Genomic DNA, 288358 nt, shown 5'->3' on the forward strand with positions numbered 1-288358 from the left:
GCCTAGGTGGCTCAGTTGGTGAAGCGTCCGGTTTCAGCTCAGGTCATGATCCCACGGTCCATGGTTTCGAGCCCCGCGTCGGGCTCTGTGCTGACAGCTCAAGAGCTTGCAGCCCGCTTCAGATTCTGTGTCTTCCTCTCTCTCTGCCCCTCCCTGACTCGTGCTCTGTCTCTCTCTCAAAAATAAACATTAAAAAATTAAAAAAAAAATAAAGGAGTAATCCATACAGTTACAGAATTTTTAATAAGTAGTTAGTTGGTAGCCTTTTAAAAATAATGCTTCCTTCCTAAGTCTAGTAGCTGTGAATATCATCATATCCACCCTACTTAATCCAGGTAATTTGAATATTGGCCGGAAAAGCCAGGGCACACACACACGTTTACACCAACGTATATTCACACACAAACATGGACTCCATACCTAAGGCACAAGGGGAATTTCTAGAGATAATAGAGATAGCTGGATTTTTCTGGGGATAGTAACTGAGTACAGGGGGAACAAAAGGCTACTATGATGGCTTTACCTCTTGTATTCACTCAATGTTCATTTGTTCATCCATTCAAACAATATTGATTGGGTTCCAACTACATGGAAAGATGTGCTCATGGACTTGGGAAAAACAACCTGGTAAAAACCCAAATCCCATAAGCTTTCAGTAACGATGATGCCATAAAGCATGGGCTTTGTCATCACAAGGCCTGGACTCAAGACCCAGCTCCATCCTGCGTCAGCTGTGTGACCTTGGACTAGTCAGTCACCCTCTCTAGGACTCAGTGTCCTCATTTGCACAATGAGGACAATAATAACACCGTATCCATTGGCATCCCCAAGCGGTGGCTCGGGGAAGCTTTTGTCCATCCTCCATGACAGCCACCAGCATGAAATCTAAGTGAAATCAGCACCTTCACTTGGCACTCATATCTCCCTCTTCCAATTAGATGAAGATTCTCCTGTATTGAAATCTTTGAGCTACCCATTTGCCTTCTACACTGAAAATTGAGTGAGGTAATGCATGCACCATGCTTTCTCGTGTCACTGGGTGGGAAATGTTAGCCATTATTAAGGCATTTTGTGGTAAGTGCCATAAGGATGTGGTGACGGACTCATCCCGATTTCCCCTCATCCATCTCAGGACACCCCCCTCCACCCCTAGGGCCCGACAAACCTATGTGAGGATGTTAAAGAATGTTACATGTAAGGGACATGAGGATCCAGAAGGAGAGAGGATCACTATTAATTTTTTTTTTTTTTTAAGAATAAGGAATACTGTGGTGGAAGATGTAGGATTTGACCTGGTTCCTGAAGGATAGCCAATCCAAGTGGCAAGAGTGACCTGAAGACACGTAGATGAGGAAGAAGAAGGCACGTACGAATAACAGGCAGGTGCCCTCACAGGGATGGAAAGTGGGATCTTTGCTGACGTGCAGTGGGCATTAAGGCTAGAAGAGACCATCAGTGTTACAATCCAAAGTGTCTTTATAAGATAGTCTGGAGAGGTTGAGGTTGGGATTCAGTAGTCACTGGGAGAGTGTGGAGAGGTCCTAGGCTGATACATGAGATGGTCAGAAATGCTTCAAGGGGATGGTCAGCTAGAGACTTCAGTAACCACTAGGAGAAGAGCTGAATCGGAGACGGGAGAGGTTAGGGGAAGGTGACCAGTAGGAAGGAAGCAGATAAAACCGCCCAGAGGAGAGCAATGAGGACCTAAGGCAGTGACGGTGAAGCTGGCAGGAGGGCTGTGGATAAAGAAACCTACCAGGAAGATGTCCTCCTGTGGGGCTTGGAGCACGATAGCGGGTAGAAAGCAAGAGTGGTAAAGGAGTCGAATATGTAACGGCCACTTTAACCAGAAAGAGTAAAGAAACAAGAAAGAGGGGCTCAGCGGGAGAGGGAAACCTTGAACTTGACGTCAGAGTTGTTGACAGAACTGATGGGTGGCCAGACCCCCAGACGGAGATGCTCAGCAGACATGGAAATGGTCCAGGTCTCAGGTCTGAGTGGACTTGGGAGCCAGCCCCAGAGATGGGAGCCCCCAAGTGGGGCAGAGGAGGGGCGGGCTGTGGATGGTGGTGGGCACAGGTGCGTATGTAGTCAGAGCAGGGATGTAGAGCGAGTAGGAAAAGCCAGCGAGAGAGCGCAGGACACAGATTTTTCATTCATTTATCCATCCAGATGTGGGGTGTGTTAGAATCTGCCCCAGGATTCTGGCTTCAGGGCTCCGGGGCTGGAGTGGAGAGCATCCTGGGCTCAACAAAATCAAGCAAATCAGAGGACAAGAACAAGCAGCACTGAAGAGTTTTGAATTAGGAAAGCTGTGAGATCAGAAGTCAGTTTAGAAGCGATAGAACAATAGAAGGTGAGGATATGGGGACAGAACTAGGTTCGCAACTTGTTTTTCAAAACAATAATATCCCAAGGTGCCAGGGTGGCTCAGCCGGTTAAGCATCTGGCTTCGGCCTCAGGTCATGATCTCACGGTTCGTGAGATCAAGCCCCGAGTCAGGCTCTGTGCCGACAGCGCAGAGCCTGCTTCGGATCCTTGGTCTCCCTCTCTCTCCGCCCCTCCCCCACTCACACTCTGTCTCTCTCAAAAATAAATAAATAAATGACAACAACAACAACAAAATAAACCAAGAACACCCAGTTTGGGCTAGCGTGTCCCCAGGGGGTGCTCAGAAAAGGCAAACACATCCACAACTGGGTGAAGATAAGTTTGTACAAATCCTCTGGCTAATAGTTTGATAAAATATCAAAAGCCTTAAAAATGGTCACATACTCCTGACCCAGTAATTATATTTCCAGGAATTTATTCTTTTTTAAAACTGTGTTTTAAGGTTCACTTTTGAGAGAGAGAAAGGCAGACAGAGTGCGAGTTGGGTAGAGGCAGAGAGAGGGACACACACACGGAGAATCCAAAGCAGGCTCCAGGCTCCTGGCTGTCAGCACAGAGTCCGACGTGGGGCTCGAACTCACCAACTGTGAGATCATGACCTGAGCCGAAGTCGGAAGCTTAACCGAATGAGCCACCCAGGCGCCCCTAGGAATGTATTCTTATAAAGAAAGATTTATATAAAAAACAGTAAATATCAATAATGATTGGTTAAGATAATTTTGAGATACTACTATGCAATCATTAAAATATACATTTTGGAAGCATCTTATGACAAAATGTCCATGATTTATTAACTGGGAAATTATATTATAAAGTATTAAACGCAATTTGTCACCAATTAAAAAAAATTTTTTTTTTGTTTATTTATTTTTGAGACAGACAGAGCGTGAGCAGGGGAGGGGCAGAGAGAGAGGGAGACACAGAATCTGAAGCAGGCTCCAGGCTCCGAGCTGTCAGCACAGAGCCCGACGTGGGGCTCGAACTCACAAGCTGTGAGATCATGACCTGAGCTGAAGTCGGACGTTTAACCGACTGCGCCAACCAGGCCCCCCCGTCACCAATTTTATGAAGATATATATCGTGTACACACACAAACACACATATGCGAGTTTAGGCATTAAAAGAACCGTTAATGAATTTAAAACTGGTTGTCTTATGGGGCACCTGTGTGGCTCAGTTGGTTGAGCCTCCGACTTTGGCCCAGGTCATGATCTCACAGTTCGTGAGTTCGAGCCCCGCGTCGGGCTCTGTGCCGACAGCTCGGAACCTGGAGCCTGCTTCGGATTCTGTGTCTCCCTCTCTCTCTGACCCTCCCCTGCTCACGCTCTGTCTGTCTCTGTCTCAAAAAATAAATAAACATTAAAAAAATTAAAAAAAAAACTGGTGGTCTTATGGTAGTGGAATAATCAGTCACTTTTTTCCTTTGGATACCTTTGTGCGTCTTCCAAATTTTTCCAACAAACAAGTAACACATTTTAAGCAGTAAAAAATAAAGCTTGGGATTGACAAGAAAGACGAGGTGCTTGGAGGGAGTAGTAGTATCCAGAGAAGACTGGGGGTGAGAGAAGGTGTGTGGGGAGGAGGGCTTGGAGCGAAGGGGAGGGAGGAAGGAGGGAGAGAAAGGGCCAAGGGTGCAGGAGGAACAGTCAACCTCGCCAACTTGGGCAGAGAAGAGAGGTGAGAGCAAGAGGAGGGAGAGGAAAGGTGAGAGGATGTCTGGGGCACTTTAGATCTTCTCCACCAGGGGTAATGAGTAGACGGAATGTGGGGAGTCTACCAGAGATGGCTCAGAGGACCCTCAAAGCCCTCAAATCCTTCCAAATCCTAGCTGTGCAAATTCGTGATCTGGAGAAAGGCCACTTCCCCAGGGAGCACCCTGGGTCTTAAAATCGTGTCCGCTCACTGGTCAGCTCAGGGACTCATTAATCAGCATTTTAATTGGGACAAAGACTCATTGTCACTTCTATCTCAACCGCCTGGAGTAGATCTTTTTATTCAGGGTGTCATCTCTCATCAAGCTCTGCCTTCCTCTGAGGCTGGGCATCTCAAGGGAGACGTTTGACTCAGCACGGAGACTGTGACTGCTGCCCCAGCCAGCATTCAGGATATGACAACACGTGGCTTTGGCCCCTGGACCGCATTGGCCGCCACTTTGCAGCACCGCCCTGCAGGCCAGGCTGGTTTTCCTCTCCAGGAGGAGCCAATGCCCAGGCAGAAGACCTCAGAGAACTTTGAGAGGCAATTTTGGAAGGAGACCCAACAGCCTACCACAGCCCCACCACCACGGGCATATGGCACCTGCTGTGTGAGGAGATATTGCACTAGACTATTCATCCCCAGCACCTAGCCTGGGCGATTTCAATTCATGTTGGTTGAATGAATAAACGATTCAATAAACATGTGCCCGCACGGACCCGGCACATACAATTGTGCTCTGTTGTTTATCCTTGAATGTCTCCTCTACTAAATCAGGAGTGTCCTGGGGTCTGGGAACCTGGTTGTAGCCTACTCTCTGCCTCCCCCCCCCAGTGAATGTTTATTACTAATGGTGAGGGCCCTCTGCACAGATGAGCTGTTCTAGTGACAGACTTACAAGGTTTTCATCTGTCTTCCTAGGAAGTAGGCACCGGCTCCATTTCCCAAGGCCGCACCCCCTGTCTTCCTTCGTGCCCCTCCCACCCCTGCAGGCGACCTCAAATGTTAACCCCTCCACCTTGGGGTCCTCAGAGGGTCCTTCTCTAGGGTCAGCTGTGGCTGGGATAGTGTAACGAGCCTCCTTAACCAATGCAGAGCAGGCTTATCGTGAAACACAGATACCAGGAATGGGTAGGACGACCCACCACGTGGCCCGCAAACCAGGACACTTAGGAGCTGGTGTAATTATCCCAGGACAGCAGCTGTGAACTGAGATGCCCCACCAGTGGGTCCAAAGGCCTGGCAGAGAGGAAGTGAGTGTTTACTGGGAAGTGGAAATCCTTCAAGCCTGTGGTTAGGGCAGTTGGTGAGCCCAGAAACCACCCTCCGGGGCCTCCCGAAAGCTCACCAATCGCCTGGGGAACTGAAATAAGAGCGGGACGCTGTCCCTAAATACTGAGCGTGCGGAATGGCTTTTCTCCTGCAAATTCACAGCTCTGCCTTGTTTACCCTCTCCCCTTCCTTCCACAGGGAAGCAGGTGCACTGCAGATGGGGGCCCGTGCGGAAGGGACTGTCCTTCCAGGGACAGTAAATGCAGCCCGGCGTGTCCCAGTGTCCAGAGGGTCTGTGTAGGCGCACCTGCCCGCCTGTGGTGTGCACGGATGGGCGCCCCTGGGTTGGGTGCTGTGTGGGGTCAGCGGGCACAGCCCTCTAGGTGTGGTGACAGCCCCTCCCAGCGTGAGTTCCCAGCTCTTCTCTGCACCTGGTGGACATGCCCGGCTGTGAGATGATCCCAAGAGCCACTGCCCATCCGGGTGCCTAACTCAGGCTTGGGCAACACTTCCTATCAGCCGGGATCTGGGCTCAGCATTCACCCCTGGCTCCTCTCAGCTCAGAGTGACCCTGACGAGGGTGTCCTCGACCTCCCACAAGACAAACGAGGGGCAGAGACTGACCGAGCAAACCGTTTTTTTTTTTTTAAACTTAGATGGGGCGCCTGGGTGGCGCAGTCGGTTAAGCGTCCGACTTCAGCCAGGTCACGATCTCGCGGTCCGGGAGTTCGAGCCCCGCGTCGGGCTCTGGGCTGATGGCTCAGAGCCTGGAGCCTGTTTCCGATTCTGGTGTCTCCCTCTCTCTCTGCCCCTCCCCCGTTCGTGCTCTGTCTCTCTCTGTCCCAAAAATAAATAAACGTTGAAAAAAAAAATTAAAAAAAAAAATAAAAATAAACTTAGAAAAAGATTCACATTTTAACACTTTGGAGAAAAACATAAGCACAAACATCTCCTTACCTTACCACAGAGATGGCTTACACATCTCTAGAGCCTTGTTTAACATTTTTTAATCAAGGAAAATTCACTTATCATTAATCATTTAAAGTACACAATTCAGCGTTTTTTTAGTACATTCATTTACGCTTATGTATAAAATTTCACCCATAGTTGTAATCATGATATGTAAACATCTTTCTGCTCTATATTCTTCATTTTGCCTAATTTTGTCCTCGTATTTTTAGAAAGATTTTATTTAAAAATGCTTAATGTTTATTTACTTTTGAGACAGAAAGAGAGAGGCAGAGCATGAGCGGGAGACACAGAATCTGAAGCAGGCTCCAGGCTCTGAGCTGTCAGCACAGAGCCCGATGCAGGGCTTGAACACACGAGCAGTGAGTGACATCATGACCTGAGCTGAAGTCAGACACAACTGACTGAGCCACCCAGGTGCCCCCAAAGATTTTAGTGTTAAGTAATCTCTACACCCAAGGGGAGGCTCAAACACACAACCCAGAGATCAAGAGTTGCATGATCTTCTGACTGAGCCAGCCAGGGTCCCCCATCCTCATATTTCTATGTTTCTATATAGTTGTCACATTTATTTTAAATTGGGGAGATAATAGTCCATCATATCAATATACTTTCACTTACATAACCATTTTCTATTCATTGGACACTTGGGCTTTTTACTTTTTAATGTATCATAATTTTTAATCATATTAATTATTATAATATATTATCATATATTATTATATTATAGCAGTTATTATAACAGATAATTTAAATATACAATACATTATAAAATTATTAATTATAATAATACCACCATAAACATTATTGCACAGATACATCTTTATTTTGAATCATTTCCTTAGCAGGGGGCGCCTGGGTGGCTCAGTCGGTTAAGTGTCTGACTTTGGCTCGAGTCATGATCTCATGGTTCCTGAGTTCGAGCCCCTCGTCGGGTTCTGTGCTCACAGCTCAGAGCCTGGAGCCTGCTTCGGATTCCGTGTCTCCCTCTCTCTCTGCCCCTCCCCTGCTTGTGCTCTGTCTCTCTCTCTCTCTCTCTCTCTCTCTCAAAAATAAATATAACATTAAAAAAATGGAATCATTTCCTTAGGAATATATTATATTAAGATGTATTTGATTACTGAATAAAGGGATGAGATTCTTTTAAGGCTCTTTGGGGTATTCTTCCAGGAATCGGAAGCTCTTCAATGAACTCAAGGTGCTATATAGTGGCGTTTGCACCTGTCTGTATCAACACCTGACCAGCACTACATTTCATTATCGCTTTTATTTTTGCCAGTAGGTGTAAAATAGTGCAGTGATAGTAAATTTCATTTTCAAAGATTAATTACTGGGGAAGAAGCAAACTTGCCCACACAGTGATTTTCAGTATCTCAACATAGTCTTGTGGTCTAATGTGGTTGAACTACACACACCAGATCACAATGCTGCTCAGAAATGACCACGCACCTTATCTCCACCTGATTCAAATCCAAACATGGCACATAAAAGACGCTAAATACCTACCTATTGGTTGCTTTATGGCTTTTAAATTGAAATCAAAACCAATCGAAATAAGTATTTGTCTAACAGGGCATCATTATCTTAGGTATTGCGCCATTTATCCATATACTGACCGGGCTCTGAATTAGTCACCCTTGTGGATTACAGAGTGAAAAACGGATCTGGGCCCTTATTTTTCCATGGAGCTGGCACTGAAGTTTGTCAACAGAGGGCTCCAGAGAGACACTGCAGAAGGAAGAGCCTTGTGTTTGCTTCCTGGCTGGAGTGTGCACAATCTGAGGTTCCTGAGTGTGTGTGTGTGGGGGGGGGGGGGTCCTCTTGTGCAAGGCTCCCTCCCGCATGCAGCCCCCGCCCTGCACAGCAGCCAGGAGCACCCCACAGCCGACGTCGCCCCCACCCCGTGCTGGGTACCCCCACACCTTGTGCTCCTGCAGCAGAGTGCCTCGAGGTTCTCCAGGCAGTCCTGGCGAGCACCTTTCCTCCACACCCCAGGAGGCAGATTTCCCCCAAACGACCACCGGGTGGCACCACTCATGTGTGGTGAGTCTGGATCTCAGTCTGTAATGGGAGTGGGGGCTCCTCCCCGAGAGCTGTCTCTCGGCCAGATGGGGTAGTGGCTGGTTCTTCTATCTTCACTCCCCTGTTAAAATTAGTAGCTTTCTATCAAACATCCCCTGTTTACATTACCGTGATTTCTCTCTGGTTGGGCCCACACTGATCCAGCTGGTTCTCCTCGAGAAGGAACAATGTATTTCGCCATCATCTGTACACACACCCTATGCAGAATTAGTTTTTTAGATCCTTTACGACACCTAGCCACCTGACAGAAAGCTTGACCAAGAAGTTGATGGGCCCTGGGCAGGGACTAGCCCTTCCCCACTCCAGCTACACGGTTTTGGGGGGCTGTTCCTCTTCCTTATTTTTATCCTTACCTTATCCTTCCCTATCTTATCCTTACCCCAAGGTGCATGGTCCTGCCTCACGGGCTTCCTTCACGGCAACTGGCCCGAGAGCAGGCGAGCCCAGCCTGAGCCCGTCAAACCCAACTGGGAGGGTTGTTTCATCCTGAAGCCAGCGCCTCTCCCTTGAACCGAAATAGAAAGAATGGGAAGATACGACTTCAGAACCGCTAGTGAGCACATCTTTGCCCAGCAAGAGCCTAGAATGAGGTCTGCCCACAGATGGACACCAGGGTAACAGGTAGCAAAACAGAGATACCCTTAATGCCATTTTTGGGCCCCTGAATGATTTTTAAGACCACTTTTGCCCTCCCGCCATACAAGCTAATGAACCTCGCCTCTCCCCCAATTTTCCTCACAGAGCCTAGGTTGACTTAGGTTTAAGCCTCTGGCCATTGAAAAGAGCTCATGCAACATTCCTCTTGCTGCATTTTTAGAGTCTGTGTAACCCAGAAAAGAGACACAGAAACAACATTTCTAGCGAGGCAGAGGGGAAACTTCTAGGCCTGTTCATCCACGTTCAAGATAGTTTCCATTTTAAAAAAAAGCTCCCATCAGAGTAACTTCAGGCACTCTTCACAAAGCTGTGGGTGCTAGGATTTGACACCTCGTCTGGTTTCCATGACTACCCTCAGCAGCTATGATAATACCAACACAAAACCCAGAGGACTAGATGGTTTACCTTTATTTTGTGGTCAGATCATTGCCAATTTTATTTTATTATTTCTTAAATTTTTTTATTTAAAAAAATTGGGGGGGTGGTGTGGGTGGCTCAGTCGGTTGAGCGTCCGACTTCAGGTCAGGTCATGATCTCACCATTTGTGAGTTTGAGCCCCACATCCGGCTCTGTGCTGAAAGCTCAGAGCTTGGAGCCTGCTTTAAATTCTGTGTCTCCCTCTCTCTCAGCTCCTCCCCTATTCACACTCTGTCTCTCTCTCCTTCAAAAATAAATAAACCCTTAAAAATTAAAAAAAAAAATTTTTAATGTTTATTTACTTTTGAGAGATAGAGAGAGGACATGAGCAGGGGAATAACAGAGACAGAGGGAGACACAGAATCCGAAGCAGTCTCCAAGCTCTGAGCTGTCTGCACCGAGCCCGATGCGGGGCTCGAACCCATGAACCGGGAGATCATGACCTGAGCCGAAGTCGGTCGCTCAACTGACTGAGCCACCCAAGTGCCCCTATTTTATTATTATTTTAAAATGTTTATTTTTGAGAGAGAAAGCGAGCACATGAGTGAGGGAGGGCAGAGAGATAGGGAGACAGAGGATCTGAAGCGGGCTCTGTGCCGAGAGCAGAGCCCAATGTGGTGTTTGAAGTCACAAACTGTGGGATCATGACCTGAGCCAAAGTCGGATGCTTAACCGACTCAGCCACCCAGGCGCCCCAGACTGTCATCAGTTTTAAAGGAAAACGCTCAGTCCGCTTAACTCCTGTCTCTCTTACGTCTTCTGTTGCCTCCAGTAATGTGGATGGATTAGCAGGAGGCCGAGGAAGGGCTCCCTCCCACCTTCCTGAGTCTGTGTTCTCCCTCCCAGATGCACGTCTTCCGACCCTGGTGAGGTGACTTGGGGACCTCGTTCCAGTTAGACAAGCAGGATAATGATTCTTGGGCACAGTTGCTCAAAATAGCTCCGTGTGTTTGTTTCATAAATAAGTTTCCAGGGCAGGCTCACGTTATTTTTTTCCCAAACAAGAGATTCCAAAGGCCAGTATCTGGGTCATGGGCCGTGGGTTTCGGGTTGGGGAGGGAGGACATGGAGGCATCTGTCTCTCAGGAACGCCAAGTTCAGCTCCCACATCCGCACGTGGCCCTTCTGCCTTCCCCTTGCCTTCCTGTGTGCTCCCCTGGGGAGCGGACCTCCCGGGAAAGTCAGAAAGTCGTGCCTAACGACGACATCATTGCAGGAGGCACCACGTGCTTGGAGGGGAGCTGCAATGTCCCCTTCTCACATCCTGTCCCCCTCCAGCCTCAACCTGTGACGGGCTTGTGTATCACCTGAGGGGAGAGAGAAGGTCTTACACCCACCAGATTTACCACCAGAGCTGTTTCAGCCTAAACTCGGTAGACACACTTCTTGATTGAAGGGGGACAGCCAACCTTTACGGAGGACCTGTTCGGTGCCAGATGCTCTGGGAGGTGCTTGCCAGCTTCCCCGGGAGACAGTATGGCAGAGTAGCCTCAGGCAAGAGCTCTGTCATCAGAAAGACCCGGATGTAATCCTCAGTCCTCCTACTTACTGGCTAGCTGTGTAGACCTCAGCTTGTTCCTCACCCTTCCTCCGCCTCCGGTCTCTTATCTGTAAATGGGAATAATAATAAACCACCCCATAAGGTTGTTACGGGGATTAACCAAGCGAATTCACATAAACCACATTGTCTGGTCCTCAGTAGACATTTATTTATTTATTTTATTTTTTTATTTTTCTCTTTACTTATTTTTTAGAGAGTGGGAGAGAGAGAGAGACAGAAAGACAGAGTGTGAGCAGGGGAGGGGCAGAGAGAGAAGGAGACACGGAATCCGAAGCAGGCTCCAGGCTCCGAGCCAGCAGCACAGAGCACAACGTGAGGCTCGAACCCACGAGGTCGAGATCATGACCTGAGCTGAAGTCGGACGCTTAACCGACTGAGCCACCCAGGCACCCCCTCAGTAGATGTTTAATAAAGTAGTGACAGCAGTCGTCGTAGCCACAGAATTCCTCTGTGGTCCTGGGGGCATGTTACGTGATAGAACTTTGTTATAAAGAGGGTTCAAGTCCTTAAAAGGAAAAGTTCCAGAATTTATAAGCCTGAACGTAGCAGTTCCTCAAACGGTTGCGGGATCAATGAAAGGGCCAAGGTCTGAGTATGCTGGCATTGCTATTTGGCACAGAGACTTGTTTATTCTGCACTTACTGTGTGCACGGTGCTAGGCAACGTGATCCACGACCTTACGAAGTTTAGGATGTTGTTGTGGAGACAAGGCCAACAAACATGACATTTGGAGCAGTATATGGCTAAACGGGTTTTCTGGCAGAAGGGCGGCTGTGCAAACACCCATCTTCCAGGCCCTGGATTAAAAGCATCACCTTATTTCAGTTTGCACGCATCCCAGGAGGCAGATCTCATATCCCCATCGTAAAGGTGAAGAAACTGAGTTTCAGTGACCTCCCCAGGATACACAATTAGCGAGTGGCTGAGCCAGACTTGAACCCGGGCCTCCTGGCTCTTACACCCAGCAGGAGACCGCCCTCCCGGTGAAGCTGGAGGTCAGAGAAGTTAAGTGACTCGTCCACGGTCACCTCAACAGTAGCTGGCTGAGCTGGGATTTGAACACAGGTCGCTCTACCTCATGGTTTCGGGCACTCCCTTCACACCTGGCAGCCTGTTCCGGGGAATTTCGTTTTTTCTGGATTAGAGCAAACATGAGTGACACATCCGAAGAATCAGGCCTCTTGGCTGCCCTCAATTTGGTGAGGTGCCCACCGAGCTTCCTGGGGGTGTGGGGGGGTGAGGTTGCTGAGGCCCAGGGAGGGGGGGTGAGGTCGCTGAGGCGGGGGGGGGGGGGGGGGGGGGGGAGGGGGTGGTGAGGACGCTGAGGCCTGGGGGAGGTGATGGTGTGAGGACGCTGAGGGGGGGGGAAGGGGGGAGGTTGCTGAGGCCTGGGGGGGCGGTGAGGTCGCTGAGGGCGGGGGGGGGGGGTGGGGGGGGGAGGGAGGTCGCTGAGGCCCTGGGGTCGGGGCGGGGCGGTGAGGACGCTGAGGCCCTGGGAGGCTCATTCCAGGCCACCGTCCTCGCCCTCCCACCCTTCGCCTTGGCCCCTCTCACCCACAAGCCCCCTCTATTCCCACTGAGTCCTCAAGGTCTGGTCTCCCCAACCTCCCCAGCTGCACCTGTGGGCCTGGTAGCTCCTGAGGAAGCGTTTGTAAATGGTCAGCTAATGCACCACTGTGAATTAGTACCCGTTTCCATTCCTTGACTCCTACTAGACTCAGTAAATGTTTGCTTGAAGGGATGGTAAAAGCAGCGAACAATCCAGAGCACTAACAGCCAGCCAGGTGGGGGGATGTGCTGCCTACTGCGAGGAAGTGGGCGACTCCATTCGGGCCTTGGTGCTCAGGAGCGCCACCTCCTGGCTTCCAAAAGGAACTTCATCAGGTTGGGCCCGGAGGCGCCGGCCGGAAGCCCCTGGGGAGGGAGGGGGCAGGGGGTGGGTCCCCCACTCAGCGAGCGGTGCCTGCTGCTTTGCAAACCTCTCCTGGGGTCGTAGGGTCTTGTCTATTTCCCCATATACTTCATGGAGGGGCCCAGCCTCACCGGAGGAAAATAATGCTGACAATCGAACAAGAAAGGTTTTCCTAGGACCCATGCTAATGTGGAGAATCCTGTGAAAAGTCCAGGTGGAGACTACACAACCGGGAAATTGACTTAGCCGATGGATGAGTCACTTTCTTTCGCCGATGGCGTGAGATGAGGACAACCCCCTACAGTTGTCATCCAAGTTACGTAAAGGTGGATCCAGGCACATGTGCGGCAACGACCAGGTTCATTTCCCCATGAACCTGCCCAGCCTCACCTGCTCCACTCCCTTCAGGAATGAGAGAGAAGGAGGCAGCCCCAGGGTGAGGACTGGGAAGGCTCAGGGACAGCAGAACAGGGCCCTGCGGTCGGAGATGAGCACGTGGCGAAGCAGAAAGAGGCCGCCCTCTTCCCAAGGACGCGGGGGGAACACAGAAGTTCTATGGGGAAGCCCCTTTGTGACGCAGCCCCAAAGCCCGTCTCTCTATCGAATTCTTCATCTCATTGTCTTCAACTCTAGGATTTCTGTGTGTGTGTGTGTGTGTGTGTGTGCGCGCATGTGCGTGTGTTTAATGGTTTCTATTTCTTTGCTGAACTTCCCATTTCAAGCATGCACTGTTTTCCTAAGTTTGCATAGCTGTCTGTGTGTTCTTGCAGCTGCTGACCTTCTTTAAGAGGATTATTCTTTTTTTTTTAATGTTTATTTAATTTCTGCGGGAAAGAGAGAGTGGGGGAGGGGCAGGAAGAGGGGGACAGAGGATCCGAAGCGGGCTCTGTGCTGATGGCGGTGTGCGTTTCGAACCGTGAGATCATGGCCTGAGCCGAGGCCGGCCGCTCGGCCGACTGAGCCACCCAGGCGCCCTGAGGATTATTCTTAATTATTTGTCAGACAGTTCATAGATCTCTGTTTCTTTAGGGCCGGTTCGTGGAGCTTTGTTAGTTTCCTGGGGTGGGGTCGTGTTTACTTGCCTCTTTGTGATCCCTGCATCCATGTGCCGGAGTCTGTGGTTTTGAGCACCTCTTCCGGGCTTCTACGGGTGTGTTTCGGCAGGGAAAGGCCCCCCCCAGGCAGCTCAGCTCGGTGTACCGAACGGGTCAGCTGGTAACACTCACAGGCCGCTGGGACTTGCTGTTAGGGGTCTGTAGTTGGCGCAAGGCCACTGGCTGGGCTCCGTGTTCAAGTGGGGCCCCAGGTGGGCTCCCTGACCCGACGTGGCTGGCTGCCGGCTGGGCTCCGGGGCCATGTGGAGCCACCAGCTAGGCTCTGTAACCACCTGTGGTTGGGCAGAGTCCCACGCTGTGTTGCCTGGCAAGGCAGTGCTACTGACTACTGGAGGGCAGGGCTGTGGACAGTAGCTCCTGCTTGGTTGGGGTCTCAGACTGTGCTCCCCGACCGGACGATGCTGCGGGCTGGGCTCTACGTTCTCGCTGGGTGGGAGGGGGGGGGGGGCCCATAAGCTGGGCTTTGCCATCAGGTCGGCCCCTGGCTGTGCTCCGCTATTAAATGACGTTCCTGGCCAGGCTCCCTGGTCTGGCAGAACCTCCAACTTTACCTCACAGTTGCGGGAGGGAGGGGGGGGTGCTGGAGACTATGCTCAGCAGTCAATTAGGGTCACCATCTGGGCTTCCTGGTCAAGTGGGGCCAGAGGCTATGCTCAACAGTTGGGCAGGGCTGCTGGCTCGGCTCCCTGCCCCGGAGGGCCACAGAATGTCCTCCAAGGCTTCCAGGCATCTGTGGCCATGCCTTCCAGAAGGGCAAGACCGGAAGCTATGGTGAGCAGGTGGGTAGGATGCTGAATTTGCTTCCCCACCCAGGCAGGGAGGTAGAATGTGCCCCATATCCGGTTCAGCCCAGTTGACTGGGCTCCAAATCAAGCAGAGATGCCAACCGAGGTCCCTGGCCAGAAGGGGCCACACCGGCTCAGCTCTGCAGATGGGCACTATTCCCAGCAGGAATGTAGTCCTTCAAGATGTAAGCACTGGTTGCTGCAAGCAACCTTGTCCTCCGTGTCCTCCTGTCTTTGTCCTTGTCCTTCTGCCTCCGACCCCTAGTGGCCGAGCCTCATGGCTTCCCCTAGTGACCTCCATGAGGTGAGACCCAGTGGGCTCCCCCAGGAGCGTCCCACAACATTGGGAGAGCTGGGTGTCCACCTTAGGCTCTCTTTTTCCCGCTGGAGAAATGGCAGGCCGAGAAGGCCCTCGGTGCTGCGTTGCGCTGTCCGGGGGAAGGAATGATGTGATCGAGACGGAACTGTCCCTCTTACTCTTCTAATGTGGTCCTTCTTGTTCTGTGGTCCGGGGGCTGCCTCAGCCTCGTCCCTGTGTTCTGGGATTTTAAAAACGATGTCTTGCCCTGGTTAGTTTCCAGTTGGTCTTCTTTGTGAGACGGACCAAAGTCGTGAACAACTCTATCTTGATGATGACACTGTTCTTCATTTATTCTTATTCTTATTTAATTCATAGAGACAAATGATGTTTTCAGTCTAATTTGGATGATGGGGTGTCAAGATTAGGAGTAGATATGTCTGATGGTGGCTTACCTAGATCTTGCCACTAATCTCAGTTTCTCTGCCTTGACTTTTTTTAATTAATTTATTTATTTTGAGGGGGGCAGAGAGAGAGGGAGAGAGAGGGAATCTCAAGCAGGCTCTACACTGTCAGCTCAAAGCCCCACACAGAGCTTGAACTCACAAACAGTGAGATCATGACTTTAGCCAAGATCGAGTCAGATGCCTAACTGACTGAGCCACCCAGGCGCCCCCTCTCTGCCTTGATTCTGCGGAGTGTGGCTGGAGAGAGAAAGAATTGGAAAGAAACAGGTCTGTTAGAATGGTGTCAGCCAAAGAAAATGGCAGGCACACCCCATTACTACTGGGTCCCTATACTCCTGGCAAGGCATTCAGAACTCGTTCCTACCCACCGATGACCAAAGACACACCCAATTACTTATCTATTATTCTTCTTAGGTGACCGTCCACCCTTTAGATGCTAAGAGGACCACTGGGGCAAGGGTGGGGGTATACCTTGAATCCCCCTCTTTCTTTTCTAGTCTCTCCCCTTCTACCCTTCTTGCTTCGCCTCCCATGGCCACCTGCAACCCGGCCATTCTGGAGGCCACTTCTCCGCTACCCTGACCCCCAGACTTTGGGATTGCTAGATATTCCTCGGTGTTTTTATGATGTCTGTGATGCGAGGAGACCCTCTTCCCGCTGGGGTGAGGAAAGGGCAGGCATCTCCTGCCTCACACGCATGAAGTGACATACAACCAACATATAACCAAAATGGCAGCTTGCACGGTATTCCCCCATCCCATTTAGTGTTTCTTTTTCTTTTTTTATTTTATTTTTAATGTTTATTTATTTTTGAGAAAGACAGAGTGTAAGCAGGGGAGGGGCAGAGAGAGAGGGAGACACAGAATCTAAAGCAGGCTCCAGGCTCTGAGCTGTCAGCACAAAGCCCAACATGGGGCTCGAACTCACGAACTGGGAGATCATGATCTGAGCCAAAGTCAGACGCTTAACCGACTGAGCCACCCAGGCGCCCCACCATTTAGTGTTCCTTATATGGCAGCATGCTTAAAAACGTGGCAAAGGCTCATGGGACTCACATTTGGTATTTCTGCTGGTCTAAAAATGTTGATTTTTATGTGCACGAGGATGGTCTCCAGAAGAGACTGGAACAGAGATTTGGATTGGCCCCTGAGTGAATCCCACAGGATTAAAGCCTGGCTTAGGCTATGGGCACCGCGGTGTGAGTGCCACTATTTATAGCCGAAACGGAAAGCGTTAGGCCGAGGATGCCCAGGGATGTTTTCATGGGAGCGCGCAGGCCAATCAAAACACGCAGCCTTAGGGCAAGGAGAACGGAAGAGCGCCACCTAGCGGCCGCTGCCGGTCCTGTTTATGGAGAAACTCCCATGAGAAATCGGACCCCCTTCCCACAGCAGGTCAGGGCCAGAAGGAAACCCAAGGCCTTGGAAATAAAAGAGTGCCAATGGTCAGCAGAGGTCAGAGGATCCATTCCACGAGGCTGTTTCATAATTACATGAGGTATTGTCTTTTTCTCTGGGCTGTTTTGTGTTCATATAACAAAAGTAGCAACTAACTAATCTTCATTAATTTAGGAACCCCAGCCATGTGCCCGGGTATTGATCAGTTGGTTCGATATGTTGTATCACCTTTGTGATTCCAGAATATTTATTATTTGAAATGTTCCAGTCTGCAATAATTGTCGGGGGGGGGGGGATTTCCTACTAGAATTTAGGGGAAATCTTGTGCAAAACAATGTTATTAGGTTCAGAGAAAATGTAATAAATAAATATTTAGTAATTAATAGTTAATCTAACTATTGATTTAAATTAAGTTGGATTAAAATAATTAATAAAAACTATGTTGGAAATGAGGTTTATGCTTGGGCGCGTGTTTGAACACCTGCGTGGGGCGGGGGGTGGGGAGAAGAGAGCAAGCCCAAAGACACAAGGAATAAGACAAAGCAAAGCCAGAAATCAGCGAACCCCACCATGTCCTGGAATATTTACAAGGGTCAGGAAGTCTAAACGGATGTCCCACGGAACAAGGCAAGCCTGGGTCTGGGAGAGAGCGAACCTGGATTCCTCATGTGTCTGTTGATATTCCTGGAAAGCAGACATGAGAAGCATCGTCTAGCAGCTGAACGCAGCCTCCCTGATGACTCTGGTCACCTCCTGCTTGGAGATGGGCGCCCCTCGGGTGCAGACAGCCCCCTCCCCAGCACCTACAAGGGCGTGCCTGACACCTGCGTGTGGGCATGCAATTAGCTGGAGTCAGCACATGGCTAAATAACCTTCCTTACTCATCTTGAGAATATTGTAATTCTCACGACACATGTATCCAGATTAGAAGAAATGACCATTACAGGTAGCGGTACAAAACTTTTGACTTTTGATGTCAGTATGCATCCTGGATTATTTTGAAACCAGCCCAGACATTATACCATTTTGTCTGTAAAAAAATCACTACATATCTCTAAAAAATGAGAATTTTAGGGGCGCCTGGGTGGCTCAGTTGGTTAAGCGTCTGACTTCGGCTCAGGTCATGGTCTCACAGTTCGTGGGCTCGAGCCCCACGTCCGGCTCTGCACTGACAGCTCGGAGCCTGGAGCCTGCTTCAGAGTCTGTGTCTCCCTCTCTCTCTGACCCTTCCCTCCTCGTGCTCTCTCTCTCTCTCTCTCTCTCTCTCTCTCAAAAATAAGTAAACATTAAAAAATAATAAATAAATAAATAAATAAATAAGGGTAGAAGGAATAAAGAGACTTACAAGGCTTATCAACAAATACTGTATATTGTTTGGAGGCTGATTTAAAATGTATATTGTTTGGAGGAGTATAAAAAGGCAACATGAGGGGCGCCTGGGTGGCGCAGTCAGTTAAGCATCCGACTTCAGCCAGGTCACAATCTCGCGGTCCGTGAGTTCGAGCCCCGCGTCAGGCTCTGGGCTGATGGCTCAGAGCCTGGAGCCTGTTTCCGATTCTGTGTCTGCCTCTCTCTCTGCCCCTCCCCCGTTCATGCTCTGTCTCTCTCTGTCCCAAAAATAAAATAAACGTTGAAAAAAAAAATTAAAAAAAATAAAAAAAGGCAACATGAGGCATCCATGACATTTGAACATGGGCTGGATATGACCATGGTAAGGAATTATTGGTAACATTAACCGTGGTGAGACCCTGGGGCTCGGCTTCCGACAGCATTGCAAAAAGTCAGGGAATCCAACGGGAGTTTTCATGAGCTCGTTAGACCTATCCATCAACCTGTGTTTACGCCCGAGCTGTAATTCCTTCCCTACCATCGCCTCTCGCCTAGGTCGTTGCAAAGCCTCCTGACATTTCCCAGAAAGTGCACTTGGTCTCTGTGTAGTCTGCTCCCAACAAAGAAGTCAGAACAGGTGTTCAAAAGCGGATGTTGGGAAAAAAGAGAAAGAGTGTGCCTCTTCTGCTCAAAAGTGACTCCTGTTTCACTCAGAGTGAAAGTCTGGCTCCTTACTGTGCCCTCCAAGCTCCTGCATGCTGTGCCCTCCGGTCAGCTTTCTGATGGCATATATCCTCCTGTCGGTCATCCATCTGCTCAAACTACAGTCTTCTTTTTTTTTTTAATGTTTATTTATTTTTGAGAGACAGAGTGACTAAGTTGTCGCAACCGGCACGACAATCACCGAGGTCAGGGTCCTGAGGGTAGGGGAATGCAAGAAAAAAGAGGAGAGAAGAGAAAGTTTGGGAACAGGAGGGTCCCCTGGGCTGATGGCCCAAGTGACGACTTTATTGTTGCTGTACACAATCTTTTATAATATGAGACTCTTATGGATCAGGTCATTCTAAGAATAAACAGGTTTCACGTGATCACTGCCAGCCAAAACATTTAGTTCTGTGTACCTTGTGAACCTTGTGAACGGGTCACAAGACCTTGTTGATAGATTGCTAGCAAAACACAGTTCCCATGTTTGTTTCTATCTGACTCGGGGTAGAAAAAGGGAGGTAGCATTACTGCCAACACCTGCAGACCACAGGCTTCAGGAATTAACTTTCTCAGCCTTGACAAGGCTTTCGTATGCCCTTGAAAGTGGGGGAATGGGAGGGGGAACCACCGGGTTGGCTTGAGTCAACGGGGAACGTTGCTCGACCCGGTCTCAGCCTGGCGCCGGGGCCCGTCCCCCCACAGTAAGTGGGGGAGGGTCAGAGAGAGAGAGGGAGACACAGAACCTGAAGGAGGCTCCAGGCTCTGGGCTGTCAGCACAAAGCCCCACACGGGGCTTGAACCCACGAACCGTGAGATCATGACCTGAGCTGACGTTGGACACTTAATGGACTGAGCCACCCAGGGGCCCCAGCAAATTGGTCTTCTTGTGGATCCTCTGATATGCCCAGTGTGCTCCCACCCTAGGCCCTTGTTGCGTTACCTGGTCTGGAATGTTCTCCCAGATGTCTTCTCTCAAAGCTGCCTTCTGAGTGATGCCTACCCTGGCCATTCCATCTAGAGGTTCACACACGACCCCACCCTGACTATTCACATCTCCTCTCCATGTTTCTTCCCTCCACAAACCACCTAGCATTCTGTATACTCCATTTAGTTGGTATGTCTTCCTTACTAGAACGTGAGCTGCATGAGGGCAGAGAATTTTCTCTTTTTTTCCCTCCTACTGCTGTATCGTGGGTGCCCAGAGCAGCGTCTGGCACAGAACAGGGTCTCAATGAGGAAGTGCTGAGAAAATGAGAGCAGGCAGACAGGCCATCTGTAGGGGGATCAAAGCCGTGACAATAGTGTCATCAGGTATGTTTTGGACTCTCACATCAGCAACAAAGCTGTGCTGAGCCAGCTGGAGTCTGAGACCAAAGTCAAAATCAGTAACGTTGGTCTTATTTTTATTTGAAAAGCTCTTGTTTTGTTCATCATGGATATCTTGCCTTGATTTTTAAAATGATTTATTTATTTATTAAAAAAATATTTCTTCATTTTTGAGAGAGAGAGAGAGAGAGAGAGAGCGCACAAGCTGGGGGTGGGGGAGAGAGAGAGGGAGACACAGAATCTGAAGCAGGCTCCAGGCTCTGAGCTGTCAGCCCGGAGCCCGACACGGGGCTCGAGCCCGTGACCCACAAGATCGTGACCTGAGCCGAAGTCAGATACTTAACTGATTGAGCCGCCTGGGTGCCCTTATTTATTTATTGAAGTGAACTCTATGCTCAACGTGGAGCTTGAACTCCCAACCTGGAGATCAAGAGTCCCATGCTCTACCGACTGAGTTAGCCAGGTGCCCCTGCTTTGATGTGAATATATATGTTTTTTTTTTAATTTATCTTGATTATTGAGTGTTTTTTTGACAGCTCCTTAAATGTTACACGTAAGGCCCAGAGAGGCCCCTAGGTCCTGGCCTTGGCACTTTGAAAAGTGCCTTTGACATGTGATTTTTAATGTTTATTTATTTTGGAGAGAGAGTGCATGTGCGAGGGGGGGTTGGGGGCAGAGAGAGGGGGGACAGAGGATCTGAAGCAGGCTCCAGGCTGTCCGTGGGCAGAGCCCAATGTGGGGCTCGAACCCATGAATCGTGATATCATGACCGGAGCCGAAATCTGACGCTTAACTGACTGACACCCAAGCACCCCTGTGATCTTTTGATACAATGAGAAATAATAATTGATCTCCATCCCTGGTCCCTGGCCCAGAGGCCCTAAAACTCTTGTAATTTCCGGAGTGAAAGAAATGAGAAGAGCGTCTTCTGTTAATCCTAATAACCTTAAATGCCTGCATTCGTGCTAGTGAGGTGACTCTCGGCAGCTGGAGAGCTGCTGGGCGGGGTCGCTTGCCAGAGACAGCCACATCGCCAGAGGGTGGGAATTTTTGTCTCCCTGCCAACGGCCAGTGATGTGACCCGTCCTGCTTCCAGGAGGGTTGGTGATGGTATTTATTGAAGACAGCCCAGCTCCACAGGAATAGAAGCTCCCCACCTTGGGACCCTTCCGGCCTTCGTTCCACGTCCCTCTTTATCTGGATGTTCCTTTGTATCCTTTATAATATCCTTCATAATAAACCTGCAGTGATAAGTGAAATGTTTCCCTGAGTTCTGAGGCCTTTCCAGCAAATCAGTGAACCGAGGGGAGGGTTTATAGCCAGTGGGTCAAAAAGTATGGATGGCCCCAGGCTTGTAGCCTGAGCCCTTAACCTGGGGGGTCTGCACCACTAAATACGCCCACGAGGGCGGATTTCAATTACCAATGTGACTTCAACAGCCTAATAAACTTCCTGGAAATTTAACAATCGGCTCTCATGAGCCAGTATGAATGGCTTCCTTGGGCCGTTGGGTACCTAGTTTATTAAAAATAAAAACATTAAAGGGGTGCCTGGGTGGCTCAGTTGGTTGAGCCTCTGACTCTTGATTCGGCCTCAGGTCATGATCCCAGAGTCGTGGGATCGAACCCCACATCGGGCTCTGCACTGGGCATGTGGCCTGCTTAAGATTCTCTCTCTCTCTCTCTCTCTCTCTCTCTCTCTCTCCCTCTCCCCCTTCCCTCCCCCTGTTCAATGCACACACAAATGCACACGCTCTCCTTCCCTCTCTCAAATAAAAAAATAAAATAAAAACATTAAAAAAATAAAGCATAAATTTCTAAGGATTTGAATAGAGAACTTTAACAGATTTTTAGTTAGAAAAAAGGAGAAAATGATATGTAAAAGGGCAGGAAAAGGGTAGAAATAGCTACCTAATTGCCCCAAAGAAGGACTTAGTGTCTGCTGCTTTCCTAAAACATCAGCCCAGACTAATTTCTTTGCAGAGTCATTTTAGCATGATGGACAGAGGTTGGTAGAAAGAATGGGCCTGGGTTCTGAAATGTGGCAGCACACGAGGGAATTTCTGATTTATATCGGCTACCTTCCTGCCTTCTGTTTACATTTAGAGGCATGGCCTTATCCGCTAGAGATCAGCAAATAATTCTGGCAATTATTTCCTTGTGAGGTGACTTCCCATTTTCTTCTCTTCGCATTTAGCGATAGCTTCATACCAGCTCCTAACAGTGGGTCATGCCCACGTCTGCTTTCTGCCTACGGGGCCCAGATTCCTGGAGCCCAAGCACCACCTCTGTGTTCTGTTATTCTCTCTGATTTGCTATGGCAACGATACACAAACCTGGCTCGGTCAGTCGAGCATGAAACTCTTGATCTCTGGGTCTTGAGTTCAAGCCCCATGATGGGTGTAGAGGTTATTTAAAAAAAGAAAAAAAAGAAAAAAGAAAAAAAAAAAGAAAAACAAAGCCAGACACTAGTTAAAATGGACAGATTTTAATCATTAACACCTTATCTCACTAGGGAAAGAGTCCAGTGTGAACTGAACTCAGTGGTGTGGATATTTTAAAGAGAAAATAAGGGAAGAGGGAGGGGGTGAGCAGGGCCCCCGTGGAGTCAGGGAAGTGAAAAATGACAAAAAGTGGGAAGAAGGGGTTGGTCTATGTGAAACTCATCTGGGTTTGCTAGTTAGAGTTTACTCCCCTCCTGCAGAGCTGGGAGGCAGGGTTGGTTGGAATGAACAGTAAATTCCTTAGTCAGCCTTGAATTTTCTCAGGCAGGCACTTTAAGGGAGTCCAGTGTTATCCTAGGAATGCGGCCTTGAGCTCTTCAAAGTTATGATGGAGTTCGTTCAAGTCTTTATAGGCCAAGACGGAGGGCCTCGTGGAGGAGAGGGCTCGCAGGAGCCTGGCCGGAGTCGGCTCAAGGAGAGAAGCTGTGTCCCCTGGCGGACGTTCACAGCTGATACTCTAGGCGTTCTCCTCTTTCTTCAGGCCCCAAGTCACAGAGGGCTGGGTCTCTGACTTCATGAAGCCGGTGGCCAGCAGCCTTGCCCGCAAGCCAACCTTGTCCTCTCTTGTAGAAACAGGGGTCTTTGCTTCTCGGTGCCGCCCTTAGAGCGGAAATGAGCCTCTGTGCTGCTCCCTGCGGAGGGCAAATCCCTGGGCGATCTTTCGGACAGAGGATTCCTTGAAGAGAGCCTGACCTCCTGGGACTGCTCGGTGCAAAACCAAATTCTTCCAAGGCGCCTGTCACCAAAGACCAGTGTTGCCTGTTTTTAAGTAAAGGGACTCGCCCAGATTTACTCTTTCTTGGCCCGATTTTCTTTGCTCGGATTAGCATTTGTGAGATTTATGCATATTGTTGTGTGTTAACACGGGCCAAAAAATGTGGCCCGTTGCCGGTAGGACTCAGTGGAAGGACTGCAGGTGGTGAGGGTCATTCCCACAGCTTCCCCTCTGCCCCCGGGCGCGAAACCAGCCTCTGCTCCTTCGTAAAAATTATGATGATAAAAGTAACACGTGCCTGTTTTAAAAGCCCAAAAGTTTTAACGCAACAGAAAAGTAAAAAATTTAAAGTACAAGTCTCTTTCTACTTACATAATTCATACAAATCCACTTCCCAGTAACAATCACTATTATTGCTACTAATAGCTCACATTTATTGAGCAATTACTATGTGTAACATATGTTCGGAAGGGGCGCCTGGGTGGCTCAGTTGGTGAAGCATCCAACTTCAGCTCAGGTCATGATCTCATGGTTCGTGAGTTCGAGCCCCATGTCAGGCTCTGTGCTGACACCTCGAAGCCTGGAGCCTGCTTCGGCTTCTGTGTCTCCCTCTCTGCCCCTCCCCCATTCATGCTCGCTCTCTCTCTCTCTCTCTCTCTCTCTCGAAAAGAAATAAACATTAAAAAAGAAAACATATGTTCTCAAGCATCTTACAGCTATTGTTTTGCTAAGATTTGTCATGTGTTCTTCTCGATGTTTTATAAAATATACACATATCCTTTGCATCTTAAATAAAGGACTTATGCTCTCATATTGTGAGTAAACTTGTTCTTTTCACTTACAATGTATCTTGGACAATTGCCATGCCACGATACATATGCCTCCTTCATCTTAACTTGCATGGTCAATATTGAATGGATAGGATACCGTACTTTATCGAACAAGTCCTCTGATGAAAGACATTTTAGTTGTTTCTAGTCTTTTATTACAAAGAATGTTTCGATGAACATTCTTGCATAAATGTTCTTGCAAACTCGCACATAGGTTATTTTGTTGGTGTTGATTTTTCTACTGCATTAGAATGTAAATTTTAATGTGGGCAGCGGCTTTGGTTTATTTCAGTATCCCTGGTATTTTATTCCTAGAGCCAAGCATATAGTAAGTGCTCAATAAATACTTGACCACTTACCATTGTACACCCATCAGACGGTCAAAAATTAGGAGGCTGATAATACCAAGTGCTGGCAAGGATGTGAAGCAACTGAATCCTCATATCCTGCTGAGAGTGTAAATCAGTATTTTGCTTTGGAAAGCACACTGACAACATCTCATATGCGTCTACTCTAGGACTAACCATTTTCCTTCCTAAGTATATATTAAGCTCTACTCTTGCACGTATGCTCAAGGAGACCTGTACAGGAATTCTAATATAGCACTCTTTGTATTGTACAAAAGCAATGCACAAAATTGTATAAAATAATGCAAAAGCATTGTAACATTGTATTACTCTCCCACCACACACGCATACCACCCGTTATTTTTTGTTCTGAACCATTTGAAAATAAGCTGAGTACATCATGATTAAGTAAGAAAGCTGCAGGGGCGCCTTGGTACCTCAGTTGGTTACGTGTCAGTCTCTTGATTTTGGCTCAGGTCATGATCTCTCGGTTCGTGAGTTCGAACCCCGCATCGGACTTGACACTGACAGTACGGAGCCTGCTTGGGATTTCTCTCTCTCCACCTCTCTCTGCCCCTCCTGCTTTCTCTCTCTCAAAATAAATGAAACTTAAAAAAAAAATGAGAAAGTTGCAGAAGGATTAGCATTTATAAAAACTCAAAATACATAAAACAATACCATAATGTTTAGAAATGCATACATATACGACAGAAATAGAAACATACGAACTAGAATGACAAACGCCCGGTTTAAGCTAGTGGCTACATTGAGCATAGGAAAAGAAATGCGCTCAGGGATGGGTGCCCAAAGCTTCACTACCTGGAATTTTCTTATGTTGTGTGGTGAGTGCATATTTGCTATTGGCTTTACTTTTTTTTTTATGACTGACATATTTCATAATTTTAAAAAGCATTATTCTATTCTTATTTTAATGAGCGTTAAAACAAATCAAGACCGCACGTTAAATCTAATCAAGTGACTTCTTGGTGTTTTATTAAGATACCACTTTACTTGAAAATCTGGCCCTGGTTTCTGCACCTGGTAAATATGACACACCCAATAAATGTTTATTGGATGAACACATGAATACCCATCTCTCGATCTTTCTACATCTAAGCCCTATTAATGTGAGTCAAGGCCAAGTTCCTCTTGAAGATGCCCTCTTCAGGGTCCCTGCCATAGTGTTGGGCATCACCAACAGCTATAACCAAGGACAAGAGTCTTATTTCTTGTGCCCCAGAGAGTTTCTTTCCTCATTTACCACATGTTCTGCAATTAAACTAGTGATCTCCCTGGGCGCCTTGGTGGCTCAGTCGGTTGGGCATCAGACTGGTGTAGTCACAATCTCGTGGTTTGTGAGTTTGAGCCCCACATCTGGCTTTCTGCTGTCAGTTTGGAGTCTGCTTCGGATCCTCTGTCTCCCTCTCTCTGCCCCTCCTTCACTCTCGCTCTCTCAAAAGTAATAGACATTAAAAAAATCGTTTGAATGAAAATAACCTGTTTCTCTTCCAATTAGGGAGGGCCTTGTCTTATTAATCACTGTGTCTAGTTGAAGGTTCACACATAGCAGGTTCACTGGAAATGCTTAAACAGCATTAAATGAAACGATGTATTTCCATGTGTCCAATACAAAGGTATACAAATGGTTTTTAAGCTATGTTTTTATTTTTGAATAGTTTTAGATTCACAGAAAAGGTGAAAACATAGTACAGAGTATTCCCCTTTACCCTCTTTACCCTGGTTTTCCCCATTGTTAACGTCTTATACTACTTCGGTACATTTGTCACAACTGAGAAATATTGGTACATTGTTGGTACATTGTTATTGATGAAATGCCCGACTTTATTGGGATTTCACTAGCTTTCCTCTGATGTCCTTTTTCTGTCTCAGGGTCCCATCGAGGATACCACATTACATTTTGTCATATCTAGGCTCCTTTAGTCTGTGGTGTTTTCTCAGATGGTCCTTGTTTTTGATGGCCTTTGGATGCTCTTGGAGAATGTTTGTAGAATATTCATCATGCTTGGACTGAGGTTATGGGTTTGGGGGAGACAGCTCACAGAGATAAAGTATCATTCTTATCACATCATATCAAAACTCTGCCGTGAACATGACTTATCATTGATGATGGTAACCTGGATCATTTGGCTGAGGTAATGTTGACCAGGTTTTCCCATTGTAGAGCTATCCCCTCCCCCTCTTTCCATAGTCTATTCTTTGGAAGGGAGTGTGAAAATTAAGATTTATTTAGAATGGAGTGCGGAGGCCAGCAGGGGGAGCTCTCGCTTCCCTCCTCTCTTGTCCACTGCCAAGACCCAACAGGGACAGAAGGACCTTGCAGGTGGACGCCATTCTAGGAGGAGGAAGAAAAGGTTCTTCCTCCACCCCTCCCCTTGCTGCAAAGCGCAGCCGATGACAGACTGTCTCAGCTCAGCCAACGGGAAGCTACTACACTCTGAGCTCCCGCCTTATTCCAATGGACTTTTTGTTTATAAAATCCTTTCCAATCTCCCCTTCTCTTCTATAAATAGGGGTTCTCCTCCTTTGTTCTGGGGACTTGCATACGGTTTTGCCATAGCTCGTTTGTCCAGTATTGCAATTCTCTGCTATCCCTGAATAAACCCATTTTTTTGCTGGTGAAATAGCTGGCGGGATTATTTTTAAGATTAACACAAGTCACTAGGCTCCTCTACTGGAGGGGGGAGTAACTACACAGTTATTTGGAATTATGTACTGGGAGAGTTGTCTCTTCTCCCTCGTTTATTTATATTAAAACGTTTCTAGACATATACGAATAACACAGCTCAAGAACCTTCTTTTGCATCTTCAGGCTCTCCCTAACCTCCCAGCTCAAAGGCAGATTAGCGCCTGGAGTTATTTCCCCAGGGAGCCTCAGGGCAGTAACGGTGTCACGACCGTGATGGGGGGGGGGCCCGGGGGGGGGGGGATGGGCACCAGGGCGGTGGAGTCAGGGGCATGCGGCACAGGGCACTGCGAACGGGGGCCCGGGAGAGCTTGGGGCCTCCCTGGGGGCCCAGAACCCGTTCACTCTCCACCCGCCCTGGCTTCGCGAACATCCCTTGGCCAGCGTGCTTGGAAAATAGTTCTTGGAGCGAGCAGTCTGTTCAGTCATCGGAAATTTCTTCCGTCTCTTCCCTTGCGCAACGCCCTGGTGCAACAAGAATAATGGAGGTCGCAGCCGCCCTCAGCCCCCAGGAGGGGAGACGACGCCTTGGGTGATCAGAGCTACTCGGGACCCGCGGCAGCGCGGAGGCGGCGCGGCTGCAGGGCGTTGGAATCCGCCGCGAAGTGGAAGGGGCGTGGCCATGACCGTGGGCGCGGCGGCTGCGCAATGGGCCCGAGAGGGGGTGGCGGGGGCGTGACTGTGGGCGTGACTGTGGGCGTGGCTCTGAGCGCGGCGCCGCGCTCGGGGCACCGGGTGGCTGCGGCGGCGGCGTCCACCCCAGAGGCGGTTGTTGCTGCGCCCGGTACCGGGATCGCTGCCCGAGGCGCAGACGCGGTGGACTTCGCCCGCCCCGGCCCCCGGCTCGCTGTGGGCTCGTCATGGAGACCAGTCAGAGGCCGTATCACCTGGTGGTGTTTGGCGCCTCAGGCTTCACCGGCCAGTTCGTGGCCGAGGAGGTGGCCCGGGAGCAGGTGGCCTCGGGGCAGAGCTCCAGCCTGCCCTGGGCCGTGGCGGGCCGCTCCCGGGAGAAGCTGCAGCGAGTGCTGGAGAGGGCTGCCCTGAAGCTGGGTAAAGGGGCGCGGGGGGGGGGGCGGCTTCCGGGGCCGCAGGGTTGGGGTCGTCCGCCGCGAGCGTTTGTCCTGCAGGGGGGCGCCCCTGGGGCTCCCCGGGCCCGGCCGCACGGCCGGAGGAGGAGGCGAGGCTGGAGGATGATAGCACGGCTTTGTACCACTCCCTGAACGAAATACGGAAATAAATACGTTTCTCCTCCGTGGAATTCCTCCTCTTCCAGTTTGGCGAGTCCCACTGGCCGCGTAGACGGGGACGCCAGCTCCTCCTGTCTGCGCCCCGCTGAGCAGGGGCACCCGGTGGGGCTGAAGGTCTCCTCGGATTTGGTCGGATGGCAAAGTAGGGCTTTGCTTCCTTCGGGTGTTCTGCCCTCCCCCCTCGCCCTGCCTTTCTGGAAGTGTGCGGGGAAAGCCTAACCGTTTTTTTGATAACGATGTTGTGGCTTTCGTTTCTTAATTTATTTTTTGCCTGTTAAGAATCCTCTTTCTTACGCTCACTCCACCCTCCCGCGTTCGTATTTCTGGTTTGGGCGTTTACTTATTCTTTTAGCATTCATTCAACATATTTTTACTGCGTGGTCTTTTCTGTGCCAGATCCTGTTCCGAGGGCTGGGGGTACAGATGTGACAACACACACAGGGACCCTGCCCTCAGGATCAGGGGACGCATCTAACTGAGGATTCTTGCCGCCTGGTGTCCCCTCATACAGACCCACAGCGCCTGTTAGAGTTCAGGGTGTGCTGTGTTCTTGTGTTTAACCTTCATCCCACGCTTCCTTCTAATTCCACCCTGAGCCTGCGTGTGGTGGGAGGTGTAGACTCTGTTTTGTTTGTGATTAAGTGCAGAAGATCTCACGTAGGCTCAGTTCTCCTACAACTCTTTCTCCCGCCAGCCACTGCCAATCTACAGTCTTGACCAAAGAGCTTGTTGGTGTTGTCTGTTTTAGTTTTCCAAAAGAAATAATTTCACTATTAAAATATATTCTTCCATTTCTTTTTCCTGCTCAACAAGACTGTGCAGGCACAGCCTGATTATCGTTTGTGATGCCTAGATTGAATTATTGTGAGGGATGCACCTTGCACCACCAGAACCTGCATTACTTCATTTTGTTAATTCCAGTTATTTACTTATAAGCCCATCATGAGTGTCCTTTTTTTTTTTTTAAATTTTTAAATATTTATTTATTTTTGGGAGAGAGAGTGCAGGTGCGTGCGTGGGGGAGGGTCAGACAGGGAGACACAGAATCCGAAACAGACTCCAGGCTCTGAGCTGTCAGCACAGAGCCCGGTGCGGGGCTCGAACCCACAAACCACAGGATCATGACCTGAGTCCAACGAATTTGGACTCTTAACCGACTGAGCGGCCCAGGTGCCCCCTATCATGAGCGTTCTTACCTAGACTGTGCCTTCTACCCCAGAGTCCTTTTTTTGTTCTCATGATGATGATCTTAACAACCCCTTTTTACCCCCATATTTTGTCATATGTAATTGGTTAGTAGTTGATGAGAAACTTCATCATGGAATTCCTGGCAGAGAGGAAATCAGGACAGCGATCTACTCAGTACCTAAACAATCGTAAAATTGTCATCTTACACAGGGTTATCATTTACACAGTGCTTAAGTTAGTTTTCTTTTTTTAAGGTTAGTATTGTATTTTTGTAGCAGTTCTTAGTATTAACTCCATTTTCCTCATAGCTTTTTCTTTTTTATATCGCCTGGTTTAAAAAGTTCTTATCTTTTTTCTGTGCTTTTCCTGAAATTACCATCACTGATTAGTATAAAGAGAAGATCTGGAAGATCTAACACTGTATCAGATTTGTTGAAAACGATTTATGTCTTACTTTAGGAAGACCGACACTGTCCTCCGAAGTTGGAATAATAATTTGTGATGTCACTAATCCCGCCTCACTTGATGAAATGGCTAAGCAGGCGGCAATTGTCCTCAACTGTGTAGGACCCGTAAGTAATCAGCCCTTGTTTGTATCAGAACAAACAGTCTATTCATTTCTAACAGAATCTGGTATTTTATATTCTAGAGGAACATAAGGACAGGGTGCAGAAGAATTGGTTCAGGGCCTTAACCCCATCTGGGGGAGTTTTCACTTCCAGTGAGAGCAAATGGGTGTGACCAAAGTGTCCTAAGAGAGAGACCAGGCCCTCTGGGACACCATACTCCAGGAATGTGTGCTAGTTTGGTTACTGGTTACGGCTATAATTGCCATTTTTTTTTCTTACTGTATGCTTTTTTTTTTTAAGTGTATTTATTTATTTTGAGAGAGAGTGCCGCACTCAGGTGGGAGAGGGGCAGGGAGAGAGAGAATCCAAGCAGGCTGTGCACTGTCAGTGCAGACCCTGACTCCAGGCTTGGTCCTGTGAACTGTGAGATCATGCCCTGAACTGAAATCAGTCTTAACCAACTGAGCCACCCAGGTGCTCCCCTTACTGTGCGCTTCGTAAGTGAAAAAAAATGTTTGAGCGTGTACCCCCGATACATGTTTTTACTTTACTTGTAAATGATACATACCAATATGTATGTTAAAAACATGTACAAAAATAGACTAAAAGAGGATTCGTTCATTTACTCAATAAATATTTATTGAATGTTTATTACATGTAAACTGCACTAGTGAAGGTACCTGGGACAGAATGGTGAACAAAACTGAAAATCCCTCATGGAGCTTATGGCCTGGCGGGGGTGACAGAAAAGGAGGGTTCTAATAGTAGGTAATGATAAGTCCTTTGAAGAAAAATAAGGCAGGGTAAGGAGTTAAACTGCTAGTTAGAAGGGTGGTCAGGGAAGGTCTCTGTGAGGACCTGACATTTGTGTAGAGACCTGAATGAAGTGAAGGGGGTAAGCTATGGGAGCGTTTGAGAAGGGTGTTCCGGGAAAAGCACATACAAAGGTCCTGAGGCGAGCGTGTGTTTGGCAATACTGAGGCATGTGAGAGAGGGCAGTGCGGCGGGGCCCGGGCAGGACCGAGGTGGAAGTTAGGTTGGAGAGGAGCCCATGAATTAGGTCAGAGGGTGACGGGCAAGGTCGGGGTTTGAATGGTTGAAAGCAATAGCACTATCTGCTTTCCAGTTTTGAACTTCTTTGGCTTCTGAGAGGAAGAAGAGGTGATGGGGACCGACAGGGGGATGATCGCGGCAAGCTGAGCACAGGATATGGTGGGAAGTGGGTAGGGTCAGAGTGTACTTCGAGAGATCCACAGCTTTTTGGTATTGTTCTGGACGTGAAGGAGGCACCCTTGGCCTGTGCAGCAGGCAAAAGTTGGTGACGTTTACTGATCTGAAGAAGCCATCCCAGGTGGCAAAACATTTGAAAACTAAGCATCTCGAAGGTTGATGATCATGTTTTCAGTGAAAGCAGGAAGGTGTTTTTGATTATCAGGTAAAACTGTAGGTGAGTTGTTTATTTAGATTAATCTCACTTCTGAGTGGCTTGGATTCTGTGCTCTGCTGCTCCCATCACTCTCTCAGACACGCCCTTAGCCAGCTTCCTTGCCCTTCCCTCCCCAGAATTCTGGAAAAATCCAAACCTGGTAATTCCAGCCCCGCTTGCTCAACCCGTGAGCCCACGAACCCGTGTTATCCAGTAATCCAGTAACCCCGAATGTCTGGAGACACCCTTGCTGACGGTCCTACTTTAAATTCGTGGTTACACACCTCATGTGGGGGCCTCAGCGCCTTAGAAATCCTGCCCCCTTTCCCCGGACTGTCCTCTCTCCTGTTCTCCGAAGCAGCAGTTTTACGGGTTCTTTCCTCACTCTGATCTGATGATTTAATTTCCTTTTCTTTTTTTCACTATGACAGTAGAACTGTCCAAAGCGAATTTCTTCCTCTGCCTACTGTGTTTCCCTGACTCTGCCTTACCTGCTGTCACGAGGAAGACCCCCCTGGTTCCTCACAGGTGCAGGATTTGAGGACCTTATGTTTACCGTCCCACATGTTTCTGTGTGTGTTTTTTTTTTAAGTTTATTTATTTATTTTGAGAGAGAGACAGCATGAGCAGGGGAGGGGCAGAGAGAGAGGGAGAGAGAATCCCAAGCAGGCTCCGCACTGTCAGTGCAGAGCCCGATGTGGGGCTTGAACCCATGAAACTGCAAGATCGTGACCGGAGCCGAACCCGAGAGTCAGACGCTTAACCGACTGAGCCACCCAGGTGCCCCTCTACGTGTTCTTATTGTCACATTTTCCCTCTTGACTGCACTCTGTCAACACATAAATATGTGACGATATCTCTGATCTTAAAAAGAACCACCCTTAATTCACATATGCGTCCGACTACTCCATTTTTCTGGGTCCCCTTGTTAGCAAAACTCCTTCAAAGAGTTCTCTCTCCGTGCTCCATCCACTTCCTCAGCTCCTCCTCCCTTCTGAACCACCCTCGCCAGGCTTCTCTGTAGGCCTCATGCTTCAGTGAGGCCTCTCTGCCTCGCCCCTCACCGCCCCTCCGCTCGCGTCTTGATCCGGGTATTTGTCCCCATCTGTCACGTCCTCCATGCTCTCTGGGTTTGGCTTCTGGGGTCTGGCCCTTTCCTCATTTTCCACCTGCCGACCAGCTTTGTCCCCTTCCCCTCTGTGGGATCTTTTCCTCTTCCTCTAAGTACCTGAGGCCTCACAGCTCGAGCCTTACAAACTCTTCTCTGTTTACACTCTCTGAGCCAGCTTTGAAAAAAATTATTATTGTAATAAAATATACATAACAAAAAATAACCATTTTTTAATGTTGATTTTTGAGAGGCAGAAACAGACAGATTGTGAGTGGGGGAGGGGCAGAGAGAGAGGGAGACACAGAATCCGAAGCAGGCTCCAGGCTCCGAGCTGTCAGCACAGAGCCCGACGTGGGGCTCAAACCCACAAACTGGGAGATCATGACCTGAGCCGAAGTTGCACGCTTAACTGACTGAGCCACTCAGGCGCCCCCCCCAAAAAATTGTTTTTTAATGTTTATTTATTTTTAAGAGAGAGACAGAGCGTGAGCAGGGGAGGGGCAGAAAAGGAGGGAGACCAGGATCTGAAGCAGCCTCCAGGAGCTGTCAGAGCCTGACACTGGGCTCGAACCCAGGAACCTCGAGATCGTGACCTGAGCCAAAGTCGGACACTTAACTGGCTGAGCCACCCAGGCGCCTCTAGCCATTTTTAAGTTTGCAATTCGATGGCACGAAGTGCATTGGCAGTGCTGTGTGATCATCACCACCTCATCTCCAAAACTCGTCATCGTCCCAACAGAAACTCTAACTGGGTCAGTTTTTGGTTTTTTTGTTTTTTTAAGTTTATTTGTTTTGAGAGAGCAAGAGAGAGCTCGCCTGGGCAAGGGCCGGGGAGGGGTGGCGGGGAAAGAGAGAGACAGAATCACAAACAGGCTCCACCGACATCGAGGTCTGTCCCATGACCCTGGGATTATGACCTGAGCCGAAATCAAGAGCCACATGCTCGACTGAGCCACCGGGTGCCCCCAGTTTTTGTTTTTGTTTTTTTTTTAAAGAGAGATCTTTGGTGTTTTACTTTCCTAATTGGGCCCGTGTTTTATAACCGTGTAGTGCTAATCAGGTGAGTGAGTTGAGGCTCAGCAGTAAGAAGAGAAAAATCAGGTAGCCTGGAATAGAACACAGGGTGAATGACACATGATGTGGATAAGTAAGGGTTCATGAAACTTTTGTTTCAGTTAGATACATTGTGTGGGGGCTGCTATGTGAAGTGAATTTCTTAGCGTGGGTCGTGGCCAAAAAATTTTGAACGCCAGGGCTTTTAGGGGTGCCTGGGTGGCTCAGTCGGTTAGGGGTCACAGTTGGGCTCAGGTCATGATCTCACGGTTCGTGGTTTCGAGCCGCGCACCGGGCTCTGTGCTGACAGCTCGGAGCCTGGAGCCTGCTTCCGATTCTGTGTCTCCCCCTTTCTCTGCCCCTCTCCTTGCATTCTGTCTCTCTCCTTCTCTCTCTCTCTCTCTCTCTCTCTCTCTCAAAGATAAATAAACATTAAAAAAAAAAAAAAAAGGAAAGCCGTGGCTTTAAATGCCACGCGTATGCTGATGATGCTTACGTTCTTTCCAGTGAGGCCTGCCCCCTTAAGCTCCAGACTGGTAGATCCCGCTACCTTCTTGAGGTTTCCATTTCCACTTGGATGGTTCGTGGGCTTGTCCGTCTCTAGGTTTTTGCCCCCCAAACACCTGCTCTCCCTCCTAGGCTCTACTTGTTTGTTATTTTCACTTTGCCCGTTTCTTTCAAATGTTATCACTTCAGTTTCAACAAGTTTCACGACTTGTTTCTTTGCAGATGTTATTTAACCGTTTTGTCCACTTCGTGAAGGTTTATTTAGTTAAAAACCAAGCGATACCTGTAAAACTACTTAGGCATGTGTAAACGGGCGTGGGGCCGAAATACAGTGAAAAGGGACAAAGGAGGGTGTCACCATGGCCCCCTTTGCTGGTGGAGCTCTTCCTCCACAAGCTACCCTCAGGATACCTTTTGTGTCTTGTGTTCGACGTGTGACCACTGCGTGGGACCCGGGAAGCAGGCCAAAGTCAGTTCATGTATTAACCACTAATAAGACCTCATTCTTTTCTCTGTGCTTCCCATAAACGTTAGCATAAATACACAGATTGCTCTCTCCACAGCTGAGGGATCGTTCTGTGGGCGCCTTGAGGTCAGCATGACTACTTGGGGACCACTGGGTCGGAAGGTGGGGCGCTCAGGGCGGGATTGTGGTCTCGATCCGGAAGCGCGCTGGCTTCTCTGGGGAGAAATGCCTCCTCTGAGATCAAGGATCCTTACCGTTTGTCCGTTATCTCCTACAAGCCCAAGGGTAGACGGTAGAGAACACCCCCAGAACACACGAATCCAGGGGTGTCAGTGCAGAGGCCTTCACATCACTTGTGCCAGAGTGCAGTGTGAGGCCGGGGGCGCTGCGCTGAAGGGGGGTGGGCGTGCTGTTTCTGGAAGGAGCTGCCATTACCTAACCCGGAAGGCTGGGACTGGAGCCAGCCTGGCAGCCGCGAGCAGGGGAGGGTGAAGCAATGGCGGGTTTAGGAAACTACGAGGTGTCTCGAACTTCTGCGACCTGGGGACTACGGGCTGGTGGTGTGACCTGAGGCTTGAGCACTTTTTGTGACATGCTAAGAAGTCTGGAGATAACAGGCACTGCAGAGCTAGTGACGCGTGTGCGTGTGTGTGTGTGAGAAGGAGCACACGTGACCTCAGTTTTTTCTAGAATAACGATTTGGTGTTTCTTTGGCGATGGGGTGGGTTTGGCTGCAGTGAAACCAGTCACTGTAGTAAACTGCATGAGAGGGGGCAAAGGCGTGACCTCACATTCGGAGGCGTGGAGGGGAGGGGACTGATTTGATGAAACGTGGTACCTTCCAGGGTTGATGGAGTCAGAGACAGCTTCTGGGTTTCTCACTTGAGGATGCGGTTAATCATGACACCCAAGGGTGGGTTTTACTGCGTGCTCTGTGCTAAGCTACTTGTGTCGTCTTATTTCGTCCTGACTATAGCCCTGAGACATAGGTGCTGTGATTATTCATCTTTTTTGATGAAGAAATCGAAGCTTAGAAGGTGAAGTACCCGCCCAAGTTCGCACAGCTGGTGGGTGCACAGCCTGGACTCAGTCAGGCCCGACCTTAAAGCCTGTGCCCTAGACGGGCTGCTGGTCAGCCATTTGCACGGTTCTGTCTCCTCAAGGTCCCTACCTGCAACAGGTCAGGACAGGAATGGCGAGTGGGGCCCAGGCGGTCTGAGCCACCACCTACGCTTCTAATCAATACGCCCTAGTCACCTCTGTTACGAAGTAGAGGAGGGAAACAGGTTTGTAAGAAAGATCATGGATTTGAATTTGGGTTGTCTGCTCAGTATTCTTTTTTTTTTTTTAAATGTTTTATTTATTTATTTTGAGAGAGACACAGCATGAGCAGGGGAGGGGCAGAGAGAGAGGGAGAGAGAATTCCAGGCAGGCTCCATGCTGCCAGTGCAGAGCCTAATGCGGGGCTTGAACCCACGATCCATGAGATCAAGATATGAGCCAAGAATAAGAGTCCGATGCTCAACTGACTAAGCCGCCCTGGCAACCCCCCCCCCATACCCCTGAGCATTCTGGAATTAAGGCAGGAAATACATAAAATATAGTAGAATTATTATTTTTTTAATAAGTGAGGAAATCAGGGTGGAGAGAAAATAGGGGAGGGGCAACGAAGCCAAAGTAAAGTCAGTTTTATGCACGAATCGGGCCCTGTGTCCTGTGCTCTTGCTGGTCCTGAACTTTCCAACAGAAACCAAAGATACGGAAGCGTCTGTTAGTTCTGGAGATAGACGTTGAATGTCATCAGGATACCTGTTGTAGGTGACATCAGGAGAGTAGAAATCTTCCGGGGAGATTCGGCAGCCCTGGCGTGCATAAGAATCACCCACGAGGAGTGTCACTGGAGTCTACCCTGCCTGTTGACATACGTGTTACTGGGCTCCATCCCCAGAAACTCTGATTTAGGGGGCCTCTGGGGTGGGATGGAGTCACCATCCATACTTAACATACTTAACGAGTCACCTAGGTGACTTTAACACAGGTGGACGCCTGGCCAACTTGAGAAACTTTGGGAGAAGATAACCAAGAGAAAGGCCAAAAGAGGCTCCAAATGAGTTTCAAAGTGGATGTGTGTAAATCTTAAGGATTGCCCAAGATGAAAAAAGAGCTTTGGGGCACCTGGGGGCTCAGTCAGTTAAGCCCCTGACTCTTGATCTCAGCTCATGTCACAATCTCAGGGTTGTGAGTTTAAGCCCCAACTTGGGCTTGACCTCTTTCATTTTAATCTCTATTTCTATTTTATATATATTTAAATTAAAAAAAAATTTTTTTTAATATTTTATTTATTTTTGAAGGAGAGAGAGAGAGAGAGAGACAGAGAGGAGGGGCAGAGAGAGAGAGAGAGGGAGACACAGAATCCGAAGCAGGCTCCAGGCTCCGAGCCATCAGCCCAGAGCCCGACGCGGGGCTCGAACTCACGGACCGCGAGATCGTGACCTGGCTGAAGTCGGACGCTCAACCGACTGAGCCACCCAGGCGCCCCGACCTCTTTCATTTTAATCTCTATTTCTATTTTATGTATATTTAAATTAAAAAAAATTTTTTTTAAATATTTTATTTATTTTTGAAGGAGAGAGAGAGAGAGACAGAGAGGAGGGGCAGAGAGAGAGAGAGAGAGGGAGACACAGAATCCGAAGCAGGCTCTAGGCTCTGAGCTGTCGGCACAGAGCCCAAGGCAGGGCTTGAATTCACAAACTGTGAGATCATGACCTGAGCTGAAATCAAGGGTTGGACACTTAACCGACTGAGCCACCCAGGCGCCCCTCAATATTTCAGTCATGGTAACCAAGACTGTACTTATAAAACTCAGTGGCATTTCATTCATTTAAGCTTGCTGAGTACGAGTTAACTGCTGGCTCTCTTTATCCTTCCCCCCCCCGCAGTATCGATTTTACGGAGAACCTGTAGTAAAAGCGTGTGTTGAAAATGGAACGAGCTGTATTGACATCTGTGGAGAACCTCAGGTACGTAAAATGCAAAGGAAAGAATGGAATTAGCAACACAACTTTCTGTTAGCGTGGACAATACTTAGTGCAGTTTCGCAGACCTATTTTAGAATTCGATGTCCCCCTCCCTCGTGGTGACAGATGGTGTTCTGTGGACGGCTCACAGGAGAGCCCGATGGGAAGGTCTCTTCTTCCGCTTTCTCGAATTTTTTTCTTCCTTACCACCTCATTGATTTCAGGTCTCTTGTAGGTAGGCCGTGCTGATTTTTATAGCTCCGGCATGCCGTGAATGGCATGAACTGAAGCGGTGGCGTGCGCGCAGAGTTTTGGAATCGCTCTTTTTCGTAACGAACTCCCTTTTTGTCAGCAGACACCTTTGAAACATTGAAGGAGAGTACGTGCGAAGTCCTCTCCACCTAAAGATGTCAGATACTGCCGCTTGTTGAGCGCTTACCACGCTGGCACTATGCTAATTAAGCATTTTACACTATCTGAATTTTCAACCTTCCTGCGCGGTAGGTATCATCTTTCCTCTTTTGTGGATGAGGAAATCGAAGCTTAGGAAGGTTAAGTCACGCCGCTCAAAGTCATGCAACTAGTAAGTAGAAGGACGAGGACTCGAACTGAGGTTCGCCCGATTGTGGGAAGTGGAGTGTTAGTGAGCACCGAGCTCGGCTGCCTCCCTTTATTTTTTTTTATTTATTTTTTAAAAAAAAAATTTTTTTTTTTCAACGTTTATTTATTTTTGGGACAGAGAGAGACAGAGCATGAACGGGGGAGGGGCAGAGAGAGAGGGAGACACAGAATCGGAAACAGGCTCCAGGCTCCGAGCCATCAGCCCAGAGCCTGACGCGGGGCTCGAACTCCCGGACCGCGAGATCGTGACCTGGCTGAAGTCGGACGCTTAACCGACTGCGCCACCCAGGCGCCCCGTCGGCTGCCTCCCTTTAAACTGTACCTCATGTCCCTGTAGTCTCTGCTGATCACCATCACCAATGTCCCCTTGATAGAATGTCGTGAGGTGACACTTTACCCGTGTGGGCTTCCACCCCAAACCCGTCACCCCAGTCTAGTCTTGAGAAGAATTCCAGTAGAGGGGCAGTCTACAAAATACCTCATCAGAAGCCCTCAAAACTGTCAAGGTCCTCGGAAACGAGACTCTGAGAGACCGTCATAGCCAGGAGGAGCCTAAGGAGACGTGACCGCTAAATGTCATGTGGGATCCTGGCAGAGAAAAAGGCTGGATAAGGATGGACTGTAGCTAATGATAATGTTACCACCATTGGTTCCTTAATTGGAACAAGTGTTCGCATCCAAGCTGTCACGATGGGAGAAACTGGGTCGGGGTGCGTGGGAACTCTCCGCTACTCAAATTTTCTGTAAATCCGACACTGTTCTGGAAGTAATTGTTAAACCCAGGCAGAGGATTCGAGCAGACGTTATTCTCCTCTTCCATCCCTCCTTCCCTCCACTTGATTTACTCTAACTGTATATATGCACAGATACATGTCCGTAATCGTGTCCGTCTGAGTAATAGGTTTGGGTTAGGCTTTCTTGCTTTTTTTTTTTTTTTGTATTTTTTTTGTATATTAATTTAATTTTTCATAATAGATGTTACTCTGACACTTAAAAGGCATTTTGAAAAAATTAATAGTGTCGTTAAGTCAGACCAGCTTATCTCCTGCACTAGTTGGCATCTGGTAGATATCCAGTCAATACTTGCTGAATAAATGGAAAACATTTCGACACTTAATATTTCACTACAAAGCCATACCGGTTAGCATTTTCAAAATGCAATTGCTTCGTCTTTTAAGGTCTCTCATCGAATACTGATGTAAATGTTTCTGATTTAAGTAGCTCTGATTCACATTTTTGTCCTGGATTTTTTAGTTTCTGGAACTAATGTATTGGAAGTATCACGAGAAAGCTGCAGAAAAGGGAGCTTATATCATTGGAAGCAGTGGCTTTGATTCCATTCCAGCAGACCTGGGAGTGATATATACCAAAAACAAGATGAATGGTAATTGTCCATCAAGAAGCAATAAGTGGATTTACAATAGAAAGGCTTCATGTTTGTAGTGTCGAAGAGAAGCAGAACTATTAGTGGGTAATGTGAACACAGATGCTTTGTTTCTAATATAGCGGTAATTGTTATAAAATGTGACAGGGCGCCTGGGTGGCTCAGTCGGTTAAGCGTCTGACTCTTGATCTCAGCTCAGGTCTTGATCCCAGGGTCGTGGGTTCAGGCCTCATGTTGGGCTTTGTACTAGGCATGAAGCCTACTTAAAAAAAAAAAAAAAAATACTACTGACGCTATTTTTTGAGATGCATGTTCTAAAGTGAGGAATTATCCATTGTCTCAATTTAGTTACGGTTAGAGCTGTAACATTTCTGGAAATAGAATTTCTGACAGTCATTGTAAATTCAAACTTGCTTGGTTTTGGAATTAATACATTTAAGAATATGATTTATATAGCTATTATAATTGAAGTTTTAAAATTTTTAATCAACAAAGCTGAGAAGTATTGAACAAATTTTTTGGCTTCTATTTCACCCCATTTGTAAAAGGAACCAATAATTTAGGAGTGGAAAAAATCATGTTGACTTGGGCAGCACATAATACTAAAATTGGGGGCACCTGGGTGGCTCAGTTGGTTGAGCGACCGACTTCGGTGCAGGTTATGATCTCACAGTTTGTGAGTTCGAGCCCCGCGTCGGGCTCTGTGCTGACAGCTCGGAGCCTGGAGCCTGCTTCGGATTCTGTGTCTCCCCCTCTCTCTCTGCCCCTCCCCTGCTCATGCTCTGTCTCTCTCTCTCTCTCTCTCAATAATAAATAAATGTTAAAAAAATTTTTTTTTAAATACTAAAATTGGAATAATACGGAGAAGATGAGCACGTCCCTGCGGAAAGATGACACACGCAGATATGTGAAGCATTCCATATTTTTAAGACGAGAGGTGTTGACGAGGATGTGGAGAAAAAGAAACCCTGTGCACTGTTGATGGGAATGCAAACTGGTGCAGCTACCGTGGGAAACAGTAGGGAGCTTCCTCAAAAAGTTAAAAATAGAGCTACCCTGCAATCCAGCAATTACACCACCAGGAATTTACCCAAATAGTGTGAAAACACCAACCAATTCCAAGGGATACGTGCACCCCTCTGTTTATTACAGCACTAGTTACAGCAGCCAAGATGTGGAAGCAGCCCACGTGTCCACTGATTGATGGGTAAAGAAGATGTGGTGTATACACACATATATCCATATCTGTGTGTGTGCATACACATGCACACACACTGGAATATTATTCAGCCATAAAAAAAGAATGAAATCTTGCCATTTGCAACAACATGGATGGAGCTAGAGAGTATAATGCTAAGAGATGTAAGTCAGAGAAAGACAAATACTATGTGATTTCACTCGTATGTGGAATTTATGAAACAAAGGTAAAAAAAAGAGACAAATTAAGAATTGAACTCTTTTTTTTTTTTTTTTTAGCGTTTATTTATTTTTGAGAGAAACAGAGAGAGACAGAATGAGAGCAGGGGAGGGACAGAGAAAGAGGGAGACACGGAAGCCGAAGCAGGCTCCAGGCTCCGAGCTGTTGGCACAGAGCTTGACGTGGGGCTTGAACCCATGAACCGGGAGATCATGACCTGAGCCGGAGTCGGACGCTTAACCGACTGAGCCCCCTGGCGCCCCAGCAGACTCTTAACTGTAGAGAATACACTGATGGTCAGGGAGGTGGATGGGGAATGGGTTAAATAGGTGATGGGGATTCAGGGGTGCACTTGTGATGAGCGCTGGGTGATTAACATAAAAACCTGAAAAAAAAAATGGATGACAGCAATAGATACACGAGTAAAAAATGCAGGTTACTGACCTTCCAAAGTCGACTAGAAATGCCAGCTCTACTTTCCACTGAGAAATGAACAAAGTTCTACGCCTTAACAGTTATGCTCTTGAAAGCTCTTTGATGTAAATAATAGCAGCTTAGAATTAAAAACCCTTTATTTAAAAAAATGAGAAAAAATAAATATTATGGTAAACAGGAAGTTACTAATGCCACGCTTATTTTAAAAGGGTCCATTTAGAAAATGACATGAAATAGGTAACTCCAATGTCCTATAAACTGTTCTAGAGCTTAACCAGGTGGAAAGTGTTTCAGTTTATATTAAATAGTTAACGTAACTCTGGGTGCCTGGGTGGCTCAGTCGGTTAAGCATCTGACTTCAGTTCAGGTCATGATCTCACAGCTCATGAGTTCGAGCCCCGCGTCGGGCTCTGTGCTGATAGCTCAGAGCCTGGAGCCTGCTTCGGATTCTGTGTCCCTCTCTCGCTCTGCCCGCCCCCCCCTCCCCCCACTCATCCTCTGTCTCTCTCTCTCTCTTTCAAGAATAAATAAACATTAAAAAAAAAAAAGTTAACGTAACTCTGAAACCAAAGCCCCAGACAGATAGCACTTAAAAAGATAGCACCAAAAAAAAAGGCTCCAAAGCAGTCTTGCTTAGTGAAATTAGTAGTAAAAAAATGCTAAATAAAATTTTAGTAAATATTCAATGGCATTTTAAGAGAATAATATATCAAGACCAAGGTTTGTTAGGAAGTTATGTAATCATTACATCAGAATATCGAAGATGAAAAGCTGTATGACCATCTCAATAAATCATCTGAAAATTCTTGCCATGTGCTGATTCCGATTTTTAGGAATTTAGGAATAGAATATTTTATTAACATAAAAATGTCGGAAGGCAATAGCCAGTATCATACTCGGTGATGAAACACTAGAACTGTTCCTGATAAAAAGAAGAACACAAATTGAACATCTTTAAAGCATTCAGTCTTGCAATCATGAACCTGGTCTCCATTTCTCAAAAATACTCTTTTAAATCTATACAGTTTAGATATTTTCATGATAGTTTTGCATATTTCTTACTAAACTTGCTTTTAAATATTTAATAGTTTCTGTTATTTTGAACAGGTCTTTTTTCCTTTTAAGGGAAAACATTACACCTTGTTTAAAAGCTTTGTTTTCATGATCTCAGGGTTTGTGGGTTTGAGCCCCTTGTCAGACTCTGTGCTGACAGCTCAGAGCCTGGAGTCTGCTTTGGATTCTAGGCCTCCCTCTCTCTCTCTGCTCCTCCCCCACTCCTGCTCTGTCTCTCTCTGTCTCTCAAAAATAAATGTTAAAAAAAAAACAAAAACACTTTGTTCTCAGATACTGAAACCTGAGTCAGTGTTTTAACAAGTGTCCCAGCTGATTGTTTGATGCAGTGGGCCGCATTTTGTTGCATATTGCTTTCGGTGGTCCGTGTTCTTTCTGTGGATAGGTTAGATCACAGAGCCATAAATCCCGACTGCGTTCTCTTAGCAACCCGCAGAATCCTCTCAGTGACTTGCACTGTAATGATCTGTTTTGGGCTTTGTCAGTGGTCCCCTAGCGATATTTATATGGCTGTAGTTCTCATCACTCTGGGTGACGTGGTTATTCATTATCTTTCTTTGTCAGCTTTCTAGGGCCCCGTAATTTGGTCCTCTCTTGGAATTAAAACAAGGAAAACTGTCCTCTTAAGAAATTGATATATTTCTTTTTTTTTTTTTTTAAGTTTACTTAGAGCACATACATGCACAGGAGTTGCAGAAAGAGGGGGGAGAGAGAGAGAGAGAGAGGGAGGGAGAGAGAGAGAATCCTAAGCAGGCTCTGCACTGTCTGTGCAGAGCCCAACGCAGGGCTCCAACTCATGAACTGCGAGATCTTGACCTGAGCCCAAATCGAGAGTCGGACACTTACCCAACTAAGCCACCCAGGCGCCCCTTGATATATTTCGTATGATCAGATTTTCAGAATTTGCACATTACGTTTTTCTTTTGTCTTACTGCTCTTGAGAAATTTAACAATTATGTAACTACTATGCCTATATATTAGTCTCCATGGTTACATGATTGATTTCTCCCTTTTTTTCTGGCTTTGGTTTTCTGTTATTATTTATGCTTATTTCTTTATTTCATTTTAACAGCCTTAAGTATTTTATAAGCCATCACACAGGCCATTTTGATAGGCTTTCTGTGTATTTATTCATGGTAAATCAGTACAAGCCTTCTTGAAAGCAGTCTAATTGGAAAACAGAATTAATCCATTACACAGATGTAATTTTGAGAACTGTGTCCCAATGGCTGTTCAGAGTGAGTGAACTTGTTGCCATGTTGCCTTCAGAGTGAGTGAACTTGTTGCCTTGTTGGAAGAGATTTTTAGTGTTTTCAGTCTGAATACTAGAAAAGATCTTATTAGTACTAGCACTTGGAGTTCATTCTAAACGATTCTTTCTGACAATTTCCTTGGCTTCAGTTGCTTCTTAAGTCTGTTTCCAGTAACATACTAGAACTGTTACCAGTATTGATTTTCTGACTGTATCGGCTATAGGCTTAGTAAAAGTGGTCCCTAACGGAATAGGAATAGTTTATTACTACACATCTTGGTTACATAGATCTTACTTGATTTACTTTTGCTATTCTACTCTTTTAGGTACACTGACGGCTGTGGAAAGTTTCCTGACTATACATTCTGGACCTGAGGTTAGTTTTTCTTTGTCAGGTGATTTTTATAGTTAACATTAAAAACATTTTGGAAATGATACATGCCTCCTAAAAAATATTTAGATTAATAAAATTTTATATCTATTTGTAATTTTTAGTATATGAAAGTTACTATGTTTAATTTTTAAAAAATATTTATTTAGTTTTGAAGAAGAGAAAGACACAGTGCAAGCTAGGGAGGGGTAGAGAGAGAGGGAGACACAGAATCCAAAGCAGGCTCCAGGCTCTGAGCCATCAGCACAGAGCCCGATGCGAGGCTTGAACCCACGGCCGTGAGATCATGACCTGAGCTGAAGTCAGGTGCTTAACCGACTGAGCCACCCAGGTGCCCCTACTGTGTTTAATTTTTAAAAGTATATGGTAGATTGCTGGGAATTACTTAGACTTAAAATAGAATTTTGTTAAAAACAACTGCATAGCCCATTGTGTTAGAATGAGTTGCCAGCATCCGAACACCAAATTATATATCGTTGTTGTGCAATAAATGTTGTCAGCCAAGACGATTGTCACCTTAGTGCAAGTCAGGGCACTTCTGTTATCTGCTTCACTTGGAGTTAGGTGCTGTTGTGGCCGTAAAAAATATATATGATGTAATTACTGAATTTATAGTTTATTTGGGAACCTAAGACAGTTGTGTTCTGGGAGGACCATGCTTTTTGATAGCACTTTTATTGCCGGGAGTGTCTGACCCAATTCTAGGTCTACACTTGAGGCTTCATAAATATTGTTGTCTTTAAAACACATTCGTTCAACAAACACTGTGTAGTGTGACACATAAATGAATCAGATGTAAACCTGTCCTTAAAGACATAAAAATTTAGCTTGAGGGGCGCCCGGGTGGCTCAGTCGGTTAAGTGTCTGACTTCAAGTCGGGTCATGATCTCGCCGTCTGTGAGTTTGAGCCCCACGTGGGGCTCCGTGTTGACAGCTCAGAGCCTGGAGCCTGCTTCGGATTCTGTGTCTCCCTCTCTCTCTGCCCGTCCCCCACTTGCGCTCTGTCTCTCTCTCAAAATGAATAAACATTAAAAATTAAAAAAAAATTAAAAGATGAGACGAAATACCATCGGATTCTGAGAACGGAGAGTAAATCTAGCTGGGAGGCCAGAGATAAGAACTTTTAGTTATTTATTTTTTATATTTGTTTTTCAATGTGTATTTGTTTATTTTGCGAGCTACAGAGGCAGTATGAGAAGGGGAGGGGCAGAGGGAGAGAATCCCAAGCAGGGGCCACACGGTCAGCACAGAGCCCCACGCGGGGCTCGAGCTTTCAAACCGTGAGATCGTGAGCCGAGCCGAAACCAAGAGTCAGATGCTTAACTGACTGAGCCAACCAGGCACCCCTGGAGATAAGAGCTTTTAGAGGCTGTGACGTGGACTGAATTTCTAGAGGTCGATGCTGTGGAGCCTGGATGAGGGAGAGGGAGCAGTAGAGTCAGGACGTGGCCGTGGGATGGTACAGGGGATGTCAGGCAGGATAATGGCTGCAGTCATCTGGATCTTGGGTTCAGATTAATACACGCAAAGAATTACATAACATGCTAAAATTCGTGGGTAAAGAGGATGTCCACAGGGCGTCAGAATAAAGTGGGCCTGGGGAACTGGGAAGGCCTCCTAGAGGCCTCACCGAGTTCAGCCTTGAAGAGTCAGTAGCCTGTGGAAGGTCAGGAACAAGCATGAAGGACGTGCCTGGATCTGTGGGGAGCGGGCGTGGAAACCCAACTCAACCGGCCGAGAGCGGCAGAACGAAACATGAATTTACGGGTTCGTGTACCTCCCCCCCCCCCATATCCTCTGTTTCTGTCTCTTCCATCTCCTCTGGACTCGTCTGCCTAGGCTCTCAGCGTGCCCGAGAAGGCGCTGGCAGTCCTAGGTGCGCGTTGTCTTAATGTTCCTGACTTCCGGGGAACAGCTAGCAGAGCTGATGCATCACATGACCGGGAAGCAGTGGGCCATCTGGCTGTTCTTGAGCCAGTCAGGGTGACCGGTGTCATGAATGGTCAGATTGCCCAGGTGGTCGCGGGCCCCCGGAGGGAGACCCTTGGAGTCAGTCTCATCTGCACCACATGGAACGACTTCCAGGTGGGAAGGAGGCTTTCCGAAGCCGAGGATTGCAGGGAGCTGCTGACTGGGAGAGTCGGACACGAGGCTTCTTTTGACAGAGCAGCGGGAGATGGGATGGGAAAGGCGAGGTGGATGTGAAGAAGGCGTCTTCCCTTCCCGTGAGGAATACAGGAGCCCCTGAGCGGACGGTTCTTACGTACGGAGTCGAGTCAGGAATCCCTCCTAGAACGTACAGATTTCGAAACTGGGTTGCCTGGGCTTGAATTCTGGCTCTGCCACTTACAGTGACGTGCCCGTGGCCAAGCAGGCCGTACTTCCCCTCATCTCTAAAGGAGGCGATCATCGTATCTGCTCCATATGGTCGCTACGCGGGTTAACGTACTCAGCGAATGTAAATCAGAGCCGTGGTTGGCAGCTGGCAAATCCCTCAATTAATGTCAGTAAGTATTATTTTCATTAATGTTGTTAGAATTTGAAGTTGGGGCTTCACTCAGGACAGCAGAGTTGAAGCATCCGTATCAGTGCAGCCCCCTCTCGCTCCCCCAAGGCAGAGTCCACAGCCTGACTTTTACAGGGACGGGGAGATTCCGTGCACCCTGAGTCACTAAGCTGTTCTCGTGCCCCTCCTTATCTTATGTTTCCCCTTGATAGAGGGCAATGAAGAGGTAACGTGGAAAGCCCTGTGCATTTGGGTACTATGAAATGTATTTTAAATTTATGTCATCAACCCAGAGCTTTCTTCTAAACTCAGACTTAAAACGTCCCATCACTAATTGACATCTACACTTGAACGTTTGATAGATACCGCAAACTGTACTTTTTTGTGCACAGCTGACCTCCCGCTTTTCCTTTCCAAATGGGCGCCAACCTCAGCTTATTTGTATCAATTTCAGCTGGTCGCGATGCGTCCGTCCACCTATTCAGCTCAGATGGTAGGATCGTTGCTATCTCTGTCTCCTGAAACCCAAGTCCAGTCTGTCAGGAAACCCTGTTGATTCTGCCTTTGAGATCTGTCAGAATCCGATCACTTTTCACCATGTCTCTTCCTACGACCCTCTTCTGGCTATCACCTGTTCCTGTACAGTCCTTCCTCGACACAACATCCTGGCTGGTCCTTTCCAGACATAACCCGATCACGTACTCCTCAGCTCACAATTCTTTAGTGGCTCCTTACCGCATCTGGAGTGCAAGCCAAACGTCCTTCCGGTTAGTGATAACTGATCTGGCCCCAGTTAGTCTCCAACCTCCTCTCTTACAGAACGCCCTCATTCATTCTTCTTCATCTATTTGGTTTTTTTTTTTTTTAAGTTTATTTATTTATTTTGAGAGAGACAGAGACAGCATGAGTGGGTGAGGGGCAGAGAGAGGGAGACAGAGAATCCCAAGCAGAGCCCCATGCAGGGCTTGAACTCACTAAACCGTGAGATCATGACCTGAGCTGAAACCAGGAATCTGACGTTCAACTGACTGAGCCACCCAGGCGCCCCCCATATATCGTATTTTTTATTGAGTTTATCACTCTCCCTGGAATGTGAACACCACAAAAAGAAGGATCCTTGTCTGTTAATTCACCAAGTACCTAGAACAGTGCTGGTCATGTAGTAGGAGCTCAGTAAGTGTTGTTTGGCTGACTTGAGTGGACAAGGCTAACTTAACCTTAATTCCAAAACTCTATGGGAGTAATTCCAGAATGTAAAAGTGCAGTCCGGTTTCAAAGGAATGTAGAGGGAAAAATCCTAAATAAAATACTAGAAGATTAAAAGCAGTAATACATAAGACAAAGAGCGCATTTTGACCAAGTTAATTTTAGATACGAAATGTGAGGTTTGACATTATATAGTCACTTTGATTCACTCCACCAACAGGTTAAAGGAGGACAGTCATAGGATCATCTCAATAAATAGAGAGACAGCATTTGATAAAATGTGTCTATTCATGATTAAAACTTGCAGCAAGCTAGGAGTGGAAGGGAAGATGATCTTTTTTTAAAAAGCTATACCAAATATGATACCCAGTGTTTAACATTGAAAACTTTTGCTCTGAGTTCAGGAATGACTCGGGAGCCCTCTGTCCTTACTCCAGCCAGATTCTAGCCAGAGCAGTAACACACGAAAAAAGAAAGAAACTGTATAGAGGTTAGAAAGGAAGAAACAAAACTATTTTCCGCAGATGATGTAATTGTGAATGTAGGAAATTCAAAGGAAATCTGCAGGTAGTATTACTAGAATTAGTAAATGAGTTTCATCACCTACTGGAAAAATTCTTTTTCTCACCTGATTGCCTTGGCTAGACTCTCCAGGCCAGGACACTGGGGAGCAGAAGCGGCGAGAACAGACATCCTTGTCTTGTTCCTGATCTTAGAAATCTTTCACTCTTGCCACTAAGTATGATATTAGCTGTGCGTTTTTATAGATGCCCTCTGTCAGGTTGAGGAAATTTCCTTCTTTTCCTGGTGTGTTGAGTGTTTTTAACGTGAAGAGTTACATTTTATCAAATGCTTTTTCTGCATTTATTGAGACGATCATGTGGTTTTGTTTTTTATTATCTTCTTACACTGTATCACTTAAGATTGATTTTCCTATGTGGAACCAACCTTACATTGCCGGGGTAAATCCCACTTGATCATAGTATATAATCCTTTTTATATATTGCTGGATTTAGCTTGCTAGTATTTTGTTGATGGGTTTGCATCTATACTCATAAGGAATATTGGTCTGTAGTTTTCTCATGATGTCTTTGTCTGGTTTTAGTATCAGGGTAATTAATACTGGTCTTTGGGGAAGAGATTTTTGCAAAGGATCAGTGTCAATTCTTTTTTTAAAATTTTTTAATGTTTATTTTTTATTTTTGAAAGGGAGAGAGAGAGAGTGAGCAGGGGAGGGGCAGAGAGAGAGGGAGAGAGAGAATCCCAAGCAGGCTCCACACTGTCAGCACAGAGCCCAGAGCTCAATGTGGGGCTTGAACCCATGAACCATGAGATCATGACCTGAGGCGAAGTCAGATGCTTAACTGACTGAGCCACCCAGGCACCCTGGGCATTTCTTTCCTTTTGTTTTTTGTTTTTTTCCTTTTGTTTAAAAAAATGTTTATTTTTGAGAGACAGAAAGAAACAGAGCACAAGAGGGGGAGGGTCAGGGAGAGAGGGAGACACGGAATACGAAGCAGGCTCCAGGCTCCGAGCTGTCAGCACAGAGCCTGACACGGGGCTCGAACCCAGGAACTGTGAGATCATGACCTGAGCCAAAGTTGGACACTTAACCGACTGAGCCACCCAGGCGCCCCAGGCATTTCTTTTTTTTAAACCCAGTTTGATAATCTCTACTTTTTAAGTATAGTGTTCAGTTCATTGACATTTAAAATAATGAAAATAGGACGAGACTTGAGTCTGACATCTTGCTCTTTATTTCCTGTTTATCCCATGTATTATCTTTCCCTGTCCTTTCTTTCCCGTCATCTTTTCATTTAATTATTTGTTACAATTTCAAAATTAACTCCTTTATTGGCTTTTTAGGTATGCCTCTTAGCATTTTTTTTAAATTTTATTTTTTTTAAGTTTATTTATTTTGAGAGAAAGGGAGAGAGAATGAGAGTGCACAGGGGAGGGGCAAAGAGAGAGACAGAATGCTTGTGCGTGCAAGCGGGAGAGGGGCAGAGAGAGAGAGAGAGAGCCCCAAGCAGGCTCCGCACTGTACAGAGCTCAGTGCGAGGCTCAAACCCACAAACTGTGAGATCATGACCTGTGCCGAAATCAAGAGTCCGACACTCAACCGACTGAGCCACCCAAGCTGCCCCACTGCTAGCATATTTTTTGATGTGAAATCTGCTGACATTCATATCCGTGTTCTCCTTATGTAATATGTTCTTTTTCTATGATGGCTTTCTTTTTTTTCTTTTTGAAAAAAAATTTTTTAATGTTTATTTTTGAGAGACAGAGATGAGGGTGGGAGGGTCAGAGAGAGGGAGACACAGAATCCCAAGTAGGCTCCAGGCTCCAAGCTGTCAGCATACAGCATGACGCGGGGCTCGAACTCACGAACTGTGAGATCATGACTTGAGCCGACGTCGGACGTTTAACTGACCGAGCCACGCAGGTAGCCCCTGTTATTCTTTAAATGTTTGGTAGAATTCATTAATGAGATCATCCGGGCCTGGGCTTTTCTTTGTGGGAAGTTTTTTGGTTACTAACTCAATCTCTCTACTTTTTATAGGTTTACCAGGATTTTCTATTTCCTCTTAAGTCAGTTTTGGTAGTTGTGTCTCCATTAGTTTCCTAGGCCTGCCTTAACGAACTACCACACATCAAGTGGCCTAAACAACAATAATTTATTGTTCTCACAGCTCTGGAGGTTAGAAGTTCGAGATCAAGGGGAAAGGGGCTTTTCAGGAGATGATGCTGGGACAACCGGGTGTCCAGAGGGAGAGATATGAAGCTGGACTCATACTTTGCACAATGTACAGAAATTAAGTTTAGGTGGATTGCAGACCGAAATGTGGGAGGCAACAACAGTAAAGCTTTGAGAAGATGATGTGTATTTCACGGCCTCGGGGTTGGGAATGGCTTCTTTTTCCCCCACACATTTATTTTACTATTCTTTTATTGCATAATTGACATGTAACATTAGTTCCAGGTGTATGACACAACGATTTGATATTTGTATGTACTGGATTATATTGCACAATGATCACTGCGATAAGTCTAACATCCGTCCCCATACACGCTTGCAAATTTGTTTTTCTTGTGACGAAAACTTTTAAGATCTTCTCTTTTAGCAACTTTCAAATATGCAATGCCATATTCACTGTATAGTCACCGTGATGTATAAGGAATGGCCTCTTAAAAGAGACACAAGGCATTAAATAAAAAAAGAAAGTGATAATTTGTATACATTTAAAATGGAGAGAATCCGTTTATCAGAAGATACCATTTACAAAATGGAAAGGCTGGCTACAGAGTAAGCGTTCTTTCTTTCTTTTTTCTTTTTAAGTTTTTAATTTTTTAAAAATGTTTATTTTGAGAGAGAGAACAGGGGAGGGGCAGAGAGAGAGAGGGAGAGAGAAAGAATCCCAAGCAGGCTCCGTACTGTCAGCACAGAGCCTGACACGGGGTTCAAACTTACGAGCCATGAGATCATGACCTGAGCTGAAATCGAGAATTGGACACTTGACTGACTGAACCACCCAGGCAGCCCTTAAAATTTTTTATTTTAATTCAGCACAGTTAACATACAGTGTTCTGTTAGTTCCGGGTGTACAGTATAGTGATTCAGCACTTCCCTACATCACCCAGTGCTCATCACAACAAGTGCCCTCCTTAGTCTCCATCACCTGTTGGCCCCATCCCCCCGTCAGCCTCCCCTCTGGTGACCGTCAGTTTGTTCTCTATAGTTAAGAGTCTGTTTCTTAGCTTGTCTCTCTCTCTCCTTCCCTTTGCTTGCTTGTTTTCTTAACTTCTACGTGAGTGAAATCATATAGTATTTGTCCTTCTCTGACTTATTTTGCTTAGCATTATACTCTCTAGCTCCATCTGTGTCCTTGCAGATGGCAAGATTTCGTTTCCTTTTTATGGCAGAATAATATTCCGGTGTGTGTGTGTGTGTGTGTGTGTGTGTGTGTGTGTGTATACACATCTCACATCTTCTTTATCCATTCATCTATCAGTGGACACTTTGGCTGCTTCCATAATTTGGTAAATAATGGTACAATAAACATGGGGTACATGTATCCCTTTGAATTCATGTTTTTGTATTTTGGGGGTAAATACCCAGTATAGTGCAGTTATTGGATCATATGGTTCTATCTTCAACTTTTTGAGTAGCCCCCATACTGTCTTCCACAGTGGCTGCACCAGTTTGCATTCCCACCAGCAGTGCACGAGGGTTCCTTTTTCTCCACATCCTCGCCAACACTTGTTTCTTTGGTTTTTGATTTTAGCCATTCCGACAGGTGTGAGGTGATATCTCACTGTGTTTTCGATTTGCATTTTCCTGATGATGAGTGATGTTGAGCACCTTTTCATGTGTCTGTTGGCCATACGGATGTCTTCTTTGGAGAAATGTCTGTTCATGTCTTCTGCCCATTTTTTTTTTTTAATTTTTTTTTTCCCAACGTTTATTTATTTTTGGGACAGAGAGAGACAGAGCATGAATGGGGGAGGGGCAGAGAGAGAGGGAGACACAGAATTGGAAGCAGGCTCCAGGCTCTGAGCCATCAGCCCAGAGCCCGACGCGGGGCTCGAACTCCCGGACCGCGAGATCGTGACCTGGCTGAAGTCGGACGCCCAACCGACTGCGCCACCCAGGCGCCCCATCTTCTGCCCATATTTTAACTGCATTTTTTTTTTTTGGGGTGTTATGGGTCTTTTTTTTTTTTTTTTTGTATGTTTTGGATACTAACCCTTTATTGGATATGTCATTTGCAAATATCTTCTCCCATTTAGTAGGTTGCCTTTTAGTTTTGTTGATGGTTTCCTTTGCCGTGCATAAACTTTTTATTTTGATGCAGTCCCAATAGTTTATTTTTGCTTTTGTTTCCCTTTTCTCAGGAGATTTATCTAGAAAAAAATTTCTATGGCTGATGCCAGAGACATCGCTGCCTGTGCTCTCTTCTAAGACTTTTATGGTTTCAGGTCTCACATTTAAATCTTTAATCCATTTTGAGTTTATTTTTGTGTATGACGTAAGAAAGTGGTCCAGACTCATTCTTTTGCATGTCGCTGTCCAGTTTTCCCAGCACCATTTGTTGAAGAAACTGTCTTTTTCCCCCTGGATATTCTTTCCTCCTTTGCCAAAGATTAATTAACCATATAATTGTGGGTTTATTTCTGGGTTTTCTATTCTCTTCAGATCTGTGTGTCTATTTTTTTTTGTGTCAGTACCATACAGCTCTTGTAATACTGCTTGAAGTTTGCTTTGCTTTTCTTTTTCAGGATTGTTTTGGCTATTCGGGGTCTTTTGCCCTTCCATACAAATTTTAGGATTGATTGTTCAAGCTCTGCGAAAAATGCTGGTGGTGTTTGATAGGGATTGCATTAAATGTGTAGATTGCTTTGGGGAGTATAGACATTTTAACAATATTTGTTCTTCCGATTCAGGAGCATGGAAAGCCTTTGTTTCTTTGTGTCTTCTTTAATTTCTTTCATCCGTGTTTTATAGTTTTCAGGGTACAGGTCTTTCCCCTCTTTGGTTAAGTTTATTCATAGGTGTTTTATTATTATTTTTTTCGTACAGATGGAAATGGGATTGTTTTCTTCATTTCTCTTTCTGCTGCTTCGTTATTGGTGTGTAGAAATGCAACAGATTTCTGCACGTTAATTTCTGTCGTGTGACTTTACTGAATTCATTTATCAGTTCTAGCGGTTTTTTGATGGAGTCTTTTGGGATATATATATATATATATCTCGTGTCATCTGCAAATAGTAAAAGTCTTCCTTGTTCCTTACTGATGTGGATGCCTTCTTTCATTTCTTTTTGTTGTCTGATTGCTGTGACCAGTACTTCCAGTACTGCGTTGAGTGAAAGTGGTGAGAGTGGACAGCCCTGTCTCGTCCCACTTCGCTTTTCCCCGTTAAGGATGATGTTAAATGTGGGTTTTTTCTTATATGGCCCTTACTATGTTGAGGTATGTTCTCTCTAAACCTACTTTGTGAGGGTTTTTTATCACGAATGGGTGTTGTACCTTATCAAGTGCTTTTTTTGCATCTGTTGAAATGATCATACAGTTTTTATCCTTTCTCTTATTGATGTAATGTATCACTTTGATTGATTTGTGAATATTGAACCACCTTTGATCCTGGGAATAAATCCCACGTGATCCTGGCAAATGACATTTTAAATGTGTTTTTGCTGGCATTTTGTTGATGATTTTTGCATCCATATTCATCAGAGCTATTGGCCTATGGTTCTTTTTGGGGGGAGGGTAGTGTCTTTATCTGGCTTTGGTATCATGGTAATACAGGCCTCAGAATGAGCCTGGAAGTTCCCCTTCTCTTCTCTTTTTTGGAATGATTTGAGAAGAGTAGGTATTTGGTAGAATTCACCTGGGAAGCTATCTGGTCCTGGGCTTTTGTCTGGTGGGAGGTTTTTTTTTGTTGTTGTTTGTTTTGTTTTGTTTTTATCACCAATTCAGTCTCCTTGCTGGTAATTAGTCTGTTCAAATTTTCTGTTTCTTCCAGCTTCAGTTTTGGTAGGTTATATGTTGCTAGGAATTTATCCTTTTCTTCTAGGTTGTCCAATTTGTTGGCATGTGGTTTTTCATAATATTCTCCTACAACTGTATTTCTGTGGCATTGGCTATTTCCCCTTGTTCTTTGGTGATTTTGCTTGAGTCCTTTTTTATCCCTTGATGATTCTGGCTAAAGGTTTATCAATTTTGTTGATCTTTTCAAAGAAAGAGTTCCTGGTTTCATTACTCTGTTCTGTTTTTAGTTTCTATGTAATTTATTTCTGTTCTAAATTTTTTTTAAGTTTATGTATTTTGAGAGAGAGAGGGAGAGAGCCGGGGAGAGGCAGAAAGAGAGGGAGAGAGAGAATCCCAGGCAGGCTCTGCGTTGCCAGTGTGTAAATGTGCTCATGAACGCATCTTGAAATTTCGAGGAATCAGCATAGGGTTAAGAATTAGGGCTAATTTTGAATTTTTTTTTTAATGTTTATTTATTTTTGAGACAGAGAGAGACAGAGCGCGAGTGGGGGAGGGGCAGAGAGAGAGGGAGACACAGAATCTGAAACAGGCTCCGGGCTCTGAGCTGTCAGCACAGAGCCCGATGCGGGGCTCGAACCCACGAACCGTGAGATCATGACCTGAGCCGAAGTCGGACGCTTAACCGACTAAGCCACCCAGGCGCCCCATGAATTAGGGCTAATTTTGAAAGAATATGGCCAGCTGGTTGAGTGAAAATGAAGTGAAACTCGGTGGCATATTAAAAAGAGCATAAGTGATGGTAGGAAGGCAAAAAGAGCACGTGTTGGTGTAAATATCCAATATGATCAAGCTAATGAGTGTTCATGCTGCCTGAAAATTCATCTCAAGATTATTAAATAAGGGATTATGGCTTGCTCAAATAGAGGTGAAATGTTCTCTGTAAATACTTATAAATTCCTTGGTTTTACATATTAGTAATTGTCCCTTAAGATGTGTTTATTTCTTTCTTTTTTTAGAGAACAGATTTTTTTTTTTAATGTTCATCTGTTCTGAGAGAGAGAGGGAGAGAGCGAGCATGGGGGAGGGGCAGAGAGGGAGAGAATCCCAAGCAGGCTCTGCACTGACATGTGGGGCTCAGTCTCAAGAACCGTGAGATCGTGACCTGAGCCGAAAGGGAGTCGGGTATTAAGACGTGTTTCTTTAACTCTTGAATTATTTTTTCAGGGGTTGTGTATTCACGATGGTACCTGGAAGTCAGCAGTTTACGGTTTTGGAGATCAGAGTAATTTGAAAAAACTACGAAATGAAGCAAATCTGAAACCCGTCCCAATTATTGGTCCGAAATTGAAAAGAAGGTATATTGACTCAAAATCTGTTCTTTAGTACATCTGGTCTCGGTATATTGTCATTGATCTGATTATTAATAAAGTATGCTACTAGAAAATCCTGAGACTGTTCTATAGTAAGTTCAGGATTGTCTTCATAGCTACATAAAATACAATTAATGCATTATTCTAAGCTTAAGTACTTTGATATTAATATATTTGGACTCGGGGAAAAATTTTTTGAGTTTTGTGACTTTTCCATATCAAAATCAAACATCAGCTAAATTTTATGCAGTAAAACCTCCATTTTAAAGGGTGATGATCTTGTGTAGATTATCTGTTAATAGCACTCTTCTGTGAAAACTTTGTATGTGAGAACTCTAAACTCGCTGTTGAAATGAGTGTCGTCTAGGGAAACTGGTGGGCTAAAACGTAGCTACACTGTGTTCCGTGCCCTCGGAATGCTGTCCCACCTGTCACTTGTTTGGTGTAGTGGGGAACACGGACATTTTAATGAAGGGCAGGTCTGCCTTTAATGAAGGGCAGGTCTGCTTCAAGAAAAGTTGAATGTTTGGTTCACAAAGTCACCAAGTTAGCCGTAAGTGGAGAAAACGCACCGCGGTCACGGGTCTGCCTTGCAGGTGGCCACTTTCCTACTGCAGAGAACTCAGCAGCTACTCGGTCCCTTTCCTGGGAGCGGATGTGTCTGTTGTGAGGCGGACCCAGCGCTACCTGCACGAGAACTTGGAGCAGTCTCCCGTAAGTGTGCCCGATTTAACGCCTAACAAATAGCACTGCGTTCGTTCCAGCCCCCCTGCTGTTTAATGTAGGAGCTTTGTGTGTGTAAAGCAAAACAGGAAGGCCAGCCAAGGCGCGCCTCAGTTTCTGGAAGTGCACGGAATGGGGCGCAGAGAGCACTTCGCATTGTGGGAGTGGAGGTAGCCTCCCCACAGTTCAGACCTGGCCCGCCGAGTACCTTGTCAGTGCAACAGAACAGCAGCAGATTTAGTCCAGAAACGCTGGGGTCACGAACCCCCACCAACCCTGTCTAGAGTCTTAGCTGCTGGGAGGGAGTCTCCCCTGCCTGTGGACGCGTCTGGGCCCTTCTGGCCTCACCGCCCCCCCCCCCCCGGGTATCGTCTTACTCCTTTTGGTGGGGGAGCTGCTCCCACTTTTGAGACTTGAAGGAGACAGTGAATCTCAAGTTAAAGGATTATTTTCTCGTGGGAGGGGTTGTAAGTAGCATTCACATATCTACATCCTATAATGTGTCATCACTGAATGTAGCTACGTTCTTGTGGACTTTTGCATTCAGGCAGAGGAAGCTACAATGTCTTTAAAAAATATGCTCCCAATGTCTGCTTTCTGAGCAAGCTTTTAGGACATAACACGTTCATAAAGCGGAGAGTGCTTTTGCTCAGCATTTTTGAGGACAGAGTAAGTTACAAGCAGCCGACACACTTGTGTTACTGAGTCTGCAGACGTAGGGGTGACATTCTGACTTTGTCCCTCTTGTAGGTTCAGTACGCTGCTTATATAAATATGGGAGGCATCACCTCTGTCATTAAGCTGATGTTTGCGGGACTTTTCTTTTTATTCTTTGTGAGGTTTGGCATTGGAAGGCAACTTCTCATAAAGGTAAGTAATATTTTAACGAAATTAGGTCTTTACTAGTATTTTCCGTGAGTTTTAAAAAAATGTCACTGAGTGTTTTTTGTTTTTTTTTGTTTTTTTTTCCCCTTAGTTCCCATGGCTCTTCTCCTTTGGTTATTTTTCAAAACAAGGCCCAACACAAAAACAGGTAACCCTTTCTTTTGTATACAGGTGTTTAAAATAATAATTTTCCTTAATTTGTTTTTACTTTTCCTCAGTGCATTTACAATAACAGATAAGACTTGATGGGGCACTTACCATGTTGACAAGTGCTTTTATGTTCTTTTCATAAGTTAGATCACTTAGTCTTTTCAGACACCCCTTAAGGTAGGTATTATCTCCACTTTACAAATGAGGAAACTGAGGCACAGAGGCCAAGAACCTTGCCCAAGCTCCTACAGTGAGTACATAGCCAAACTGGGGTGAGGCCTTATAGTGATCTCAAAAATGTTTAGTCGTCCATGTTTCTCCTCCCCCCAGGCTGCACTTCCCCTCTTCCACGACACTACCCTCCCCCTTCCCCTTCCTCCCCCTTCCCCCTCCCCCCTCCTCCCCCACGCTACCCTCCTCCCCTCCTCCCCCACACTGCCCTCCCCGTTCCCCCCCCACACCACCCTCCCTCTTCCTTGTCCCCTTCCTCCCCCTTCCCCCTCCTCCCCCATGCCACTCTCCCCTTCCCCCTCCCCCCCACACCACCCTCCCCCTTCCTGGTCCCCTTCCTCCCCCTTCCCCCTCCTCCCCCATGCCACTCTCCCCTTCCCCCTCCCCCCCCACACTACCCTCCCCCTTCCTGGTCCCCTTCCTCCCCCTTCCCCCTCCTCCCCCATGCCACTCTCCCCTTCCCCCTCCCCCCCACACCACCCTCCCCCTTCCTGGTCCCCTTCCTCCCCCTTCCCCCTCCTCCCCCATGCCACTGTCCCCTTCCCCCTCCTCCCCCACACCACCCTCCCCCTTCCTGGTCCCCTTCCTCCCCCTTCCCCCTCCTCCCCCATGCCGCTCTCCCCTTCCCCCTCCTCCCCTTTCCCCCTCCTCCCCCATGCCTTCCTGCATCTGCACACCCCTGGTATCCTCAGCACACAAGCTTCATTTCCCTCACATGGTTTACACTGGACCCCTGGGTCCAGTGGGGTCATTATTTTGCCCGCTCACACCAGGCACCGCTGGAATGTCCTCCCCCCAAGAGGATGGGAGCGCCACGAATGCATGCCCTCCCCCCCTTGAATGCGTGCCCCCCATGCATGCCTCCCCCCTCGAATGCATGCCTCCCCCCCCTCGCTAGAAAGCGCCGTCTAAGGCTCCGGTTATGTGTAGTTAGTCATCTAGATGTCCGTCTCCTCCCAGGGGCTTTTTCACACGGTACCGGCCCCAGCCCTCCTCTCCGTCTGCAGGTGCCACACCTCCTGCCTCGCGGTGGACTTGAGAACGTGTGCTGTGCGCCCCCCGATTCCCGTTCTCCCACCCACGGCCCCCGCCCTCCCCTTCTTTCCTCCCCTCGGAGAAGAATTCCGCACGGGACTAGTCCCGCCACCCGTGCTCCTTAAATCTAGCATTTCTTGTGTGCAGCCGGCACAGAGCCGAGTGCTTGACATCGCATTCAGTCTTCCCACTTCCGGTGGAGGAAGTCATCAGAGCGGGTCTGTGCGCCCAAGGTCACGCGGCCAGGGTGTGGCGGGCGCTAGAGTCAGACCTGCCTGCGTCTTCACCTTTCCTGTGACCTCAGTCGTCCTGTGATTCTCCACCTGCCTCACCACGGGTTCCTTCTCCGCATCCTAGACACACGCGGACCTAAGGAGTCCTGGGCGCTCCCCTCACCCTGGGTGGTCCCCTCGCCAGAGTCCACGCTGCTCTTATAACTGCTAAGTGGGTTCAATGCGCTGAGCCCTTCTTCGCTGTTTTCTTTGACATTATTGTCCTCCTTGAAATACCGCTTCCCGGGGCGCCTGCGTGGTTCAGTTGGTTGGGCCTTCGACTTCAGCCCAGGTCATGATCTCACAGATTGTGAGTTCGAGCCCCGCGTCGGGCTCTGTGCTGACAGCTCGGAGCCTGGAGCCTGCTTCCGATTCTGTGTCTCCCTCGCTCTCTGCCCCTCCCCCGCTCACACTCTGTCTCACTCAAAAATAAAATAAAAACATTAAAAAAAAAAAAGAAATACCGCTTCCCTTGGCCTCTGAGTCCAGGTGACTGCTCTGTGCCTGTCCTCCTTCCCGGCACCCTTGGGTGTGGACCACCCCCAGGGCTCCAGCCTCCCCCACCCCTCTCCCCCCTGCGCCTGGTCAGCAGACCCCCTGAGATCTCCAGCTTCCACGCCCAGATGCTGAAAACTGAAGGTGGCGGAATCTGAGCTGCTTTCCTCCAAACTCCCGTCTTCCTTTACTTCCCAGCTCAGTTGGTGGCACCGTCATCTGTCCAGTCACAGACATAGGCACCATTCTAGATTTTTCTCCAAACCCATCATCCCCGCCTTACGAGGCTCTGACTCCTCTCCCTTCCTTTTTCCCTCTTCCCCCAACGGCACATAAAATTTGCCCTCTTAACCATTTTTAAGTGTTCAGTGGTATCAAATCCATATTGTTATTCAAAACATCCGTATTATGCAAATTCGTGTGGTCACGCAGCACATTTGTGCTGTTGTGCAGCCATCACCACCCGTCTCCAAGCCTTTTCCCTCGTGCAGGACTAGAACTGTCCCTGTCAAACGACAACTCGCCTTTCCTCCTTCCCCCAGCCCCTGGCAACCACCGGTCTCCTCTCTGCCTCTCTGAATTGGACCATTCTCGGTGCCCTCGTACGGGTGGACTCACACAGTCCTTGTGCTTCTGTGACTGGCTTATTGCACTCAGCGTGACCTCCTCCAGGTTCATCCAGGTTGTAGCAGGTGTCAGATTGCATTCCTTTTTAAGCACGAATAGTAGTTCATTTTCACTCTCACACACACCACACACACACACACACACACTCACAAGAGACACACATGCACACCCCCCCCACACACACATATCGCATACACAACCCCCCCACACCCCTTACCCGCATGCACACAGACACACATACCACACACACACACAGACCCCCCTGCCACATGCCCTACACACACACACACACACACACACACACACACACACCGTGTGCATACGTACCGCATTTCCATTCATCCATCCACAGACACGGGGGTTACTTCCCCCTTTGGCTACCGTGAATAATTCTGCTAGGAACATGGGTGTATAAATATATCCTCAGGATCCTCCTTTCGGTTCTTGGGGTCAATATCCCTAAGTGTAATTGCTGGATCCTATGGTAATTCTATTTTTAATTTTTTGAGGAGCCATCAGACCCTTCGAGCGCACCGACCCATGTTATCTTCCCGTCAATGGCGCACGGACGTGCTGGTTGCTCCATAGCCTTTGCCAACACTTGTTTCCCCCGTTGTTTTTTAAGTTCATTTATTTTATTTTATTTTATTATTATTATTTTTTAGTAATCTCTATACCCATTATGGGGCTTAAACCACGACCCTGACATCAAGAGTCACACGCTTCACTGACTGAGCCAGCCAGGCGCCCCCTGTGTTTTTATTAATAGTAGTTCTAACGGGTGTCAAATGTCATTGTGGCTTTGATTTGCATTTCCCTGATGAGTGATGTTGAGCATCTTGTCATGTGCCTATTGGCCATTTGTAGGTCGCCTTCAGAGAATGCCTGTTCAAGTCCTTTGCCCATTTTTGAATTAGTTGTTTGCGTTTTTGTTGTTGAGTTTTTGGTGGTCCGTATGTATGGGTATTAATCCCTTATCAGATAGGTGATTTGTAAGTATTTGTCCCCACTACTGTGCACAGTCTAAGACGGATCTGACCTCGTCGCCGCCTTCTTGAACCTGGTTCCCTGACTTGGGGCATGTGCTGTGATTCTTACCTAGGACTTGATCAGGACCCCCCACCCCCACCCCCAGGGAGCTTTTCCAAAGACTTGTCCCGAACCTGTGTCAGGACATTCTGAGGCAGTAGATGGGAGCAGGGCCTGGAAATATGAGCAGTGGTTCTCACCTTGGAGAAAGAGCCCCCAAACTGATGACGGAGATTCAAGTTTGTTTGCTCTGGAATGTGGCCTGAACAGTGGGCTTTTTAAAAGGCCAGTTATGCTAATGTGCTGCCAAGGTTTTGATCACTGGGGTGGAGGTAGGTGGGTTCCAGGTCAGATTTGCGTGGTTTTGGTTCACACCCCTGGAGTGCCAATGAATGGAAGTCGTCTCTGCAGGAGTGAGGTCCTTCATCATCTGGTGCTGGACGGCAGATGGGTTGCATTTTCATGCCAACCCTGCTGAGTCGATAGTAGCAGCCTGGAGACCATATTGAAAATTGTTGTAACAGCGAATACGCGCCCAGCCTGAAAGGCTGTGATCAGGCAGGGGAGGGGACACGTGCTAGCACGTGTGTCTGTCCTTGTCTGCACCTCTGATAACGCGAGTGCCATCCCTCTCCTCTTGGACTGTGTGTTCTAGCCATGTTAGACTGCGGTCCACTGTGATACCACATACCTTCTTGCCTTTGACTGATGGTTTCTCCTTCCTGGTAACCACCCTACCTTTCTGTGTGATAAACTTCCATGAGAGAGAGAGAGAGGACACATTTCAAAACCCTGCCCCATTTTCCCCAGTAGATCTAATAATGCCCTCCTTTGAACTAGTCCTGCATCTTTTAATTCATGTCTCATATTTTTATTAGATCTGAGTGTGTGTGTGTGTGTGTGTGTGTGTGTTCTCACTAAACTATCAGCTCCAGAAAAGACAGGGATATTTTAATTATGTCTCATTAATAAAAAATTGGTTGACCACAACTGAATTCTGTTACCTTATTTCTAAATTTAGTGATTGTGAACGATGCTTGGATAAGTCCTACAGAATTTAATTTTTTGAATCAGGTTTTTATATCTCCAAGGGGGTCAATTCTGTCTGGCCTGTATTTCCATTACTTGTTGGCTAGTTCTTTTTTGAGAAAGAGAGAGAGAGAGAGGGAGAGAGAGAGAGAGAGAGAGAAAGAGAGAGAGAGAGAGAGAGAGAGAGAGAGAGAGAGAATCTTAAGCAGGCTTCATGCCCAGTGTGGAGCCCAACATGGGGCTTAATCTCACAACCATGAGATCATGACTTGAGCCAAGGTCAAGAGTCAGATGCTCAACCTACTGAGCCACCCAGGTGCCCCTACTTGTTGGCTGTTTTTGTCTTGTCTCCTCAAACAGCTCTGTGAAACCAGATTATCACGTTCTGCCGTTACCCCCGTCCTAAAATAAAAACTGCCTCCAGCTTGTCCTCTGAAACGACTATTTCAGTGGTGCCGTCCTTGTGTAGGCCACAGCCTAGGAACCGAACTTGTACCGCATCCAAGTTCCTCACCACCTCCCTCCCCTGGCAACACACCCGTCATCAAAACTTGTGTCTTCAAAGAACTGATTTTTGCCCCATGCTTAAAGGATGGTAGGGTCTTCCGGCAGAATACTGATGTCTTCACCTGCTGAAAATGTCTCATACGAAATAGAATATTTACTGTGTTTAGGAAGGAGATGACATCTTTAATAAATAAGGCCTTTGCTTTTTCCTCAGATGGATGGCTCATCGTTTACATTGAGGTTCTTTGGTCAAGGATACAGCCAAGGCTTTGGTCCCGAGAAGGGCAAACCAAATACGAGAATTTGTACTCAGGTGAAAGGACCAGGTATTTCACATATGACATAAGAGTGCTGGGGCGTTTTATGTTGTCCTAAGGTATAAAGCAGTATTATGATATTTTTTTCTTAGAGCTTAATTATTTTAGAAATAAATTGCACAAGTTATTTAAGTAACAATATAAATTATTCTGTTAAAGGAAGGATTGAAATTGTTATAATCTAATTGTGTTAATGTATCCCTCCCCCCTGGTTTTCTTTTTTAGTATTATTTAATAATTCTGAACAGCATATTTTAGTATTGATAAGAAAAGGGGCTGGTTGATATATATTCTCCTACTCAAGGGTCATTTTAAAGCAGTATAATTGTAACATAAAGCTGTGGGCCAAGGTTTCTTTGCAGTCTTTGAACAGCCCTACGTTGTTTGTAAAATGTGTGTGCTATGTGCGTTTTCCTGGGGAGGATGCAGGCTTTTGATGGGTGGCTAAGAGGGTCTGTCACCCAAAAAAGCTCAAGAACTTTCGCTGTCAATTTTACAGAGCGGTGCGGAGACACTTCTGCTTGTGAATTACAGCCTAATTATAAGTGTAATTACCACCACCTCTGGTAGATCAAAGGGGGTCTGCTTTGCAGTTTCAGTCAAGCCAGATGGCAAAGATACCGTTGTGTCTTGCCTTCTTTTCAAATTCCCACCAGGCTTCTTAAGATAAATTGACTGTATTTTTATTATTTGACCGAACTGTAAACACTGAGGTTCCCCTTGCTTAGAAACTTTTTTTAAAGTTACTCAGTTGTTTTTCTTTAAAAAGTTGAATCTTTTTTTTTTTTAAGTTTATTGATTTTGAGAGACACAGCGTGAGCTTTAGTGGGGGAGGGGGAGAAAAAGAATCCTAAGCCGGTGCCGCGTTGTCATCGCGGGCCCCGATGTGGGGCTTGAACCCATAAACTGTGCGATCCTGACCTGAGCCAAAATCAAGTGTCAGAATAAAACCTCCCATTTGATTTTTGAGTGTTGCCGAATGCATTAACATCTTTCTTCGATCATCTGTCTTCCGCAGAGCCTGGCTATGTGGCTACCCCCATAGCCATGGTCCAGGCAGCTATGACTCTTCTAAATGACGCCTCTGATCTTCCTAGCATGTAAGTCTGGTTTTCTTCTTTTTTTTTTTTTTTTTAACGTTTATTTATTTTTGAGACAGAGAGAGACAGAGCATGAACGGGGGAGGGGCAGAGAGAGAGGGAGACACAGAATCGGAAACAGGCTCCAGGCTCTGAGCCATCAGCCCAGAGCCCGACGCGGGGCTCGAACTCACGGACCGCGAGATCGTGACCTGGCTGAAGTCGGACGCTTAACCGACTGCGCCACCCAGGCGCCCCAAGTCTGGTTTTCTTCTAATTCGAAGAGGCCTTTTTCATCCGCGTTGTATTTTCGCTTCTTTTGATGCTGTTTTCAGGCAGTGGGTCTGCACATAAGCATGCACGTTCCCTTTGAACCAAAGATAGAGGTAAATTAAATTGGTAAGAAGGACCGTGTCTTAGTGGCCTCTGAGAACAGTGCAGAGATAGATAAATGAGAGGAGACAGGAAGTGTGAGAGTCACGTAAGTTGACTTTAGTTCCTTGTAAAAACAGCTCAGGTCTGGAGTCAGCTACGCTACAAAGGCCCTCGTTGTTAAATAGTATTATCAGGAGCCTCTAGTCAGTGCTGATGATACCCCGCTGGCCATGGGCGGCCCTGATACCGTGTGTGGATTCATTCATGGCAGCTTGGCTAGATGATTATCGATTGGGCTCTGTCACTGGAGCCTTCAACTGTTCCTGTAGAAGTAGGCCAGCTTTACAAATGAGCCATAGGCCCGCAAACTCAGAAGCAAATAAATGTAGATATGACCCGAAACGGTATTAAGTGACGGACATAAACAGTGTATAAAGCGAAGTCTCATTAGATTTTTTCAAATAATTCTACAGTTGACCCCCCCCGGGCAGTCGAAAATCCATGTATAACTTTTAAAAATTTCTTCTAATGTTCGTTTATTTTTGAGAGAGAGAGAGACAGAGTGTGAGTGGGGGAGGGGCGGAGAGAGAGGGGGACACAGAATCCGAAGCAGGCTCCAGGTGCCAAGCTGTCGGCACAGAGCCCGACGCGGGGCTCAAACTCACAAACCGTGAGATCGTGACCTGAGGCGAAGTCGGACGCTCAACAAGCTGAGCCACCCAGGCGCCCCATTCGTGTGTAACTTTTAACTACCCATCCCAAACTTAACTAATAGCTTACTGTTGACATATATTATGCTACATTCTTACAACCAAGCAAGCTAGAGAAAAGAAAATGTTAAGAAAGTCATAAGACAAAGTACATTTATTGTACTACACTGTAAAAAAATCACGTGTAAGTGGACCCACGCAGTTCAAACCCATGTTATTCAAGCGTCAACTCTATACCCTTTGAAAATATTTAACATATTTTTTAAAATGTTAGTCATTATAGTTAAAGAAACTTCTTCCATCCAGTTTAAGCCTTATTTATGCTTTCATAATAATTTATTGCCTAAGTTCATTTCACTCAGGTCCTTTTTCCATCCTCCTGACTCCGAGGACTGGCTTTATGAGCAGCAGGAGTCCCTTGGGTTGATGGCCCTCACTGCCCCTCGAGCACACAGCCGTGTCCTGGGGGCTGGGCCAGTCTGGACGGGTTTGCTGGGGCTGCTAGCTTCGTCCCGATTTTGTAGCTCCTTTGTTCGTTGGCTCGTTTTCAGAATGGAACCCAAACGTGTCCATGAGGGAACAACGGTTTCAGGAGTTCTGCTGGCTGGATAGCTGCTTCTCCTGCGGGTCACAGGGGAGGCCTGGAGACCGGCCTCGGGCACTGTTTTCCTTGTTCTGTCTTACAGGGGCGGGGTCTTCACCCCAGGAGCCGCCTTCTTCAGAACAAAGTTGATTGACAGACTCAACCAACGTGGCATGGAATTTAGCGTCATCAGCAGCTCTGAAGTCTAGACGTTGGAAGAATTGACTGAAGGCAGGACATGCATGAATTCATGGCTTTTTTGTTTGAAATTTGAAACGCTACACGTGAAAAAGTTGTCAGATCTAAAATACGTGCACATTAAAAGCAGGAAATTGTACTAGCTTGCCCTAAATTTCAAATCTTTGTTGACTTTGTGATTTTATTGCTCGTGGAACAGAACCGATATTTGACTTCTTCATCGAAGAGTTCATCGTCAATGCTTATAAGTCAGCTGGCCGACTAGAGGGTGGGGGGGTGTCTTGATCTGTGTTGCCGACAGACTCCCGATGAGGCACTTGGGCTGGTGTTCCTGTAAGGCAGTAACTGCTATTTTCCTCACCTTGATTTTGAGTGGGATCTCCCCTTCTGACGAGTGTCTCTACGTATTGTTTGGGCCTTTGCCAAAGGAAAACGCACTTTTTGCTATGTTAGCCTAGTTTCTCGCCCATCCACACTAACTTTTTGACTGTTACCTAAGTTGAATAATAAAGGGTTGTCGATGGAACGGTGGTTTTGTGCTTGGACCTAAGTATTTGAGGTGATGGCAGACACGCCCCCCCCCCCCCGAGTGGTCTCGCCTGTGCCACTGCTTTCTCTGCTTCCGAACCTGTGATTGGTTTCATGGGTATCGCTGGTAAGTTTCCACCCACTTTCACCGCCTAACCAGGATTTTTCTCCTGTTTATTTTTTGTATTTAACCAGGTTGTCCTCTGAAGCCCTAAAATAAGGCAGAGACTTTTCCTTTTGTAATAAGCGTAAAATAAACACATACCCGGGGCTCTGTGCCACGAAGAGGGCAGCCGCTGCCTTCATGAAGCTTCTGCTCTGCAGGGAGAAGCGTGGTATCGAGAGGAGAATTAATGGCGCTGAGCAGCCCTTCTGTGCTACCTGTACAGAAGAGGGCGTCTAAGTGAACACGGAGATTCATGCTGGCGGTGTGGGTGTTGCCCATCCTCTGCCCTCAGCTCTGCCCTAATTTGGGGGACCTTGAACTAAGTTCTTATCTTCTCCCAAATCAGGAAGGTGTTCGGGAGCAACAGAGTGGCCACGTGTCAGAATCCTAGAACGACGCTGGGGTCCGCAGCGGCCCCCAGCAGTTTGCATTCAGGAGGTCTGCAGGTTGGAGCCGACTGATCCGGGTTAGATGTGCATCTGGGACCCGCTGGGGGAGGCTGCACGTTGTTAGGTGTTCTCTCCAGCTTCGCGGTGTGTGGGCCGTGTCCTGCTCTGAGGTGGAAGCCGGTGCACACAACCTGCGTGGGCCTCCTCCAGCCTGAGATACAAGTGCGTCTCATACAGATTATCTTTAAAACATTTTTTTTAACGTTTATTTGTTTTTGAGAGACAGAAACAGAGTGCAAGTCGGGGAGGGGCAGAGAGAGAGGGAGACAGGATTCGAAGCAGGCTCCAGGCTCTGAGCTGGAGCTCAATGTGGGGCTCGAACTCACAAACTGTGAGATCATGACCTGAGCTGAGGTCAGATGCTTGACTGACTAAGCCCCCCCAGGCACCCCCAGAGTATCCTTTTAAACCTTGAGGCTCCTCCAGCCACCCTTTTGCAGAAAGCCTGTTACTTCTGCAATTATTTCTGCAAACTGGCAAAGAACGCCGAGGCTCAGTCCACGAGGTATTAGCCATTCCTGCTTCCCTCGGCCTCTGACAGGCTTTCCAGGATTCCCTGCTGCTTTGCAGACCCGGTCCCTGCGGCCATCAGCACGCAGAGCTCCACACTTGGGCTTCACTGTTTCAGGTTACTTTTTAGTTGCTGGGCGTACACTGGTCCTGCCCCAGAGCCCCTGGTTCCCCCCAGGCCTCCCCGATGAGCCCCTGGTTCCCCGCCCAGGCCTCCTCGATGAGCCCCTGGTTCCTAGTATTAAGCAGTAATCACCAGCCCAGACTCCCTGCTTCTGGGAGGCTCCTCTTGGAGGCCTTGATAGCTGGCCTGCCATAGAGTTTGTTTCATCCTGTTTGGTCGCCCTAACTTCATACTTTAGGGGGCAAGGATTGGGGCTGTCACGTCTATTTCCTCCGTCCTGGTTTCTTACACAAATCAGCCCAGCCTCCCTCCCGCCGCGCCAACCTGGGACAGTTGTGCACAGGGCACGGTGGTCCAGAACGCCACCTGCAGACTTCTGCTCACTCAGAGGCCTGCACAGGCCTTGCTTATTTAAAACCTCAAAACGGGGGAGATAACTGTGCCAAACTCATAGGATGGTAATGAGTGAAATGGGCTAACGCGTTGAGCACGTAGCTTGGTGCCCGGCACGCGTACGTGCTCACGGAGTCTCAGTATCCTTAGTGCTGCTGGTACCAGTAGGGGCTCTCTGGCCACAGGAGGTCTCTCTACAGCCCTCCCCACCCCCGCCGGAGCGCCCAGTGAGTCAGCCCTCGGCGGCGGAGACCCACCCGGCAGTTCTTTGCGGAACCAGGATCACCTGAGATCGACTACCTGTCGGGAGATCTTCCCGAAGGTCTCAACCTTGGCCCCGCGGACCCGCATTGCGTGGGTGCACGATACAGCACTGAACCATTTTCAGATAAACTCATGAAGGCAAAATCAGTGGATGTTTTCAGAGCAAGGATACCAAAGGAGAGGCTTGAAATAACTGTTAAGTCTCCAGGTCTGACAGCAAGAAATTCATCACAACAGCTTTATTTGAACTTTCAAACTGTTTACCGTCAAAATATCAATGGCAGATGCTTATCAGCTGCTTTGGTTTGTGGGGTGCTGTGCTAAGTGCTTCCCAGCCCCGGGTGCTATTCTAAGTGCCTTTCCCAGCCCAGGGTGCTGTGCTAAGTGCTTTACAGGTGCTTTGCATCTGTTACCCATCTGCAGTTAGTGCTGCTCTCATTTCCACCTAACAGGGAACAGAGGCTGGAGGGGGGCAGGGGGCGTTTGCCTCCAGCTACAGTCGGGAAGTGACAGATGAGAGGACTGAGCCCCAGACAGTCCAGGGCCAGCGCGCAGACTGCTAACCACCCACCCCCAAGACCTCCTGTCTCCCAGCCCACCTTCGCCCTGCGTGTGGACTCATCTCTACGTGACCGTAAATCAAACTGAAGGACAGAAGCGGCACAAGAAATGACTGGAGTGCGTTGAGCCCACAGCGCAAGCGCAGCTCTGGTAGCCGAGTTAATCAGGCTGCGCGGGGGAGCTTCGTCCAGAGCTCGGGGGTTGTCAGCGGCTGCGTCCGCGCTATTCTGCGTGCGGCAAACTCGCCCTCTTCTTTTTCACGATGACGGCGACATCGTTTTTCAGCCTCCGCAAGCTGGACTCCAGCGCGTCTCCCAAGTCCTTTAACCTCTGTGCCTGTTGCTGTACGAACGGTCGAAGCATTTCATCTTCCTCCTGGAAATGAAGGAACCGGGGGAAAGGATAGCAGCTTCAGTGGGGTGCCCGGAAGTTCTGCCGACGAGTTTCGTCGGAAAGTTGCCGGCAGAGGTGGTGAGTCCCCTGGGGGCCTGTCCAGCGTGGGAAAGGCCGCCGGCCCGGCCTTCGGTTGCTGCTGCTGGAGAGAAGGGCTCATTCAGATCGGAATGACCCGCATGCCTTTAATACCGGGGGAGTTCTGGGGTTTGCCAAGGACCGCGCGGGGGTGGGGGTGGGGGTGCGCCCGTCGGTAGCGGAGTGTGGGCTGCCTGCTGCGGGCCCCGCCCCGGGGAGGCAGGTGCAGGGGCGCGGGTGGGCCCGAGTGCCCGCGTGCGACAGTGGAGCGGAGGGTGACCGCGCTCACGAGCCGGGAGCGGGCAGAGGGCACCGAGCGTCCCTGCAGGTGGTTCCCGGATCACTAGTGAGATGGCAGCTCGGATACTTAGGCCATTGCTTCCAGTGTGTTGGGGGGGTGGGGGCGGTGCTTCCCTGACCTCTCTTCCGCTGGGGTTTTCGGTGCCGGGTTGTTATGGAGGAGGGAGGGATTAAGAGCAGCTGGGGCATACAGGCGTGGGTTTCTGCAGAATTTTTCAGCCGGTCCCTCATCTGAACCACAGAATAGGAAATGATCCGAGTGACTATTTCCTCAGTTCTCTCAAGAATGGTGTATAACTAGAACCATCCTAGTACGTGGGAGACGAATCCGTGCATTGAGAGCCTATGGTTCTCGGACTTCAGTTCCGAGGCAGAATCACCTGGAGGGCTCGTTAAAGCACGGACTCCTGGGCCTCACTCCAGGGCTCTGGTTTAGCAGGTCGGGCAGGGGTCCTGGGGTTTGGACCTCTAAGACCCCAGATGATTCTGGAGCTGCTAGCAGGGGACCACCCTCTGAGAACCACTGCTTGGGGGCCTTGGGGCCGAATCCTCTGCAGAACCAGCTGACTCTGCGAAGAGCTGAGTCGAAGGCTTCTAGGGTTGATGCATTTTCCCACTTTCATTAAGTAAGTGGCAAAAAAATTTTTTTTCTAAGTGGTCGAACCAATTTAAACTCCTCCCGGAAATGCATGGGTTTCTGTTGCTTCATCCCTTCATCACAGCTGGGTATTTTTAGACCTTTAAGTTTTGCCAGCATGGTGGGTTTATAATACCTTTCACTGTGGTTTCAATTAGCGTTTCCCGAACTACTCAAGAGGTTAAGCACCCTTTGATGTGTCTACTGGCCTTTTTTTTTTTTTTCTTTTTTTTCTGTTGGGCTGTTTTTCTTTTTGGTTTGTGTAGTTCTTTGCTTTGGATCTTAGTTCATTACATGTTAAACGTGTTGTGTGTAAATAACCTTTCCTGGCCTCTTTTGCCTTTATTTTGGTATCTGGGCCAAAGTGTACCATTTAGTACAGGTGCGTCTATCAGTGTTTCCCTCGACAGCCGGGTGTTTTCTCCTGTCCTGTCACCGCAAGGTCATGATCATCTCTAGGCTTTTTACCTTTTGCGGTTGGGTCCTTAGTTGTCACCTGAAATTGGTTTCTGGCTATAGTCTTAGATAAGATTCCAATTTCATTTTGGAATGCATTTGTATGCATTCTTTTTTTTTTTTTAATTTTTAAAGTTTATGTATTTATTTTGAGAGAGAGAGTGGGAGGAAGAGAGAGGGGGTTGCAGGCAGGCTCCACACTGTCAGCACAGAGCCCAACATGGGGCTCGAACTCACAAAACTGTGAGATCGTGACCTGAGCTGAGATCAAGAGTCTGACGCTTAACCAACTGAGCCACCCAGGCGCCCCGGTATGTACTCTTAATTCTAGCACCGTTTGTTGTAAAATCCACCCTTGCTGCCTTCACCGCAGTCCCTCATCGGTCACATAGCGTGTCTCTGGTCCTGGGTGAATCCATTTCCGGGCCTTCTGTCCTTCTCCTTTGGTTACCTTATCCGCACTGGGGCTGATACTTTGCTGTCTGTTACCATAGCATTAAAGTAAGCCTTGGCATCAGGTAGGGCGAGGCTTCCTACGCTTGTGTTTGGGTCTTGGCTGTTCTTTGCTTTCGCAATCCCATCTCAAGTATAGCATCATTTCGTCAGATCCCGTTACATTTGGTTGGGTTACAGTGACTCTCCGGGGGACTCGAAAGAGTTGCAATTGCAAATCTTCCAAACTGTGGACACCTAGCACGTTTCACCATTTATTTAGATCTCCGTTAACATCTCTCAAGCGAAGTTTAACATTTTCTCCATACCAGGCCATAGTTTTACGGGCTTTATAACACAGTTTTATGTTAGCTATAGGCCTAAGTACTTCATGGATTTGATGCAATGATCAATGGCATCTTTTACACAAGGCAGTGCTGTTGGATGCTGTTATATTCAAATGCAGTTAATTTTTTTTTAACGTTTGCTTATTTATTGTGAGACAGAGAGAGCAGGGGAGGGGCAGAGAGTGAGACAGAGAATCCCAAGCAGGCTCTGCACTGTCAGCCCGGAGCCTGTCACGGGGCTTGAGCCCACGGACCATGAGAGCACGACCTGTGCCGAAATCAAGAGTAAGACACTCAACCAAGTGAGCCACCCGGGCACCCCTCAAATGCAGTTAATGTTTAAATATTGATTTTCTTGGGGCGCCTGGGTGGCTCAGTCAGTTAAGCGTCCAGCTTTGGCTCAGGTCACAATCTCGCGGTTTGTGAGTTCGAGCCCCACATCGGGCTCTGCGCTCACAGTGCGGAGCCTGCTTGGGATTCTCTCTCTGCCCCTCCCGTGCACGCTCTCTCTCTCTCTCAAAACAAAACAAATGTATATGTATGTGTGTGTGTGTGTATATATATATATGTATATATATATATATACATGATATACATATATATATAGATATGATTTTCTTTCCAGCAACTTTGTAATTCTAGTAGTTAATTTATAAATTCTTCTGGAGTTTTAATTTGCATACACAGGTCATCTGAGAATAATAACAGAGGCAGCATGGGGTAGTAGGAGAGAACATAGACTGTGAAGGGACCCTTGCTGGGTTTGGAGGTTGGTCCTGCTAGTCAACTGGTTGTGTCCTCACCCAAGTTACTTAACCTGTCTTGTGCCTTAGACCCATCATTTGTAAAATAAGGCTAATGATGGTACCGACGACATCGGGCTGTGAGAATTGAGTAACTGTAAAGCACTTAGTAAGTGTTGTATAAACATACGCTATCGTTGCTGTTACTTTTTCCCCTTTTCAACTTTATTCCTGTATTTCGTGCTCAAGTACAGTGTCACACAGAAGTCAAGTTGGCTAGCATCCCTGACTTCTTCCTGATGTAAAAGGAAAAAAGCATCCAGCACTACACCATTAGGGATCATGCTTGCTCTGTGCTTAAGTCTGCCTTCCTCAGATTGAGGGATGTCCATTCTATTCCTAATATGCTAAGAGTTTTTATCATGGCAAGATGCTGAATTTTGTCACCTGCTTTTTCCGATTCTGTTGAAGTAAACTTGCTTTTTCTCCTATAGTATCTTTTTTTAAAAAATGCTTATTCATTTTAAGAGAGAGAGTGAGCACGTGAGCAGGGGAGGGGCAGAGAGAGAATCCCAAGCGGGCCTTGAACCCGCAAACGGTGTGCAAGATCATGTGTGACCTGAGCCCAAATCGAGAGTTGGATGCTTAACCGACGGAGCCACCCGGGGCACCTCCTCTAGCATTTTAGTGTGATGAATTGTATTTATTTGGTTTATATAACAGTAAGCCAAATCTGTGTTTCTGGGATACTGTGTAAGTCATAAAGTCAATGAATATCACTACCTGGAAACAGCTAGCAGTGCACTTGAATAAAAAAGCAAGAGCAGAGACGGATGCCCAGGAGAGCAGCGGACACACTGTTCAGGCCTCCGCCTGCTCTCTCGTTGAACACACACATCCCCCAGCTCAAGAAATGTGGTTCTTTCCAGGGTGCCTGGGGGGCTCAGTCGGTGGAGCGACCAACTTCGGCTCAGGTCATGATCTCACGGTTCGTGCGTTCGAGCCCCGCATCGGGCTCTGTGCTGATGGCTCGGAGCCCGGAGCCTGCTTCGGATTCTGTGTCTCCCTCTCTCTCTGCCCCTCCCCCACTCATGCTCTGTCTCTCTCAAAAGTAAATATTAAAAAATTAAAAAGAAATGCAGTTCTTTCCAATGCCTAAATCTAATGGAAGAAGAACCCTGTTGCTCCCAGGATTCTGGTTACTTACAGGAGGTTTCTCTTGTCTCAGTCGGAGAAGCTGCCCTCTTGCTTGGTTCATGCTGTGGTAGAACAGCTTAAGGGCTTTGGCAAATTCTCTGTCGGAGCTGGCTGGCCGAGTGTACATTTGGTTCATCTCTCTGGCTGCTGGAGGGCGTGCTGCCGTCCAAGTTAGCTTCAGGGTGTTGGAAGGCTTATGTGCTGAGGTGGTGAGAGACAGAACATTTATTTCAACATCTGCTCTCCCAAGTCTCTATGTACATATTTATTTTGGTGGCAATCTACACCAGCATTTATCAAGCACAGGTTGAGACACATCCAGGCAGAAGGGGAAAAAATTCTCAGATTTTTTTTTTTATGAAACAAGATATAGATCAACTCATTAAAGAGTAAATTTCTTTGAAATACAGATACACATCTCAGAGCTCAGTTGGTTAAGCATCCAACCTTAGCTCAGGTTACGATCTCACAGTTCGTGAGTTCAAGCCCCGCTTTGGGCTCTGTGCTGACAGCTTGGAGCCTAGAGCCTGCTGAAGATTCTGTGTCTCCCTCTCTCTCTGACCCTCCCCTGATCTCTTTCTCTCTCTCTCAAAAATAAACATAAAAAATTAAAAAAAAAAAATATATATATATATATAAATATCCATCTCAAACGTAGGAGTTTAGAGAGAAACTTAAGCAAGACTTACGTAGCCTCTCACCTTGTTGAGTAGAACCGACCTTCTCAAGTGATTGTTTGAGAAACACGTTTTCTTCTCTCAGGGCTCTGTTGGTGTCTCTGAGCAGCTCTGTCTCCTGCTCTAACTTGAGCAGCTTCATGTAGAGTTCCGATATCTGATTTGATGGCGTCTACAAAAAACATGTCAGGTTAGCCTTTCGCGGGGTTATCTGCATACCCTTTGGGACTGGCAGTTTTACCCCCCTAGATGGGGTGGGGGTGAGGGTGTGGTGAGCAGGGTTGAAGCCCCTGGGGGAACACAGCAGTAAATAAGGAAAACATTTGTTAAGTGGAAGGAACACCAATGATCCCTAAGCAGCTGTCACGTGCGATGCCCGTTTGAATGTCACATAAATGGGCACACCTGGCCTGGATCCATCAGAGCGGACATTTTCTTGGTGTCCACCATGACGTGGCCTTCACTCGTGACCATGAGGTCCGACTGAGAGCAGTCCAGCTGGGCGCAGCCTTCTGTAATGTGAGGGAGACACCATCAAGGAAAGAAACACCTCCAGGCCCAGTGTTGTGTGAAGAGATTTTTTTTTAATGTATGTTTCTTTGTTTATTGACTCATTTAGAGACAGAATACCAGCAAGGGAGGGGCAGAGAGAGAGAGAGGGAGAGAGAGAATCCCCAGCAGGCTCCGCACTGTCAGCGCAGATCCCCACGCAGGGCTCGAACTCACGAACCGTGAGATCGTGACCTGAGCCGAAATCAAGAGTCAGGCACTTACCAACTGAGCCACCCAGGCGCCCCTACATGAAGAGGTTTAAGCCATTCAATCCCCTGTGGACTAGAGCCCAGGGACCCAGGAGAAGACCGCCCTGGGCTATTAAGACCCTGACCCCCTCCCTCCTCCACATCCTTGGCAACCCTAGATATATTGACGTGATATCTGATTGAAGAATGCATCGTGCAAAAGAGGAAGCAAACGTGGTACCTTGAAGACCCCATAAATCGACAATGAGAGCGTTTGTTTGTAAATAATTCAGAAACTCCTGAGATGCATTTAAGGCTGTAAATTGGACAGTTTCTTCTATTTGGGGATTCACCATTTTCCATACAGGCTTGGTATAGAAAGTGCTTGAAAGGTCATACATTCTGTACCTGAGAAAAGAACATAAAACAGAATTCCAAGCCAGAAGGGACACATTTACAAAGAAATGGATCAGATGAGCCAAAGAATGATGGCTTGGCTTGGTTACTTGATACGAGACGACCTGAAATTGATCCTCGTGCTTGCCACCCCCCAACATTTCCGCTATTTAACACGAGTAGCATCACTACATGGACAGTATTAAATGTCTAGCAAAAAGGAAATGGATTTTGAGAAATATGTTCTACTTTGATCATCTAAATTTGTTAATTTTATTTATTTTTTAATGTTTATTTTTGAGACAGAGAGAGACAGAGTGTGAGTAGAGGAGGGGCAGAGAAAGGGGGAGACCCAGAATCCGAAGCAGGCTCCAGGCTCTGAGCTGTCAGCACAGAGCCCAATGCGGGGCTCGAACCCACGAACTGTGAGATCATGACCTGAGCCCAAGTCGGACACTTAACCGACGGAGTCACCCAGGCGCCCCTAAAATTGTTAATATTCCACGTGAGGTAGTGTTTTGGGTTTTGTCCTTCAAAGTTTCCCTTTCTTTATTACTTGATCTCTTACCGTCTCTTAGCCTGACTAAGCCTATCTGGTGTTTCTTCCATATTGTGATAACAGTCCTTTCATTTCCAACTCAAAAAGACAAAAAACAAAAAACACAACAAAAAACCCATGATTCTACGTAGAGAGTACAGCTTCCCTTGATATTCTATCGGATAATTAGAATCTCTGACCACTGCTTCAATCACCAAGGATCAATAAACGTGGCTTTCAGTCCAGCAACCTAGAAGGATGTGGGACTTCTATTAACCGATGGGGAAATAGGCATTTTGGGGTTGAACAAGCAGAGAAACGTATGAAAATTTCGTGATGAACTCGTTTTTCAAGTGCCAAGAGAGACTCCCGCCCGCCAAGGCCCACGAGGTGGGGGGTGTGTGCACAGCCGGTACCCCATCTGAATGCCTCGCTCTGCGTCCTCCTTCAGCCACTTGACCCCAAGGCACCGCACGAGGCCAACCTGGAAGTCCATCCTCTTGCCCAGCAGCTCCGACGGGTCGATAACCACGTCCTCCTCACCGCACGCTCTGCGAACAGAGGAGGACAGGGCAGATCACAGATCGGCCGGGGCCCGAGCAGGTGAGGGTCGTGTCGTCAAAGGGCACTCCCGAGACTCCTCGAGATATGGCCAGCTTCTCTGAAGAAAAGACGAGGAGCGTTGCCAGCCGCGGAGCGTGTTCACGCAACAGGCATTCAAGGAGCTCCCAGCCTCCTGGAGGAAGAGACCGCAACGTAACCGCCTCGTGTAATATGCGACCCAGCCCCGGAGCCCCGGGCAGGTTCCCAGTGGGGTAGAGGATGCGGCCTCTCAAGGCGACCCTTTCCTTGGTGAGCTCTGCACAGTCCAGAGTCAACTCCAGGCCTACAGGTTCGCGAACCAGTTTGGACAGCTTTCCAACAGGGGGCGTCTGTCACGTCAACCTCGCATCGAGCCCATAAGCTAGAATGTGCCTTAGGAGTTTGCAACGAGAGAGAAACCGTCCGGCAGCCGAGAAGCCCGAGGTGGCCAAGTGACCAGAAAGTTGCTGAGACTCCCAGTAAAGACAGTGAGTCGATGGTCAGCTTGGTCTCTGGGTGCCAGGACCCCGCGGCCCTGAGCTGGTTCCTTCTTCAGAAAGACAGGGAGGCCGTCCCGGGTGCCTAAGAGCACCTCGCACCCAGACCAGACCGCCGCCTGCCCGCCTCTTTGCTTAGAATTGCTGAGAGACCTGGGCTTTTGTGAAAACGCTGTGGACTGCCCATGGCCTAGAGAGAGGGAAGAGAGGGGGTCCCTGAGAGGACGGTGAAGGGCAGTGCAGCAGAGTTATAGCAACGCCCGTCCCCACAGAAGGTCGGCGAACAACTCAGAAGGAGGCCACGTCAGGGAACGAAGACACCTCAGTCCCTGCCTTGAGGGAAGGGACAGAAATCCCATGGGAGCCTATACCACGGATGGAGAAGGGACGAGCTGGAAACTCTGCTTTCTTCCAGCCCTCGGGCCGCATCAGCGAGGACCTGAGACGTTCCCGGCCCGCCGATTTGGCCGCCGTGGCAAAAATCAGATTTGCTGGGGCCAAATCGTGACTGAATGAGCTCTTCGGGGACACCGTGCTGACCAGCTCATCCAGGAGAGCGCAGGCATGCTGGGAGTTTTCTGCCAGGACCGGGCCGGGCTGGGGGGGCGGGTAGAGAGGGGACACCCACCGTCCCGCCGGGGAGCAGGGAGTCACGCAGACGTGCACCACGGCCTCTTCCTCCCCCTCGCAGTTCATGAACTCCACCTGCTCCTCCAGCTTCATGGAGTAGGCCAGCGACTGGAGCCAGACGTGGGCTGAGCCCAAGTGGACAACCTCGACAGGGTCCCAGAAGGGGTCATCTTCCTGAGCCACGTGGCTGTCTTCTCCATCCAGAAAGCGCTGGTAAAGTTCCTCCATGAGAAATTTCCTGTTGATAAACTTGGCTTTTGACCAGATCCACACCTACGAACACAAAGATAGGTCACCGGGATTGGATTTCACCTGCTCACAGTTCGTTCCCGTGACTTTTCCCAGCATGCTTCCCCGGATGGGCCGGCTTTGGGGCACCCAGGACCCCCTAACACTCTCGTCAAGCCTAGCTTTGCGGTGAGGTCCTCCGGGAGTCCACGTTCGTTCCTGACCCATGGCTCCAGCATTTCCTGAGTTGCTGGGGCCTAATAACTTAGAGGAGATAACGAAGGGATCAAACAATACACTGTCCCAGGAGAGATGACGGTTTGGGACTCAGGGAACACAGAAGAGTGGCCCTCGAAGATGTCTGTGTCCCAGTCTCTGTAACCTGCCAACATGTTACCTTATGTGGAAAAGGGAATTATGGTTGTAGGTGGAATGAAGTTCGCTTATCAGCTGACCTTAAAATGGGGAGATTAGCTCACACTGTCTAGGTGGGTCCAGTGTAACCACATGGACCTTTTTTTTTTAAATATTTTTTTACATTTAGTTTTGAGAGGTAGAGTCAGAGCACAAGTGGGGGAGGGGCAGAGAGAGAAGGAGACACAGAATCCGAGGTGGGCTCCAGGCTCCGAGCTGTCAGCACAGAGCCCGACGCGGGGCTCGAACTCACGGACCGCGAGATCGTGACCTGAGCCGAAGTCGGAGGCTCAACCGACTGAGCCACCCAGGCGCCCTCACATGGACCTTAACTGTGGAAGGGGGAGGCAGAAGAGATGGTCAGACGGCGACGGAAGGGGAGTCAGGGAGACGCCAAGTGGCTAACTTTGGAAATGGAGCACAATGGAGCCCAGGAAAGCGGGGGCCTCTGGAAGCTTCAAGAAGCAAGGAAGCAGCTTCTCAGACCCTCAGGCCCCCAGAAAAGAAAGCTGTGCCAGCACCTGGCTTGTGGCACAGGGAGGCCCGGGCGGGGCTGTAAGGTGACAATGTGTGCGCTCACGCCCCCCCAAGAACCTGCCGCTGTCTGTCCCTGAGTGAGGGACAGGGCTGCTGAGAGGACATACGGTGAGGTGATGGGGGCACAAGGAGCCAACCCGATGTGTCCCTGTCCCTCTGCGTGTTACGTGCCTCCAAAGAAAAAGATCCTCCTCCAGACGCTACAAAGACTTCGTTCGTTCCTTCTTTGCCTCAAGTGAAACCCGTCCTCTCCCCCGAGAGGCGGGGTAAAGACTGCGTTTGAACCTGACCCTGGCAGAGCACAGCACGAGCTCCAGCAGGTGGGTTTTTCAAGCCCTGAGGCTAGGGCACCAAGACGGTGGGAATCGACGTCCTCAGTCCTCTGCATCCTTCCTGGCGGACAGTGCGCCCTTGGCCCTGTGACAGCTCAGCGGGGCTCTGCGGGAGCGGCAGGGGTCTCTGCTGACCCTCCCGTCCCCCGCGGGGCCTCAGCCGAGCACGGAGACTCCCAGGCCGGAAGCCTGTTGCACAGACACCGCTGAGAAGTCAGGGCTGAGACCCTCCCTGTCCTCACAAGCCCCGGCTTGCTCCCGAATCGCCCCCGACGTGTCTCTCGTCGGTCACATGAAGTGGCCTGGGGGGGTCCCGTCTCCGCCCTGTGCGCGCACGGTCCAGCGGTCTAGGGCGAACATCTGCGAGGCGGACCGCCACAAAAGTGCCGAGGCTGCTGTCCGCCCTTCCCAGCCTCACACACGAAACCTTCCAGGAAGGGCCGAGGGACTGCCAGCATCTCCGAGGCCCCCGGGGAAGGCGTAACTTCATCCGGGGAGAGGCCACTGATCCACTCGGAAGGTAAAAACGGACAGCCTTGGAGATGACGGATCAGTAAGCTTAGTCTCTGCCCGAGGAAAGAGGAAAGCGAGCGACATCACCATAAAAGCAATTAGCGCGCAGCCCCTGAAAAGAGAACCCGGTTTCTGCTAATCATAGGAAAGGCTGAACGAGATCCTTTTCAATTCACCTTAAACTATAATGAGCAACGAAATACAGAGGAACATGAAATCTCCTTAAAACGAGGTCTGACAAGACAGTAGGAAATGGCCAAACCGAACCCTGGCGGAGCGCCTGGCCCCAGAGGCAAAGTACTGGGTCACCAGAGCTCCTTCGATCTGATGGCTCCTTCCAGAAAACGCAAAAGACAAAATCACGGTCGCACACGCATTGAGGATTCAGCTCCAAAGGCCTCGTGGGACACGCGCAGAAGTCAAGGTCGACTTCCCAGGGTGGGGGTCTCCCAGGAGACCCTCCTGAGTCACGAGATGTGTCCCCCCAAACCGTACGTTGAAGCCTGACCCTCAGTGCGCTGGGACGAGGAGACGGGGCCGTGAGGGTGGACGCCTCATGAATGCACTCATTGCCCTCATGAAAGAGGCGTCAGTGCTCCCCGGCCCCTAGCACCACGTGAGGACCCGGCGAGAAGGTGTCCTTCACCGGATACCAAATGTGCCTGTGCCACGACCTCTGCTCCCAGCCTCCAAGCTGTGGTGTTGCCGTAGCAACACGAAGGAACTGAGACCCCTCTGCCCTTTCACCCCACGCCAGGGGACACACGGGAGGCCACCTCGGCGCCGGTCAGAGGAAGAGACCAGGCAGAAAGGGAGGGGCGCCTGGGTGGCTCAGTCGGTTGAGCGTTCGACCCCGGCTCAGGGCATGATCTCACGGTTCGTGAGTTCGAGCCCTGCGTCGGGCTCTGCACGGACAGTGCGGAGCCTGCTTGGGATCCTCTGTGGCCTCCTCTCTCTGCTCCTCCCTGGCTCGCACATGCTCAACCTGTCTCTCTCTCTCTCTCTCTTTCAAATAAACATTAAAAAAATATAAATAAATGAATGGAGAGTGGTGGTTGGGAGCGATCCCAGGGTTGGTGCCATGTGGGAGAGAGGACCAGGAGAGAAACGTGGGGGAGGCGGGGGGTCCATCCCAGAGTCTGTCCCCAGAGCCCAGCTCACACTGGGAACACGCAGTGCCCTTCACGGGGTCTCCACAGGACAGTCTCTGTCCCCGTGAGAGCCCTCAGAAACCCCGTCCCCAGAGGCATCCTCACCTCGCGGGTCCTTTGGTTGGTCACCTTCACCATGACCTCCTTCTGTAGCTCGTGGCCCCTGGAGTCTGAAGCCGCTAAATTCTTCACCTTCAGTTCCATTCTGAGTCCCTGTAAGGGGGACCCTTCTCGCTGAGCGCACAGCCCACACCGCCCTCGCCATTTCCTTCTCCTCCTCGCACGTTCCCAACACGCAGAAGTGTCTTGAATGTGTCCTGGGGATCGGATCCTGTGTCACCGGGGGGCCACCCCCTGCTCAGGTCTTCTCTGTGGCTAGAAGGCTTCAGGGTCCTGGACCCAGGGAAGCCCTTTCTGGAGGGCAACCTGGGAGGGGTGGCCTGGCAAGCAAGCATCGGTCTGGGAGCCTGGAGGGTCTGGAGGGCCTGGGGGGCCGTGGGAGCTGTGGGGGCCATGGTAGGCATGGCGCTGGCAGCTGGGACTGCTGAGGCCTGGGGGTTGGCCTGGGTTCTGTCACTGGCTCACTGGGGGGTCCTGGGTGGAGCCCCTCACCTCTCCAGGCCCCATGCCCTCGCTGGTACGGCAAAGCCGGCTGGGGCGTTGGGGGTGAGGGGCCGTGGACCCTGTTCCCTGAGGTCCTTCCGGACCCAGCGTTACTCCGTCTTCCAGCCCTTACCTTCTTCAGCTCTTCGCCCATTTGATTGGCTTCTGCCACCAGGGGCATCAGTCTGACGTAGTCCTGGAACACCGCCAGCATGCCGGGGTCCGCTTTCCCATCGCCGTGGCTCGCAGCCCCTGGAAACCAGCAGGGTCCCGGTGAAGGTCGGTCACTGGTTCTGGGAGACTTGTCAGCCACGAAGGGGTTTATTTATATGCTTATGTACTCAGTTATTTGATGGTTCACCAAATGTCTACGTGGGGCTCCTGGGTGGCTCGGTTGGTTGAGCATCTGACTTCGGCTCAGGTCATGATCTCATGATTCGTGGTTTCGAGCCCCGCGTCGGGCTCTGTGCTGACAGCTGAGACTGGAGCCTGCTTTGGATTCTGTGTCTCCCTCTCTCTCTGCCCCTCCCCAGCTCCTGTTCTGTCTCTTTCTCAAAAATCAACAAACATTAAAAAAATTAAAGGTCCTAGCAGAGTCCCATGTAGGGATTCTGGTTCCCTCGGAGGATGTACCCGTGTGCACTCATTCAGCTATTGACTGGAGCCTGGACTCTGAGCTGTGAGATGATTTGTAGAAGATTCGCAATTTAAAATGACTTTTGTCCAGCAGAAGATCATTGCCCCCAAAACCATCAACCAGCTTTGTCTAACTCAGTCTTATTTCACTGTTCTTCCCTCTTGTGCTTTACTCTTGAACCTTGGGAAATGCAGGGGTTAGGGCCCTGACGCCCCATACGGTCAAAAATCCATTCAACTTTTGAGTCCCCCAAAACATAACTACTGATAGCCTTCTGTTGGTCCAAAGACTTACCAATAAGCAGATGATTAACATATATTTTGTATGTTCTATGTATTATATACTTACAATAAAGTAAGCTGGAGAAAAGAAAATGTTAAAGTCATAAGAAAGAAAAAAATACATTTATAAGACTGTGCTGTGTTTATAAAAAACAAAAAGACCACCACCATGTATAAGTGGACCCACACAGTTCCAACCCATGTTGTCCAAGGGTCAACTGTATCTATCGCCTTCTTCTCTGTTTATTAACAAAACAGTTTAATAAATCTTTGACATGTGCTCACTCTACAATATGGAAATCCTAATTTAACTTTCTAAACATTTCCCTTTGAAACAAGATGTTATTTTCTTAGGGAAAGTAGGAGAGCACACAGTGAAAGCAGTTGCTTTTAGATCAGCATGTGGAAAATGCTGGAAGGCAGGGCCCTGAGCTGCTCACCCAGCTTGTCCACACTCACTCCCTCCGCAGCTGCTCTCTCCAGCTGGAAGAAGTCATAGTCGAACCTGGTCAGGTCTTCACTGCCTCGCTCTGATGGAAACCCAATGTAGAGGTAGGCGCTGTTGGATCCCAGGATAATGCGGTCCTAGGGAGGAGACGGGAGGTTCAGTGGGAGCACGCTGCCCTCAGAGAGCAGGGGTGTGGCACCAGCCTGCTCCAGGGGGGACCAAGTCCCCATGGGCAGTCCAGCTGTGGTAAATCACAAACCCTGCACGAGTCCCCAGAGCGGGAAGAGACCCCTGAATGCAGAGGAAGAGATTGACGTTTTGCTTTTGTGTGCATGCTTTCATTTATTTCTTCCTTTATCCCACACGGAGCTCCGACTCTCCATCAGACATTGCGGATCCCAGTGGGCACCAACAGACCCGGGCCCTCCCCTCTAGGACTTTATAGACAGACGGTGCAATAGCTTGAGAGAGATGCTTGAATGAAATGGGGGTGCTTCTGCAGAAGGTACAATACGGGCGCCTAACTTGCACTGGGGATCAGAGCGGTCCTCTCTCGAGGTGCGCTGTTTACGACTTCAAAGGTGGTCAGTTTCGGCAAGGCAGAGAGGGCTGCGGCCAAACAGAGCCGGGGGTGTTTTGAACAATCAGGAGAAGGTCCGTGTGACCTTCGTGCAGAGCAGTGAGGCGGGAGGTGGCGGGGAGATGAGGCAGCTCACACGGGGGCCCTGAAAGGGTGGCCACTGAGGATTTCCAGGAGGGCGTGTCCTAATCCAAATAGCTTGTCTAGAAGGCTCTCTGTGGTTACAGTGTGGAGAATGGGTTGAAGAGGGGCTTGGGCAGCAGGGAGGCTGGCGGGAGCCCCTGTGGTCATGGGGAGCCAGGCTGGGGTGTGCGGAGGAGACAGAGAGCCTAGTGTTTGCGAGGTGCCGCGTGGTCCCTCCCAACGACAGATCTTTTAAGAAGTCTAAGATATTATGAAATGTCAGAGCTGGAAAGGGTCTTGGTGGACTTCTAGTTCAAACATCACTCATGTTTTATTAAGTCCCGATGGGGGACCTGGGGGGCTCAGTCGGTTAAGGGTCCTACTCTTGATCTCGGCTCAGGTCGTGGTCTCTCGGTTTGTGGGTTTGAGCCCCACATCGGGCTCTGTGCTGACAGCCCAGAGGCTACTTAGGATTCTCCCTCTGCTTCTCTCTCTCTGCCTCTCCCCTGCTTGCTTGCCCTCTTTCTCACTCTCTCAAGATAAATAAATAAACTTAAAAGCAATGTATAGATGAATTCCCGAGGAGTGAAGTGGCTTTTGCCCAGGAACACACAGCAGGTTAATATCAGATCTCCCGACCCCAAGCTGTGACCCATGTCGGTCATAGCAGGGGGACATGGGGTGGCTGGCGCCCCCACCCTGCCCGGTGCTTGCCACGGCGTGGAGGCCTGGGGCACCTCACGGGAACCCCTTCTCCTAGCTCTCCGGTGGGACTGCGGAAATTCTGTGGCCAGGCAGGAAAGCTTACCAAATGCTGCAGCTTTGTCTTGGTCACGATGGGCACCCCGTTAACGACAACTTTGCATTTGCTGTGTGGCGTGACTGTCACCTTCCCATCCAAATTTGTGAAGGAAGCGTGTTTATCTGAAATGCTAAAAAGACAAGAGGTCTAGGTAGCCAAAATAATCGTGACTGTAGGGCACACGGTTTTGGTGGTTGCTCCCCACTCGCATGCGTAAGTAAGACCTACGGATGCTGCAGGGTGGCCGGAAGCGGCTCAAGGGGGTCGGGGTAGATAGGAGCCGGAGAAGGACAACAAAGCGATTCTCGTAGCCACAGTACCAGCACCCGCTGAGGGCCGACAGCTACAAGGAGCCCGCATAGGCAGGGTCATCGCTGGGGTCCTCCAAGACTCACAGGCCGCAAGACTGAGTGGTGGGGAAATGGAAAGAAAGATGTTTCAGAGGGATGCTGGGACAGGTGACCAGTGCTGACAGATAATAACGTACATGCCACAGAGAAGGTCAGAGCAGTTTCTGGGTCTCCATGATACAACGGCAGACTTTATATGCTAAAGACTGGGGGACAGATGTCAGAAGTGTCAGATTGGCAGCCCCCTAGACATCATCCGGCTGCCCTGAGTGACCAGCTTCCTAACTGTTCTACAATGTTCCTAGACTCCTTGGCTGCTGTGGAAGGCTCTGGGCGTTGAGACACTTGTCCGTCCATATCCCTTGTGTGTGTAGGGCCCAGGGATGCCGTGGGAAAGGCTATACCCTCAGCTCATCTGGAGTTCGGCCGTCTACAGGTCCCCACTGGAAGTGTCTGGAAAGGGAGATGAGGGGAATTCCCAGGAAGAGTCAGGAGAAGGGGCCCAGAGGCTGGCGGTGCAGGGGGAAGCCATGTCAGCTGGCCCCCCAGTCAGCGCAGGCCCCCTCCCCTCCTGTCCCTGTGCTTTGGCGCAGGAGGGTGAGGTACGTCAGGGGGACTGGTCGGTTGGCAAGCTGATTGAGCCTACGGGCTGGAAATCTGTGGGCGGTCAGGACACCCTGGAACTGGGGAGAAGAACAGAGAGGCCACGGAGGTAGGAGACGGCTGTGAGTTCGTGAGAACCGCCATAGGGTTCCACAGGGCCTCCTCTTGCAGAAGGGGTCACCCAAAGCCTGGGCTTTCCCTTCGTCCAGTTGGTGAGGGCTCTGAGGGCAGAGATCTGAGGATGCTATTGCTTTCGGTGGTTAAGACCACGAAGGACGTGGGCCCCTTTGGTGGGCTCTCTCTTCACTGTCTTCATTTGCTGGCCTCGTCCACTTGTGTCTCCTTGTGTCGATACCCCCTATACGGGGGTCTAGCAACGGGCCTTCCCTTCCTCCCGACGTCAGAGCCCAGGAAGCAAAGTGAGTGCGGTGGGAAGGATTTCAGTGGGAGCAGGAAAGCCCTTCCTTCCAGAAGCCCCGAGCGGGTCCCTGGGGACGGCCTGGGAATTTGTCCTGCAGGGTTTGTGGCCCCACCCGGCGAGGCCCAGACAAATGTTGAGAACCTCCCGCGGAATGAGTGGTCACAATTCTTGGACGAAGACGGTTCACATCAACTTACCCCAAACCTTGAAGATGGATGGCATTTGAAGCGGCCCGACCGGCATCACATGAGCCTTGAAAAGAATTAGGATAATTTCTTTTCAAACTTTGTCAGGATTTGACCTTAACAAGCGAACGTGTCTGATGCTTGGGTAGGGCCGTTGCCTCTCCAAGAGGATCGTGTGAAGGGATTTTGCTGCTAGGATTTTCAGTCGTAAGTACCTGGACACCACCCGGCCTTACGGATGATTGTTTTACTTTCTGCCCCTTTTTTGTGGGCTGCCTAACTTTTTACAAGTTCCACCTTACTCGTGGGGATTCTGGAGGAAGAAACTGTCGAGTCCGGGGCTTAGGAGATGTGCTGCAGCCCGGCCACAGGGAAGGTCCTGGTCTGTGCAGCTCTGTTCTGTGCAGTGACGGACCCAGACAGTACCGAGAGCACCACGCCGGCTCCCCCCGGGGGCCACCCCACACCCGGGCCCTACCTCCATCCAGTGCAAGCCCTCTCCTGTCCGGGTGTGCCCAGGGCCGGGCTGCGGAAAGCCTCGTGTTACTACAATACCGATGCTGTTTTCCAACGGCTGAATAGATAAACAAAATGTGGTATACGTATATAATGGAATATTATTCAGCCTTAAAAAGGAAGGAAATTCTGGGGCGCCTGGGTGGCTCCGTCGGTTAAGCGTCTAGCTCTTGGTTTCGGCTCAGGTCACGATCTCACAGTTGACGAGCTCAAGTCTCACGTCAGGCTCTGTGCTTAGAGGGCGGAACCTGCTTGGGATTTTCTCTCTCTCCCTCTCTCTGCTCCACTTGTGCTCGCTCACTCTCTCTCTCTCAAATAAAATAAACTTGAAATAAGAAGGATATTCTGACACCTGCTGACAACATAGAGGGGCCTTGAGGATACTATGCTGAGTGAGATATGCTAGTCACAGAAGGACAAATACCGTGTGACTCCAATGATGCGGGGTGCCTAGAGTAGTTACATTTGTAGAGACAGGAGGTAGGACAGAAGTAGAACGGAGGGTGCCTGGGGCTGGGGGAGCTGGTGTTGAATGGGGACGGATGTCGGTTTGGGAAGAAGGAAAGGTTCCGGGATTGGGTGGGGGTGATGGTGGCACCACGGTGTGAATGTGCTGATGGCCCTGAACCGTCTACTTAAAAATAGCTAGCATGGTGGGGCGCCTGGGTGGCTCAGCCCGCTGAGCATCTGTCTTCGGCTCAGGTCACGATCTCACGGTCTGTGAGTTCGAGCCCCGTGTCGGGCTCTGGGCTGACAGCTCGGAGCCTGGAGCCTGCTTCGGGTTCTGTGTCTCCCTCGCTTTCTGCCCCTCCCCTGCTCATGCTCTGTCTGTCTCTCTCTCTCTCAGGGACGAATAAACATTTTTAAAAAATTAAAAAAAAAAAAGCTAGCAAGGTGAATTTTATGTTCCACCTATTTACCGCAAAAAGAAAGATTCAAAAGAGAAAGAAACACAAAGCAAGAAGCCTGAGCAGGTCCAGCGTGGGTCGGGAGGGGTGAGTACCAGCCTGAATGAAATACTTGAGGACCCCCGTGAGCTGCGGGTCCTCGTTGACGTTGAGAAGGTGAGGGAGGGTCTTCATTATCCACTGCTCCTGGGGGAGAGACGGGAGTCCTGTCACCACACAGGGCCAGCACGTTCAAGGCAGTAGCATTCCTTTCCTATCCATGTCCTACCAAAGCCACTTGTCTGTGCGTCCTGTCAGATCGTTCAGGAAAGCCCAGTGGGACTGGGACGGGAGGCCCTGCTCACAGCGCGGGTGAGACCCCCCCCCGCGGCAGGTCAGCCGAGGGGCCTGAGCTCATCTGGACGGGACTGTTGCAAAGCGCGGCCAGTTTCTGTCTCTGTCCCCCCTTCTACCCTGACTTCTACCCCACTCTTTTCTTCAGGTCCCCCCGCATCCCAGCTGTCCTGGTGCCCCATCGGGTGCCTCACCTGGGTCCCCCTTCCCACTAAACCCGCTACCCTACATTGCAGGCTCCCCCAGACTAGCTCACTAGCTCAGGTCCTGCAGGCTAGCTCACTGGTGACCCGATGTTGGTGATCAAATGTGGCACGTGCCGTATACCCTCTCCGGGTTACCCGAGCGGGTCTCATCCCTCAACCCGGTATTAGTGGTCTTGAACTTATAGAGGATTGACCGCCGATCAGAACTGGAGTAAATTGTTCAAGCACAAGAAAGCTTTTCAGTTTTGAAATTCTGATAACGAGTAAGGGGGATAAGAGTCTTTTCCGTTGCTCCTGTCCTTACTTCTAGAGTCCTTGGACCCTAACTCGTCCTGGCCTCCTGGTGTCACAGGCCCCCGGCCCCACTGTGCTCCCCCCGCCTGAGGCTCACTTCGATTTCAGGCTTCCCAAGCCCTTTGGGAGCCAGTCTGGGCCTCTGCCCCCACTCCGGAAGTGCTCCAAGGCTGGCCCACAACTTGGGGTCTGTGCAGAGCCGTGGCTTTGGGGAGTCAGGTCATGGCGGGAGGGCGCTGTGGATGGGGGGCCCAGAGGGCATCTCCCCGACCTGAGTACAAAACTCGCATCACAGCCCACGTATGCTCCGGCAGATGCTACGGTTCAGGGTCGCGCCGTGCGGTCCCCGGAAGATGGTGCACAGTCCTCGAATTCTCCCCAAACTGTAATGATCAGCAGCCTTGACTCATCAAGGCCTCTCGGCTTCCTCCCCCCTCACGCCCTGCCCTCCTCTCCCCTAGCGCCGCCAGCGGCAGAAGTCATTTGTCACTGAATCACATGCCACGTCTCACGTGTTACACATTCTCCGGGGGGGGGGGAGCCACCCCGATGATCCACTGGACGGCAGCCCAGGCGGCCGTGGGCACGTGGGAAGAGCATGAGGCTCCCTGCCAGGTGTGGGCCTCGGCAGGTGGACAGAAGGAAGCTCACCTTGGCCACGGCCACGTGGTGCTGTCGCCACTCTTCCCGAGCCTGCTCCAGCTGGCGCGCCCAGGGCCCGGCTTCTGCCAGTGGGCGGGCCGGCTGCTCTGGAAGGAAGGAAGGGGCTTAAGCAGCGGGTCTGCTGTGTCGAGGGTGAGGAGCAGAATAACTGTAATAGAAGACTACAGAATAACTATAGTCTTCTATAGAATAACGATAGAATTCTATAGAAGACTATAGAATAACTATGATAGAAGAGTCAGGTTGACTCTGTTCTCAGCCGAAGCCGGCGATGCTGGGTGGAGTGGGAAACTGAGCTGCGCTCACGGGTGAAGAAGTCACCGGGTCGTTTCTACAGAGGGTGCTGTTGTTTTAATGCATCGGAACGTAGAGCAAGAAGGCCTTTTGGGGGAGGAGGCACGACGCTCCGTACTTTCTGTTTCGTTGTGCGGGCACGTGAGAGTGTTCTGTTTTATACCCCGGTTACCGGGCATTCCTACAAGGCCAGGGGACTCACAGCATCACAGGCTCGTGAACATATTTTGTGTCTGCGCTTATTACGCACGGCGGGCATTCGATGCTCACATCCGTCCAGCTCGCGACGACACGAACTTTGGGGCTAAGCGAGGCCACCATACCTGGACGGGCCACAGGCGCTGCCTCTCACATGGGAAGGGCTTTGTTGTGAAGTCCCAGCGAGTTGGGATGCGGGAGCCTGCAGGGGTGCCCACAGAGCCTCTGTCCCCCCCGGGCAGCCTGGTTTGGGGCGGGACGTGCTGCCAGTACCCGAGAGCCCCTCTGGAACGAGGGAGCCCAGCTGGCAGGGGGCACGGGGGCTGGGCCGCTTGGTGACTGGAGCTCACGCTCCCTGAACCAGCCCTGAGTGCCAGAGGTTTGGACCTCCTGGCATTGTTTTTTTCACTTTAAACCACTTCCTCCAATTTTATTTCGACAGTTTTACAATTTGCCCTTTTCTTGTTCATCCCGTTTTAAGTTATTAACGGGCGCAAAGTTGTAGGCACCTCCCTCCATGCTGCCAAACTGAAATCCTAGGCCTTCCTTCAAAGCAGTGGTTTTGGGGCACCGTGGAGTCAGCCGGGGCACTGCCCCCAGAAGTCACGGTCAGTGGGCCTGGTGACGCTCACCAGGTGACTGTGATGTGCTGCCTCTGAGGCCTCTGGAGATTCAAACATCATGCAACTGCGTGAGGCCATCAGCCCAGCGAACGTCAAAATGGCCACCGTGCAAACCTGGGAAGGACGGAGTGGCCTCGGCAGAAACGACGGCTTCAAAGTAAAAATGGCGATAAAAATGAGACTAAAATGATCATTCACAAAGGGCAGGGCCACTTAAGCGAATCTGCATTTGTCTCCAAATGAAGTATTTTTTCCCAAGGCCGGGGCCTAAATGTCCCCAGAGGGTGCCCCTGGCCTGTGCCGGGCTCTGGCGATTCCAAGCAGGGGTTCCCCACCTCCCCGCCGAGCCCCAGGCTGAGCCTGCAGCCGGTCCCTCCCTCCATCCCACTCCCAGCCTTCCTGCTGCTGGCCTGGACCAGCATTGCTCCTGACTCAGTTTACCTGCCATTCCGGAATTCCCGCGTGCGAGCAGCGCTCTGTCGTTCTCTGCCTTTGACTCTCTCATCAGCGTCGAGGTGTTGACCACGGCTCTGTTCCGGATCTTTTTAGCCCTTCCATGTGCAAAGATGAACACGCACTCAGTCCCGGACCCCTTTGGGGAGCACAGGCCAGAAACCGGCCAAGTGGGACCTTTCGGCCCAGGCGACTCCAGATGCCAGCAGGCTGGGCGCCAGTGAACGATGAAGGCCGAAAGGGACTTTAGTGACGTCCACGGTTGAAATAAACATGACCAGCCCCGCCAGACCCACAGCCTGGCCCCGACGCGACCCGGGCCCTGAACCCACTCGCCCGTCGGCCGACTCCGCTAGCGGAAACATCTATGCGTCGTTGCTGACAGGCGTAACCCCACCCTGGAGGCTGTCAGCGGGTGTCCCGGGCTGGAAAGGGCACCTAGGGGTCACCTGTTTCCCTGCCTTCTAGTGTCCCAGAGAAAACGCGAGATGCCCCCGAGCACTGCACGGGGCATAATACTTCTGCCCACACATTATTTACTTGCTCGTTGCCTGCTATTCAGGTTTAACCGGGAGCCTGTGTTTTGTATTTGCTAACTGTGGCCGCCTTACTCCTTTCGTTGAGGAAATGGGGTTTTCAGGGCTTGCCCCGGGGTCACACAGCCCGTGGCAGCTCCGGGCTCAGAGCCCGGGACTCTGGGCTACTGTTTTCTCCTTCCTCTGCAGCCGTAGTCTCTCAACGGGAAATCTGCTCGTGACAGATTTGCGTCTGATAAGCAGAGAGACCGAACTGACGGAAAGATCCGAGCTCGTGCTGCAGACGCTGAAAGAAACATCTAACGGTGTAAAACGATACGGAGGCTGCACCGTTGCAGAGGCCGCTGGCACGTGTCCCTAAAATGCCAGGGCTCCCTGCCAGGGACAGGGCCAAAGGGAAGACCACTGCTCGGTGGTGCAGTGACAGCCATCGTCTCTGAGCGTTCAGCACGTGTCAGAACCTTGCCGGGAACGGGCTCGTGCAGGATCTGTTGTGTTCTTCCCCCCCGCAGCTCTGATGAGAAATCACCTCCCTCGACACGGGACAGAGCTGAGGGCTAGGGAGGTACGGCGTGTCGCCCAAGGTCACACGGCTGGTGGGGCCAGATTCTGACCCACACGCAAGCCCGTAGACCTGACCAGGGACGTGTCACGGTAGGTGGCAGTTTCATTTCACACGCCAGCTCCAGCTTCCTGGGACCAGGCCCGAGGATTCCAGGTTCCTGTCCGAACCCGGCGGGTGGGCCTCAGGACTCTGCCACGCGAAAGGGAAAGGGTGGTGGCAGCATGTGGCTTTTACCCTGCTTAGAGGTCCCCTCTGCCTGCACCCTTATCTTTTTTAAAAGGGTCAGGAGAGAGGCGCCTGGGTGGCTCAGTCAGTTAAGTATCTGACTTTGGCTCGGGTCACGGTCTCGCGGTTCGTGAGTTCGAGCCCCACGTCGGGCTCTATGCTGACAGCTCGGAGCCCGGAGCCTGCTTCGGATTCTGTGTCTCCCTCTCTCTCTCTCTGCCTCTCCCCCGCTCGTGCTCTGTCTCTTTCTCAAAAATAATAAACAGTTAAAAAAATTTTTTTTTAAATTTTTTTTTTCAACGTTTATTTATTTTTGGGACAGAGAGAGACAGAGCATGAACGGGGGAGGGGCAGAGAGAGAGGGAGACACAGAATCCGAAACAGGCTCCAGGCTCTGAGCCATCAGCCCAGAGCCTGACGCGGGGCTCGAACTCACGGACCGCGAGATCGTGACCTGGCTGAAGTCGGACGCCCAACCGACTGCGCCACCCAGGCGCCCCGGAAACACTATTTTTTTTTTTAATTTTTTTTCAATGTTTTTTATTTATTTTGGGACAGAGAGAGACAGAGCATGAACGGGGGAGGGGCAGAGAGAGAGGGAGACACAGAATCGGAAACAGGCTCCAGGCTCCGAGCCATCAGCCCAGAGCCCGACGCGGGGCTCGAACTCCCGGACCGCGAGATCGTGACCTGGCTGAAGTCGGACGCTTAACCGACTGCGCCACCCAGGCGCCCCTAAAAAAATTTTTTTAAAGGGTCAGGAGAAGCAGGATCCAGATGCCTGGAACGCGTCCGGGCGGCAGCCTCGTGCTGGGGCTGAGTATGCAGGCTCGCCTCCCTGGCCCCCTGGACGGAAGGAAGCTGGCAGGGAGAGCCCTCCCGCCCCCGGAAAGAGGAGCCTAGACCGTCAGGCCACCCCAAGAGTAGAACCCGTGTGCACGGGGCCTGGGCAAAGGAGACCAAAGCCAAGAAAAGCGTGGAGCTAGTGCCTCACACGTGCTTGTCTTCACCTATTGGCATAAACGTCCCCTGCCTGCCCCCGCACGCCACCCGTGTGCCGTGTGACAAGGGAGAAACACGTGAATGGGCAGCTATGTGGCAGGAAAATACAGGAAGAAGGATCCAAGCATGGGATCAGCCCCCAGGCTTCCCCCATCGATGGGAGCCTGTGGGGCCTCTCCCATGCAGAGTAGGGGTGACATTAGGGCCTGAGTCCCCAGTTCTGTCTCCTTTTGTTCATTTCCTCCCACCTCTCTCTCTCACAAATCATTCCGTTCTGCCTTCTCCTGACCTCTCCCCCGAACTGCCAGCCCATTGCGCAGAGGGGGACCAGAAGAATCTGACTTAGAACCCCTAGGGATACGACGTATCCACAAACGTACCTTTCGGCGTATCTTAACGTGGATAAAGTTTCCTCATAGCAGATGTCAGCGGGACTTATGGCCGCTATCTGTAAAAGAACGTCCCTTTCAGATTTTGTAATTTTAGACGGATTTGTCATTGTGGATACGCTAAGGTTCATAGCATTTCTTGTCATTTACGGTATTGCTCGAACTTTGCAACTCAGAAGGTGCAGACACACATTGATAGCACGTGCTCACCCCACGAATGCCACATGCACACGTGACCTCTGCAGCGCACCGACACCGCAGATTCAGGACACAAACACCACAATTTCACAACACACACACACACACACACACACACACACAGGCCCAGGGAAAAAACCATGTGTTCGAGATCTGTCTGATAATCGCTGGCAGAGCTGAGCCTGGAGCCGGGCCTGACTCACTCTCAGGCCCTTGTCCTCAGTAGTAAGTCCCCAGAGGGTGGATGGGGATTCAAGTGACAGTGGAATGTTGGCCTTGCAGATTCTCTTTTCTTTCTGCTTCCTGAGAGGACCAGTGACCCCACCCCCCGCCCCCTAACCTCCTCTCCACCACATATTTTTCTGTTAAAGCATGGTAGTGCCCCAGGCGGGGCGTTAGCCTGCAGGCCTGAAAGGCTCCTCTCTCACAGGCACACCCCTGCTCAGACCTGTTACACCTGATTTTGTAGTCTTACATTCAGAGCATCTTATGGGCCTTCTTTTATCCCAGGTCCTCAGGGGGAGCAGGGAAGGTCCCGTGAGGCCAACAGGCCAGCTTCAAAGTGAAATATTTGTAGATACTCAGGCAAGATAAAATAGTAAAGAGTAGAGATTGTGTTTTGTTGTGAATTTGGGAAAGAGTGCACAGAACAGGCCCAGCAGTGAGCAGTTTTCTCCTAACCGGGACAGCAGGCCGGAGGCCAGTATGAACCTGCCGGCAGAATGTGCCAGTCTGTTCCTTTTCACACTTGGAGCTGAAGAGCAGAGAGTCCCGATTTTAACACATCCCACATTGTACCCCCTTGGCAAATATGCGATACTAAGAGTCTGGAGTCTTTGCTGAGATGACACAATTTAGCTACTCGCCAGGTTCAACAGCTGCCTGGTGTCTCACATGGTCAAAATGATTTCCGGTCTCGCCACGAAATGACCACCGATTTAGAATAGTACGACGTTATCAGTGTTATTTTAAAACGTGTACTAATTTTTTCCTGGCAATAATAGTGGTGTACGTTCCTTATAAAGAATCTGAAACCTACAGAAATGAATAAAAAATTAAAATTGGCGGTATTTGAACGCTGTAGCGGAGTCTCAGGAGTCTTGACGTAAGAATGTGTGACGTGAATGCAAAATGCGGCGTCATGGTACAGTGAGCGTGATTTTAACAATAACAGTGACAGCAACACAATAGCTAAATCAGTCTGCCGTGTTGTAAGAAGGTCACCTTACCAAAGTGGTTCTGCTGTTCCCGCCCAGAGCTGGCTGGAGAAGTTTGGTCAGGACAGAATCTCTGTAGGGAACGTGCAAGACTTTCTTCCCCGTGGCTGCATCAGCCAGAGCACTGGATGAAAAAGAAACATCAGATTAAAAAATATATATATATGCCAAGAAGAAATCTGCCTCCCGGGGGATAAGTCAGAAATGCCCTTCATGTCTCCTCTTTGACCCCATAAACCTGAGACATGACTCTAATGATATCCAAGAGTTGAGACATCTGCCGGACGAAGATGTGGAAGCAAGACAGCTAACCACATGAGCCACTGGCTCCCTCTCTGAGATCAACCCTGGAGACACCATGACAGACAGACGGAAGTCCGGATCTGAGGCTCTAACACACTAAACCCTGTGAGGAAAACCCAAAGAGCCTGCAGGCTATTGTAAACCTGTGTATAGGGAAGAGTTTCAACCTGAGGAAGAGGGTGGCCCCACGAGCAGTGTGCCGGCCAGTGTGGGGAGGGGGTTAATTCCTCTTCTTGTTTTTCTTCCGTACTTCCTTCAGAGCAACCCATAAAGGTAGGACCCCATATAACAACGCAGCACAGAAGCTGTACGTGAGAAGTAAATGTGCCACCCCTCCCCACCAACTCCAGGGTCTGCAAAGATCGCAGCATTGTCATTGATGAGAACGGGGGAGGAGGGAGGCAAGCCTATCTATGAGAAATTATCACAAAAAGTGAAAAGGAATTTATAAAGGTATTCTAGCTGATTTGGAAAAGAAACTAAAGGAGCTTCTAGAAAGAAATACAGTAATTGAAATTAAAAACACACAAGACAGGGGCGCCTGGGTGGCTCAGTTGGTTAAGTGTACAACTCTTGATTTCAGCTGAGGTCATGATTTTGCTGTTCGTGGAATCGAGCTCTGCATTGGGCTCTGCGCTGACAGCATGTAACCTGCTTGGAATTCTCTCTTTCTTCCTCCTCCCTCCCTACCTCCCCTTTTCTCCCTTGCACCCCGCCCCCCACCTGCTCGCTTGCTCTCTACTCAAAATAAACTTAAAATTTTTTTTTTCAACGTTTATTTATTTTTGGGACAGAGAGAGACAGAGCATGAACGGGCGAGGGGCAGAGAGAGAGGGAGACACAGAATCGGAAACAGGCTCCAGGCTCTGAGCCATCAGCCCAGAGCCCGACGCGGGGCTCGAACTCATGGACCGCGAGATCGTGACCTGGCTGAAGTCGGACGCTTAACCGACTGCGCCACCCAGGCGCCCCAAAATTTTTTTTTAAAAAACACACTGCACAGGTTTAACAGCAAACTAGACACTGCTATAATTGGAATTAGTGAAATAGATATGTCAAAAGAGATTAACCAGATTGCAGCCTGGAGACATGGAGATGGGAAACAAGCCAGGAAGGTTATGAGACATGGAGGACAGAGTGAGATTTAAATAATCTAAATTGAAGTTCCAGAAGAGAAAGAAAACAAGTGGGCACAGATGGTACATGAGAAGTAATGGCTGAGAATTTTCCAGTACTGGTGAAAATCACTAATCTACCGAACTGTAGGGGCTAGGGAATTCCAAGCAGAGTAAATAAAATAAATTCACACTCAAATGTAACATAACCGAATTGGAGAACATCAAAACAGAAGAGCTCAAAACCAGCCAGGGGCAAAGACTGATTGACTTCAAGGAAATAGCAATTAGACCACCAGCAGAAAACAGGAGACTGTATCCTTCATGAGCTGAAAGAAAATACTACATTTCTGGAATTCTATCCCCGGCACAATTATCTTCCAAGGATGAGGTGAAATAAAGACATTTCAACCAAACAAAAACAGAATTTTTTTTCACAGCACGTGATCACTGAAGGAAATTCTACAGAATATACTTCCACCAGGAGGAAACTGATCTTAGATACAACTCTGAGTAAATAATTGGGGCGCCTGGGTGGCTCAGTTGGTTAAGCTTCCAACTCTTGATTTTGGCTCAGGTTACAATCTCACAGTTGGTGAGATTGAGCCCTGATTCAGGCTCTGCAGTGACGGCATGGAGCCTGCTTAGGGTTCTCTCTCTTTTCCTCTATCTCTGCTCCTCCCTCTCTCAAAATAAACGTTTGAAAAAAAGAAGTGAAGGGGAGGGGTCAAGATGGCAGAGCAGCATGGAAACTTTTTGCTTCTCTCATCCCTGAAATGCAGCTAGATCAACACCAAACCATCTGGCCAACCTAAAAAATTGATCTGAGGGTTAACACAACAGTCTGCACAACTTGAACCACAGAACTCAGCAGATAAGCAGTGTGGAGAGGTGAACTGGGGGAGAGAGAAGCCACAGAGGGTAGAGAGGTGTCTTTACTTGTGGAAAGAGGATGGAGATGGGAGAGAGTACAGGAAAAGCTCTCCCCCTGAAAGCAGCTGGAGAGAAAGAGAAAGAGTGGAAACACCCATAAGGGACTTAACAAAAAGGGGAGAAAGGAGAAAAAAGAGGATTTAAATACCATTGAGAGTCTATAAACAGGGGTCACAGTCTGAAACTCCGCAGCTCTATACCTGGCAGAGCTCTGGTGGGAAGAGTGAATCCCCAGGAACAGACAGTGAGGTCTGAGGGGTCCTCGGGCCACACAGGAAGAGGCAGTTCCCCTGCTGAGAGGACATTTGGCAGAGGCTATGTGGCCTTCCCACAGGCAAAGGTCTCAGTGGACCCCAGAGAACAGCCACATTTGCTGGTGTTGGAACAAGGATGTTAAGGGGTGGTGAAGCCTGTTACGATATGTGTGTTGTGATTTACCATAATTCTTGAAACACTGCTGCTACATGATTGAATGAACTTTTTCTGGGGTGGGCTGGCACCTGGCCACAGTCTCTGGGCATCTGCAGCAGTGCAGTCATGTGAATGTTCCGGGCTGTGGGCTGGTACCCAGCCTTTGCTTGGCAAGACCTTCCCCCAGACAGTCTAAGTGGGTCAAAGCTGCAGTTCCCTCAGAGGTGAAGGGTTTGGAAACACAACCCCATCTGAGATAAAACTTGGGAGGGAGGTGCCACCTGGCAGCCTGATGGCTTGGTCATGGAAAGTGTAAAAGCAGGGAGTGGACTGGAGCTGGAGACAAGGAAGGGTTGATTGATTGCCAGTTGGCAAGAGCACAGAGTTCTGATACTAGAGACTGGGTAGCTGGGTGATGCCATTTTCACCTCTCCCACACATGCACATACACGTGTACACTCACCACAATGATCCACCCCAGTAAACTAAGTGCCCAACTAGTGGAGAATGGAGCAAGATGTCTGAACCAGAATTTAGAATCACAATAAGAAGAATATTAGCTGGGTTGAAAAAAGCATAAAATCCCTTTCTGCAGAGATAAAAGAAGTAAAATCTAGTCAGGACAAAATTAAAAATGCTATAACTGAGATGCAATCTTGAATGGATGCCACGGCAGCAAGGATGGATGAAACAGAGCAGGGTATCAGCGATATGGAAGACAAACTTATGGAGAATAATGAAGCATAAAAAAGAAACTAAGGCAAAAGAGCATGATATAAGAATTAGATAACTCAGTGACTCATTAAAAAGGAATAATATCCAAATCATAAGCGTCCCTGAAGATGAAGAGAGAAAAAGGGGTAGAAGGTTTATGTGAGCAAATCATAGCAAAAAACTTTCCTAACCTGGGAAAAGACATAGACATCAAAATCCAGGAAGCACAGAGAACTCCCATTAGATTAAAAAAAAAAAAAAGACTGACCATCAGCAAGGCGTATCATAGTCAATTTCACAAAATACACAGACAAGAATCATGAAAGCAGCAAGGGGAAAAAAGTCCTTAACCTACAAGGGAAGACAGATAAGGTGCACAGCAGACCTATCCACAGAAACTTGACAGGCAAGAGAGGAGTGGCAGGATATAGTCAATGTGCTGAATTGGAAAAATATGCAGCCACAAATTCATTACCAGCAAGGCTGCATTCAAAATAGAAGGAGAGATAAAGTTTCCCAAACAAAAAAAACCTAAAGGAGTTCATGACCACTAAACCACCCCTATAAGAAATTTTAAGGGGGACTCTCTGAAGGGAGAAAAGATGAAACAAAACAAAAAATACCAAAAGCTACAAAGACTAGAAAGGACCAGAGAACACCACCAGAAACTCCCAACTCTACAGGCAACACAATGGCAATAAATTCATATCTTTCAGTACTCACTCTAAATGTCAGTGGACTAAATGTTCCAATCAAAAGACATAGGGTAACAGAATGGATAAGAAAACAAGATCCATCTATATGCTTTTTACAAGAGACCCATTTTAGACCTAAAGACACCTTCAAATTGAAAGTAAGGGGGTGGAGAACCATCTATCATGCTAACGGTCAACAAAAGAAAGCTGGAGTAGCGATACTTATATCAGACAATCTAGACTTTAAAGACTGTAACAAGAGATGAAGAAGGGCATTATATCATAATTAAGGAGTCTATCCACCAAGAAGATCTAAACATTTATGCCCCAATGCAAAACACCCAAATATATAAATTAGTCACAAACATACAGAAACGCATTGATATTAATACCATCATAGTAGGGGACTTCAACACCCTACTTAAAGCAATGGACAGATCATCTAATCAGAAAATCAGCAAGGAAACAATGACTTTGAATGACACTGTGGACTGGATGGACTTAACAGATATATTCAGAACATTTCATCCTAAAGCAGCAGAATACACATTCTTCTCAAGTGCACATGGAACATCCTCCAGAATAGATCCCATACTGGGACACAAATCAGCCGTCAACAAGTTCAAAAAAGATCATACCGTGAATATCTTCAGACTACAATGCTATGAAACTTGAAATTGACCACAAGAAAAAAATTGGAAAGACAAATACTTGGAGACTAAAGAACATCCTATTAAAGAATGAATGGGCTAACCAAGAAGTTAAAGAGGAAATTAAAAAGTACGTGGAAGCCAATGAAAATGATGACATGACAGCCCAAAACCTCTGGGACACAACAAAGGTGGTCATAAGAGGGAAGTATATAACAATCCAGGCCTTCTTAAAGAAGGAAGAAAGTTCTCAGATACACAGCCTCACCTTACACCTTAAGGAGCTGGAAAAAGAACAGCAAATAAAACCCAAAACCAGCAGAAGAAAGGAAATAATAAAGATTAGAGCAGAAATCAATGCTATCGGAACAAACAAAAAACAACAGATCAATGAAGCCAGGAGCTGGTTCTTTGAAAGAATTAATAAAATTGATAACCCCCTAGCCAGTTTGATCAAAAAGAAAAAGGAAAGGACCCAAATAAATAAAATCAAGAATGAAAGAGATCATAACCAACACTGCAGAAATACAAACAATAAGAGAATATTATGAGCAATTATATGCCAATAAATGGGGCAATCTGGAAGAAATGGACAAATTCCTAGAAACATATACCCTACCAAAACTGAAACAGGAAGAAATAGAAAATTTGAACAGACCCATAACCAGTAAGGAAATCGAATTAGTAATCAAAAATCTGCCAAAAAACAAGAGTCCAGGGCCAGATGGCTTTCCAGGGGAATTCTACCAAACATTTAAAGAAGAGTTAACACCTATTCTTTCTAAGCTGTTCCAGAAAAATAGAAATGGAAGGAAAACTTCCAAACTCATTCTGTGAAGCCAGAATTACGTTGGTTGCAAAACCAGACAATGACCCCACTAAAAGGAGAACTACAGACCAATTTCCCTGATGAACATGGCTTCAAAAATCCTCAACAAGATACTGGCCAACCGGATCCAACAATACATTAAAAGAATTATTCACCACTACCAAGTAGGATTTATACCTGGGATGCAGGGCTGGTTCAATATCTGCAAAACAATCAATGTGATTTATCACATCAATAAAAGAAAGGAGAAGAACCACATGGTTCTCTCAATAGATGCAGAGAAAGCATTTGACAAAATACAGCATCCTTTCTTGATAAAAAAAAAAAAAAACAAAAGACCTCAATAAAGTAGGATAGATGGAGCATACCTCAAGATCATGAAAGCCGTATATGGAATACCCACCGCTGATATGATCCTCAACGGGAAGAATTGGGAGCTTTCCCCCTAAGGTCAGGAACACGACAGGGATGTCCACTCTCACCACTGTTATTCAACATACTATTGGAAGTCCTAGTCTCAGCAATCAGACAACACAAAGGAATGAAAAGCATCCCAATTGGCCAGGAAGAAGTCAGACTTTCACTCTTTGCATACGACATGACACTCTATATGGAAAACCCAAAAAATTCCACGAAAACACTGCTACAACTGATCCATGAATTTAGCAAAGTCTCAGGAGATAAAATCAATGCACAGAAATCAGTTGCATTTCTTACACCAATAATGAAGCAACAGATAAATCAAGGAATCGATCTCATTTATGATTGCACCAAAAACCATAAAATAACTAGGAATAAACCTAACCAAAGATGTAAAATCTATATACTGAAAACCATAGAAAGCTTATGAAAGAAACTGAAGACACAAAAAAGTGGAAAAATATTCTGTGCTCCTAAATTAGAAGAATGAATATTGTTAAAACGTTGATACTACCTGGGACACCTGGGTGGCTCAGTCGGTTAAGCGTCTGACTTCAGCTCAGGTCATGATCTCACAGCTCGTGAGTTTGAGCCCCATGTTGGGCTCTGTGTGACAGCTCAGAGCCTGGAACCTGCTTCAGATTCCGTGTCTCCCTCTCTCTCTCCCTCTCTGCCCCTCCCCCACTTGTGTGCTCCGCTCGCTCTCACTTGCTCTCTCAAAAATAAAACATTAACAAAAATTTTAAAAAGAATGAAATCTTGCGATTTGCAACTACATGGATGGAACTAGAGGGTATTTTACTAAGCAAAATTAGAGAAAGACAATTATCACATGACTTCACTCATGGAATTTAAGATACAAAACAGATGAACATAAGGGAAGGGAAGTGAAAATAATATAAAAACAAGAAGGGGGACAAAACATAAAAGACTCTTAAATACAGAGAACAAACTGAGGGTTGCTGGAAGGGTCCTGGGAGGGGAATGGGCTGAATGGGTAAGGGTCATTAAGGAAAACACTTGTTGGGATGAGCACTGGGTGTTATACATAGGATATGAATCACTGGAATCTACTTCTGAAATCATTATTGCATATGCTAACTAACTTGGATGTAAATTTAAAAATAAATGAATAAAATTAATAAAAAAATGAATTCAGAGACAGAAAGAAATCTAGTATATCAATAGCACTAATGAAGAAAGGATTTCGAGAGGGAAAAGTGAAGAATTTAAAAAACGAACACTGTCACAGAAATAATAATGTATTTTGGGGTTAAAGAAGAATAGAATTAAAATACATATCAAAATTACATATGGAGGATGGAGATCCTTGTAGTATTCAGGAAGAGGATAAAGCATTCACTATTGTTCAGACTTTGGCCAATCAAACAGATTAAAAAGGCAAGTAACGGTTAAGCATATATTCAATTTTGATCTATGACAGAGATAGCATAGAAGATCCCCTGAGGAGAGGAGGAACTATTTAACAGTGTAACTGGAAAAATTGTAATCTATAAGGTAAAAATAATGAAAAGGAAGCCTACCTTATACTACACACAGAAATCAAGTCCAGATGGATAGGAAATTAAATGAAATTTAGGGAGATGGCTTTCAGACGCTACTTTTCTTAAGACTCAGGAAATGCTAAACAAAAACCACTACCATGATTTCTACTCATCAATAGACACCTTACATTGAAGACACGCTATGTGCTGGGTGAAGGTGCTTATATACCTGAGAAAAGAGTAATAAAAATATGTAAAGGATGCCTATGAATCAATAAAAAGACAGTAACTGGATAGAATAATGGGAAAAACAGAACGTTTTGAGAGGAGACATATTGCCGGTAAACATATCACATGATGCTCAAACTTGCTAAAAACCAAGAGTATCAAGACCACTGTAAGGTGTCTTCATACCCATTTAATTAGTAAATATGAAGAAGTGTGATAATACCAAGCCTTAGAAAAGATGTGGATCAGTGGGATATTTTATCCATTGCTGCTGGGAATGTAAATTGGCCCCACCATTTTGGAAAATAACTTGTCACCACCCTCAAAATTTATTATTGCACACAACTTATATATAATCCAACAATTTCAGTCCTTTTTCTATACTCAAAAGAAACTTTAATATATTGATACCCTGTGATTTGTACAAGAATGTTCATAATAGCGCCGTTTGTAATAGCAAAAAAAAACAAAACCTGGGAACAACCAAAATGCCAATCAACAGGAGAACCAATGAAGAGGTTGTGGCACGTTCCCACCATGGAATACTACATCATAAGGAAAAAGAAGTAACAACTTCTACTATAAAAAGGAATCTCATAGGCACAATGTTTAGTGACAGAACAGAAGGTAAATTATAGCCACAGATAGCATGGACACATACTGTTAATAATGTTGGATCTAAAAGCCAATCCCGACAATTCTACTCCTGGGTGTGTACTTGAGAGGAATGAGAAATTATTTTCCCCAAAGCACACATACAAGAATGTTCATAGCAACCTTATTTAGAATACTCAAAACCTGGATGCAAATGAAATGTCCATCAATAGGAGAATGGATAAATGATTGTGGCACATTCCTACAATGGAATGCTACATAGCAATGAAAAAGAACTAATAATTGCTACATGAGAAACATGGCCTAGTCTCCTAGACACAGTCCTTAGTGAATGAAGCCAAATGCAAAAAACAATGGCCTCTTATAAATGGTCACATCTATATGAAAATCTATACAGTTAGGCAAAGGTCAATTTGTAGTGGCACAGGTCAGTTTCTTCTGGTGGAAGTGAAAGCTAGGAGGGAAGTACAAGGGAAGTTTCTGGGTTTTGGAAATGTTCTATATCTTGAGCTGGGTGGTAATTACACAGATATATACATATAAAAATTCATTGAGCTGAACATTTAAGAATTGCGCACTTTTTGTAGTTTGTACTTTAATCACTTAAGAACAGGATCGAGAAAACAATGTAATATTTTATACCCTTTGTAAACATTTCAAAAATGAGTGCCACTAACTAATAATATTCACATGTGATAAAAAACAAGAAAGGATGAAAGAAGAAAGGGAGGGAGGGACAGAGAGGGGTAAACAAAATTCAAGATGGCGGTTACCTCCAAGGGGAGCACAGTAGAGAAATACCAACGATTTCTTGGGTTGGGTGGTGGCTTTATTAGTGTTTTTAATTTTATTAAAAAGCAATTCATTTAAAAGAAATAGGAGGACCAGGTATGAACCAATGATGACAGTGCGTCATGAATCAAGGGTATGATTAACCTAATTTTTGATATCTGGGGTCATTTTTACGATAGAAATAAATACCCACGCACAGGTTATTTACCTGATAACATTTCCTAAATTGGTTAAACTTAAGTTAACTTGTGATCCTTCCCTCAGTCTGTCTCCTTCAGATCCTGAAGATTTCTGCCTTTCACTTCCTGCTAAATCCACCAAATTAATCGTGGATTGCTTGGTGAGGTCTCTGTCCAGGAAAACCTGTGTGGGAGAGCACCACAGTCATGTTATCAGAGTGGTAGCAGGCTACATATGAAGTCAGTCCAGTTTACACATTAAAACACTTTTTTCTACTTGTACTTCACACTCAAAAGCATATAATAAAATTTAAAACATTTAATATTATTGGGGCGCCTGGGTGGCTCAGTTGGTTAGGTGACCGACTGGGCCTCAGGTCATGATCTCCCAGTTCGTGGGTTTGAGCCCCATATCGGGCTCTGTGCTGACAGCTCAGAGCCTGGAGCCTGCTTCGGATTCTGTGTCTCCCTCTCTCTCTGCCCCTCTTCCGCTCACACTCTGTCTCTCTCTCAAATGTAAATAAACATTAAATTAAAAAAAACATATTACACATTAATATGTAATACATAATATATGTATTATTATAAATAAAAATAATATAAATTTAAAACAAAATTTAAAACATAAATTAATATATAATATATATTATAAATAAAAATTAATATTATAAATTTAAAACATATAAAATTTTAAAACATATAATGAAAATGAAAAAGCCATCTTTTTTACAATGGCATCTTACAATAATACACCACCAGGCCCAAATATCTCTGTTACTCCCTCTCAATTTTGCAGAGCTATTCCCAGTGATCTATTAGATACCAATTACTGCTCTCAAGTATTTTGATGGTCAAACATTTTAATTTTTTTTAACGTTTATTTATGGAGAGACAGACACACACAGTGAGTGGGGGAGGGGTAGAGAGAGAGGGAGACACAGAATCTGAAGAGGCTCCAGGCTCTGAGCTGTCAACACAGAGCCCAACGTGGGGCTCGAACTCACAAACTGTGAGATCATGACCTGAGCTGAAGTCAGATGCTTAACCGACTGAGCCACCCGGGTGCCCCGATGATCAAACATTTTATTTTATTTTATTTTATTTTATTTTATTTTATTTTATTTTATTTTATTTTATTTTATTTTATTTTATTTATTTTTCTTTTTTTATTTAACTTTATTTTTTATTTTTTAAAATTTACATCCAAATTAGTGTATAGTGAAGCAATGATTTCAGTAGATTTCTTAATGCCCCTTACCCATTTAGCCCATCCCCCCTCCCACAACCCCTCCAGCAACCCTCAGTTTGTTCTCCATATTTATGAGTCTCTTTTGTCCCCCTTTCTGTTTTTATATTATTTTTGTTTCACTTCCCTTATGTTCATCTGTTTTGTCTCTTAAAGTCCTCATATGAGTGAAGTCATAGAATTTTTGTCTTTCTCTGACTAGTTTCACTTAGCATAATACCCTCCAGTTCTATCCATGTAGTTGCAAATGGCAAGATTTCATTCTTTTTGATTGCTGGGTAATATTCCCAGCAATATATATATATATGCATGCCACCTCTTCTTTATCCATTCATCCATCAGTGGACATTTGGGCTATTTCCATACTTTGGCTCTTGTTGATAGTGCTGCTATAAACATGGGGGTGCATGTGTCCCTTCGAAACAGCACACCTGTATCCCTTGGACAAATGGCTAGTAGTGCAATTGCTGGGTCGTAGGGTAGTTCTATTTTTAGTTTTTTGAGAAAGCTCCATACTGTTTTCCAGAGTGGCTGCACCAGCTTGTATTCCCACCAACAATGCAAAAGAGATCCTCTTTCTCTGCATCCTTGCCAACATCTGTTGTTGCCTGAATTGTTAACGTTAGCCATTCTGACAGGTGTAAGGTGGTATCTCATTGTGATTTTGATTTGTATTTCCCTGATGATGAGTGATGTGGAGCACTTTTTCATGTGTTGGTTGGCCATCTGGATGTCTTCTTTGGAGAAGTATCTATTCATGTCTTTTGCCCATTTCTTCACTGGATTATTTGTTTTTTGGGTGTTGAGTTTGATAAGTTCTTTGTAGATTTTGGATACTAACCCCTTATCTGATATGTCATTTGCAAATATCTTCTCCCATTCTGTCGGTTGCCTTTTAATTTTGCTGATTGTTTCCTTCGCTGTGCAGAAGCTTTTTATTTTGATGAGGTCCCAGTAGTTCATTTTTGCTTTTGTTTCCCTTGCCTCCGGAGACGTGTTGAGTAAGAAATTGCTGCGGGCAAGATCAAAGAAGTTTTTGCCTGCTTTCTCCTCAAGGATTTTGATGGCTTCTTGTCTTACATTGAGGTCTTTCATCCACTTTGAGTTTATTTTTGTGTCTGGTGTAAGAAAGTGGTCCAGGTTCATTCTTCTACATGTCGCTGTCCAGTTTTCCCAGCACCACTTGCTGAAGAGACTGTCTTTATTCCATTGGATAGTCTTTCCTGCTTTGTCAAAGATTACTTGCCCATACGTTTGTGGGTCCATTTCTGGGTTCTCTATTCTGTTCCCTTGATCTGAGTGTCTGTTTTTGTGCCAGTACCATAGGGTCTTGATGGTTACAGCTTTGTAGTATAGCTTGAAGTCTGGGATTGTGATGCCTGCTGCTATGGTTTTCTTTCTCAAGATTGCTTTGGCTATTTGGGGTCTTTTCTGGTTCCATACAAATTTTAGGATTGTTTGTTCTAGCTCTGTGAAGAATGCTCGTATTACTTTGATAGGGATCGCGTTGAATATGTAGATTGCTTTGGGTAGTATCAACATTTTAACAATATTTGTTCTTCCTATCCAGGAGCATGGAATCTTTTTCTATTTCTTTGTGTCTTCAATTTCTTTCATCAGTTTTCTACAGTTTTCAGTGTATATATTGTTCACCTCTTTGGTTAGATTTATTCCTAGGTATTTTATGGTTTTTGGTGCAACTGTAAATGGGATCGATTCCCTGATTTCTCTTTCTGTCACTTCATTGTTGGTGTATAGAAATGCAACTGATTTCTGTGCATTGATTTTATATCCTACAACTTTGCTGAATTCATGAATCAGTTCTAGCAGTATTTTGGTGGAATCTTTTGGGTTTTCCATATAGAGTATCATGTCATCTGAAAAGAGTGAAAGTTTGACCTCCTCCTGGCTGATTTGGATGCCTTTTATTTCTTTGTGTTGTCTGATTGCAGAGGCTAAGATTCCAATACTATGTTGAATAACAGTGGCCAGAGTGGACTTCCCTGTCTTGTTCCTGACCTTAGGGGGAAAGCTCTCAGTTTGATATTAGTGTTGGGTCACTCGTATATGGCTTTTGTAATCTCGAGGTATGATCCTTCTATCCCTACTTTCTTCAGGGTTTTTATCAAGAAAGGATGCTGTATTTTGTCAAATGCTTTCTCTGCATCTATTGAGAGGATCATATGGTTCTTGTGCTTTCTTTTATTGATGTGATGAATCACGTTAATTGTTTTGCGGATATTGAACCAGCCCTGCATCCCAGGCATAAATCCCACTTGGTGGTGGTGAATAATTTTTTTAATGTATTGTTGGATCCGGTTGGCTAATATCTTGTTGAGGATTTTTGCATCCATGTTCATCAGGGAAATTGGTCTATAGTTCTCCTTTTTAGTGGGGTCTCTGTCTGGTTTTGGAATCGGGATAATGCTGGCTTCATAGAAAGAGTTTGGAAGTTTTCCTTCCATTTCTATTTTTTGGAACAGTTTCAAGAGAATAGGTGTTAACTCTTCCTTAAATGTTTGGTAGAATTCCCCTGGAAAGCCATCTGGCCCTGGACTCTTATTTTTTGGCAGATTTTTGATTACCAATTCAATTTCCTTACTGGTTACAGGTCTGTTCAAATTTTCTATTTCTTCCTGTTTCAGTTTTGGTAGGGTATATGTTTCTAGGAATTTGTCCATTTCTTCCAGATTGCCCATTTTGTTGGCATATAATTGCTCATAATATTCTCTTATTATTGGATCAAACATTTTAAATAGAAGATACTGGGAAATCTACAAAATGAGTAAGTGTTCAGGATGGTGTGATCATGCACGGAAGGGATGAGAACATAGATTTTAGAATATGGTAGGTCACCTTGCTGGTTACGTGAATGTGAGAAATAGCTTGTCAGAATTTCAACTGTCTGAGTTGGAAATCAGGGATAATAGCATATTAGGTGTTAGGAGGGCAACAGATAAGAGAAATACTGGTTCTAACAATGCCTGGCATACAGTAACAGGTGTTAATATTATTACTGACACCAATAAGCAGAGCGTAATGCTCGGTTTCTACACATATATTTTTCAGTGGATTTCTTCGCTTGACTCTAAAATATCAAATTAAGGGGCACCTGGGTGGCTCAGTCAGTTAGGGGTCTGCCTTCGGCTCAGGTCAAGATCTCAGGATTTGTGAGTTTAGGCCCCACGTCGGGCTCTCTGCTTTCCACACAGAGCCCGCTTCAGATCCTCTGTCTCGCCCCCCACCCTGCCCAAGAAAACAAAACAAAAAAACAACAGTGGAAGAAAACACAAAACAACTAAAATAAAACATCAAGTTACAAAAATAGCGCAAACCTATATAAAGTTTATTAACAATTGGAAAATATCTGAATAGTCCTTAAAAGCCTACAAAGTTCCTTATTTTACTTTTAATTGAAGTACAGTTGGGGCTCGACATTATATTAGCTTCAGGTGGGCAACATGGTGATTTGACAATTACGTATGTTACAAAATGCTCCCCACGGGGAGGGTAGTCTCCGTCTGTCACCATACACTGTTATTACAATATTATTGACTAGTCCCTATGCTGTACTTTTCATTCCTGTGACTCACTCATTTTACAAGTTTGTACCTCTTAATTTCCTTCACCTATGTCACCCATCCCTCCAAACCCTCCCCACTGGTGACTGCTAGCTCTCTGTATTTATTAAGTCCGTTTCTATTTGTGTGTTTGTTCATTTGTCTTGTTTTTTAAGATTCCACATATAATTGAAATCCTGTGGTATTTTTCTTTCTCTGACTCATTTCACGTAGCACAATGCCCTCTATGTCCATTGACATTGTCCCGAAAGGCAAGATTTCATTCTTTTTTATAGCTGAGTAATATTCTATTGAGGATATATACCACGTGGTATTGACCGACGCTTGGGTTGTTTCCGTATCTTGGCTGTTGTAAATAATGCTGCAATAAATGTAGATGTATGTATATCTTTTGAACTAGTGTTTTCATTTTCTTTGGGTGAGTACCCAGTAGTGGGATTGCTGGATCATATGGTACTTATATTTTTAATTTTTTTGAAGAAACTCCACACTTTTCCACAGTGGCCACACCAACTTACCTTCCTACCAACAGTGTCCAAGAGTTCCCCTTTCTCCACATCTTCACCAACACTTGTTATTTCTTGTGGTTTTGATTCTAGCCATTCCGACAGGTGTGAGGTGATATCTCATTATGGTTTTGATGATGAGTAATGTTGAGCATCTTTTCATGTGTCTGTATGCCTTCTTTGGAACATGTCTACTCAGGCCCTCTGCCCAATTTTTAAATCAGATTATTTGAGGTTGTTTTTGTTTTTTGATATTGAGTTGTATGAATTCTTTATGTATTTTGGACACTAACCCCTTATTGAATATATCATTTGCGTTTATCTTCTCCCATTCAGTGTGTTGCCTTTTCATTTTGTTGATGGTTTCCTTTGCTCTGCAAAACCTTTTTATTTTGATGTGTCCCAACTGTTTATTTTTGCTTTTGTTGCTATTGTCTGAAGAGACAGAACCAGAAAAATATTAAGACTGTTATCTGAGCATTTACAGCCTATGTTTTCTTTCTTTAACATAGACCTTTTAAACCACTTTTTAAATGTTTATTTATTTTTGAGAGAAAGAGAGAGTAAAGTGGGGGAGGGGCAGAGAGAGAGGGAGACACAGAATCCGAAGCAGGCTCCAGGCTCCGAGCTGTCAGCACAGAGCCCGATGCGGGGCTCGAACCCATGAACCGTGAGATCATGACCTGAGCCGAAGTTGGACATTCAACTGACTGAGCACCCAGGCGCTCCTCTTTTTTTTTAATTTAATTTTTTTTTTTTATTTACTACATTCAGTTATCACTTTTAGGTCTTTAATCCATCTTGAGTTTATTGTTGTGTATGGTGTTAGAAAGCGGTCCAGTTTCGGGGCACCTGGGTGGCTCAGTCGGTTAAGTGTCCGACATCAGCTCAGGTCATGATCTCATGGCTCGTGAGTTCGAGCCCCACGTCGGGCTCTGTGCTGACAGCTCAGAACCTGGAGCCTGCTTCAGATTCTGTGTCTCCCCCTCTCTCTGCCCCTCCCCTGCTCATGCTCTGTCTCTGTCTCAAAAATAAATAAAAACATTAACAATTTTTTTTAAAAAAAGAAAGCAGTCCAGTTTCATTATTTTGCACACAGCTCGCCAGTTTTCCCAACATGGTTTATTGAAGAGACTGTCTTTTCTCCCATTGCATGTTCTCTCCTCTGTTGTAGATTAATTGCCCATAAAAGTGTGTGTTTATCTCTGGCCTCTCTGTTGTGCTCCATTGATCGATGTATCTGCTTCTGTGGCTGTACCATACTGTTGATTGCTATAGCTTTGTAGTATATTTTGAAATCTGGGATTCTAATTCCTCCAGCTTCACTCCTCTTTCTCAAGACTGCTTTGGTTATTTGGGCTCCTTTGTGGTTCTGTACAAATTTTAGGATTATTTGTTGTAGTTCTATTTAAAAAAAAAAAGCAACAGTACTGGTATTTTGATGGGGATTGCATGGGATCTGTAGCTTGCTTTGGGTAGTGTAGACATTTTAACAGTATTTGTTCTTCCAACCCTTGAACATGGAATGTCTTTCCATTTATTTGTGTCTTCTTTGGGGTGCCTGGGTGGCTCAGTCAGTTGAGTGTCCGACTTCAGCTCAGGTGATGATCTCGCGATCATGTGTCAGCACAGAGTTGCTTTGGATCCTCTGTCCCCCTCGCTCTCTGCCCACCCCCCTCCTTGCTTGCACGCATGCACTCTGATTCCTTCTCTCTCTCTCTCAAAAATAAATAAACGTTAAAAAAATTATTTGTGTCTTCTCCAATGTCTTTGATCAATGTCGTATAGCTTTCAGAGGACATTTCTTTTTATCTCCTTGGTTAAATTCATTCCTGGGTATTTTATTCTTTCTGCTAGAATTATAAATAGGATTGTTTTCTTAATTTCTCTTTCCACTAGTTTGTTATTAATGTATAGAAACAGGAATCTATAGACTTCTGTATATCTATTTTGTATCCTGAAACTTTACTGAATTCATTTATTAATTCTAGTCGTTTTTTGGTAGACTTTAGGGTATTCCATGTATAGTATCATGTCGCCTGCAAATAGTGAAAAATTTTACTTCTTTCTTACTTATTTGGATACCTTATATTCTTTTTCATGTCTGATCATCTGATTGCTGTGGCCAGGACTTCCACATGTGTTTTTTTTTTTTTTAATTTTTTAAAAATATTTATTTATTTATTTATTTATTTATTTATTTATTTATTTATTTTAAAAGACATTTTTTTTTAACGTTTATTTATTTTTGAGACAGAGAGAGACAGAGCATGAACGGGGGAGGGGCAGAGAGAGAGGGAGACACAGAATCTGAAACGGGCTCCAGGCTCTGAGCGGTTAGCACAGAGCTCAACGCGGGGCTCGAACTCACGGACCGTGAGATCATGACCTGAGCCGAAGTCGGACGCTCAACCGACCGAGCCACCCAGGTGCCCTTATTTTTCTAAGTTTTTTTTTTTTATTTTTTTTTTTTTAGGACTTCCACATGTTGAATAAAAGTGAGCACATCCTGTCTTGTTCCTCATCTTTGAGGAAACGCCTTTAGTTTTTTACCACTGAGTATAATGCCCGCTGTGGGTTTTTCACATGTGGACTTTATTATGTACATTGAGTTATGTTCCTCTTAAATCCACCTTACTGAGAGTTTTCATGATGAACACATGTTAAGTTTTGTCAAATGCTCTTTTCTGCATCTGTTAATCCTATGATTTTTGTCCTTCATTTGTTCATGTGGTACATTACGTTGATTGATTTGCAAATCTTGAGCTACCCTTGAGTCCCTGAAATAAATTCTACTTGATTGTGGGAATGATACTTTTCATGTATTGTTGAATTTGGTTTGTAGAAGATTTTTGCATGTATGTTCATCAAGGATATCAATCTTTAACATTTTTTAATTTGCATCAAGATGATGCTGGCCTCCTACTGTGAAAAATTTGGAAGGTTTCTTTCCTATTTTTTGGAGTAGTTTGAAAAGAATAGGTATTAACGCTTCTTTAAATGTTTGGTAGACTTCATCTGTGAAGCCATGTGGTCCTGCGATTTTGTTTGCTGGGAGCTCTTTGAATGCCAATTCAGTGTTTTTCCTGGTTATTGGTCTGGTCAGATTTTCTATTTCTTCCCAATTCAGAATTGGACTTGTACATTTCTAGGAATTTATCCATTTCTTCTATCCATTTGTCCAATTTGTTGGTGTATAATCTTTTGTAGTAGTCTTTGTAGAGAGAGAGTGTGTGCAAGTCGGGGAGGGCCAGAGGGAGAGAGAGAATCCCCCGCAGGCTCCAATCCCAGTGCAGAGCCTGATGTGATTTCAAACTCCTTAAGTTTCTTGAGGTGTATTTTGTGGCCTAACATGAAATCTACCCTGGAGAATGTTTCATGTGCACTTGAAAAGAATTTGTATTCTGCTGTTCTTGGATGGGATATGTATCTGTGCGATCCATCTGGTCTCATGTGTCACTCAAAGCCACTGTTTCCTTGTTGACTTTTTGTCTGGACAATCTGTCCACTGACTTAAGTGGGGTGTTGAAGTCCCCTCCTATTGTTGTATTACTGTCAGTTTCTCCCTTTATGTCTGTTAATATTGTCTTTATATATTTAGGTGCTCCTATGTTGGGTGCAGACAGATTTACAACTTTTATAGCCTCTTGTTAGAGTGATCCCTTTATCATTATGTAATGATGTCTCTTGTTACAGTCTTTGTTTTAAAGTCAATTTTGTCTACCCTAGCATTTGTTTTTTGCTTCCACATGCATGGAATATCTTTTGCCATCTTTTCACTCTCAGTCTGTATGTATCCTTAAGTCTGAAGTGAATCCCTGAGAGAGCATATAGTTGGGTCTTGTTTGTTTGTTTGTTTATTCCATTCAGTCACTTTATGTTCTTTTGATTGGAACATGTAGTCCATTTACGTTCATTTTTTCCAAGTTTTGGTTTAAATTCTAGTTAGGGGCGCTTGGGTGGCTCAGTCAGTTGAGCATCTGACTCTTGGTTTGGGCTCAGGTCATGATCTCCCAGTTAGTGAATTTGAGCCCCACATCGGGCTCCATGCTGACAGCACAAAGCCTCCTTGGGATTCTCTCTCCCCCTCTCTCTCTGTCCCTCCCCTGTTCAGGCACTCTCACTCTGTCTTAAAATAAATAAATAAATAAATAAATAAATAAATAAATAAGTAAGTAAGTAAGTAAGTTCTAATCAGTTAACATACAGGGTATTATTGGTTTCAGGAGTAGAACTCAGTGATTCATCACTTACATACAACATCCAGTGCTCATCCCAACAAGTGCCCTCATTAATACCCATCACCCACCTAGCCCATCCCCCACCACCTCCCTTCAGCAATCCTCAGTTTGTTCTTTGTTGTTAAGGGTCTCTTATGGCTTGCTTCCTTTTCTTTGTCCCCCCTTACCGTATGTTCATCTGTTTTGTTTCTTAAATTCCACATATGAGTGAAATCATATGGTATTTGTCTTTTCTCTGACTTATTTCGTTTAACATAATGCACTCTAGCTCCATCCACGTTGTCACAAATGGGAAGGTTTTATTCTTTGTGATGGCTGGGTAGTATTGCATTGTGTGTGTGTGTGTGTGTGTGTGTGTGTGTGTGTGTACATACATACCACATCTTCTTTATCCATTCATCAGTTGATAGACATTTGGGCTCTTTCCATACTTTGGCTATTGTTGATAGTGCTGCTTTAGATATCAGGGCGCATGCACCCCTCCGAATCTATTTTTTTGATCCTTTTGGTAAATACTTAGTAGTGCGATTGCTGGATCATAGGGTAGTTCTATCTTTAACTTTTGGGGGAACCTCCATACTGTTTTTCAGAGCAGCTGCACCTGTTCATTACCACCAACAGTGCAAAAGGGTTCTCCTTTCTCACATCCTCATCAACATCTCTTGTTTCATGTGTTGTTAATATTAGCCATTCCGACTGGTGTGAGGTAATATATCATCATAGTTTGGATTTGTATTTCCCTGATGATGAGTGATGTTGAGCATCTTATGTGTCCGTTAGCCATCTGGTGTCTTCTTCGGAGAAATGTCTATTCATATCTTCTGCCCATTTCTTGACCAGATTATTTGTTTTTTTGGGTATTGAGTTTGATGAGTTCTTTATAGATTTTGAATACTAACCCCTTATCAGATATGTTATTTGCAAATATCTTCTCCCATTCCATTGGCTGCCTTTTAGTTTTGTTGATTGTTTCCTTTGCTGTGCAGAAGCTTTTTATCTTGATGAAGTCCCAATAATTCCTTTTTGCTTCGGCGATGTGTCTAGTAAGAAGTTGTTCTGGCCAAGGTCAAAGAGGTTGCTACCTATGTTCTCCTCTAGGATTTTGGTGATTTCCTGTCTCACATTTAGGTCTTTGTCCATTTTGAATTTATTTTTGTGTGTGGTGTAAGAAAGTGGTCCAGTTTCATTCTTCTGCATGCTGGTGTCCAATTTTCCCAACACCATTTGTCAAAGAGACCATCTTTTTTCCATTGGATATTCTTTCCTACTTTGTCAAAGATTAGTTGACCATATAGTTGTGGGTCCATTTCTGGGTTTTCTATTCTGTTCCATTGATCTGTGTGTCTGTTCCTGTGCAAGTACCATACTGTCTTGATGACTACAGTTTTGTAATACAGCTTGAAGTCTGGAATTGTGATTCCTCCAGCTTTTCGTTTCTTTTTCAGGATTGCTTTCGCTATTCAGGGTCTTTAGCAGTTGCATAGAAATTTCGGGATTGTTTGTTCTAGCTGTGTGAAAAATGCTGGTAGTCCATTTACATTTAAAGTAATTATTGATAAGTATATAGTTCTTGTTATTTTGTTAGTAAACAAAATTTATTGTTCTTTTCCTTTGTGATTTGATAAGTTTCTTTATTGTTGTGCTTGGAATCCTTTCTCTTTATTTTTTGTGTATCTTAGGGGTTTGGGTTTGTGGTCACCATGAGGTTCACATGTAAATTCAGTGTAAATAATAGTCTATTTTACGTTGATGATTGCTTAAGTTGAAACACATTCTAAACGCTCTACATTTTTCCTTCCCCTCCACATTTTATGTATATGGTGTCATACTTTACATTTAAAAATTTTATGTATCCTTTAACTGACTTTTGTATATATAATTAATTTTACTACCTTTGCCTTGTAACCTTCATACTAGCTTTAGTAGTGATTGATTTATCACCTTTATGTCTGGTTTTATCAGTGACATTTTTTCCTTTCATAATTTTCTTTAAAAAAAAGTTTATTCATTTTGAGAGAGGGCGTGCACACACACGAGCGAGGGAGGGGCAGAGGGAGGAGTGAGAGGGAATCCCAGGCAGGTTCTGCACTGTCAATGTGGAGCCCAATGTGGAGATCGAACTCACTAACCGTGAGATCATGACCTGAGCGGAAACCAGGAGTTAGATGCTTAACTGACTGAGCCACCCAGGTGCCTCTCCTTACATAATTTTCTTAATTCTAGTTATAGCCTTTTCTTTTCTGTTTAAAGAAGTTGTTTTAACATTTTTTGTAAGGCCAGTTTAGTGGTAATGTTCTCCTTTGACTTTTGTTTGTCCTGGAAGCTAACTAGCTAGCCAGCTATTCATTCATTCATTCATTCATTCATTCATTTAGAGTGGGAGAGAGCACTTGAGCAGGGGAGAGAGAGAATCTTAAGCAGGCGCCAGGCTCAATCCCACAATCCTGGGATCATAATCTGAGCTGAAATCAAGAGTCAGATACTCAACTGACTGAGCCACCCAGGCACCCCTGTCCTGGAAACTCTTTATCTCTCCTTCAATTCTGGATCATAACCTTGATGGGTAGAGAATTCCTGATTGTAGGCTTTTCCTTTCTGTACTTTGATTATATCGTGCCACTCCCTTCTGGCCTGCCAAGTTTCTGCTGAAAAATCAACTGATAGCCTTATGGGGTTTCTCTTGTATGCAATTATTTGCTTCTCTCTTGCTGTTCTCTAGACTCTCCCTTTGTTATTCATTTTTGACACTTAAATTTTTATGTGTCTTAGTGTGGACCTCCTTGGATTCATCTTGTTTAGGGTTCTCTGTTTTTCCTGGACCTGGATGTCTGTTTTCTTCCCAAGGTTAGGGAAGTTTTCAACTGTTATTTCTTCAAATAAGTTTTCTGCCCCTTTCTCTCTCTCTCCTCTGTCTGGAACCCCTCTAATCCAAATGTTAGTACAAGCTATGCTCATTTAAAAAATTCTTTTTTTTTTTTTTAAATTGCTGTTCAGCTGGCTGCCTTCCATCACCCTGTCTTTCAGATTGCTGACCCTTTGTTCTGCATCCTCCAATCTGCTGTTGATTCCCTCTAGTGTATTTTTCATTTGTTAGTATATTCTTCAGTTGTGATTAGTTCTTTTTGTTTTTTTCTTTAAACAGAGTAGGAAATTCCTCTTTGTTCGTTTATTTATCTTGGAGAGAGAGAAAAGGTGAGTCAGGGAGGGGCGGAGAGAGAGAATCCCAAGCACTGACAGTACAGAACCTGACACTGGGCTCGAACCCAAGAGCGATGAGATCACAACCTGAGCTAAAATCAAGAGTCAGACTCTTAAGCCACTCAGCCACTATATTTCTGTCTCTTTGGTTGAAGGTCTCACTGAGCTCATCCTCCCTTCTCTCCAGTCTGTGTAGCACCTGACGATCGCTTTGAACTCTTTATCAGGCAGATTGCTTATCTCCGTTTTGCTTAGTTCTTTTACTGAGGTTTCATCCTGTTCTTTTGCGTGGAATATATTTTTCTGTCTTCTCATTTTGTCTGAGCCTTCATCTGTTTCTGTGTATTAGGTCAGCTATGTCTCCTGGTGATGACGGCAGTGGCCTTATGTAGAGGTGTCCCGTGGGGCCCAGCAGCACAATTCCCCCTGGTCAGCAGAACCAGGAACTCCAGGGAGGTCAGTTGTGTGGGCTGCGTGCTCCCTCCTGTGTGACTGGCCGTGGCAGCTGTGGGTGTGCCGGTGGTCAAGGCTGGCTCCCCTCCTCTGGGGCAGGAGTCTTTTTGGATGGATGGGTGGGTGGAACACAGGGTCAGGACAGGCAGGGCTAAGGTGGTGGATGGAGAGCATCACATCCCACAAGGACTGACCAGCTAGGCTGAAGGACGTCAAGGAAAACAGTACCTTCAGCACTCTCGTTCCCTGAGAAAGCTCCTACAGATCTCTGATCCTCTGACACATGCCTTAAAATCACTGCTTCTGTGCTGGCCCTTTAAGAGTGGACTCTTGGATTCTTTAATTGATATATTTTTAAGTTTATTTATTTTGAGAGAGAGTGAGTGGGGGGGGGGTCAGAGAGAGAGAGAGAGAGGGAGAGAGGGAGCGAGACTCCCAAGTAGGCTCTGAGCTGTCAGCGCAGAGCCCAATGCTGGGCTCGATCCCACGAATGGTGAGATCCTGACCTGAGCCAAAACCAAGAGTCAGGTGTTTAATCGACTGTGCCACCCAGGTGGCCCAGACTCTTGGATTCTTATGGCGCTTTGCCTCTCCCAGAGTTAAGTCCACTGATTTTCAAAGCCAGGTATTACAAGGCTTGTCTTTCCGATGCAGGTCTCCAGGGCAGGGGGTGCCCGAGGTAAAGTCTGATACCCTCGCTCGTGAGGGAAAATCTTGGTGCCTGGGATATCCTTCTCGCTTGGGCGTCATTATGCTTGGGCTTTGCTTTCCAGCCAGGTCTCCGCCCCTCCTACCCTTCTCAATGGGGGTTATCTCTCCGTGTCTTTAGCTGTGGAAGAGCTGTTCTGCTAGTCTTCGAGTCATTTCCAGAGTGAGCTGGATCATGCGTAGTCATTGCCTCTGTGTGTGAGGAGGAGGAAACGAGCTCAGGTCCCTCTCCGCCATCTTCGCAGTCTGCCCTCAAACTTTTTTAAAATGCAGGCTCTCGGGGTGCCTCGGTGGCGCAGTCGGTTAAGCGTCCGACTTCAGCCAGGTCACGATCTCGCGGTCCGTGAGTTCGAGCCCCGCGTCGGGCTCTGGGCTGATGGCTCAGAGCCTGGAGCCTGTTTCCGATTCTGTGTCTCCCTCTCTCTCTGCCCCTCCCCCGTTCATGCTCTGTCTCTCTCTGTCCCAAAAATAAATAAACGTTGAAAAAAAAATTTTAAATGCAGGCTCTTATTTAAACTTCCCAGCATTCTTGCAGGATCACATTTTACAGAATAGGAAACGGAGACTGAGGGCAAGGAAGTTATTTCCCGAAGTTTCAAAGCCGGTAAACAAAGGGTCAGGTATAGTCCAGTGTTGTCCCACTATTCCTGATCAGAGCAGGGCAACCTTCATTTATTCCCATTCTGTCTGTGACTCGGGCTATGGCGTAGGGAACAGAGATGGTGAAATCCCAGCTCCCTGCACCGATTGCCCAGGCTTTGTAAATAACTGTTTCTGAATCCGGCTAGTGACGATCTAGAGTTCACTCTCTGATATCTACCGAGGAGTGCGGTGGGGAAAAATGTGCTCGGTTTTATCAGAGATGCCAGTTAGTGGAGAGTTACATGGGTGAGATAGTTTCGAAGACTTTATCTTGCAACTTGCATGAATCGGAAAGGTAGTTGAGTATCTGGTGTCCTCTAGGCTCAGGGATCTGAAAGCTGGTCATCATCGTACTGGGGAGCCAGGGTGGAGAGAGGCAAGGTGCCTCCCTTCCTCCTGTTCCTGACCCCGGAGCCCCTGGTTGGAAGCAGCCACCATAATCCACAGGTCAAATCTGAAAGGATTCCTGAACACCCACCAGCTCCTCGTGCCCTCGGGATACCCCCCCCACAGACCCCAAGCCTGGTGGGGAACCGGGACGGCTGCCTTCCCGCACATCTCACCTGCCTGAACTGAATGGTGATAACCATATGAGACCGGCTGCTGCTGGCGTTCATGTTGGTCGAGGCCGTGGTCCTTATTTTTGTCCCTTGCTCCATCAGCCTTTCAATCTGCGCGTACTTCTCACAGGGCACTGACTTCAGGCCGTCCACATAAAAGCCCAGGTGTTGATCCTCCCTTACTTTTAGTCCTCCGGGTTGCTTGGTTCTAGACAACAGGTCTCGTATCTGTGGAAAAAAAGAGTATAAACTTCAGGAAGCCGGGGATTTCCATTTATGTCGCTCTTAACGCCTCTGCCTAGGATATATTAAATAAAAAAAAAACTTATTGGGGCCCCTGGGTGGCTCTGTTGGTGAAGCCTCTGACTTCGGCTCAGGACATGATCTCACGGTTCGTGAGTTCGAGCCCCGTGTGGGGGGCTCTGGGTGGACAGCTCGGAGCCCGGAGCCCGCTTTGGAGTCTGTGTCTCCCTCTCTCTCTGCCCCTCTCCTCGTGCACGCACATGCGCTCTCTCTCTCTCTCTCTCTAAAATAAATAAACATTAAAAATAAATAAATATTTATTGAATGAATAGATGCTAAATTTCAGGAGGTACTGGACACTCTCATAATTTAGGTAAGTAAGCAATAGGGGAACAGCCAACACGAGGGAAATCTGTTGTAACTGCTGACGTAAGCCTAGTTTTCTGAAACTCAGTTCTAGTATTTTCTAGTACCTCAGGGAGCCCATCCGGCCTGTGAACTCCCTTCCTGTGGGACCAGTAGATCCTGACATAGTTCCTGACATAGGAGAGGCACTCCGTGAATGCTTTTTCACAGGACGGTGTAATCAGAGCGAGGCTAACGAATAATGTTTAACACACTGTATGTTGTGCATTAGAAGCGTCTGGAACCACTTCTACAGCATGACGAAATATTGGAGTGGGTGTGCACGGGCGTCTGGCTTTCAACAGGTGCTTCTAAAACATTTCTGCTTGAAACCCTTATAAGAGAATAAGGGTTGCCATGAACGTTCTCCCAGGAGCCTTGTTAACCGTTTTATTTGATTAGCAACTCCTTTGGGGATAACATAGAAATACACCATCCTAGTCCCGGTCTGAATTACCACAGAGTCTCTGTTACAAAGTGGTGACATTTTACTGAAAACAGTGACAACTAAAAATAAAAATAAATAGCAGAGAATAGCGTGCTGAGTACCCAAGGTCAGCAGAAGGCCTGATGCACCTGGGGGGGGGGATCATCATCCCCCAAATGCCACCACCCCGAACCCTACTTCCACGGGAAACTGATTCAATCCCGATGGTATTTGCGCCAGTCAAGTCTAACAAGAGAATGAGGGTGATTCTTTGAATCTTCTTGTCGGAGATTCGTGAGCTGTCACTCCTAGACCACGGCCTCGGGTGCAAGCCCGTGTTGCCTCTCACCCAAGAAGAGCCACTTCGGACAAGGCCAAGTAGGTCCTGCTGTGGGAGTCTGGTAGAAGCAGAGGCCCCCAGAGGGGTGGTTCGGTGTCTTATGGTACCGAGACGTCTGGGCTGGGAGCCTGAAGACCTGGGTTCTCAGTCCTTGTTTTGCTTCCAGCCTGGGAGTGCTTTGGAAAATCTCTTATTTTCCTAGGGTTCATAATAGGAGGGGGCGGATTAAACGATCTCTGAGATCTCCCCCAGGTCTGTTGCTCCACAGCTCTGCGTCCTAGAAGCAAGGCAAGATCGCAGATGGAAGCTTGGGCGAGCCAAACTAAGACAGTGGACGTAAGGTGCCAGAGACAGGGGCAGATCCTGGTGCCAGCGCCCTCCAGGGAGTGTCTGGAGATCAGAATTGGGTGACTCTCATAAGACCTTCTTCACTCACCTGGGCTTTCCCGGGACTCCCCTAACTCTGCCTCCATTTGGCACGCCTTCAAATCCAACTTCCCTCTGCTGCTAGAGAACGCTCCCAGAATCCCAGTCCGATTATCTGATTTCCCTGTAAGATCCTCCACTGATTCTCCACTGCCTGCAGGACAAAGGCCCCTCGCTCTCAGGCAGAGCCTATCTTTGGCTTCATCTCCTGACGTCCCCGCCGTGCATCCAACTCCGGCTACCCAGAGTACTTACTCACTGCTCCCTTCAGTGCCATGCGCTTTCAGGTATTTTTCGACTGGTGAAAACTAATCCTGGCCCAAAGTGCCCCTATCTGTGCCCCGAGCCTTCCCGCAGCCTCGCCAAGCTCATACACATCTCTCGGGGCCCAGTCTGAGTCCAGCATTGACCGATGTTGCCAATGCGCTTTACTTTTCATGCTGCACACGTAAGGCATCACTGTCTGGAGAGGTGTTTTAAGCTCCCACCAGACTCCTCCGTGGCGGGAGTTAAGTCCTGGGACTCACTCGTCCTCAGAGTCTGGTATGATGTCTGAAACATCACAGGTACCTAATAAGCTTCACTTTAAGTACCTAGAGGAAAAATACCGGAGACTCCTGGAATATGAGAAACGGAAATGTTCCTAAGATGTCCAGTGTTCTCATTTTAGAGACAAGAAGACAGAATTCTAGACAGCGTATCATCATAAACAGATGTCAGTAGGGAGACCACAATGAGATGCCCACCAGAAGTTGGTAATAAAAGAAATTAAATTGTCTTCCTAAAGTTATTGGTGTAAGGTAAAGGAGCCATACTATCTTCCAAGTCTTAGCAACTTGAAAGAAATAGAAACTTAACCAGTGACCTTGACATGAGAACCCATTTGGAATCCACAACTATATGGTCAGTCAATCTTTGGCAAAGCAGAAAAGATATCCCATGGGAAAAAGACAGTCTCTTCAACAAATCGTGTTGGGAAAACTGGACAGCAACATGCAAAAGAATGACACTGGACCACTTTCTTACACCATGCACAGAAATAGATTCAAAATTAGGTAAAGACCTAAATGTGAGACAGGATACCATCAAAATCCTACAGGAGAACACAGGCAATAACCTCTTTGGCATCAGCCCTAGCAACTTCTTTCTAAATATGTCTCCTGAGGCAAGAGAAACAAAAGCAAAAATAAATTATTGGGACTTTACCAAAGGAAAAGGTTTCTGCACAGCAAAGGAAACAATAAACAAAATTAAAAAGCAACCCATGGAATGGGAAAAAATATTTGCAAATGACACATCAAAATGATAGTATCCAAAATCTATAAAGACCTTATCAAACTCAACACCCAAAAACCAAATAATCCAATTTTAAAAAGGACTGAAGACATGAACAGACATTTCTCCAAAGAAGACGTAGAGACGGCCAACAGACACTTGAAAAGATGCTCAACCTCATTCATCATCGGGGAAATGCAAAGCAAAACCGCGATGAGATGCCACCTCACGCCTGTCAGGATGGCTAAAATTAACAACACAAGGAACGACAGGTGTTGGCAAGGATGTGGAGAAAAGGAAACCCTCTTGCACTATTGATGGGAATGCAAAGTGGTGCAGCCACTGTGGAAAAGTATGGAGGTTCCTCAAAAAGTTAAAAACATAACTACCCTATGACCCAGTAATTGCACTACTAAGTATTTACCCAACGAATACAAAAATACTGGCCTGCCTGGGTGGCTCAGTCGGTTAAGCATCTGACTCTTGATCTCAGCTCAGATCATGATCTCACAGTCGTGAGTTTGAGCCCCACACTGGGCTCCATGCTGAGCATGAAGCCTACTTAAAAAAAAAATCCAAAAATACTAATTCAAAGGGATACATGCACCCCAATATTTATAGCAGCATTATCTGCAATAGCCAAATTATGGAAGCAGCCTAAGTGTCCATTGACCGATAAAAAGATAAAAAAGATGTATACACACACGCACACACACACACACACACACACACACACAATGGGATATTACTCAGCCATAAAAAAAGAATGGAAACCTTGCCATTTGTGACACCATGGATAGAGCTAGAGTGTATTCTGCTAAGTGCAATAAGTCATTCAGAGAAGTACAAACACCTTATGATTTCACTCATATGTGGAACTTAAGAGACAAAACAAATGAGCCAAGGGGGAAAAAAAAGAGAGATAAACCAAGAAGCAGACTCTTAACTACAGAGCATAAACTGATGGTTACCAGAGGGGACCATCTGTAAATATTCAGGAGCACCCCTTTTAAGCCTAAAAGTGTATTGGCTATTGAGACAGTATTTCCTGTAGAAGGGTGTTCACAAAGAAATGGTCTGTTTGGGAGATACAAATATTTAATTAAAGTTCACAGTATAATATGACCAATTCATGGGGAAAGGGCAGTGAGACCACAGTACATCTCAATGGGTACTGTCTTATTAGAAATTCTCTACTTTATAAGTGAGAAGACTGAGTTCTGAGTTAAAGTGATTTTCCAAAGTCACATGGCTAGTCCATGAGAGAGCTGGGGTCTGAGACCATGCCCTTCCTTTAGGGACAGGCAAACCATGGCCTGGGGGCTAAATTCAGCCTACCACGTGTTTTTGTATGATCCTTGACATAAGACCGTTTTCCACATTTTTAAATGATTGAAAAAAAAAATCAAAAGGTATTTTGTGGTATGTGAAAATTGATGAGAACAACAAAGGCAAGAGAAATGTAGCTAAAATTAAGTCTCCTTACACCCCGCAACCCACTGATAAATCCCTGAGATGTGCAGAGCACGACCTTCCTCAAGGAATTCACGGCCGCCTTAATGTTGATATTTCATCAAAGACTAAAAGCAGCCTTATCTTAACAATAGGTTGCCCCCCCCCAGGGGGCTTCTAACGTGCACAAATTCCTTAGAGACCTCTGCTATCGCTAACTCCCGCTAACTAAAAAATATATCATCAGTCACTCCTCATGATCCCAATGCAGCCCCTTCTGCCCATGGGTACTGTCCCCGTGCTATAATAAAAGCACCTTTTTGCACTGAAAATATCTCAAGAATTCTTTCTTGACTGTTGGCTCATGGCCCCACATCAAGATTTATGTGAAATTTAAGTTTCAGTGTCCAGGAATCAAACTTTATGGGTACACAGCTGTGCCTCTTCATGCATATACCGTTTGCTCTACGAGGGCAGAAGTGAGTAGTTGCAGCAGAGACTGGCCCTTTGAAAATAAATTTGCCGCCACCTCCTCTACCCCACATGCTGACTGAGGTCAACTGCTGCAGGGTGTGTGGGAGCCCTGAGCCCGGAGCTGTACCTCCAAGGGCAGTGCTTTCTTCAAGGGCGGCGAAAGCAGGGGGCCGTTCCAGGGAGAGAACGGGAAATGCAGGACGGAATGATGTGTTCTGGAAAGGAAGGAGAAGTCTATGCGGCTGAAGCATAGGGTGTGTGGAGATAAAGGGACAAGACGTAGAGCCGGAGAGGTGGGTCAAGGCTGGCTAGCCAATGCCAGGCCACAGAGTTCTGACTGTATCTGTAGTGCGGGGGATATTGATTGATATTGATAGTATTAATATTGATTAAGCTTCAGAGTCACCCAGATTTGTGTGTCAGAGAATAGAATCGCCGTTACCTGCTCATTGTAAATTTCCAGCATACTGAATGTAACCTGTACAGAAAAGAACATAAAGTAAATATTCTTTGGAAAGTCATCTTTGGGAAAAAAAAAAAAAAGTAATGTAGGAACAACAAAAATTTCCCACAAAGGGAAAGGCTATTATTAAATATACCAGTGCTCTATTTCACATGTCGTAAGAGATTCTTGCATAATTTTAATGATCTGGAGGAAGTTATTAATATAAATGAAAAACAGATATACACCTCTGTGTGTGTGTGTGTGTGAGTGTGTGTCTTTCAATCTCAATTGGAAACAGAAAAAGATTATTTTAAAAAAATTTTAATGTTTTTGTGAGAGAGAGCGCAAGTAGGGGAGGGGCAGAGAGAGAGGGAGACACAGAATCTGAAGCAGCATAGAGCCTGATGTGGGGCTTGAACCCACGAACTGTGAGACCATGACTTGAGCCAAAGTCGGATGCTTAACTGACTGAGCCACCCAGGTGTGCCAGAAAAAGGTTATTCTTTATTGTTCACCCCCACTCTGAACATATGTACAGAAAAAGGGTGGTTTTTACCCTACTGTGCTTTTGGAATATTGCTGGACAAGCGAGCACCCCTTAAGCAGGAGACTGGAGGGCTCTGAATGGCTCTAGCATAAAGAAAAGGCCCCAAGATACTGACATTTGCCACCACCCCTCTACCAAGGGGAAGGCTGGCTTGTGCATTTCATTACCCCATCGTGGGTCTTGCCAGTCATGTCTCCTGTCCCCAGAGCTTCCAACTAACTTGAGTGTCACATGTTTTAAACAAATGGCCTAGGATTAGCAGACCAGGAAAGCCTCCAATATGAGAGAGCAAACAAACTGTAGAAAAAAGGAACTCCAAGAAAGCAGACAATGCACGGAGTAGAAGAAAACACTTTTAAAAGTCCTATAGGGACACCTGGGTGGTTCAGTCATTTAAGTGTCCAACTTTGGCTCAGGTCATGATCTCATGGTTCGTGAATTTGAGTCCTATGTTGGCCTCTGTGCTGACAACTCAGAACCTGGAGTCTGCTTTGGATTCTGTGTCTCCCTCTCTCTCTACCCCTCCCCTGCTCACACTGTGTCTCCCTCTTTCTCAAAAATAAACATTTAAAAATATATTTTAAAGGGGCGCCTGGGTGGCGCAGTCGGTTAAGTGTCCGACTTCAGCCAGGTCACGATCTCGCGGTCCATGAGTTCGAGCCCCGTGTCAGGCTCTGGGCTGATGGCTCGGAGCCTGGAGCCTGTTTCCGATTCTGTGTCTCCCTCTCTCTCTGCCCCTCCCCCGTTCATGCTCTGTCTCTCTCTGTCCCAAAATAAATAAACGTTGAAAAAAAAATTAAAAAAAAATATATTTTAAAAAAGTCCTATAATTCCTAGCATCAGAGAGAGAAAGAATTCTATCTATGAAAAAAAGGAAAAAGAGAGTAAGAATGTTTGTACATTAAACTTGAGGAAAGATAGCCAAAGTGACAATGTAGTAGAAGGGTTGTAAGATAGAGTTGAGGGAATCTTCTAGAATAAAGGGGGAAAAAAGACCAAGAAGTGGAAAGCAAGAAGTAAAACATTATACAATTAGAATATTAGCACAAGAGGTCCAAAATCCAATTAAGAGGAGTTCTAGAAGGGAGAACAATTATAAAAGAAATAACATAAGAAAAGCTACTCAGAACTGAAGACAAAGATCACCAGATTGAAAAGGTTCCCCCAAGTGTCCAGCACGATGAATGAAAAATGCTTACACTAAGATACACCAGACCATCAGGGGTGAAAAGAAGATCCTAAAAGCTGAGAGAGAAGCTGAAAGTAAAAAAAAAAAAAAAGTTCACATAGAAAGAATTGGAAACCAGACTGGTACCAGACTTCTCAGCTGCAAAGTTGGAAATCAAAAGAAAATGAATAATGTTGCCAATTATTCTCAGAAATCTGGAATTCTGTTCTGGATACACTTCAATCAATGTGGGAGGAGGAAAAGGTATTTTCAGTGATGCAGAGATGCAAAGTATACCCGATCCACCTATCCTGAGGACATTGCAGCAGAAGGAGAGCGTAAACTAAGAAACAGAAACATGTTGCATTTAGTAGCCCGAGGAGGCAGCAGAGAAGGATGTGGCAATAGAGTTCCAAAATGACACTTTGCAGTGGCCTTGGGGAAATACTGCTCCAAATCACAGCAGGAAAATGGAAGACTCTTGCTGAAGGAGACCCCCATCCCTGACTAATGGAGCTGATAAGTCTTGAATGTATTAGAAATAGGATTAATAGGTAGGTGACAGTGCATTGAGAAAAACCCGCAGAGGGATTTATAGAATACCATACACATACACACATACAAGGCAATTAAAAATTCAAAGAAAAACAAGCCCCACAAATTTTAAAATTAAAAAATTAAAGAATACTTGAAGAAAAACAGTGTAGAAAGGCGTTTATGTATTCCTTGGTTCAGCAGTGACTAATAGTTGCACAGCTAAAATGCTAAACACTACTGATTTAACCAAATTTTGCGATAACGCAGCGGTTATGTGGCCAAGAAAGCATCGTGGTGTATGGTGTGGGTGTGATGGGGATAAATTCTCTTTTACTGTGGCAAGAAGGTCAACAGCAATTTCAGACATTTTTACTAAGAGGAGAAAAACCAGCATTGTTTGAAAATATGCAGATGGATACCAGGGCAAATGGTGAAGCATGGAAGATGGTAACCTTTGGGCCACGATGGGCAAGGAGGGGAGGAAGGACAGCAAGACACTGGTGGCTTTCAACAAGGCTGTCAGTGCAATTCTGTACCATCCTTCCATTTAACATGTATGATCTGGGGCGCCTGGGTGGCTCAGTCGGTCAGTTGAGCGTCCAACTCTTGGTTTTGGCTGAGATCGTGATCTCACAGTTCGTGAGATCAAGCCCCACATTGGGCTCTGCACTGAGCATGGAGCCTGCTTGGGATTCTCTCTCTTCCTCTCTCTCTCTCAAAAATAAACATTAAAAAAAAATTAAAAAGTGTACAACCCAATGGTCTTGAGTATATTCACAGAGCTGTGTAACTACCCCCACAACCCAAGAATGTTTTGTCCCCTCCAAAAAGAACCCCATTAACAGTCACTCTCCACTCGACCTTCTCTGTTCCTCTCTGCGCCGCCCCAACCCTAGGCAATCACCAACCCACTTTTTGTCTCTATAGATTTTTCCTATTCTGGCCATTTTATGTGAAGGGAATCAAATGGTATGGTATCTTTCCTGTGTGGCTTTTTTTCCACTCAGCATAATGTTTTCAAGGTTCATCCATTTTTAAATATTGCTTTGTTTGTTTTACTTTATTTTAGAGAGCGAGCACATGTGAGTAGAGGTGGGGCAGAGAGAGGGAGAGAGAGAGAATCCCAAGCAGGCTCCATGCCCTGTGCAGAGCCTGATGAGGGGCTCAATCCCACAACCCTGGGATCATGACCTGAACTGATCAAGAGTCAGTCGTTCAACCAACAGAACCACCCAGGTGCCCCAAGTTTCATCCATGTTGTAGCAGGTGCCAGATGCTATAGTTCCTCTTACTGCTGAGTATATTCCATTGTCTGGCCATACCGCCTTCCATTCATCCATTCATCACTTGATGGCCGCTTGGCTTGTTTCCACTTTTTGACCTTCGCAAATACGTCGCTGTGCAACATTCATGTATATGTTTTTTGTGTGGACATAGGCCTTCCTTTCCCTTAGGTAATTTGGGTTTTTAAACTATGCTTGTATTACTTTGAAAAAAAAATAATTACAAAATTACTAATATAGTATAATGTTGACAGTATTTAAGTGATGAGATTGTGAGCAATTTCTGTTCTCTGACTTGAACACATTGCTTTTAAAATCAGGAGGAAAATTGAGATTAAAAAAAAGATGATGCATTGTTGAATTTTCATGACATAAATTTCACCTATCACTTAGAGGAAACAAACACAGGCTCTGCTTACAGGTATTTGTAGACAATTTACCATCATGTCTTAAAGACATTTGTTAATGGTTGCTGTCCATCGTGGTGATGTCGCCCACCTTCAGTGAATGTAAAATTCAGTGTGGGCCTTCTATGTTGGGGCAAGTAAGAAACTCTGCTGGGGAAACTGAGAAAGAAAATAAAAGTCCTTATTTAGAAATAAAAATCCATAGGGGCACGTGGGTGGCTCAGTCAGTTGAGCGTCTGACTTCAGCTCAGGTCATGATCTCACGGTTCAGGAGTTTGAGTCCCATGTCGGGCTCTGTGCTGACAGCTCGGAGCCTGGAGCCTGCTTCAGATTCTGTGTCTCCCCCTCTCTCTGCCCCTCCCCTGCTCATGCTCTATCTCTCTCTGTCTCTCAAAAAATGAATAAACATTAAAAAAATTTTTGTGAAGAAATAAAAATCCATAAATGAAGATGAAGACACAACCACAGCCTTAGCAGAAGAGGGGAGTAAAGGTGACTGTAGGAGAGTCAGTGACAGTCTTGTTGAGCAACCCCAACAATGATCGATCCCTTGGAGTGTTAGCTTTTAAGACAGCTGCTGCTAGGATATTCAAAATCCCTTTAAAAAATATTTCCTTGGGTTTGCCTCAGGACTAGAAAAATTCTACATTCTCGTTATCTGCAACTTGATTTTGTGATCCTGAAAAGATTTTGCTATGGAAAATTAACATTATCCCCCAATAGAGATGCTGATAATTCGGGGCCAGGGATTTCCAAAATGAGAGAAGAAATCCCTCCAAGAAGGGATTTTAGGAGAGTACATACCTGGTATTCCTGATTTCTCTCCCGCTCCTCAATTGCTTGAAAGAGCTCTTCACATACATTTGGAATGATACCCTTGTTTGCGCCAAGCCCAACCATGGAATAGCTTTTTCCAGAGCCAGTTTGGCCATAGGCTAGGAGGGTGGCATTATAGCCTTGCCAAGCGCTGTCCAGAATTCCCCTGCCAAGATCATGGAAAACATCTTTCTGCAAAGAAGATCACAGGCATAGTGTTCAGCTCAGGCTTTTCACGATACTCTCAAAACATAAATATTCTGGTTTTGATGAATTGCTTAATTAGTACCCTATGACCTACTTGAAATAAAATTCTGATGCTGTCTTAGAACCAATAAAATAAAGCTGGAAACCAAAAATGAGATTTGGCCATTTGGAAAACACTGATGATCGTGAATCTTCACCTAGCTGGTGTCCATCAATAGCAAATCTGTGCCTCTCACAGCCTTGCCAAAACCTAGCCTTGCTAGGTCATTAAAATTCAGCAATCAGACAAAAATTTCAAGGTGTCAGAGACTAGTCAAAGTGTCTCCTACTTTCTCTTTGTTCTTGACTCCAAACAATAACATCACAAAATCCCTGCACTGATTTCAGTCCTCTGCTGCTGAGCTCTTTTGTGTGTGTGTGTGTGTGTGTGGCCACAAGACCTAGTGGTTTTGGAGCATTTCTACAACACACATACATACATGGGCACACACTCCCTTTTTTTTTTAATTTTTTTTTTCAACGTTTATTTATTTTTGGGACAGAGAGAGACAGAGCATGAACGGGGGAGGGGCAGAGAGAGAGGGAGACACAGAATCGGAAGCAGGCTCCAGGCTCTGAGCCATCAGCCCAGAGCCCGACGCGGGGCTCGAACTCACGGACTGCGAGATCGTGACCTGGCTGAAGTCGGACGCTTAACCGACTGCGCCACCCAGGCGCCCCGACACACTCCCTTTTTAAGTGGGAGACACAGATGCCTGTGCCCACAACTGCTTGAAAGAGAAGATGTGGCCTGGCTCCTTCGTTATCTGGGCCATGACCACAGCCAGCAATATTCTCTTATTTGAGGCTGTTTCAAAAAGTACATTCTTCTCTGATCTCTAATATCAATAAAATAATAAGTAAGCTTGGAGTGCCTGGGAGGCTCAGTTGGTTGAGCATCCGACTCTTGTTGTCAGCTGGGGTTATGATCCCAAATCATGGGATCAAACCCCGTGTCCGGCTCCGTGCTGAGTGTGGGGCCTGTTTGGGATTCTCTCTCTTCCTCTGCCCCTCCCCTGCTAGTGCACACATGGATGTGCACTCTCTCTCTCTCAAACAACAAAAAAAGATAGTAAGCTTTACATGATCCCTCCATTGCAGTAGGTACATTTGTATAATTTACATAATTTTTACGTCTGGGAAAGATGCACATACCAACATATTATGATTTATATGTGGACAATAGACAGGAACCGATTTTCTCATACTGTTCATTTCTCATAAGAAAGGAATACAAATTATTACACTACAACGTTTAGGGGAGCTTCAGGCCTAAGATGTAGAATTTGGCCAGTGGTTTCTGAAATCGTTGTAATTATACTTTTCCCAGAGAAATGTGTTCTTACAAAGGGTATCTACTCTATACCTTAAGAGCTATTAGCTAAACCTAAGGAGCACCTACTAAGCTTAGTAAAGTAACTAGTTTTGGAGTTAGAATTACATTTCTAATTTCTTCCTACCCACCATCCTATCATCAAATATACGAAGCATTGTCCTACACTACGGTGTGTGAAACAGTAATTCTGTGATCTCGTAACAGGTGGTCAAAAAAGCTCGATGGTGCTCCTTATCCCCAAGTGAATTCTTTACAGCACAATTCCTGCAGTCTTTTAAAACTATCTTTTCAAAAATCGAGATGTAATTGATATATAACATTATATTAGGTTCAGGTGAACAACATATGATATTTGTACATATTGTGAACTGATTACCAGAATTAGTCTTCTTGATAATAGCCATTCTACCTTGTGTGAGGAGATGTCTCGCCGTGGTTTTGATTTGCATTTCCTGATGATGAGTGACATTAAGCATCTTTTCTTGTACCTGTTGGCTATTTGCATATCTTCTTTGGAGAAACTGTCTATTCATTTCCTCTGCCCATTTTTTAATTGGGTTGTTTCCTGTTGTTGTTGTTGTTATTTGCTATTGACTTGTATAAGTTCTTTATCTATTTTGGATATGAACCAGATATATGATGTGCAAATATTTTCTTCCATTTTGTATGTTGCCCTTTCATTTTGCTGATGATTTCCTTATGTACAGAAGCCTTTTTGGTCTGACATAGTCCCACTTACTTACTTTTGTTTTTGTTATTAAATCCAAAACATCTTTTCCAAGACTGATATGTAGAAGCTTACCACCTATGTTGCCTCTGAGAAATTTTGTGGGTTTTGCCCTTATGTTCAAGTTTTTAATACATTTCAAGTTAATTTTTGTGAATGGTGTGATGCGGGGGTCCAGTTTCATTCTTTTGCATGTGACTGTCCAGTTTTCCCAAAACCATTTATTGAAAACACTGTCCTTTCCCCTGTCGTCTATGTTTGGCTCCTTTGTCATAGATTAATTGACTATATACACATGGGTTTATTTCTGGGCTCTGTGTTCCATTCCACTGTTCTATGTGTGGTTTTATGCCAGTGCCATACTGTTTTGATTGCCATAGCTCTGTAATATAGTTTGAATCAGGGAGTGTAATGCCTCCTGCTTTGTCCTTCTTTCTCAAGGCTGCTCTATTTGGAGATTTTGTGGTTTCACACATATTTTAGGATTGTTTATTCTATTTCTGTGAAAAATGCCACTGGAATTTTGATGAGGATTGCATTGAATCTGTAGATTGCTATGGATAGTGTGGAAATTTAACAATATTAATTCTTTCAAGCCATGAGCACAGAATATCTTTTCATTTATTTGTGTCTTCTTCAATTTCTTTCATCAGTGTCATCATTTTATGTACAGGTACATATTACGTACAGGTCTTTTACCTCCTTTGTTAAATGTATTACTTGGTATCTTATTGTTTTTGGAAAAAACTCAAAACAGAATTGACACACATTATATTCATCCATTGAAAATATGCCATTTTAGGGGCATGTGGGTGGCTCAGTTGGTTAAGCATGCAACTCTTGATTTCAGCTCACATCATGATCTCATGGTTCATGAGTTCTAACCCTGCATCAGGTTGTGTGCTGATAGTGTAGAGCTTGCTTGGGATTCCCTCTCTTCCCTCTCTTTCTATCAATTTTTTTATCTTTTCTTTTTAAAATTTTTTTTTCAACGTTTATTTATTTTTGGGACAGAGAGAGACAGAGCATGAACGGGGGAGGGGCAGAGAGAGAGGGAGACACAGAATCGGAAACAGGCTCCAGGCTCCGAGCCATCAGCCCAGAGCCCGACGCGGGGCTTGAACTCACAGACCGCGAGATCGTGACCTGGCTGAAGTCGGACGCTTAACCGACTGCACCACCCAGGCGCCCCCTTTTTTTTTTTTTTTAATTTTTTTTTCAACGTTTATTTACAATTTTTTTTATCTTTTCAAAGAAGGAGCTCTTAGTTTCATAGATATTTTCTATTTTATAAGGATCTATTTCATTTATTTTGGCTCTGATCTTTATTATTTTCTCCCTTCTACTAAATTTGGCTTTTGTTTTTTCTATTTATAATTCCTTTAGGAGTAAGGTTAGGTTGTTGAAGATTTTTCTTGTCTGTTGAGGCAGGCCTCTATCACTATTACAATAATAAACTTCCCTCTTTTTTAAAAAAATTTTTAAATGTTTTATTTTTTGAGAGAGAGACAGACAGAACATGAGCAGGGGAGGGGCAGAGAGAGAAAAGAGATACAGAATCCAGAGCAGGATCCAAGCACTCAGCTATCAGCACAGAGCCTGATGTGGGGCTTGAACCCATGAGCACGAGATCATGACCTGAGCCAAAGTCAGACGCTCAACCCACTGAGACACCCAGGTGCCCCTAAGTTTTTTTTTTTAATGTTTATTTATTTGAGAGAGCGCGCATGCGCGCGCGCGCACACACACACACACACACACACACACACACACACAGTGGGGAGGGGCATAGAGGGAGACACAGAATCTGAAACAGGCTCCAGACTCCTAGATGTAAGCACAGAGCCCGATGTGGGACTCGAGCCCACAAACCATGAGATCATGACCTAAACTGAAGTCAGATGCTCAACTGACTGAGCCACCCAGGTGCCCCTAAATTCCTCTTAGAACTGCTTTTGCTGCATCCCAAAGATTTTGAACCATTGTGTTTCCATTTTGATTTCTTACCATGTATTTTTTAATTGCCTCTTTGCTGTCCTTTGTTTTGACCCATTGGTTGTTTAGTGTCCCCATGTTGGTGTTTTCTCCAGTTTTATTCTTGTAATTGATTTCTAGTTTCATACCCTTGTGGTGAGAAAAGATGCTTGATGTGATTTCAAACTCCTTAAGTTTATTGATGTTTGTTTTGTGGCCTAACATACACTCTACCCTGGGGAAGGTTCCATGTACACCCAAAAAGAATTTGTATTCTGCTGTTCTTGGATGGGATGTTCTGTATGTATCTGTGAGATTCATCTGATCCCATGTGTCACTCAAAGCCACTGTTTCCTTGTTGATTACTGTCTGGATGACCTATCCACTGACATAAGTGGGGTGTTAAAGTCCCCTCCTATTATTGTATTGCTGTCAATTTCTTCCTTTATGTCTGTTAATATTGTCTTTATATATTTAGGTGCGCCTATGTTGGGTGCAGACAGATTTACAACTGTTATAGCCTCTTGTTGGATTGTTTGTTTTATCATTATAGAATGACTTTCTTTGTCTCTTCTTAGAGTATTTGTTTTAAAGTCTATTTTGTCTGATATAAATATTGTTACTTTGACTTTTTTTTCCCACTTCCATTTGCATGGCATATTTTTTCCATCTTTTTGTTTTCAGTCTCTTTGTGTCCTTGGGCCTAAAGTGGAGTCTCTTTTAGGCAATATATACATGGGTCTTGTTTTTTCACCCAGTCATCCTATGTCTTTTGATTGGAACATTTAGTCCATTTACATTTAAAGTAATTATTTTTTTTAATGCTTATTTATTTATTTTGAGAGAGAGAATGAGTACACAAGTGGGGGAGGAACAGAGGGAGAGGGAGAGACAGAATCCCAAGCAGTTTCCACAGTCACTGCGGAGCCTGACACAGGGCTTGAACTCATGAACTATGAGATCATGACCTGAGCCAAAAATCAAGCGTGGGTGGGGGAGGGGCAGAGAGAGAGGGAGACACAGAATCAGAAGTATGCTCCAGGCTCTGAGCTGTCAGCACAGAGCCCAATGCGGGGCCCGAACTCACAAACCATGAGATCAAGACCTGAGCCGAAGTCAGTCGCTCAACCGACTGAGCCACCCAGACGCCCCAGCCACTTTTGTTTTTTAACTTTTATACGGGCCTTACAAGTAATTGATCTACTACCTTTATTATACATTTGCTTTTACCAGTGAAAATTTTCCTTTCATAATTTTCTTACTTCTATATATGGCCTTTTCTTTTCTACTTAAAGAAGTCTTCTTAACATTTCTTATAAGGCTGGTTAAGTGCTGATGAACTTTTTTAATTTTTAATTTTTGCCTGGAAAGCTATCTCTTCTTCAGTTCTAAATGATAATCTCCCCAGGTAGAGTATTCTTGGTTGTAGGGTTTTTTTTTTCTTTCTGCACTTTCCTTTCTGCCACTCACTTCTGTCCTGCCAAGTTTCTGCTGAAAAATCAGCTGATAGGCTTATGGGGGTTTCCCTTGTATATAACCATTTGCTTTTCTCTTGCTGTTCTTTAGATTCTTTATCATTAATTTTTGACATTTTAATTATTGTCTTGGTGTGGACTTCCTTAGGTTCATCTTTGTTATGTGGAAGTATGTTCCATCTATCCCTAATTTCTTGAGGGTTTTTATTAAGAATGGATGCTGTATTTTACCAAATGCTTTCTCTGCATCTGTTGAGAGGATCGTATAGTTCTTATCCTTTCCTTTATTAATGTAGTGTATCATGTTGATTAATTTGCAAATATTGAGCCAACCTGCAGCCCAGGAATAAATCCCTCTTGATTATGGTGAATAATTATTTTAATGTACTGTTGGATTCAATTTGCTGGTATCTTGTTGGGAATTTTGACATTTATGTTCATCAGGGATATTGGTTTCTAATTTTCCTTTTTAGTGGGGTCTTTGTCTGGTTTTGGAATCAAGGTAATGCTGGCCTCATAAAATGAGTTTGGAAGTTTTCCTTCCATTTCTATTTTTTGGAACAGTTTCAGAAGAATAGGTATTAACTTTCCTTTAAATGTCTGGTAGAAATGGAAGCCATCTGGCCCTGGACTTTTGTTTGTTGGGATATTTTTGATTACTGTTTCAATTTCTTTGCTGGTTATGGGTCTATTCAAATTTTCTATTTCTTCCTGTTTCAGTTTGGTAGTTTATCTGTTTCTAGTAATTTATCCATCTCTTCCAGATTGCCCAGTTTGTTGGCATATAATTTTTCATAATATTCTCTTATAATTGTTTGTATTTCTGAGGTGTTCTGATCTCTCCCCTTTCATTTGTAATTTTATTTATTTGGGTTCTTTCTTTTTTCTTTTTGATAGTCTTACTAGAGGTTTATCAATCTTATTAATTCTTTTAAAGAACCAGCTCTTAGTTTTGTAGATCTGTTCTACTACTGGATGTTTTTTGTTTCTATGTTATTTACTCCTGCTCTAGTCTTTATTATTTCCCTTCTTCTCCTGTTCCTTTCTGTTCCTTTTCTAGCTCCCTTAGGTGTAAGGTTAGGTTGTGTATTTGAGATCGTTCTTGCTTCTTGAGGTAGACCTGTATTGCAATATACTTCCCTCTTAGGAATGCCTTTGCTGTATCCCAAAGGTCATGGACTGTCATGTTTTCATTTTCATTTTCTTTCATGTATTTTTTTTATTTCTTCTTTTAATTTCCTGGCAAATCCATTCATTTTTTAGTAGGATGTTCTCTTTTTTTTATTGTTTGTTTGTTTATTCATTCATTCATTCCTTTAGATAGTGGAGGAGGGGCATAGAATAAGAAAGAGAGCAAATCCTGAGCAGGCTCCACACTGTCAGCACAGAGCGTGACATTGGGCTCAATCTCATGAATGGTGAGATCATGACCTGAACCGAAATCAAGAGTCAGATGCTTAATTAACTGAGCCACCCAGGTGCCCCAATTTAGTAGGATGTTCTTTAACCTCCATGTATTTGTGTTCTTTCCAAGTTTTTTTCTTGTGGTTGACTTCAAGTTTTATAGTGTTTTGGTCTGAAAATACGCATGGTATGATCTCAGTCTTTTTGTCCTTGTTGACGGTTGGTTTGTGACCCAGTATGTGATCTGTTCTGGAGAATGTTCTGTGTACACTCGAAAAGAATGTATATTCTGCTGCTTTAGGTTGGAATGTTCTGAATATATCTGTTAAGTCCATCTGGTACAGTGTGTCATTCAAAGCCATTGTTTCCTTGTTGATTTTCTGCTCAGATGATCTGCCCATTGTTGTAAGTGGGATGTTAAAGTCCCCTACTATTATTGTATTATTATCAATGAGTTTCTTTATGTTTGTTAGTAATTGATTTATATATTTGGGGGCACAAATATGCCCATTGAGGGTGTAAATATTTACAACTGTAAGATCTTCTCATTGGATAGACCCCTTTATTGTGAGATAGGGCCTTTCTTTATTTCTTGTTACTGTCTTTTTAAAAAAAATCTAGTTTGGCTTTCTTTTGGCATCCATTAGCATGATAGATGGTTCTCCATCCCCTCACTTTCAGTTTGCTAATGTCTTTGGGTCTAAAATGAGTTTCTTGTAGGCAGCACATAGATGGGTCTTGACACCCTATGTCTTTTGACTGGAGCATTTTGTCCATTTACGTTCAGGGTGATTATTGAAAGATATGAGTTTAGTGCCATTGTGTTACCTATAAAGCTGGTGTTTCTAGTGATGTTCTCTATTTATTTCTAGTCTTTGTTGTTTTTGGCCTTTACCTCCCCCTCCCACCCCAACTCAGAGAGTCCCCCTTAATATTTCTTGCAGGGCTGGTTTAGTGGTTATGAACTCCATTAGTTTTTATTTGGCTGAGAGACTGTTTATCTCTCCTTTTATTCTGAATGACAGCCTTGCTGGATAATGTATTCTTGACTGCATATTTTTCCCTTTCAGCACATTGAATATATCCTGCCATTCCCTTCTGGCCTGCCAAGTTTCTGTGGACAGATCTGCTGCGAACCTGATCTGTCTTCCTTTGTAGGTTAAGGACTTTTTTCCCCCTTGATGCTTTCAGGATTCTTTCCTTGTCTGTGTATTTTGTACAGTTGACTATGATATGCCTTGGTGTTGGCTGGCTTTTGTTGAATTTAATGGGAGTTATCTGTGCTTTGTGGATTTTGATGTTGTTGTCCTTCCTCAGGTTAGGGAAGTTTTCAGCTATGATTTACTCACATAAACCTTCTGCCCCGTTTTCTCTCTCTTCATCTTCTTGGACTCCTATGATTCAAATGTTATTCTGTTTCAAAAAGTCACTGAGTTCCCATTGTGATCCATTACCTTTGTTTCCCGCTTCTTTTTAGCTTCATTATTTTCCATAATTTTATCTTCTGTATCACTAATTTGTTCCTCTGCTTCATCCATCCTCGCTGTTATGGTATCCATTTGGGTTTGCATCTTGGTTATAGCATTTTTAATTTCAGCCTGACAAGATTTTAGGTCTTTTATCTCTAAAGGATTCTGTAATGTCTTCTACGCTTTTTCTCAAGCCCAGCTAGAATCCTTATAATTCTAAATTCTAGTTCAGACATCTTACTTATATCTGTATTAATTAAATTGCTGGCTTTCATTTTGGAGGGAAAAAAGAAAAAGAAAAAAAATACAATTTAAATTTAAAAAAATTTTTTTAAATAATAAAGGAAGATAGGTCATAGGTGTGTTTTGGGCTGCATGGTAAGAGAAACTTGATAGAAAAAATAAAACAAAGATAAAAAAAATTTTTGGAAAAATTTGCTTTCTGTATCCAAGAAAAAACAAAACCAGAAGCAAAAACAAAAAAAAATCCCAAAGGAAGCTAGATCCTGTTTCCTCTAGAGTTGAAGCTTTGCAGCAGTCTACAGTCAGTAGACTTAGGGTGTGGAAGGGGTTTGTGCTGGTCTTCTGTGCGGTTGGTTGGGGGGCTGCTGCTCTGATTCTCAGGTCAACTTGCCCTAGTGGAGATGTGTTTGGAGGGCGCAGGGGGGTAGGGCTAGGTGAAATGGCTCCATTCTCCATTTGGTGGCGCTGTTTAGCTCACTGGGGTGGATCTGTGTGAGTGAGCTAGGGGTGAAAATGGCTTCACTCTGGTATCTAGTTTCCAGACTGGGAAGTTCACACCCTTGTAGACATGCACGATCCATCACTCCACCTGTGTCTCCCACTTCCATCAGCTCCCTGCCTTCCCCTTCTCTGTGTCCTAGCTGTCCACCTACCAGATGGTGCCTCCCTCCAGAGTTTTATCTCAGGCATGGCTATATTTCAAAACCCCACACTTCAGAGACCCCCCTCCCCCCGCCGCCTCTGCTTGGGCCCATGCTGATCCTCTAGGGGTGGGTCTTGCCATACCATGGTGCGTACCACCTTGTCCCAGGAAATAGTTGCGTGACCGCACAGTGGCAGTGGCTCAGAGTTTATGGTAAGGTGCCAGGTTTGCTGCCCTTAGCTGGAGTCTTTGTATACTGGTGAATGGGGCAGCTTGATTGTGCCCACCTGGTCTTGCCTATGGAGAGGCCCTATGGCCTCTACCAAATGCACACCAAGCAGTGGAACTGCTTCTCCCTGGGTGACCCAGGGGATCATCAGATGATGCTGCCCACTCCCCTGTCTCTACCCTGCTACCTCTCTGGAGTACTGCCAAGCACTGACCTCTGAAACTTCAGACTCTGTGTTCCACTGTTTATAGAAAACTGGTGGTATAGAAACTCTCTCCTTTTTCCCCACCAATGGTTTTGGGGGAGTTTTCTTATGGAATTCCCTGTGCCTGTTTTCATTCATTCTTTTTTTTTTTCTTCACTCTTAGCTCAGCTCTCTGTGATCAGGGATCCTTACCCCTGCAGCACCCACCGGCTCTTTTCTCCCACAAATCAACTCTCCACAGTTCCTACGTTTTTTTTGTTTGTTTGTAGACTTTTGTACTTTTTGTTTGTACCTTTTTTGTTTGTTTGCACCTTTTTTGTTTGTACTTTTTTTCTGTTTGTAGATGTGCAACCTTGTTCTCTAAGACTTCTGATCGATTTCTTGGGTGTTTAGAACGATTTGATATTTATCTAGCTGATCGGGGGAGGAAGCAAGTTTAGGGTCACCCTAATCCTCTGCCATCTTTACCCTCTCTTCAGGGAAGTTTGATTTCCAGGAAGTTCTCTCCTATTTTAAGTTTACTGAGAGTTTTAATTCTGATTGGGTGTTGAATTTTGTCAAATGCTTTTTCTGCATCTGACCCTATATTCCCCCCCCCCGTATTGTGTTCTTAAGATGAATTACCTTGCTATTCAAATGTTTAGCCAGTCTTAAATTACCAGGAAAAGTCCCACTTGATTGATTTTATATACAGATACACCCTTTGTACCTTTTGCACCATATAGATAGATAGATAGATAGATAGATAGATATAGATATAGATATATATAGATATATGTAGATATATAGTTTTTTAAATCTTTTGTTGGATTCTATTCACTGAAATTTTGTGAATTTTTGTGTCTGTCTTCATGACAGACATTGCAGTGTTTTTGTAATCTTTGGCTGTTTTTGGTGTAATATTGTCTTCAAAAAATGAATGTTCCATCTTCTGTCAGCTCTAAGATCTTTTTTAAAGATTTCTCATTATTTCTTCCTTTGGTAGAATTCACAGGAAAGGCATCTTGGCCTAGAATTTTCTTTGTTAGAAGGTTTTAACCATAAATTCAATTTCTTGAGGGCTATTTGAATTATCTGTTTTTGTGTGACCTTTGGTGGCTTGTATCATTTCATCTAACTTGTTGAATGTATTAGCAATAAGTTTTTCACAGTAGTCCCATTTTTTTAAATGTCTGTAAGATTTGTTGTGATGACTCTCTTTCATTTCTCATCTTGGTACTGTTATGTTTTTTTCTTAACCAATTGGGGTAGAGGTTCAATTTTATTCATCTTTAAAAAAAATTTTTTTTCAACATTTATTTATTTTTGAGACAGAGAGACAGAGCATGAACAGGGGAGGGTCAGAGAGAGAGGAAGACACAGAATCTGAAACAGGCTCCAGGCTCTGAGCCATCAGCACAGAGCCTGACGCGGGGCTTGAACTCACGAACCGCGAGATCATGACCTGAGCCGAAGTCGGATGCTTAACCGACTGAGCCACCCAGGCGCCCCTTATTCATCTTTTGAAAGAATTAGCTTTGACAAAGTTCATAGACTTTTCCTATTATTTTAATGTTTTGCATTAATTACTGTTTTTATCCTTATTTCTTCCTCTACTTGCTTTGTGTTTAATTTGCTCTTCTTTTTCTAAATTCTTAGGTGGAAGACTCAAGATTGTGCTTCTCTAATAACTTAATGCTATAAAATTTTTCTAAGCCCTGTGGTAGCTGTGTTCCACAAACTTTGATAAATTTTTAAATTTTTATTCAGTTTTTTAAAATGTTTATTTATTTTTGAGAAAGAGAGACACAGAGTGCGAGTGGGGAGGGGCAGAGAGAGAGGGGGACACAGAATCCAAAGTGAGCTCCAGGTTCTGAGCTGTCAGCACAGAGCCCCGTTGCGGGGCTTGAACTCACAAATGGTAAGATCAGACCTGAGCCAAAGTCGGACACTCAACCTACTGAGCCACCCAGGCACCCCTTAAATTTTTATTCAAAGTATTTACTAATTTGTGGTTTATTCCTTGATCTATGAATTATTTAATTTTTTTTTTTAATCTTTGTTTTTGAGGGAGAGCATGTGAGCAGGGAAGGGCGGAGAGAGAGACAGAGAATCCCAAGTAGGCTCCATGCTGTCAGCACAGAACCCGATGTGGGGCTCAAATTCATGGACTGTGAGATGATGACCTGAGCCTAAAATCAATAGTGGGACGCTTAACCAACTGAGCCACCCAGGCACCCCATAATGGAATGTCTTCTTAATGAATTATCATTATAGAATGTTTCTTGTTCGAAGTCTACTTTATGTGATATAGTAGTTTTCTCTGTAGTTTTCATAAGTGTTTACATGGTAGTATCTATTTTTAAGTTGGGTTTCGACAGACAGATGTAGTTGGATCTGGTTTTTCCTATCAAATCTGATCATCTGACTTTTAGTTGGCATGTTTATTTACATTTGGTGTAATAACTAATATGGCTGGCATTAAGTCTACCATCTTGCTATTTGTATTCTACTTATCCCATCTCCTTTTAAATTTTCCCCACTTTTCCTGCCTTGTTTTGAATGCTTCATGATCCCATTTCCCCACAACTGACTGATTAGTTGTAATTCTGTTTGATTTTTTTATTGATTTTTACTGATTTATCTAGGATGGTTGTTCTCAAAGTGCATTCGAGGGGCCATGAGGCCCTTTCAGTGAGTTTGTGAAGTCAGAGCTACTTGATAGAGGCTATTTTTAGGAGTGGTTTAATAAATCTGCAAGCTTTCAGCTGTCTTTGAAAGACAACTAGGCAGACAAGAATGGAGAGACAAGTTTTGGGGGAAATAAACAGAGTCTCAGTGACCTGTGGGGCAAGGGCGATCGAAATCACAGAAGGAATAAGGTGGGCGGCGGGGGGCAAAAGAGATTTGAAAAAATGAGAGTTGAAAGTGTTCCAAATTTGATGGAAACTATACACACCCAGATCCAAGAAACTTAATGAGCTTTGTCCAGATTGAAATGACCACCTCTCCATTGTACCCCATCATAACCCATATTCCTATCACAGAACGTGTAACATTTTTTAATGCACCGTAAGTCTCCCCATACCAAGTTGTGGGCAACTTTATTATGGAATAATGCAAAGCACACGATAAACACTTGATAAAACAAGTGTTCTTAAATGCTGAGTGCATCACATATTTTGCTTATTTGATCTCGGGCAAAATATAACTGATGCTTCTTTTTCAAAATATGCCAATATGTTGGGAAATCAATGGATTTGAGTGCCTAAAAATTATTTAGACAATAGCTGCACTTTTGGACCCCATGTTTAGCATGAAAAAGGAATTAATTTAAAATCAACTCTCAAATGGAAGTATATATCGTACCATGCTTGTATTACACAATTGTACTGTCCTATTAACATTTTATTTAAAAACAAACAAACTTCCTTTGAAGTTGTGTTTTAAAGCAATTTACCTGGCTTGCAAATTTACTGCTAGGATCAGTTGAAATAAACACACCATCTTTATCCTTTTGAAATCCATCGTGAGACCAATAGGCCAGGTCAAAAGTAAACGTCTTCCTATGTTCTGGATTCTTAGGGTCTTGTATGGTTGTGGTGGTTCTGGAATGCATGGAAATCACACATTTGCTCCCAGAATTCTTCTCTCTCTACAGTCAAATTACAAATTCGGTCAATCATTGTAGTATCTCTTTGTCTTCCAAGCTGTTTTGCAAGTCTTTATACACACCTTGTAAAAAGTTAAGGCAGGAACTTACCATCGATTCATTTTGTTCTCCGTGTGTGTGTTTTAACATTGGTGAAGTGTTTGGTTATAAATGCCATTTGAACTTGTGTATTTAAAGAAGTGCCAGTTCACAATCCTAATTTTGAGAAAGGGGTTCTTCTCGGTGTTATTCTTAGCAGCCGTTATGACAAACAGTGACTCTTTCACTCAGAATTTTTGAGTCTTATCTCTGGTCATATTAATTTTCTGAGAGTAGCCTAACACCCAACTATACTAATGGCGATAACGATAGCAACAGAGAGCTTCTTCCCTGTTTCACGCGCCAGTGAGACTGGTGAAAATCATTAAAGAAGAAATGAAAATGGAAAAACAACCATTTCAAGACTCCGGTAATGGTCCTAAGGGCAAACAGCCGATGACAAAACATCCATTCAAAGGAATGGTGTCAGAATTGTTAAGGTGGAGTCTGGTGTGTGAGGCGAGACCATGCCTTCTTCCCCCTCTGCCTGCTGAGCCAGGTGGAGCCTCCGCTCCGGACTGCTGGAGCCCCGACCACGAGGCTCCCTCTCCCCCCAGATTCCAGTCGCAGGGCTTTCTTCCCAGCAGGAGCATGATATCAGCACTTCACGCCCTGCCCCCATATCTGCCTGTTGGGGAGGCTAAGTGCGGGGAGGGTCTTGGTGAGAGGTGGGATGCCTTCTTGCACCCAGTGCCCACGCATGCAGGGAGGCCCCGCTTTGTTATGTCATGCTGAGAATACAAGGGTGCTGGCTGTCCTTGCCCCGGCCCGAGGGGGTGATCCCATGCCGGGGGGGGGGGATCAGCTGAGGATCTCAGACTGCTGTCCCACATTCCTCACGTGCTGGGGCTTCCAAAACGGAAGCTGCTTGTTCCCACCTCCAGACCCAGGGCCCAGCGTTAGACACGCTGCCTAGGGGGATAGCAACTCCTCTCTTCTCAAAGGTGGCTCGATTTCCTCTCTTACAGAAGTGGGCCCTAATGGCACACTCAGAACAGAAGGGGGTGTGATGAAAGGCGATCGGGAGGAGGTCTGTTTTGATAATGGTTAAATTATAGGCCTTCTAGTTTGCAGAGGTGGTGGGGGTGCAGGGGGTGCTGGGAAGTAAGACAGCTGGGATGAACCCACCTGGAGTCATGAAAAATATGCCACTGATCTCAGAAACGGTTCCTTTTAAGGGAATCGGAGAATCCAAAGTCACGAATATTTACTATGTGTTTTTTTGTACTTCTAGCTCTTATATTTGGGTCTTTGGTCCATTTTGTGTTAATTTTCGTACATGGTGTGAGGTAAGGGTCCAAGTTCTTTTTTTTTTTTTCTTAAATGTTTATTTTTGAGAGAGACAGAGCGTGAACAGGGAAGGAGCAGAGAGATAGGGAGACAGAATCCTAAGGAGGCTCCAGGCTCGGAGCTGTCAGCACAGAGCCTGACGCGGGGCTTGAACTCACAAACCGCAAGATCATGACCTAAGCTGAAGTCGGGTGCTCAACCGACTGAGCCACCCAGGCACCCCCAAGTTCATTTTTTGCATGTAGCTACCAAGTTTTTCCAGGACCGCTTGGCAGCCTTGTCGAAAATCAGTTGGCCATGAAGGCCTGGGAAGATTTGTTTCTACACGTTAACCTGCAGGTCTGTCATCATGCCAGTATCACACTGCCTCGGTCACTGCTGTCTCTCTCCCTAAAGCCGTCTAATTACATATCTGCCTGGCTGCTAAAATATTTTCTGTGACACAGATGAATGCTAAGAGACGGGAAACAATGGACACAAACTGAAAACGTGCAGGACAATACTGAACACTGATGGACAAGAGAGGAAAAGCATCGGGTTGTACAAGGTCCGAGCAGGAAAACAAGACCTCCTGTAAGGTCTCCGTCACGTTCGTCTGCCGCTGCGGACCAGTTACTACCGTCCGGTAAGCCCTTTGCATGTTTGCTCCCTCTAGCATACCCTTGTCCAGATCTTGTTCTTTGGGTCATCCTGAATGCTTCTATCTCCAGGAGTTTTCACTAGATCCAATCTGTCTCTGGGGGCCCACATTGCTTGCCTTACCATGGCGATACATACTACTACCATTTACTCACACAGGACTGCACGCTTTAGTGGTGTTTGATCCAGAGCAGCCAAAAGTGTGCTGAATGGGCCAACCGTTCAGAATTCTCTTAAAACCTAACTACCGCACTGATAATCAGCATGCAGGGTCCCACAACAAGTATAATCTGTATCTTAGTGTTGTAGCAACAGTTGAATGACCAGCGGTAGGAAGTTACATAAATATGTGTATGCGTAAATGCACTTAAAATCTACAGAACTGGGGCGCCTGGGTGGCGCAGTCGGTTGAGCGTCCGACTTCAGCCAGGTCACGATCTCGCGGTCCGTGAGTTCGAGCCCCGCGTCGGGCTCTGGGCTGATGGCTCGGAGCCTGGAGCCTGTTTTCTGGTTCTGTGTCTCCCTCTCTCTCTGCCCCTCCCCCATTCGTGCTCTGTCTCTCTCTGTCCCAAAAATAAATAAACGTTGAAAAAAAAAAATTAAAAAAAAAATAAAATAAAATAAAATAAAATCTACAGAATTCATCCCGAACCGGCAACTTATTTGCTTACGATCTGCTATTACTGAGGAGGGGAGAAGTACATTTACTAAAAACAACACGTCTACATTGACCAAACCGCACTGGTTTAAAAAATTATTAACTTGACAGTACGTACGTTTCTCTCATCAATTTTTTTATTGAGCTACTTGTGCAAAGGAATGAAATTACGTGTTTACTAAATTATGTTCAGATCTTTAAATTACTCATTTAACAAGTTCATTTAAATATTCCATAAATGACAAGCAGCTTACACATTTGATCACTATCGTTAAAAAGTTAATAAAATGAGTCATAGTCAAAATTTCAACAAGGCGATGTAACATTCATCACTGACCTGACTGAAAGGCCGCACGCGCACCGCGACTGTCACACTGTCCATACGTGGCATAGGCATCTTCACCATTTTCCCGTCACTCATGTTATTTATTTGGTAGAAAAATAAGGTAGAAAGTGCGCTGCTTACGCTTCACACTAAAACATTAAAAGCTTAGCCAACGAAAGCAGTTTGTTTCTAGACAATCAATTATTCATGGTCCATTCATTACACACTATCAATGACCTGTTATAAATTATTTTGCAACACTTACTTATTGATGAGTTTTACAGCCCACATCAAGTATCTCCGCTTCATTGCACACAGTCATACTGCGGAGGACGGGGTCCTGTTCTTTTCGCTTTTCCCTTCCCCACTTCTACTCACACTCTTGGCCCATCCTCGATAGTCTGTGCCTGAGGTCCTATGAAAATGTGTCAGTTTTAAAACCTGAATGTTAAGGGATTTCTGTAATTTGATAGCAAGCTCCTTCACAGCAAGAGTATTATAAAAAACTTTGTTCAGTCTTGTCATTCCATCGACGGCAGGCACACATACAAGGTGTGCCGAACAGCCACGAAACGGACTTGTTTCCCATTCCCCCTTCTCAAACCTTTCCAAGAAGTTGCTAGTGAGCAGTGAACCGGTCAATCTAACCTGGATAATTAGTCTCTGAATAACGAAGAGACCGTAAGGACAAATAGCCTTTACGCTTGCTGAACAAGGAATGCCAACGTTATATTTAACCAATGCATTGCTTGGAAAATCACTCATTTGAGGTAGAATATACAAAATGTGTTAGACTACAAAACGCGGCAAAATTACATGCCCATAATTTGATTTCAACATAGTAATAACAAGCCAAAAAAAAAGAAAAAATACATTTTTTGATTAGAAATCTCAATCATAGAAGCAAAGTGCATAAATTATAAAATAGCAACCTTGAAAAAGAATCAACAGTTATTCAGTCATCCTCGTTTTAAGACTGGCCTAACACCATTAACTGCAGAGAAAGAAATGGGGCCAGTGCCTACTAGCATTAGAAAGTCATGATTAAAACAGAAATCCCCTCTCAAAAATCTAACAGACACAAACTACTGTGAAGTATACACTTTATTTAACATTCCAATAATAAGCCATATTTACATACTGTATAAATGTACGAAGTCTTAATATAAAATAGAAAAAACTGCCTGGACTAAAAGAATCACACTCCTTATGGAGTTACTTTGCTTATTGAAGAGCTTCTGTCTACAAAAATTTACAGTAATTTATACAAATCATTTTCTTCCAAATTAGATGATTTTTAATAATCCACACAATTTTGATGACTCTACAAATTGGTGTACATTAAAAACTTGAAAAAAAAATTACAGCATTTTTCTCCGTAAAACTTGCTTTGGAAAGGAAGACAGTTTCTTCTTGCTCCTTCCCAGACCTCTTGGTACCGTAGTAGCTTTTCTAGGCTTGTTCTTTACATCGTCAACCGGGCTTCCCAAAGGAGAAATCAGCCTGATCTTCACTGGAGGAGGGGACCAGGGGTCGTCGTCTTTGTTTCTGAAAACCAAAAACAATTCAAGTAAGAATAAACACACTGTAATATAAAACAGAATCCACTTTCCCACTGTATTCGCAAAAAAGCCTCAAGGAGCGGGTACCCCTTCCTGGCGCTCTGATTTTATGAGAGAAGCGAAGAAGCTTTATGTCATGAAGGCAACTGGAGGCAGAATAAAGGCCCACGTGACCTGGATGGGCAGAGAGCCCGGCAGGCCCGTGAACGGGAGAGAAACGGCAACCCTCAAACCGCACAGTTCGCAATTCTGTGCATACTTCCATAATATGCAAGTGCCCCACATATGTCACAAAGCCAACTGATGTATAAATGGTGTTATTACCTACGGTCGAAAGACACATTAAGTCGGTTTTTAAAGTAAGAGGAAATGGATTACTTTATGCTTTTATGAAATTCAACCATGCCCAAGCACAAATAAACCTGGAGGAACTTCCCCACGAGTGAAGTTTTACTGCCAAGTTTGTAATTATTTTTACTGTTACCTACCTTTACTAAGGAGAGGATGACACATCCCGCCGCCGAGCCCCCACCCCCGCTGCCAGAACAGAAGGACCCAGGGGGCCCCGCCCCGCCCCGCCCCCACAGCCCAGCTTTGAAGGCTGAATGGGCTCTCACCGCCCTGTGGAGACCCGCCTCGTCCTCCGGCGGTGAAATCCAGCGATCACGAGGAGCCGGTACGCACAGATTCTCCTAAGAATTACCCTTTTCTGAAGAGCTTGATTTCTCTAAGACAAGACTCTTCTCAAATCTAATTCACAAAACAAAATGGATAAAAATTACCGCACAAAAAAGGTCAGACCTGCTTGCTTGTCTGGTCTTTGCAGTCCTGGTGGTTTTCACTTTTTGCTTTCTCACAGTTTCTGTTGATTGAGCGTTATCTTTCTATGGGTTACAAGTTTGGAGAGAGAAATCTTCAGTAATTACATATCCGCAACGGAAACTGAATTCTATCCTGAGTCAAGGAATACCGCCAAACGGTGCTAATGAATTCAGACGCAACAAGTCCCAGATGGACTTTTTTTTTTTAATGTGTGTTTATTTTTGAGAGAAAGCGAGGAAGGGGCACAGAGGGAAACAGAGGATCCGAAGCAGGCTCCAGACTCTGCACCGACAGCACAGAGCCCGACGCGGGGCTCCAACCCACAGACTGTGAGATCATGACCTGGGCTGAAGTTGGCCACTTAACCAACGTGAGACACGCAGGCACCCCCCCCCCCCCGAGTTTCAGTAGGAACTCTGGTCATTCAGGGGCACTCTTCATCCCCATCCATACGTTCAATGTGTCTCCAAGGCACACGTTTCCTTGTCTGCTGCCCTCTGTCCAAATCCAAGCTCTCCTCACCTCATGAAGGAACAGGCCACCAGGGACTACTTTTCCTCCCCAGAATTCATTTCATCCTTCCTTCAATATGCACGTGGCTGGGCAGCAGTATGTAAGGAGCCCCCGCCCCCTGCACGGCCACATTCTGGGTGTCTGCAGTCCACAGTCTTCCCTTCCAGGAAGGCCTGCTTCCTTCACCTTCTATCTAGAGGGCTACTTGGGTATAAATCGATTCTTATCAGGCTGTGAAATAATTACGTGTGGTTTAGCCTCTTTAAACTGAGCTCCTGAAAGACAAGGCATTTGCCCAAGTGATTTCCATAGGCGTCTCTGCCCTCGCATAGTAACTGGTCATAGCAGGTAATTCAAGAAATGCTTTTGAATTAATGTTGCTAACTAGTTCAATCCATGAGCTGTTTTCATTTTAGGGTTATGCGCAGTCAGGTGATTGCACAACTCTGAAACACTGTCCCTCCAAGTGTGGTCTATGGGTGACACCCCGGGAGTTCATTCAGGGACCTCTATTTTAGATAAACACATCCAGAGAATTCTGATGAGATGCTAAAAGTTAAAAACCTCTTCCCCAATAGGTAATCTAAACCTCAGCTGCCAGTAATACACCATCAGTGACATGTCACAGATGTGTCAGAGGGAGGGTGCCCCAAAGTGCAGAGAAGGCCATTTAGGGCTTTCGGTATAAATGTCTGCTCTTGTAAATATTTTTAAAGTTTATTTTTATTTATTTTTTGAGAGAGAGAGCAAGGGAGGGGCAGAGAGAGTGGGAGACAGAATCCCAAGTAGGCTCTGTGCTGTCGGTACAGAGCTGGATGCGGGGTTTGAACTCACGAACTGTGAGATCATGACCTGAGCCAAAGTCAAGAGTCGCTTAACCGACGGAGCCACCCAGGTGCCCCAAATGTCTGCTCTTTTAAAAGAGGTTTATTTAGGAAACGTTGCTTAAAAAAGTAAAGAGCACTTTTTTTTTTTTTTTTGAAGAGAGAGTGAGTTGGGGAGAGGGGCAGAGGGAGAGACAGGAAGAGACAGAGAGACAGAAAGAATGAATCTTAAGCAGGCTCCATGCTCAGCACGGAGCCCGATGCAGGGCCCGATCCCACGACCCTGGGACCATGCCCTGAGCCGAGATCAAGAGTCGGATGCTCCACCCACTGAGCCCCCCAGGCACCCCAAGAGCATGTTTAAACAAGCATACAAAGGAATAAAACGCACTGCTTACCAGTTCATCTCCAAGTCTGGATGTATTGGATGTGTTTTTCTGCCTGGTCCGTAAAGTAGGCGGTGAGAAGACAAACTGAGAAGATAAATCTGAAACTAGTTCTTGCAATTGTGCTGGAGCCTCTATTTTTTTAGCTGAAGAAAGGTAGGAAAGAACAAACACACACTGTAATCCAGGTCTATGTATATGTACCTCCAGATCTATTTTTTCTAAAAGCTTGGAACAGAGGATGCACGCTGGAAAGACATGAACATTTCCAAGCCTGGAAACACTAACGGGGACACGGTGGCCACCTGAGGAGAGACAAACGCAGGGGAAAATCTCAACACCATTTGGGTAAATCCGGCGTGTAGAACATTTAATGCCCCAAACTAAATAGTGCTACGACATAAAAATTAAAGAATCAAACCCAGAACTATTTTTCTAGGAGTGTTAACCGTCACTGCTCCTCATACATTCTGGGGAAGGAAAACATCAATCTTCTATATAACCTGAGCTAGTTTGCTTCATAATCCCTACTATTCCAAAGATGACGTTTTTATTTATAAAAGTAATTTTATCTTCAAAGAGACTCTAAACTGTTTTCTTTCCAGATCATTCTGAACTAGTGGTTCTGGCCAAAGGAACAACAGAAAAATTCACGTCATAAAGGGAAAATGGAAGCAGTGAAGGTAACTAGTACAGGAAAAAACAGGCTGATTGATTGGAAGATATTCCATAGATAAATAAAAATGGTTTAATTAAGAACTGGCCCAGGACATATAACTAAAAACATCACAGACGTTCTCTCAGATTTACATTCACCATCGGGTCTCCGTATCAAAGGCAATTAGCAAAGTCACGATGGACGTGGCAGGTGCAGCCAAACCAGTCTGCCACAGGTTAGATTCCAGCTTCTGGATCCTCTACTTGTGGGGCCAAAGGCAAATCAGATAAAACTCTCTCTGCCTCAGTGTCTATAAAATGGGATCACTGTATCGGGACCTACGGAGTCGCCGTGAAGATTACAGGGTCACAAGAGTGTGGGGCGCCCAACAAGTGCTTTGTGGAGGTCTGCACTGGTCACGGAGTCATGACTTTCAGAATTTACAAATCATAAAATAAGATTCTCAAAGTCTGGTTCAACGTTACTTCATTGACCGGGACAATCAAAACTTCTGTAAGACGTCAAATTCTGCTTTTTAAAGCCTAGGATTCTTAAAAAGAAAACAGAGGTGAGGTCAGAACCAAAAGTCCTCTCTGCTGCCTGCTGATAACGGGCAGAAATGGCAACGGCTGGGGTTGCTGGTGGTGACCTTCCCCTTCTGACGTTAAAAAGAAACGTATCTATATTCTTTCTAGGAAATGAAAACATTCGGTTCTCTGCAGCGGCTCTGCCTTTTCAAAGACCAGCTCACGCTCTTCACCTCCGGTTCCCCCTGCACTGCAGAGGGCGATCAGGAACTAGAAACCTACACTACCATGTGCCAAAGAATCCGGCCTCCACCACGCCTTCCACGCGCTTGTATCAGCCAGACAAGACTTTGTTCTACCTGTCGGCATGTGAATTCCTCACCCATCTCTCTCCAGCGCTACTTAAGGCTTGAGGAGTTCCAAAGTCCTGGCTTCAGAGCCAGGAACGTACTGGTAAGCAGCTTTAACAACTCTGAGCAGCCAGCAGCAGTTGGCTCCACGGACACTTATCCTGGGGGGGTAGGGGGTGGGGGGAAGCTCTGTGTCCCTGAACTTCCGTCTCCCACCGCAGACAACAGCACCCTTCCCCGGGCTGCGGAGAGTCAGATCAGCCGGCGAACATACACCCACTCCGGCCTCAGGCAGACGGCGTGCCCTTCTTCAGCAACTGTTGCTAGCAACAGAAATTACACAAAGTCCACTGAAACGCCAAGCTTCGCGTTCTTCCGACCAGCGAAACACTTCTGACTACATTCGGAGCGGTGGTTTCTTTGATGGGTTTCGATTAGAGGACTTCCTGCACCTGCTCCCTGCACTTCCAACCCCTCCCCGAAGAGCTTTCAAAATACGACTTAAGTCAGCACTGGGGACAGAGGCGCAGTGAGAGGGCAGAAGGATGGACAGAGCCTCCGTGGGGGGTGGCCACCCCGGTGAAGGAGCGACAGAGCGGGGCGCTGGCATCTTCACTGCACACGGAGGAAAAGCAGGTTCAGGAGGGCTATGCGGCCCCCTCCTCCCCACCCGCCCAGCTAGTAAAGTGGCAGAAATGACATCTTGCAGCCCCCCCCCCCATTTCTCATCACTTCTCACCAGAAGGGGTCTCTTTTTACTACTAGAAAATCTGAAAACCATTCAAATACCTACCAGGAGAAATCGTGAGCAGCCTGTGGCCCGTCAGCGGGATGCGACGCCACCCAGGAGCCCTCAGTGTGTGAGTGACAAAACACACAAGCATCTGAAGATACTCAGCGAGCGAGGGGGGAAGCAAAATACACAGCTGTACACACATCAGGCTGTTGGGTTTTAAAAAAACAAACTACAGGGGCACCTGGGGGACTCCGTTGGTTAAGGGTCCGACTTCGGCTCAGGTCATGATCTCATGGTTCGTGAGTTCAAGCCCCGCATCGGGCTCTGTGCTGACAGCTCAGAACCTGGAACCTGCTTCGGATTCTGTCAGTCCTTCCCCCACTTGCCCTCTCTCTCTCAAATATAAATAAGCATTTAAAAACAAACAAACTATACCTACAACGGGAAGAGACTGTGAACACTGGTTATTGGTCCTCTAGGTGACTTTTCTGATTTTCTATGGCAGGCATGAATTTATTACAGAAAAAGTTATAGTTAATGGGCACATGGAGGGAGGATGACTCTGCAAAGGTGACAAAACTCAGAATTCCTGAGATGTCTGCCATCTGTACCAGAACAACACACAACTTCGGTGTTGGCTGCACTGTTCTAAGTCAAGAGGAAAGCAGAAAAGACTTGTGTTAATGACCTTCTGCTCCCCACACCGCTGCCTTTCAGTAATTTGAGCTCTAACAGAGCAGCTTAGTAACGTGAGCTGCGATGAGCGTTCGGTTCTGTTCTGTTCTGTTCTGGGCAGGGTATGGGTGTGGCCCACCTTTCCTAACACCAGGAAGAACTGAATTACACAGGACTGCAAAATCAAAGATCTGACTTTAAAACACTGGGAGGGGGCAGAGGAGACCTTCTACAACCACAAATTATTATTTTTTTTAATGTCTATTTATTTTTGAGAGAGAGGAGGAGGGGCAGAGAGAGGGAGACGAGGATCTGAAGCGGGCTCCATGCTGACAGTGGAGGGCCCAATGTGAGGCTTCAACTCAGAAACCGTGAGATCATGACCCAAGCCAGTCAGATGCTTAACAGAATGAGCCACCCAGGCGCCCCAACCACAAATTATTTTTATTTTTTTTTTAAGTTTCTTTATTTTGAGAGAGAGAGGGGGAGAGAGAGAGAGAGAGAGAGAGAGAGAGAGAGAGAGAGAGAATCCCAAGCAGGCTCCATGTTGTCAGCAGAGAGCCAAATGCGGGGCTCGATCTCACGAACCATGAGATCGTGACCTGAGCCAAAGTCAAGAGTCGATCGCTTAAGAGACGGCCACCCAGGCACCCCTCAAATTATTTTTAAAAAATGAGGACAAGCGCCCTTTCCTGGGCTCAAGCTATGTTAATATAATGGATTACTGCATAAATATGGAAATTAAAGAAGTGCTTGTGCAGTGAATGCTGAATATAGAAAATTTCAGTTTGCAGATTTTTAAATGGCTTATCTCCCCGTGGCCTTCCTCGAGTCAGGAGGCGTCTAACAATATGGGTCGTTCCTCACTGCGTTCGTATGAAAAGGTTTAAATAAATACAACAACACAGTCACCTACTTCACTCACAAGTCCCTGAGCTGCTTTGCTGAAATTAACATCTTAAACCTTAGGTAAACAACTGCTTCTATCACATTTGCAAAGAACTCCCGCACCAGGTCTGTCGGGCCACAGCACCTTTTGGATCCTTTTTCTTGATTGCCCGCTTTACTGAAAAATCCCCCTCCAAATCTTAACAGCACGGAGACATCGTAATCTCTTTGTTATTCTATGTAGACCTATGCTTTAGACCTAAATAGTAAGAGGTTCTCATCACCTCTTTGGGAAGGTGTGCCCTGTACCAACCCAACAGTGCCTCATCGGCGCAATGAGGCAGGCTGGACAGGCAGCCGAGCCAACTGGGAGGGGAGGGGCTACCGGGAGCACGCATTTAGGTAATCTGCGTCCTAAATGACAAAATGTTACCACTCCTTCCTTCCCCTCCCTCCAAACAATCTGAGGTTGCAGATACCAGCTGGGTCACGAGCCAAACACGGCTGCACTTAAGTCACTGATGGCAGGATGACGAGAGGATACTATTCTAAAAGACAGAACCCATGACAAGTGCATTATAGGATTTAAAGAGTCCTACTGGACCAGAAAGTTCTTGAATCTAAGATAAACCTTGAAATAGAAAATCTTTAAATTTTACTATTAAAAGATCAAGACTGTTTTCTTCTTTGGAACAGGGAGGACTTCTCTATAACTACTAATCATTTTCAGGAGAAATAACCAATTACAGTCTTGAACTGTGCTGAAAATAGAAGACGTTGTGTGAGATGAAAATTGTGCTTTGAACACAAGTAAAAGTACCTTTCTCTTTCCTTGGAGCCTTTGACACAGGAGGAGAAAAGACAAACTCCGTTTCTGGTTCCGAAGGGTCCAGCAGTGAGACGGCCTTGCTGGCCCTAGTCCTCCTGCCACGCGCGGACTGGGTCACGGCCACCGCGGCGGGCACTTTGGCTTCTGCGTCACCTGGTTCCTTTGGGTCTTCGCCCGTGCATTTTTCCGATATTAAGCGTAATGCACGTGTCTGGCTTTGATTTTCGGTCCTTTTTGTAGGCTTCCTCTTTGCGCTGGTCACCGTGGCGAGTTCCTCCGCTGGCACGGAAACAGACTTTTCTAAAGCTGGCTTCCCGGCGTCAGCCTTGCCACCTCTGGCTGGGGTGCTCCTGGCGGACCTCCTTTGGCGGCTGGGAGTCTGCGTCTTCTTGGGACTCCTCACTTCCTTAGTGGCCTTAGATCCCACATCTTCAGGTGGTTTTTTTCTCGGCCTACCCCGTTTCCTAGGCAGATCCGATTCGGTTTCAAGAGCCAGCTGGGATGTGTCACGTTGACAGTCTTCTGGAACATCCGGCGTGCTGACTTCTCTCTTTTTGGCCCTGCTGTTGTGCTGAACAGGCGGTGCCTCTTCAATGCACGTGGGATCTGGTCTGTATCCTACACTTCTGGAAGAGTCGACGTTAGCACTTCTCAGTTTTCTGGTGCTTCCGCCAGAACGTGCTCCTTTACTGACTTTTACATCTTTATCGGCCATTTCAACACTGTCGGCATTTTCTACTGCTTTTTTAATGCCTCTAGGAGTCTTTTCTGTAACAGGTGAAAGCTTACTTTCTCCATCTTGCTTATATCCCGTGGTTTCAGAAGCCCCTAGTTTAGCACTTCTCAGTTTTCTGGTGCTTCCGCCAGAACGTGCTACTTTACTAACTTTTACGCCTAGATCTACCATTTCAACACTGTCGTCATTCTCCACCGCTTTTTTAATTCTTCTAGGGGTCTTTTTGGTGACAGATGAAAGCTTAACTTCCTCAGCTGCTGGCTCCAGCAGCGGAGAGGATTTTAACCTCCCGAGTGAGCCACCCGGAGTGGCCGGTGGCTCCCGTGCCATAGGATGATCACTTTCTGAAGTGTCTTGGTGATCTTTTCTTTTCCGTCCTCTCCGAGGAGTAACAGAATTTTGGGGTACTTGCTGGTTCGGAGACGCTCCTCTGACGTCAGAACAGGCACTTTCGGAAGCCCCAGAGAGGTCCTTCGTTCTCCTCGCTCTCCTCCCGCCCGAAAGCCCCGGGGTGCCAGGGGTGGCGACATCCGCGGACTCCTCCTGCTGAGCTGGTCTGACACTCAGGTTTTGGACGCGCTGTCCTCTCGTGCGCGTTCTAGAGGAAATCATGTCATGCGTCTGGCTCACGCTTACGGTCAGTGTACTGGTTTCCTGCACAGTCTTCGGCGTAGATCTGACTACCTTGCCGGGACACATTACCTTCTGGCTTATTAAAGGTAAGTTGTCGTGAATGGACGGTGGTTCCACTGTATCTGAAGTAATTTCTTTACTTCTTGTGTCTTTAATCACATCTAATAAATTTTCTGCAATGGCTACTTTAATGGGTTCAGGCACATATGGTAACGTCTCCAGCTTCTGGGACTCCCGGTCACTCGCGGTGACAGACACGAAATCCGCGGCGTGTCCGCGACCATCATTCTCCCCGCCGCACGCGGGTTTTTCCTCCGCTGCCGTGTTCGCCGCTGTAGCTAACACGTTAGATGCGGCAGAATCACCTGTCTCAAACTCTCCTTCTTCACCTTCCAGTATCAAGGTAAAGTTGCTCTGCGCCCCAAAAAGTTCCCCATCTACTTCGGCAACGTCACACTCAGCGGAGTCTTTATTATCAGGCAAGTCACAGAACTGCCGCTCAATGGTATCAAAGTTATACTGGAGCTTAAGGGCCCCTGAGGGATACAACTCATTAAATGAAAGATCGTTAGCCTCGTGTCCCGAATCTTGAACTCCAAGCTTTTCATGTTCAATCACCTAAAATGAATTAAAGATAAGAGAAGGGTTAAAGGATTTTCACGCATTTATTTGAAGCTAAAGCACAAAGGTTTTAAATAATCATCTCACCCTTGGTTTATGAGCTGTTAAACATAAACTACATTTAATCTGGCCTATGCTTATGGGTTTATTTTATAAAACGTCCATTTAAGCCATCAGACATTATTACTCTAAATAACTAGACAAAAAAAGATTTTGAGATTCTGAATGGAATTAAAACAGAAATCCCACATTTCCCTAGCTAAAAAAAGACAGTCTTTATAAAACCTTGAAAATTATCACGATGCTAACAACAGCTGTGAGAAGAATTTAAAGGACTTATTCTGTTCTCACCCAAGGAAAAAAAAATTAACCAGAGAGAAACAACCCCCAAATCGCATTTTAATGGGAATCCCCACATTACCTAACTAGCCACACTTTTTCTAAACAGCACGATCCCCATAAGGTTGAAGAAGAGTTCACCTACATAAGCTCCCTTGGGCTAGACTCAATCCTCTTGCCTTTGCTGGGGCTGCATAAACCATGAAATTCCTAAGGCTTTCAAGTTCAGTACCTCTCTTGCAAGGGTTTGGTGGAAGAAGGAATGGTCCTTGCATTTACCTTTTGGTAAGGGAAGGGGAGAAAAAGGAGGAGGTAGAAAGTAACAGAGAGATCTCCTGACCAAGAAGGTAGAACATTCCCACCCACCTAGACAATGACATTTTCCCACTCCCCAAACATTCAGCGAGGAGAGACTGCAAGTACCCAGAGACGCGGGCTCCCACTCACACCACACCCACAGTTTTATTAGCTTCCCAGCTGAAAGAATGGGAACTATGGCCACCTATGTTACAGTGAGAATACTCACGAATACGAATACGGATAAGCACCACACTACTGTGAGTTAAGAAACTTCCCAAATACGACCCAGTCACATTTCTATAAATTAGAGGTGTTTTTGCTTTATCTTAAATTCATTTATCGTACAAAGGTTGCCCATTGATTGTAAAAGAAATGTGACGGAATTTTTAGAAAGCAAGTCGTATTAAATACCAAAAAAAAAAAAAAAAAAAAGAAAGAAATCCTTTCTCAAGGGTATAGAGGTTAAACCCCAGCCAATTGGTTATCATTCTCCTACAAGTATGCATGGGGGAAAAAGTTCTATTTAACTGTATTCAATTATTTTCAAATATAGGCTCTGAGCAGTTTTGATGCCATACTTGTCTCTGGAGCAGCCAGGGTCTGTTTTCTCATGGCTAAAAGACCTTTCATTTGAACCAGATACTAAGCAAAAATTAAACTGTTAGGGGTGCCTGGGTGGCTCAGTCGGTTGAGCGTCCGACTTTGGCTCAGGACATGATGCCAATGGCTCATGAGTTCGAGCCCCACGTCAGGCTCTGTGCTGACAGCTCGCAGCCTGGAGCCTGCTTCGGAGTCTGTGTCTCCCTCTCTGTGCCCCTCCCATGCTCGTACTCTCTCTCTCAAAAATAAACATTAAAAAAAATCTGTTTTTTAATTTAAATTGTTAAAATTGTGACTTCACATAGCCTTTTGGTTTTCATGAAAAACAATTTCTCACTTAAAGTATTCTTTTATATTCCACAAAACAGTCACACCTTTTTTTTTTCACGCACGTTATCATAAAGAGGCTTTTAGATAGCAGTCAGGTAAACGTATACATTAGGTTTAAACTACGGTTTGAAACCTAACTAAATCACAACTAACAAGTAAAAAATTAATGTTTTTACATGAATTTCTTGAGTATCCGGAGGACCGTCAGAGACAGGAGCCTTTTCTTCTGGAAAGTCAACACTTGCTTTCAGCACATCGGCTGCTACTTCATGATCTTCTTTTAAGGTCAGTGCTATTTCTTGGTCAGACTTATGACCAGAGGTAACGGGACTTTCGGAGGCAACAAGCCCCAGGTCCCCAGTGTCACCATGGACGTCAGACACAGCTGAAAGACAAATGAGAGTTAATCCTCCAGGTTTTAGACGGAAAGAAAACCAGAAAGATACACACCACACTATGTGAGAAGCCACAGAAAGGTTAGGGCCGTGTTGCACTGGAGACTGTTTCCTTGAAAACCAGACATATTGCCACACGGCTTCTGACATCTGACGGGAAAAGCCAGTGAGGGTTTACATGTGAATCCCATCTCTTCGGTATCCATTCGGTTTAAACAACACATACTTGCTTTGACAGCGGGAGTGGGGAGGGGCAGAGAGAGAGGGAGACACAGAATCCGAAGCAGGTTCCAGGCTCCGAGCTGTCAGCACACAGCCTGACGTGGGGCTGGAACCCAGGAACTGTGAGATCACGACCTGAGCTGAAGTCAGACGCTCAACCGAGTGAACCACCCAGGTGCCCCTGCCCGGGTTCTTTTCAACTTGGATAGAATTCTTGCTCTTACTCTGAAACTTCAGTATGAACACGACTGCTCTGAGGGGCTCAGATGTTTGTTCTCCATTCAATTAGCCTGGACACTTCATCAGGTGACTAGTGGCAACCAGCTATCCCCGCCGAGCGGTTACAGAATGACGTGAGGGACATGCAATCAGGGCTTTATCTCGCTGGAAAAAGACTAGATCTCTTTTGGCAGAAAGCATCCAAATGACCACAAATACACTCTACCACTTAGAAAAGCTAGAGGGGAGTTGAGGGAGGGCGACAGCTCATCTAAACAAAACAAAACAAAAATCCTCTTTATCTTTGCCAAAGACTCACTAGCACTCATAGTTATTTATATGCCTCTTGGGTTTGTGAATGACACAAAATCCCAAACACTTTGCGGCAGGTGGGCGGGGGGGTGGGGTGGGGGGGTGTCTAACTTAAAAGCCTTTAGAATTTAACAAAAATCAATAAAAGGGTTTAAAGAAAAAAACCAAAAACTATTTTCACACTTTTAATAGATAATGGGGCCAGCAGTACCCCAAAGACGCAAAGACAGCTTATAAAACAAAATGAAGGCAGCTGTCACCTGTCCATCCGGCAGAGGAATGGGGGAAGCATGCACTTTACCTTCCAACGGTAGGTGTGTGAAAGCGCGAATAACCTTCCCTGGAGAAAATCCTAGAAATCTGTGCATAATCCTTGACCTGCCTGGGAAGCTCATGGTTTGGAACTACTGAAGAGAAATACTGACACAAAATGTGCCAAGATATGGACACACAAAAAAATTCAAGGCAGAAATGAAATGGCAAAACAGAAATGGCGATCAGCTTGAATGTTCATCAATAAGCACAAGTTAAGCCCACCACAGAACATCCATACGAGGGAGCACGACCACGACTGTTAAAAAGGACAGGGTTAATCTACATTAATGACATAGGAAAAAGTCAGAAGTTTAGTGCTAACTGAAAAAGTTGTTTTGGTAATAAACTGGTGATGTTTTATAATTATAGACAACATTTATTGAGCCTTCATTTTTTAATTGAGCTTTTATTAACACTTAAAGGTATAAATATTTTATAGACAAAGCAATGGGAGGTACAGCCCATAGCCTTTACATATTAAGTGCGGAACTAGGTTATGAGTCCAAGCAAAGCCTCCACATTTACCTTCTCTTCCCACATACGCAGGAAAATATGCACACACACACAAATCCAGGAAAGATACTTTAAATTGCCAATAATGGGTCCTTAAAGTAGATAACCAGGTTATGGGGATTTCTACTTTACTTGGCTGTGCTCTCCTCATTATTTTACAATAAAAGTATATTACATCCTAGGGGCACCTGGGGGGGCTCAGTTGGTTAAGGGACAGACTCTTGGTTTCAGCTCAGGTCATGATCTCGTGGATGGTGGGATCGAGTCCCATATCAGGTTCTGCACTGACAGTGTGGAGCCTGCTTGGGATTCCCTCTCTCTCTGCCCCTCCCCCACTCTCTCTCAAAAATAAACTTAAAAGAAGACATATTACATTCTTAATGAGGGGAAAAAAACAAGTTTATTCAAGTCTGTCCTAATCCCTATTCATAATGAGACGGGCAGGCGGTATTATAGTTAACAGCATGGGCTCCAGAGTCAGCAGCAACATCATAACATAGTACTGTTAGGTGATCATGCAAAATGCTAAGTTCAAGATGCCTGCTTTCCCCAAACCCAGCTGGAAGCTGAGGAAAATGTTCCTCTCTCATCTCTATACAACCAGGGTCTAAGAGGAGGCACTTAAAAAAAAAAAAAAAGTCATTGGATTAAAAAAAAAATCAAATGAAGTCTATATATTCGTTAACTTCCCTAGAGTAAATGCAGTTGTTTGTGATTATTTTCTAATAGTAAAAAGCCAATTTTGGCGTTAAGTTATTACAAGCACAAAACCAGAAGTTGCCCTGTGTAGACACCTCAGTCCCAGGAGATCAAAAAGCAGATATGCAGTCTGGCTGGGGATTGAGAACTTATTTTCCTCTCTTTGATGTTCTGAAGGAAAATATGTCCACAAAAACCATTCTAAGACTTCTGTCAGACCACAGAATGCCTTCAGAGAGACTCACTTCCCTTAGCTACGGAATCTGACCAAAAAGGAAGAACTGTGATAAGAAAATCTAGATAACAGATTCCTTTGTTCTAGGAACAGAACACTGCTAAAACACTAAAACAAAAGAATTCTGAAGGCAAGAAAATATACACGTGTACCGTTACCTGCTCTGAATGAAGAGGAACAGGCCGCGACAGACACTACCCCTTCGTCTAGAACTGGTACCCGGGATTTCAGGGCGACGATTTTCCTTTAGAAACAGAAGTACGTCCGTGAGCGTGTACGAAGGCCCCCACCTGCTCTTACCTGTGTTAATAATCCTGCTCCCTCTGCCACATGTCATTTTGGTAATGAAAACTGAGGTTTTCATTATGAATGAACCACCCAAGTTCATTTTGAAGAACACTGTAAAATCTGTAGGTGAATTCAGAAACAAGCAGTGCTGGATTCGGTATTCCTGTTTTCTAATATTTTACTCTGTTGGCAACAGTGGCATGCCGATCAATATAAACTTACACTTAATGCCAGTTTTTAAATTACTGTGGGCACATCCTTAAATAAGTCTACCAGGTATTATGGAGTATCTCCTATATACTCAGTAAAGTCAGTTTCTGTGTTTTAGTGTCATTTAAAAAGAGGATGATAAAACAGTGGGAGACCGATGGGACCTGTATCACTTGATGAAAGTTAAGTTCTGCAAATATGGGGACGGTGATCCCTTCCTATGCTGAGCTGGCCTTTCCCCCAAACCCAACTAAAGCATGCTGCCTTTGTAAGAGGGGACAAATAAAATTAAAAAATAAATGCAAGAAAAAGCATGCATTTGGAATATTATATATATTTATTTCATAGGTGTATTTTTAAGACTCATCTCACAACGTTAAGCTAACCAAGAACCAACGGCTGATAAATTTATATTTAAAAAGGACACAGCTTGTCATGATGGGGACTATCCGCCCAGATTATTACCCACGGTGACCACAAAGTTTCTTGTCACGTGACTGCGCTTTGCTTTGTAACTGTTGTAATTAACCATCTAACCCACTGCAATAAATATTTTCATTAAAACTCAAGAAACATGAGAATGAGATAATAAGACAATCTAGACAATCCTTTCATCTTATGTCCTCCCATTTTTCTATGAAAGCCTGGCAAAGATTCCAGCTAATCAGGATCTCTCTTCTCGGAAGGGCAGCACGCGACTGAGGTCACGTAGGAGACGCGACCTTCATGATACTGGTTTTCGTGGGTGCTCTGTGAACTCCAGCAGGCCCGACAGGGCGATGAACCATGGACAGCATGACATGATCACACTGTGTGCATGCTAATTCACCCTTACGACTTCGAGATCAAAGCTGCCACTTTTCTGTTTCCTCTGTAACAGTGTTGCTCAGGGTCCTGATGTGCGAGGTGTCCGCCTTGCGACCCGATGAAGAGCTTCTGCCAGGTCAATCACTTCACTGGTCAGTTCGGTGACGTCCAAGAAGGGACGTGGTGCACTGACCGATATTCTCATACAAGCTGCCTGTCTGTCTTGTCGCAGACCATGAACCGACCGGGAACCGGCGTCAGTCTGTTGGAGCACACTGAGCACCACTGCCCAACACCATCTAGGACACCGCCCCACCCTCCCCGACACCACCTAGGAACGCCGCCCAAATGTGCAAACGCCGAATAAAACTGGTGGGGGGGCACGGTGGTTCAGGCAGTCATTCAAAACCAGAAACTCGGCCGGCGGAGTCTCGGATTCACAGGATGGCAAAAACAGCACTGCCTCTCCTACACTCCATCCTGTGCTACAGCAGACGCACCTCATCGGCCTGAAGCCACCAGAAATGGGAGGGTGTGGAGGAACGCACGGCTGGAAATCCAACTCTGGTCCTCAACAAAAATGGGATCACCAAAGCATGTAAGAGGAGATCTGCCTCAATTCCTCATGACTTCATAAATTCAGGAAATGTGGAGTCTCATTCTAGGATTCACGGTAACTACCAAGTAGCACACACTGGACCCAAAGAATGTCCTTCCTAACAGAAACCGTTACTGAAATGGGAATGTCCAAGATCTAAAATAAAAGCTCATCTACGCACGAATATTAAACAACCGGTTCACCGTTTTATTACACTTTCTTAACATGGGAACTTCTCTCCACTAACTTACCCTTCGTGGGCCGCTGGTACACTGAGGGAAGCTTCGACTCCTTGAACGGGGCTCAAGTGACTGAACTCGGAAAGTTCCGCCTCTGCGACTAAGAGGTCCTGTGCCTCCGCCTCTTCCAAAGGGCCTGGAAATCACACGGTGGAGAACACTTACAATGATTTATGCCAAATGTTTAGCGATTCCTCACAGTCCTTCCTGGACGATTACTTTCGAACACGTTTGGTGGCTCCGCTTTTTTATACCGTCAGGTTTACTCCCCGGCATCAGAATGCCACAGATCCTTCGAGTTCTCTGAGCCCAGTCCAAGAGCCCCCTTAATCCACACCTCTCACTTCTGGCTTAACGTGCAAGTGTTGTACACAGATCGACGCACTTAGTCCTCAACAGTCAAAGTGGTCGAACTGTCCCCCCATTTCACAGACAAAGAAACAAAGGCATGCAGTCACATCTTATCCCAGGCCTAGTAAGGAGCCGAGATTCAAATGTAGTCAGTTTTACTCTACAGTTTGTGCCTCATGATCCCCCATGAGAACAGAAGTTTCTATTTGAGACTGCCTGATCTTTTCGGGAATCATCGATGAAGATACTGCCATGAACATCTTCATGTTTTATCATTCAGATATTTTAGTGGAACCGAGCACATCCAAAGTGACAGATGCTATTCACGGGGACAGCCCTAGGCCCTTAGAGCAACTGCCTGTGTTTGTGAAACAGACATCAGAGCCCCAAAGAAACCACTAGGACACAGATTTCTACAGAAGTATTTAGATTAACAGTTTTAAAGTCAGGAGTTACCTTTAAATGCGCAGGGGGTCGAAACATACAAAAATGGGCTAAATTTCTGATGCAATCTTAAGCCAAGTCTCTCTCCTCTCTCCCCCAGCCCCTTCCATGCCGCCTACGATAGCATGTATCAAACAACAGTCTAAGTGTTTGTTCGTTTATCTATAGTCCACTAGGCTCTAAGTTACCGACGGGCAAGGGCATGTCTGCCTCACTCACTATCTGACTCTCAGCAATGAGCCCACACAGAAAGAGCCCACCTGCTGCACATGCGTTAGGGGCTCAAAATCCTTCCGATGGAGAAACATAAAGCTATAAATTCATGGGCCCTTGGAGATTTGTTTTGATCGCCCAGAGATTATTTTGGCAGTGGGGACAGTGAAGAGCACGAACGAACGACCTGGTCTCTGAGCAGCTTTCTAGAAAGTTGAGGGTGCTGGACAAGTTAAAAACCGTACCAATCTAGTCTGCACAGTTCGTATTGTTACTTCTCAGAGCCGTAAGAGGGCCTGACGTCACCTGCGCACATCGTGCCTACAAGCTAGTCCGCTGTGATCATATGACTGTTCAATCCCGATGCTTTTCTTACAATGGAAGAATTCTATCGCAAATCTTGTGAATATCGGGAAATGAATTCTTACCCGTTTGTTTCTCCAGGTCTGGAGGAGTTATTTCTGATTCAAGAACGTCTGGATCACTGTCCTTCTCTGTCTGTTCAGTCAAATTAGCAATTAATTCTGTGGGAGGGCTCACTGGCTTTGAGGCCACAAAAAGATCTTCCAAGTCTCCTGGGGATGGCGCGTCCTGGTACTCCAAGGTGGTCTGGTCCGACCTGGTTGAGGCACCGCTACTTTCTTTGCTCGTGTCCAGTTTCTCCAAACTCTGTGAGGCTGTGTCCTCCGATCTCACGTCCATTTCTCGATGGTCCTTTTCGGGACTATTCGGGGAAAAGGCTGCTGTCCTGTCTTCGCTCTTCAGCCGTCTGTTTTCTGCCGGAACTCCACATTTATGGAAAGGTGACGTAAAAGATAGTCTTATTCTGCTCTCGTCTGCCCCCTGTCAAGTAAGAGGTTTTGGAAAAAAGAAAATATTGACTAGTAAAAAGAAGTCGCAGTCGAGTCTCAGCTCTCCACGCTCTCCAATTTTGGTATTTGTCTAGATTCTCTCCTCAGTCAACACTCGCTCTAAATCCATCTTTCCAGATACAGATACGTGGCTGTGAATGTTTCCCTAACTGGTAACAAGGCAGTTTTTCCAAAAGACTAGTAAACACAGGAGGCAAGATGGCCCACTGCTACCAAATGGTGTCCTATCAACCACAGTGGAAGTCTGACAACATACCCGCCTAAACAACCAATTAAGGTCTCAGTAAGAGAGAGGATGAATAAGGTAAGAAACAAAACATGGACTAAGAATTAGGAGGTTTCTGCCACCAAATAGCTATTTGATTCTAGGCAATTTACTTGGTGCTTCTGGGCTGTATTTTCTTCACTTGTAAATGATGGGTTTGGCTCGGCCAATACCATGAGTTTCTTTCTGAACTAATGTTTTCTGATTTCATGACACTCAGAGTGCATACAAAACTCTGGAGTGGCATTATTTAAATGGATTTATCGTTTTACTTGTAAAAGCTAATATATTCTTATTAAGTCTTTTTTGTTCCAACTATTAACAGGCTTACTTCAGCAGTCCGTTTTGTGGCCACGCCTTCTTCCATGAATGAAATTCTAGTTTCTTTAAGTCGCAGAGGAGGGGAAAGGGACCTTCCAGGCGACAGAGACGGAGACGGTAAAGGTGATGTTCGAAGACCAGACCTTAGGATGGACTGAGGAGTGAACTCGGCAAATCCAGAGGAAGCGACTGACATGGCCAGAGTTTTAGCTTTCTGTGACAAGGAACAAATGGGATTGCACCGTTAGTGTTTGTAAAAGACACTTACAGAAGGACAGACAGGGTCAACCAAGTCACAGCAGTGGCTATATATGCTCATCTCCAATAAACACATCAATAAAAACTTTTATTATGGATTACTGGGAAGAAAATACAAAATTCTACTCAGAGGTTTCTATACATAAGGCTACAAGATATAAAACTGCATCCACAATCATTCTAAAGGCCTTGGTTATTCCCAGTTGAAGTTCCACTTAAAAAATACAGTGTAGGGGTGCCTGGCTGGTTCAGTCGATTAGGTATCCGACTCTTGATTCCGGCTCAGGTCACGATCTCACGGTCTGTAAGTTCAAGCCCCATATCAGGCTCTACGCTGACGAAGTGGAGCCTGCTTGGGATTCTCTCTCTACTCCCGCTCCCTTTCTCTCTCTCTCCTTCCTTCTCTGCCCCTCCCCCACATGCACGTGCTCTCTCTCTCTCTCAAAATAAATAAACTTAAAAACAAAAATACAGCGTAGAGATAAATTATTTAATGGTTGCTTACAAAACATTAGCTAGGCGAAGAGAAATGATAGCACACAGTGAAAAGAACTAGGTTTAATTACAGCAAGTTAATACAGATGAGCCTGACTTTAAGACTGTTTCACGAAAAATATAATTTCATCACATGAATCCAACAGTAACTGATTACTTCTGAGAATCCTCTGAGGATTTACTATACTCAATAAAAATAATTAGCACAGAAACTGTTTAGCAGAAATAATTCCTTCACTTAACTTCTCCTCTAAAGGACTAGCAAACTGTTGTATCCCATTAGATTACTAAATTCCATCAGATTTCAATTATTACATAGATTTTTTTTCCTAGATTATTTTTGGTAGCAGGCACAAAATAACTACATGATAGAATATGGAATGTGATTTTTAACAAAAAATTTTTTAATGTTTATATTTGAGAGAGCGAGAGAGAGAGCATGAGTGGAGGAGGGACAGAGAGAAAGAGACAGAATCTGAAGCAGGCTCCAGGCTCTGAGCTGTCAGCACAGAGCCCAACGCAGGGCTTGAGCTAATGAGCCATGAGATCGTGACCTGAGCCGAAGTCAGACACTTAACCAACTGAGCCACCCGGGTGCCCCAAAATGTGATTTTTTTTATGGATAAAAACAAAGTAACAAAAACAACTTTAAGGGAAAAAAGGGGGGGGGGCGCCACCTGAGTGGCTCAGTTGAGCGTTGGAATCTTGATTTTGGCTCAGATCATGATCTCAGGTTTGTCCCAAGGGGGGCTCCACGTGGAGCCTGCTTAAGATTCTCTCTTCCCTCCTTCTGCCACCCCCACCCACCCCACTCACCCACTTCGTGTGTGCACGCTCTCTCTCTCCCAGAATAAACATTGAAAGAAAAGAAAAAAGAAAAGGAAAAGAGAGAAAGAAAGGAAGGAAGGAAGGAAGGAAGGAAGGAAGGAAGGAAGGAAGGAAGGAAACAAGAATCACAGTATCCTACAGATTAAATGTCAGGAACTTAATTAGCTTATCCACCTTCTTTTCAAGTGCTTTTAATAACTATTTTTGGACTGGCATTTATTGAACTATTTTATTCACTTTGAAACTTAAGAATCCCCTGGCTTTACTCTCAATGTGGAATATCCAGAAACAACTGACAAAAACAACGGCAGGGAGCCTGTGGACTCGGCAGGATGATGGGCTAGGTGCCAGCACACAGCTGACCACTGTGACAGCGGGACGGAAGCAGGTGCCCGTTCCCTGCCACCGCAGGTCTACTGTTGTGGTTTCCCAACTCATGACTTAACAGAGATGTGGGGGAAAAGGAATTCAAGGCAGATATGCTGCTAGCAAGGAGTAACAATTTACAGTTTCACCAAAGGAGAGAATGTAAATAAATAAAAACAAACCTAAGAACTAAAAGCATCTGACATAAGGAAAAAGAGCAAACAGTAGCAGAGAAGGAGTGGAGGGGGCGGGGGTGGGGGGAGCAAACCCAACAACGTGAAACCTTTTTCCAGAGGTTTTAACTTACAGGTTTCAACTTTTTTTTTTTTAATTTTTTTTTTTTTTCCATGTTTATTTATTTTTGGGACAGAGAGAGACAGAGCATGAACGGGGGAGGGGCAGAGAGAGAGGGAGACACAGAATCGGAAACAGGCTCCAGGCTCTGAGCCATCAGCCCAGAGCCCGACGCGGGGCTCGAACTCACGGACCGTGAGATCGTGACCTGGCTGAAGTCGGACGCTTAACCAACTGCGCCACCCAGGCGCCCCAAGGTTTCAACTTTTAATAACCACAGAGACTTGCGTTACTCTCGGAACAACAATGTAATTGTTAACCTCAATTAAGCGCACACGGTAAATTTAGTAAAAGTCTGTTTAAGATGTAAAAATATAATAAACAGTTTGGAAAGGTAACTGCCCCCAAAAGATTTAAAGCTGTCAATTACCCAGAGATACCAGTTATAAACAGCTTCCTTCTCCCTTCTACTTGGAAGGTGAAAGCTTCCCAGCTTCCCCGCAAATGCGAGGTACCTAACACTCACCTTCACTACAAAGGGAGTTTCAAGTACGCGGAATTCCGAAGCCCTGGGAGAGCTCTGACTCGATCCTTTCTGTTGTGACCTTACTGGCAATGAACTGGACGCTCGGTATAAAGGAGACCTTGGGGGGGTTTGCTGAATAAATCCCAAATGCTGAGACGGCTGGGGCACGGGATGAACGACCGAATCCGGCGGTCTGTAATCACAGCACACACACAGTACACAGAAAGATCCGGATAACTAACTTGTAGACAGATCCATTTGCTAGAATTCATTTTTATGAACACGTAAAAATTCCTTTTCTCTACATATGACCTACATAATGAACACTGGTTTGCTTGACCTTTTTGGTTTTTATTGCAACGTAAGAATGATCACCAACACACACAAAAACCTTATTTTTTCAAATTAATGAGGGCAGTGACAAAACGGAATCTCAAGATTCTGCTGAATCATTTTCTGTGATGTCCTGGACATAGTTTATACAAATGATAAAGCTAATCTCACCAAGAACTTGTATTAAGCACGCATAGTCCCAACAGCTTAAAAACTTAATTTACAGATAAAGACTTTAGATTCAAAAGTGAAAATTCAGGTTACAAATTCTGATAGACCATTTATTTGCATAAGCCACTCCTTCCCCAATTTCCTCGTCAACAGTCTATTTGATGGTTATATTTTGTAGCAATAAAAAGAAAACATTTTTAATTCCCCCAAATGACTCTGTGGTTCAGCTGAGAAGAACTGGAAAGGTAGTGCCTGTCTGGTGCCCAGGAATTACCCACCCCCGTCCTTGCCCTTCTGTCCTCTACATTCAAGTGAGACTTTCATGACTGTGATGGTAGATGAACATAGTTCACAGATGGGGCTTTAAGACCCAACCTGTTACCCAGTGGGAAACATTCGTTGGATTCGGAAGTATTAGCTTAATAAATAATGCTTACTAATAAGCACAGCCTTGAGATTTCCACCAAATCAAAAATACCCAGTCAGGCCACTAGACATTTTCTTGCCTCTCCTAATTCTTCTTTTCCTTCTCTGCCTCATTTGTATTCAAAATCTTTATTTGTAAACTGTTTGCTCACTTTTATGCTGAACTATCCCCCATAGATCTTTTGCTACGTGCCTTTGCACTGTGTCAATATTTATGTTCGAGGTGCCTGTTTATGAATGATTCTCAAAAACACAGCCTGTGCAACAAAGTTCCCTACTGAGTGAACACAAAATTCTTATACTAATAAGTGTAAGACCAAATATATTGAAATTCTACTAAAACAGTTATCAAGAAAAAGCATTTTTTGATTATGATATTTTCTTTAAAAATGTAGTTCTTAGGATTTCCACAATTTTTTACCATGATACAAATAAGTAATGCATTTCAGGTCACACACACACACAAAACATAAATTACACAGACTAACACTTAGCCTCGCTATATGCAGTGCCCACTGATATGACCTCTTCTGTTTCGTTGAAAGAAATGCTAGTCACAATCCGTTAAATTTACTCACTACCCACTAATGCAAACCAGTTTGAAACACAGAATTAGGGAATGGAATGGTTTCTATAAAAATAAGTATTCACACCTCAATTGACTTTCTTCCTTCTGAGTTAATCATAGCTTTGAAGGAGTCTCAATACTTCTTTTTCTTTAGGTCGTTAGGCCATTAGTCATGAGTCTGAAAACCTTTATTACTGCTCCCTTCTTGAACCCCAGATCTATTAAAGTGCAAAGGGGCTGAGAAAAAGTTGACTTGTGGGGGAAAAAGTGGAACTACTGATAGGAAAACAGAATGACAATAATAATGACTTTTATTTGAGATAACCTTCCCGGTAATTAAAAGAACACCACCTCCACCTAATTAAATCTAACCTCCCAAAACAGAAAACCCTGGTCAAGCTTTGAAAATATGCCCACTTTATTATAAATAGCTTAGGCCCTGTTTGTAAATTACTAACTTCTTCTGAGTACCTTAAATTCAGATCATTTTATTCTCCTAAAATAATGTAATTCTGTTCTTGATAAAATGTAAACGATCAGAAATTTACAACAATCATGAGCATGGTGTATTAAAGACAAAGAACCAAACATTAAGAGACACCTGTTTGTTCTCCACTCTTGAGGATATGAATACTTTTTCCAACAATCCAACATTTTCAATGAAATACAATCGCAATTTCATCTTGGATGCAAAACTTCAACTTAACTATTTACTTTCCTAATACCACAGGTGAAGATGTACAAATATTATTGCATCTGAAGCCACGTAAGGCATTTTAGTGGGCTCTGCTATACAGGAGAAAGTTTCGATGACCCAACCGAATTAGTCACAAATTATAAAAACGACTTTGAGTCACAGATCAGTCAACCAGGAACTTATATTAAAGAAAGCAAGTTAACAGTTTACTTAGCTCATGATTGTAATAAAACAAAGTTTGCTTCTTTAAGCAGTCTGATGTCATTCAGCAAAATTTCTAAGTAGGCTAGCAGCTGGTGTAAAGTTTGCTAAAATTACTACACAACTTACCAAGTTAGAAAAAAATTAGAAGCATGCACGAAAACTCATTCAAGAATTTAAAATCATGTAAAGTTTTAAAGTTAATTAAAAATTACAGTGCAATTATTGTCTAACATTGTGACTTAAAAATGATTCAGTTAGGTCTTACCTAGAAACTTTTTGTGACGCTTTTAAAATTGGTGTTCCAACAAATGCCTCAGGCATTTTTGCATGTGGGAGAGAAGGAGATGGTCCTTCTGTTTTAGGACTACAAAGAAAATAAAAATTTAACTTTGGATTATGTATTACGAAGAGTATTACATTAAAATATGCTTTAAGAAGGTAGGATCAGGGGCTCCTGGGTGGCTCAGTCGGTTGAGCATTCGACTCTTGATTTTGGCTCAGGTCATGACCTCACGGTTCATGGGACAGAGCTCCGCGTCGGGCTCTGTGCTGACAGCGCGGAGCCTGCCTGCGATTCTCTCTCTCCCTCTCTCTCTGCCCCTCCCACGCTGCACACATTCTCTCTCTTCCCATGCTTGCACGCATTCTCTCTGTCTCAAAATAAATAAACTAAAAAAAAACCAAGAAGGGATTAGATAGGAAAGGAGGGCTTTCGCTTTTTACTCTGTACGTTTCCGTTCAGTTACAAATAATAATAAATATAAATGCATTTAAATTTAAAGACAAAAAAAATTCTTCTTACAATAAAAATAGTCAACATATAAGTTTCTCCTTTTTAAACACACTAATAAACGCTAAGGCTGGACTGCTGATGACAGCTTCTGACATCCAGGGAGGATTAACAAGAAGCCAGGCTGTCACGGGGTGTGAGGAAAGACTACCTGCTGCAGGCTGATGTGCCGTCTTTAGGGTCGCTGTTTGCCCAAACCTCTCCAATTTTAGACAACACGCTACTGATGAAAGTAGATCTTGTTAACACAGTCCCTGTTCCGGTCTGCCTTGTGACAGTCGATAATGGTTTGGGTCTAGAAACTGAGAAACAAAGAACGCAAGATCAATTTCATCTCTGATGCCAGGATTTTACTAGACTAATAATGAAAGAGTGACTGGAAAACAGGGGTCATGAGAGAAAGAGTAGTTCAGGGTTATACTTAGTTTAACAACATCTATGCAGCGAGATTCAACAACTTGGGCTTTTAGGAGGCAGTAAAAATATTATCCGACATGTTCTCTAAAAGTTGGACAGGAGTGCCCAAATGAAATAAAACGAGTTCTTTTACTCTGTACTACACTGCTAAATAAACTACACAAACTTCCAAGAAAACTTTTATGTTGGGGGACGGGGAGCAGGGGGGGCAGCTCAAGTGGCCAGTAAAAAACAAAACAAAACAAAACAAAACAAAACAAAACAAAAACAAAACTACTGTAACGAATCAAAGCAAAAGTGAGCTAAACAGAACCTAACAATGGTTCAGAAGGTAATCATTTGATATCCTTTCTCACCCGATACTTTCTGATAGTTTTCAGTGAAATCTTACCTTCTTGAAGAACTGGTGATGTGGACAGATGGTAAGGCTTGGCTTGCTCAAAGGCTAATTTTCGCTGGATTTTAGGAAGGACTTTCCCATATTGGTCTATTATAGCATTCCGAACCTCTGATCTCTCCCGCAAAATAGGATCCCGATCATTCTATTGAATATGCCGTAATTGGTAAAAATTTAATATTCAAAAACATTAAGTGTTACGTTTACGTATTTAGCATTTAAAATAAATTCTGCATACCTAAGAGTATCTTCCTCCTCCTTCATATCCATTCTTCCCAACCCAGGACCTCTGACCTACACCTAACTGCATTAGCAGTCCCTGTCCACTGGCCTCGATCCTTCACAACTACTAAAACAATGGTTATCATTCACCAAGGGTCTACGTGGGTCAGGCACCATGTCCCTTCAGACACACCTCTGCGCATCCCCACGAAGAGACCTTGACATTTTACAGGTAAGGAACCAAGGCTCAGAGAATGTGTTTCAAGCACAGAGCACAAAGAAGAATCAATCGGACCCCTAAGGCCCATGCTCTTTGCACGGTGTTAACTCCTACTGCCCCTCCACCCCTGCCTCCTATTCTCCGAGTGGGGTGGTTAGTCTCGCAAGAAGTGTGGGTAGTTAGCCAAAGAGAAATGACGTACTTATGAGAGAATCAGGTAAGTACTAATTCCCTGCTCCCAATCTGCTACAGAAGTAACAAGAGGAATTCTCCAAGCTCAAGGTTATATAAAAACCCCAGTGGTTACCAAAGTATAAACTCTGTTGTTTTTTTAACATTTCTTCATTTTTGAGAGACAGAGAGGGACAGAGTGTGAGCGGGGGAGGAGCAGACAGAGTGCGAGACACAGAATCCGAAGCAGGCTCCAGGCTGTCAGCACAGAGTCCCACGCGGGGCTCGAACTCACGAACCGCGAGACCGTGACCTGAGCCCAAGTCAGACGCTTCACTGACTGAGCCACGCAGGTGCCCCCAAAGTACAAACTCTTATACAACAAAGTCACCAGTTTTCCTTCTTCTCTTGTCCCCCATAATGAAACAAGTTGAACCATACCGTGAGATTGGCCTTCAGAGTTTGGTTCAGCCTCAGGGCAGAGGCGTAATTGGCACGCTGCAGGTAGTGAACTAGAAGGAACTCCTGATTTCGAACACTGGTGCTGGACTGCAAAAATCTCACCAAGCACTCCTAGGAAGAACCAAACACAGTCGTGAGCCGCCAGCATATCCGGAACTTCTGCCGAGTTGCTGCTGGGGGTCATCACCTGCTCTGTGTCGGTGAAAGGCAGCTGCAGCAAATCCTCCATCAGGCCCGCGTCCTGGCAGACCTCGTACGCGTGCCTGAGGAGCTCCTCCACGTTGAGGCCGGCGGAGTGCTGCCGCAGAAAAGTCCAGGCCTCCACCACGTACCTGAAACCGGCGTTCAGCACGATTCCGTGTTAGAAAAGCTGTTTGAGGTATTCAAAATAAGCGCTCCACCCACAAAACCTCATCACGCTCTGTGTATATAATTTACAAGTACTTTAAGCTTTTATGAAATACTCATCATCGTGGGACCTGGGTGGCCGAGTCGGTAAAGAGTCAGATTCTTGGTTTCGGCTCCAGTCATGATCTCCCTGTTCGTGAGCTTGAGCCCTGCAATGGGCACTGCACTGACAGCAGAGAGCCTGCTTGGGATTCTCTCCCCCCTCTCTGCCTCTCCCCTGCTCACTCTCCTGGTCTCTCATAAAAAAAAAAAAAAGAAGGGAATGCAAGCTGGTGCAGCCACTCTGGAAAACAGTATGGAGGTTCCTCAAAAAACTAAAAATAGAACTACCCTGCGACCCAGCAATTGCACTACTAGGCATTTCTCCACGGGATACAGGTGTGCTGTTTCGAAGGGACACGTGCACCCCTATGTGTATATAGCAGCACTATCGACAATAGCCAAAGGATGGAAAGAGCCCAAATGTCCATCGATGGATGAGGATAAAGAAGAGGTGGGATATATATACAATGGAGTTTTACTCGGCAATCAAAATGAGTGAAATCTTGCCATTTGCAACTACGTGGATGGAACTGGAGGGTATTATGCTAAGTGAAAGCAGTCAGAGAAAAACAAAAATCGTAAGACTTCACTCATATGAGGACTTTAAGAGACGAAACAGATGAAGGTAAGGGAAGGGAAACAAAAAAAAATAAAAACAGGAAGGGGGACAAAACAGAAGAGACTCATAAATATGGAGAACAAACTGGGTTACGGGAGGGGTAGTGGGAGGGGGGATGGGCTAAATGGGTAAGGGGCACTAAGGAATCTACTCCTGAAATCACTGCTGCACAATATGCTAACTAATTTGGATGTAAATTTAAAAAAATAAAAAATGAAACAAGTTAATAAAAAAAAAAACTTATCATTACATAATGAAGTTTGCTAATATCAACGAGAAAGCTTCACGTGATGCTGTTCTGGACCATTACTTACGTGTAAAATAGAAAAGCTAAGTAAGTACACAGGAGTCAGAAGACATAAGCTAATGTGGTCTGGACAGAAGAAGAGTAGTGTGGTGTGGCAGAAAAAAGCCGGCTCCCGTGGAACAGACACCCAGCATGAGAGCAGTGGGACCATGGAACAGTGTTTATGGGCCGGTGATGGGCTTGCTTCACTCAGTAAAAAAATATTGTGACTGATCGATAAAGCAAGATCTGATTAGAGAACACGGGTTCAACTAGGCAGTTTTGGACATCATGTGGGGGCCATGAGGCTGTCCTTCCACGGGCAGTAAGACCATTGGATAAGCAGTGTTTCCCATGATATACTGTTAAGTTAAAAAAAAAAAAAAAAGCAAGCTTACAACAGTATGAACATTAATTATTTAAAAAAAACTAACCAATGAACAAAGCCTATAAACATTTACAGACTTATTTCGTACTTCCTAAGATAACAAAACGTCTTGAAAGATCCACACTAAATCTGACAATAATTAATCTAGCACTTGGAATTTTTGGAGGGGCTGGCGGCTTTCAGGACTGGCGTGGGGGGAGGTGGGCAGAATAAAAACATGGCAAGGACACAGGAATATGACTATCAAGCAAATAATTTTCTTAAAACTTCATCCAACTAAAGGACACAGGGTAAGGTGACGCGGGGTAAAGCGGCCTAACCCTCACGGAGGGCAATGTGCCACATCTCCCAAAATTGTAACTGCAAATGTCCTTTCACCAAGCAATCCCACTTGCAGGATTTTACACCTTACAAGCTGCATCTGTGCTTGTGCAAAACGTGCAGTTACTCGTAGCAATGTTTAAAATGGCAAAACACGTAAATGTTCACTAAGGGGAGGAAATTAAATAAATACTGGTCCATCACACCGAATTACTATGCAACAAAAATAAGGAAGCTCTTTTTGTACTATTCTGAAATAAGTTCCAAATGACCTAGGTGATAAAAGTATGTTGCAGAAAGACGTATAGTAGGCCACTTGTATTTTTAAAGGGGGTGGGGGGTGTTCAATGGGTCCATGCTGCCCAACAGAAGCCTGGAGCGGCCCCCTTCACTGCTACAGTGACGGGACTGCTACAAGGTTCCGGGGGAAGGGAAAGCTCCTGAAACAGCCTGTCACAGTGAAGGCCAAACTCTTCAGTAAAATTGCGGAGGAGAGTGAGGGCACGTGGGGAGCCTGTATCCCCGCAGCTCGAAGCCATGTGGAGGGAGGGTCATGAGAATATGGGGCTTTTTGTTTTTCAACAGTAAGATACTTACATGCTTTGACAAGGTTCAAAAGGATACACAGTGGACTCCCAGCCTCCTAAGCTGCTTCTTGGTGCCCAATCATCACTAACAATTTCTCCTGTATCCTTCCTAAGAAGTTCTGGACACACACAAGCAAACACGTATCTGTTTCTTCCCACCCCTACTTAAGCCCTCCCCCCACCTTTTGAAAAGCACTTGTCAGCATATAATGAACCCATTTATTAAATAAACATTTATCACCGTTAGCTTTTTAAAATTTTTTTCTTTTTTAAAAAAATTTTTTTAAAGTTTACTTTTGAGAGAGAGAGCACAAGCAGGGAAGGGGCAGAGAGAGAGAGTGAGACACAGATTCCGAAGCAGGCTCCAGGCTCTGAGCTGTCAGCACGGAGCCCATTGTGGGGTTTGAACCCACAAAATCGTGGGATCACGACCTGAGCCAAAGCCTGACGCTTAACCGACTGAGCCCCCAGGCAACCCTTTCTTTTTGTTCTAACGTTCACTCCACATTTATTTAGCCAGCCAAATGCTTCTGGCTAACCCAAGTTATTTCATTTCAACAAGTACTTCCTAATTCATTACTTTTGAGGACACTGGCAGTTTCTACCTGTCTAACCAACCCACGATGACGCTACAGAACTTGTCGTCTATCTGAGATGCAGAGATTCAACCCTCTCCTCTCAGAGATGCATTGTTTAACCCAAGAGAGCAAAGAAAACATTAACTTCCAGAGTGCTGGCACTGAAGTAGTGTTTGGTTCATTACGGACAATTTGTGGTGAGTACAGTGACCATTTTCTAAAAATATAAAAGCGGCCAATCGATAGAACTGGAAAATAAAAAAAAAGAGTTGTGTAAAACAGTTACAACCAAGTAAGAAACATTAGCTCCCAGCAACTTCCCCAACTAATTTGGTTAACAAGGAAACCCAAAAATGAGATCGTTGTATTTCCAATCATGCCATTTAACTTGTTACAAATGTGACAGATCAAATAACTGCAGCAATATATACATATATTGCTGTAACATAAACGGCAAATACCACACTGATTAGAGAACGTTAAAATAAGGCAAAGGGAAGAGGCAATGCAAAGATATCACGTGCTCAAATCTGGTTCAAGTATGTAAGATTACCCAACCTGATTTTACAACTCAGGATGACTTCATCCTTCCTCTCTATTTTTGGCCCCTCTGCAGCTACTCAAACCCCAACCGTCCATGGGGCCAACTGCCAATACAGCCAATTAGCAACAGATATAATTTTTTTAATCAAGTATTTTCTCAAGTGTGAGAGAGCGCATGCATGTGAGTGGGGGAGGGGCAGAGAGTGAGGGAGAGAGAGAAAATCCCCAGCAGGCTCCGCACTGACAGTGGCGAGCTCGACACGGAGCACCGTGAGATCACGACCTGAGTGAGCCACCCAGGCGCCCCAGCAACAGATGCAACTTTAAACCTCAGCTTCGTTTCCCGTTACTCCTTATTCATCCTTTCCTATGACAAAAGGTTTTTACACATTTCTTCCTAACCCCAAGAGATGAAGAACCCTAAGAATGAGTATGATGTGATGCTACCAAAGCAAGATTATATACCGCTGATTTACTGACGTATAATCCAGAGTCTGACTGCAGTTTCAAAATGTGGACTCACCTGTTAGAAAGCAGAACAGTGAGGTGAAGGATGACGTCATCGCCACTGGACACCGTCGGCTTCATGGTCTGAATGTACCTGAGGGCTTGTCTGTGCTCACCCTGGCTCATGAAGGCTTGAATAATCTTTGAATGCTGCCACGACACAGGTTTTGCAGTACTTGGGTGAAACAGGAGATCCAAGCCGCTCTGCAAAGAGGACATGAGAGTCGGTAAACACAAACGTGACGCGCTGCATTTAGACAAGGTAGCCGACCTTTACAAAGACAGGCAACGCTACAGCCACAAAAAGCAGTTTAAATGCAACCTGTAAAGGTCTACTTGAACACGTGGTGTGTTTTAGGTAAAAGCTTCATTCTTTTGAGGCCTCATTTAAGCTATTATAAAAAACTTTCACCACCACCGTCACACATCAATGCCGAAGTCTGCCTCCTACAGCAACACACCTAATGTATCTCCGACGGAACAGGCGCCGTATTTGCGCTACTAGCAATCGCTTATTATTTTTCTTTCTTTGGATAGTACGGAACCTGGGGTTCAAAACTGTTTTATCTTTGTATCCTCACTGGATAAATAGTGCTTGGTAAAGGCACTGATTGAACGGAGTCCTTAAATTACCTCTAAAAGCAGACTGTATCGTATCTGTAACATCACATTTAATCCAGCTATGTATTTCTTTCTAAAATCCTAATAGTTTACGAACGTTGACATTCTAAGTGAACAGACTTACCCCATAGTCATTATGATCTATCAGCCAAAACCCTTGGATAAGTTTGACCTGGCCCCAAGAAATGGCAAAGGCGGTCGGAAACGATTCGATGCAAGCATCTGTTTTGTTGGGGAAGGAATACATGATATCGAGTAACAAATAAATGGTCTTTAAAAAAGAGGATTAAGGGCAATAAACAAGAAGAAAACTCCCACACGTCTAACTGTGTTAGGCAGCAACAGCAAAGAGGCTCGAAGGGGCTGCGTCTGGCATTCGGAAAGCCCGGACGGATAACCAACCGTGGTAGTTTTATGAAACGTGGGCCTAGCCAGTCCTACAACCGACCTCACTCGTTCTCAACAGCAAGTACCACCACGAAGGAGGTGAACTAAGCACACTTGCTTAAGGAAGCCAGTGGCTTACGGGCAAACTGAAGAAGCAGAGCCACAGACAAAATTCCAGTTAGGCGACAAAATTCCAGTTAGGCAGCAAAACCCAGCAGCTTAAGCAAGCGCATCATCTCTGTTATAAGTCACGAATGGAACTACACGTTTTTAGATAAAGAAACTGACGTTAGCACAAAAATATTACTGCAAAGACCACCGGGCTCCAAGCCAGCCAATACCTAAGGTAATATTAAGCTAACTTCTCATGTATTCGTACTGAACACAGAAGTTGACCTCACTAAGAAAGAGCATCTGGCCGGCCATATTTTGGAGCCGTTGTTCTAACTCTGGGAACGTCTGGGACACATGGTCCAGTCGAGGAGAGCTGTGGACGCTATCCCTAGAAAATTGAACACCAAACACAGTTCTGCATGGTTTCAGGCCCGCGACGGACCCTCTGAACCCAACCAACAGACCCCGGGTTAGGAAACCTTCCTTTAGAGAAGTTTCAGATGTGAACTGGAGACTGGTTTTAGATGTGCGAGGTTCCCACCACTCTCAAATCTGAGGATTCGGGTAACGCATGAATTACTTGACAGCGCTTAAAGGATACGACAGCGTGTTTGCTCGCTTCGGTAACGTCGTCTAGGAGGTATATGTCCAGCAGTGCCTACAAAAGGATAAAACATCCGGTGTGCTTTATGTATTCGTTCACTCAGGCTCCTTGGTTTCCCGAGCCTGTGCCAGGTGTGAAATATAGGGCTAAGTACGACCACCCTCCCCCCCACAACTCTGTTGTCGGGCACTTACGTGTAGACTAGTGGGGGGGTATTTTCCTGTGCCTCCTTCATCCCGTTTCCACAGCTTCTCCACGCCATCTCCTAACTGAGAAACCATTCCGTCAATCATCAAGTAATCAGGATTCCACTTCCCTCTGCAAGAAGGGCAACATTCACGATTATTTAGTATTAACTTATTTAGTATTATCTAAATAATTTAGTTTTATCTAAATAATTACTTAGTATTATCAGAACAATAAGCATCACGATCCCAACAATCCAGAGAGTCGACAACAGGGCCCCGTTTAGCACCAGGTGAGCTCTAGTCATCAAGAACCAGCTAGACCCCGAAGACGCCTCTGGCTAGGGCACCAGCAAGCCAGTGTGTGAAGGTCAGGTCCCGAGGAGAACCGGGTCCCGCCGGCCAGGTGCCTGAAGCGATTCTGGGTTTTACAGCCCGAGAGAGCACGGCAGCCCATTGGTGAAAACGGGCTGCAGTTCAGGGTCCAAGAGCCAGGCCCTCAGTTTCATCACCCGGGGGTTCTGGCCCCAGCGATCTCTTCACCACTGCCTCGCTGTGTGCCTACGAGGCGAGAGGCAGACACAGTGCCTGCCTCCTCCTCGAAGAACACTGCTCCTGGGGGCGGGCAGCTGCTCAGTCTGCAGCCATACTGACTGCGTAACTTTGTGACAAACAGGACCAGAAAGCTTAGCAAACCCGCTCAGGGACACACACTCTTAGCAATAACAGATCCAGAATTTTCAGATATGCCTAGTAAGTCTCCCAAGTCCACGCTCGTCTCCAAGATTAGTTCTTAAGCACCGGACTCCACACTTGCCACGCACCAAAGGCACTGATCTCTGGGCGACCGTGACCATGCGCCTGTGCCTGCGTGAGCCAGCGTGGTCAGTGCTGCGGGCTGTGCTACCACGGAGCCGCTCTGGCCCAAGGGAGAAGGCGCTCTAAGTCCAGAGGCAGAACCGAGGCTCACTCACTGCTCTTGCTTCTAGTACTTCTACTTCTTTATTTCAAAGGAACCAATGAGGCAAACAGTCACGTGTTTTCAAAAGAAATAAAGGAAATAAGAAAAACAGAAAAAAGTGGGTGAAGTGTCGAACCACAGCTGTTAGTGGAAATAACGTAACATGCCTAACTGGTGGTATGTTTTATGTTTTGAGGACTCGGAGCTTCTAGTCTTTTCCTGAATACGAATTCTCAGGAAAAATATACGCTTACACTACAGAATCTCCTCTGATAAACCAATTGTGGGAACTACTTTAGATTAGGAAATACTGAGTTATAGAGTAAAGGTGGTAACCCTTAGGTCAAGGCAGACAAGCAAACGTTACAACTAAAATAGTAAGGCTGGCAACAAATCCTGTCACCATACTTAAGAATTCCACGATTTCAGCTCTTGTAGCGCGACGAATTCTGTTCTGAGGTAGGGAGACTTCTTACGAAAGTGATTCTTAAAATGTTCTGGAAGGTTCCGGATATACTGTACCTGGACAGACGCTCACACTTCTGTCGACGGCTGGTGTAGTAGTTCTGGATGACAGGGTAGTTGTAGCATAAGCGGGGCAGGTGCACGGCATCATCTAAATATTGGTTGGGGGGGGGGGGGGAAGGCCGGTAAGACTTCCAAAACTTCCCAACAATACTTAAGGTTACACACATTAACGTTTTACTAAAATCATATGATGCTGTTTAATCTGCAGGTTTCCTCAATTTAAGTAATAAATTTACTTAAATGAAGTAAATAAATTAGCAGATACACAAATGAGAAAACAGAGTCTCTCATGACAGTCTGTAAAAACAAGGGTGCTGGCTTAAAACTCTGGAAAAGCCATTCCAGAAAATGATTCTACTCCCTTAATCACAAATGATCATCTGAAAGCCAGCAACGGCGACTATTTAAGTAAAAATCAAAGAGCATAAAGAAAGAGTAAGATCAAAGCAATTACGCACAGGACAGAAGCACTTCTAAACAGAATCTAACGTGTGCCCCGGACGTGCAAGAAGTTAGAGGCTTTGGAAGTGCTCTAGACAAACATGGCAAAAGTCAAATCCTCAAATTCTTGGTACTGGCATAAATTATTAGCTAAAAGGAGACATTGAACAGATGGCAAATAATACTGGCTAATAACTATATTAAAAGAACTCTTAAGGAGAAAAAGATCAGCAAATTAGAATAGAAAACCCACGGGTGAATGGATCTAAACAGAGCTGGTGATATCGCTGGACCCTTTTTCGGAAGCCAAGTTTCGTGTCATTCAGCCCAATAAATAGTGTGTGGACGCATGGGAACGGCACGGGGCGAGGCTCTCCAGACACAAAGTGAGGAAGAACGTTCGGAGGTGAGAACAGGAGAAAACGTAAGTGAGGTGGTGGGAGAAAGGAAATCTGAAACCCCAGAACAAGCAAGTTATAAGGATTTAAGACAGCGTCCACGCCCATCCACGGGTTACGTAAATCTTTTACCTAAGCCCTCTGGTAGCAGCCCGGAGCGGCAGAACCAAAGCACCACTTGTGTGTACCGGCAGATGAGCCGGGTGACCAGGCACTTCCTGTGGAGGTCCAGAAGGCCTGCGGGGAGGTCGAACACCAGATGTGCAACTTGCAATTTGTCAATCACAAACGAAAAATCAAGACACTCGACGGTTCTCAAAAACTAATGATTCGGAGACTTTTAACGGTATATGTGTATTTCTGAACACACTTCGCTTGAACAAGTAATCTCCAAAATGCTAAAATAAGTAACTTACTAAGCAGACATTTTAGGGAAATGCCTCCACCTTAGCTATGCTTCCATCTACCTAGTTTCAGAAGCCAAATTTAGACATTAATACAAACTAGTACAGTAATATTAACATAGGCTGCTCAAACCAGGCCTTTAAATGAAACTACGTGTTTTGTTTAAATGGCAAACAGAGACAAAAAATTTACAATGACCTCTGTGAATAAAAACGAATAAGAATTCGAAACTCTACCGTCAGTATGTACTCTGCCTCAACAATCAGAAAGTTTAACCCAAATTTCCCAAGCTTATTTAAGCAGGAGCTCACGGCACATCGAATAACATTCTGTAGTTTTCGTTACAAAACAAGAGCCTCTGCACAATGATGTATCTAAGACACGGAGGTTTATTCTTTCTCGAAGCCAAGAAGTAAAATTGAAATAAAAATTCATTTACAAAAGATAAAGCGCACACCTCTCTCGGTGATGTCTTGGGCCTCTCTCGTGAAACAGTTTAAGACCGAATTAAGGTTGCTAAGAAGCAAACGGCACTGCTGGAGGGACTGTATGGTTTGCGAATCGATGAAGCGACACGAGCCATCAAATAATGGTGTACCTTCCAAGGATAAAATACAAGATGCGTTTTGACACAATAAGTATGAATTAAAATCGCAAATGCAAGGTTTCTCAAACTCGTATCGGCCACAGACTTAGTCTATACATTGTGAGATTCGCCAAACACAAGGTTGAAACGGCACACGACCTCAAGAACCCCAGAAGAGACAAATCCAAATTACTATTTTTTTAAGAGGCAGGACAGGGTAATAAGCAATATGTGAAGAGGGGAAGGTGATCTAGAGTCAACTTCAGATTCACTGGAAATTAGTTCATTAAACACTTCTCCTTCAAGTAAGTCCTTTACAGCAGATCTTTTACGTACAGCGTTGTTTTGTGACTAGTATTTTGTAAGAGCACTCCTTCCACCTCCACTCTTCGGAAGCGAGACAGCGAACTGGAGCCTCAGATGAAGACTTATGACGACAAATTGCACGCTTGTTACAATTCGTTGTAGATTTGGCTGTCTTTTCATTTCAAACTCAAGATGGAGTTTATAAATTCATTTTTTGGGGAAAAAATGGGTATTTTAGTTGCGACTGGTCACATCTTTTAGATAAAATTTAATCTCGTTAATATTTCATGGGTGACTAACCACGCAACAAGTATCTTAAGCAGAAACCCTTCCTCAAATGATACGCTCTACTTCCGATGTTTAAAATATTATGCTTTGTATTTTAATTACATTAGGTTTAAAAAACAACAACAACCCATTAAACCAATAACGGAAGTTGAAGGCAGCAATAATGGCTGAGTTACCAAGTTCAAGCCTGAAGCACCACATTATACTCTAAATATAATGAAGGCATATAATCTGTGAACTGATTTGAAATTTTTTTACATGAATTACATAACCATAATGAGTTCTAAAAATATTTTCCTTTCAAAAAAGTACATTTTTACCCTGACTCTGAATTATCCAGTGTTTGTCCCTCACTTCAACTATACTAAGTGATTGCCAAAATATTTAAAATTATTTCATGTTTGTTATTTCATTAAGTATGCCCTAAAAATACTATAGAACCTCACGTCTTCCTAAAAAACTTAAAAATCTTCTACGAAGAGTAATTTACTTAAGAAGTCCATTTGTTCATTCATCACTAACACGATGATACAAATAACAAAGACATATACATCTAAAACTTAAATTTTACTTTCATATACAGGGCAATCACATTATTCCATTATTTTTGCACTAATTACGTATAGCGTTTTTTGTGTTGTTTTTTTTTTTAATTTTTTTTTTTTAAACGTTTATTTATTTTGGGAGAGAGAGAGACAGAGCATGAACGGGGGAGGGGCAGAGAGAGAGGGAGACACAGAATCAGAAACAGGCTCCAGGCTCTGAGCCATCAGCCCAGAGCCTGACGTGGGGCTCGAACTCACGGACCGCGAGCTCGTGACCTGGCTGAAGTCGGACGCTTAACCGACTGCGCCACCCAGGCGCCCCATATAGCGTTTGATATTCACAGGACACCTCACAACTCAATGTACAGTGAATACGCAAAACTGTTAAGAGAAAGGACTTTGAATGACTGATAAAAACATCTGCTCGTAGAAGACAGAGTTCTTTGCCCTCCTATTCAGCCTTTTTATAGTCATAAATATATTTACATGGAAAATGAAAAAACAGAGGAGCTCCTGAAGTTACCTGGCATATTCTAACTCCATCATCAGCATGTTTTATAAATTAATCTCTTAAGATCAAAAATAAGATATAATCCTGAAACTTGGTACTGTACACATACTAACATGCTGCCAGTTTGACAATCTGTTGCAAAATCTTGCTCAAAAAAGAATTTTGTCAGGGTACCTGGCTGGTGCAGTGGTGGTGGAGCGTGTGACCCTCTCTCTTTTTCTTTTTTAACGTTTATTCATTTTTTGACAGAGACAGAGCATGAGTGGGGGAGGGGCAGAGAGAGAGAGAGAGAGAGAGAGAAGGAGACACAGAATCCCAAGCAGACTCCAGGCTCCGAGCTGACGGCACAGAGCCCAACATGGTTGGGGCAAGCGTGTGACTCTTGATCTGGAGGTTGTGAGATTGAGCCCCACGTTGGGTGTGGAAATTAAAAATAAGAGCTTTTTAAATTTTCAAAACAGTTTTGTTTTAGGGAGAGAGAGCGCAAGTGGGGGAGGGGGCAGAGGAGACAGAGAGAGAATCCTAAGCAGGCTCCATGGTCAGTGTGGAGCCTGCCACGGGGCTCGAACCCACAACCCTGGGATCGTGACCTGAGCCGAAATCAAGAGTTGGAAGCTCAACTGACTGAGCCACCCAGGCGCCCCCCCCACAAAAAAATCTTTAAAAATCAAACAAAAACAGTAATTGTCACCCCAATTTAAAAAGAAATACTTTTCTTCAGACAGTTCTTTAAAAAGTTCACAACTTCAAACTGATGAAAAGTTGTCAGGTACTTAACACACAAACCAAGGTTAATTTTTTAATGTAATACTTACATAGTCTGTCAAACTCCTCTTTTGTGAAAATCACTTTATTCCATGTCCATTCGAGCACAAAGCGCAGATTAGCAGCAGAATTTGGTTGTTCTTATTTGCAAATATCAACGGAAAAAATAAAGAATTATTAATTACAAACAAAGAATTAGTAACTTCAGCGGGAAAAGAGAGCAGCCACCCTGACCAAGCGAGCAAGGTTAAGTTCAACAGTAACAGAGACAAAGTGGCGCCACACCCTCATGAAACGGCAAAGAGCGCGTCAATTTACGGAGTGCTGCTGCGAAACACGTGAGCCTGAATCTAATCCTGGGGAAAGATGAACAAATATACATTGGGAGGCTGTCTACGAAATAACAGGCTTATATTTTTTAAAGAAGTCAAAGTCTTTTCTTCAAAGATAAAGGCCTAGGAATTAATTATACAAGATAAAGAGAAATCAAAAAGACACAAAACCTAAACACAGAGTATATTCTGGATTCCCTACCCCTAAAAATGCTACAAAGGACGTGACTGACATGACTGACAAGATCCCAGTAAGGTCTGGAGATCAGATAATCGCACGTATCAAGGTGTTCCTGATTTTTAGAAGTACAAAGTGGTTTGGTAATCAAAGTTCTTGTTTCTGGAAATAATACTGAAATGTTACTCACAAGTAAAGAAACATGATGTCCTCAACTTACTCTCAAATGATTCAGAACAAAAATAATGTATATGTGGAGTATATGCTTGTAAAAAGGGGGATACACGCAACTGGGAAGAAATTTCCAGAGAATTTTGCTGAGTGAAAGAGTCAATCCCAAAGATTATGTACTATATAATTACATTTATGAACTTTTTTTAAAATGTTTATTTTTGAGAGAGAGAGTACGCGAGTGGGGAGACAGAAGAGGGAGACAAATAATCCGAAGCAGGCTCCAGGCTCCGAGCTGTCCGCACAGAGCCCGATGCGGGGCTCGAACTCACAAACCGTGAGATCATAACCTGAGCCAAAGTCAGACAATTCACCGACTGAGCCACCCAGGCGCCCCATGAACATTTTTGAAATGACAAAATTATGGAAGTAGAGAAGAGATTGGTGGCTGCCAGGGGTTAGGGGTGGGGATCGGGGGAGGCAGGCGAGGCTATGAAAAGGGCAACGTGGGGGTCCTGACTGAGGTGCTGTACCAGAGGTCTCCCAGACCCTGCCGGGGCAAGGTGGTGCTGAAAGGGTACACGGGACCTCTACATAATGTCTTAAAGCTACAATGTCAATGTGCAATTATCTCAAAATAAAGCTTCACCCCTCCCCAAACTGAATAATTTAAAAATTTTAAAATACAAAAGTAATTTTCTATTTGTTAAAAACTGAAATCTTACCTTCTGCTATCCACTTTTTGATACATCCAGTCAAAAGTCCCAGCGAACTCGTATGGATTGCTGCTGACAGTATAGCTTCTAACTGTTCTTCCTAAACCACACACGTTAAAAGAAGAAAAAGAAGTAAGAAATGAAGATAAAGGACCACTGACCGCAGACTCAGAGATAGCAAGTTCAATAATACAAACGGATAAAGGCTTAAAAACTCCTAACTCACTAGGTGGCTCTAAACAAAAAGCCAGACAAGAACACACAGCTGGTGACGTGAACTAACTACCATCCTCACACGCCGGTGGCGGGGATGTAACACGGTAAAAGCCACTTGGGGAAACAGTCGTAAATACGGAGTCACCTCGCGACCCGGCAATTGCACACCCAAGAGAAATGAAGACGCACGCCCACACCAAAAGTGTACACGACACGTTACTCGTCATAGTCCCACACTGAAAACAAGCCAAATGCCCACCGACTAAAGAACGGATGGACAAAACGTGGCACAATCCTGTACAGACATCAAACAGGACGAAGTACTGGTGTCTGCTACCACACAGTGAACCTGAAATTCATACAAATGTGAAGTTTCTAGAATAAGTAAGTCTGCAAAGACAGAAAGCGGATCAATGGTTATCAAAGGCTGGGGGACGGAGGGCAAGGAAACAGTATGGGGGTTTTTGTGGAGGCGAGAAAAATGTTCTAAAACCGAATGTGGGGCCGGGCGCACAATTCCAGGAATTTATTCAAAACCACTAAATTAGCCACTTTAAACAGGTGACGTAAAGTATAGGAGTTATGTCTTAATAAATGTGTTACTTAAAATATCGTAAGTCACGTTTAATATCAAAGAACTCGAATTTCATTCATCCATTCTTTTAACAACGATTGAATGAATAAACAGATGAGTTACACAGGAATACAGGGGGCTACGATATGATAAAGGTTCCCCCAAATGAAGAAAAGCACAATTCTAAAAGGAGACTCACTAAAGCATTTACGTTACAATCAGGGACAAAACAAGAATGTCTGCTGGTACCATTATTTTTCCAGTCTGTGGAGGTTCTACCAAGTATGAGAAAATAAACAAGAGTGGGAAAAGAAATGGAGTCTAGATTTGCTGCCGACTGCGTACCTTGAAAATCTAAGAGATTCTAATTCAGTTAAGTAGTTATTAAGTGAAGACACAAAAGTCAATTGCATTTTTATGTGCTAGCAACAACCATTTGGAAATGAATATAGGAAAAAGGTTCTACTCACAATGAGCAAAACTAGAGAACACTTACGGATGAAAACAGAAAGAAGTCCGTAGGAAAATAACCATAAACTCTTGCTCATAGATGTAAAACAAACCGTGGATAAATGGGAAGATGCACCATTTAGACTTGGATCTGATAAAGATGTCAATTCTCTCTAAATTTAGTATGCGAATATAATAAATTTCCAAAAAGAATTCCAATGGAGGTACTGGATAAAATCATCTTATAACTAATACAAAAAACTGCCTATAAATTGACCAAAAATTACAGGAAAAAAAAGGGCTGCATTAGCAAATATTAAAGCAGTATATTAAAATGGCATAGAAACAAATGAAATGAATAGGACAAAATTAAAACCCAGAAACAAAACCCAGTACATGCAGACATAGGAAATCAAATAAATGTGGTATTTCAGTAGCATGGGAAAAGGACATTCTGTGTTCTGTTTCATAAGTGGTATAGGACAGCTAGACTAAACATCACCTGGGAAAAAAGAAAAAAATCCTATCTTTGTGATTTGATACACAAAGATGAATTAAAGCTTTAAATGTTAAAGAGACATTTGAAGTGTTAGGAAGATTTTTTTTTAAGCCAGAGCTATAAAATACATTTGACCACAAAAATATTAATTTGTATGTAGCAAAAGACACTGTAAGACAATCGAGAAGAAAACAGCAGGGGAAATACCTGTAAAATTTCTGACAAAAAGGGTAAATGTGTATTTCATAAACAACTTCTATAGACAGCCCAGTAAAAAATGGTAAAACCTATAAATATGTAACTAATGATCAGCCAATAATATGAAATTGCATACACATCATGCAATTCGTGTACTGCATGTATACTAAAGGATATGTAAAGAGGTATACGAAAAAAAGGCTACAAGTTAAAAAGTCCTCATAACCATATACACAAACAAACAGATGATGACCCAGACCATGACCCGGGTCTAGACGGAGGCGACTGCCAGCCCCCTGGAAACCTCCCTCTCCTCCTCCCTGATCAGAAGCAAGTCCCACCTCCCCCTACCATCTCCCACGGCGACCACTACCGCTCCCCTGCCTTCTGAAGGAATCATTTTCTTGCTTTTCTTTTTGTTTTACCTCTACGTATGTATCACTGAAGAATACAGTGTCATCTGGCCTATTCTAGGAGTGGTCAATAAAATGTCAATATTTATGTGCCTCTATACACTTTAGCCAATTTTCTAAATTCAAATTATTCACGTATTATTTATATAGTTGGGGAAAAAATACCCAAATGGGTTGGAATACCAGGTTTAAAATAATCACAGAAAACACTAAATGCTGTTTTGTCCACATGGCTGAATTATAGGTAATTTTTTCTCATGTCAAAGTTTTTTTTTTTTTTTAAATTTTTTTTTTAATGTTTACTTTTGAGAGAAAGACAGGAGCGCAAGTGGGGGAGGGGCAGAGAGAGAGAGAGACACACACAGAATCCGAAGCAGGCTCCAGGCTCCGAGCTGTCAGCACAGAGCATGACACGGGGCTCGAACTCACAGACTGTGGGATCATGACCTGAGCCGATGTTGGACGCTTAACCGACTGAACCCCCCAGGCACCCCCTCTCATGTCAAAATTTTAAGATATTATTGCCTTAATTTGACAGTATGTACTTAGAAAAAAAATAATCAGTATGAAATTTCCTAAAGTAAAAGTGTTAAATGGAGCACTTGGCGCACCCAAGTCCTTGAGGATGACGAACAGTTAGCTCTCTGCTATCACCAAGCTGAAGCATTTGGCAGGGAAAGGCAGTTTCCATCCCTGACTCGCCTGGTCTCACGCTCTCGCACCAGTGCTGTTCTCACAGGGGCCAGAAAATGGCCCCTAGTCTGTTTTAACAGCTTCCACTCAGGACAAGCCTGAGGCCGCCATGGGGTGCCTCCTGTCCCATATCCTCCCATACAGCTAAGTGAACCCGCGGCCGAGTTATGGCTAATGAGTCCTAGGAGTATGTGACGTAAACCACACCCAAGACCACAGCTACCGATCATGCAGAGTGAGCGTTACATCACCTGACCTACCTTCGCAGGAATGATCTAGTAGGCTTTTATTACAATGGAAGCTAATAATCTATGACCCAAAGTAAACAAGAGTTAGCAATCGCCTCACCTGAGTTAAGTTGGAAGGCTGAATGTCAACAAGTCTCGGTGACAGAAGGCCAGCCATAAGACATCGATTATAACCATCAGGTATGAATTCGCCGAGAGATGGTCCTGATTTCTTTAAAAAAGTCAAAGTCTGTAAAGATCGATTAATAAACATCAAACGATACACAACTTAACCAAATTTAAGAATAATTAATAAGCTAATCACCTTACTTCACACTTAATATTCTGAATAAAACTAAAAGACGCTGAATGGAAATTGCAAAGACTCCATTTTTACACTTCTGGCAAGGAACAGGGTTTATAAGGTTCTTGATCTAAACCAATGCTCATTAGTTATAAATAGTATTACTGATGAGGGCATTGTAGGTCACTTTTTCTTTTTATGAAAGATAACCCTACTCCTTCCCTAAAGCTGACAGACTTGGTGACAGATCTAAATGAACACCCCCCCGCCCAGGCCCCCTCACTGCCCCCGGCAGTTTGTTCCTCCCGATCTGATGTGAAAGGATCTAATATCAAGTATAAATACGGCATTCATGCACATCTAGCTGATTATCCATTTAAAAATCTGCCATTTTGTGTCTCCCCAGAAAAGTCTTTTTCAGCATCAGTCATCGCCCACTCTGCCAGGCACTGTCCTAGGTACCTCCTTTGCATTACTTCATTTACTCATAAGCTTCCCGAGGAGAAAGAGGAGAATTAAGAGGATGGACAAAAAGGGATGTGGTTAAGGCACTGACCTACTTCGCTATTCTCCTTAAGGTTCAAGTAGCCGACATCCACACGAAGCTGCTAAAAACAGCCCAACTGCAGACTGCCCAACAGCAGACTGCCAGGACAGGCTGTCGGTAACTAACGGCACTAGCGGCCAACATCCCAAACCTAGCGGGACCTTCCACTTGAGCTGAAACAAGTTTGTACAATTAACACTAAATGCAGCTCACATCCACGACCTGACTTTAGCCCGATAAGACACTCTGTCCACAGCGTTAGTTGCCACCTACCTCCTTGTGAAAGCCGTTACAAGTTATACGAACAATTCCTGAGTTTAATAAACAAGTGGCATCTAAAAAGAAAAAGATGAAAAAATATCCGCTCACATATTAGATTTTTAGATGGCACTAATACAACAAAATTTATCCTAAAAAGAGGCTGGTAGGCAAGGTTATCAAGATCACTGCATATAATAAATTTAAAAACGGGGCGCCCGGGTGGCTCAGTCGGTTAAGTGTCTGACTCTTGATTTCAGCTCCGGTCATGATCTCGCGGTCCGTGGGCCACGTTGGGCTCTTAGCAGCACGGAGCCTGCCTGGTATTCTCTCTCTCCCTCTCTCTGCCCCTCCCCTGACTGCATATGCATACTCTCACAAAATAAATAAACTTTAAAAAATAAATAAATAAAATAATTCTCTTATCCTGGCAAGATACCAAGCTGCACCGTAAGTAACAGTTATCTTTTCTAACAAATTCAAAATAGTGATACTTTCTTTATATAACATCTAAGTATTAAATTTCTCATGTACGTATCAAATGAATTTCCTCAGCTGCCCATATATTAACCATCGGTAATGAGACATGAGCAGGTAATTACGCACACGTGCATACGACACACTGTATGTGTACCGTATGTATATGCACACGCATACTATACATATACGTATTTTGCACCAACACGCAGACACGTGTGATTTTTCTTGAAAGGTCATGTTAAGGAAATACATACCAAAATTGTAAGTACTTGGGCTAAAAAACTGCTCAGGAGGTGGGAACGAGGGAGGCACTCCTCGACTCAAGCTTCTCTCGTGCACCAGCACATCCAAGATGTAGTGTGGGGAAGCCTTACTCACGACAGAATCCAGTGACCACAATGCAAAATAGGAGCAACTATGCAGATACTCTCCTGATCTACAAGAAAATTTTACAAAATCATGAAGTCACCGAGCAGCTACACATACAAATACGAGAAGGAGAAAAAGAGAGAAAAATCATACCTTAGCGAGTCTGGCATTTGCGCATGATACCAACGATTTATGTCAAAAAGCCCCATGTACACAGAAGGCTTCCCTTGTCCATATACATTCACCTGCCAGGTAAAGACTGAAACACTGGTGTCAGGAGACAGCGCTGAAAGAAAAGCACGTAGTTTTAAAAAATGAAATAAATCACTGCAAAGTAAAATTACCCCGAATAAAATTTCAGCAACATTTTCTCACAAATTAAGGAGTCTCAACTGCTATTTGATATATCAGAGCACACTTCTATCGTTCATTCTGTAAGGAGAGTGACATTCACTTGTATCTTAACTGTTTTCCTATTTCAAGAAGATCTTATTAAAAAGTACGCATCAGAAAAGTTCTATCCTGGCTTATTCTCACTTAACACTTTGGCAACTTTGATGCAGTGTAGGTAGAAAGCAGAAAATGACTTGGATGAGTATTGTCCCAATAACGGAACACAGTTAGTACCAGAGAATCTCAACAGCCACGACGGGCGGCCTAGGCGCTGGGCTTAATTCCTCAGAGGAATTCTAGCTGAGAAGGACTGAGCCAGCCGTATGGCAAAGGGAGGAAAGACAAGGACTTGGATGGTGGCTGTGGGATGGAAAGTCAGAAACAAAGTGAGAGAAAACAACAGGAGAGAAAGAAGCAAACGTCTGAGACCCAACAAACAGGAAACAAAGCAGAAGAGGGGCGGGGGCAGTGAGAAGAGGTGGAGAGCTCTGCCTGGGGCATTTGTAGCTCCATGTGATGACTGGACCACCTACAGACGTGGGACAAGAACAGAAGACACGCTCAGGACGGATGAAGTGTCCCTGAGGATGAACCCCAGTAAGACCGCCGACACAAATACGGCCCTAGTGCAATTCCCGGGACTGCACGAACCCCTCCCACGGTCCCACTCAATCCTCCCGACTGCCTGCTGCAGAACGTACAACTGTATTATTCCACTCACGGATGGGGAGAGGGAGGCTCAGAAATGTTACATAATTTGTCAAAGGTGACAACCAGTGACACCACTGGGATCTGAATCCGCACTGGATTCTAAACTCTCTGCAACCGTGACTAAGCAAGGCTTGTTTACCAGGAAGAAGGGAGGACACAAAAGGAAACAGAAAAATTAAAGGCATCCAAGGCAGGTCTCAAAAATACACAGAGGGAAGCATTATTCACAGCCTCTTCATTCTGGTCAAAACCAGAGGCCATTTTTGTCCGTTTAGAGAGAGGTGGACGAAAATACAAGGCTCCTTCATTAAGGGTCTCCGAATCTACTCCATTCTTGAGTTCCGTATGGCAATGTGGAGAGTAAGAAATACCTAGGAGCTCAGACAGACCTAAATAAATTTCCATAATTAGTATCTCAATTTGTTAACTGCCAGGAGTATGAACTCTAAAAAGCAGTAACTGTCATAAATCTTACGTCAAGATAAATCTTAAAATCAGGCATTGCACATGATATATATTAAGAGCACTTTTTAACTGACCTTCACTCATACCTTCCTCTCTGTCGCCATGATATCGAAATTTCTCTATACTCTGGCAGCCCAACAGCTTGGTATTACTAGTCTGTCCCCTCAAAGGAAACATGCCACCCGTGAGGTCCAGTGTGTATCTCTCTTCACAGTACTCTAGCCCCTGAAAGATAAAACGTATGCAAATCTTAATAGAATTCTAGGCAAAAAGTCATTCAAAAGTTAAGAATTCTCCAAATCTGGGACGCCTGGGTGGTTTGGTCAGTTAAGCAGCCGACTCTTGGTTTGGCTCAGGTCATGATCTCACTGTCTGTGAGTTCAAGCCCCACATCAGGCTCTGTGCTGACAGTACGGAGTCTGCTTGGGATTCTCTCTTTCTCCCTCTCTCTCTGCCCCTCCCACTCTTTCTCAGAATAAACTTTAAAAAATAAAAAATAAACGTTCTCCAAATTTAAACATTTTTCACACAATACGAAGGAAACACAAAAAGTTAAAGAATAAAGAGAATAAATCACTGAAAAGGGCTCTGAAATTTTACATAGCACACAACACACGAGGCTAAATTTAGTGTCTCGAAAATAGTCACCAACAAATCTAAAGCCGTTATCAAACGTGGGAACCCTGTACTTTGGGCTGCAGCGTAAACTGGACTAACCATCAAAATTACACACAGACACGCTCCAGGCCGGCAAACCTGTTCCTGTGTTCTCAGTGCAATTCTCGCTCTAGAGCAGCAGCTCTTCACTTTGTTTTTGCCCATCAATCTCTGTAAGAATCTAACAAAAGCTATGAGACTTTCTCCCCAGAAACATCCACTGATGACAAAAATGTCACACAGAATTCAGAGACTTCGTGGATTCTTTAAAGCCCGTCCACGTATCCTCAGACACGAGGTTAAGAAAGCCTGTTCCACAGAAAGGAACGTGAGGGTTGACCACACTGCCGTCAGCAGCACGGCACTTCTTCCTCTAGAACTCAGCTGGAAAAACAGTCATCTGAAAGTCCAATGCGTTTACCCGCGTTTACAACTGTTAAGTGGCAAGACCATTTAAAAAAAAAAATTTGTTTTTAATTTTGGGGCGCCCGGGTGGCCGAGTCAGTTGAGCGTCCAACTTCAGGTCACAATCTCACGGTCTGTGAGTTCGAGCCCTGCATCGGGCTGGCTGCTGCCAGCACAGAGCCCACTTTGGATCCTCTGTCCCCCTCTCTCTCCACCCCCGACCCCTCCTCGCTTGCTCTCTCTCTCCAACATAAACATTTAAAAAAATTTTTTTTTTAAAATTTTTTTTTTTTCAACGTTTATTTATTTTTGGGACAGAGAGAGACAGAGCATGAACGGGGGAGGGGCAGAGAGAGAGGGAGACACAGAATCGGAAACAGGCTCCAGGCTCTGAGCCATCAGCCCGGAGCCTGACGCGGGGCTCGAACCCACGGACCGTGAGATCGTGACCTGGCTGAAGTCGGATGCCCAACCGACTGCGCCACCCAGGCGCCCCGTGAGACCGTTTATAAAGTCACCTCATGGCTTACTGCTTTGGTATTAGTGCAACAAGGTGGAGCTGTTTTTCTCTGGTACCAATTAGGTCACAAGAGGAGTCTTGTCTAATCTCATTTTAGAGGACAACGATACCTGGGGAAGTTAAGAGTGCTACCCGGGTAAAACAGCTAGTCTTGTGATCTCTACTCTAACACTCTTTCTGTTATATTATGAATACATTATTCACTTGAATAGAAGAAAAACTTTTCAATATGTTAATATCTTTAGACAAAGACTAAAAAAGGCAAAACAGTGACAAAATGGTAATAACGAACCCGTATCCCCAGTACCATTTACCTCATACAAGATTTGTCCCGATGCCAAACACTTTCTATCACCAAAGGCCAGCTGAAGCAGGTGTAAACTCAAAACGTCCCCTTCACTGAAAGAAACAGAGATTAACTGAGAAGAAACGCTAAATATCACATTCACACATTAAGCATCTCTTACTATCCAGTATGCAACGCTGCACGTGACAAAACTAAGGTCAATGTGAAGAACTTACTTTTATTACTTGGTCGTTTTCACAAAATGCAGTACTCTGAAACAATAACTGATTTTTATTTTTATTAGAAAAAAATTTTTTAAATCTTTTATTTACTTTTGAGAGAGACAGAGCGTGAGCGGAGGAGGATAGAGCAAGTGGCGGAGAGCAGAGCAGAGAGAAGAGAGGGAGACACAGAATCCGAAGCAGGCTCCGGGCTCCGAGCTGTCAGCACAGAGCCCGACGTGGGGCTCGAACTCACGAACCGCGAGATCATGACCTGAGCCTAAGTGGGACGCTTAACTGACTGAACGACCCAGGCACCCCTGATTTTTATTTTAACTAATTCTAATTAGCTCAAGCTGATGTGATTTGCAAACTTTAGGTGACCCCTTACGTGGCGGAGACTACAGCTGTTGGGTCAACATTCCCTCTGCCCTTCTTTCATAGGGAAGTGTTCGTTAGGCACATGGCTGCCTAAAATATGCCACATTTCCCAGCCTCCTTTGCGGCTGGGTGCAGGAGGCCCAAGTTCCAGGCAACAGATGTAAACAGAACTATCCCACGGCAACCGCGTGGGATAAAGCCCTCGGCACGGGACAGCACGTCCTCTGCTCCTCCTTCCTGGTCTCTCCCTCCATCCTGGGAGGCTTCTGGCTGAAATGACGGGGTTGTCCTGTACCACAGCAGGAGGGCTACACGGTAGGGACATAAAGCAGATACCGAACCAGCTGTGCACTGCTCAAGTACAGCATGCGGTAAATGTTAAGAGCACAGACTTTCATGGCACAAAAACAGACACACAGACCAATGGAATAGAATAGAAACCCCAGAACTAGACCCACAAACATATGGCCAACTCATCTTTGACAAAACAGGAAAGAACATCCAATGGAAAAAAGACAGCCTCTTTAACAAATGGTGCTGGGAGAACTGGACAGCAACATGCAGAAGGTTGAAACTAGACCACTTTCTCACACCATTTACAAAAATAAACTCAAAATGGATAAAGGACCTAAATGTGAGACAGGAAACCATCAGAACCTTAGAGGAGAAAGCAGGAAAAGACCTCTCTGACCTCAGCCGTAGCAATCTCTTACTCGACACATCCCCAAAGGCAAGGGAATTAAAAGCAAAAGTGAATTACTGGGACCTTATGAAGATAAAAAGCTTCTGCACAGCAAAGGAAACAACCAACAAAACTAAAAGGCAACCAACGGAATGGGAAAAGATATTTGCAAATGACATATCGGACAAAGGGCTAGTATCTAAAATCTATAAAGAGCTCACCAAACTCCACACCCGAAAAACAAATAACCCAGTGAAGAAATGGGCAGAAAACATGAATAGACACTTCTCTAAAGAAGACATCCAGATGGCCAACAGGCACATGAAAAGATGTTCAGCGTCGCTCCTTATCAGGGAAATACAAATCAAAACCACACTCAGGTATCACCTCACGCCAGTCAGAGTGGCCAAAATGAACAAATCAGGAGACTATAGATGCTGGAGAGGATGTGGAGAAACGGGAACCCTCTTGCACTGTTGGTGGGAATGCAAATTGGTGCAGCCGCTCTGGAAAACAGTGTGGAGGTTCCTCAGAAAATTAAAAATAGACCTACCCTATGACCCAGCAATAGCACTGCTAGGAACCTACCCAAGGGATACAGGAGTACTGATGCATAGGGGCACTTGTACCCCAATGTTCATAGCAGCACTCTCAACAATAGCCAAATTATGGAAAGAGCCTAAATGTCCATCAACTGATGAATGGATAAAGAAATTGTGGTTTATATACACAATGGAATACTACGTGGCAATGAGAAAAAATGAAATCTGGCCTTTTGTAGCAACGTGGATGGAACTGGAGAGTGTGATGCTAAGTGAAATAAGCCACACAGAGAAAGACAGATACCATATGGTTTCACTCTTATGTGGATCCTGAGAAACTTAACAGGAACCCATGGGGGAGGGGAAGGAAAAAAAAAAAAAAAAAAAAGGACGTTAGAGTGGGAGAGAGCCAAAGCATAAGAGACTGTTAAAAACTGAGAACAAACTGAGGGTTGATGGGGGGTGGGAGGGAGGGGCGGGTGGGTGATGGGTATTGAGGAGGACACCTTTTGGGATGAGCACTGGGTGTTGTATGGAAACCAATTTGTCAATAAACTTCATATAAAAAAAAAAAAAAAAGAGCACAGACTTTCATACCGTCTGAATTTGAATTCTTCTTCTCTCGGGCCCGTCTTTCTTAGAACGCCTACTTTACCTGGCTTCCAAGGATACCACACTGTCTTAATGGTCCCCACACTACACTACCCGTAGTCCTCTGCCGGAGGTTCTGCCCCCTGCTTCCCAACCTTCAATCATCTCTGAGGGCAGAAGGCTTCCCAGCTTCTTCTTTTCTCTAGCTAGTCTCACTCTGGGCTAGTGGTTCTCTACCTTGGTTGCTTATTATTAGAATCACCAGAGGAGTTTTGAAAAACTACTAATGCTTAGATAGACCCTACCACCAGAAAGAGATTTCATTGGTCTGGTACAGCCAGACCAAACTCAAATAGTCACATTATCCTGACCTCCATGGCCCTTTGGAGACCAGTTCTACTTTTCTGACCTCGCCCGTGACGGCTCTGCGTTCTACCCTTTCCTGCTCTTGTTGCTTTTCCTTGTGACGTTTTCCTAAGGCCTTTGCAATCTTTCCCCCAGATCTTCCCATGGCTCTCCTCCCTCCCTGTCCCAACCGACTTCGTCCACATCTCCCTAACTACACAATCTGAAATAGCAGTTCCCTACATCACACACATTCTGTATCGCCTCTCCCAGCTTTATTTTTCTGTGTTTAACATCACTACCTGAAATTATGTTAAATATGCGCACTCATATACTTACGAAATATACTCACTGAAATACAACATCTAGAAGAACAGAGATTCATTGGTTATGCATCGCTACGTATCTCCAACTGTCACCAGCACATAGTAAATGCTCGATAATTATGTTGAATGAATAAACACGCGGACGTGAAACAAAGACAAATGACCTCGAAAAGACCAAATACTAAACAGGATAAATTGGATACAACCACCATTAAAGGGACACCAGACAGTTTTTCCATTCAATTTTCCATATTACAAAATTAACATGGCTTTTATCATAATCGATGAGCTCTGTGGCAACAGCTAAGACCTACGCCCGTGTCATCCCATGGTGGCACAGTCACTCCACAGTGATGCTTCTCTTCCCTTTTTTACCCTGTTTAAGTACTCACTCTGGGGGCAAAAAGGAAGGACCATACCATCTGTCCTTCCGATTTAGACTTTCAATCTAAATTTGTATTATTTTCACCTACTTATAATACCAGTAAGATGCTGGTCAAGTCCATGACCAGGGGATGGAAGAAGAGCCTTTGTTAAATTAATCACACACCTTCGTAAAGTGAGAGAGTAGCCTAAGAATGGCTTAAAGCAGGATTCCTGACCTGAGGTCTGCAGGGAGACGACGAGCAGTCTGTGAGCTCCCATGAGTTGTAAACAAGATTATTTCGATCTGTTTATATGTGTATGTGAACAATACATAAAAAAGACACACATGTACACACATATAAATGATACACGTATACGTACACAAATCACACACGTACAAACAACACCTCTACCCACAGAGCGTATGTAACACTCATACACGCATAAACAAATGTAAATAATCCTGTTTACGACGGGAGCTCACAGACTGCTCTTTGTCTCCCCGCAGACCTCAGGTCAGGAATCCTGCTTTAAGTCATATCACACACACACACGAATATATATCACAGCCTTCACCAGATTCTCAAAGAGGCCCACGACCGATTAAGTCAAAGACCAGAAGACCACAAAAATACCATTCTCAAAAATATCTCACATCGGTAGTACTGACAAATGCAACGTAAATCATGTAGGAACAAATAATCCAAATTACCAAATAAATTAACCCTGTCCTATTAAAGGAATAGACTACTAGACAGTGGTTTAAAAGTCACTAGAGAGTTATTCCCATGTGTTACTCAGTGTGTTGTGGGTAATCAAGGTAAGTAAATGCAGGGCATCACTCTAAGAGAAACAGAATACAGTATATTCTGCCCACATTTTAAACTGTGATTCATTTGTGCTTCAAGTGCAAATGCAGTTGACCCTCCAACAACATGGGTTTGAACTGTGCAGATTGCACACAGATTGTTTTCAATCTGCACACAGATTGTTTTCAATAAATACAAAGGGAGATTTTTTGGAGATCTGTGACAATTTGAAAAAAACGTAGATGAACCACACAGCATAGGTATACTGGAAAAATTAAGCCAAAAATTAGACACTGGTACCAGAATACAGTATGTAACACATATAACACACAAAATATGTGCTAATTGACTGTTGATATTATCAGTAAGGCTTCTGGTCAACAGTAAGCTATTAGTAGTGTAGTTCTGGGGGAGTCAAAAGTTAGAGGTGGATTTTTGATGGTGGGGGCGGGGTGGGGGTGAGTCGAAGAGTCAACTATAGAAGACTGAAAACTACGTCAAAACAGGACTCAGGGAAGTACATACAGTTCATGAGGATTTTACACAAGAAAATCAGGAGCAGAGAGTATTCACACAGCTTCCTGATTATAAGAACAGAGTGGGCATCACCTACTGATAATACTACAAGAATCAAGAGTGGTATGGTAAAAAAGAACGCAGACTTATTCACCAAGTTCCAAAATAAGAGGAAAACACTCTAGACCTTAGTGTGGGAAATTTAGAAAAAGCAAAATAAAAAAATCCACATAAAGAATAATAAGTCAGGGTGCCTGGGTGGCTCAGTTGGTTAAGCATCCAACTTCAGCTTGGATCATGATCTCTTGGTCTGTGAATTCGAGCCCCGCGTCAGGCTCTGTGCTGACAGCTCAGAGCCTGGAGCCTGCTTCGGATTCTGTGTCTCCCTCTCTCTTGGCCCCTCCCCACTCACTCATGCTCTCTCTCTCTCTCCCAAAAATGAATGTTAAAAAATTTTTTAAAGAATAATAACCAAACTCATCCTAAGAGGCAATCCTAGGAGGAAAAATAAATACAACAATCGTTTAGATGAAAAGTCCCCTTGCATTCCCCATCCCCCAGAGCCCTGCTTGAACAGCCCAGAAGACTGTGAACCCATCAAACTGCTGCCGCCCCCACTGCACTCAGATGGATGGAAACACGGACCGGACCCCGTGAGGGAGAGCCCAATAGCGGTCTCTGTATTTTCATTTCACTATTTTTTCAGGATGGACAAATTACAAAAGTGGCAAATCAATTCTTCGTTTCCATCACTCACCACAGAGTAAGAAGGTAAGACAAAACCACGAAGTGGGGATGTCTAATACAAAAACCCCAAGAGACCCCAATTCAGGTACCTAGAGCCCAAGGTGGGATGGACTTGGGAGAAAGTACCGGGAACAACGGGTCACCACCGTCATGGGCTTTATCCCACAAGCTTGACTGTTTCATCAATCAAGAAGGAATGAAACATCAAGGAAAAAGACGAGGAAATGAATAGTTCTGCCACTCTAACCCTGGAAATGAGCAAGCTGAACGGATGGAATTCAGCTGCAAGGTTTCTCGCGAGCTATACCTGGGACAAAGTTAGACCCTGTGACAGAGTGAAAACTAACCAAATGAATGCTAGGAGTACACTGGGCCAGGCAAACAGGAGGACCAGAGAACAGAGTCGGGGTCGATAAAAATGAGAGGCACACACAACAGAGAAAGACGGTGGGACGCGAGAACACGGGAGGCCGCAAACCCCGGTGTAAGGCGGCGAGGCCGTCGCCTACTCAGCGCACTGGCTCACTCCCGGGTACGGCAGGCAGACAGACGAGCACAGTGTCCTTACCGCCACCTCAGAACTCACTCAACCACGTGGAAACAATCCCTTCACCTTCAAGATCATTTCAACCACCACTTGCAAATCCACTGAACTATGTCGTTTGCACCGAACGGAGACAACGTACCACGAAACTTTCCAATAGAAATTAACTGCTGCCGCATCGCTGGCAAATGTTTTTAAAAACACGTCTCACGCTTACCTGTCCTGTGTAGACTGAACAGCCCACAGGTAACAGCAATTACGAGGGTCGTTCTCCGGCTCTTGAAAAGTAAGCGCGTACACGGGAACTCGTCCACCTTCCAACTGAGTGTAGTACCTACAACAGGCACAAAAAGTGGTCTGCGTCATACTGTTAACTGGTGGTTTCCTGAAGAAAGAATCAGGGGTCTTGGGACAATCTCGGGTTAGAGCAACTGCCGTTCACGCAATCGTCTCATCTTCAAAGATACACAGGGCGTACCAGGTCACGGCCGACCGTGGGCGCGGCGCTGGAAGGGCTAAAACCACTACAAGGGCGCCTTCCAGCCCCGCGAGTGCCACCGTGTGCTGCTCCCCGGGGAGGCAGCCGTGGGCGCTGAAACCCTGACACAGCGCGTCACCTCGGCTGCTCGCCCCGGGCCAGTTTCCCCATCGCCACACCGGAGCGGCGAGAGCCCGAGGGGCTCCCGTAAAGCACCTAGAAATCAGCCCCGAGAGGCCGGCGCTGGGGAAGAGCCAGAGAGGCCGGTCCTCCAGACTCTCGGGAGCAGTTCAAAGACAAGAGCTGGGAAAAGGTTCTCCGCGCAGAGAGCCAAGGTGGCCTTCCCGAGGGGGCCACCAGGCGACAGCACCACCACCTCATCACGGGTACCTTGCAAAACCCAAACCAAAAGAAAGGGCTCTGAGGAGGTGCAAGGATGGAAGCTACTTCAAGGGCTTGTCATTCTCTGATATTATCAAAGAACGCAACAGTGAGCAAAGGGCCTGGTTTGAGATGCGAGAACCTCGTTAGTTTCCTCCTCTCTTTTCTCGTCCGCTTCAAACGTGGCATAGGGCATACACTGATTACCAAGATGAGCCCGGTAGGTACCAATTTCTTGGCGAGAATAACGGAACAGGAAGTTTGGAAGAGTGACTACTGTTGACTTTTTGGCAAGATAAATTACTCAAGAAAATATTCCAATAGGCCTTGAAAAAAAATGAAGAAATATCAAATTAACAACTTGGGAGAAAAATGGGCATCCGCTTAACTCTGTATAGAGACTAGAAGTCTGTAATGCCTATTTGCTATCTTCCTCAGTAAAGGGCTACTTCCCTCAATAAAGGGTCAATTCCACAGCATTTTAAGGACTTTTTATGAATTTTTTTTTTTAACATAATCTCCACACCCAACGTGGGGCTCAAACTCACAACCTCAAGATTAAGAGCCGCACGCCCTACTGCCTGAGCCAGTCACGTGCCTTCAGCAATCTGAACGCCAAAAATACCAATTTAAAAAGTATCGATACAATCGAGGGAAATTTAAACAGGATAAAAATTTCAAAACATGGTATCTTTTAACGTTGATTTTTAAAAAGTCTCTGTTTTTCCATCAACCAAGAACTTCTACCATTAGCTTTACACGTGTGGTTATAAGGAAAGTACTCTGGACAGAATTTGTACTCTGTAAATATATCGCTTACCTTTACAGAGTGGTGTTTTACTAGCAAATGGCACACAATAACTGAAATGCCTTTTAAATATACACCAAAAGACTCGACCTAAATTCACGTGCTAAGTCATTCCTTTATATCAAGCTGTGATTTCATGCAGTAAGGAATTATTCACACTCAACTGGTCACCTATCCTACTTTTTCTCTTTACGCTAATTTTAAAATAGTAATACCTGAGTACAAGCTATATTCAGAAAGCAGCTACCAATGGACAAACGAGAAAAAAGTTGTACTTACTCTCTTTTCATGCTTTTCATATTCCACAGAGCTAGATAGCCATCGGAAAAGCCCACGGCCAGCTGGTTAGTCCTGCCGATGTAACAGAGCGCCGACGCAGCTGTCCCGGACGGGCTTGCGAGCTGGAGGCCCAGATGGCGCCCTGCCCGCATCACGGTCTCTCTGATGTGCGGCACCTCAGCTGGGATGCCGGTGACGACTTCAAGGTCTGGAGACACAAAGGGAGTAAGATTAACAAATCGTAAAGAGCACAAAAGCGAACGGGTCACCTGCTGGGCAAGCTTCAGCTGAAGACCGCTGTGGTCAATTACGACAAGATCCACGATGACAAAGCAGGCTGACCTATACGACGGCCACCTGTATCTGTTCAAACGCTACGATTTTCAAAATACATTTAGTTGTGTAATTTTTTAAAAAAATCTCATGGTACGTTTTCAAATATTCTCAAAAGTATGCTCTTCTTTTTGAAGTATTAAACGATTTCCTTACTAATCAGAAACAAAGCTGATGGTTTCTTTATTTAAATTTAGAACTAAGAACCTAAATATTCCCTTTGGAGCAGTGGCCGGTTCCAGGTCTGGGGCAGGAAATACAGAAGATGAGCCTAGTTCATCTCGTGCCGGAAACAGAGGAAGCTATCATAGTCTAAAGGGGATTTGTCAGACTAAACGAAGGGGCTTTCATTAGTAAAAAATAACATTTTGAACATCAAAAAAACAATGAAAACGAATGAACGAAACAAGTAAGTAAGTAAACACACACTCATAAAATTTCATGAGTTCCTATCCTGCTCACCTACAAAAGACCTTACTATAAACCATTTTAAGTCCCTGGGTACCAGCTCCTTACTCTGAAAATTAGTACTTAAAGAAATAGTAAGCATTTATCCTGCCTTTTCTGTACAAGCTGTATTTCAGGGTAAACAAACAGCCCTAGTTAATGAGAAACTTCTTCCTTAGATTAACAGAATTTCAAAATCATCATTTTTGTATCCCCTAATGAATGAAGAGATTGAGGTAACAATCTCTACGGATGAGGGCTGCCTGGGTGGCTCAGTCGGCTGAGCGTCCGACTTCGGCTCGGGTCGTGATCTCGCAGTCCTGTGAGTTCGAGTCCCACGTCAGGCTCTATGCTGACAGCTCGGAGCCTGGAGCCTGCTTCAGTTTCTGTGTCTCCTTGTCTCTCTCTGCCCCTCCCTGCCCCTCCCTAGCTTGCACTCTGTTTCTCTCTCAAAAATAAACATTAAGGAATTAAAACAAAACAAAACACGCTCTATGAATGGATGAAACAATGAATTTAAGTAGGGTTTTCAACACTGGCTCTACTGACGCTCGGGATCAGATCAGTCTTTGCTGAGGAACGGTCCTATGCGCTGTGGGATGGTAAACTGCATCCCGGGCCTCTGTCTACCAGATGTCACTAACACCATCTCCCTCCAGGAGCGACAACCAACAATGTCCTGAGACATCATCAAAGATCCCCTAGAGGGCAAACGTCACCCCTGGTTGAGAATCACCGGGGTGATCTCTAGTCAGAGCTAAATGACACCACGTGTAAACACTCCGATAATTCAAAAATGTGGGGCATTCTACCAGATTAACTTCTTCAGCAAGGCAGTGGTACTACAAATAGAAAAGGAGAGGCGAGGGGGAGGACCACTCTATGTTCAAGGATATGAGACGTAACTCACATGTGATGCGTGGACCTTGTTTAGATCCAGACTCAAACAATACAAATGCAAAAAGTTGCCCTAGAGGCCATCATAGCAATCTGACTTACGGATTAGTTACTAGACTACACCAAGGAGTTATTATGAACGTAGTCTGGACTGGTAATGGCATTGTGACTATATAGTGAAACAGCCATTATCTGCTTTAAATTAATTCAGAAGCAAAGGTGGGGGAGAAGGAAAAGAAAAAAAGACACTCATGGTAAGTTCTGAAATCAAACTTGAATTTAGGTTGACGGACGTGGAAATTCTTACATTCTTCTATCTACCAGAAGATGTCTGAAATCTTTCATAAAAAGGAAAAATACTCAGGCCCATGTAGTGATATAACCCTTGTGAAAGGGCAGATTCCCTCAATGCTGTTGTTATGAAGAGGGGAAAAATCATGTATTGTACTTGAACGATTACCTTCCTGATCCCTTCCACTTCAGATTATTTTTCCAAAGAGCAAGTGACTAAATTTTGCCAAAATAAATAGCTCATACAATGGAATAACGTAAACTTACTCTTACTCAAGAGAGTAAGATAGACTCTACTGATGTGGAAAGATGTACAATACCATTAAGGTTGAAAATATTATAAAACAGTATTTATAGTATAATAAACATCAGAAATTTCATTTTCTATGTTACGTGTATACAATGAAGTCCAAATAGTTATAATTGTAACTATTTATCTTTTATAAGCAAAAAAACCAATTTTGCATTAAACCCCAATTTTTTATTCAATGGCTTTATAATTCTTGTAACTGAGAAATGATTCCGATCTCTGATCACGATCCAAAGAATTCCATTATAAAAACTATCCTTGCCCTGAATTCCACTACTGGTTGTGGACTTCTGAAATAAAGGATGTTCTACCTTTACTATTTTGGCCTGAAGAGAGCTTTAATTATGAATACAATCATATTGATTAGCCTCACATCTAGAAGAATGTTATCTACAAAACTCTGAAACAAAACCCCATCAAGACCATTTAACTCCTCTACCAATTTTCTGTAAAGAGCAGTTTAAGCATTTCTAATATTCTATAAATGCACTTTCAGTTACTATGATTTCTGCGAGTCAATTCTTTTCATTAACTTTACCCAGAGTTTATCAGATCTTTGTACATATCAAAATTACAGATACAGTTTTTATCATTGTGAGGTTTTTAAATTTTTTAATGTTTATTTATTTTTGAGAGAGAGAGAGACAGAGTGCAAGCAGGGTAGGGGCACAGAGAGAGAGAGAGAGAGAGAGAGAGAGAGAGAGAGAGAGAGAGAGAATCTGAAGCAGGCTCCAAGCTCTGAGCTGTCAGCACAGAGCCCGATGTGGGGCTTGAACTCATGAACCATGAGATCATGACCTGAGCTGAAGTTGGACGCTTAACCAACCGAGCCACCCAAGCACTCCCAGGATTATTTTTTTTAAGTGTACATGTAGCCATTATTTCTGCCAAATCAAGTATTTTTAAGTCATACTACATAAACTGGTAAAATTTAAAATGTTCAGACATCTGATTTGGCTTTTAAATTTCTGGTTAAATATTTTTACTACTTGCAGTTACAATCAGTTTTACTACACACTGACAATTTTTATTAGTTATGCTCATTATAAATTGGGATAAAACAATGATCGTTTGTAGTAGTAAGTCCTTTTAAAGAAGATTAGACCTCGGGGCGCCTGGGTGGCTGAGTCGGTTAAGCATCTGACTTCGGCTCAGATCATGATCTCGAGGCTTGTGGGTTTGAGCCTTGCATTGGGCGCTGTGCTGACAGCTCAGAGCCTGGAGCCTGCTTTGGATTCTATGTCCTTCGCTCACTCTGCCCCTCACTGCCTCATGCTCTGTCTCTCTCAGAAAAATAAATAAAACATTAAAAAAGTTAAAAAAAAAAAAATGATCGTTTGTATCTTTCTTAGCTGATCCATAGATAGAGATCTGCCCTAATACAGGATTGCTTTAAAAATCAAGAATGTTCTCAAGATTAAATGGTCCTTTCCTGAAACTTTATAATACATACATTTTTTAAAGGCTTTTAGATTAGCTCTCCTCCCTGCATAAACCAATCTTATAAAAGCCCCAGAAAAAGACAAAGAGGGGTGCCTGGGTGGCTCGGTCGGTCAAGCATCCAACTTCGGCTCAGGTCATGATCTCACAGTTTGTGGGTTCAAGCCCCGCATCAGGCTCTCTGCTCTCATCCCAGAGCCTGGTGCCTGCTTTGGATTCTGTGTCTCTCTCTCTCTCTCTGCCCCTTCCCCACTCATGCTTTGTCTTTCTTCCTCTCTCAAAAATAAATAAACATTAAAAAAATAAAAAAATAAAAAAACTGAAAGCACTTGATAAAGAAGAGATTTATAAAATAAAAACATTAGTATTAAAGGAGAAAAATGGTCTCTCCTCACTTTTTAAAAATCTGAGTAGCATTAATTCTATTTTAGGATGTCATTCTGTGAAAGAAAACCTTCAATTACCGTGTTATTTCCTATTATATCACTTTATTTGTGCCTTGGTCTTACCACAGACACGTAATCAGTGTGCCAAAAAGAGTGTGCTAGATCTGACACACTGGATAATTTTATACTGTCTGATAACAATCAAGATTCTATACCTTCAGCCCTCCTCCTGGCGTACACGTAATAACACCTATTGTTCAAGTGTGTATCTAAAGCAAATCTGGACCTCAATCTCTTTCAAGACCTACTTTAGTACCTCACCAATCAACAGAGTAACTCACACAAAAGTCTCCACAGTGCCCCAAAACACTAATACAATAGGTCCAAGCCGTGAAAGAAACAAAGGTACACAGAAGTTTCTATATAAATATTTTTCACTGTTTAAGAAAAACCGGTCCGTGAGGGGTGCCTGGGTCAGAAGCTTCCGACTTCGGCTCAGGTCCTGATCTCGTGGTTCGTGGGTTCGAGCCCTGCGTCGGGTTCTGTGCTGACAGCTCGGAGCCTGGAGCCTGCCTTGTATTCTGTGTCTCCTTCTGTCTCTGCACCTCCCCCGCTGGCACTCTGTCCCTCTCTCTCTCAAAAGTAAATAAACATTAAAAACAAAAAAGAAAAAGGAAAACAGGTCCATTGCATCAGAATATGCAGGCGCTCAGTCCGAGGTTCCAAATAATTACCTGACGCATCCACTTCATTCTGGCCGCACGAGTCATCCAAACACAAGTCAATGAGGAGGACCCGTCCGACGTCCGTCACCACGGCTGCCACACCGAAGAGCCACCGCAGGCCGGGGTGCAAATGCTGAGTGCTCGCGCTGGCTCCACCGTGGTTAATAACAGGCTCGATGGCAGTTACCTTGGAAGCAGAAAATGAAAAAATACAATGAAACAACAGAAAAATTTGGAGGTTGGAGCAGGTTACTAGCTATAATAGATTTAAACATTTTCTAACAGAGAATTATAAATTTGTATTTGACTTGTGGATCTGAGTAACATAATGAAAACTTCAGGTACAATAGAAATGACACCATCATTTCACCATATAAAATGTGCAGCTGGAATAACAGTCGATGTTTACGAAAACTTACACGCCAGGCCTTGTACTAACTGGTTCACGTAACACTCACGGTAACCCTGGATATTGGATTATGTGTAATTGTACCTGTTAAAGATGAAGCACCCTGAAGCCTAGAAAGTTTAACTTGGGTTATTTAAACTCAAACCTAGATTTTTCTCTTTAAAACTGTCAACGAGCTACTCCTTCATCATATAGCCTGTTCTCCTGAGGAAGAGTAAAAAGAAATCATTCAAGAAAAATTTACGGGTTTACTCTTTAAAAATAAAAGTCCTGTTTATGCCTTAAAGCCTGAAGAGGTCTAACCTTTATTTTTATTTTTTTAAACATTTTTTAATGTTTATTTATTCTTGAGAGAGAGAGAAGAGATAGAACGTGAGCAGGGTAGGGACAGAGTGAGAGAGGGACACAGAATCTGAAGCAGACTCCAGACTCTGAGCAAGCAGGGCTCGAATGCACGAACTGTGAGATCATGACCTGAGCCGAAGTCAGACGCTCGACTAACTGAGCCGCCCAGGTGCCCCTCATGGTCAAATTTTAAATGTCTGTACCTAATAGTCTGTATTTTATTTGCTAGTTCACTTCCTTTCAGTTTCCTATTAATTCACAAAAATTGGGTATGACATATGAAAATTGAGTACTTAGTGATTTCTACTGTAACGCTGATGAATGTCCTAGAAAGAAAAGAGGAAATTTACTATCAATGGGTTATGCATTCATGTCAGAGTAAAAAGTTTGTTTCAGGCTGTAACTTATTATTACAGAAAAAGCCTGGCTCTCTATATCTCATTGGTATACAGAACATTCTACAGAGTTTCTAACTCTGAAAGCTGTGATTTCATGGACTGTCTTTCTGGTCTAACTTCTGGTAATAATGTCGACAAATACTAAAGCCCAGTCTCTTCAATCGTCTCAGAATGGTCAAGAAATCCAACTCAGTTTGCATTCCTCATACAAATACCATGTAACTGATAATGGTACCTTAATTAATTTTAAAATGAGACACTTAAAAGCAAACAAATTTAAGAGGGGATACTGTGCCCTGGCCCCAAATCAACTAGTTGACCAAATTCTTCTGAAGGTATCTATCACTCCCCTCCCAATCTTTCCCTTCTGTATTCCCTCTTCTATGGGACACCAAGCATCCACGCAAGGGAGCCACCAGGAACCTACCCACTGCTTGTTCCTTCTCAAGTGCTCTCATCCAAGTGATCGGCAGGGCCGGTCCGTGTTACCTCCTGAGTGTACTCTACTCCTGTTCCGTCCTCTCCACATCCACGGTCATTTCCCTGTCCGGTTCCTTATCATCAGCTACCTGAACTACTCCGATCCAACGAGCTTTTGATACTAGAGCTCTGCTTTGCACTTAAAATGACTTCACCAAAGACTTCAGGTGGAGGTCACTAACTGCAACACGTCCATTCACTCTCTCAACCCTCACCATTCCTAGACCCCACCTCCTCTGTCCCCTCCCGCAGCCATTCTAAATAAGCCCAGTTCCTAAATGTTCCACACACTAGGACTTTTTACATGCTGGTCTCTTTGCCTAAAATGTCCAACCTCTATAAACAGAAATCATCCAGGTGTTTCCATGTTCCGTGTGCTTGAGTTTATCAAACAAAATAGTTACTGGATTTAGGCTGTAATCTCATTACCTGTCTTTTCCCACTAGATGACTAGCTTTTTCAACAGCATAGACCAAGTTCTATTTATCTATTTATCTCCAAAATTTAGGACACAGCTTGACAGTAAGCACTCAATAAACTGCTAAATTAATTCTGACTTTAAAATCAACACTGGCAAGTAAGTACATTTAAGATACCAGGCTATGACCACTTCAGACCCCAACGCTGCCCACTGAATCAGTTTCCTCAAACTGTGAAAACATAGTATTTTGACATTTACCTCCCTTTTAACTTTAAAAATTCTATTCTAGGGGCGCCTGGGTCATTCAGTTAAGGGACTGACTTCGGCTCAGGTCACGATCTCCCTGTCTGTGAGTTCGAGCCCCGCCTTGGGCACTGTGTTGACAGCTCGGAGCCTGGAGCCTGCTTTGGAGTCTGTGTCTCCCTCTCTCTGGCCCTCCCCTGCTCACATTCTGTCAAAAATGAATAAATGTTAAAAAAAATTATTTTTATTTTTCTTTTTAGTATTTATTCTCGAGACAGAGAGACGGACAGTGCGAGAGTGCGTAAGCAAGGGAGGGGCAGAGAGAGAGAGAGGGAGACCCAGAATCCGAAGCAGGCTCCAGGCTGCGAGCTGTCAGCACAGAGCCCGAGGCAGGGCTCGAACTCACGAACCGCGAGATCATGACCTGAGCCGAAGTCGGACGCTTAACCAACTGGGCCACCCAGGTGCCCCCCCAAAATGTTTTTAAATGAATCCATTATTTAAATATCATTGGACTCTTAAAAAAACAACAACAGGGGCGCCTGGGTGGCGCAGTCGGTTAAGCGTCCGACTTCAGCCAGGTCACGATCTCGCGGTCCGGGAGTTCGAGCCCCGCGTCGGGCTCTGGGCTGATGGCTCAGAGCCTGGAGCCTGTTTCCGATTCTGTGTCTCCCTCTCTCTCTACCCCTCCCCCGTTCATGCTCTGTCTCTCTCTGTCCCAAAAATAAATAAACGTTAAAAAAAAATTTAAAAAAAAAAAAAAAAAACAACAAACATTCAACTCTTACACAACAGTGAAGACATATTTCCCCTACTGCTCCAAGGCTACAGTCTCAAAATAAAAAGAAAAAACAAACCGAAAAAACACTACAGTAATGAATATTTTAATATAAACTTCCAGTGTCCTCGTAAAACACAAGTGAAGACGACAAGACACAGATGACCCTCTTCATACAAAAGAGCATCAGAACAACTAGGTCATCCCTATTTTCACTTTGCAATTTTCTAACCAAGTATAAAAAGTTCTATTTGTTGTTTATCGAAAGAACTTAACGTTCTTTCTTAAATTTTTTTGTAGAGAAATTTAATTTTTATTATAGATAAAAAAGTAAATGAATGACATATATTGAGTAGTCAGGGGAAATTTAAAAGAATACCTCAAATGTTGGGATTTATATTATTATAAATTTTTGTATTATTGCATGAAGTAATTGCATAAATTATTGAATGGCTCCATGATAATCTAGACATCTAGTCCACAGCATTATTAAATTTTTTTTTTTAATATTTATTTATTTTTGAGAGAGAGGCAGAACGTGAGCAGGAGAAGGGCAGAGCAAGGGAGACAGAATCCAAAGCAGGCTTCACGCTCTGAGCTGTCAGCACAGAGCCCGACGCAGGGCTCGAACCCATGAACCGTGAGATCATGACCTGAGGCGAAGTCGGACGCCCCACCGACTGAGCCCCCCAGGCGCCCCAAGAACTTAATGTTCTTTCGATAACATACTGCCTTTAACCTCTGTATTTTGAACTTTTAATGAAAAACAACGATTCCACAAAAGTAAATGAATTATAAAAATGTATAGCTCAATGAATTTTCACAAAGCGAACACACCTGTGTGACCAGCAGGGGCTTAGTTCTGAAAGCAGAATGCTCACGAATCTTAAGCAGTACCTACCCGGGGCGCCTGGGTGGCTCAGTCGGTTAAGCGTCTGACTTCAGCTCAGGTCATGATCTCACGGTTTGTCAACTCGAGCCCCGCACTGGGCTCTGTGCTGACAGCTCAGAGCCTGGAGCCTGCTTTGGACTGTGTGTCTCCCCCTCTCTCTGCCCCTCCTATGCTCATGCTCTGTCTCTCAATAATAAATTAGCGTTAAAAAAAAAAATTATTAAAAACAAAAAACAGTACCTACCCTTCCAGGAAGAACAACGGCTTTAACCACTCTGGACACACCAAGGTCATAAAGGCAGAGAACACTCCCTTCTGCTTCCTCTAGTCCGATTAACAACCCGGTTCTCTTCTGCCAGGAGAACTCCTTCATAGCCAGGACGACGGGAGGCTGCTGACTCACTCCATTGAATCGATATGCAGACAACCGCGCTCCTGTGAGAAAGTTTACTACCTCAAGTTGTGGACCACAAGCCAGGCAAGCAAGTGCGTTTCTCCCTGGAAGAAGAAGAAAACAGCAAAAACACTGCTTATTTCGATGTACACCACAAAACTAGACAGAAGTTAGATGTTTTACACATATGACACGTAGCTCATTATGTGTAACTTGACGCATTATCTCTAAAGTGAAATCTAACCATTTATAGAACACAGTGGTCCAAAGATTAGTAAAATGTATTAGACAACTATTATCTCAATAATAAAGCAAACATTTGGGTAAAGGCACCATGCTATATGCTAAAACAGACCATCTCATTTAGTCCTTGTCACACCCCAATACAGAGAAAAAGCAACCGAACTTTCACACGGTTAACTAACCTGTCCCCAGCCAGATGGCTACAAATACCGCGGCCAGAAGTGCATCACAAGCCTAACTCCACAGCTCGCACTTTCAATACGTTATACCTCAAGAGTTAAACGAGGCGCTCCGAGGCTCATAAAACGTAACCCATGAGTCTATCCCCGAAGAGTTCAAAATCTAACTGAGAAGACATAACTAGTGTAACAATAGGAAATGCCAGAAGCCCTTCTGAACCCCTCACCAGCCATGTTTGGATCTTATCATGTACACAATGTAAAGTAATCGGAGCTTTTTAACCTATCTGATTTCTGTTTTCAAATGTTACCCTCGCTGCTAAGCAGCAAAGGGACAAGAAGGAGCACAGGACACAGGTGCAGAGACGACACCCTATATGCCCGGTCGGCGACCGTGAATGAAGAAAAATGGACTGACTAGAGATTCATCTTAGAGACAGGACTAAAAGGCTGTGCTTGCTGATGAAGATATGGGGAGGAAGTAAAACAAGAATCAAGAACAGACTCGAATTTTCCCTTGAGCAGCTGGGTCAATGGTAACTTTTAAATCTGTGAGGTCTACCACGCATCCAAGTACACAGCTGGATAAACCAGGTTACAGCTACGGGAGCCTCTACGGTTTAAGGAAATAGCGTGGCACAATGGGGACCCGAATACATGGATTCAGAGATAATTTTCACCACTTGCTATCTGCACAACTGGGAGCAGGTGACTTAACCTGTTGGATTCTTAGTTGCACAGAAGAGTGTCTACTTAGAAGAGTCTAATATCTCAGTTGAAGTTGTTACAGTGCCTGGCACAACAGTAAGTACCGTCACTACTGTCAATATTCAAGAGGGTAGCACTGTAAATAGCCACGTGACCCATATGTTTTACTGTCTACCCGCCAGGATGGATGGCTGTGAAATTCATTTTCAGAAAAGGCGCCTGCAGCATCTTTCACTAGACTGAAATCCATAATTTGATGGCTACTCTGGTATGGTTTTCTGCTCTATTATATGACCAAAACTATCTATTAAGATCTTGTTCAAGTTAACGGAATTAATAAGTAAGACTTTCTGGATATTACTCGGGGCCCTACAATCAGATTTTTCTACTCATAAGACTATTCAGATTCTAATCCAAATTCATCACCAATAAAACTTATTGATTATAAAGAAATAACAGCTGTGTATTATTTCTGCCTTCTAAATATGAACAGTCAATACTAAACATTCAATACTAAAAGATATAGTATATACGTAGTGTAGAGATAAAAAACGCACAGCATTTTTAATAAGGAAAAACCCACCCAAGGTTCGTTCACTGGAAATGTGTTCTCGAGTATTCGGGTGTTACTACACATGCAGCTGTAGCTGCTAGATGTTTATGCAAGACGACTATCACTGGGTGTCGCGGTTTTCTCCCACGTTAAAGGAAATTACAATACGTGCTTATTATTCTCTTACAAATCAATCACATCAGTAAATTTTCAGTAACGTTATTTTACCTGGAGTGAGCTTGCCATGAAGCACACATTCTGACGTCACTCCATCTTCCGCAAAGGCTTGCACGGTCACCTCTGGCAAGCGCAGGAGAGCCGTCACCTGTGCTGTTAGGCCGCGCATGCTTTCACTGTATTTGTAAAAGATAACATTATATTCGTACTACAATATGCCTAAGCCAGAAGAAAAAAAGAAACAGCCACCACACGAGAGTAAATAAACTAAAACTAAAATCTGATCATAAAACACATTTTATGTGCTTCTGGGTCTGAGGTACTCCCTCCTAATAAAATGTTTCCCAACGGCTTTAGGAGTAAAGATTTATTAAGCCAGATGGCCTAAGGATATACATGATTCCCCAGACTGTTTGAAGCCTGGTTCTGTGCAATTAATCTTATTGCCTGACTTACTCTGAAAGGACACTTCACACACAAACAGGAAAAACTGATGAATTTTACAAAAACTACTGCTACGGGAAAGGGGGAGAAAGTCCACAAAAAGAGTCCAAATACACAATAATCTCAGGAATTGAGTTTGGGACAGATCTTTAACTGGATAGAAAAAAAACCGAAAATTATCTTTCACTTCCAACGTATAGAAGATTAGATTCCTGGAATGACCCTTCTATTGTCAACGACCAAAAATAATGGTCAAAATACCACTTGTTGAATGAAATCGGCAACGTCAAACACGAAGAGACAGCAGGAATTTTGGAAATTAGCTACCAAATCCACTGCCGGTGACTGTGATCTTCTTCTGAGACTCTTGAGATCCACGGAGGCAGAAGGTAAAGCCAAGGGCTGGCAGAGCCAAGGCAAGCTAAGAAGAGCCCCCCCACTGAACTCCATAGGCTGTATCATCGGCACCAAGGCCAGCGAGAAAAGCACCCAGTGTGCAAGACGGGAGCAATGATGCTGCCCGTTTTGACCATGACTGTGAGTCTCTATTCCGAAAATTTCCCTTCACACAAATTGGTGGCCAGAATTCAAGCTACGTTATCTGAAAACACCCAGGGAAGGATTTCTTATAAATTTTTCTCAGGTTGGTAATGCTCCACACAATCCACAGAAACCACCAGTCTCCAGAATCTCAAAGAGTTCTCAAAGATGAAATTCCAAGAAAATGAGCTCACAGTCAAATAACAAATTGTAACAAGGATACCATGATCAACAGCCAGCAGAATCAGCTTCAGATGTTGAAAACGATCAGAGAACAGAAATTACGTTTAATAGGTTTAAAGAAATCAAAGTTCTAGCTTGCTAATGAGGAAGAAACTTCACAAAAATAATGAAAAGTGGTCAAGCAGATTTGACAAAAATTAGAGAACTTATGGAATAAAATTAAGTAAAATTGAGAACTCAACGGAGAAAAAACCTCAATGGAGTTATAAGAACCGCGGCATATGCAACAAGATGGAAAAACGCCAGAGTACGACACTAAACAATAAAAGGAGAAAATACACGCAGAATGATTACATTTACATAGAGTTAAAAAGGCTGTGAAACTAAGCAAAATAATACCTAAGAATACAAACATGTATAGCAAAACTATGAATAAAACAAGGAAACCATAAACACAAAAACCCAACAGTAGTTTAAGAGGGAAAGGGACGGGAACGCAAGGACTCCAAAGTAATGTTCTTTCTCTAAAACCCCACGGTGAGCAGACACATATTCACTGCACCAAGATTCTTTGTAACTTACAAATATTCTTTTTCATATCCACTCAGCAAATAGTCCTTTTGTACCTAAAGTCAACAAAAACCAAATCAAAAAAGAAGTAACATGGCATACTAGAAAGAGAAAGAGAGCCCCAAAACTCTTGCAGAACCTAAGACAGAGAAAAAGAAATGAGCAGTTGGAAGTTATAGCCAAGACGGGTGCCTGGCTGGCTCAGTCGGTGAAGCATCCAACTCCTGATCTTGGGACTGGGAGTTTGAGCCCCCAACTGGGTATAGAGATTACTTAAAAATAAAGTCTTAAAAAAGTTAGAGACGAGAGAGGGAGAAGGGCCAACATATGTTTATTCCAAATCCCTCAGAATATAACATTAAATGATAAGGTAGAAGCAATATTCTGAAAGATACTTCCCAGACTTGGACACACCAATTCTTTGGAATCAGGAGGACCAGTGAGTCCTATATAGAATAAATAAAAAGAAATGACTTTTCAACAACAGTGAAAGCCAGAAGTCTGGAATATCTTCAAAATTCTAAGCAAAAATAGCTGTCAACATATAATTATAGATCACTGAAGTTATCATTAGATATGAAACACGTTTTTAGAAAAACAGAGTTCACCACAAATAAACTCTCCCTTAACGAGTTTGAAAAGATTTTCTATAGAAGGCTTCAGGTCGAATGGTGATCCGATAAAAGATCTGAGATGCAAAGAGATGCAGATATCTGCAGTGGAATCCCTGAATCTTTATATGATCAGCGTAAGCATGTAAGGAAACCACCAGAGGCCAAGGAATGGATCACTGGAAAAACAGAAGGGAAACAGTCCCTAAAGCTTACAGAAGGCCAGGAATAGCTCCAGAATGGAAAAGCCTTATAATATATGAGGACTGAGTAGAGTACTTGGAATGGTGTTGATTGCTTCAGTGGGGGCGGGATGGGGGGGGGTAAAATTAGCCCTTGTCTAATACTCATTCTGGTCCTGTATAAACCAAAGCAAGCCTCAAAAGAATCAAACTGTTTCCAAATAACTAAGCTGCACCCTAGAACAAGGAAGCCTCAAGAATATATAAAGGAATGCAAAAAAACATTTAGTACTCAAGAAAGTGAAATTCACAGTATCTGGCATCCAGTCAAAAATTGTCAGGCATGCAAAAGAAGTGGGAAAATATGACCTATAATAAGGCGGGGGGGGGAGGACCTTAACCAATAGAAACAGACCAAGAAATGACACAGAAGTTGGAATTACCAGATGAGGACTCGAAATCAGTTATTCTAGCTATAATCCCCATGTCCAAGAAGACAGAGGAAAGCATAAGCACATCAAGGAAAGACTCAGACTCAGAAGATATTTAAAAAGACTAAGTCAAACTTCTAGAGATGAGAAATATGCTGAAAGAGATTCATAGACACAGAAAGTATTACTGAATGTAAACATCCACAATAGAAATGATCTAAAATGAAGCACCAAGAGAAAAAAGGCTGGGGCAGAAAGGGCAAGAACAGAGCATCAGTGGGCTGTGGGACAACATTAAGTACCCTAATATATGCAAAAGCAATCTCCAAAAAGAGAGAATAGGCATATTTCAAAACTATTGGCCAACATTTTCCAAATTTGATGAAAACTATAAACCCATCATCAAAAAGGTCGCTAAACCTCAAGCACCAGAAACACGAAGAAACTCCCCCCCCCCCATACATCCTCATCAAGGGACAAAATCTTAAAAGTGTCACACTGCAAAGAGGAAAAAGGTAATAATGACAGGAGACTTCTTGTGGAAAATGATGCAAGCCAGAAGACAATGGAACAGTAACTGAAAGAAAACAATGGAACTGAAAAAAAAAGCTGTCAGGCTAGAATTCTACATCCAGTGAAAACATCACTTAAATACAGAAAACAAAATGAGGGTTGATGGGGGTGGGAGGGGAAGGGTGATGGGCATTAAGGAAGGCACTTGTTGAGATGAGCACTGGGTGTTACATGCAAGTGATGAATCACTGGCATCTATTCCTGAAGCCAAGACTACACTGTATGTTAGCTAACTTGAAAATACATTTTTAAAAAAAAGGTAAAATAAAGTAGATCTGCACTACAAGGAATGTTAAAGAAATTCCTTCAGGATGAAAGAAAATGATACCAAATGGAAATCTAGATCTACACAAAAGAATACAGACCACCAAAAACTGGCAATTATCTCCTTAGAAGACAATTATCTATTTGAAGCAAAAATGACAGTAATATATGTAATTTATAACATATTTACAAGTTAAACAAATGACAATAACACAAGGCTTTGAGAGGAGAAATGGAAGCACAGTTACAAAGTTCTTATACTGTATGTTAAACGCTCTAATGCTGTTTGAAGGTAGACGGCAATAATTTAAAGATGTACACAGTAAACCTTTGAACAACCACTGAACATACACAGGCACTGAACTGTATCGCTAATTTACCAATGAAAGAGATAAAATATCACCATAAAAACTTAATCCAACAGATGGCACAAAAAGAGGGAAAATGAAAGAACAGATGGGACAAAAAAAAAATTGGAAGATGGTAGATTTAAACCTAACCATGTTACATCCACATTAATGAAATGACTTTAACGTTCCAATTAAAAAGCAGACTGTCAGATTGGATTTTTTTTTTTAAAGCAAGAGTTTAAGTAAAAAGGCTAGCTAGGTTGAAAGTAAAAATGGAAGCTAGATCACGCTAACACTGATTAAAAAAAAAAAAGGGTAGAACAGCCATATGAATATCAAAGTAGAATTCAGAGCAAAGAATATTACCAGGAATAAAAAGGTTCATTTCATCATGATAAAGTGCTTAACTCACCAAGTGAACATTAACAATCCTGAACATTTATATTGAATAATAGAGCTTCAAAATAAATAAGGCAATAACTAGAAGCTGAAAGGAGAAACATAAAAACCCACAGCTGTAATTGGAGATTTCATCACGTCTCTCTCCACAAGTGATAGAACAACTAAACAGAAGAGCAGTAAGAACACAAAAGACCTAAACACATCTGGCCAACCTGATTGATTTTTATAGATGATTCTACCCAAGAACAAAAGACTACACACTCTTTTCAAACGCACACAAATGACTTACCAAGATAGACTATATCCTGAGCCATAAAATCTCAAATTTAAAAGGATTCAAATCATACAAAGCCTTTCCTCTGCTCACAAGGAAACTAAAAAGCAGTAAAACATCTGGAAAATTTACAAATATCTGGATACTAAATAACACACTTCTAAATGAGCCATGGATCAAAGAGATCAAAAGGGAAATGAAAGTACTTTGAACTGAATGAAAATGAAAACATGACGTATCAAAATTTGTGTGCAGTATAAAGCAGTACTTAGAGGGAAAGTGATAGCACCAAACCTCTGTAAGATCTCAGATCAGTAACCTAAGCTTCCACCTTTAGAAACTAGACAAATAGGAACAAATTAAACCCAGCATCAGCAGAAGGAATAAAAGAGTTGAATTTAATGAAACAGAAAAATCATAATAATAAAAAGAAGTGAAATCAAAAGCTGGTTGCTAAGAATTAAAAAAAAAACAAAAACAAAAAAACTACCAACATAAAGAAATAGATTAACAAAAGTGAGAGACCAGAGACGAACTATTTCACTTATGACAAAAATAAATTTTTTTCTTTATCTCATTGTGCAAATTTAACTGTGATATGTCTTGTTGTTGACCTGCTTTTGTTGATCTTATTGGGAGTTCTCTGTGCCTCCTGGATTTGGATATATTTCCTTCTCCAGATTACTTAAGTTTTCAGCAATGATTTCTTCAAATAAACCTTTGTCCCCTTTTCCTGTATTCTTCTGAGACTTCTATGATACGAATGTTATTATGCTTTATGGAGTCACTGAGTTCCCTAAGTCTACATTCATGATCCAATATTTTTTCTTTCCCTCTTCTTTTCAGCTTACTTTCCATAATTGTATCTTCTGTATCACCAATTCATTCTTCATCTTCTTCCGTCACATCCAATTGGTTTCACATCTTTGTTACAATATTTTTTATTTCAGCCTGACTAGTTTTTACACGTTTTATCTCTGGGGTAAGGGACTCCCTGGTGTCTCCTATGCTTTTCTCAAGCCCAGCTAGTATCCTTGAGATTGTTTTAAATTCTGGATCAGGCATATTACTTGTATCTGTTTCGATCAGATCCCTGGCCATGACCTTTTCTTGCTTTCTTTTGAGATGAATTCCTCCATCTTGACATTTTGTCTTAGGGCTCTGTCTTCTTCTCTGTGTTAGGAAAGCCTAACACACCGCTCCTTAGAGTAATGCCTATCCTAAGAAGAGGTCATATACTATCCAAGGCCTGGCGCTTCAGGAAGCGTCTCTGGTGTATGCTGTGTGCACTTGGCTGCTCTTTCTCTCAAATCAGTCCTCTGCAGAATTTCTCCTCGCCTGAGTGGGGAGTGTTTGGACCTTGGCCACAGCGTGGCGAGTTTCAACTAGGGTCCACTCTGGTCTGCCTGCGAAAAGAGACCTGATGCTGTTTCCACTAGAGCTGAAGCTTTGCAACACTCTTGTCAGTAGACGTGGCACATGGGGGTGGAGCGTGAGGGGGTGAGGGGGTGGGGGTGGTGAGGTTGTGCTGGTCTTCATGGGGAGAGGCCTGCCACGCTGGTTCTCAGGCACACTCGCGGTCCAGCTTTTCTGTAAAAGTACTTCTCTCAAATTGATCTGTGATGTTCTCTCTGCTGGGCCCAGTCACAAGTGCATAATGCGGACAGATTTCTGTAAAGGTACATCCAGGGTGCAGCCATACTTCTCCAAAGCTCTGCCACTTTTGCTCTAACCGAACGCCTTTCAACTCAGGCTGGTAACAAGACAGCCTACAGCCACTTCAACACCATACATCCAAGCACACCCAACAGGTGCTCCTTTACAGAAATCCCAAATACACTGTAGATCTGTCCTACGGCCCAGAAATTTCCACAAAAGGTTAACAGTATAACAATGTTAGGTTAGTGCTATCCTTAGAAACTTGAAGTTAAATGTGAAGGCTCTAGAACTTTGAATTCTTGAAGGTGCTAACTTCTTTAGTGATCCTATTTAACCCCCCACACTCAAGGGATAATCAGTTTATCGATTCTGAATCTATTCCTTAATTCATTCAACCAAGACTAAATGCTTACCATATGCTAAAATGCACAAAAATGAAATGCTGAAATCCTAGCTTCCTCCTAAGTCTTTTTCTATCTTCATCTCACCATGTCCCCTCTTTATTCAATTGTTTCTCGGGATTAAGGTAACAATTAAAATCCACTTCTTGGTCCTGCAAGTTAATTACACTTAGCTTCTACCTACCTACAGGAATTTAAGCCTTTAGTCCGGAATTAGAGCAGGGTTCTCAAACTTCCACCCTACACTGATGCCTGTGTCAAGAGTAAAAAGAATTTCTCAAAGCTCTCAAGGTGCTTCTCAAGGAGAAGTAGCAAGGTGAACGATAATCACAAGGTTCCATGCAGAGTACTAGAAAAGGCAGGAACTTTGAATTAGAATGGCTTTAAGTCCAAGTTCTACCACTCACTGGTGCATGAATGGCTTTAAGTCCAAGTTCTACCACTCACTGGTGCATGCAATGCTGCACTTCTATACGGTCTTCATGTCACACCCAAGCTTCTAGAAAAGGTGAATACTTCTCTCTCCAACTCTTAGCTTATCACAGTGCCCAACGTGAAGGAGTTCGAAAAGGTGTTCAGTGAATGAAAGAGAAAGTTGTTCAAATTTACAAGTTAGCCTTTGAATCTACAGGGGAAAAACTGGTTTCAAGCAAGCCCTTTCGAATCCCAAATTTACAGTGTGAACTTTAACATTTTAAGCACAGTGAAGAGAACTTCTAAAAATTATACGATTAGAAACAACATCCCATATAGACATGCATGTTCACAAACACACATTCAGCCGCCAAGCTCAGTATCGTACAAGATTAAGTAGAATCCTGGCCTTCGTGACATGCCAGCACTGGCAGCCTCTGAAAGGGAATTTAGAAAGTTTAAACACCTTCTCAAGGGCCAGGTAGGCAGAGCATGACGTGGTGCTGGCTGCCAATGAGCTAAAGATATCGTTCATCTTCTTGATAAAGCACAGATGGGTTATGTCACTCCCTTCTCCAAACCCTCCAATGATTCCCTACTACGTATACAAAAACCAACAGCCTCGGGGCTCCTGGGTGGCTCAGGCGGCTGAGCATCAGACTTCGGCTCAGGTCATGACCTCACAGTTCGTGAGTTCGAGCCCTGCGTCCAGCTCTGTGCTGACAGCTTGGAGCCTGGAGCCTGCTTCGCATTCTGTGTCTCCTTCTCTCTCTGCTTCTCCCCTACTCACACTCTGTCTCTTAAAAATAAATAAAGATTAAAAAAAATTTTTTTTTAATTAAAAAAAATAAAAACCGACAGCCTCAGGCAATGAAAGTCCTCTACAACCTGGCAGCCCCAGACTATCTTCAGTGTTGCCTCCCCAAACCATCATCAGTTTGCTACAGCCTTGTACTTTCCCTCTTTTATGCTGTACCCTTTCCATCTCCATCTGCCAAGACCCTGTCCACCACTCAAACGCTAAATTCCCAGCGTGGTCTGGATAGACCCATCCTTTCCCACTTAATCGGATCTCTGAGCTCGCTCCTTTCCACCTTCAGGTAAGCAATCATAAATATTATTTTTGAAATTCATTACTTATGTTTGCCGGTCTTCCCCATCATCACATGAATTCCTACAAGTCAAAAAGCATATCTTGTTCCTGTGAATTCCAGACAGTCACAATGCCTTGCAACTAACAGATCTAAAACACGGTGAGTTAGGACAGCCAGATACTAGCAGGGAACAGAAATAGACATGTTGAACAATAAAATCAATTTTTAAAAACTCAATATTCTGAAAAACCAACAGGAAAACAACCCAATTAAAAAAATGGCCAGAGGCGCCTGTGGCTCAGTTAAGCGTCTGACTTCAGCTCAGGTCCTGATCTCAGTTTGTGAGTTCGAGCCCCGCAGAGCTCTGTGCTGCCAGCTCAGAGCCTGGAGCCTGTTCAGATTTTGTGTCTCCCTCTCTCTGCCCCTCCCCTGCTCGCCTGTGCATGCTCACTTGCTCTCTCTCAAAAATAAACAAACCTTACAAGAAGAAAAAATTTTTTAAAAAGGCCAAAGGCCTTACCGGACACTTCACTAATGAAGATACGCGGATAGCAAATAAACACATGAAAAGAAGCTCCACAGCATATGTCATCAGAGAAATGCGTATTGAAACAATGAGATACCACCGCACACCTTTTAGAACGGCCCAAATCCGGAACACTGACACCACCAAATGCTGGTGAGGGTGTGGAGCAACGGGAACTCTCCTTCACCGCTGGTGGAAACGGCCACTCTGGAAGATAATTTGGCAGTTTCTTTCAGAACTAAACATATTCTTACCATACGATCCAGCCATCATACTTCTTGGTATTTACTCAAAGGAGGTGAAAACTTATGTCCACACAAGAGACGACACAAAGGTGTTAAAACAGCTTTCCTCACAGGTATGAGGACTAAGGACTAAGGTGTCCTTTTGAGTGTCCTTCAGAATGAAGGAAGGGTTGACTAAATGGTGGAACACCTAGACAATGGAATTTGTTCAGTGCTAAAAAGAAATGAGCGCGGTGCCTTGCTGGCTCGGTTAGTAGAGCATGCAACTCTTGATCTCAGGGTCCTGAGTTGGGAGCCCCGCACTGGGCACAGAGATTACTTAAAAACCAAACAAATAAAACTTGGAAAAAGAAATGAGCTATCAAGCCATGAAAGGACATGGAGGAAACTCAAATGAATTCTTACTAAGTGAAAAAAGGCAACTTGAAAGGGCTCATACTGCACTGCATGATTCCAACTACATGACAATTCTGGAAAAAGCAAAACTATGGAGAAGGTAAAAAAAAAAAAAAAAAAAAGCAGTGGTCGCCAGGGGTTAGCAGTGAGCGAAGGAGGACGAGGCAGAGCACACAGAATTTCTAGAACAGTAAAAACTACTCTGAATGATCCTAGCATGGTGGATCTATGTCATTATACATCTGTCCCAAACCCACAGAACACACACCACCAAGAGTGAACCCTAATACAAACTATGGACATGGGTGACAATGACGTGTCTATGTGGGTTCATCAACGGTAACAAGTGTTGGGGGGATGTTGCTAATGGGGGAAAGTGTACCGGAACTCCCTGTACCTACCACTCAATTCTGCTGTGAACAGAACGGCTCTAAAAACGGCTCTAAAAAATAAAGTCTATTAAAAAGAAAAAGCTCACAGGGCACCTGGGTGGGTCAGTCGGTTAAGCGTCCAGCTCTTGGTTTTGGCTCAGGTCATGATCTCATGGTTTTGTGCGTTTGAGCCCTGCACTCTCAGGACTGAGCCCGCTTGGGATTCTCTGCCTCCCTCTCTGCCCCTCCCCCACCTGCGCTGTCTCTGTCTCTCTGCCCCTCCCCCACCTGCACTGTCTCTGTCTCTCTCAAAATAAAAATAAACTTAAAAAAAAAAAAAAAAGACTTTAAAAAGAAAAGGCTCAATATTGGGTTCCAGTACTGGATCCAACTTATTTTTAAGTATTTTTAAACACATGTTGTCTCCACATTAAGAAGCAAAACAAAATTCACAAAATTACTAGGAAAGATTTTATTAGCAACAGAATACCACAAATCAGTTCTGCAGAAAACATACATATGCTCGAAAGCAGCTGAATTCCACCAAATAATTCAGTAATTCTAGTGTAACATATACTGAACAAACATCTACAGAACATTTTGTATGCATTTTTACTTTTTTTGGCTCTTTTCAGTAAAGACTAAGAATTATGATGCACATAGAAGCTGCCAGTGGACTCTGGAATCCCCAGCCTTGTAGTGGCTGCTCTTTCAAAGTTAACTCAAACATTTTTGAAGCTCCAAGCACGTTTAAAAAGTTGTGCTGGGAAGGGAATGCAAGGGCAGAGAGATGACCCGCTTCCTGACCTCAAAGAGTTGCGTTCTAGGAGATACATAATCAAGGACAGAATATTAGACACAAATAAATGCTACAAGAGAAGATAAATGATGTGGGAGAAGGGGAAATGAAAAAGTCACTAGAAAAGATGGCATTTAAGCTGAGGAAGGTGTGAAATTTGAGAACTTGAAAGAAAGCAGGTACCGCGCCCAAGGCTCCAAGCAAAAGAGTAAGAAGTACATTTCCAAGAAAATGGGCCCAGCAGTGGGGGAGCTTTCTGGAAGAGCTGAAGCACAGTTGAGTCTGGACAGAACAGACGTAGACTCTAGAGACCGCTGACCTAACCTGGGGAAGTCAGTCTTCCTTCTCAAGAAAAATGAGGAGTCCCTGAACATCTTCATGGTCAGAAGACAATGTTTATTTCCTCTTTAATCAAGAGGAGTCTATCCCCCAAGAACAATATTTTTTAAGTGTATTTTAATTATTGCTGTCTTGCGACCTGGGAACACTTCGGTAGTAGGTTGTGGGGGAAAAAAGGGGGTCAAAAATTACAGGATGGAGAGAACGCAGACTTCTCCGGTGGCGTTTAACGCACTTAGAGCATCCCGCGGGCATTAACTTGAGCTGGGCTTGACATCCCCCGGTCACTGACCCAGACAGTCAAAGCTCACGAGAGCTTCTTAAAATCTGCTGGTTCTTTAGGATATTTTGAGAATCAACTGAAGTTCAGAGTTTCCGAGAGACCTGGGTTTTATCCTAAAGGACCCGGGTTCCTCCAAACACTTCTCAAACTGCCAATTTGAAAAAAGGTAACAGCGAGCATGGACCCCGTTGGCGCTGAGCACACACACCGCCGCCCCCACCGCCCCGCAGAAGTCAACTAGTAACAAAGTGACGGTCCTCAGGTTGGCAGGGGGGACACGGAAGGCAGATTCACAGCCGCTCCAAGACGTCCTGCGGTTCCACGCCGCACTTTTCCACTCCCCGCGCCCCCACTCACCCGAGCCAGGCCCAGGAGCATGTGGAGCGCACGCCGGCGCAGGAGCGGCCCCACGGCCCCGCAGGCCCGGCCGGGGACAGGCCGGCCAAGGTCTCCACCGCCCCGGAGAACGGCGCGGGCGGGACGCCGGCGGGGAAGTCGTGGGGGGTGGACCCCGCAACGCCTCTCCGCCGCCATGTGCTGCCGCTCTGCCGGGAGGTGGTTATGTAACCCGCTGCCGGAGGCCCCCCCCCCCGACCCGGAACGCACCGCCCCCCGCCGCCAACCGCGTCCGCCCGCCGGCCGCCGCCCCGGCAGCGCGCGGGGAGGCCCGCGGCCCTGCGGCCCAGGCCGCGCGGACCCGCCCTCGCGCGCCGGCCCGGCCCCTCCCGCCCTTCCCCTACCTGCGCAGGGCGGACGGCCGAGTGCAGGGGGCGCGAGGCCGGGCGCGAGCTCCTCCCGCGCGGGGCCGTCACAGCATCTCCCGGGAGACACGGCCGCCGCCACGGGCAGGGCGCGCTCGCCGCCGCCGCCGCACCGAACCTCCAGCCTCCGCCCGCGACCTCGCCGGCCGCGGCAGCCCCACCGCCCTGCGGGCGCCTCCGCCGGCTGCAGGCCGGCGCGCCGTTCAGCGACTCAAACGCCGCGGCGGTTCCGGGTCCTCCTCCCCGCGACTCGGCGTCCCCGACGCTGACGCCGCCAGCCCTGTTCTGAGCATTACCCTGGGCCGACCGACCGAGTCCTATATACCCGGGAGGGGAGGGGAGGGGCGGGGCGGGACCCGGGTTGGGGGGGGCAGGGGGCAGGGGCGGGGTGCCGGGGCGCGGGGCGCGGAGGGAGGGCGGCGGGGGAAGGAGATGGCGGCGCGGAGGCCTGAGTTCTCGCGAGTGTAGAGGCCTCGGCGCCTGCTCCGCGGGAATTTTCAAACTCTCGGAGGAGGAGGTGGGGGGAGGGTAAGGGAGGAAAGGGAAGCCGGCTGGGGAAGGGCCGGCCATTTACATAAAACAGGATCTCCCCGCCTCCAAAGCGCTGACGGGGTCGGGGGTCGAGGCGGGGGCGGGGGTGTGTGTATGGAAACTACGAGTCCCGCCATGCCTTGCGCGCCACACGCCTGCGGCGGCCGGGCGCGCGGGCCCGCGCGGAGTCGGGAGTGGTAGTCTTTTTGCCCGCGGTCCGCGGCGCCGGCCCGGACCCGCCCTCCTCGCCGCCCCGCGGGCAGGGGGAGGGAGCGCCGCTGTGGCGGGAGAGTCGTCGCCACGTTAGCAGGTGGCCCCGCTTGCTAGCGGCCGCGTGACCGTCTTTGCCCCATGGGAGGCGCCTCAGCTTGTGGTGGTTTTCGTGCCCAAACACGTTTCAAGCGATTAGATGCCTAGTATGTCCCTAATCGTAAACAATAAAAGGATTATAACGTGGGGTAAAGGGAAGATCCTAGCAGGCCGCTTTTTTTAATCAGGAAAGTTTATCCTTTTCTGTTACTCTTTCCCGTATGTCTTTTGAGATATGCTGCCTTGTAGAAATATAATTTCCTTTTTTCTGTAATTTTGGTGTCTTTACTGACAGCAGCCTCTGAACATCATGTATTTGTTTGCAAAGGTGCTGGGCTAAGTTGTGGCGGAGCAGTTAAAAGGGGTCTTTGGTTGTTTGTCTTAAATATTTTAAACAGACTTTTTCAAACAGAAACCACCCCTTTGGCAAATGTGCCTGTGTCAGGGCCTTGCCCCTGTCCTACACTTCCTTTCTTTGGCACCTACATTCATGACTACTAAACGTCTTGGTAGTCGCAAGACAGGAGTTCTAAACAATGGTTTCCTGCTCCCGAAGCTTTGTGACGTTAGGAAAATCGAGTGACCTCTCTGGGCTTCAGTTATCAGATGTGTAGAGTAAGGGGGACTGGATTAGAGGATTGACTGATGGGTTACACAGACATCTGTTAGCTTTTCTCTAAGGGCCCTGCCAGTTGTAAAGTTCAAAAATCTATCTCCTCGTACTTACTATGCAGTTTAATGGACTTCCTAAGTCAGATTTTAACCTTTCCTTCCGTCCTTACCAGCAGGATGGTTTCTGTATGGCTATCTAAAATCTGAACCAACCTTACCTGTCCTGCCTGATTTCCCTCTTAGCTGTGAGGATCCTTTCTTCACTCTGATGGGAGCAAAAGGCAAACTGAGGGCAAAGCGGGCCCTGACACTGCACAACCCACCCCCCTTGAGGGGGGATTCCTCAGGTACCAGTAACCGCTAAGAACGAAGCAAAGGAAGAACGAATGGTCAACCGATAAAGATCACAGTCATGTAGGGCTTGAAACTCTGCTACAGTTTGTAACTGTCTTAATGATTTACAAGGAAAACACAATCTTAATAACAGACCTCCAGGAACCTTGGACTCAATCTCCTGGAGCCCTAGTCACCTCCACCTCCATAGGGTAGAAAACCCTGTATGATCCGTCACTCCTGACAGTCACAACTCGACTCTGCCCACGGATCTTCTCCCCGTGCCGTAATAAAAACATCTTTCCTCGCTGTGAAGTGTCTCAAGAATTCTTTCTTGGCCAGTGGGCTTGACAAATCCCGTATCGACTCTCCTCCAAACGTATCTTTGCCTTTCACTGTCCCCCAGCCTCTCCGCCTGTCTAAACCTCAATATCCTTCAGGGCCCAGCTCGAGCCTTTTTTCTCTCTCCCTCATCCCTTTTTCTCTCTCCCTAGGCTGAGTCTCCCTTCAGGGTCAGCCCACATGAATTATTAAGAACTGGCACTGAAAATATGCTAATTGTATTATTTTATGTCTGTTTCCCTATCTGCCTCCAACTCTGTCCATCCGTCCACCACCCCTGTCACCCAGCTACCATGAAAGCAGAATGTACCTTACATTTTTTTAATGTTTATTTATTTTTGAGAGATGGCTTACTTTTTTTAAGTTTATTGGGGGGGGGAGGGGCAGAGAGAGAGGGAGAGAGTCCCAAGCAGGCTCTGAGCTGACAGTGAGGAGCCCTATGCGGGGCTCGAACCCATGAACAGTGAGATCATGATCTGAGCCTAAATCAAGAGTCGATTGCTCAACCGATTGAGGCATCCGGGTGCCCCAATCTTATACATTTTTTAAAGTGCTTCCCTTATAACTGCTAGTTGTTTATTTTAATTTCATTTGAAAACAGAATTTTCACTTTAAAGCTCTCATTCAACCCTTTTCCCTCTTTTCATTGAACTAAGCATATGCCAAATTATTTATTAGCTTCAAGAACTATTAATGTGTATTTTTTTTTCATGGTTATTTCTTATTTTATTGACTGGTCGTTTCACCTTGTCGGAGGTGTAAAGCTAAATTAGGACTTTAAGAATGTAGAATAACGAAGGGGGTGAAGGCACTCACACATTTAGTGAGTAGTAAACTAGGAAGATGCGTGAAACTTTGGGTTGGAATCAGAGTGAAAACCTGTTGACTGAAGGGAGGTCCTTGGTTTCCTCCTACAACAATCTCCCCGTTGGCTAAAGTCTATAGAAATGAATGTTTATGAAAAACTCGTATTTTCACAAAACGCCATTAGATGGGAGAAACGGCCGGGATAGAAGGATGTGGCCACGGGGGATGCCAGTCTGCAGCAGGGATGGCTGGGCTGGAGGTTAACCTGCAGGTTAAGAGCGGGCTGGGAAGTCTAGAGGCAGAGCTTGGCACATTCACCAGAAGCCCCAGCTTTCCAGCCAAAAGTCTCGAGGACGCTTTCCTCAAACAAGGTGTATTAAATGGAAAAAATAATCTGGGCTTGGTAGTCAAATGAGTTTGGGGAAAAGCTGATTAAACAAAATCACACGTTTCCTTCATGTAATGTTTTACCGCCTTTAATGTGCTTGGCATTGCCCGGAGTTACGTGACCGTGGATTCCATCTAGGCTCCCTCCTGCATCATCCTGCCTCGTTAGTGTTCCCCAGAATGGACCTCAGTAAAGGCAGCTTCAAAGCTTTCCCTTATTGGAGGAAGCATTGTGTAGTGAAAAGACTATGGTCATTTGGAGCCGGAAAAACTTGGGTTTTTAATCCTTTTCGCTACTTGCTGGCAACATGACTTTAACTGAATTTCTTCACTCTCTGAGCCTGTTTTCTCATCTGGGGAGAAAGGATGATGTTGCTCACTTCCTTTGTGGGGCTGTTGCAGAGATTAAGGAGAAGTAGGTGCCTGGCTCAGAACTTCATTCCCTCTTTACCTGTAATGGTCAACAGGTTGGTTTTTTGTTTTTTTCAGGGGGTTTCCTTCGGTAGAAAGCCTAGAAAATGATAATGGCATGGCCCCTCCCGCTTCCACTTGGAATGTTTTATTTAAAAGGCAATATTTCAATACCAGCCCAGCATCCTGGGAGCCACCAACGACCATCTGATTTCCGGGACTTTTGGAATCTCGTTGAAGTATTGTGATTTAGATTTTGGTTTGTTTTACAAAGAAATGGGTGGGGGCAGGGAGCTTTGCTACTTTAACAACAACGAGTGGAGCTTGCCAGGCTCAAAGAGAGGCGATCATTTGCCCTGAACAGTTACATTTTCATCATTTTTGTAGAGATTATGGGTTATAACCAGCAGTGCCCAGCCTGGATTTCTCCAATTGACAATCAGCTTGGTGAGTGAAGAATCTTATTTTTCTTGTTCCCCATGACGTCTCCAGAGATGGTATAATGCCAACATGTAAATAAGATAATTGTTTAGTGAATTAGTATGTCTTTATCAATTTCACCATTCGAAGCAAAATATGCAATATTAGATTAAAAAGGACCCTACAGATAGTTAGGCCAAACAACTCATTTTATAGATGGGGAAACGGATGGTCAAATGATTTTCCACAAATACTTTGGGATGGATTTTATTTGTTTTCCTTACAAAAAAAGATATTATTATTTTTTTATTATGAAATTTATTGTCAAATTGGTTTCCGTACAACACCCAGTACTCATCCCAACAGGTGCCCTCCTCAATACCCATCACCCACCCTCCCACTCCTCATCAGGGGCGCCTGTGTGGCTCATTCAATTAAGCCTCCAACTTGGGCCCAGGTCCTGATCTCACGGTTGGTGAGTTCCAGCCCCACGTCGGGCTCTGTGCTGACACCTCGGAGCCTGGAACCTGCTTCGGATTCTGTTTCCCTCTCTCTCTGCTCTTCCCCTGCTCACGCGCTCTCTTTCTCAAAAATAAACATTAAAAAAAATAAAAAAGACATTAAATCAAATCTACAGTTTTTAAAGAAGAAAAGTAATATATTTCTGTCATTAAAATAGTGTTTATGCACCTGAAAAATGTTTTAAACGAGTGATACCCAAAAAAGCCACATATTTTCTTTCTTTCTTTAAACAATGATAGTATTTGTCATAAACATGATATCATAATTAATCTCTTCTTAAAAATTATTTCCCTTTCTGCCTCTCCCTTTCTTTCACATTTTCCTCTCCCAATATCACTTCTTAAAATCTATGCATTTAAGAAGATTTTTTTTTTTAAATTTTTTTTTTTCAACGTTTATTTATTTTTGGGACAGAGAGAGACAGAGCATGAACGGGCGAGGGGCAGAGAGAGAGGGAGACACAGAATCGGAAACAGGCTCCAGGCTCTGAGCCATCAGCCCAGAGCCTGACGCGGGGCTCGAACTCACGGAACGCGAGATCGTGACCTGGCTGAAGTCGGACGCTTAACCGACTGCGCCACCCAGGCGCCCCAAGAAGAATTTTTTTATATTTATTTATTTTTGAGAGCAAGAGAAACAGAGCATGAGTGGGAAAGGGGCAGAGAGAGAGGGAGCCACAGAATTGGAAGCAGGCTCCAGGCTCCGAGCTGTCAGCACAGAGCCCAATGCAGGGCTTGAACCCACAAACCGCGAGATCATGACCTGAGCTGAAGTCGGCCGCTCAACGACTGAGCCCCCCCCAGGTGCCCCCAAATCTATACATTTTAACTAAAACTGTCAAGGTTCTGATTTCTCTGTTCCTTAATCCCCCCCCACACCCCCGACCAAACACCATTTTAATGACAGATCTTGAAATTCTGCCACACACATATTGTTTTCAACCTTTGCCTTTTCAAGACTCGCGATTGCCTTAGAGCGCTGTTATACCAGATTCCAGAGGGCACGTAATAGTTAACAAGATGCTTTTAGTCAGTGGTGTTGCAAATACTGCTCTGAAGTCACAGATCCCTCACTTGTCTGAAGCTCCCGGCCTCTAAGGAAACCCAGCTCAGAGAAGTCGGCTCTGCAGAACTGAGAAGTCATGGAAATGAGCACGGCCAAATCTGATATTCCATTGAGGGAATAGGTCACCCGTTTTAGCAATTGCTTCGTGCCTGGTTCATTAGATCCTCAGCCTCTCTTTCTCATAAACGTATTTTAATCCCATTGGGCGCACGTGTCCTTTATCAACCTTGGCATTTGCATGGTACTTTCAGTTTTTGGAGTGTTTTAAATCGTTAGTCAAAACAATATCTCTGCATGGTTTGGATGAAAAACTGTGGATTTGTTTTCCCTTTTGCTTCTACTCCTCCTGGGGTCCTCTGTCTGGTTTTTTAATAAACTTCAGGTAGACTTGTTGGATTTGATTGGAGAAAGGTGTAGGTGACATGGTATCAGTTTTTCACCATGAAGTGTCTGGGAAAATCAAAGCAAGATGTTCACGAGGATGCCCTATGTATAGAGCCGCAATGGAATGTCCAGAATAAAGTTCAGCATAGCCTAAGGCAGTCTCCTCCTGAAGATAAGTTTCAATGTAGAAGACCTTTATGGTTCAGAAGTGAATTATTTATTAGTAGACCACATAATTCCTGCTTAGTGAAGAAAACAACACAGAAATTTTTTTATGCTTATTTATTTATTTTGAGAGAGACAGAGAGTGTGAGTGGGGGAGGGGCAGAGACGGGGGGGGGGAGGTTGGGGGGGGCGGGTAGAGAGAATCCCAAGCAGGCTCTGGGCCGGTAGCTCACAGTCTGATGTGGGGCTTAAACTCACAAACTGTGAGATCATGACTGGAGCCAAAACCGAGTCGGAGGCTTAACTGACTGAACCACCCAGGCGCCCCACATCCTTAAGATTCTAAATCATAATTGTCAAATCGAATTTTTCAGTATAGTTTTGTTCCTGTTCTCCGTCATTCGTTCATTCATTTGTTCATTCCAGCAAATATTATTTGAGCGTTTTCAATAGGCTGGTTGTTACTCAAGGCACTGGGGATACAAAGCTTGATAAGACCAGTACCTGTGTCCTTCAGCAATGCAATCAGGAGAACAGAATGAAAGGAAAAATTAACTTTCGTTTGAAATATTTTTTTTTTAATAAAACCTCCTTTCAAATCAAAGAGAGCTACCACTCTTTCTCAAATATGTTACTGATAATTATAATGAACACTCAGTGCCCTAGCCAGTCGTGGGAATATTCTAGCTTCCCATTCTGGTTTTGGTCAAGCCTTGTATTCAAAAGAATGGGTTGGATCACAGACTCATTTCCCACCAGGTGGGCAGAAGGCACTTTTAAGGAAGGCCTGCCACTTTTATGTTTGGCTGTTTTTGAATAATAGAAATCTCTCAGATTTGTTTGTACGATTCTACATTCTCTTATTTTAAAGGGTGTAATTTTAAAGTTAGATGACTACCCTTCCTTACCTTTGCCACAGATGGTGGACATGAGGGTTTAATACACTTGGCGAATTTCAGGTGTTAAATATAGTCGACGACTTTGGTTAAAGTACAAATAGAAAACACCCCCTTACCCTACACCGTTCCCACAGCACTTATATTTTTGTATGGTTGGGAGGTTTTTACGTTTTCTGGGGGACGTGCACAACACACGTTGGCTCTTTCAATCCCATCTAAGACAAGCATGTGTTGCCTCTTCAATGGGGCAACTTTCGGGAAACAGACACTTGAAAAATCTTTAGTAAATAAAGCTGGTAGCTGTCTCCTCGGCAGGGTAGACAGTGGAAACCTTAACTCTAAAAAGAAGAGGGCGAGGAGAGACCCAGCAGAGCCATGGTGTAAGAATCCCTGTCTTTTTAATTTTTAAAAAATATTTTTTAATGTTTATTTATTTATTTTTGAGGGGGTTGAGGGGCAGAGGGAAAGGGAGATAGAATCCCAAGCAGGCTCCACGCTGTCAGCACAGAGCCTGACGCAGGGCTCGAACTCACAAACTGTGAGATCATGACCCTAGCAGAAATCAAGAGTTGGTTGCTTAACCGACTGAGCCACCCAGGCACCCCAAGGTTCTGTCTTTTTGAGTTAGTGTTCAAAGATTGGAAGGGTGCCTGGGTGGCTCAGTCAGTTAAGCATCCGACTTCAGCTCAGGGCATGATCTCACGGTTTGTGAGTTCGAGTCCCGAGTTGGGCTCTGTGCTGACAGCTCAGAGCCTGGAGCCTGCTTCAGATTCTGTGTCTTCCTCTCTCTCTGCCCCTCCCCTGCTCACACTCTGTCTCTCTCTGTCTCTCTGTCTCTCTGAAAAATAAATAAACAAAAAATTAAAAATAATAAATTAAAAAACCCAAAGATTGGAAAATCAAGAATCTCTCAGTTTAAACATCATGCAGATTTCTCCCCCTCCCCACCCCAAAATAATAAATATAGACCATGAAGGTTTCAAAGAAGTAATTATAGTCCCACCGACACCATAAGACTTGGGTGGAGTCATGAGGCAGAGCCACGAAGGACAAAGAGATGCACGGAAACCAACCTTGGCCGACTTGGGTGTGAGTCCAGCTGAACTGGAAACCATCTGTTACGTAGAGTAAATCTCCATAAGCCATTCAATGACAGTTGCAGGCAGGGTCCTTAAGAACCCACTGGCTTTGTTAACGGTATTTAATTAGAATCCTTTCTTTCCTTTGCTATTTTTGCTGGCAGACTTCAAACCTGCACGTTGCCAGCCTCCTGGAGAAGAGGAGATCTGGAACTCCCAACTTTAGGTCATCCCTCAAGTCCCCCCAGACCATCAGGCCCACAGGCCAGGTCAGCCCAAGTCATATCCTACTCTACACCAGCCTCAACGCACACACATGGGAGGGCAGGTATCTACAGCATGTGGTTGAAGGCGGTATTCTGAGACTTTCCTCAAATGTGTGAAACACTTTGGGAAGCGACGTGTTGAAACACAAAGCACTGAATTCACAGGAAGCAGATGTACATGTGAATCCTGATGAGTGGGCTACCTTTGGTATCAGTGCATCTGTGCAAAAAGACCTCAGACCGTCCAAGCCTCAGTTTCTCCATCTGTTGTGAGGACTGTGTGTAAAAATATGTAGTAAACTTCAAACTTCTACCAAGTGTTTGCTATTGCCTATGTTTTGTTGGACATCAGATGACTTATTTAAGCTGGGTAGATAAGAACAATGAGTGATAGCACGGAACATGTTTCTCTGTCGTTTTGGATGCATTGTTCTATGTGAATATCGGGCTACAGTCCGTCATTGCAGTAAGATTTTTCTTTTAAGTTGCTAGTCGTTGTTTTTTTTTAAGTTTATTTATTTTGAGAGAGACAGAGACAGTGTGAGTAGGGAAGGGGTAGAGAGAGAGGGAGAGAGAACCCCAAGCAGGCTCTGCACGGTCAGCGCAGAGACCGATGCCGGGCTCGAACTCACAAAACCATGAGATCACAACCCGAGCCGAAACTGAGCTTCGGACGCTTACCCAACTGAGCCACCCAGGTGCCCCAGCTAGTCATTGATTTCTTAATGTTAACCCATCTACTATATAATTTCATATATAAATCACAGATTACCAGAGTCAGGGGACCCTTCGAAATGACCTACTCCAGCGTGTTTCGATGGGATATTTGCTCAAAGTGACATCTCACGTTGGCAAACCTAAACAGCCCGCGGGGTTCCTGAGTTCCTGTGTCCCATCCACTTCAACCCAAAGGGAATTAATTACCCTTTATGACACAACTGCGAGCAGAATAAAGAAAACCTATTCTCCTGGCCACTTTAAAACATCAACATGGGTGATTAGACGGGAAACAAAACACAGTTGCGATATGAAAGAGAAACAAAGCGTTTCCAGCTTCATGAACCTGAATAAAAAATACCTTCCCCCATAATTGCTGCCATTATCTCATGTGTTTGCAGCAAGTTAATGGAAGGGACTCTCCAGATAAGGGGCGCGAATGAGCAATGGTGCTATTCGCACTGGTCGAGAAGCCGGCCGCCTTGAAACCCAAAGGTGTTCAGGCTGTGTGTTACAACATCTCTCTGACGCTGTCTTCTGAATACTTTTTTTTTAATGTTTATTTATTTTGGAGAGAGAGACAGAGCACAAACGGGGGATGGGCAGAGAGAGAGGGAGACACAGGATCCGAAGCAGGCTCCAGGCTCCGAGCTGTCCGCACGGAGCCCGACGCGGGGCTCAAACTCATGAACCGTGAGATCATGACCTGAGCCGAAGTCGGACGCTCCACCGACTGAGCCACCCAGGCGCCCCCCTCTTTGTCACTTCTCTGAATTATGTGGTTCCTATTATTCTCTCAAGTCGTGTGCCATCAGATTCACTTTTAGCCTTCTGAGAAGTTTGCTTACCTTCTCGGACTTCTTGCTTGTTTCCTGACATTCACGTGGCCAACCATTGCGCTTGTTTTCGAAGGTTAGAAAGAAGAGCGTTGAGAGCAAAGGCATCTGGCCGGCAGCCCCCCAGACACGCTCAGGGTGACAGCACCGCGAACCTGGCTCTAGTCAGTCCAGAAACTGAGCCGTGCCAGGACCCCAGCGCTCATCCGTCTCCAGGAGACTGACTTGTAGGAAGCACATTTGTAAAAAGTTTATAGACACAAACCCCAATTCTAATGTATTGACTTACAGTCCTGGACGTTTCCTTGCTTTTGCTAGGATCCCCGTGACTCCTATCCAGAGCACCCCCTTTTCCGAGGCTGAGGTATCTGGGAAATGGAATGACCAAAAGACTGCTTGATGAACACTAAGTCGAAGTTTGAAGGGCGGGAATTGTTTGGAGAGAGATTTCATCCGAGCCTGAGACGCCTGATGGCTCACAGTTGCCTCACAACAGGACAGTCTGGGCGAGACAAACACTGCCGGCTCCCGGTCCCTGAATTCCTTTCCCAGGGAGAAAAGGTTCACGGCTGCCAATTGGAGCGCAAGGTCAGTCCAGGCAGGGCCCAGCACAGCAGACTGGGTTTTTGTTGGTGAAACTACAACCAGGCTGGCTCTCTTGAGATTGCTTCCGGGTCACTGCGAGCGATACATGGGCGTTTCCAACTTCTCGATGCACGGTCTCTCAGTTCACTAGCACCGATGGTCAAGTCTACCCATGACATGGGTGAATTTCATTCCTTTGTCATTCAAAGGATAATTTTAAAAAATGTGTTTAATGTTTATTTTTGAGAGAGAGAGAGAGAGACAGAGTGCAAGTGAGGGAGGGGGCAGAGAGAGAGGGAGACACAGAATCGGACGCAGGCTTTGGACTCTGAGCTGTCAGCACAGAGCCGGACGTGGGGCTCGAACTCACAGACCATGAGATCATGAGCTGAGCCGAAGCCGGATAAGGAAGACCTTAACCGACGGAGCCACCCAGGCGCCCTGAAAGAACAATTTTTTTTATTTTTTAAAAATGTTTTTAATAGTTAATTAACTTATTTTTGAGAGAGACAGTGCGAGCATGAGTGGGGGAGGGACAGAGAGAGAGGGTGAGAGAAAGAATCCCAAGCAGGCTCCATGCTGTCAGTATGGATGCGGGGCTCGAACTCACGAACCATGAGATCACGACCTGAGCCGAAGTCAGACACTTAACAGACTGAGCCTCAAAGGGGGCAATTTGATTTCCTTTATCTTCTTGGGGGATATCTTGCTCTCTCTTCCACGAATTACTATGTACCGATATCACACTCTTCTATAATTCTAACAGCTCCTTCACAAAAGCACCTGTTCTAGTGTAACATATTTACCGTCAAACTGTGGCAAGGAACGGGACAGAGAACACACCGCGGAGGCTGTTAGAGCTGCTATTCTAGGGGTACACTTAATGATGATCCATGATTAGGGGTGCCTGGACGGCTCAGTTATGCGTCCGAGGCTTGATTTCGGCTAGGGTCGTGATCTCAGCCCTGCGTCAGGCTCTGTGCTGACAGTACGGAGCCCACTTGGGATCCTCTGTCTCCCTCTCTCTCTGCCCCTCCCCCGCTCATGCTCTGTCTCTATCAAAATAAAAACCTAAAAATAATAATAAAAACATAAATTCATTAATTAAATAAAATTCAAAGAATTGATTTAAAAAAATGATGATCCATGCCAGGAGTACAATGCATAGTTGTCTGTTGTGTTATTTTATTCTGTTATTATTGTAGCTTAGCACTGACAGCAGAATTTTCTAGCAAGGGTAATGCAGCAACAGGCTCACAGAGGGGAAGAGAACGGAGAGGCCGAGGGTTTACAAACTGCCATTCACCTCACGACTCTGCAGACCCCAGAGCGTCTCTTTCTCATCATCTACTCCTTCATCTGGACACTGGGATGATAATAGGGCCCCCCCCACACACACCGAGTTGTTATTGGGGCCTAAAATTCACAGCCCGAGTAACACACTCAGAATAGTGCCAAACAAGTCAGAGGGGTCTAATAAATGCTAGTTTTCCTCCTTCGTTTTGACTGGCTTTGTAGATACTTTCATGAATAGTAGCGCAATATTCAGAGGAACAACCACACGCAGAAGTTTTCCAAAGGTGACAGTAACTCCGGAACTCAAGAAAGAAAAAAACAGTCCAAGATAGGAACAAAGTGGAAGGACACTGCTCGTAAGAATGAAAATCGGCATACCATTATTGTGGTGTTTTTCTCTAACTTAATGCTGCGAGAAGCAGGTGAACTTGAACTTTGGCTGGCTCAATATGGCCGTGCTGGAAGCGTGAGATGACTGTCTTCGGTAAAGCTCTCTCCCTTGAACTGTGGGCTTTCCTTTCTGACTGAGCTGAATGTTCTCCTTCTTTTATTTATTTATTTAGTTAGTTAGTTAGAGAAAAGAGTGAGCATGAGCTCGGGGAGGGGTGGAGAGAGAAGGAGAGAGAGAATCCCAAGCAGGTTCTAGGCTATTAGCACAGGGCCCGGCACAGGGCTCGATCTCACGAGCCGTGAGTCATGACCTGACCAAGAGTGGGACACTTAACCAACTGAGCCACACAGGTGCCCCCTGAATGTTCTTATTCTTACATGTCCCCAGAGTGACTGATCCCTCCCTTCTCAAAGGTCCTTCACCTCTGCCTGCCTTCTTGACATTGAGTATGTGGTCAGTGTGACTGCTGATACCTTTTCCAAATTGCAAAGTCATGGAAAAGACCGATTACTGCTCTATTATATACCGCAACCATCAGTAAGCAGTAACAACCGTGTACGTGTCTCTTAACATAAATATAGAGACAGTACATTTTATGACAGATAAACGTATGAGTCGAAGCAATTCGGCTTTAAAATTTATCATGTAAGTCATGTTTCTTTATCTCATGCCACAAGAAGGGAGGGCATTTGTGTTTTATTGTTAAGTGGCTGTGTTCTCCATTTACAAAAAAAAAAATTTAAGTTATTGTGCTAAAGTCATAGACCAGGTTTCAGTTACTGGAATCCAGGTGAACGAATGAGATGTTCACATAATGCAACGTGAAAGGCTCTGCGCTCACCACCTTTATCTAGTCACCTCCTGCTTTTGCTTAATTTTATTAACTGGTGTTTGCTTACAATCAGGAGAATGAATGTATACCTAAGATGGACCCCTGTCCTGACTGGTTTAAAAATAATTACCGAAGAGGTTCAGATTTGTTACCCTTTGTGATTATACACAACCCTATATGGGGCACCTGGGTGGCTCAGTTGGCTAAGTGTCCGACTTTGGCTCATGATCTTGAGGTTCGTGAGTTCGAGCCCCGTGTCCGGCTCTGTGCTGACACCCCAGAGCTGGAGCCTGCTTCCGATTCTGTGTCTCCCTCTCTCTCTGCCCCTCCCCTGCTCATGCTCTGTCTCTGTCTCTCTCTCTCTCTCTCTCTCAAAAATAAATAAAATTTAAAAAAATCAAAATAATGCTTCTGGTACAGAAGCAGGAAAAAGTTATGGGGATTTGCAAAGTTGTCTACGTTTTATTGCCCCACACGGCTTGGAGCAAGTTATGTAACCACTCCTTGCCTCTGTTTCCTCGTTTGCAATATACAAAAAGACGGTAGCTTTATGCCGTAGTGCTCTCTGGGAAATGAAATGCTTAACCTGTATAGAACACTTTGGAATAGTACAGTCATCCCTTGAACTTGGGTGTGAACTGCACGTGTCCACTTATATGCAGATTTTTAAAAATAAATGTACCACAGTACAGTACATGTATTTTCTCTTACTATTTTCTTAAAAACATTTGCTTTTCTCTAGTATTATTGTAAGAATATGGGAAAAAATACGTATAACATACAACATATGTGTCAATCGGCTATATACGTCATCAGTAAGGCTTCTGGTGATGAGTAGTCTATTTGTAGTTGAGTCTGGGGGGAGTCGAAAGTTACACGTGGATTTTTGACTATTGTAGAAGGTTCGTCTCCTAACCCACACGTTGCTCCAGGGTCAGCTGTACTTGGCCCCTAACGTGCTCAGGAAGTGTTTAGTTATTCTTACGATCACTATAAATTTAAGAAAATGAAACAAGAAGTCTCTAGTTTCTTCAGATCGACATTCCCTTGTATACCACCAATCAACACGTAGTTAGTAATAAACCAAGAGTTTGGCCTTCATCGTTCTCCCATGACCAAATGGTGTTACTCAGATTATAGGAATATCATGCTTCCCACACAAAGGCTTGCCGTACAACCAGCCTCCTATGGAGGCACAAAGAAATTCTCAGTGTGTGTGCTCATTTATCACGATGTCAGTCACTCCTGACCCAGTCACTTGTTTGGGGAAGAAAACAAGGGCTGCATCCTTGGTCTCTGTTTTTGGTTGAATTGTGTCCTCCCTAAAAGATACGTTGATACAGATCAATGGAACAGGACAGAGAGCCCAGACATAAACACATGCATATATGGTTAACTCATCTATGACAAATGAGGCAGGAGTATACAAAGGGGAAAAGGTGGTCTCTTCAACAAACGGTGTGCAGAAACCTGGACAGCCACATGCCAAAGAATGGCACTAGACTGCTTTCCTACACCATTTACAAAAGTGAATTCAAAATCGATTGAAGATGTGAATGTGAGACGTGAAACCACGAGACTCCTAGAAGAAAACAGGCATTATCTCTTGGACATCAGCCTTAGCAACATACTTGAGATATATGTCCTCAGGCAAGGGAAACAAAAGCAAAAATAAACTGTAAGGGCTGCACCAAAGTAAAAAGTTTTTGCAAAACAAAGGAAGCCACTAACAAAATGAAAAGGCAACCTACTGAACGTGAGAGAGGAGACATTTGCAAATGATTTATCTGATAATGGGTTAATATTCAAAATATATAAAGAACTTCTACAACTCACACCCCCATGTTCATTGCAGCATTATTTACAATGGCCAAGATTGGGAAGCAACTCAAGTGGCCATCAGTAAATGAATGGATAAAAATGTGCTGTATATACACACACCCAGTGGAATATTACTCAGCCATAAAAAGGAATGAAATCTTGCCATTTGCAACAACATGGATGGACCTAGAAGGTATGATGCTAAGTGAAATAAGTCAGTCAGAGAAAGACAAATAGCATATGATTTCGCTTATATGTGGACTCTAAAAAACAAAACAAACAAGCAAAAAGAGAAAAAGACTCATAAACAGACTCAGGTGGTTGCCCCAGGGGAGGGGTTGGATGGGCAAAATGGGTGAAGGGGATTAAGAGGTATAAACTTCCAGCTATAAAATCAGTAAGTCATGGAGATGAAAAGCACAGCATAGGGGATATAGTCAAAGCCTTGCACTCATGTTGGATGGTGACAGATGGTGACTATACTTCTTGTGTGAGCACTGAGTGATGTATAGAGTGCTGAGTCACAGTGGCACCAGGGTGGCTCAGTTGGTTGAGTGTCCAACTCTTGATCTCAGGGTTGGGAGTTCTAGTCTCACATTGGGCATGGAGCCTTCATAAGAAAAAAACAAAAGAATTCTTGAGCCACCATGTTGTGCAAAAACCAATGTAACATTGTATGTCAACTGTACTTAAATTATAAACAAGAATTTTTTTAAGCTGTGGTGAAGTCCTAACCCCAGTACTTGAGAGTGTGACCCTATTTGGAAAAAGGGTCATTGAAGATATAATTCCTTGTCATACTGTAGTAGGATGGACCCTTAATCAACATGACTGGTGTCCTTTAGGAAGAGAAGAGACGTAGACATGGAGGGAAGATGTCCATGTGAAGACAGAGGCAGAGACTGGAATGACTCCTGGGGCCATGAGAAGCTGGAAGAGACAGGGGAGGATCTTCTACGGAAGGCTTCAGAACAGGCATGATGCTGTTTGTGACACGGTGATTTTGGACGTCTAGCCTCCATGATGGGGAGAGAGTAAGTTTCAGTTTGTGGGCATAATACAGGCTCCTAGACCGGAAAGTAGAACCAACAAGCAAGTCTCAGGTCAATCGAAGAGAAGAGCCAGCCCTTCGCTGTAGGAATCCAAGTTGTCTGCAAAACCAACCTCCATGAAGCGGGTCCATCGCTTGGGGATGCTTGAGCCTGGGAAATGAGGTGTTGCAAAGTTGAGCCAGCCCTTTGGGACTAGAAAGAGATAGAATGAAGTTGGCGGGCCTTCTTAGGGAGGTGTTCCCTGACCCACCCCCACCCCCCGCCTAGAGTTCACCCTCCCTCCCTCCGTCCTCTTACCTGCCCTGTCTTCATGGCACCAGCCGACACATGTTACCTTTATTTGTTTCCTGTCTAACTTCCCAAGAACAGCTTCTACAACTAGAACAGAAACTCCACGAGAACAGGGACCACAAGGAACATTTTTCAAGGGTTCTTTTGTGCCCCTCTGTAATTGTACATGCTTGATTGTAAAAAAAAAAAATTGTTTTTTTGTATCTCCCTGTATTTTGCACATAGTTTTTATATTTTTAAAAATTTTTTTAATGTTTATTTTTGAGAGAGAGGGACAGAGACAGAGACAGAGACAGAGACAGAGCAGGGGAGGGGCAGAGAGAGAGGGAGACACAGAATCTGAATCAGGCTCCAGGCTCTGAGCTGTCAGCACAGAGCCCGACGTGGAACTTGAACTCACGGACCCTGAGATCATGACCCAAGCTGAAGCTGGACGCTCAACCGACTGAGCCACCAGGTGCCCCAGTTTTTGTCTTTTAAATCAGCAAAGGGTATTAAAAACTATAAGCTTAAGGGGCTGGTGGTGGGGACACAAGCTCTCTTTAAAGTGTCATTCACCATTTGTGTCTTCAGTGTATACTAGATTCTTGATGAATATTTTTTTAAGTTTATTTATTTTGAGAGAGAGAGAGAGGGCAGGGGAGGGGCAGCGAGAGAAGGAGAGAGAGAATCCCAAGCAGGCTCTGAGCTGTCAGCACAGAGCTCGACGTGGGGCTTGAACCCATGAATGGTGAGATCATGACCTGAGCCGAAATCAAAAGTTGGATGCTTAACCGACTGAGCCACCCAGGTGCCCCTGAATATTTTTTGAATGAATCATTGGATAAATGATATTACGATATTCTCTGTGTGTAATTCACCTTCCCCGCTCCTCCCCTCCCCCCAGTATTCAGTAACTTCTTTTTTGGAAAGTACTGCCTTTCTCAGCCATGCTGAAGGAAACCCAACGAAAGGATCTGGCCGGGCCTGGGCCATACAAGAAGGGGCATGTCCCCACTGGAAGACCCGCAGTCCCCAATAGCCAGGTTTTATCACATTCCTGGAATCTTGGTTCAGTACTGGCTTTGCTCTGCTCTACTAAATGTTTCCTCATCATATGCTCACATGCCAGGCCTCCGTTGGACAGGAGCATAAGAGAACGTTGGCAGATTCCAGTAGATGTAAATGGGTTAATGTGAGTGACATTGTTAACTGCCGTTCTATTCATTCACAAATTCTGGAAGGCCATCAAAAATTGTAAGTTTGGATCTAGAAGCTGATTGTGCATTTTAAGAAAACCTGCATAATATCCTCACTGGTAAAAACAAAGAAGCCTAAAACTGGGGGTAAGTGTGGCACACGGGACTCTGCTAAGGCCCCAAGGAGTCCCAAGAGGAGAGCCGTTCAACATTATGAGAAATTCTGAAGTCCTCCATTTTGCCATCCTTAGAACAACTGTGCCTGAATACGAGGTTACTAGCACACAAACGAACAAATGGCTTCAGTTTGTGCTCAGCCAGACAGACTCCCTTGCCAATCAGGCTAACCCTGAAGCCACAGAAGGAACTTGTCCTGAATTTCCCCGAGAGCCAACAGCATTAAGAACCGTTAAACAGGGAGAATGAAATCCCCCAATATGGCGCACGCTCCCCCACCACATGGCCTGGCAGCTTAAGCCAAAGGCAGAAACAGGCAATGCCTGTCGTCAGCTGTTCCGGGGAAAGGCTCCAAAATGATCTAACACTCAACTTTGTTTACATTCAGCCCATCTTGCCGGAGAAGTCTGCCCACCCTTCTGGTGGCGTAAGACCAATCTCCAGACTGGCAGTCACCGTCACCCCGAGGTTACCCTCCCGGTTCAGCCGTCACAGGACAGTCAGAAAAATTCACGTAACTGGAAGATGAGGAACATAGATCCTGGGAAGAGAAGATTCCGACAATCTTATCTAATTGCAGGACCTCGGAACTGGGCTTCTGTGCATAGAAACCAAGTGTATCTAGAGCCTCATGGTCAAGCAAATCCCTCGGCAAGGGTCACAGATGAGATCATCTGTCAGAGTGCAGAGCCTGGATCAGATGACCTCGAGGAACCCTGACCCCTGTGAGCCTCACCGTCTCTGTTGTGATGTGGGCTCCTCGCTTATTGAATAGTTAGAAAGATAATAACTGAGAATGCCAAAACTAGCCAGTATTAAGTGAGAAAATGCATACATGTAATTTTATTTAATTAGAAGCGAAGAACCTCTTTACACAATGCTTGGTGTACTCTAAACTCCAGAATTGTCCCTCTGCTCAACATTGCTGATCTCCTTGCTGATCTTGCCAGACACCCTAGAAGGAACAGGAACGGTTTAATTTAATTTAATTTTTTTATTTCTTTAAATTGATTTTTTTTTTTTAGTGTTTATTTATTTTTGAGACAGCGAGAGAGATGGTGTGAGCAGGCGAAGGGCAGAGAGAGAGGGAAGCAGGCTTCAGGTTCCGAGCTGTCAGCACAGAGCCCGACATGGGGCTCGAACTCGTGAGCCGCGAGATCATGACCTGAGCCGAAGCCGGACGCTTAGCTGACTGAACCACCCAGGTGCCCCAGAAATGGCTTAATTTTAACCCAAATCCATTTTCTTCTGAATAAAAGATTTTTTTTTCAAGATTTGCTCCAGTCATTTGAGCTAAAGTGACTATCCCCTATATTTACGTAGCACTGCTAACTTTTCCAGACTTGCTTTTTTCTAGGGTCTGTCTGGAATATAAGCTCCTGAGTTCACTGCTGTCTTCTGGAACTGTGTGCAGCACACAGTAGGTGCCCTTCAGGATTTTGGACCCATTCACTCTATGACAACTGTATTAACTTTCAAAGCTACGGTTAGATATTTTTGGTAGGTTTTTGTCCTTGTGAAAGAAATAGTTTCGCCTCCAGCCAATCCCTGTAAGTCTATCAGATTACGTACCTCACAAATGTGCTCTTTGAAACAAACTTGAGCTGCGTTGAGAAGCCCAGTTTTGAAAAGTCTTACTGTTTCCTCCAACAAAACAAAAGTTAAAAAAATTGCATGAAGAGAGGCGCCCTGGAGGCTGAGTCAGTTGAGCGTCAGACTCTTGATTTCGGCTCAGGTCATGATCTCATGGTTCGTGAGATTGAGCCCCGCATCGAGACCTTCACTGTCAGTGCAGAGCCCGCTGGGTTCTCTCTCTCTCTCCCCCTCTCTCTCTGACCCTCACTCACTCTCTCTCTCTCTCTCTCTCAAAATAAATACATAAACTTAAAGAAAAAAAGAAATTGCATGAAGAATTCATAATTGTTTACTTTTCCTATCAGAGTCACACATTTCGCCATGTCGTTATTTAAGGAAACGTCACCATATTGTAATACTTCCTCTTTTCTGTCAGATAAAGAAAGTGTAAACATATCGGCAAAAGGGGAACTGTGGTTTTATCTGAAACACTAATCTATTTAGAGAGAACAAACCTGCCACCTCAAAATTTCTGTGACCCAGATGCATTTTGCTGTACGCGAGCAAGGCACTGCCATTACTGTTTGGTAAAAGACCAATCTCTCTGTCTCTCTGTCTCTGTCTCTATCTATTGAAAGAGAGGTTTTTGCAGTGGGTTAATACTTCTTCAGTGTTATTTGTCATACGTGTAAGAGCAAAGATAGGTTGGTGCTGTGCAATGACACAGAATAACACCCGTGTTTCACATACATATAAAAACCCCAGAGTGCAATTTATTTCCATTTGGAGTATTAAGACTATACAAGAACTGGTTGGCCATGCAGGACAAGCCATTGTCTTCACGTCTGTCCCCTAATTCAGCTCAGTTCTCAGTAGTTCAAGGGAGCTAACTATTATCCAAACGGTACAAGTACCTGCAAAAGAAAAAGGATCTATAAAGATCTCTTGAGCTCAAATGTTTTTATTTCATTTATCCTTTAAAACACATCATGAAGGTGAACTTCTTGACTTGATTCACTTATTGGAACTCGCAGTAGGGTCAATTAATGGTGAAGAAAAAGTATCAACTTCAAAATGTGGGGTGAAACTCTTACAGAGTATGTACTTAACTCAAAATTGCCACCTTTAACAGCATCATTAAAGAAGAAATTATATACCTGCCATTCTTGTAATTAGACAGAACCCTCCGTGAGAAGTTATACATGTGCTAAAAGCCACCTCCAACTGTGCCAGCCTGGAATCTGTCTACTCCGTTAATGCGGCGATCTTGCGTTGCTATCATTGTTTTACATGCACGTGAGTATTCAATAAAAGCTTTTTAGATACGTGAATTCTACCTTCCTACCTATATCCTACTGCCCATTATTGCCACTCTACACCTCTTCCATTCCATAAAATGTAAGGTCATTGCTATATAAGCTGCTTGTATTCAAGTGAGTCGCTCTAACAGCTCTCTCCATGCTCACTGGCAGATTCTGCGTCTCTTTTCCAGACCCTCAGGGAATCTTTCCAGCATGCTTCCTTTCTCCCCTCCTAAGCTGACTCAACCCCCCACCCCATGCCACACACACCTGCTAACTTTGCTTAGAGTCCCTTTGCTTCTGACCCAGCATTCACCCATCGCCCTGGTCCCTCTGATAGATGAAAGATGCTTTGGACTCTCTTCTTGGGTGCTGCCCTTGGGCCCCTCACCCAGCAGCCTGGAAAAGACAGCCAGTCCCAGCCTGGGTGGGACAGTCAGACAGCTCAGACTTGGTGGCAAAGGTGAGCCGAGCACTGTGACCATTGACTTCCAGGTTGACTTAGCAAAGCATCTTCTTGCTCACTTTACCACTCAATTAAGGGAAAGATCTTCACAGGAAGACAGAGGAATACCTCAGGGCATGGGAGCTTAGTTTAGTGTCTAATACTGTGCTGTGCGTGAGTATCTGTTATCCTGGCAGATTGTGGTGCAATGATCCCTCTTGTCTGTACCTTTGTAACCTTAGACAAATCTAAACTTCTCTTTAAGGAAACCCATGCATCATTTCCCTCTCCGGTTACTTCATAGGGCAGTCGGGGTGGGGCCAGGAGCCACAAATCCCTGTCTAACAAATTAAAGCAATATCTATATTATGGGTTTGGTCTTTCATAACAGAAGAAAGCCTGCAGTTAGTGGTGCTCAGGTCAGACTTGCCTCCAGCCGGGTGTCCACCTATGGTGAATACAGATGAGTGGTTTGGGCGTGGGGCTCACCATCACAGGCCCTGGTGACCTAGGAGCAGGAGGAGGATTAGTGATGCCATGTGACCACTTTACATCTGTATTTGGCAAATGGTACCACCACCCCTCAAGTCACCCGAGTTAGAAATCTGGTGGTCATCCTAGACTCTTCCTCTGCCCCATCTCACTCCAATTTGTTTACTAAGTCCTGAAGGCCTCACTTCCTAAATACCATTCGAATCCTTCCCTTTCCTTTCAGGGCCTCGGCCACTGATTGGCTTTTTGAGGTGGGCCTGTATTGCTATAAATTTCCCTCATTTATTTCTTTAAAAAAATTTTTTTAATGTTTTTTTTTTTTTTGCGGGGGGTGGGGACTGGGGTGGGGAGAGGCAGAGAGAGAGGGAGACACAGAATCTGAACCAGGTTCCAGGCTCTGAGCTGTCAGCACAGAGCCCGATGCGAGGCTCAAACTCACAAACCATGAGATCATGACCTGAGCAGAGGTCAGACATTTAACCGACTGAGCCACCCTCTTAGAACAGCTTTTGCTGCATCCCAAAGGTTTTGGACAGTTGTGTTTTCATTTTCATTTGTTTCCATATGCTTTTTGATTTCTCCTTTATTTCCTGGTTGACTCATTCATGGTTTTTAGTAACATGTTATTTAGCCTCCATGTATTCGCCCTCTTTCCAATTTTTTTCTTGTGGTTGACTTCCAGTTTCATAGCACTGTGGTCAGAAAGGTTGCATGGTATGATTTCGATCTTCTTGAATTTGTTGAGGCTTGTTTTGTGGCCTAAAATGTAATATTTTCTGGAGAATGTCCCATGTGCACTTTAAAAGAATGTGTATTCTGGGGTGCCTGGGTGGCTCAGTCGGTTAAGTGTCTGGCTTCAGCTCAGGTCATGATCTTACGGTTGGTGAGTTTGAGCCCCACGTTGGGCTCTCTGCTGATAGCTCAGAGCCTGGAGCCTCCTTCAGATTCTGTGTCTCCCTCTCCTTCTGCCCCTTCCCTACTCTCTCTCTCTCTCTCAAAAATAAATAAACATTAAAAGAATGTATATTCTGTTGCTGTAGGGTGGAATGTTCTGAATATATCTGTTAAATTCATCTGGTCCAGTGTGTCATTCAAAGTCATTGTTTCTTTGTTGATTTTCTCTTTAGACCATCTGCCCATTGATGTAAGTGGGGTATAAAGTCCCCTACTATTACTCTATTATTATCAATTAGTTTCTTTATGCTTGTTATTAATTGTTTCATATACTTGGGTGCTACTATGTTGGGTGCAAAAATATTTACAATTGTTATATCTTCTTGTTGGACTGTCTCCTTTGTTATTATATAGTGTCCTTCTTTGTCTCTTGTTAGTGTCTTTGTTTCAAAGTCCAGCTTGTCTAATAAAAGTATTGCTATTCCAGCTTTGTTTTGATATGTATTTGCATGATAGATGTTTCTCCATCTCGTTTCTTTCTTTCTTTCTTTCTTTCTTTCTTTCTTTCTTTCTTCTTCTAAGAGAAAGTGAGTGAATGCATGAGTGAGCAGGGTGGGGCAGAGGGAGAGAGAGGATCTCAAGCAGGCTCCACACCTAGCATGGATTCCCATGTGGAGTTTCATCTCACAACCATGAGATTATGACCTGAACCGAAATCAAGAGTTGGACGCCTAATTGAGCCACTCAGGAGCCCCTCCATCCCCTCACTTTCAATCTGCAGGTGTCTTTAGGTCTGAAACGAGTCTCTCGTGGGCAGCACATAGATGGGTCTTGGTTTTTTCTTTTTATCTGTTCTGACACCTTATGTCTTTTGATTGGAGCTTTTAGTCTATTTACATTAAAAGTAATTATTATTTTTAAAAAAGATTTTATTTTTAAGTAACCTCTCACCCGAAGTGGGGCTCAAACTTACATCCCTGAGATCAAGAGTCACATGCTGTACCGACTGGGCCAGCCAGGTGCCTCTCAAAGTAATTATTGATAGATATGTATTTATTGCCATTTTATTACTTGTTTTGTGGTTGTTTCTGAAGATTTCTTCTGATCCTTTCTAGTCTTTCTCTCTTTGATGGCTTGCTCATTTTCTTTACTGATAAATTTGGATTTATTTCTCTTTATTCTTTGCATATTTGTTAGTGGTTTTTGATATATGGTTACCATTAGGTGTGTGTATAACCTCTTCTGCATATAGCAGTTTATATTAAATTGATAGTCGCTCAAGTTTGAACCCACTCATTACTCCTCTCTCCTCCATGTTTTAGGTATACGGTGTCATATTTTACATCTTTTTATCTTGTGAGTTCCTTGGCTGATTTTTGGCAGAAATATTCATTTTTACTGCTCTTGTGTTTGCTACCTTCATACCGTCATTTTTGGTCTTTTCTTTCCACTCAAAGAGTCCTCTTTAATATTTCTTACAGGCCTGGTTTAGTGGTCATGAACTCCTTTAGTTTTTGTTGGTTTGTCTGGGAAACTCTTTATCTCTCCTTCTATGCTGAATGACAGCCTTGCTGGATAGAGTATTCTTGGCTGCGGGTTGTTTCCATTCAGCACATTGAATATGTCATGTCACTCCCTTCTGGTTTGGAACTTTCTGCTGAAAAGTCCACTGGTAGACTTATGGGGTTTCCTTTGTAGGTAACTGCCTTCTTTTGTCTTGCTGCTTTTAATATTTTTTCTTTATCGCTGTATTTTGCCTTTTTTTTTAAAGTTTATTTATTTTGAGAGAGAGTGTGAGCTGGGGAGGGGCAGAAAGAGATTGGGAAAGAGAGAATCCCAAGCAGACCCCACGTTGTCACCACAGAGCCCAATATGGGGCTCAAACCCATGAACCATGGGATCATGACCTGAGTCAAAACCAAAAGCCGATGCTTGATGGACTGAGCCATCACCCAGGCACCCCTTTTTTTCCCTCCTGTTTGTTCAGCTTGATTAATTTCCATTACCCGGTTCTCTAGGCCATTAATTTGTTCCTCTGCTTCTTCTGGCCTGGTGTTCATTCCATCAAGTGTATTTCTCATTTTGTTTATTGAGCCCCTTATCTCTGCCATGTTATTCCTTATCTCTGCATTAAGGGTCTCCTTCATATTTTCCACTCTTGTCTCAAGTTCAGTGAGAATCCTTATGATCAATGTTTTAAATTCCCCATCAGACATGTTATTTGTATCTGTTTTGCTTAGATCTCTGGCTTTGCCTTGTCCTGTTCTTTCATTTGGGACAAATTCCTCTTTCTTCTCATCTTGTCTAAGTCTCAGTGCCTGTTTCTGTGTGTTAGGAAAGTCAGCTACATTTCCTGTTCTTGGGGGTAATGGCCTTATGAAGAAGAGGTCCTGTAGTGCCCTGTAGCGTAGGGTCCCCTGTTCTCTGGGGCCTGACACTTCTGGGACTGTCTCCAATGTGCACTGTGTGTGCTTTACTGTCTTGTCCTGCTCGCTTTATCCTTCAGGTCAGTCATCTACGGAGGCTGTGTCTGCCTGCTGTGGGCAGTGTTTGGTCCCTGGTGTGATGGTGGCGTGTTTTAACGAGGTGTGCTCTGGTCTGCTTCTGAAATGAGACCCGTCGCTGCTGCCACTAGAACCGAGGCCTCACAAAACTCCTGGGTAGGGAGTCATGGTGCTGGCAGGGGTTTGGAATGGTCTTCTGGGGGTGGGGCCCACCGCACCGGGACTGAGGCAAACACGACTGGAAGGGGAGTTTCCATCAGAGTGTGGGGGAGGGGACTCGGTGTAAGCAAGGTAGGGCGTGTCCATGCGCACGGGTTCCGAAGGTGGCCTTGTGCTCATGCTGAGGGTCAGGGGAGGAGGATGGTGCCGGCCAGTTCCTCTGTTCCTGGAGAGATCTCTCTGTGAATGCTGCCTCTCTGGGCTATGCGCCAAGATGAATGAATAAACTCCTCACTGTGTGCCCCAGGTGCTCTTCAGATTGCTGTTTCCATGCTGTCTGTCTGCAGGCTGCTTGCTTGCTTTCTCTCCAAGAGTATCCCCAATGTCCTATAAGCTCTCCCCAAACCAAACACGCTGACCTTTAAAACTCTAGGCTTGAAGCCCCCCGTTGGTTACAAGAACTCAGGAAATATAGCCCCTCTCACTTTCCGAGCCAATTTCTATGGGGGCTCATTTTCCCTGTCAGCTCCCCTGTATGCCAGTCTGTCTCTGGCCCTTCTCCAAGACCATGGTTCCCATGGTACCATGGTACCACAGCAGCCACGATCTGTTTCTCCCCCAAACCGTGTCTCCACACTTTGTACCTTCTTCGATGTGGCCTCCTCTCCGACTTTAGTTGTGGAGTTTGTTCGGGCAGTCTTCAGATCAATTTCTGGGATAGTTAGAATGATTTGACAGTTATCTAGTCGTGTTCATGGAAGGAGGTGAGCCTAGAGGCCTCCTACTCCACCCCCATCTTCCCTGAAAAATCTCACCTCTGCCACTGATTTAATTCAGGTCTTCATCATTCATCACCAGAGCTGCTGAGCTTGGAACCTTGTCTCCTTGTGTCCAGACTCTCCACCTCCAAGCTGACGTCTTCCACCACATTCCTGGTATGCTCAGATTTCACTCCCCACCTTGTCACCCACCCCAGTCTAGAAACTTTCAGTGACAGCCCCGCTGCTTCAAGCTGAAGTTCAACACCCCCACCCCTACAGCACACTGCCCTGCTGCCTGGCCCCGTCCCCACGTGCCCTTCATCCCAGCTCCATCCATCTAATTTCAGTTTCCAGATCATATCACAGACTCGCCCCCTTCAGGGATCATCCACGCCTTCCCCTCACCCTGCAATGGCCATCACCTACTAACTACCTCCCCTCTCCCACTGCTTCAGCATTCATCTATCCACGGAACATTTACTGAGGCTTACCTCGGCCACGTACTATTTCGGATGCCTCCCAGACAGGACTCCCCCCCCCCCCTTGTAGGACTTAACCTCGGAGAGGTGTGGATGGTGGTGATGGGAGGGGGTGGACAATGAGCAAAGTGGAATAACAAACTTCCCGCTTCCGAGGACAGAAGCTGTGTAGACCCGGGCGGTAGTAGCGGAGGCGACGGGACCAGGTACACTCTGGATGCAGCTTAAAGGCGGGTGTGATGAGATTTGAAGGGGAACCGGATGGGGGGTAAAAGAGAAAGAAAGGTGACAAGGATGGTGTCCGGGCTTTTGGTCTGAGCAGCTCTAAGGACGGGGCTGCCAGGAACGAAGGAAGGCAGGGAAGGCCTGGAGGAGTAGGTTTTGGGGAGAAGATCAGGAGACTGATTCGGCCTCGGAAAGTTTGAGATGCTTCAACACTCCATCCGGCGTCTTCTGAAAGCCTTCCCGGCCTCTTTCCTCACCCAGAAGGTGCACTTGGCGTCTCCTGTAACTCTGGGGATGTTGTTTGTTTTCTTTTTTCTTTTTTCTTTTTTTTATGCTGTCGTGGCCCTTGGCACACAAAACGACCCTTGGGACACAGATGTTTTACATCGAGCATGTGTTGACTTGGACTAGAAAGCAAACCAGTCACTTCTGTTCGGGCGGCAAAGGAGTCATCGAAGTAGAACTTGCTCTCCTGGCACAAAGAACCAGAAGACAAGGACAAAATATGTAAAGTGACTGTGCTCAGATACGGGGACACTCGGCCACGGAGCACGTGGTCCCTGAGGTGATGGAAACAAATGAGGTGAGCCCTACATCTCCCCCAGCTTTCTGCCTGGAGGCGATTTTTATACCCCTGGGCAGGGAATGGGAGCCCAAGCAGAATCAAAGAGACGTTGCTGAGATGAAGAGGCAAAGATTGGGGGTTGGGGACGGCGGTAAGGCAATTTGCAGTTTGTGGGACAGCATATCGAAGAGGAGGAAAATACATAAAGAAAGTGCTCCCAAGGGGCGCCTGGGTGGCTCAGTCGGTTAAGCGTCTGATTTCTGCTCAGGCCGTGATCTCACGGTTTGTGGGTTCGAGCCTCACATCAGGCTCTGTGCTGACAGCTTAGAGCCTGGAGCCTGCTTTGGATTCTGTGTCTCCCTCTCTCTCTGCCCCTCCCTGATTCATTCTCTCTCTCTCTCTCAAAAATAAATAAATATTTAAAAAAACTTTTTTAAAGAAAGCAGGTGAGGGGCACCTGGGTGGCTCAGTCGGTTAAGCGGCCAACTTCAGCTCAGGTCATGATCTCGAGGTCCGTGAGTTCGAGCCCCGCGTCGGGCTCTGTGCTGACAGCTCAGAGCCTGGAGCCTGTTTCAGATTCTGTGTCTCCCTCTCTCTGACCCTCCCCCGTTCATGCTCTGTCTCTCTCTCTCTCTCTCAAAAATAAATAAACGTTAAAAAAAATTAAAAAATAATAAAGAAAGCAGGTGAATTGGAAAAAAAAAAAGTGCTCCCGAAATAAGGATCCCCTTGAGACTTTGCCTGGGTACCAATCTGGGTGTGTAAGGGTGAAACACTCTAGAGCCTGGAAAGAACTGGTGGGAATCTATAGGCTGAAAGTTCCCAAAGCTGAGATACGGTCTGGGAAACCTGAGTTCTTAGCCTGCAGGGTGGAAGGCCCTTTTGAACACCCGGGGTTCTGAGTAAAGACCCCCGAAGGGTCACTGTCTCAGTAGAAGGGCTGAATTAGCCCTACTGGAAAGGCCTAAAACAAACAAAAAACCAAACAACCAAACAAATAAAACAAACAAAGACCAACCCCATCTGCAAATAGCTGACCAACAAAACAGACTTTAATACTCCGTATACAAAGCTATACTCATGAAAACAGCATGGTACTGGTACAGGATAACATATACAGACCAAGGAAACAGAGTCTAGAAATTCATCCAGATAGATACAGCCAACTGATTTTCTTGGCAGTAGACACTCTATGGCTACTTTATTGAGACCTCGTAATGGTTGTTTGGCGGCATTGGTTAATGCTCACGTAAAAAAATTCCGAGCAAAAGTTATCGTGACCATGTTTCATGGCATGAGACTTTGGACTTCAGTCACCTGTTTGTGCTGTGCTGTAATGGACTCAGAACTATTCTCTAAAATCGTGTGTGCTCTGCTACAAACATTCCCTTGGCCCTTCTTGGCGCATTAGATTTTTAGTCAGTCAAGTGGCCTATTTCTAACTAAAGTATCGGGATCTGTTCTTAATCAGCACCATAAAATAATTCTCACTCTTTCAAAACTTACATATTGAACAGTTACTACATGGTAGGCACTTCAGACACTGCTCGGGAGTATAACTTCCAAGACTACCTATCAATAGTGTGGTTACAAGATAGTATTTAGGAGTGACGGTCTCACATACAAGTAGGCAATTCATTTCCCTACTCAATCTACTATTATCTCAAGTAAGCCAAACTCTAAGCTTGATACATGCCTAGACCTCACAGTTTTGCCTTTTCACAGTGACCCATGTGCTAGCCCTGTGCTCTGTGGCCCGAACCAAGTGGTGTAACAGAAAAAATTGTGGTTTAAACTCATTGGGTTGCATGAAATGTAGACCCGCTGAAATTTCCTCAAAACTATATTATTGTTTTGTATTGTTTTGTTTCAAGATTTTATTTAAATTCCAGTTAGCCTAGAGTGTAATATTGGTTTCAGGAGTAGAATTCAGTGATTCATCACTTACATAAAATACCCAGTGCTCATCACAACAATGCCCTCCTTAATACCCATCTCCCATCCAGCCCATCCCCCACCCACCTCCCTCCATCAACCTTCAGTTTGTTCTCTATAGTTAAGAGTCTGTTTTATGGTTTGCCTCCCCCCCCACGTTAATCTGTTTTGTTTCTCAAATTCCACATGACTGAAATCGTATGGTATTTGCCTTTCTCTGACTAACTTACTTTGCTTAGCATAATATACTCTAGCTCCATCCATGTCATTGCAAATGGCAAGATTTCATTCTTTTTGATGGCTGAGTGATATTCCATTGTATGTATATACCACATCTTCCTTATCCATTCATTGGTTGATGGACAGTTTGGCCCTTTCTGTAATTTGGCTATTGTTGATAATTCTGCTATAAACATTGGGGTGCATGTGTCCCTTTGAATCAGTATTTTCGTATCCTTTAGGTAAACACCTGGTAGTGCAATTAATGAATCATAGGGTAGTTCTATTTTTGACTTTTTGAGGAACCTCCATACTGTTTTCCAGAGTGACTGCACCAGTTTGCATTCCCACCAAGAGTACAAGGTTTCCCTTTCTCCACATCCTTGCCAACACCTGTGTTATCCCTGTCAACTTCCTGTGCTGTTAATTTTAGCCATTCTTAGAGGTGTGAGGTGATGTCTCATTGTAGTTTTGATTTGTATTTCCCTGATGATGAGTGATGTTGAGCATCTTTTCGCGTATCTGTTGGCCATCTGGATGTCTTCTTTGGAGAAATGCCTATTCATGACTTCTGCTCATTTTTTAACCGGATTATTTGGTTTTTGGGTGTTGAGTTTGATAAGTTCTTTATAGATTTTGGATACTAACCTTTTGTCAGATATATTATTTGCAAATATTTTCTCTGATTTCTTAGGCTGCTTTTTAGTTTTGTTGATTGTTCCCTTTGCTGTGCAGAAGCTTTTTATCTTGATGAAGTCCCAATAGTTCATTTTTAGTTTTGTTTCCCTTGCCTCCAGCAACAGAAGTTGCTCAGGCCAAGGTCACAGAGGTTACTGCCTGTGTTCTCCTTCAGCATTTTGATGGTTTCCTGGTTCACATTTAGACCTTTAATCCATTGTGAATTTATTTTTGTGTATGGTGTAAGAAAATGGTCCAGTTTCATTCTTCCGCACGCTGCTGTCCAGTTCTCCCAACACCATTTGCTGAAAAGACTACCTTTTTTCCATTGGATATTCTTTCCTGCTTTGTCAAAGATTAGCTGGCCATATAGTTGTGGGTCTATTTCTGGGTTTTCTTTTCTGTTCCATTGATCTATGTGTCTGTTTTTGTGCCACTACCATACTGTCTTGATGACTACAGCTTAATAATATAGCTTGAAGTCCAGAATTGTGATGCCTCCAACTTTGCTTTTCTTTTTCAGGATTGTTTTGGGTATTTAGGGTCTTCTGTGGTTACACAGAAATTTTCGGATTGCTTGTTCTAGCTCTGTGAAAAATGCTGGTGGTGTTTTGATGAGGATTGCATTAAATGCGTAGAATGTAGTATAGACATTTTTAACAATGCATGTTCTTCCAATCCATGAGCATGGAATGTTTTTCCATTTCTTTATGCCTTTTTCAATTTCTTTGATAAGTTTTCTATAGTTTTCAGCGTACAGATCTTTCACTACTTTGGCTAGGTTTATTCCTATCCTGTGGTTTTTGGTGCAGTTGTAAATGGGGTAAATTCTTCTTTCTGCTGCCTCACTATTGGTGTAGAGAAATGCAACCAATTTCTGCACGTTGATTTTATATCCTGTGATTTTGCTGAATTCGTGTTTCGGTTCTAGCAGTTTTTTGGTGGAGTCTTTCGAGTTTTCCATATAGAGTACCATGTCACCTGTTAAGAGTGAAAGTTCGACTTCTCCCTTGCCAATTTGTATGCCCTTTATTTCTTTTTGTTGTCTGATTGCTGAGGCTAGGACTTCCAGTATTATGTTGAACAGCAGTGGTGAGAGTGAACATCCCTGCCGTGTTCCTGACCTTACAGGGGAAAGCTCTCGGTTTTTCCAATTGATAAGACTGGCTGTGGGTCTTTCGTATATAGCCTTCGTGATGTTGAGGTGTGTTCCCTCTATCCCTATGTTCTTGAGGGGTTTTGTCAAGAAATGATGCTCTATTTTGTCCAGTGCTTTTTCTGCATCTATTGAGAGGATCATGTGGTTCTTGTGCTTTCTTTATTAATGTGGTGTATTACACTGATTGATTTGTGGATATTGAAGCCCCCCTGCAGCCCAGGAATAAATCCCACTTAATCGTGGTAAATAATTCTATTAATGGCTTTGATTTGCTAGTATCTTGTTGAGAATTTTTGCATCCATGGTCATCAGGGGAAATCGGTCTGTAATTCTTTTTAGTGGGGTCTTTGGTTTTGGAATCAAGGTAATGCTAGCCTCAGAGAGTGAGTTTGGAAGTTTTCCTTCCATTTCTATTTTTTGGAATAGCTTCAAAAAATAGGCATTAACTCTTTTTAAAATGTATGGTAGAATTCCCCTGAAAAGCCATCCAGCCCTGGACTCTTGCTTGTTGGGAGATTTTTGATTACTGATTCAATTTCTTTATTGGTTATGAGTCTGATCAAATTTTTTATTTCTTCCTGTTTCAGTTTTGGTAGTTTATGTGATTCTAGGAATTTATCCATTTCTTCCAGGTTTCCCAGTTTGTTGGCATATAATTGCTCATAATATTCTCTTAATTTTTTTTCATGTTTATTTATTTTTGAGAGAGACAGAGTGCAAGCGGGAGAGGGGCAGAGAGAGAGGGAGACACAGACTCTGAAGCAGGCTCCAACTCCGAGCTGTCAGCAGAGAGCCCGACACGGGGCTCGAACTCACAAACTGCAAGATCATGACTTGAGCCAAAGTCAGACGCTTATCTGAATAAGCCACCCAGGCGCCCCCGCTCATAATATTCTATTATTATTGTTTGATGTGTTGGTTATGGTCTCTCCTCTTCCATTTGTGATTTTATTTATTCGGGTCATTTCCTTTCTCTTTTTGATAAATCTGACTGGGGATTTATCAATTTTGTTAATTCTGTCAAGGAACCAGCTCCTAGTTTCTTTGATCTGTTCTATGTTTGTTTTTTTAATTTCCGTATCATTGATTTCTGAACTCATCTTTATTGTTGCCCTTCTTCTGCTGGTTTTTGGGCTTTATTTGCTGTGCTGTCTTCTTTTCAGCTTCTTTAGGTGTAAGGTTAGGTTGTGTATTTGAGAGCTTTCTTCCTTCTTTAGGAAGGATTGCTATATACTTCTGTCTTATGACTGCCTTTGCTGCATCTCAACGGTTTTGGACTGTCGCGTGTTTTCATTTCATTGGCTTCCGTGTATTTTTTAATTTCCTTTTTAATTTCTTGGTTAACCCTTTCATTCTTCAGTAGGATGTTCTTTAACCCTCAGTATTTGTGGTCTTTCCAAAATTTTCCTTATGGTTGATTTCAAGTTTCACAGTATTATGGTCTGAAAATATGCATGGTGTGATCTCTATCTTTTTCTACTTGTGGAGGGCTGATTTGTGACCCAGTATGTGATTTATTCTGAGAATGTTCCGTGTGCACTTGAGAAGAATATGTATTCTGCTGCTTTTTTTTTCTTTTTTTTTTTAATGATTACTTTTCAGAGAGAGAGAGAGAGGCGAGCACACATGGGGGAGAGGCAGAGAGACAGGGTGACAGAGGATCTGAATTGGGCTCTGTGCTGAGAGTAGAGGGCCCAATGCAGGCCTTGAACTCATGAACTGTGAGACCATGACCTGTGCTGATGTCAGATGCTTAATCAGCTGAGCCACCCAGGAGCCCCTCTGCTGCTTTAGGATGAAATGTTCTGGATATATCTGTTAAGTCTGTCTGGTCCAGTGTGTCATTCAAAGCCATTGTTTCCTTGTTGATTTTCTGCTCAGATGATCTGTCCATTATTGTAAGTGGGGTGTGAAAGTCCCCTACTATTATTGTATTATTATCAAGGTGTTTCTTTATGTTTGTGATTAATTGATTTATGTATTAGGGTGCTATCAAGTTGGGAGCATAAATAGCTATAATTGTTAGATCTTCTTGGTGGATAGACCCCTTAATTATGATATAATGCCCTTCTTCATCTCTTGTTACAGTATTTGTTTTAAAATCTAGTTCATCTGATATAAGTATGGTTATTCTGGCTTTCTTTTGATGTCCAGTAGCATGATAAATTTTTCTCCATCCCCTCACTTTCAATCTGCAGGTGTCTTTAGCTCTAAAATGAGTCTCTTGTAGGCAGCGTTTAGGTGGGTCTCATTTTTTTTAATCCATTCTGACACTACATGTCTTTTGATTGGAATATTTAGTCCTTTTACATTCAGACTAATTATTGATAAATATGAATTTAGTGCCATTGCATTACTTTTTTTGTCATTATTGCTGGAGGCTTCTCTGTTCCCTTCTGGTCTTTGTCACTTTTGGTCTTTCTTTCTTACTCAAAAGAGTCCCCTTTAATGTTTCTTGTAGGGCTAGTTTTGTGGTCACAAACTCCTTTAGTTTTTGTTTGTCTGGGAAATTCTTTATCTTTCCTTCTATTCTGAGTGACAGTCTTGCTGGATAGAGTACTCTTGGCTGCATATTTTTTTCCACTCAGCATGTTGAATATAGTATGCCACTTCCTTCTGGTCTGCCAAGTTTCTGTGGAGAAATCTGCTGCTAACCTTATTTGTTTTCCCTTGTAAGTTAGGGACTTCTTTTCTCTTGCTGCTTTTAGGATTTTTTCTTTATATTTTGCAAATTTTACCATAATATGTCTTGGTGTTGGCCCACTTTTGTTGATTATGATCGGAATTCTCTATGCCTCCTGGATTTGGATATCTGTTTCCTTCCACAGTTTAGGTAAGTTTTTGGCTATAATTTCCTCAAATAAACCTTCCTCCCCTTTTTCCTCTCTTCTTCTGAGACTCCTGTGATACGAATGTTATACTTTATGGAGTCACTGAGTTCCCTAAATCTATAGTCATGATCCAATATTTTTCTTTCCCTCTTCTTTTCAGCTTCATTATTTCTGTAATTTTATCTTCTATATCACTGATTCATTCCTCTGCTTCTCCCATCCTTGTGGTCATTACATCCAGTTGGTTTCACAATTCAGTTGTAGCATTTTTTATTTTGGCCTGACTAATTTGTAGGCCTTTTATCTCTGGGATAAAGGACTCCCTGGTGTCTCCTATGCTTTTCTCAAGCCTGGCTAGTATCCTTGAGATTGTTTTAATTTCTGGACCAGGCATATTACTTGTATCTGTTTCGATCAGATCCCTGTCCATGACCTTTTCTTGCTCTTTTTTTGGGGATGAATTCCTCCATCTTGGCATTTTGTCTTAGGTCTCTGTCTTCTTCTCTGTGTTAGGAAAGTCCTGTTGTTCCTGTTCCTGAGAGTAATGGCTATCTTAAGAAGAGGTCATATACTGTCCAAGGCCTGGCACTTGAGGAAGTGTCTCTGGTGTATGCTGCATGCACTCCACTGCTGTGTTTTGGCTGCTCTTTCTCTCAAATCAGTCCTCTGCAGAATTTCTCCTTGCCTGTAGTGGGGAGTGTTTGGACCTTGGCCAGAGTGTGGTGAGTTTTAACTAGGGTGCGCTCTGGTCTGCTTGTGAAAAGAGACCTGATACTGTTTCCACTAGAGCTGAAGCTTTGCAGCACTCTGGTCAGTAGGCATGGTTTGTGTGGTGGGGTTTGTGCTGGTCTTCAGGGGGAGGGGCCTGGTGCTCTCGTTCTCAGGCACACTTGCCTGAGAAAAGCAGCACTTGCAGAGTACAGGGGGCTGGGGCTTGGTGTAAGTGGTTTAGACCGCCATTGTTGGTACTGGGCTGTTTACTGAAGGTAGTTTATGCTGAGGAGTGGGGGAGGAAAATGGCGCCAGCCATCTCCCTTGTCCTGGGAGAAGGGAGTTCATGCCTGCCACTGTTCAGGAAGCCCTCACAGAAGGGCAAACATTCTCCTCTTGTGTGTTCCAGGTGTCCCTCAGATCCCTACCTTCACCTTGTCTGTGTCTGGGCTATCTGCCTGCCTGGCAGCACAGTGCACCTGTGTTTTAGTCCAGCCAGGCCTGCTGAGTTTCAAAACTCCAAACTTCAGGGATATGCTATGACTGGGACCCGGGTCCTCTGGGCAGGGTCTCACCATTCTGGGACTGGTGAAGATTTGTCCCAGAAGGACAGTTGAACCAGGAGTGTGGGGCTTGGATAAAGCACAGCAAAAAACTGGTGTCCAGGTTAGCCACCCTCAACAGGTGTCTCTGCACTGATGCTAAGGGGCAGGGCAGCACAATGACGCCCACTGGTTCTTCTGTCCCCTGAGAGGCAGTTCCACCTCTCCCAAAGCACTCCAAGAATGGGGAAACATCTCTCATCATGCTTCCTGGGAGATCTTCAGATCCTGTCTGCTCCTGGGCCTCCACCCTCCTCCACAGGAGCACTGCAGCACCCTCCAGGCTCCACACCAACTGCATTGTGGACCTCTAAAACTCCAGTCTTTAAGGGGCGTCTGGGTGGCTTAGTCAGTTGAGCATCTGACTTCAGCTAAGGTCATGATCTTGCAGTTCGAGGCCCATGTTGGACTCTGTGTTGACAGCTAGGAGCCTCGAGCCAGCTTCAGATTCTGTGTCTCCTTCTCTCTCTGTTCCTCCCCTGCTAGCACTCTCTCTCTCTCTCTCTCTCTCTCAAAAATAAATAAAAATTACGAAATTTAAAAATAAATAAGTACATAAAACACTGGACTTTGAGCCCTGCTGGTTGAAAAACTCATGATAATCAGCCCCTCTCTCATTTTCCCAGTCAATGGCTTTGGGGAAGTGTTTTCCCTGTGTATATCCCTGTGTACTCCCCTCTCTCCATGACTAGGGCTTCCTCCCTTCCACAGCACCCACAACCCATTTCTCTGCACCTCCTACCTTCCACAGCGTGGCCTCTTCTCTCCCTCTGGTTGTGGAGTTTGTTCTGCCAGTCCTCAGATCAGTTTCTTGGGTGTTCAGAATGACTTGATATTTACCTAGCTGGATTTGAGGGGTGAAGCAAGCTTAGGGTTCTCCTACTGCTCTGCCAGGAGAGTATAAACAATATATTATATATTATATATAAATTATATATAATATATATTTTATATTATAATAAAAATATTCCAGAAATCAAGCACAGGGGCTTCCCTCAGTGTTCTGCCTGGATCAGACACTGTCACCAGCTCTGAGCCCCGGGACCTCTTCTGCCCAGTCATGTCACCCAGGCTAGCATTCAGCCATTTCTCCTAAGCTCCAAAATCTAACTCATATCAAACTACCTGCTCAGCCCCTCCATATGCTTGTCTAATGGGCATATTAAAATTCCATGTAATCCAAAATGGACCCTTTGACTTCCCTGTCTTCATCCACTTTTCCAAGCCTTCTGAGATGTGGGTCTCAGGTCAGGTATAACTCAGGTCAAGATGGAGTCTCAGGTAAGGTCTAACTCAGATGAAAAAATGCGATCTTAGGTAAAGTATAATACAGATGAAGATAGGATCTCAGGTAAAGTCTAACTCGGGTGATGAATGCGATCATAGGTAAAGTCTAAGTGAGGTTATGGGGTGGTCTCAGGTAAGGTCTGACTCAGGTGAAGATGAGATTTCAGGTAAGGTCTGACTCAGGTGAAGAATGTGATCTTAGATAAAGTCTAAGTCATGTAAAGAGTGTGACGTCAGGTAAAGTCTAACTCAGGTGAAGAGTGTGTTCTCAGGCAAGGTCTAACTCAGGTAAAGATGGGGTCTCAGGCAGGGTCTACATCAGGTGAAGTTGGGATCTAAGGTCTAATTAAGTCGAAGAATGTAGTTTCAAGTACAGACTTGACTCAGATAGGTCTACCTCAGGTGAAACGGGGTCTCAGGTACGGTTTAACTTAGGTGAAGAGTGTGGTCTCAGGTAAGCTCTAACTCAAGTGAAGGGTGTGGTCTCAAGTAACATCTAACTCAGGTGAAGGTAGGGTCTCAGATAAGGGCCAACTCAGGTGAAGGTAGGGTCCCAGCTAAGGTCTCACTCAGGTGACATTGGGGTCTCAGGCAAGGTGTAACTCAGGTGAACGTGCGATCTCAGGTACGGTCTAACTTTGGTAAAGATAGGACCTCAGGTATGTCTAACTGAGGTGAAGAATGTGATCTTAGGTAAATCTAAGTCAGGTGAAGGGCGTGGTCTCATGTAAAGTCTAAGTGAGGTGAAGAATGAGTGAGATCTTAGGTGAAGCCTAAGTCAGGTGAGAAACGTAATCTCAGGTAATGTCTAACTTAGGTGGAGGTAGTATCTTAGTAAAGTCTAACTCAGGTAAAGAATGCGATCGTAGGCAAAGTCTAAGTCAGGTGAAGGGTGTGGTCTCAGGTAAGGTCTGAGGTGAAGGTAGGGTCTCAGGTGAGGTCTAATTCATGTCAAGATAGGGTTCAGGTAAGGTGTAACGCAGGTGACGATGGGATCTCAGGTGTAGTCTAAGGCAGAGCGTGTGGTCTCAGGTAATGTCTACCTCAGATGAAGGGTGCGGTCTCAGGTAAATTCCAACTCAGGTGAAGATAGGTGTCAGGTAAGGTCTAATTCAGGTGAAGTTAGTGTCTCAGGTAAGGTCCAACCAGGAGGAAGATGGGGGGGGGAGGGTTTCAGGTACATCTAACTCAGGTGGAAGGGCTCAGGTGAGTTCTAATTCAGGCGAAGGCAGGGTCTCAGGGAAGGTCTAACTCAGGTGAAGTGTGTGAATCAGGGAAGGTCTAACTCAGGTGAAGATAAGGTCTCGGGGAAGGTCTAACTCAGGTGAAGGTGTGGTCTCGGGTAAAGGCTGATGGAGGAGGGTTCTGGGACATAAGCTGTCTTGAGGTCCGGGCCCACTTTTGGACCCCCGTCCTTGTCATCAGTGGTGGGAGCCACCCCTTCCTCCTGGCGGAAGAGGGTTTATAACTTTCCTCCTGGCAGGGGCACACCCCAGGCCAGGGGAGGCCACAGAGCAGCCGTGGACTGTTAGCCATGGGCACTCAGCCGCTGCGAGGGGCATCTGGGTGGGTGCCACAGCCTCCAGGACAGAGGGCGGTCAAGATTTCTTCTTTTAAACATGTGTAGGAGGGAATCCCAATGGTAAATGAAAAGTTGAAGAATGCGATAGAATGGAGGTGGGAGGGGGTCATCCTGGACGTCTGGTTTTCTCTTTTAGACCCAGCCAATCTGCAGCACACCCTAGGGCCGGGATTTGGAGTTCGTGAGACAATGAAGCAAGGGGTCCTTCCTGGTTGTGACAAGATGACAGCCACCCCCAGCTCCAGCGTCACCGAGTCGGCTGTAGTGTCCAGTGTGTCACACGGGCGGCACCAGCAGGGCCCTTCTGTCACCTCTCCTGTCTCCTCCACGTCTGTCCTTTCCCGTCCTATCTACTCTCCGAGCTACTCAAGGGTCATCCCCTGAGCGCATTTGTTTCCCACTGTGACCTCCTATAACCGGTTTCTGTTGCTACAGCTGAGATCCCTGAAACACACCTTCTCAGGGCCCTGCTGCACCAGCCCCAGCTCCCCGGCCTTGGCCAACTGCAGAGGACAGGATGGGCCTGCTTCCAGACCCTGGTCCCCAGGCCTCGGCACCAGGGCCAGGTCCCACGGGCTGCTGGAGCCCCAAGGGCTGGTAGGAGGAGAGGGAAGGGGAGGGTCCTGCATTTATGGACCCAGGACATTGTGAAGCCACCTTTGATTGGACAGAGCAGGCTTTCAGAAGACCCAGGGCCACCTGGCTGGAAATGGATACAGCCAATTCCCCCTGTGACTCCTAAGCCCTTCCCCATCCATCTCTCAGGAAGGAGCATGTCAAGAGCTTAGTGTTATCACCCACCACCCCCGCTCGCTATACAGGGAGAGCCATTTCTTCGAGGACTCCTACTTTTTGTCTGCTTCAAACTCCTGTCCCCAGCACGGCCAAGTACCCACCACCTCCTGTGTCATCCCGGCTTATGTGGAGAATGAATGATTTGTCCAGCAGAGGAGGGGGACTTGCTCTCATGTTCCCCCTTCCTGGCTCATTCCCACCGGGAGGAGATGCCTTTAGCCAGAGAGTGAACTTAACTTCCAGGCCATCCCCTCTAGCCTTACTGACTAGCGCCAACCTGGTTAGCCCCCAAGCACTATGATGGCGTATATTTCGGGAGCTCCCAGCCACCCCATCCACGGGCAGCCACCCTCCACGCCTTGTACTAGACTGCCCACCATCTGTAGTTGGCCAAACAAAAGTTAGGAACGAGATGATGATGTGTCACGGTTCCTTGGTTGTAAGCAACGAACCAACTCTATCTAGCTAACCCAACAAATGGAGACCCTGGTTCAAGGGCTTTCAGGTAGCTCACAGAGAGGACAGGAGGCTGGAGATCCAGTCTTGAAATGGGATAGGAGCCAACGGCAACTGGTCAACTGTTGCGTTGGAGAGTTACTGGGGAGATGGGTGTGCGCTCAGCGTGATCTCTGAGGATGCACGGGTCTGTCCAAAATTCACAGTGTCAGGAGAGTCTGAGTGGCCCTGTCTGGCTCATGGGTCCACCTCTTGGCTTGTGGAAAAGTCCTTTGATTTACTGTCCCACCCAGAGGGCACACAGGGCGAGAAGCTCAACTCCACAAACAAAAGCTGGGGTGCTGGGGCGCCTGGGTGGCTCAGTCGGTTGGGGGGCCCACTCCTGGTTTTGGCCCAAGTCACGATCTCACAGTTTCATGGGTTCGAGCCCCGTGTCTGGCTCTGTGTCAGCAGTGTAGAGCCCCCTTGGGATTCTCTCCCTCTCCCTCTGCCCCTCCCCTCCTTGCCCTGTCTCTGTCTCTCTCAAAATAAATAAATAAACTTAAAAAAAAAAAAGCTGGGGTGCAACCTCCAGTGGAAGGGAAATAGATGCCGGGCGGTTAGACAAATGGCCCCCGAGAGGGCCTTTGTCTCTATGTTTCGCCAACTATGTGGCTAATCGACCCCACCTCACTACCGCAGAAACCACACCCGGGCAACTCTCCCACACTCCCCAACCCAGCCTGCTTCATAATCACATCCGGTTCCACTGACCCTGGAAGTTGATCAGCCCCTGAGCACGGGGCAAGCGGCCCAGAAGCGCCTCCAGGGTGCCCTCTGGAGGCCACAGTGGGTATAACCTCCTGGACGACAGGAATTCAGTAAAGGTTGCAGAATGAATGAATCTAACCAGCCAGAGCCCCAGGGTATGTTGCCCAGTAGGTGCCCAGGACCCTCCCCTCAATGTGTACACGGCATCATTCACTCTGAGGCCCAGAGAAAGTTATGCGTGCGCTTCACATACTTTAGGGGTAATCAGTCCAGAGGCCTCTGACTTTAATAGTCTGTCTCCACTACCTTTCCCTACTGTCACGCCCCTGGGTCTCACCCTCCCTTCACCAGTCACCCACCCTGGGGACCATCCATTCTGGATGGAACAATATTGAGTCTTACAGGAAGCCTCGGGGGAGGGGGATGCCACCGGAGTTAGCCAAATCATTCCCTCCTCCCATGTAAGAAGTCCACAGGCCCGTTCAAATGCATCCCATAAATATTTATTCAGCATTTACTAACTGGCAGGTACCATGGGAGGCGCTGGTGGTACCGCGTTGCACTTGCAGGCTTGAGGCGAGGACACACGGGGCCTCTCGCACACGTATGTAATGAAACCGTGATATTTGCCAGAAGGGAAATGTACGTGCTAGAGCAGACAGCAGGAGGCCACGTTGCCTGCAGGTGGGGGCCGGTTTCTCTAAAGAGGTAATGTTCCAGTGCCATCTGCAGGGTGACCAGAATGCAAGAGGCGGACGGGGGAGGTCACCTGTCTGTCTTCGGAGGCCACCGCACCGTGCTGGGCCCTCGGTCATGGGAGGGAGCTTGGTCTGGATTCTCAGAGCAAGCATACAATCCTAGCTGATTTTAAGCAGGCTGCAGTGGATGACTGAGGGAAGGGCATTGAGGGAAAGAAAGCGGACATCTAGGGGCGCCTGGGTGGCTCAGTAGGTTAAGCGTCTGACTTCCGCTCAGGTCATGATCTCACAGCTCATGAGTTCGAGCCCCGAGTGGGGCTCTGTGCTGACAGCTTGGAGCCTGGAGCCTGCCTCGGATTCTGTGTCTCTGGCTCTCTCTTTCTCTCTCTCCCTCAAAAATAAATAAACATTTTAAAAACTTAAATTAAAAAAAAAAAGCGGATATTTAGGCAGGAGGGCAGGGCAAAGGGAGATTTGGATGAAGTGGGGAAAAGCGGGGGGGATCTAGGGAGTGTTTTGTCCTTGGAGGACTTGATAAGGGAGCGCAGATGGAGACCAACCCCGGGATTCTGGCGGGCGCGCGTCCCTCTGTCGCTCGCACCTACAACCAACCACCTGTGACTGTCCCCGCCACCCAGAATTGCCATCTCATCCAGGTCGGGGACCTTCTCTTGTGCCCACATCCGGGTATGTGAGACAACCTTGGTGCATCTCCGCTCCAGGCCGTGCGGCTCTGCAGTCGTGAAAGCCACCAGTAGGTGGCAGCACACGAAAAAGGAGCGGGCCAGCGGGCCACTTCTTTTTCAAGGACCTGAACCCCCCCCCCCCCCCACCGCCGCAGCCTTTTGACTCCCTGTGGCCGGTTTCCCCCCAGGGTCCCAATTCCCAGAAAAGACCTCAGTCCCAGCCTTTCTGAGCTGCCTCCGTGGAGGGTGTGGCTTCCAAGGCCTGGGGCTGCCCAGTAGCTGCGTGGTTACAGCCTCTTTATTTCTGGCTGCCCGTGGTTTTACCAGGCTTGGTTGTCCCCCTTCCCGGCCTTGCACTCTTCCTGGGCATCCGGACTGTGTCCGTGCGAGCCTTCCCGGTCAGGTCAGGGCGCGATGGGCAACGCCCAGGCGGGGAGCCCCTCACCTGAGTCAGAAGGTGGGTTCGGGTCTAGGCACGGGCGGTTAGGGTGAGCGTGGCCGGAGAGGGCAAGCCTCGTTCTGCAAGGCTCAAGGCCTTCCCCGGAAGATGTGAGCGACAGGACTGCCCCCGCCTCCCCGGGTAAGGAAAGAGCGGACTTGGTGGTGGCGGGAAGGGGGTTGAGGCAGGCGAACGATGACCTAGTGAGGGACGCAGGAAGCTGAAGGTCAATTTAGGGGACACAGTGCCAGGAGGGAAGGGATCGTAACCACCTCCGTTTTGACCTCAGTCTGTACTTTCTAACTGATTGCGTTCTTCTTTCCAGCTTCTGTCTTAACTCAGGCGAGCACCCGACAGGCCAAGCAACCCCCATGGGAACCAAAAGTACCCCCGTCGCGCCATGGGGACCGCCCTGAGCCGCAGGAGCCCGCGCGCCTGACCCCAAGGCAACGATCCACCTGACCTTCGCTGCCCACCTGCGCGGGCCCACCGACCTCTGTCCCACGCTCGCCTTACGTGAACCTGGACGTATTTTCAGCGCTTTGGAGACGGCCTTTGAGACGCTAGTCCGTTGTCTTCCCAGTGGTGGCCTCATTGGAATAAATTCCTTTCCTGTGTCCCCACCATCCATCTCTCTGCCTTTGACTTTGTGAACGGCCAGTGGCCAAACCCGGTGTCCGGGACCCCCAGCGCCCTGGCGACAGGAGGAACACAGGGCAGAAGCCAGACCATCTCACCCGATGCTGGGGATTTGTTTCTACGGACTAGCATAGAGGTCTGCGGCCACATGTGACATCCAGGACTCCATCCCCTGTTGTTGAGAGCCTTTGTCACCGACGGAACGCTGAGGGAAGGGCTTCACCATGTAGGAGAAACAGTCAGAGTCCCCATCCCCACTGGTGAACTTCTCTGCGAGACGCTCACGGTCTGACCCCTTTCAACCTCTCCTCTCTTGCCCCCACGCCTCCTGCTTCTGTTCCTTGCCTCTTCTGACCTTGATCGTCAGAGAGCGGTTCCCGGTTTCAGGAGACTCGTTATCCCCAGACCGCACACGGATCTCCCTCAGCCTCTGACGGATGCCCAAAGCGCCACAATCTTGTTGCATAACCTTATTAATATTACCTTATTACCGTTTAATGTATATGAGATATTTTATCAGCGGTATCGATCTGTTTTTTTGTGTGTTAATGCTTCTTGTCAGTTCAATCCAACGAACGCATGACAAAGACCCACTTGGGGGACGGCTGAGCCACCCCGTGACTCAAGTGTGCGTACTCTGGGACGGTGATGCATTCATCTGTCATCAGCCGTTTGCTCCTTAGGTTGGACTGCTGGTGCTCCTGGATCACCTTAATTGGTCTTACGTAATAGCCCTGGCCAGGACGGCCCGATGGTGTTTCTGCCGAGAGTCCATCGGCAAACGTGCCCGGCCTGGTCTCTGCCGCTCTTTGTACGACACGCACTCCGGCCACCCGCACAACCTGCGTTTCTCAGGGGTGTAGGTCTGTACCCGGCCACCTGCATCTCCTCTGCTCGTTGCCTCGTGTTAAGGGTCAGCTCTATCCAGGAAGCCCGCTTTGGTTGCCCAGATGGTGTTTGCATGTGCCAAGCTCTGTGCTAGACACGGGGGATCCCGAGATGAAGAAATCATGGTCCGGAACCTAAAAGTGCCCTCCGGCTCGGGGACGGGGCAGTGTGGTCAGTGCTGTGATAGAGGTAAGCAGCTGGAGGAGCCAGGGGCCCGGAGAAGGTGGCACAGAGGAAGCTGCAGAGGGGAGGATGTTCCAGATAAGGATTCCTGGTGAGAGGAGTTGCCGTTGTAGCGCGTTTGAGCCACTGCTGGTCGCTCAAAGGACAAAACCGGGAAGTGATCAGAGATGACGTCTGACCAGATCAGAAAGGGCCAGGCTGTGGATTTATGGATCTGGTCACTCTAACAACTTCGGGCTTTATCCTGATGACACTGGGTGGCCCCCCCCACCCCCCAGAAGGATTTTAAACAGGGGAGGATGGAATCACACCGACATTTTAAAGACTTAGCTCTGGGGGCACCTGGGGGGGCTCAGTCGGTTAAGCGTCTGACTCTTGATCTCAGCTCAGGTCTTGATTTCAGAATCCTGTGAGTTGAAGCCCCGCGTTGGGCTCCACGCTGGGCGTGAAGCCTAAAAAGAGAGAGATGCCTCCGGCTGGAGCGGGAACAGGAAGTCAGAGGGAATGGGGCAGGAGGCCAGGAGGTAGCCCCGGCCCGAACTCAGCTGACAGTGTTAGGACCGAGGGGGAGATCAGGGAGGGGTCGCGACACACCAAGGGGCTCGGGTTGCTCAAGAGTGCCGTCCAGCATCCGCCCTGGCTCCTGGACGGATGGCGGTGGTTTGCTAACACAGGAAACTCCAACGGGTATCGGGTTTGGTGGTTTGGACCAGTTGAGTTCAAGGTTCCTTGGCATCTTCAGATGGAAACGTCCGGTGGGCAGCTGGCCGTGCAACTCTAGACTGGACAGAAGCGATCGGACTCCCTCATCCTCGAGGGTGGCTAATTTCTTTTCTTTTCTTTTTTTTTTAATGTTTATTTATTTTTGAGACAGAGAGAGACAGAGCATGAACGGGGGAGGGGCAGAGAGAGAGGGAGACACAGAATCGGAAGCAGGCTCCAGGCTCTGAGCCATCAGCCCAGAGCCTGACGCGGGGCTCGAACTCACTGTGTCACCGTGAGATCATGACCTGAGCTGAAGTCGGACGCTCAACCGACTGAGCCACCCAGGCGCCCCCTTTTTTTTTTTTAATTTTTTTTTTTGAGGGTGGCTAATTTCAAAAAAGCAGAAAGTGCCAAGTGTTAGCAAGGATTGGAGAGCTTGAGACTTTTGCGCACTATTGGTGGGAATGCGAAACGGCGGAAAGCAGTGTGGCGGGTTCTCAAAAAGTTAAAAATGAAATTGTCACACGGGTGGCTCGGTCGGTTAAGCGACTCTTGATTCTGGCTCTTGATTTCGGCTCAGGTCATGATGTCACGATTCGAGGGATCAAGCCCCGTGTCGGGCTCTGCACTGACAGTGCGGAGCCGGCCTGGGGTTCTCTCTCCCTCTCGCTCTGCCCCTCCCCTGCTTGCGCGCTCTCTCTCTCTCTCTCAAAACTAAATAAACATTTCAAAAAAACCCCAGAATTATCATATGAGGCAGCAGTTCTACCGCTGGGTGTTTCTCCCAAGGAATTGAAAACAGGGTCTTGGAAAGATATGCGTACCCTCATCTCCATAGCGGTACTGTTCAAATAGCCTACAAGTGGAAGCAACTCAAGTAGCCACGGACGGACGAACGGATCCACAAAATGCAGCACGTCTATTTGTATATGTACACAGCTCAGCCTTGAAAAGGAAGGAAATTCTGCCGCCTGCTACAACATAGATGAACCCGGGGGACATTATGCTGATGAAATAAACACGTCCCCAAAGGACCAACACTATGTGGTTCCACTTAACATGAGGTGTCAAGCTCACAGAGACAGAAATTAGGACAGCGGTTGCCAGGATCCGGGGGAAGGAGGACAGGCAGGGGCCGGCGGGGTTATTGTTCAACAGATACAGAGTTCCAATTTTGCAAGAGGGAAGAGTTCTGGAGACAGATGGCGGTGATGTTTGCACCACAGGGCGAATTCGCTTCATGCCGCTGAAATGTACACTTAAGAAAAACCCGAAAATGGTTCTGATGGTAAATTTAGGTGAAATGTATTTTGCCACACTGGGGGGATAAAAGGCATTTGAGCCATAGATAGGGATTTGGGAATTCTTCGGCCCTACAAGTGGTGACCGAATCTGTGATCTCAGCTGGACAGGGAACGGAGAGGACAAGAATCTGTTGCCCGATAGGCAGAGAAACTGATGGAAAGGGGCCTGGGCAGTAGCAGGCAGACTCATAGGAGGGGAGCCAGGAAGGAGTGGTGTATGGATGTGGGGGCAGGAGAACAGGTCTCAGGCGAAGAAGCCGCAGAGATGCCAGCAACGAGGGGGACGCGTGGCCTCCGCGAAGCAGCTGCAGGGGGTGGAACCCAGATTGGGATGGGGGTCCGGGCTATGGGGGCTGAGGGAGCGGAGAAAAGTGCAGCGCCTGGAAACGTGGCTCTCCAGGGAGGGGAGGGAGGCGGTGGCCGGGCAGACACGGCAGCTGCCCTAAGTCGATGACAAGATCACTGGCTTTGCAGCTTCCTCCGATTTCACGCTCACTCAGAATCCTTCTGCGTCTATCCCGATTCCAAAGCCCACGTGGACATATGGCCCGCCAGACAGAGCCACTCTGGCTTAAGAAGCCGGCATTCTGGTGGCAACACCACCCTCTCGAGAATGGGATTGGCTCCCGGGAGCTTGCGGGACTCCAAACAGCTAGGACAAGATCAAGGTTGTGGCACCGCCGGGGTCAAGGTGCTGGATTGCGAGGCGGTCTCTGCTGTCTCTCCTGAGTTGCCCTCTCCTTCTGCAGTGCTGTCCGTCTGTCACACGCAACCTCCTCTGAGGCTCGCTTCGGGCTTCGCTCCAGAAAGCCTTCCCCTCCAGCCCCAGGCTGGTGACGGGCTTCCCCCCTGCACCCTTTCCGGGGATCCCACGCTCCGGAATGTGTGCCGGCCACACGGTGTGTGTGATTTGCTTCTGTCCCCGCTGAGCTTGGCCGGCCCCCAACGTCCCGATCCCAGCATACGGTAGGTGCTCCCTGCGCGTGTATCCAACTGATGAGTGAATAGCAAAGAAAGATTGGGCGGAAATCGTCTAGTGGATCGGAGGACAGGCGATGCATCCTTGGAGAGCAGGATTTATTGAACGCCAGGGGGGAGGGTCGTACAGAGAGAAGGACCCTGCCCCAAAGAGTGTATGCATGGCGGCTCTTGTTTGAAAGACGAAGGGGAGTTATATTTGGCCTCTGTGCTCTCAAAATTATTTGTTCATACTTGCGGCTGGCACATTGTGCACAATAAATCTTTGTTGACGCGATGAATGAGCCTTTATCACAGAACTTATGATACGATTTTCGAGTTTGTATGTGTGATTCCCGCCCCCCACCCCGGATCGTGAGCTCCTGGAGGTCGGGGGGCCGTGTCTCACGTTTGTCACCAGAATCTCGCCCAGAGCTTTGCACATCGCGGGTGCCGTGCGTGTTTATCGGCTGAAAGAGACGAGGACAGAGTGTTCACATCCACCCACACGCGGATCCTACCCTCCCCCTTCTCCCCCTCGGTATTATTTTTTCCACAGGAAACCAGGTGAAAAGCCCATTTCTTGTTATTGGCTTTCGATGGGCCTGAACGTTTCCGCAGGCTTCCTCGACACCATGCGCTGACAGCGGCCAACAGGCTTCCACGGCCTCTAAGGAGGTGCTGAGGGATCTGGGAAGCAGCGTGTGTGTGGCGGGTGGGTGGGGGGTTGGTGGTCGTCGTAAGGCCTGTGACGGGGATGGCGCATAGTGTCTCTCCGACGAGTGGGGCACCGGCTGATAGAAACAGAGCTGTGTGGGGCGCCTGGGTGGCACAGTCAGTTAAGCGTCCGACTGCAGCCAGGTCACGATCTTGCAGTCCAGGAGTTCGAGCCCCGACTCAGGCTCTGGGCTGACGGCTCAGAGCCTGGAGCCTATTTCCGATTCTGTGTCTCCCTCTCTCTCTGCCCCTCCCCCGTTCGTGCTCTGTCTCTCTCTGTCCCAAAAATAAAAAAATAAACATTGAAAAAAAAAAGAAAAGAAACAGAGCTGTGCACCTGTCGGGGGGGGGGCGGCGCCGAGAGCCGCATGTTTAACTTACTAAATTCTCCAACGCGTACGTTCGTTTCTTTCTTCTTTTTCTTTTTGAAGTGTATTTCTTTATTCCGAGGGAGACAGAGACAGCGTGAGGGAGGGAGGGGCAGAGAGAGAGGGAGGGAGAGAGAAGCCCAAGCAGGCTCCACACTCTCAGCACCGAGCCTGATGAGGGGCTTGAACTCATGAAACTGCGAGATCATGACCTGAGACCAAGAGTCGGACGCTTAACCGACTGAGCCCCCCGGGCGTCCTGAGTATATTCATTTTACCAATACGCGCACAAAGGGGAGGCACCCGGTGGGGATCTGGCCCAGGCACCCCCGCCCTCTCGCACAGACCAAGCAACTCCCCGACCCCGTCTCCCACCTTCGTTCTGCCTGCTGGGGAGATGGGCTTGTCTAAGCAGGCATGAGTTTCTCGGGTGAGGTTAAGTGGGAAGATGAGGATTTTAATACGCATTTCTCCCCCCTTAGGGGTGGAACGAGTTTATCGAAGAACAGAAGGCAGGTCCTCAGTGCCGAGGGTGATTTCTTTTCGGAGCTTCTAAATGTTGCTCCAGGGGCAGCCATGGCGGCTGGGAAACGGGGTCAGAGCGAGGGTGGTGGCCCTTCCCACCTGCTCCTTGGCCAGCTCAGCCCACATGGCTTCGTCCTCTTCGGTGACCAGCCCTCCGGCCTTCTCACCTCCACCCTCTCCCCACCCTTGGGGACAAGGACTAGTGGCTCATGACTTCGGCACACCTTTTCACGGTCTCCTGGCTTTGCTGGGTGACACCAAACATAGTTTAAGGTCAGCTAGGGAGGGGCGTGCCCTTGGGGGCGGTTGTCTCTTAGAGCTTCCCGCATTTGACTCCAACTCCACAATCAGGGGTGGGGAAGCCTCAGGCTCTAGCGATCTGTAGCCTGACTTCTCTTGGACTAGCCCGACTTCTTTCCTGCTCTCTTCAGAGGCAAGGGGAGGGTTGTTCGAAAGCAGGTTGTGTTTATTCCCAAGGAAAAGAGCTGGCTTCCTCTTCAGCTATTTTTCTGCTCTTCGTTATTGGTAAATTCCAACTCTCCAGCCTCCAGCTAGGCAAATTTACAAGTTATTATTAGCAGCTATGTGGAAACCTCATAGTCGAAATGTTTTCTGATAAAAGAACGTTCTTTGTTAAAAATTATTCCGGCTGCTCGGTGCTCACCCAGCTTATATGTTGTAACTTCACAGCTTCAAAAAACAGCCTTTTAGGGGCGCCTGGGTGGCTCCGTCAGTTAAGCGTCCGACTTTGGCTCAGGTCACGATCTCAAGGGTAGTGAGTTCGAGCCCCGTGTCGGGCTCCGCGCTGACAGCTCAGAGCCTGGAGCTTGCTCCCGATTCTGTGTCTCCCTCTTTCTTTGTTCTTCCCCCACTCGTGCTCTGTCTCTCTCTCTCTCAAAAAATAAGTAAACATTAAAAAAAAAAAGGCTCTTAATCTGGCACAATTTTACTAATTTTTTAAATGCTTATTTATTCTCGAGAGAGAGAGGAACAGAGCGGGAGCAGGGGAGGACAGAGAAAGAGGGAGACACAGAATCCGAAGCGGGCTCCAGGCTCCAAGCTGTCAGCACAGAGCCCGATGCGGGGCTCGAATTCACGAACCGTGAGATCATGACCTGATGCTTAACTGACTGAGCCACCCAGGCGCCCCACGACGTTAATAGTTATTAATTCCAGGTGGTGGGAATATGGGTTTTAAAGTATTATTTGGACGTTTTTGTAACTTTGCCAGAAAAAAAAGAACCCCTCAAATACATTGCTCTCTGTCCTCTTCCCGAGGGGACCTTGGTAGGCCAGCTGCTATCTCAGTTCCTGAGCCGTTAGCGGGACCTCACCGTTTCCTCCTGGGCACAAAAGAGATCTCCGCGTTCTGGGCCAGTCCTCCCACCTAACAAGCGTGCTTGCCAACCATTCTTGCTGGACCTGGAAGCAAATCACTGGTTCCAAAGATTAAAAAACAAAAGGGAGATATAGTGTCCCAGGGGACCTCTCTGCTGAACTCCACCGAGGGCGACTAGTTTTGCTCCCGTGGCTTTGGGCCCGTTCCCAGGCAGAATAAGCCTGCTTATGTCAGAGGCGGACAGACCCTGCGGAAGCTGCCAGAATGGAGTGGACCAAGATGGCACATCGCTCGGCCCGAGGGAGCTCGGACACAGGGCCAAAGCGTGGATTCCAGAGCTTCAGGCTCTAACTAGACTTGGCCACAGCCTCGTTTGCCGTCTGTTAACCACCAAACCGGGCCCGGTGCGCCTCTTGCGTCAGTGTTTCTCAAAGCCCACGGCTGCACCACAGTCACCTGCGGCGTCTGTTAAAACAGACTTCTGTGCTCACCCCGGAGTTTCCTGTTCAGTAGGACTAGGTCCAGCTGGAGAATCTGCATTTCTAATAAGCTCCTAGGTGAAGCTTCTGGTTGGGGTCAACAGGTAGGAAATTGCTGATTTAGGGGCGCCTGGGTGGCTCAGTCGGTTAAGTGTCCGACTTCAGCTCAGGTCATGATCTCGCGGTTCGTGAGTTCGAGCCTCGCGTCGGGCTCTGTGCTGACAGCTGGGACAGGAGCCTGGAGCCTGCCTCGGATTCTGTGTCTCCCTCTCTCTCTGCCCCTCTCCTGCTCACGCTCTGTCTCTGTCTCTCTCTCTCTCAAAATAATAAATAAATATTAAAAAAAAATTTTAATTGAAAGAAAGGAAATCGCTGATTCATAAGGCGTGCCTGCTGGTTTTGTCTTGCCTGTGTCCTGGGGTGAGAAAAAGGCAGGAGGGGAGGACACGTGGGAGTTTTGTACCGTTCTGTGCTCCTAGGAATGCTTATAACCTAAAAGCACACCTTTCTACTACTCTGTGCTCCAAAAGCTGGGGAAGGGGCACATCAGTGTGGATCTCAACCCAGAGAGTATTTTCTCTGGTCTAATGGTGACCCCTGCCCCCTTCTCTGGTTGGAAGTCAACTCGCAATTTGCGTTACTAGGTTGCCGTCAGTCTACTAATGATACTTCTCAAAATCGCACGGTGTAACTGGTGTCTGAGCCCTAGTTCAGGGTGTCCCAATCCCATGGCACTTCGTCCCCCTCAAGTTGACCGAGTGTCTGTTGTCATCGATCAACGCCAGCCTTCAGCCCCATGGAGTCTTGGGGGTTCCATAGCAAACCTCCATGCACGGTGGACCCCCTAGTTGTACCCAGGAGTTCTCGGGGCTCCGGCTGCCTTCTGATGTGATTGAGTGTTGAGTTATTGGTGACACTCAGGGAACTGCTCAGGAAGTGGAAAAATCCTTGATCTGCGTGTCCTGTGTGTTTGGAGATGCGGGACGGCATGGGGGAGGGGAAGAGGCAGTCTTTATTTTCATCGCTGAGAACATTTCCCCCAAACAATATCCACTTCCAACGTTTGGCACCGGGAGGAAAATTTTAGTGATCTAAAATCTTGACGAGCAGGGAGCAGAGGGCCGAGGGCTGGTGATATATCATTGTTTTCTTTTATAGCAACGAAACTTGATTTGTGCAGTGGGACTTTATTTTTAGAGCAGTGGAGACTTTCTGCATAGGGTTACGTTTAAATTTTTAGCCTCCTCTGTGAGATAATGATTCCTGATAAACGTATTGTATCCTACGGCTCCTTCTGTTATTCTGAAATTCTCATCTATACACAACTGTCTTAAAATAGTTCTCGCTTACCTTGCACCCCTGTGGGAGTGTTTTAGAAATCTTTCTGACCTCACTGATGCTTACATAATCTTTTCTCGGAGTCAGATTGGAGGCTTCATTACCTTCTCTGTACCAGGGCCAATTTCTGTGAGCTAGGGGGACCATGTGCTGGCTTAGCTGGAGGGACAGGGAGATACATTGTAACTCTTTGCCATGGAAAGCAATTTTAAGCCAGTAGTCCCTAGACTAGGTGGCGTTTGTTTTAACGCATCTTGCCATTAGATGGTAGTATAGTAACAGATATGACAATTTGGGGGCTGCCGCCCAGTCTTGGTCTCTTTCTCCACCCATTCAAATAAGCTCAGAGAGGCTATAAGTTGGTCTAGTAGAATCCTCGTCAGCCCAACAAGCTGGATTGGGGCCAGAGACCTCTGTCCTGAGTAGGATTCAATGGAGAGTCAAAGTGGGCACTGACATTGTGAACTTAGTCGTGTTACCTCCAGATCTGGGATAATGACCATTTACAGTCTAAGAATGCCTGGTTGGGGTTGGAGGCATTGCTCTGAGACTCCTTACGACAGCTTTGGGCTTCCCTGCTTTTCAAAATTCGGATGTCAAAATATATACTTTATCACTACTCCCTGACAAAGCTGTTGCGTATCCGACATTCAAACCAAATGCTCATCTTTCCACTGGAATTTAGTTTCCCCTTCCTCATGGCTGTACTCTCCTTAGTTGATATTTATAAAGCACACAAAGGGGCGTCTGGGGGGCTCGGTCGGTTGAGCGTCTGAGCGTCCGACACTTGATTAAGGCTCAGGTCGTGATCCCAGGGTCATGGGATCGCGCGCCGCGTCGGGCTCCGTGCTGAGCAGGGAGCCTGCTTGGGACTCTCTCTCTCTCTCTCTCTCTCTCTCTCCCTCTGCCCCTTTAACTGAAAAAATAATAAACAAATAAATAAATAAGTAAATACGAACATATCTAATGTTTGGCAACTTCTTTCCTCTGTAGTATGTGACCAGAAAGGAAGGAACGGCTCCTTTCAGGCTCTGCCCCTCCTCAGTTTTGAGTCCTGCTGCCCTGTGTCTCCCTGTCTTCTGCCATAAGCAATAAGGTGTCATTGTCAGGGACTCTGTGCCCCGAGAAGACAAGAGAAAACCAGGTCAAGGCGACTTACGTGGAAATTTAAACATTTTTAAGAATGGCACGGTTGGCTTAATTTCTCATATAATTGAGACTCTCTAACGGTATTAGAAGTTAACGGGTCTATACATATCTGGTAGAAAACAAACAAAAAACCCCATCCAATTAGACCTAGTTTCTGTAAAGATAATAAGTCCAAGAAGAACACAAATTCTGCAGAAATACGGAAAACGGACCAGATCCGATGCATCAGCGTTTTCCTGCCTTAGCAATCAAGGTGACAGATGGATTCTCCGATGGGCCTCGGGGGTGCGGATCCGCACAGGCCATCCATCCGTATGGTCTTGTCCCCCCAGCACGCTAATGCTCTGTCAGGAACCTGCCAAACTGCTCACTCACTGGGTCACCGCCACAGCCTGTGTCACCGTTTAGTGACAGGCTGTCCTCTGTTCCTCGGCCATTCCAGGGAGCACCATAACTGTCACAGTCAGGAGCTGGCCGTTCATACCCTGAGTCCAGGGCACTCACCACCCCTGTCCCCGTGCTCCCAGCCTGGCCCATCCTCACCACCCTGGGCTAAGAGGTCAAGCCAGATGAGCAAACACCCAGACCGCCCGCGTGTGGAGGGCAGACGCCAAGGCTCACCTGGCCCCGCCATCTCCCAGGAAGCTTCCGCCATCGCAGATGGCTACTGATGCCCGCTCTGTTCCCTCCTCGTGGAGCCTTCACTATCCTAGACTCTGCTGCCTTCAAAGGCCAGAGGGTTGAGCACAGCTGAGGGGCCACAGAGGCCACGTGTGGGGCTGGAGTGGCCGTCCCTGCTTCTGACACCGGCAAAGACCTGCGGGAGCCGAGACTCGTGTAGGCCTGAAAATTGGGGCCACTGTGGGTCCCTCGAGCCCTCCCAGCCTGAGTTCTAGCTCTGAGGAGCACACACCCTTTCCTCTCCCTCCTCTGTTAGGAAATTACTTTTCCCAGAAAACAGGTGCTTCCTCGGGCCCTGAGAACCCATTGTCCTTCCCTTGGGCCGGTCTTTGGGCCCACTTTCTTTTTTTTTTAAATGTATTTATCATTTTCGGGGCGCCTGGGTGGCGCAGTCGGTTAAGCGTCCGACTTCAGCCAGGTCACGATCTCGCGGTCCGTGAGTTCGAGCCCCGCGTCAGGCTCTGGGCTGATGGCTCAGAGCCTGGAGCCTGTTTCCGATTCTGTGTCTCCCTCTCTCTCTGCCCCTCCCCCGTTCATGCTCTGTCTCTCTCTGTCCCAAAAATAAATAAACGTTGAAAAAAAAATTAAAAAAAAATGTATTTATCATTTTAATTTTTTTTAATGTTTGATTTTATTTTTGAGGCAGAGAGACAGAGCATGAGCGGGGGAGGGTCAGAGAGAGAGGGGGACACAGAATCCGAAGCAGGCTCCAGGCTCCGAGCTGTCAGCACAGAGCCCGACGCGGGGCTCGAACTCACAGACGGTGAGATCGTGACCTGAGCCGAAGTCGGAAGCTCAACCGACTGAGCCACCCAGGCGCCCCTGGGCCCACTTTCAGGCATGCTCCTGTGTGAGAAGTCTCTGTTCTTCTGCTCTGTTCTTTATCATGGCTCTACCCAGAGTCTTATCTTCCAGCCACGTCACGTGAAGGCTTCAGATATTGACCATATCGAGCTGTAACATTTATTGCATGATAATTTCATACAATGGTATGTTGGTGAGTGTTCAAAAATCAGCTTTGGGTGGGGAAGGGGAGGAAGATCTGACTGGCAGCATCGGCTCGTTTCCGTAGGGGAAATACTCTGTCCGTGGCCAATTTCCAGCTACCAGTGTGATATTCCAGAACTTGGGAGCTGGGAACACATGCACACGGACTCCAGCACACCCGCGAAGGTGAGCTCATCACCACAGCTTGACCTCTGGTCTTGTCCAAATCCTGACATTTCTGGGGGACGAGGAGATTAGATAGTAGTTTTTTAGGGTGTAATAATATCTATTGTTGAATATTAAGACTTACAAACTAGGGGCGTCTGGGGGGCTCTGTCGGTTGGGCATCCGACTTTGGCTCAGGTCACGATCTCATGGTTTGTGAGTTTGGGCCGCACGGTGGGTGAGCTCAACCCCCCTCTGGGCTCCGCGCTTTCTCTTTCTGCACCTCGCTCACCCGCGCGCGCTCTCTCTCAAAAATAAATAAACAAATAAACGCGTAAATAAATAAATAAATACAACTTAAAAAAAAGAACTACAAACAATAAGGGCACCTGGGTGACTCAGTCAGGTAAGCAGCTGACTCTTGATCTCAGCTCAGGTCACGATCTCATGGTTGGTGAGATCGAGCCCCGCGTCGGGCTCTGTCCCGACAGAGCAGACCCTGCTTGGGATTCTCCCTCTCCCTCTCTCTCTCTCTGCCCCTTCCCTGCTCCTGCTCTCTCTCTCAAAATAAATAAATTAATTAAAAAAAAGGAACTGCCAGAGAAGTTTCTTTAGTGAACAAAAAAGGAGTTACAAACTATAGCTTCTATTCAAAAATGCAAATTTAAAAATATGGAGGGGTTTTCCACACTGTGTAGGATAGGATAAGGGTTTCTGGCCTCAAAATTATGAGAAACTAAAAACAAACTGGGTTCATAGCACCGTTAATAGGTGGAGGTCAACACTGCTTTCGTCTAAGGGCCATGTACTCAGACTGGCAGGCTTAGCGGGGCACATCGTATTATTCCCATTCTGTACAGGACAACCTGTAGGTGTTCACACAGGTGTTGGCTGAATAGTATATTCACTGGAGGCAGGTGGATTGTCACACAGACCTTCAAAGGAAATATCCGGAAACTGGTTTTCACAGCCCCTGAAAACCTTCCTCCATGAAGGGCTATAGAAGGATCAAGAAAAAGGAGAGGGGGCTTTGGGAGGAAAGTTACGATTGTACCGCCCTCCCTGGGGCGGGCTATTAGCTCCTTATCATCACATCTTGCGAGAGAAGATCTACTCGGACACCTGCATCTGGGGACCTGCTGAGAAAGCTCCAGTGGCCTTAGCAGTGGGAAGAGGCAGAGAAAGAGAAAGTAGGGGCTGCATTTGAGAAAGACGTGCACCCCACGGAGCGCAGGGTCCAGCCTGCGTGGGCCCAGGAGGGAGACGGCAGGCCGGGAGACATTCTAAATTCGATCCAACGGTTGGCCTGAGAGGTGAGGGGATGAGGGAAACGTAGGAGGGAGGTTCTGTGTGGGGAGAGCAGCCCACAGCCCGAGGATGGCATCGGGAGCCTAAATGAGACAAAAACAAGCAAACAGACAGACCCAGGAAGGAGAGTCCCTTCAAAAGTCTCGCCACGCACGTCCTTAGAGGGCCTGTTAAGAGCCTGCCGTCCGCTGACCTCTGCTCCTTCCGGGCGCCCTGGGCTCAGGAAGTGCTGGGAAGCCCCACTTTGGGGTGACTATTACAACGTTGACATGCTGGATACTTGGCCCAGACACCCAGTTTCTGAAACAAGACTGTGTTTTGTGATCCGAACGTCCATCCATGGAATGATCTCATACCTCGGAGGGAGCAGAGACTTTCTGGAACTCATGTGGGTTTTCACGTGAGGGCAGGAAAGAGCTTCCCCTGCGGAATCCAGGTTGAAGGAGCAGCAGGGGACAAGAAGAGGGACAAGAAGAGGGGAGCTGGTGGACCGGGGATTCGGTGGTTAATGGGAGCGGCGGGGACCAGCCCACTGTGCTGAGTTCCGCGGGGCGGGCCCCGTGGCAGCCCAGGCGTCTGGCAGGAGTGGGGACCAGCCCCAGCCGTGGGAGGGGTTCCTTCAACCCACTCTGAACCGTGGTGAAGGCCTGGCTTAAAAATGCAACTTTTAATAAGATGATATGTTTCCAGACAGAGTTATCGCCCGAGTCAAAATTCCCTGGGACAGATCCCACTCCCATCCTGAGTCTGTGCGAGTCTTCTTGCGGCCCCTTCCCCGGACTCACAAAGGGTGAGGACTGAGCACACACCCTCCCTCGTCCCCCCTCCCAGCCCAGCCTCCCCGAGAGGCCAACGGTGGGGGGTGGGGGGGGGGAAGAGGGCAATCTTCCCCACTAACCAAATTTCATCCTGTGACGTTTCAGAGGCAGAGCGAGACACAGCCCTCCTCGCAGGCAGACACCGGCTCCCGTTTGGGGAATCTGCCCCCGAGACACGTGTCCAGCTCCTTAGGGAAAGAGTCGTGATAAAAGGTATTAATAGGAAGCCGAATTAACGGGGACCGTCCTTAAACATTCTGCCAGGGTGGCGGCCGCGGAGATGTCTGCAGCACAGGCTGGAGTTTTTGCTTCGCTCCAGGCAGGGGGGTGTTTGCACAGTGTGTGTGTGTGTGTGTGTGTGTGTGTGTGTGGCTGTTCTGTGAGCTGCCACCTCGGCCACCCCGGGGCTGCAGCTGGTGTTGATGGCACAGAAGCGCTGAGTCACTGGCTGTTCAGCGGCCCTTACATCACGTTCCATTGTCCTTTCTTCCTTTCTAGGCTTTTAAGGGCTCTTTCTGTGTTTTTGTTTTGTTCTGTGTTTGCCCCAAGCTTATCCCCGCTTGGAAATCTGGGGTGTCAAAACTGAGAGGCACCCGGCTTGTGAACAAAGCCCCGGGCAGAGAGGGGCAGCGCCGCCCCCCTCCCCCCCCCCCCCCAGAACCACCCAGCACCGGGATCGGCACTCCCAGGCGCCCGGAGGCGGGAGCGGCAGGTGCCTCGGGTGGGCTCTCCCTGCTGCTCGGGTTTGAACTGGAGCTGATGAGTTTCACAGTCTCTTTCTATGTTGTTCTTCAGGCCCCGTTTTAGCACCAGCGTAACAGGTGGTGCTGATTATCGTGTGACATAAATTCTTGGAGAGCTAGCCTCTGCAGAGGGCCATGCAGATTTGTCTAAAGGACTGTTTTGACCCAACAAGCTCGTTGCTTTATTGGGAGAAAAAAAAAAAAAAGGTTTGGTTATAAAAATATGTATTTATTATGGGAAAGTTGGGGGCATACACAGAAAAGCTTACGGGATAAAATAAAAAGGATCCAGAATCCATCACCGGAAAATGATCACTGTTAATATTTTGATGGGTAATTTTCTAACATTTTCCCTACGTATCAATGGATATCCACATACATTTTACATAATTGGGCCCACATTGTACATTTTATGTAAACTGAAAAATATTATGGGGTGCCTGGGTGGTTCAGCCGTTTCGGCTCAGGTCATGATCTCGCGGTCTGTGGGTTCGAGCCCTGCGTCAGGCTCTGTGCTGACAGCTCAGAGCCTGGAGCCTGCTTCGGATTCTGTGTCTCCCTCTCTCTCTCTGCTCCTCCCCTGCTCATGCTGTCTCTGTCTCTCTCTCAAAAATAAATAAATAAACACTAAAAAAATTTGAAACTGAAAACTATTCTATGAACATACTTTTAGCCATTAAACCATATTCTAGAAGGGCTACAAATTGGTCCAGTATAAGCAACAAGGGACGGTTAGATCTTTAACTTTTTCTTTTTTTAATGTTTACTTCATTATTTTTGAGAGACAGAGACTGAGCATAAGCGGGGAAGGGACAGAGCGCCAGAGGGAGACACAGAATCTGAAACAGGCTCCAGGCTCTGAGCTGTCAGCACAGAGCCCAACGCGGGGCTTGAACTTGGGAACGGTGAGAGCCAAAGTCAGACGTTTAACCGACTGAGCCCCCCAGGTGCCCCTCTTTAACTATTTTCTTTGCAGTCACTTCATTTCTAGTTCTGGGATCCTTTTCTTTCCAAGATAGCCTCACCTATAAATCTCACCTCTGCAGCGTTGCTGAAGCATTTTCTTGGGTAACCATCTTTTCTCTCCTGCCTTCTGAGCAACCCCTAATGCGCATCTAGACGCGTCAGGGATTCTCAAGTGTGAGGGTCTGTCAGAACGAGCTGGAAGGCTCAGAAGAGGGTGCTTCATCCCCAGAGTTTCAGACTCAGTAGGGCTGGCCGTGTGGGGGACAAGTTTCCCAGTAAGGCGGCCTATGCCTGTCCACCACAGAGACCACCGATGTGGGGGATGGATGGACAATTTCATTACTCCAACTCTCCTCCCAGCATTCTTGGTTCCTTGTGCGTTTCCCTTAGTGCCTTTATCTTGTGTCTAGAGCCCTTGCCTTTAACCACTACCTGTGCTGTCCCCTTATGGTGTCACCTATGCATGCAGAGGACAGAAACAGTTCCTTTTCTTTTTTTTTTAATTATTTTTTTATGTTTATTTATGTTGAGGGAGAGCTTGAGCTGGAGAGAAGCAGAGAGAGGGGGAGAGAGAGAGAATCCCAAGCAGGCTTCGTGCTGTCAGCGCAGAGCCCTGTGCGGGGCTCGAAGCTGTGAACTGTGAGATCATGACCTGGACTGAAACCAAGAGTCGCGTGCTTAACCAACTGAGTCACTCAGGCGCCCCCACAAACAGTTTCTTAATGGAGAATTGGAACCAAAGGGTTTGGCGAGCTCCCCCCGCCCCCCCACAGTACCCGAGAGTGGAAGCCGGAGTGATTTGTCCTTCGTCATCACCACATCACGTTCTCCTAAAAAGCTGGCTCAGAAGGAAATGCACAGATGCCCAGACTATTTGTTAGAGGAAATGACACTTCATCCTCTCCCAACATCTGGGAATTCCTCAAAGACAGTCAGTCCCCATAATAGTGCAGCCTCCCCAGAAGCCTGTGTCTTCTTTCCCCGGGGGGACGTGGGGGGCAACCAAAGAGAACAGAGTCTATTTTTGGTGTCAGCCCGAGGGGACGCCTGAGGAGGGGAACAGGTCACCAGCACCACTGTTCTGTTCTGCGAACCAGCTACACGCTTCCTTCCTGTCCAGCCCCGAGCAACAGTCTCTTAAGTTTTGAATTGCCCGTGGGGAGCTGAAAAGAATTAAAAACGCCCCCGTGGGCCGGAATGGCTGGACACAAGGGCAGATGGACCGACGATGTGGGGAGTCGAGATGTGGCAGGACTCTGGGCTGGGGGTGCAGCAAAGGAGGACAGAGCCGGGTGACACATGTGATGACTCAGAGGGACCCAGAGGCATCTGGCTGTCCCTTGGCTGGGAAATGCCAGTAATTTTTTGGCCCTAAGGCATCTTCTGGGACAAAAAGCAACAGGCAGAAAGACTAGGATGGGCGTGAGCGGGACGCCTGACTTCCCCAGGTTAACTGATTTCACGCAGGTGAGGACAGGCAAAGCCTTGAACTCAACAGAGAGCCGACGGGTGGGTGTCTCTGGAGCGACGGACCCCAATTCAGCATCGAGATCTGGGAGCCACCTTTTTTTTGTTTTTTAATGTTTTTATGTATTTTTGTGAGAGAGACAGAGTGTGAGGCGGGGAGGGGCAGAGAGAGGGAGACACAGAATCCGAAGCAGGCTCCGGGCCCCGAGCCGTCAGCACAGAGCCCGACGCGGGGCTCGAACTCACGAACCACGAGATCGTGGCCCGAGCCGAAGTCGGACGCTTAACCGACTGGGCCACCCAGGCGCCCCGACCTTGGAGCAACCCTAAGTCGAGGTCTGAGAGAGGCAAATCCTGTTCTCATTAAATGAGCACAGGCCTGGGGGTGGGGGGCGGGTGGCCGAGGTGGGGGTGGGGTGGGGAGGGCACCCCTGCCACCAGATCTAAGGGCGTTTGTTGGGCCAAGCCCTTGTTTCGTCCCAGCCAGGCCACTCAGGCGAAAGCATCCTGGGAATTCGGCCTGCCAACACAAAGAGCATTTCCTTGTGTGGGTTTCCTGTTTAGGTCTGCGTAGAAACCCGGCGGATCGCGTGGCCTCGTAAATCCCCCAGACGTTACTGATGTAGATGCTTTGGCCGGCTGCCATGGGAAAATCGCACTCAAATAGAAGAAGGGCGGGGGGAGCACATTCACTCTCGAATTCTGGTGGGTTCCGGGCTCCGTGTGTTTGGATCTGTAAACGGAGGGGGTTGGGCTCGGCACGATGATCATTTAAGGTCCTTTCCAGCTTGGACTTTCTCAGATTCCACTTCCCTCCGGAGGGCCGCCCGGAGCTCTCCCTGTCCGGCTCAGGGACGGGGGTCTGCGGAAACAGAAGCAGGGGGAAGATCTCCGGCTGAAAATCCGGAAGCTTCTCCAGCATATCCTATGGGCTCCTTCACAGAAAGAAGGTACTTTTGAACCCTGGTAATTCCCAGACTTTCCTAAACACTTAGGTTTGTCCCCAAAAAGACAGACACCGAACTCAGGAGCATCACGGGGGTCTCGCAGCCGGGTTTTTGGCACAAAGCAAGTTCACAGGGCAGACCCCAAGGTGGTACACAAAGTGTGTGTTAGGAGACATCACCCGCTTTTAAGCTTTTTAAAGCTTTTTTGAAACTTCTTGTTCTCCTCAGTTTCTGCATCTGTCCAATGGGCATTCAGACTCGTTGGCTTAATGGAAGAAGCCGTGTTTGCATTCCTCTTCTGAGGCCGAACCCCCAGATGCTCTGGCAGATTCCACGTGGAGTCTGACCAGACATGAGTACGGCTGGGAAAGGGACGGGGCAGGCACCGGATTTCTGCCCGAAGGTTCTCCTGTCCACCGTGCTGTGTTCCAGTGAGGATGTCCTGCTTTTCTCGTACTTCTGTGTGTTTCTGTTTCCTCCTTTGTCCTAGTGAGCGTTATTTAAAAAAAAAATTCTTTTTGGTCATATGGAACTGTCCTTTTTTAGGGGAGGGGGAAAGTACTAAAATGATACTGAGTAACAGGAAGTTAATCTCCTTAGTCTGGTAATGCAGGCT

General features: G+C 45.7%; 3 protein-coding genes, 1 long non-coding RNA gene and 1 other non-coding gene across 11 annotated transcripts; 3 read left to right on the plus strand and 2 right to left on the minus strand.

Annotated features, from left to right (window-relative positions):
- Positions 1-28234: 28234 nt before the first annotated feature.
- Positions 28235-66976, plus strand: SCCPDH (saccharopine dehydrogenase (putative)). Of its 3 annotated transcripts, XM_047077349.1 has the most exons (12): positions 28235-28527; positions 30372-30484; positions 37984-38064; positions 39937-40066; positions 44568-44617; positions 56060-56190; positions 56802-56919; positions 57679-57798; positions 57905-57961; positions 63403-63514; positions 64524-64605; positions 66356-66976. In XM_047077349.1, the coding sequence occupies exons 1-12, from the start codon at positions 28338-28340 to the stop codon at positions 66459-66461; spliced, it is 1290 nt and encodes a 429-aa protein (XP_046933305.1). In that variant the 5' UTR covers positions 28235-28337; the 3' UTR covers positions 66462-66976. The 3 variants fall into 3 exon arrangements, with proteins under 3 accessions (XP_046933305.1, XP_046933307.1, XP_046933306.1); XM_047077351.1 differs by lacking the exons at positions 39937-40066; positions 44568-44617; XM_047077350.1 differs by lacking the exons at positions 63403-63514; positions 64524-64605; positions 66356-66976 and adding an exon at positions 59202-59441.
- On the plus strand, positions 40890-40993 carry LOC124510549 (U6 spliceosomal RNA). The gene has a single exon (XR_006961747.1). It is a non-coding gene; the product is annotated as a U6 spliceosomal RNA (small nuclear RNA).
- Positions 66977-67531: 555 nt separating the features above from the next.
- LOC124509882 (kinesin-like protein KIF28P) lies at positions 67532-146381 on the minus strand. Its single transcript, XM_047076474.1, has 25 exons — positions 146291-146381; positions 143076-143270; positions 129674-129877; positions 124925-124960; positions 119444-119668; positions 104335-104489; positions 94929-95040; positions 93493-93560; positions 90773-90882; positions 89205-89302; positions 87816-87906; positions 86309-86363; positions 84744-84867; positions 83225-83369; positions 82000-82118; positions 81369-81476; positions 78087-78361; positions 76796-76930; positions 75687-75853; positions 75111-75217; positions 74718-74877; positions 74039-74229; positions 69692-69820; positions 68046-68111; positions 67532-67744 (listed from the first exon to the last, which is right to left on the minus strand). The coding sequence occupies exons 1-25, from the start codon at positions 146372-146374 to the stop codon at positions 67532-67534; spliced, it is 3372 nt and encodes a 1123-aa protein (XP_046932430.1). The 5' UTR covers positions 146375-146381.
- A 983-nt stretch (positions 146382-147364) lies between these two features.
- On the minus strand, positions 147365-227209 carry AHCTF1 (AT-hook containing transcription factor 1). Of its 5 annotated transcripts, none has more exons than XM_047077122.1 (37): positions 227113-227207; positions 224047-224146; positions 215073-215197; positions 213012-213265; positions 208811-208988; positions 203973-204180; positions 202244-202360; positions 195985-196069; positions 194175-194313; positions 192673-192805; positions 192405-192586; positions 191686-191747; positions 190683-190811; positions 187301-187391; positions 185945-186034; positions 183351-183491; positions 182621-182725; positions 181644-181737; positions 180170-180293; positions 179973-180029; positions 178995-179141; positions 178266-178453; positions 174158-174302; positions 173950-174081; positions 172890-173040; positions 172233-172383; positions 171557-171655; positions 168893-169085; positions 166136-166339; positions 165096-165510; positions 163672-163795; positions 161676-161761; positions 158784-158992; positions 155040-157035; positions 150398-150531; positions 148642-148724; positions 147365-147826 (listed from the first exon to the last, which is right to left on the minus strand). In XM_047077122.1, exons 3-37 carry the CDS (start codon positions 215188-215190, stop codon positions 147640-147642), a joined length of 6951 nt encoding a protein of 2316 aa, XP_046933078.1. In that variant the 5' UTR covers positions 215191-215197; positions 224047-224146; positions 227113-227207; the 3' UTR covers positions 147365-147639. The 5 variants fall into 5 exon arrangements, with proteins under 5 accessions (XP_046933078.1, XP_046933079.1, XP_046933075.1 ...); XM_047077123.1 differs by having other exon boundaries at positions 190683-190793; positions 194163-194313; XM_047077119.1 differs by having other exon boundaries at positions 194163-194313.
- Positions 227210-252125: 24916 nt separating this feature from the next.
- LOC124510482 (uncharacterized) lies at positions 252126-266917 on the plus strand. The gene is made up of 4 exons (XR_006961694.1): positions 252126-252208; positions 253049-253146; positions 254053-254259; positions 265382-266917. It is a non-coding gene; the product is annotated as an uncharacterized LOC124510482 (long non-coding RNA).
- The last annotated feature ends 21441 nt before the right edge of the window (positions 266918-288358 follow it).

This window comes from Lynx rufus, unplaced genomic scaffold (assembly GCF_022079265.1).
Source record: "Lynx rufus isolate CCGP_SWC_20201006 ecotype Redwood Valley unplaced genomic scaffold, mLynRuf1.p SCAF_15, whole genome shotgun sequence".
Taxonomy (NCBI): Eukaryota; Metazoa; Chordata; class Mammalia; order Carnivora; family Felidae; genus Lynx; species Lynx rufus.

Bases quoted from the DNA above. Each gene is read 5' to 3' on its own strand.
- SCCPDH (XM_047077349.1), top strand. From the start codon at position 28,338: ATGGAGACCAGTCAGAGGCCGTATCACCTGGTGGTGTTTGGCGCCTCA. The intron at 30,485-37,983 runs GTAAGTAATCAG...CCCCCCCCGCAG, and splicing joins TCCTCAACTGTGTAGGACCC to TATCGATTTTACGGAGAACC. The intron at 40,067-44,567 runs GTAATTGTCCAT...CTACTCTTTTAG, and splicing joins TACCAAAAACAAGATGAATG to GTACACTGACGGCTGTGGAA.
- AHCTF1 (XM_047077119.1), bottom strand. From the start codon at position 215,190: ATGCGCGGCCTAACAGCACAGGTGACGGCTCTCCTGCGCTTGCCAGAG. The intron at 173,041-173,949 runs GTATGGTTCAAC...CATATTCAATAG, and splicing joins CTCTGAAGGCCAATCTCACG to AATGATCGGGATCCTATTTT. The intron at 163,796-165,095 runs GTAAGAATTCAT...TGTGATTTCCAG, and splicing joins AGACCTGGAGAAACAAACGG to GCCCTTTGGAAGAGGCGGAG.
- LOC124509882 (XM_047076474.1), bottom strand. From the start codon at position 146,374: ATGAGTGACGGGAAAATGGTGAAGATGCCTATGCCACGTATGGACAGT. The intron at 124,961-129,673 runs GTATGTACTCTC...TTTTCTGTACAG, and splicing joins AGAGAAATCAGGAATACCAG to GTTACATTCAGTATGCTGGA. The intron at 76,931-78,086 runs GTGGGTGTCCCC...CTCTGTTCGCAG, and splicing joins CCCTGCTCCCCGGCGGGACG to AGCGTGCGGTGAGGAGGACG.